Below are 253,877 nucleotides of genomic sequence, written 5' to 3'. Positions count from 1 at the left end.
CTGAAAGCATTATTGTTAGCATAGTTGTAATTGTTCCTGCTGTTCATACAGATCCCTTTCTAAAGTTATTTCAATGTAAGTGCATTCTTAAGTTTAGCAGTCTTAGTCAAATCAAATGGGCATCTTCTCAAAGTCATGGTCTTTTAATTATCTAATTTCTTACAGCATTTCCTTGTTTAGCAGTGGAAGAGGAAAATTAACAAAAAAGGGGGATTTCTTTACTACAAAAACTGTAACTTTGAAATATTTTTTGCACTGAAGTAAGACTGTGTGTTTTACATTCAAATAGCTTTAAGTGGAGACGTCTTTGTGGACAGTATGAACAGGAGGAACAATTTAAGTGAGCAACAGTGCTTTCAGTGTGCATATGAGTATTGTTTTAAGACAGACTTGAAAAACTGTCAACCTATTCTTCAATGTTTACTTTGGTGATATGCACTGAGCTGTAAGCTATATCTATATAATAATGTGAGGCAAGTTCCACAATCACAAAAAATTGAGAATTCTTTGTTATTAGCCTGGGGGAGTGAACTGTAGGAGCAGAACAATCTTTTCAATGTGTAGTCTGTACTGTAGATTTGTATACATGGGCAAATAATGGATTTCATTGGACTGTGAATCTTTTTAAAACGCCTTCTTTTTCTCTGCAATTTGAACAATAAGAAATAACATGATTAAAATTCATCTCTGATCAATTAATTGAAAACAGGCTTTACATCTTCGTGTGTTATTGGTTTTTGAAGCCTCTATTACCTGGAGAGCAGCTCTGGACACTCATTTCTTCCACATCAGGCTATTAGCAGGTTAAGCATAATTACTGAGACTAAAGACTTTGTCATGTAAACTAGAAAGGTCCTAAGTTATTCAGCAACCAAGTGTTGTTTTCTGTTTTTCCCGCAATACCCCAATAACTCCTCTTGGAATTTTGTAACAGGTTCAGTAAAGTGTAAATTGAAGAGTGCATAGTAGAGTACTACAGAGCTCAGAGCTCATTCTCTTAATGAGAGTCACTAAAGTCAACCACAGCAAGTGCAGCGCTAAGCAAAGCAATGATTGATGTTAAGTGGACTCGAAGAAATAATCTGTTATTTCCCTACTGGCAAAAGCTCAGAGAGCGGTAGACATGTTAACAAGGCTGTCTGGGAAAGCAGACAGGAGGATGTGGATGTGGGAGGAGGAGGAGGAGGAGGAACAGGGGATGGAGTTGGGGTGGACTTCGAGGGGTACAAATTTTATAAACTTCTTACATTTTGAAGCATGTAAAAATTTTGGATTCTCTGGCTCATTTTGAAAGAGAGAAGTGCAGAGAAGCAGTCTTGCTCACAACTCATAATTTGAGAAAGGTTTGTTCCAGATGCACTAGCTGTAGACTGTGCTGAAGCAGTAGCTGGATTATGGTCAAAAATACAGATGTGGGGGCAAGAATGCAGCTGATGATGAAAAACTGTGATAAAAGCTACTGTGGAACAGTGGTTGGGCCATTGGGCTGATACAAGTTGGTTTCAGAGAATGAATTAGTTAGAGTTAGAAAAAGCTATAGAAAAGAGACAGGAGTTGGGTATATTATGTATATTAGTTTCAAAACTGTAAGATTCAAAAGCTCAGTGAAAAAATGCACAGTACATCTGATGTAATCTCTAAGACATTCTGCAGTGATAGAAGTAGTAAAAATCCATTTACATCTACCTTCGTGAAGCACTGAAACACTTACTGAATAAAATATTTTTGAATAGAGCAACGTTAAAATAGTGGCACAGGAAGCAGTTGGGTCCAAAGTGTGACATGTGCATGACAACAGAAATAAGTTGAGGTACACAGGAAGGATCCAAAGAAGAGCTGCAGGGTACACGTATGCACCTAAACAAGATTAGATTGATATGACATGATATGTGATTAACTATTATTCTACTATATGAGTGATCAAGTAATAATCTACCACCATGGGAGACAGGTAAAGTACTCCATGGAAAAGACTAACAAGTGAAATAGTAAGTGTACAGTACAGTGTCCTGTTGTTTGGTTTGTGTATGTGTATGTGTCCTGTTAAAAGAGGTGAACGTGGCCAAATAAAGCGACTCGAGACACTGAAGACAACAGGGCCTTCCCCACAGTCTGAGAGCAGGGCTGCAAGAGGAGGTAATGGTAATGAAAGAGGAAGGGTTTGAGGAAGTGCTCCCAGGTCCAGCTGCAGCCCAGATGTCTGAAGAGAGATGGCAAAACACATGGGCAAGTCTAATAAATACAGTAGGCAAATATAATATAGGCTGCTTTAGCATAACTGTTACCATTTGAACTTATCAGCAGACCTGGCTAACAATCTGTTTAACTCTGTTTTCAAACATGTGACACAGTTTGTTTATTCTGTCATATGCTTAAAATGATTATTCATTTATATTAAAGTAGCAGTAATCAAAATGTTATGCTATGAATCTTAGACCACTTGTATGTGAAAGGGATCACTCATATGGAACCTTCAGGGAATCACGCAACTATGCAGTTCCCTTCAGCTCTATGGAGCATTTTAGTATCTTTCAGCTCATTGCTTTGATTTTCTGGCCCATAACGTTGTTGTTTTGGTTCACTCTCACCGCTCTCATATTGTTGTTTTTGGCTACAGCAGGCAGCTGTATTCAGGGAAAATGCTCTGAAAATTGAATTGTACAACTGCCCAGTACCAAAACGCAGGCAGACAAAGTTAGCAAGTAGGGAACTGCCCGTGTATGCACCTGCAAACAAGCCTATACAAAGAAACAAATCAAACCCATCAATTCTCAGGCATCCAACATGGCACAGTGGTTGCCCAATAGTCCTCCCTATAGTGGAGGGCAGCTTTTGTAGGCCTATAAAAATGTACCTGAGCCTCTATTTCACTGATTTGGTGGAACAGTGAGTTGAAGAGAGGGTATTAGAGGAGGACAACATAGAGGAAATGGAGGAAAGGCCCTTGTGACTTCTCTCATGCAAAGGCGATGCCACCTTCCCCACAAGCCAGCCACAGCAGCACAGTAGTCTGAAGTTTGCCCTGATCAGTCTGCAGTCCCACAGTCAATTGTCACAAGGAGACAAAAGAAAGCGAGAAGCAACTTCTGTACAGCAAAAAGGATTGTAAAAGTAATGTTTTTTGACTAATACACTCAATGCAGAGTCGGTTGTGTACAGTTGATAGAAAAGTAGGGTATGTGGTTTTCAGGGATTGTTGATTGATGGTTTTGATGGTCATAATGAAACCTACCATTCAAATATGTTGTTGCATCCTTCACTTTCAATAAAATTCATAGAAATAATCCTGGCTGTCAAGTTTTCATGTTTTAGATAACATGACATCATAATATAGTGTGATTGTTAAAGTATTTTCTTTATAAACAAATAGTGTCAAACCTAAAGAAAACACTCTCTCTGCTCTCTGAAACATCAATGAAGGATAAATCACCCATTTATTAATGAGTGATAAGATATTTATGGTTATTACATTTATGGTTCAAAATTTGGTATACGGACTGGTTATAAAGGAATACTTGAACCAGGTCAAAAATGACCCATTTCATACCATGAAGGGTCAGGATATGAACATTATGTAGTTAAGTGCTCTTCATATTTTGATAGTATCCAAGATATATTCAACTACAATTGTGTCTAAGTGTTTTAATATACTTAGAGTTTGTATACAACAATTGACCATCTCAGGCAACACATCACATCATTATAAACAAAAAGTTAAGTTGTATTAGCAACACGTTAGCTTCAGACAGCTAGCTTAGTGTGATGATGATTAGCATGGTTAGCTGTAAACTGATTGCAGAAAATGTAATTCTACAAAAATTACAAATTAACAATCATAAAACAGCTATTAAAAAAAAGAGATAATGCTTCATCAAATGTATTTGCAGAGTAGATAAAAGGTGCTTGTTAATTTGTTTCAGGTGTGACAAAATAGTGGATATGACAATTTCAGTTAAACTGCAACTTAACCAGTTGTCACAAACTGGCTCAGAGTCAACGACAAAAAAGGGAATCACACATGAATAAAGCTTCTAAAATGACATTTATTGTCAACTTAAGATAAAATATAATAATGCTGGGCAGCTAAGTCAGTAATGAATGCAATGTGTGGCTGGGTGAAGTATGTGATGCGTGCAAACCAAACAAAACTCTAACCCATCTGGCTGGTGGAGGCCTGGGAGGAAGAGAAGAGAGGGAGGTTAACATAGAAGCCACCTAAATATGCTCAGGCCTAAACTACCCAGGTGCAGGTAGTTTCCTGACATCCTCTCCAACCCCACCCACTGGCCCCTGAGCCAGGAAGCCAAAGCAACCTCACAAGTAGAAGGCAGAGAGAGGGACATCAGACAATCCTGACTGAACTGAAGTCAACTGTTAGTGGCAGAAAACAAGCTGTTATCATGACTGTTTACTTGGCCATCTCCACTGTTTAATGTAAGAGCAAATGCTTTAACAGACCAGTACCCACTTCTGATTTTATCTTTCACTGCCTTTGGCCCTTTAACGTATCAAAGGATCTGGCTTCAAGACAACTGCAAGTAAATTTGGCCCATGGCTATGACATCCTGCACAGCATGTAATTACTCATTCAAATGGTTAAACATATAGAGGAGCTGAAAGAGACGGCATTCTTCCTTGGCACGTCGGAACATGGTACAAAGACAGAAAGGAAAACAAGACACTGAGGATAACTCACAGCCATGATGAAACAAGAGTTAAATATAATTGACAGGTAGCAACAACATACATAGACATCAAATCTTATCACTTTTAGTGCTTCAAGACAGAGTGGAATGTATGTGATGAGAGAGGATACAGGCATACAAGATGAAATATTTGCATGATTGATGGTTATCTCTTCAGAATCACTTTATCTGCCAAGAATACAAATTGGAAGGAAATCAATAGAAACAAGCCTTTCTCAAGCCATCACTCTTTTTCTGCACGCTGGTTTTATTTCTGCTTCACTGCCATCCCCCAGAGCACAGCTCTTAGGAGTTAAATGGTTTAGTCTGGTACCTACTTTATTGAAGCACAGTAGTATTTTGTAGTGAACTAATTTGATTCTCCTGTTTAAATAATGAAGAATTTATTGTCTTATTAATCTTAGCTACTACATCGTATTGTTTGTACTATGTAAAGCACTTTAACTGGTACTTTTTTTGCACATTTCAACATCTGCCATTGTCAGAACTTTTGCAAGTTTTCACCCCATTTACTCTGAAAAAAAAGCCCTACAACTGCTTTGTGCTGTGAAGCCACTGACCAGGTTTCCCAAAATAACCAACCTTGTGTATGGTGAATCAAGTAAAATGCAGTGTCACAGCTGGCAGAGACCACCAGTCTTCTTGGCAGTGGTGTGATTGTTTACAGTAATTACTATAATGTGTCTGTGGTAATTTCATAATGATTTATTGATGTTATCGCAAGGCCATATTTGATAACAGTAACCTGAAACATTAACATTCAAGTTGAGTTAATTCCGTTGTTTGTTGCTGTATATACTGTGAAGAAACAAACAACAGTAGTTAAGCACCAGCATCAGCAAGAGAGGTGGAAGAAGTACTCAGATCCTTTATTTAAGTAGAAATAGGCAATATGGTTTAAAATGTAATCCATTACAAGTGGAAGTTGATCATCCAAAAATTCACTTAAATAAAAATACAGAAGTATTATGAGCAGAAAGTACTTAAAATATCAAAAGTAAAAGTACTAATTATGCAGAATCCCCTTTTCCATGCTGTTATATTACTTGTTTATTATATTATTGTTTTATTATTACTGATGTCTGAATATCTCGGCAGTTGTCCGGTCGAAATAAAACTAATTCTAACAACTTTCTATATGGTTGGGCAGTTAAATCCATAACAGTTCATCATATTTTATAAACTGACCATTAAACTGTCCAAACTGTTTTGTATGTCAAATCTGAATCTGGAGAGTAGACTAGACTAGACTAGTAGACTAGCATACTTACTTTAAACTGATATCTATTTCATGATGATATAGATATCTATACAAGATCTATATAATTATGATTTGGTATGTTATGTCTTTGTAAAGCACAAAGTGCTTTATAAATGAAGTTATTATTATTATTATTGCTACTACTAGAACTGTCAAATAAATGTAGTGGAGTAGATAAGTAAAAGTAAAATAATATAAGTGGCATAAAGTGTAGTGCAAGTACCTCAGAACTCAAGCACAGTATGTGACTGATGTACCTTGTTACTTTCCACCACTGATCAGCAATTCCTTTTTTAAATAATTTAATGCCATTTATTAAGTGCTGCCAAGTTTAGTGTTTATGCTTGGAGTATCAGAGATAAACCAGTCCTGTGACTTGGTGAAAGACGCCAAGTCACAGGTTGTTGTTGGATTATAATCTGCATGAAATTTTAAATCTGTACTAGTTTCCTGTATGTTGTAACTGTTCGTCAAGTATTTCTAAACTGAGTCAGTAGTTTTCTCTCCTCAGACTTTCATGCCTAACTCACAGCGAATGGGGTGAGAGTGATCCAAAATGAAAAACAGGGATAGGAGAGATAACCTGAGAGAGCAAAGACGCTGTAGCTCGATAGGGGATGAAAAAAAGAGAGCGCCTAAATGACCCAAATGACCTGAGGCTGGTTTCCTCAAACTCAGGGGGAGTGCCTGACAACACAGAACTGACCTCCTACTTTGTCTGATAATTACATGGTGAAATAAGGTAGGGACACAATAAGTTTTGACGAGAAGCATGGCAAACAGCTATGTGCAAGCAAATACACACACAGAAATACACACTGGACACTACAGGGTGTGCCAGTGCAGCTCCAATAAAAGCGTGGCAGAGTGACATTCACAGACTTGTAAATCCAATAACCTGGCAAGACTTCACAGCTGAGAGAGAGACGGACAGAACCAGGCACACAGACAGAAAGACATCAGACACAGAGGTGGAAATGCAGGTCAGGGGATATATCTGAAAGGAGGGGGAGGTGGTGGTGCCTTTTGAAGAATGGAATTAGACAGTAATCCTCTAACCTGGCTGAGGGTTCAGCAACCAACTGTTTGTTTCAGACTCTGTCTGGGAAAGTGAGATGTAAAGTCTGGTCAAAACTCAGAGAAAAATAAAGTTATTAGAGACGACAGTCAAAAATATGTTCATTTATACAGAAAAACTTTAATAAAATTGAAAGTTGATTGTGGAATTATGAAAGAAGCTGTGAAATGTGTGGAGTTGCTCAATAGGTCCCACTACACATATGGCCAAGCTATCAACTCAGCAAGATTTTCCAAAATACAGCAAAGCTGTCATCTGATAGCTACATTTGTGGATCCCGTGGTCCATCTGTATGATGAAGCATTTAAAATATGCATTATCATTAAAAAAAATCATAACAAACACTAAACTTGCCCCCTATTAGACCCAAACAATTTTCAGAGTGTAATTTTCACATTAACACCTGACCTATTAAAAGAAATCAAAGACAGCGAATAGGCTGTTTATTAATCTCCATTCTACTCTGGGTGAAATATTTCTCAAGGGGTTTTTTTTCCATTTCCCCTCTTGAGTTTTTTTTCTCCGTACCCTGCTTCTCTCTGGCGTCTCTGAGAGCCTGTCAGGGCTCATTTAGCCGGGGTGTGTCCCTGCACTGCACATTTCACTTTTTAAAGGCGAATTGGAGCTGTATTAATAGGCCAGTTTCTCCCACTCAACAATTCCCCTTCTCTCATTTTCCGCTTTGTCTCAGTTTAGTGACCAAGATAATAATCTGCTTGCCCAAACACAAACTTATAGAATAACTACAGCTCAGATTTAGAGGAAAAATCAACAACGGGTGCTTAAAAAAGACTAAAAAATTTTCATAAACAGTTCTTTTGTAACTGCTGCTCAAAGTGCAAAGTGCTCCACCACACTGTTATTGGTTGAGTTTCTTTGAGGCTTTCTTTTAGTACAATAACAAGGTGGCCAACAATTGTCAAACCCTCAGTGAAAAGAATGCAAATTGCTCACAGACGTCCTGGCCCCACATCGGAAACAGGTCAGCTGCCTGCCAGCCGCTCAGCTGGTAGTGCAGATTAAATAACAGGTGGTTTCATTTGCACATTTTACTTTTTTTTTTACTTTTACCACTGCAATGATCAGCACTCTGACTCAGTTTGAGTAAAGAAAGACTTTCTGGCACTTGGAGCATATGTGCCTGGGCTAATTTATGATGTGTTTGTGTTTGTGTGTGTGTGTGTGTGTGTGTGTGTGTGTGTGTGTGTGTGAGTGTGTACTTGTATGGCTATCATTGTGAGATCCAATACAAGTTTTAGACCTGGGAAGTGAGGACATTTTAGGAAAGTGAGGACATTTTGGCCGGTCCTCACTTTCTGACACACTTTCAAAGAGCTATTTGAGGATTCAGACTTGGCTTTAGGGTCAAGTTTAGAATTGGATTTATTTCAGTTTAGGGTTGTGGTTAGGCATTTAGTTGTGATGGTTAAGTTTAGGGTTAGGGGCTAAGGAATGCATTACGTCAATGAATGTCCTCACTAAGATAGCTTTACAAACGTGTGTGTGTGTGTGTGTGTGTGTGTGTGTGTGTGTGTGTGTGTGTGTGTGTGTGTGTGATACAGAGGATGACAGAGTTGCATAATGCTTGTGGGTTGTGGTGTCTCTGGCAAAGTATTGGCAGGAGTATTATCATCCATAAAATATTATCATCACAGACTCAACTGACCACAAAGTCGACCCTCGGGTACACATGAGTATCTCCAACATTTTTTTTTTTAATTAATGAAGCATCTCATGAGCTGACATTTGATTTTTACACCATGTAAAAATATGCCTGAAAGACTTTGTGCCTCTTTACAAATGATCAAGGACTCACTCAACATCAGCCGATGTCTGATATTTGGTATGAAAGAAGAGTATCAAAGTGGGAGGAGCTGACAAGATTTTTTTTTAAAGAGAGAGTGAGAGATGATTGGTCCAGAAGAGGAAAAGTGGAATGAAGAGTGAGAGGGTGGGAAGAGGAGAGAAAACTAGGTGAGAGGGAGGAGGCAGCAGTGAAAAGGAGGAGGTGAAGAGAGTGGGCAAGAAATTCCTTCACTGATGTGAGGTTTCCTTCCTGACGAAATGCTCTAAACATGGAATGTAGCAAGTGACTGAGGGAGTACTTACAATGTATTGTGGATGTGTGTGCCTTCTTATATCTTTAGCAACACCTGACATCTGTTCATTTAGAAAAAAGCAAAAACGTTCCATTCTGCCCCCATCTCTCTTCTCATCTTCCCTCTTGTCTGCCAGAATGTCTCGTCATGAGAAGAGAGTTCAGGTATGCCAAAAGGAAATAGCTCTAGCAGTCATGCGTCCAAACCCACCAAGAGCTGCTGCATTGCAGTGAGGCGCTCTTCTCTAAAAAAAAAAAAAAAGCTGAAATTGACTGTGCAGAAGATGGTGCTATGCTAAATGGCAGTAAAATGGTCCATTAAAGGATGGCAGTGTCAGTGCTTCTGTGTTCTTGTTCTTGACTTTTTTTGTCTAATTTAACTTTATATGTTGGATTTTTCCTAGACTTTTTGTCTGCTTTCCTTTTTTTTTGTTTGACCACCATGATGTCTGTTGCTTTTGGGGGTGTTTTTCCATTTTTCTGTCATGAAGTATTACACTAGTTACCAACCTTTTTGACTTGTGACTCCTTAAAAGAAATGTCTGGTAATTGAATATAGTTTTCTTATTGCCGAATTCCATGAAAACACCAAAATTCTACTAATCCTACTAATACAATTGTCTGCGTATCCAAAGACTGATATACAGTAGTTTATTCCTCTGTGCTATGGTTAGTATTCCTATGTGCCACTGTTGTCCAAAAACTATTTAAAAACACATCAGTGAGCTACAGCGTTGCACTGCATTTAACATGTTCCTTCATTACAGTGAGCATGGGTGCTGTAGTTTACACTGTAAAAACCACAGGGCCAAGCTGCTTTAGGAACCCTCTGAGCCTTCTTTAAAATGAAGCTATATATTCTATATACATTTTTAAAGATGTATGTCTTCTGTAGGAAGCAATGAGCTTGGGGCTGAGAGCTACAGATAGGGTAGGGAAGTCAGAGAGTATATTAAAAAGGAGCATATTGTTGGTTTTGATCTGTCCATAGGTTTTGTATGAAAACTATATAAAAAAAAAAAAAAACTGCTTTTTCCTTTAAAACAAAGTAATGCCTTCTGGGATCCCTTGTCACCAGATGCACATTTCTATGAATGTGACTAAAGAGACTTTTTTTCTTCTTTTATTGGAACATTATTTTGAGGTAAGCCTATTCATTAATTTACAAGACAAAATATATTAATGAAACTCCAGGTAGGGAGCCACTATATTATAACACCAGTTACTTATAAGGACAATGACTGGACAGCGTATATCCGCAACACAACTTGTCTTTACCTCCTCAGTCTCTCGCTCATGACTGTTAGCACCTGTAGGTGGCGCACTCTTCCTGGCAGTAGCTATGGCTGAGCAATGAGGCTCAGTATGGAGACCTGTGGCTCTGGCCCACTGTCTTCTGTCTATGAGGCCATTGTATCAACGAGGTAAAGATAGCATCTCTCAGTGGACATCACCTCCATAGACACAGAGTGCCCAGTGTTCACGTCCAACCGCCCATGAATGAGAGCTCAGCGGCTGCCTGAAAACTGCTCTGCTCCCCTTGACAAGTCTCTCTCTTCCGATTCTGTTTTTTCATCTCCCGCTGGACACCCCCACCCCCCTCCTCTCTCTCTTTCTCTCTCTCTCTCTCTCTCTTTCTCTCTCTCTCTCTCTGTTTTACTGTCTCTGGCCTAATTACACCAAACCACTGACCTCAACACACTTATGGCCTCATCATCAAACTCCTCTTGTGATTTACTGCCACTCACCTGCCTGTAATGTGCTCACATAACCTATTGTTGAAAATGCCTACAAATTGTGATACTGTAAAAATGTATTTTAAAAAAAATTAAAATTGTAAAGCTATCTGGGAAATCTCATAAATGGAATGATGAGTGAAGGCTCCTATACTCTCAAATAATAATACTAAGTATTTCGTCTAGTGCCAATATATTATGAACTACTGACATGATAATCCATCTGTTTCCATGGTAACTCACTCCCCTGAAAGTCAACAAGCCAGCGAGTGAGCTGAAGGTCAGGCCAGGAGTGCATTACTCTGTCATCACACAAGGATAGCAGCTGATGAGGCTGCTGCAGGAGGGAGGTGACGATTGACAAGGTAATTGTGTCTACTTATCTGCCTTCTCAGGCCTCTGTGGTAACGCCCTGTGAAGCACATTAAGAGGGCAGTTATCCAAATGCCGTGCAATGTGTAATTAGCTGAAAAAGATGCAAGATCATTATGTTTTTCCCAGTGCTTAGTGTCACTTTTTCAGTCATTTGCTACCTAGAATGGACTCTTCCTCAGCATCTGACTGTTTTTTTGCTTCTTTCAAGTAAAGTTCTGATGCTCAGGTAAGCTATAAATGTTGGTGCTTATTGTGAAAAAACAGCACTGGTCACATTTGACAAGTCTTGATTAAAGAAAATGAGCTCTCATATATGTTCTATTTTTAGAAGTTATGTTTACTAATTTGCAACAGCAAATATGCTGTGAGAGAAACACGATTCCTCCAGAATTTTAAAGTCAGTATGAGAGAGCTTTTTTCATCAATGTATCTGCAAACTCACAAATTGCTTATTATGAACTTATCTTCAAAACTTTGATGAATTTAATTTGTTTTTCTGTAATGTCCACTTGAAGCAGCTACAGCATAATTCATGTTCTTATGGTTGTTTAGGTTTTCAAAGTACTTGGTTGAGGTTAGAGAAAGATTGTGGTCTTGGGGTCTTTAGTTTTTCAATATTTATCCAAAAATTCTGATCAACCCGGCATTCCTGCCTATGGTTCTACCTGAGTCCCACCTGTCCCAGTTGGTCAAACTGCAGTCACTCTCCTCTTCTGACAGAGCCCTGGAGGCAAAGTGGCTCCAGCCCATGCTGTGCCCTGTGAGGGCCTTGACAGGGTTCATCTGGTGCACACAGGCCATCAGGAAGACTGATCAGCTCTCGTTTGTTTCAACTCCAGTCATTTGGGCAGACCCTTGTTGAAGCCTAGGCTGTCCCACTGGGTTGTGGACGCAATTCAGCGGGCATATGCGTTCTCAGATGTACCTGTTCTGGTTCACTCGACTCATGCTGTGACTATCTCATGGGCCTTGCGGCAGGGAGCTTCTCTCACTATGTGCAGCAGCCACATGATTTTCTCAGTCCACATTTTCAAGATTCTACCATCTAAAGGTAGCAGCCAGCCCTTCCTTCAGGGAGCAGGTGCTGGGTCTCACTCACCAGTAGACAGCTAGGCCATGCCTATTTTTTACCGTTTGTTGTCTCCTTTGGTCAGCTCAGCATCTTTGGTCAGCTCAGCATCTGATCTGAGTGGCCACTCTGTTCATGAGTTTGGCCTTTGTGTCTTGCAGGGCCTTTTTCTGTTTTTCTTTGGGTCAGTCTTGCGACTTGTGGACTAACCTAAGCAGCCCTTCTGCCTCTCTGGCTTGGCCTTTGTCTCTTGCAGGGCCTTGACTAGTTGGTATATAAATAGTGTACATTTGGAAATAGTTTGTCACATATTGGTGTTTCCTCACGGGGTGTCTTAAAGAGTTTCCCTGTATATGGAATATGTGGAGAGATAGTCTTGATACGATAGAGAATGTACGGTTACATTGTAACCTTGGTTCTCTGAGTGGAGAGACTATCTCTCCTGCATTCAGGCCGCTCTAAGACACATTATTATCAAACTATCAGTGATTACACACCAGCACCGGTGCTTCATAGGTAAACGGTAGGATCATTCCCTGTACATATGGAATATGTAACAGAGTGGAGAGATAGTCTCTTCACTCAGACAACCAAGGTTACAATGTAACCATACGCTATCATATGCAGGACTCAAGATGCAAACCCAGTTCTCCAGTGTCAAAGTTCTGTTTTGTTCACCAGTGACATTCATACAATTTCTGTTTGGTAAAGGAATGTATCACTTCCCTGACTGAGAGAAACCATGCCAGTGAAAATATTTGCAGGTAGCAATAATGTTTCCTTCAAAACCTATTAGGCAAAACATATTAGTAGTGTATAAATACAATTTCCGGGAGACAGGGATGCATTTTCTGACTATATATCTTGCTTTTGTACAGTACAGTATGTTGAGTTAACCTGTACTGTTCTTCCCCCATCCTAGAAATTCACTCTGTAGAATAACCTCAGTCAGCGCAGGAGCATACAACTATGTTCTGTCATTCCTCAGGTAATTCCTGAGACCCAGCCCAGCTGCACTTCCCCCCTTACACCCTCAACACTACCAACTCAAATTACTACATTCCTTTCTCCCTAACCTGCTCTTTAGAGACTAAAAGTGAAGGAAAGGGATGCCTGAGGAGACATCTTACAGAGAAGTGCACAGAAGCACAAAATTTTAGAGTGTTTAAGAGGAGGTCCAAAACGGTTGAAAGCTGCAACAGACTATAAAGCACTGGTGCTAAACTGGTTCAGGAGGTCACATCTCTGCGCTATTGACAGAACTCAAAAGTGCAGTCAGATTGTCCTCATGTCAGGAAAATCACTATCTTTATTGATAATAATGACATTGTACTCACCCGCAATATTAATATATTATCATCTTATAAGGTTGCTATAGCGAACTGGTTAGCAAACCTATTTACCTATTATTAACCTGTCTACACATCTGTATCTGTTGTATTTATTTGTTCCTGAGCAGATAGCTTACAGTGGGTTTTTCAGAGCTTTTTGGACCAAATATTAAACTTGAGGGCCGTAAAAACCAAAACAATGAATTGAAAAACATTAAAATATTTCAAATTGAGGAGAACTGCAAAGTTGGTTGACTATTCTTCAACCCCTTCAGATAATGTGGTTAAATTGTTGGCTTGTTTATAACCTGTCTGGTTTTCAGACTTGCCCTGTCACACTTCATTATAATAATATTGTGGTGCTTCTACATAGACCTCAGCAATTACTTGGGTGAGCACAAAGTTACCATAACCAGTGATCAAAACGATTAAATGAAAACTGATGTAGTAATAAACTACAACAATCCTTTAATTCAAGCAATTATCCACAATAAAACAGTTGTTTATACTGGAAGACACTGTGTACCACAGAGATATTGGCTGTACAGTAAAAAGAGATTCATCAAAGTGATGAATAACTGTATTTGTATGAAGAAAACATTTCTAGGTTTGTTTTTGAAGTATTTCTCTTTACTTTTAAAATCAATAGTGTACTATCTTGTGTGGGGAAAAAGGTTAAAATGAATCATCTCATCATCTCTACAACCTCACAACTTCACAAACTGACAGCAACTCTGAAATATATTAAACTAATTACGTTTTCCACACTGGACACTTTGATCTCACATCCAAGAACAACACACACAATACTTAATAAAAATATCAACAGTCATGGCCTTCAAGTTTCTCAAGCACTGTAGGCAGCACCCCAGGACAGAGAGGGAAAGAGAGAAACATCTTCCCCTCAGGAAACAGGATGTCCCGACTCAGACTCGTGCCCTCAGAAGACTCACACCCCCAAACAAAATCAAGTTTTTCCAAAACACAATATGGGGCAATCGGAAGCTCAGGGGCCACCCAAAGCTATTTCACCCTTTTGATCATCCCTTCATCTATCCTTATATCATCTCAGAGACAGAGCTGGTTCCAAGTTAAACAGATTTTCTGCAAACGCAATCATAAGACGAAGGGGGTTTGTGCTTTGATAAAAAATAATATGTAAATTCTGAACATCCTGTAATCAGTCTGGTGATCAGGCTTGGTCTGTACTTCAGCCTTGCTGGTGTCCATCCTTTTTTACTTGTACTAATAAGACAGAAATCTTTCTCCTGTGATTGTGGTACAGATTATATTTTTAAGTGTGGTTTATCATGCACTTCCATAGATAATATTTAGCATTAAAGCCGTAAATCTAAAGCAATCTTGGATATATTAAGCCTAGTTAACCAGACATTATCAATTTCTGTTAGTAAGGGACTGTATGAAAATTATTTTGGTTATTAATAATTTCTTTCTACCCTCCCCTTGACTTAGAAAAAGACTGCAAAACCCTCCCCTTAATATATCAAAATAATATATTTATGGCAATCATTAAAACATGATTTGTGAAAATATAGCCACTCTCTGTTTTTGAGAAAAGAGGGGGATTTTTTTACCTCTCGTAGCACTATGGAGCAGTTTTTTATGAGTTTTGTTTGTGTTGTGCATGCGCACGAGGACACACATGCATGTTAGAAATACATTACTTGATAATGAGTTCCTGATTAGTTCCTATCTTGTTCCTTTGTCTCTACTCACAGTTTAGTGCACCTTATTGTTGAGTGTTACCTAAAATAAAGTATTTAAGATTATACATACATCAAATTTAAAGTTAGGTTAGGTAAATCAGCCATTCCAATTAAATCCAGCACCATCATGAAGAGCAGTCTGAGCAAGCCCAGGATCCAGAGCAGGTCCCCCTGGCCTCCAAGGCCATATGATCCCTCTGCCTACAGAGGAATAAGATCAGGGCTTTCATTTCCTCCCTGCTCTGTGCTCTGTGGCACAGATGCCTGGTTCCTTTCGCCCGTGTGGAGATCTGAATGTGGCTCACAGCAAGCAGATCCTAATCCACAGCGGCGGGGACCTCTCCCTGTCTGTTGTCTTTGCAGATTTGCCCCTTGCTCTGTTTTCAGTGCTGGGGGGAAACGTTTTCCATTACTGGAGAAGGAACATGAATGGTAGCTTTGTTGGTTGGTCTTCACGTTGGTTTGGTCAGGTCTTTGAGTCTCCCCCACGACCACCAGGACTGCATATCCCAAAGCTATCCCTCTCTTACTCTTTCACTCATTCTTGTTCTCTATATACAGCAATTATTCATTCTTTTACTTTATATGTAAAGATTTATCTGTATTTATTTCTATATTTCTGCCTATTTCTCTCTTTTTTTGATCACAGGAAGTAAGAAGTACAGGGCAGGACTGGTGGAGCTTTGATCCAGATGGGGCATCTGAGAGCATGAGTAAGACCCAAGAGCCGGGGCCCAACAAAGGATGCTCAGTCCTCCAGGTCTGACCAACCTTATTTGATGAATAAAAGGAAAGAGAGTCTGTTTTCATCCCCCACGTGTCAACTTCAGCACATTCTTCACTCAGAAACTCTCGTTTGATTTCACACAGCTCATGCCTCTGTGTAGTCATAATGTTACAGAGATTAAATATTAAATCGTATATACACAATCCCCCAAATGATCCCAAACATGTCAGCAGCAGAAGCATTTTATTTAGATAATTCTTAAAGCTGCCCTGGCTAAGTTTTTGTTTTCACTTTCCAAGAGCAATTAATACATATTCCATATCATCATAATGCAGGGGTTCCCAACCTTTTTGGCTTTCGACTGATTAAACAAAGTATTGCTTTATTGGGACTCCTCATAATAATTTGCATATGTTTATTGTTTGTGACCAATTTAACCTAAAAGTTTTTCTCATTCAGCTGTTTTCATTTGAGAACTGAGGAAGTAAATGTAACCAGTATTTCATGAGAAAAAAATCACAAATATACAGAAAAGTCCAAGAAGACTGAACAGGATTTTGTGTTGCAGAAACGTTTTTTATTCATTTGTGTCGTATTAATCATCTTCCGACCCTTAAGATTTATCTTGTGATCCCCTGGAAGGTCCAAACTCCCTGGTTAGGAACCACTGCCATATGCAGTACTGTATCTGTGAGGCTTTATTAGGGTTGCAAATAATAAAAACTGTGATACTGAAACTGAGCAGTGAACTGAGCTAATCCATCCCAATCTACAGTACCAGTCAAAAGTGATTCATTCATTCAAGTGAATGGGAAACGGTTGCCTTTACACATCCAGCAGACACGGAGCAACATCAGCATTAATGTGGATTCATGTTTCTTTTCACATGGTGATTTTAAATCCAATATTCATTATCTTTTTTTCTCAGTTTGGTTTCCATCCTGAGGTAAATATCTCAGTTTCAGCTAGTCACTAACTAGTCTGGCGATTGGTGCTGGCCAGGTTGTGTTTGGTGAGTTTTTATAACTTTTTTGCTGAAAACAGCTACCTACTGTGTCTAGAAACAACTCTATTAGATCAGTGACACTGAGCCAAAACAGTAAAGTTTCAGGTCGGCAAACCTAAAGCTCCATAAAGCTGTGGGGGAACTGCAGAGTAGAGTTATAGTTCTCTGTGGGTTCATCACTACGAGGGACCCAGAGTCATGTGAGTCATTGTATAGCCACTCTAAAAATGTCCAAGACTCTGAGAAGCCACTGCCCGGATGTGATTGGACAAAAAACAAAGAAACAGATGTCCAACAAATCATTCAACGGCATATACACCTAAGTAGCTTTGTAACGACATCAGTGGTCAGAGAGGTCACTAAGTCTGACCCCTGTTTGTGGGAGGGCCAGCAGTATCCAGGGATATTGCTTGGAGAAGCACGACGGATGCAGCGAAAGGTTAGGGGGAGACAAACAGAGCAGAGGGTCAGTTTGTTTGGGATTCTTGAGAGGAGATAGCAGTTCACAAAACCTTTCTAATGGGAACCAGCTGACCGCTAATAAAGCTATAGCCAGGCTGGGGCTATTTGCTTTTGTTGTGGACCTTCAGAGGGGGGCTTCTGTTTATTGTGCTTTATTCTCCCAAGCCCCTCAAAAGGAGGCAAGAGAAATTTATACTGGGCTGAGTTGACTTTGAGTCCACCGGATTTTATCGAGCTACTCTACAAGTTTTCCCAGAGTGAGAGATTTACTGATATACCATAAAGTGAAAGCGTCAGAAAATCCTCTTGATTTGCTGACCTTGTTATACACTTTGAGTTTTGATTTTCTTTGGATGATGTTTTTCAAGAAGTACTTCTGCAGTATATTGAATTGGTTAGTGCAGTAACTTTGACGCCTCTCTGAAATTAATAGAGCTTGATGACTAGGAAAAAAGTATGAGGAATGCGTTCAAACTTGATGTATGAATATTACAGTTTACTAATGGCTTTAGACAGTTCTGTGTCAGATGATAAAGAATGTCACTGTAGGATTGTAATTCAAATTCCATCTTCATACTACCATTGGTAACATGGCAATACATTTAAAAAGCAAACACTATATTGTAAAAGTACTTTCAATAGTCCTAAATTCTGCTGTGTGCATCACAAGAAAGAAATATGAACTGGGGATTTGTGGACTGACTGATCATGATTAGATTTGCTCCCTGTAGGCTGTGCCCCCCTTTCTGCATTATGGGATATGTCTGGTTTCCTGGGTAAGAACTTTTCTCCTGTTCATCCAAAATCAACACTGAGATCACCCTCAGTTTATGCAGAGAGGCAACAGACGAAGGAGAATTTGTTTCCTCTCTCAAGCTCCGTGTCTTTTATTTTTGCCCCAAAAAGAAACAAAAGTGTTTTGTTTTGTCTGAGCTTCTGCTGAGCTGCAGAGCATGTCGGTATTCCTCTCAGAAGAGGCTTGATTAATTTTTGGAAATGATCCAAGGTGCTGTAGGTGTTGAACTATGGGTGAAAGTTTTCTCTGGACAAAACATCATCTGGAAGACTTTTCAAAGGCGTCTAATCACTGACCAGACAGACATCACGCTGACAAAGTACTTAATAGCGTGCTTTCTTAAAAGAATAATAATACAGGACAGGTCAAATATGGGTTTGAATCATTTATACTTGATCACCTGCTGTCTGATTTTAAAGTTAAAGTCTGCTAATAATCTACTCAACTCACAATGCATGTTTATAACAAATTAGCATTAAAAACATACAATGCAAATAGTATTTAATATACATCTGGGATTCAAATAACTGTGGGTTTTCTTAGTACTTTTTTAGTACTCTGTCACCATTTAACAATGCTGTACACATCTGATTTTGCTCTTTGCACTTTGTGGTGAGAATAAGATGATACATGTGAGTAAAAGCAGAAGAAAACAATTACATGATGATATAGCAAAACATCTTGTGATATGGACACTCATTGTCCTTTGAGAGAGTGGATAGCATCACCTGCCTTCACAACAGAAACATTTTTGATATACACTTGATAGGAATAAATTTCTCTGCTCACTGGCTTTGCTGTTGACAAATGTCTTGCATGTGAGAAGACGAGTTGTTTTCTTCCTTCCCTTTCAATTATTTGTTTACATATACATTTCCGTCTGCTGATTACAACTAGAGGCAGTAATGTAAAGGTTTGATGACTCCCTGGTCCTGAGTAATGTCCCCATACAATCAGCTTTTTGAGTTTACAGAAGGCCTTTATCATCAAAGGTGGGGGCAGTTGATTCAGTTGATTTTAACACTCCCTGTCGTGCAATGTGTGGAAAACACAGTGCTACAGTATGCAGCAATATTGTCTTTGAAGATGAAGAGCAAGAGCTTGTGAGCTGAGCATCTACAATTAAGGGGAGTAAAGAAAACGAATGTGAAAGATCCTTAAGGTTTACTGTTTTCCTGTCACTGTGGTACTTTTTCACCATATATCAACTCGGTCACACTTTACAATAAGGAGTGAGTGAAGAACGAGTCAGTAATGACCTGATAATTGATGAATCATTAATAAATAGTTCCTGAATAACTCATAATAGAGAACTATATAGACGATAGAGATGAGTTACTAGAAAATAGACTGGGAGATACTATATTAATGAATCATAAGGTAATGATTAGTTCATAATTATCCGTGAAACACTCATACTGACCACTGTCTTCATGAGTTGTTTCCGATAGACTCTGAACCAAATGCTGAAGGCCATGAAATGACTCGTTATTAATAATTACTTAAAAATTAGTTGCTGTTTTTATTCACCCTCAAGTTAAGTGGTGCAACACATGTCATCAATTCATTCACCTGCACTGTTGTTTTAGCCATCGATCTGGCACACGCATGCATTGAAAAACCTCTAAAGAGAAAAGAGATTGTGAGCCCAATCATGGCCTAGAAAAAGAGGGCAACATAAGATGCAGATTTAGCAAAGTGAGCTTAAATATGCTTTTTAGCGGTAGCATTATGCTAGCTCATAAGTGTATTCTATGTCATTGTTATGTCATTGGTTGGTTTGTATCTGTGGGTCCTACCGCATGTCACATTGCGAGAATTAGGTCCTAAATTCAAAGGATTTTGATGCAGCCTTCAGGCTTAATGCCTTAGGACAGTGGACATGTCTCATAGTGAGATTTAAAACCAGTGTTTCTGATTGACAACCAAAGATTTCACAACATTTCATTCATAACTGTCAACTTTTGTCCAGGACAACCCAAACTAGCAGAGTATAAAGGGGCCTTTGATTGAGTTCCTCTGAGGCTCATGTGGAAAAAAAACAGCGTGAGATGGAGAGCAAAGAGACAAGATAAAAGAGTAGACTGCTACGAGGACAGGTGCAAAACTGAAACAGACAAGAAGAGGAGATTAACTTCAGCTGGTCAACAAAGTGGTCCAATCATTGGAAATCAAATTGATGGGAGGCAAAATTGTGTCCTTCACTAAAATGAAATTCCACCAGAGGGCTTGACTATCAGGATTACACTATAGTGAATAACACTTACATGCAGCATGTACTGTACACTGAAAAGCCAAACTGTAACATGACACACATATTGTATGTAGTATGTTGGAGTGAAGGGCTGACTGCGTGCTACTGTGCTGGATGTGGACTGTGAGAGTTCTCGCAGGGGATGAAAACACGCTGGCTGCCAGGAAACTTGATCTTGCCCATGCCACTCTAAAACAATCTACAGATGGGCCACAAAGCATTGGCCTCCAATCAGACAATAGTTTGGAGGGAAACACTGAAGGGTGAACTGATGATTCCTGGCGCTTACTTATAATTGAATTTCTCATAAATCTCTCTGTGCTTCAAAGTACAGCCAATGTGAGGTTATTCTTTGGCAGCCTGTTGACAAACCAAGAACTCCAGGATAAAAAAAGAAAACAAGGCTTGGAATTAAACAAGCAAATTCACTTAATCGTTTCAGTGAACATGTGGAGAGATTTGTGGATGAATGTTGTATTGTTATACTGTGGTGGCAGCACAAAGAGTCACTCACTGCAGTATACTGCACAAGCAGGGATCTCTCCCTCCCCATTTCCTTTGGGAGCCTTTCAAAGCTACTCTCCACAGCACTGGAAAATGAAAACTGAGCGTCACTGCTCTACATACTTTGGGCTGATAAATGATGCAGTTATCATAAAGGGAGCCCCGTGACAAGCATAGGCCCTTACTATTTATTACGCCTAAGTTCTGAGTTGCAACCCTCCCTCCTGTGTCATTCCTGTTTGCATATTATACCTAGGGAAATTTTGTGCAGTCACTGGCTTCTTTTTCATCACACTGTAAGTCATTCTTGGAAAACTTGGTATTTCAGATAGGCTTGGAAACTGGTAATTCAGCTAATTCTAGTGCGTCAGACCCTTTGGATAAATCAGGACCTTGTCTTGCCCAGTATTGACACAGGCCTGTTCTCTACTGCTTGAAAAGGTTTCACTGTCTGTATGAGGTGAGCACTTCACAATCCAGACTTTTACCTATCTGGGCACAGCGTAGTTCCACCTAGACAAGCAAAGGATTCCACAAGTGGGACGTATAGAGGGCTCTCTGTGGACAGTGGCAGAAAAATGTGCACGGGGTTGAAAAGTTGTTTTCATAACGAATGATGTATATTAAACATTGGATAAGCCAAAGTAAGTCTATGAGCTGACTGTTAAGATTAAACATTCAAAAATACAAGTCAGGATTTCACTGTGAATATGGTGTGAATTGATGTACTTTCTGATATGAAAATAAAAACTCTGATGTGATACCATGCCTGACGTTGTAGTAACAATCAACCTGGGCCAGAACTTCTTGATCTGTGCTTCTGTTCTTTCTATTCACACACAGGCTGTGCTCCCTCAGAAACCCCACAATCTAGACAGCAGACAGTAATTGTACAGACATTGGAAAGTTCAGTGTGACCAAGAGAGCCAAAGTCTAATTGGTATAACAAATCCTCTGCCAGTCTGCGACCCAATCAAAGAAATAATGCTTTTTTTCCCTCAGAGTACAAACTAATTGATGCATTTTTTAGATTGCTTGGCAATTATGTTACTGGTATAATTATGACTTTGCTCCTAGAGCCACATATCACACACTTTGTTTAAATGTTGCACAGTGGTTAGGCACAACTATATCTTCTGTGATCTGTGTAAAATTCCTGTGCAGAACATTTCAATACATCTGAAATAATTTGACAAAGAGAAAGTTGCTCTTTGTGAAATTAGGGACATGAACATTATACCCTGACAGTCTCGGAGAGAAATGTAGAGCTGAAACAGAAACACAAGCGCCAAACAAAGAAAAAGTGTTCTTGATATCACAATCATTTCAGCAGCTGTGCACCTTGCTACTCAGCAAATGCAGTCTTTTTCTTTTTTTGCCTTTGCTTTGACAAAATTACCTTCCGTGCACTGCCTTTAATTTTAAATGTCAAGTAAAATAAACAGATTATAATGGTCTTGCTAATGGAGCGAATCTGAAATTTTATGAGAGGTATTTTGAATGAAGCCGAGGATGGCTTATTTCCGTGGCTGGAACTGAGACTCTCGTCAAACATTTGCTGTACTGAACTCATCTGTTTGGTGGAGCAAACAGAGCATCTAGGACAAGCCACATTTCATTCCAACCATCAGAGTTTGAGCAGTGTCAGAAAATACCTCTGCTCCAGAGCTGAGTTTACCTGTGGAAACATCATAAACAGTGAGACTTTTTAAATCCTAAAATTCCTGGCTCGCTCAAAGAAAATAGAGCTGCCAGAGAGGGAATTTGACTTTCTCCCACAATAAACCTGCAGATGGATAAAGTTTCCAAAGTGGGGGGCAGAATCATCACAACTGGCACCCTCACAGACTTCATCAACTCCGTTACTTTCCCACAGTGTTTGGAACCAAAACATGGGGAGGATATGTATGTCATCCCTCCGCTCAAACATTCCCACCTCCACCTCATCCTCCTCCCTCTGAGGACAAATGATCCAACTGAAACCAAATATGGGTTCAGCAGCCTTGACATGCCTTTTTCTAAGAGGACAATTGCACATATCCATTAGAAAGACGTGGAAAATCTCAGAAAAAGCTCAAATGTCTACATCTGAGGTGGACATAAACATACTTGTCTTTGAACACCAGATATCATGATTAATCAGTCAGATAAATTGTCTAATTAGTCTGCTAATCAGGAACTCGTGGCCACCCAACACGTGAGTGAGGCAGCTACTGAATAAGTAAACCAGCTATTTGTTTAACAGTCCCTGACCACTCTGCTGCTGAGTGAGCCTGTTAGTTGATGCTGGAACAAAGAACCAAATTGAAAGATAATCAACCAAGTTAGTCAAACTGTGGCTGAATGAGTCAATTGTTTAACAGTATTAATAAATGTTTAGTCAACTAGGTAATTCTAGGGATTCTGCTGAACAGAACAACAAGCATATCCAATTTCTGTATTTGTTCAGCTGATCTTTGAGTGAAAAGTTTTCTTTCAGTGCAGCCTGTCAAATATATCCAGAGGCGTCGTGCCCATTTAATTTGGAAATAGTTAAATTCTATTTTCATAATAATTTTTTTCTAATTAGCTTTACTAATATAAATATACTTAATATAAACAAAAGTTTCTGTATGTTTTTATTTGTCTTAAACACTACTGGGTACACACTGTGGGTCTCATACTGTTTAGGTTATTTGGTTCCTTCCAACTAGAAAGCACTCGTAGTAGCAGCAGAGCTAGTAAAGCTGCGCAATTCATGTTGAATTGTTGTAAATTGCAGTTGTGTTAACCGCACTGTGAGGTATGAATAACCAATCCCAACTCACATCATGATTTATGTCTTGAATGAATTTGTAAATTTCTTAGAGCTTCAGAATTTCTCTATTTAAGGTGACTTTAGCATTAGTGGTTTTAAATATAACCCACAAGTATTTAATATTAGCGTTCACATGTTGTCCTATGCTATTATTAGTAGCTAAATTATTGTTCTTGTCAAAACACATTTGCAGCACTGCCTGTCAAAACAGGGGATATAAGGCGATTTTTTTTACAAAGTGTCAAGCCCTAAGTAAAAAAAAAAAAACTAGATGTTTGTGAGCTTTCTTTACTTAACGTTAACTAGCTAACATTGAGTTTAAAGCCTTTTCGCTAAAATTTTCTTGTTCAGTATTGCAAATGAATGCTAGTGTTAATAAGTGTCATTCAATTATATTTCCAGATAGTTATTGATAGAGGGCCGGTTTGATCACAAACAGAAAAACCAAAGCAAATAATTACTGATACCAACTTGGTTTGGTGTGAACACAAACATAAAGTATTGTGAAACTGTGCCCCTTCAAAAAAAAAAAACTGCATATATCCATATGTCAGATCTCAGGAGAAATTACCAGCACAATGGGAAGACTGCTGCACATATTTGCTCAATTTTCAACGGTTGAATGAATTAGACATCACCAACAATCTTAACAACAAGACAGATTGTTTAATGGATTGTTCCAGTCCAAGTATTTACATTAATTCACAATCATGAAAATCATTGCAAGCCTGAAAAGTATGAGTTAACACAATGTAAAAGTTAAATGAGTAGTTTTGCCAACAGTCAGCCAACACTGCATTATTGATTTTTTTGTGTGGGCCTAATCTCATTCATATTGCGTAGCAAATCCTACTCCCCACTGCTGGTGAAAAAGCAATTCTGCCCTTCAACATCACCTCATTTTGTTTTATGTCTTGCTTTGTCTTTTATTGTGATTGTCTTAATCAGTGCATGCTCTGTCTGATCTTTCCAGCCCATGTTCATGTGAGCTACTGGAAAAGGCTCCATCTGACTCACCACAGGTGAACAGAGCAGCCATTGAACTCATTTCTGAAGTTATTTACTGGACCTCTGCCACTGGGCGATTAAAGCACGTTGATCTACCAACCCAATCCACTGAGGGGGGTCCATGCTGGAGCTGGGAAACATAAAGTTGAGTATCTGCACAGTGAAGTGCTACACAGATGTGGTTGGATTGCAACATTTTAAGGTGCAATAAATAATTTAAGGTTAGTGACAGTTACTGTAAGTCTTTCACTTACTGTGTAAGAGATACAGTGAATAAATGTGGTGGTATAGTGGTAGATGAATATGAAAATGACATGTACTGTTGTGTGGGGAGATTAGTATACTGTGGCTCATTACTGCATTACTCCCTTTCTGGATGCTTTGAATGGTGTATTTTGACCACAGCTGTACTTTCAGACCATGTCACTGTATATTAAAAATATTACTTCAGTTTATCAAAGGAAAAAGAAGGTCCTAAAAAATAGCAAATCTCTCCATCAAGACTTAAATACACATTTGTGTGTGACTAAGGCCATTATTCTGGAATAAGCCCATTAAAAACAGATGATAATGCCAGCACCACCATTCTGGATACCTCTGAGTTGTTTGGCAAGAATGTTTAATTCCTGATTCATTTTGTTTAATGGTGCACTATAATCAGCTTAGAGGATTGCTGCTCTTTTGCTGACAAGGTTGGTATACATTTCTACCACAAGGGGGCCTCCTGATCTGAGTGCTTGCAGAGTTACTCTGTACTGTATTGAATATTGGCCTTGTTTACAAATGCATGTTCAGAACACACAGTATTCACCACGATGCAAATAGTCTCTCTTTAGGTGAGTATGAATTGCTCTCTCACACACATACACACACAGCACAGCCATTCCCCACAGTATACCAAAATATAACGCTATATTTCACTATTTCCAGCCCTCACACACAACTCTCTGTGTAAAAGATTCATATTCACGGACACACACAGTGAATAACTCCAACCACAAGACAAACATGCCAAGATGTGTTTGGTTTTCTTTTTATCTATTTAGGAGTTATCGCCACCATATGTACAGCATATTAACTCTGGCTCGTCCAGAATACTGCTCTTTTGTCCACCCATGCAGGTAGCCCTGTCTGTTGGCCCAGTGACCTGCTTCCTACCTTCCTAAGCAGCCCTGATCATGGCCTAAAGTATTTCACTTCTCAGCTGGACCTGGACTGGATTACAGATACCTGCAGAGCTCTATTAAGATGGCTCTCAAACCTTTCTGGTGGCACCAGCGCACACACCTTGATAGCAAATATTGAAATAAATCAGTATAGAGAACAATTAAGAAACCTAATTTGTTTTAGGGGTTGGAGCAAGGAAATAAGAGAGAAAAATATAATGTATCCACACAAATAAAGACCAGTAGTGCAATGGATCAATGTTTTCATGTGTGTCCAGGTTGCAACAGGTGGTTTTAAAGCACCAACAATCACAGTAATGCATCAACAAAGGCAAAGAGGAAAAAACTGCCAGGAGATGTAAACATGGATGTTTTAAATTTGTCAAAAAATAATTAATTAATAATTTTCAGTTGTTTTATGAGTAATTAAATGAATCCAAGACGTCTGTGAGGCTTTACAGATACACACAGTCTAATGATCACTTGCTGTGGGTAGGTCCACAAATACCTAGGTTAAGGCATCATATGCTCCAAAATGCTTGTTGGTTTGCCGAACAGTTTCTGACACATCCTCCCCCACTCACCTGTCCAATGTCAGAATAGGGGGCTTGTGTTCCTACAACCGTACATTTTTTGAAACAGAAAGGTCTCTTTTTTCTTTCTAACACAACTACTTCCATCACTTTTCATACAAACAAGTCCTCCAACACTGTGAACGCCTTCAAGGGGAGAGTGTCCAAAATTATCCCTATTTGAACAGTTACCGTATTTTCTGTAATAGTGGTGGGTATTCAATGAAAAGCCAAGTCTCCGATAATGGCTGGGGTCATGGTCAAAACGGACAAATAAAGGCCAGCCCCAAATACAGGCTGGGGAAAAAACAAGGGTGGATAAACTCTTGATGCCTGTTTATAATGTGCATGCAAGTTAAATAGTAGTTACTCAGATGTAACTCCAGTTCTATGAGTTTGTGCAGAGCCCTTTACTGTAGGTTACATTTCCACCGCTTTAATCCAATAAATTCAATATGCTTGCTATTTTCACTCAAAGTCAACCGTCACAGAGAGGGGAGGGGGACAGAGGAGATGCGATATTGTTTAAATATGGAGATAATGGTGCATATTTTAATAAGAGCATACAATCATAAGCATGCTACCCACAAGGTATAGCTAAGTGGTGCACTGCCAAAATGTTCCGGGTGGAAGCAATAGAATTATTGTTCCACATGTTGGAGTAAGTGGATTACTGTAATTACTGGTAATGCAGTAACAAAATTTAACAGAGCAAATCATTGGTGTTTTGATGATTGCAGTGGAGAGCGCTGTCTAAAACGTCAGTCCAGAATCTCCCATAGGTGTTCAATTGGGTTGAGATCTGGTGACTGCAAAGGCCATAGCATATGATTCACATCATTTTCATACTCATCTAACCATTCAGTGACCCCTTTTACCCTATGAATTGGAGTACTGTCATCCTGGAAGAGACCACTCCCATCAGGATAGGATAAAGATGATGAATCAGAACAACTTTGTATTGATTTGTGGTGACCCTTCCCTCTAAGGGGACAAGTGGACCTAAACCATGCCAGCAAAATGCCCCCCACAGCATAACAGAGCCACTGGATCCCCTCACTGTAGGGGTCAAGCATTCAGGCCTGTACCGGTTTTTCCTTTAATTTGTCACCCGTCTGTATATTTCTGTACCCTCCTGATGAAGACATTTTTTAAAATCTCCATTCAAAAACTGCCTACTTCCAGTCCCACAGAAACTTGCTTCTAACTGGAGATCTGAATGAATGAACAGGTACTGAACCTGATGTCATTGACCCACAGGGAAACAACCATGTGTTTGGTCAGTTTCCCCTGTTTACCACACCAACCATCACCCATCGGAACAACCTTGGCTCTGAAATAAATCAAAGTGGCAGGGAGGGAGTGCATCTCTGTCAGGCCTTAGGCCTGTACATAGTTAATGGTAGGTTCTGAGGGGTCTCTTTAGGGAGACTCACATAGTCCTCAGCTCTTGGGTCTAGTTTAGTAGACTACGCAATCACTGACATGGACCCCTCCACTATCAGTGCATTCACTGTCAAACAGCAATCCCCCCTTTCAGACCACAACCAAATAAATGTGTTCTTTAAATTCTAAGGTTAAATGAGTGATACAAAAAAGGAACCCAGTAAGCTGTATAAATTAAATCCTACTTACAGATGGGCCCCAGACAGTGGAGACAAAGTCATCATGGCCTTGAGCTCACCTGATCTGATGAATGACATATGAATATATGACCAAGATCAATATGCCCCAACAAGAGACGGCGTAAACTAGGCCACTGATGATATCAATATGATATTCTTTAAGGCCACTCTTAAAGCTGACCTTATAAAACAAAAACGGGAAGCCTGTCAAAAGGCTCTGACAAATGGTTTGATCAAGTCCATCAGAAAAGAGAAAAATAGCAAATGAAAAATATCACCAACCAAACAACCCAGCCTTACACATTAGGTACAGTGAAATTTTAAGCAAATATGAATATACAATCAGGAACAAAGAAAAGAAATTATACCCACATGAAACTTGAAGATATTGAGAACACCATTAGTCAGAATCAATTCTGGGATATGTGGAACAACTTTAATACAGAGCAACCACAAGCATTACCCTTCCAAAATGGTGACATCTGGAGAGCACATTTTGAAAATCTGGACAAAGAAATTCCAATAAATCTAATTAATTCAGATCAATGTGTTATAAGGAAAAATTCCAAACATTAGGAGAAACAATTAAAGACAAACAAAACCCCCTTGATTTCCTAATTTCCAAGGAAGAATGGACCACACAAACAAAATCTCTCAGGCAAAGGAAAGCTTGTGGTCCACATAGCATTAAAAATGAAATGCACGCCAAAGATGCAGCATGCAGTGTTGAAGTTATTCAATATCATATTACAGTCAGGATGTTTACCTGACATTTGGTGCAAAAGGCTCCTTTCCTCGATTCATAAGAGTGGGGAAAAATCAAACCCTAGTAACTACTGAGTTACTAGCGTCTGGGGTTCTGTGTCAGCAGTTGTCTAGGTAAATTATTCTGTATGATCTAAATAAAAGAATACTAGATTTCCTTGACGAAGATTCCATCCTGAGTAAAAATTAAATTGGCTTCCTCCCAAAACACTGCACCACCAGCCATGTATGTACCCTTCACACTTTAATTAACAAACATGTACACCATACAAAAAATGATAAGATATTCACTTGTTTTATTGACTTCAAGAAAGCTTTCAACTCTATTTGGTATGAAGGGCCCTATTACAGACTTCTACATTTTGGTATAGGGGGCAAAATGTATGATATGGTTAAATCAATGTATTTGGAAAATAGATGTGCTGTTAAAATTGGAGACAAACAAACTGAACTCTTTCACTCTGAATGCTTGTTCTGAATGCTCGCACTGCAGTGTACAACACAGGACTCATCAGCAGAGATATTGAGGAGGCTAAGGAAGGCTAATGAAGGATATAAAGGATGCAAAGCTACGCTACAATGACAAAGTGGAATCACAGTTCCAGTGACTCCAGGCACATGTGGCAGGGTACCACCCAGTTGCCCTCACCTCAATAGCCATGAAGTGCTTTGACAGGTTAGTAAAGAAAAGACTACTAAAGACTACATCTGCTCTTTTTTAACAAGCACCTTAGACCCCTGCAATTTGCCTACCACCCAAACCAATCAATGGACGACGCCATCTCCCTGGTACTGCACACCACACCCTCCCACCTTGACAACAGGGTTAGGGTTAGTTTTTGTTTTTTACTGTTTTATTTTTGGCTCTTCCATTCATAGATATAGGTATAGATTTTGTAAATATTAGCTTAGCTTTTATAATTTATGGTACTTGTATTGTGCACTTCCTGTTTGACACAACATTTCACTATACATACTTGTACGCATATGTGACAAATAAAATCTCTCTTGAATCTTGAATCTCTTGAATCTAATGGACACAGTGTGAGACAGTTTGTGTTTGGTATTCATTTACTGTAGGTATTAATTTTCACTCGTTTCCATTTATTCTTTCTATTTTTATATTTTATCAGCTCAAATTCAAACAAGACAGACTTGGAAACAAAGCATTGCTGCTGAACAATTGCATTAGAAAAAAATGCCATGAGAATTACTGGTTTGAATTAGTTTAATTAAGAGATTTTGCAAGGGGATTAACATAAGTGGGGTGCAGTGTACCACATGATATCAAATCTGGTGGTTATATTTAATGAAAGCAGGACACTTTAATACATGATTAAAAACATATTATGTGGTATGTTCCTGTTTGTCTGAGTGTTATCTGATATGCAGAGAAGAAAATATACATGACAAAATCCAAATGTGAGAAATATGAGGCTGGAAATCAAACGCAATAGTTTCAGTGTTGAGTTTGCCCTCCCCCAAATTAGAAGTACTTTATTGATCCTCGTGGGGAAATTGATCCTCTGCCTTTGACCCATCCTATACACACACACTGGGAGCAGTAGGTAGCTGCAGTGCAGCACTCGGGGACCAACTCCAGTTCTTTTGCCAGTGCCTTGGTCAGGGTTACTGACAGGAGTATTAACCCTAACATACACATCTTTGAAGGTGGGAGGAAACCAGAGCACCCGGCGGAAATAACCAAATTACTGTACATTTGACTAGTAAATGAAACCATCAGTCCACTTACACATGTATCACATACAAAAAGAAAACAGCTGTGCAACAATGGAGTCTGGTGGACATGTGGTGAAATTTCAGCTAACTTAAGTCTCTAATCTCAACTGTTGTTAAATGTCAGCTGGACTATAATCAGTCCCATAGTAAAGTGTATTGGTTGTTATTAACTAGGCTGTGATATATTTTAATGTGAGATAGATATCATCTTATTTGATTACATCAGCAAAAATAGGAGCATATCCTTTATTCTCTCAGCTCTCTGCCAGTTTGTGAATCAAATGTTAAATATTTTAACTACCTAGGAGTTCATTTTATCTGCATTATCCTCATTCCAAACTTGGTTGAAATATACATAAAAACTGAAAGTACGTGTACTTTAACTTTACATATCGGACACAAGTCTTATTGTATTGAAATAACATGGATGTAAATATATATGTTCAGCTATATTTTTCCACCCTGCCCCTGATCTCTGCTCTGGTAAGTCAGCCGACCTTTGTTTTAGCTGGGGGTAATTTTTCACTAAAGACCTAAACTTACCAGGCTGTTCAGTCAAAAAGTTCAGCCAACTGCAGAGTCCCAGTCTCCTTTTAGACCCCTAGAGCCTGCTCAGTGTGGGGGAGTCAGTAAACAAATCTGCCATCACCTCTCTCTCCTCTCTGTCTTTCTCTCTCTGCCATCACTGAACTTACCTTCTTTCTTCTTCTTTCTCATGCGTCTTTCATCCATTACATGCCTCAATCCGTGTCCCCTTGTTTATCACCGTCATTCACTCCTGTAGTAATTCATCTTCTTCTTTCTTAATGTTATCCCAGGCATTAGCCTACACACCACAGTTACCTCCTACATCTTATTTCTCTTGCTCATCTATCTCTCATCGACCCTCTTCCTCCATTTCCCTCCGTATCCAGCTCTTACATGTTTGTCCCCCTGTCCCAGCTAGATATCTCTTCTTGCATGTCTTGCAGTTGAAGTCCTCCTGTCCTTGCAGTAATGAAACAGGTATTCATGTATTCTCTTAAGTAAAAGCAGTAATTTTACTATATAAAAATACTCAAAGTAAAATGAACTGCATGGTAAATGGACTGCACTTATATAGCGCCTTTGTAGTCTTCCAACCACTCAAAGCGCTTTACACTGCATGCCAACATTCATCCATTCACACACACATTCATACACTGATGGCACAGCCATCAGGAGCAATTTGGGGTTCAGTATCTTGCCCAAGGACACTTCAACGTGCTGACTGGAGGAGCCAGGGATTGAACTGCCGATCTCCCAGTTAGTGGACGACCCGCTCTACCTCCTGAGCCACAACTGCCCAAAAGTCCATGTCCTTTATCAGAAATGTTACTTGACTAAAGTGTGTTAGTATTACCAGAAAAATGTATTTTAAGTATCAAAATGGCCCTTGTCAGTGTTATTTTATTTTATTATTATCATGTACGTATATTGTGCTATTGTGCTATTATTACTGATGAGTTACTATGTAAGCAGTTTTTTAATACAGCTAGTTTAGGTGGAGCTAATACTCAATCCTTTTAATACTGTTAGGTAGTGTAATCTGCAATGCACATTATTTTAGCTGATCATATATTCATATGTAAAATATGTTAAGTTGTTATGTTGTGGAGCATAGAACATTTCCCTGTTAGATGTTTTGTAGAATAAGTATGACACCACATGAAATGGAAATACTCAAACTTAAGTTAAGTACAGTAAGTAAATGTACTTAGTTAAGTTCCCGTCTGTCTGTCTTCTGCCACCATACCCCCATTTCAAAAACTAACCTTTTTCTCACCACCCCCTGCTTGACTGACCCCATCTCTAACTTTCTCTGTCTTCACTTCTTTCCTCCAGTCCTCCACTTATTGTCGTCTACCTCTTTCATGCCCTCTCTATCCTATTTCTCTTGACTTAAAACCTCAGGTTTCATGTCTGCCTGACTATGCTTCCTGCCCTATAACCTAAACCAACCTCTATCCATGCCTTATATTTATTGTGATTCAAGTCATAACAACAACTCTATTTTTCATGCAGTTCAAAGAACATAACTTCTGGTACAAGTTACCCTAAAACGTTAGGGAAATAATCCAATAACATGGGGCAGAACAGGTTATCTAATTGCATATTTGTGCTAGTGAAGGACACAATATGGACCGCTATCAACAATCAAATAAAAATCTGAATCAGCTTAATTGGTCTGGTCTATATGTTTAGACATAAAAGGAACATGACTGCAGTTTCCAGTGACTCTTAATGTACTTACATAAAAATGTACAAGAAAACAGCAGACATGAAGCTTAAACAAGGACATCAAGCTAAACAGAGATTATCAGACATACAGCTATGAACAGGCAAGAAGGTGAATAAATATGTGTATTGTATATACTGCGTATTCAAAGGACAACATACAACATCTACTGTATATACTGTACAGGTCAAACTGTTAACTGTGTATACAGGGTTATAATAATGCATTGGTGCCTGTGGGAGTGCAAAGAGTGCTGGAATAAATATATTGTAGGTGTAATGTAATAAGTTACTTTACGTGCATACGGTAGTATATGCATGAAGTTGTATACACGCTTTTGTGCTTTTCAGCTACAAAAAACTCCAGTATATCATTTAATATGTTAATGATACACTGTTCTTAAATGACAAAAGCAAAGTGTCTAACTAACAAGATAACATATTCAAAGTCAAAAACCTAACAATTCCAACTGTATATTTGCATTATTTGAAGAGGGTATTTTATTCCTCTGATTAACAGAAAGGATTTATTTCTTTGCACATTAAAAATTGTATTTTTTTTAAGGGTTTGATTTGTACACAAAGACATGCACATATAAAAACAGCTACATATACTCAGCTATAGATGAATGCAAAGTGAACAAGCGCTTGTGCAGGTAAGCTTATACAAATACCTCTCCTAAACCCTCAAGACAAGATTAACAGAATTCCAATAAATGGACCAAACTGAAAGGAAGTAAACTTGTATCTCATGCTCATCTTCCTCCCTCCATCTCTCTCTTCTTCTTCATTGTCATCTCTCTCTGTTCTCTATCCACTACCCATACCCAACCCTTCCCTCCTCCCTTCCTCTCTCTCCTAAACCCCCTCTTCTCTTCTCTTCTCTTCTCTTCTCCAAAGCCCTGCCATCTCTCAGCATTCCTCAGGTCCGCCACACAGAGCCCCATTGTGTCAGTGGGTTAGGGAGGGAGCACTCAGTCCAACCTCTCACCATGTGCTGCCGCTGGACTCACCTTAGGAGACCACAAACGACTGTACAGCCTTTTCACACACACACCTAGCGTCTCCATTTCCTCCCTCATTCCATCTCTCTCCTCCATCTCCCGTGCTTTCATTCCACCCTTTTTTCCCTTTTCTTCCGCTTTCACTTCGACTGCTTTTGGAAATTGGCCACCATCAACAGCCTTCCGCCCTCTTTTTTTTTTTTTAAAACCAATGTTTATAACCAAACAGCCCTACTCAAAAAGGCCATTGATGAGAGTTAGAGGTTTCAAAGCAAGAGAGCAAGCAGAGCAGAAGGAGGAGGAGGGATGGAAGGAAGGGGAGGTATAATTTGAGGGGCCATGCTCTCCTGTATAAAATACCTGAGGTACAAGAGTGGAGACCTCCACCCTGTCCTGCCACTCAGACTGGGTCTTTAAACAGCTCAGGGGTGAAAATAGCAAAGTAAGGGAGGTTGATCCAGTTAAAGGCTGTATTGTAGAGAACCACAGTGGCCTGCTGCTAATCAACAAGGTTCACATTTGGTAACTTTGATGTGAATGTTGTGGAAAAAGCTGAAGTCCTATTGTTGACTGTATTCGTTCTAAATAATACACATAATCCTACCCTCTGACACAGTTCAACTTGGACAAAAATACATTTGTGCACTTCTTAATGTTCTTTCTTTACAAAGACCATGAAGTCCATTCAGGCCTGTTATTTGACAGTAAAGAGCTGCTTTACAATTTCTTGATTACTGCTGAAAGATTCCTTGGAGAATCCAAGCAGCAACCACCAGGACTCAAGACTGAAGCCAATGCAGACGAACCTTAAAGTGCAATGCCACTGATGGCCACTAGATGCTGGCTCCAACAGACTCCCATTCAAAAAGCATCAACTTCTCTCTAGAAATATTAAGTAAATCATTTTTTTCAACGAATCATTATGGTCTCAATTGCTAAATGCAGACCCCTAATAAGTGTGCTGGTGTTCATTTTGGAAATTGTTGCTTCATTAATAAGATTTGAAGACTTATAGTAGCTTTGATGTCTGCCATGTGGATGTTGATTGACAGCTGTGATTGACAGTTCGCTCACCTGCTGCTCTCCCCGGCTCTAGGACTCGCACTGAGTTGGACTATTGTTGCGATATTTCAGTGAATTTAATTTTACTGGATTATGATACCTGCTGTGTTAGCACAATTTAGCTAAAGTAGCTAATGTTAGCCCAGATATGCACCACTTGGTGTTTCCAGTAAGCTAATGTTCACATCGGTCCAAGGTAGCAGGGCACTCATTGTTTTGAAGGTCCTGTCTCCAAACGGAAAAAATGGCGCCGACCATAAGCTGCAACTCTGGGCTTCAAATTGGCTCCAATGCCAACCATCTTTATGTACAGTCTATAGTAGAACCTATAAACCTGCATCAACTCATTTTTGGGCCACTTGGAGGCACTGGAAACAAACTACAATGACAGCATTGACAAATTATAATATATGGTGAACTTGTTAATAAACAGTTGCTTATTTGCATATCGAGCAGACACAGCATTCATTTGGAGTTGGTTTTCTGGCCATCAATATTCCAATATTCACTCTTCTTTTACCTCTGTTTTAGTCTCCACTAATTCCTGAGGGAAATATGTGACTCTTTAGCAGTTAAATTCTCCACTATGATCACCAGGTATTCGTTAACTTTATCTGTCTTCCGTATGGTGCTGGGCAAGTAGCATACAGTAGCATATCAGAGTTTTTTGCTGAAAACAGCTGATTGCTGCAACTAGAAACAACAATAACAAAAGCAGGCCACAAAACCAAAAATATGAGCTGAAAGACACTGAAACAAAAGGGAACTAAAGAGACGGGTGATAATTCTCCGTAGATGTATTACTGCAAGCAATCATTTTCACATACAAATAATTATTTGATCCATTGTTAATTAAAAAATAATTGACAATGGATCATAAAGATGGCATGACTTAAATTATGTCATTATGACTTGCAAGATTTTTTTTTTAATAAAAAGGAGACATGATGGAGATGAAGAAAAATAGAGACTAACATACAAAAGTAAAAGGTGAACTGAAATCAAATGTGCAAGATAAGGAGGCATTTTTGTTATTCAATCGTGAAATTCTTCTCCTATCATTTTATTTATAGAATATAAGGCATATTCAGTCCCTTTGGAGTGCCATTTCACTACAAGGGAAAGTCTGTGCAAACTTTTGTGGTGCAAGAATTGACCCATTTCATCAGCCTCAAGGTTAATGAGTTCAATTGGACCCATTTGAGAGATTATCACGTGTGACTGGGAAACATAATTCTGTAAGACCCTGAGGGCCGGCAGTCTGAACAACAACGTTGTTTTCTTGCTAAGAAAAAGCTTTGTACGTTACGTACCTGTAGCCACTTTTTTCTGTGTAGATTTAAAGAGTGTAGAGTCTATGTTTCTGTGCTATTTCAGTCCCCAATTTAATGAAAGAGGGTTATCATCTACAGTAAACTGTATGTAATCATAATCAATGGCTCATGAACATCATATACACAGAGAAAAATGCAACTGACACACAAGCTGAAACACAATGCCTAACTCCACACACATGCACACTTTGCAAACTCAGTCCGTGTCTGAGAGTTCAGCATTCCTGAGAGGCTTAGATGTCGGGTGAAAAGAATGAGCAGCCACACAGAGGGATCTCCTCACGAGATAGAGGGCCATGTGGCCTGCTTTCAGCCAGATTACACAGTCGGCCAGAGCACTCACCGTGACCGGAGGAATGGAAGGAAAGAGCAGCAAGAAATACAGTAGTATCACTTTTCAAAACAGACAGATTAGTGTGCGCTGTTATGTTGTTCTGATCATTCACTTCTGCAGTATTACACTCACTGTGTTTTGTTCCAGGGGTCTGTGATTGAGGGAGAGGTGTATGAAGGAGGTAAAGGATGTGATGAAGGAGGTAAACACATAGTCCTATTTTATATATTTCCACAGTATAGCATGAAAAATCCAAATATTCTAGTTAAACAAATGAACAGGCATTAGAAGAAATATATAAACATTACAAAGCCATTCAGTTATGAGTTGTAGTTCTCCAAAAACATACAAATACTGTATTAACACTTCTTGTTACAAAGAGGGTGCTTAAGATTTCTGTAACCCTGTCTTTTGCCCTGAAATTAAAACCTGCTTCCTCAAGATTCATCATGAATCATGAATGAATTGCAGGTTGTTTTCTGAGCATATATGTGTGTGGAAAGAAATTAATGCCAGCAGAGATATTGAATTTTTCATGCTCAAATTGTACCTCTAATTCGAAAGCAGCTTTGTTGCATGAATGATTTCACGAGTAATTTTGTAAGGCACAATGTAACTACCCAAAAGAAAACCACAAAAATATTTGATGTGTTTATAGCTGACTAACTGAATAGAAGGGCAGAGCAGTAGACTATGGAAAAACATGTACATGTTTGATTTACAGCTCAGCACCATCTTTGCCATTTAGAGAAGCCAAAACATGATTTAGTTAAAGAAGGGAGAAAGCCAGGGTGGATTTGAGGTGAGATGAACAAGTGGTGACCACCATGACTCAGTCTGGTAGATGAAGAAACTCATCAGTCAAGCAAACACAACCTAAAACATATATCTTTTAAAGCCTTTAAGTGTTCTAAATGGAACAAAATGGTTAGCGAGACAAAAATAGCAACCAAAACACATTAGAAATAAAATTAGCTTTTGAGATGCTATGTTTGAAGAGAGAAGTTGGAACATTTGTCCAGTGACTTCATCACAGTCTTTTATTAGAGTTACCATTAGGGTGACCATCAGAGGAACTGCAGATTAACATCCTTCTGCACTGGCTTCACCACTCAGCCATAGTGGTTGCTTTTTGGACTGCACGTGGCAGCTTTAACAAAGATCTTTTGTATGTACTATAAAGTGCATTTCAGGGAGATGACTCAGCATTAATTAAAATGGGTTTGAATTCGGGAAGGATAAAATTATAGTAAAAATATGAATTATGCTCTAATTACAATCATTTCATTTATTGCTTCCAATATTATTTGTCACACTTAGTTTTTAAACACAATATTTCAGTTAGGAGTATCCCAGATAGCAAAATTGCTGAGGCCCAGATACGGCCAACACCCAACACTTTCAGCACTTTCATCCAGCCCACATACTGTGTGGAATGATGGCACTTGGGCAGTCCGCTCCTGTTTCCCAGATCTGGGCCACAAGCAAGCCGTATGTCAACCAAGAACAAACCATATAAACCAGAACTGACCCACATCCAGTGAGAGCACTGAATCTTTACCAAAAAAGGCCCACATTTGATCTGGGATATTTGGGCCATATTTGCTATTTTAGATGTGGGTCATTTCAGCCTCACATCCATTTTGTGCAGGCCAGAAGAAGGCAGCAGTGCCGAATCATTGCCTGAAGCGGCCCACTTCCGTATGCTATCTGGGATGACATTACAAAGTTATGCAATTGATCATCATCCAATAGCTGGTACCCGTCTCAACATGTATCACCTATGAATGTGAGTAAGCAGGCAACAGGTCTGAAAATGTTCCATTTGCATAAGATATATGATATATATTCATGGCGTGCACCATTTTTTAAAGGCTAATTTTGGGCATTTTGCCTTCATTTGACAGTCAACAGTGCAGAGGGAGAAAGGAAACATGGAGGGGGGGGGGTTCCTACATGCAACAAATGTCAGCCAGAATCTAATGTGGTCATGTGGTAACCATTAGGTCACCGATGCAACCGTTAAATCCTTATTTGTTATTGCAGTTTTACAAGAGAAGAGGAAATGAACAAAAATCATTTCTATACACACATTCACTGTTTAGGCCAACTGCAAAACTTTTGAAGGATGAGGTGTACTTTTGAAGTTTATGCCTGTATGTTGGACCCTGACAGTGTGTTTCTTTGAATTTCTTTGTTTGCGTGTCGTTGCATTTTTATTTACATCCTTGTCAGTTTAACATTTCACTCTGTGGTGACTCTAATTTTACAGCCTCTCCCTTTTTTAGGGTCTGATTGATGGCTATTGGTCATCTGCCACGGCAAGCAATTAGTAACCATGGGTGATGTACAACTAGTGATACTGGAACCTAAATCAACTGATGCACTAGTGGGGGCTCTATTGGTTTAGTCTGAGTATCAAACAAAGATTGTAAATATCAATTTGAACGGAGGTTTTATAAATACAGAATAACATCAGTTTTATTACTGTAAAAACATTTATGAAAAACCTCTTTAGTGCTCTAAACATCGAACTTTTTATGCTTACATTACGCTGATAAATTTGGTACGTACCATTGAAAGTTAGAAATCAGGTTTTTGTGTCTTTTACCTTCAAGCTACACCCAAACATCTATCAATAGGGTTGACAACATGATGTCAGAACTTTGATGTCTAGAGAAACATGAAGTGTATAAAAGAAGTGCACGGCTGGACTCACATAACAAGACCCCTTGTCCAAAAGGGCACGAAGCCGAGGAAAGAGCTGAGGATCTCATTCGGGTGTGAGGAATGTACGTATTTGGGAAGGTCCGGTGTCTTGTATGTGTGAGTGTGTGTCTGTGTACCAATGCCTGTCTGTATGACTAAGCGTATGTATGTGTGTGTCTGTGTGTGCGTGTGTGTGTGTGTGTCTGTGTGTGTGTGTGTGTATGAACGTGCACATGAATGTGTGTGAGTGGGTGGGGGTCAGGAGTGCACAATTGTGACAGTGCTGGCTTTTATTGATTCAGCTGGGGTGAATGTCAGAACTGCAACCGGCCAGTGTCCAAAAGACTTCCACCACAAGATTTACTGCAGGACCCTCTGTGGCAGAGCTGGCCATTGGCGTTAAGGTCTCCCAAATTTCAACAATATCATGTTAATGTGTGAGCAACAGCTAGATGAGGACAAATAGCTAAGAAAAGCATACTTCCATTTCCTAGAGGGTGTATTTCCATGCATCCATGAATATTTTTTCTGTCATTGTTAAATAATAGATTCACAGCTTTTCAGGTCTGTCTTAAAACAAAAGTCAGGTGCCTAAATGAAGATTGAAACAGTTTTTGCTGTAATCATGCCCCCAATTCATACCAGCTATTAAAGTTCTATGATGTACTTTCAATGTAAGTGATGGGGGACACAATCTACAGTCCTTGTTTTGTGCAAAAATGTATTCAAACATTTATTAAATGCCGATATGCTGCTCCATCCATCCAAATTAGTCAAATCAATTAGTTTTTTTTAGGACAAATTCCCTTCGCTTTGTTACTATCCTTTCACTGCAGCTCAACAAGGAAACACTGTCGAGGGAAAAACAAAGAGGGAATTTTGTACTAAATAGACAAAAATTTCAAAAACAAATTTTGAAACCTCTGTCAATGTACACATGGGCACATGACTATTGTGACTTGAAACATTGTGAACTTATTCTTTAAACACTTGACCTAACTTAAACCTAAACTGATCTGCAAACTGGTATAGCTTTGAGGAACTTTTTACCATTTTGTCTGCTCATTGATCCCTTTTTCCTTTGTCTTTTTTCTTTAGACCTGAGGGGCACAGCAGCTGTGCTGACAACAGCCGACTGTGGAGTGTTTGAGTTTAACTTTTTTTTAAGAGAGTGATTCCAGATGGAAGTCAAGATGAGCTGAAGTGGGGAGAACCTTCACAGCTTTTCAGAGGGGCATGACAGTTCAGACTTGGAGAGCTGTGAAGCTCTGTTGCCCAGTCGGTGTGAGTATACAAAGTGTGTATGAGGGACAGAAAGAAAGCGAGAAACAAACACAAAGACAGGCAGAGACAAAGATACAATGAGAAAGTGCCTGGGGAATAAACTAGTTTGTTTACTGATCACAAAACCCTTTCAGCCAATCCAGTGCAGCGACACAGAGGATGTCCCACTAAAGGACAGCGAAAACCCACAACTCTTCTGTTTTTCATTAACACTCAAGGTTACCTTTTTTCTCTCTCTAACACAGTCCAGCTTGAGGCACCGGGAATCAGTTCATCTTTCCAGCACACAGGCACAGCGCTCAATGTGTCTTTGTTTTCCAGAGAGAGAACTGTCCTCCTTTTTTTTCTCAAAATGGGGGTCTGTTTCTCTTGGACAAACTTCCTATCAAATCCATCTCAAATTCAGAGCTGTCGTGGATGTAACTGGGCCGGGAGTCTGATTTTCCACAACACCTGAGAAGGGAGAAGAAATAAACTACTATTTATCCCTCCCTCTCTCTCTCTTCCACATGCCTCTTCCCACTTCTTCCCCTTTTTCTCTCTCTCTCCTTCCTCCTGGATGTATGTCTGTCTCATGATTCATGGTTTTTGGCCAGAAGCTGCAACCATGCAGTTATATGTGGAACATTCCATTTACAGCAGCAGACACTATTTCCCCTGTGATTATGCAACCCATTCGTATCCCACAACACATCTGAGGGTTAAGATGATCAATATATTGCTGATATGCAAACATTTATTGTGCATGTGTGATGAATTTCTAGTGTTGCAGGAGAATGTGATAATTCATATTTTCATCTTTGTCATAGAAATAGATCATATTGCTGATATCCATCAAATGATAAAACTATCAAAATACTATGGGTAAAGATGTATTTAAAAAATATAAAACATTTCTATAAGTGCATGATCATTAATAAGTGCAGAACCATTTTTATGAGTGCATGATCCAGTAGCAATGTTGTCTCCATGTAACAGGGCACCAAATGACTGGCATCGACTGAATGCGCACCCCCAAAACGTAATTTCAAGGACAAAAAACGTAGTTTCAAGGACTAACCCAGGCACTCTTTGACTTAATGGCATGTTTTCAGTCTGTCATATGAAAGGCTGGCGTGCTTTAACCCCACTATTACCCCACTAAAAAGGAGACTCTTTGATTGGTGCGTTGCCCGACCTACTGTAGGCTCTGCGGCATGACCCTATTATCAAAATATACAAGAATACTTGCCTCATTCAGAAGCTGGTGTACCAGTGACTGTGGCTTTTTATAGGTCCCCCTGTTCAAATAAAGTTTGGTTCACTTGGTTGGACAACAGTGAAAAGAAAGCAGTCATTTATATGTACAGTGCATGCGTGTTTGCATGTGTCTGGGTGGGTGTGTGCGAGACAGAGAAGGAGAGAAGATGTGTGTGTGTGTGTGTGTGTGTGTGTGTGGGTGTGTTGGAGCAGGGGTAATCTGTGTGTATGCTTATATACAGTATGTTCCCTGCAACTTGACACGAATTAATCTGACTGACGGCCTTATAATTATTTCCAAATGTAGGTGTGGTGAGTTAAAGCTTGGGCTGCAGTGACTTCCTGTCATTTGATGAGCAATTTTGTTGCTAAAGAGGTGGCAGTCTGACTTTGATATTTTTCTTTTTCATCACCATAATTGATAGCTTCAGAAAGATGCACCACACCGAGATTTATCTGAAGTCTGGGGCTCAAAAATGTCATTAAAGAAGGATCCAAATATGGGAGATTATGCAGAAAGAGAAAGAAAGGATGGGACATGGATATCCTTCACTTCAGCCTTCATACTCATGAGCTTCTTTGAGTGATCCTGTGCAAAGTTTATCACTGCAACCTGTCAAAGGTGTGGAGGTCCATCTTCGGTCAGGGCAGCCCAGCTTGTCCAGGTCTGCTTATGCAGCTGTTGCTCTAAAAAGTAGGGGAGGGACCAGGCCAGGTTTCTCCACAGGTTCCTGAGGGCAAGAATGTGAATGGGAGAAAGGGAGCATGGCGATATTGCTGAGTTCAGCACAAGATTGCAGCTGCTGTCTTTACTGTTTCTACCTGAACATTGAACTTCAGACATCAGCACTAAGTAATGGTTACTCAGTTTTATTTTATTTTTTCCTCATCTTTGATTGTGTTGTAAAAGATATTTGGCACAGCACAGTATCCTAAGAATTACTGTATATTCATATTTTACAGTTCTCCCATTACAGACCTGCAGTTAACGTTTGCCTTTTTATTAACTATAACAACAGTCTTTTCTGAACCTTATCCAAGATTTTTTGTTTCCCAAATCATACCTTCGCCATATTTCATTTGCCATGACCATGGAAAGCCAAAAGAAAGCCAACAACTCACGAAACTCAGATCAAACTGTCAAACTAGGCAGTGCTGATCAAATATGGATCAAGATTCTGTTGGTGCATTGCCTATTTATCACCTCAAATGTTTTTAGAAACATATTTTAGTGTATTGTTTAGCTGTAATTTGAGAAAGTTTGTGACATGGCCGCCATCTTGGAAACGAACAAGGAGGACACAGAGGGACTCACATGCACTAACATGCACGCGACCGGCTACTGAAACAAAGAACACTTAAGCTCAGATAACATTACCCACATAGGGTGTGTAACTTCATTCACTGCTCAGGTTGCCTTTACTCCACTATATCTTTACATAGCAAATAGTTGTTTGCTAACATCCAGTGAGGCTCAGTGTCATTTACTGGACCTTTAAATCTGCAATAACTGCTGTAAAAGCAAGCTGTAAACACATTAGCCTTCATCAGGAGTCTTGTTTCTGACCACCTGGCAAATATAAGTCCAATATTCACTTTCCCTTTCCCTAATGTCTGGATATTTAGTTGCTAAATGCTCCACAGTGTTCACCAGTTAGTCACTAACTGCTGTTTGGTGGTGGACAACAGAGTCCTGCACCGAGTAACCCACAAAAAAGTTGTGTAATGGGTAAAAAAATAAAATTATATAAATTCACAGGTATAGGCATGGGTAAAAATGAACTAAATGCAGGCAGGTAGTAGGTGAGAACAAAAAAAGATAAGTCCGAAATAAAGATGATTGCCAGTATTTTTAACATCTAAATCAGCGGATATTATTAAGTCTTATCAGCCACCACATTTTTTTTATTGTGAAGTGAGGTGGAGTCAGTGGATTACTATGAAACTTCAGAGTATGTTGGAGACTGTTATAAGGCATACAAGTGAGCAGTCATTATAACATTAGTATATGAAATCATTGTTAAGTGTGTGTGTATGTGTGTGTGTGAGAGAGAGAGGGAGAGAGAGAGAGAGAAAGTGCTGCAGTATCTGCGACTGCGTGTCTGTGTGTGCGCACTGGCATGTGCAGTAGGCCTACTGCCCTTCTTGCAGAGACACAGATTATGATTGCGCAACAAGTAAAAATAAAACACTTTAAAGTGAGTGACTTTGTAGCCTATGTGTTTAATCACGGGTCGGGCCATGAGTCTTATGTTTACGGGTCCGAGCAGGTCCAGATTTGGCATGGAGATAATTGCAGGTAACGGGTCCCAACTGGACCCCTGCAGGACTCTAGTGGACAAGTAGTGCTGGTTTACACAAGCTTTTTTGCTGAAAACATCTGCCTGCTGTGACTGAAAACAATGCTGATGAGAGCAGTGAGAGTGAACTAACAGTAAGTTCTAGACTGTAAAACCAGAACAACGAACTGAAAGTCACTATGAAGCTTAGAGTTGAGGGGAACTGCAGAGTTGAGGGCGATAATTGTCTGTAGCCTCTCACAATGACACACCCCTTTCACATACAATTAATGTGATCCATTTTTAATATAAAGATATTGATTATAGCCACTTTAAATATAATGTAGGTGTCATGCCTTGAGAATTTGTAAAACGTTAGCACTGGACATAATCCAGGTTTGTGCAGAAACATCCAATATCCAAGTTCTTGTCTGGCACAAAAACACAACACCAACTGCTTCTACTCAAGTCAAAATCTCTTTTCACCACCTTCAAGATTTCACCACCTGGTTTCATCCAAAGGACCTCTCAGCTTCCATAAATAGGCCTATTCATGTGCTTAACCTTGACTGATCTACTACAGGAAATGAGCTCCATACGTACAGGACACAGAGACTCCACAATACAGTACCCCCTCACAAATATGGCCCCCAGTGTTTTGACTGTGTCATAACCATCAATTATGAGATGCATATCAAGCAGGACATGTTTTTGACACACTAACTTATGTTTTTTGTTGGACTGCCGTGGTGAAATATCATGTGAACAATGCATAATAGGGGTAGAAGGCTGGAATCACTTGTGACATGCTCTTTTTTATTTGTTTTGCTTTAACATAATTGTATAATCTTATTTAAGCTGGAAGTAAGGCAACACTGTGGAATTCATTCAATCGTTTGCTCCCAAAGAGAACAACATTCATGAATATGTTTGACTCTTTGTACTGTGTGGTATCAAAATTAACTGAACACACGTATTGTGTCACAGCAAGACAACAGGTCTTACGGTGACACAATAACAGTATTTAATGGCAGTGACTGGGGCTTTCTGAGTGAGGGGTGAAAAGTATTTGTTCCCCTAAATAAAAAACATCCATGAAGACAATAAATACGCTGCCAGCATCTCTTTAAATCTGAGCAAGTGAATGACTCCCAGATGGATCTACATAGCTCACAAAAGGCAGTTTGTCAAAGCACTCCTCCTCGCTGTCTCTGTTAAGAGTGTTTGTTTGGCCTATTATGATGGGAATTACACATTTTAACACAGCTGTCACTGATTAGCCTCTAAACATATATATCCATGGCGCTGTCAGTGAGCATTGGTAAAATGGACCCAAGATCTCCAGTGAGAGCTGATGTTTCCAGGAACACTAAGAAAAGTTTTCTGCATGAAGGTAATTTGCTTTGTTTATATCGTTAAAATCCACAATTTCTTAAATTTTTTGAAATGCTGAATGTTCCAGGTTTGGGGGGTGAATCAAATAATCACTACAAGAAAAAAACCACCTTTGTAAAACGCAGGTGGATCTTATTACTCTGGGTTGCATGCCTCAGTGTTGCAAGACTGTTCCCTTGATGTATTGATCACTCTTTAAAGTCTTGACTCCACTGGTGGTTTGTTCGATTGTATTTAAATGTGCATTAACTGATTTTCTGGCCACTGGATGAAAGTGCAACAAGCTGTAAACACATACACATATATATTACATATTATTTATAAAGTTGTTATGAAGAAGCTGGCAAACATCTGACTATTTTTAAACCCAGCAGCCACAGAAAAACATTGGCATTGATTTTAAGTTATGTCTCTGAACAAATTTTTGTCCAATATTCATTCTCCTTCAAGCCCTATTTTGGCCTCTATCCACTCTTGAGGAAAATATCTGACTCTTTATTTGCTAAATGCTCCGCTACATTCTCCAGCTAGTCACTAACTTTGTCTGTCTGCCATTTGGTGATAGGCAGATAGTTTGGAGTGGATTTTTCACAGCTGCCTGCTGTGACTGGAAATTAGGTTGATGAGAGCGGTGAGACTGAACCAAAACAGTTTAGTTGCGGGTCATAAAACCAAAACAATGAGCTTAAAGAGGCTAACACACTTTGTAGAGATGAGGGGAACTGCTGACTCCGGTGATAATTATTTGTGCGTCAATCGGTAGGAGCGATGTCTTTCATATTACACATAGTGATTTAACCCCATAGTGATCTAACCCTAACCCTTAAAGTAAAAAGTAAACTTCCAGGATTAAGGACAAGCTATGAGACAGAAGGACAATCAGAAAGAGAAATGTAGGGCAGCGGAGCAGTTTACAGTTCAGCTAAGTGCCAGCTCTTCAGATGGATGCTGTTGGAAACATCAAGAGGCCATGGAGAGCAGATGTGAAGGGCTGGCTCAGGTGTGAAACCATGGCTCTTCACAGACACTTTCACTGTCAAGTATTCTCTCACCAAGTAGTAATTTAATGGCTCCTAAACACAACATACCACAAAAGCTTTAGTAAACTTTTGTTTAAAAATCCAGTGAGTTAGTAGACCACTGAAAACACATACGTTTGCCGGGTCTTTCATTATTTCCAATGCAATAGCTAAAATTAACCACTGAAGTTAGTTTATTGGAAGGACAAATTCTGTAAAAAAATTTTATAAAACTATTATTCTCTGAAGCATGTCAGTTATTGTTGGCCCGTGATATTGGTGCTGTGACAGGATACAATGTTCAGAATACTTGCTGATGAAAAACAGTGGACTTTTTGGATGTGTTTGATGTATTAAAAACAGCTAGCAGGAAACCTGACAGCGCTGCCGAAAGACAAACCTTCCCAAATCGCAAAGCCGGGCCTGTTAGAGAGGTGGGAACATTGATCACACTGATAGACAAACCAGACACATTCAGAGAAAGGGAGAAAGAAAACGAGCAGGAGGAAAATTGAGTGAAGTTGAAGAGAAATACACTCATACAAAAAAAGATTAATCAAAGTTTCTTGTTTCTCTTGTTGGAAAATGTATTTTTCTCCTACCTGAGCTATTTCCGATGTCTGTCAGCCTTTTCTACCGACTAGATAGATAATGCAAGCATAAGTAAAACTGTCAGAGCTTTTGTTTATATGAGGTCTCTTATCTATACTTATGAGGTCATTATTTGCCAGGATATCCCACTCTTAAATACTTCAAAAATACTTTCTTTTAAAAATATGTGAAGTACTTCAATAATGTGTACGTCAGCATTCACAAATGCTCATGAAGTTTCCACTTCTTCCCTCCACCCTTTTCCCTCATCATTGCTCCTGTCTCTCTCTCTCTCTCTCTCTCTCTCTCTCTCTTTTGCACTCTCCCTCTCTCTCTTTCTCTCTCTCTCTCTCTCTCTCTCTCAGTCTCAGAAGCACATGCCCGGATCACTGAAACCAAGCTCTTCCAGAGATTTGGACTATTTCAGACGCTCCCCACCCCCGACTCCTTGAAGAGATTTCCACAGATGCTGCCACATTCTACTGCTTTCCTCTATTTTCCTCTCATTTTCTGACCCTGTCTTTCTAACTCATGTGCACTGATAATGTGGTCAATATCTGAAACATTTTTATTCTTCTAAAAACAAAGAAATTCCTCACTGTTTATATCTTGTCAAAGCTTATAACTGGATTGAAAGATTTTCTCTTTATATGTTTCTCTTTGTGAGTGTAACTCTTGAATGTTCATTTTTTTAACCTGGGCTCACACTTTGGTGTCAACTGCCGCTAATTCAAATAGTGAGGGCTTTGTGCGAGACGGTCATTGACTTATGCAAACATAATTGGGCTGTGTTGTTGACTGATGTGCTCCAAGCCAGACAGAGGGGTGTCTCTGAGTCTGAATCATCAGGTACACCGACACATCCTCATAATTAAACAACCAAATAGGTCAATCGTACCATGCACTCCAGAACGACCAATAGCTTTCCAAAACCGTTACAAGTCACTATTAAAAAGTAATTATGTTTTATGATGTGACAACACTGTGGTTAAGGTTTGTGGTTAAGGCACAAAAACCACTTGGTTAGGGTTAGGGAAAGATCATGGTTTGGGTTCAAATGATCACTAGAAACATGGCATGGGATCAAGTTACTACTTCCCTAAAGTTAGGCAACCCTCGTCGTCATGGCAACAGCATGACCATCATAGTTTTGGTTTTTAAAAAACTGTCCCTACTTGCAGTTGGAAACATGACACTTGTGGTTGGAAGCAGGAGGTGAACAGCAGTCTCCTGCAGTGAAGTCCACTTTTTGCCATCTATCTATATAGTCATCCACCCAACCAGCCAAATGCGAATATGGAAATTTGTCACCTAATATAGATGTCAGCTGAACTGCGTCACTGCTCCGGGTCATGATTACTAGAGCTGCTAGATGGCATCTGTCACTCAAACGTAACTATAGTTCGTTTTGGGCTACTGACTTTATGATCTATATTGTTGTATATCTTAGGAGGATGGGCATCGCCAAAGAGAGGTGGACACTCAAAAACACACAAATGCACTGTCTGTATTCATACTTTAACACACATGTATACACAGAAAATATGATGAAACAGCAGTGAAAATGTAACTTCTTGCTCCTCCTCTCTATTGGGCAACACTGAAATTTCTCACTCACAAAGTGCAACTCAGAGGGCGTAATGTGATGAAAAACACCACATCTCAAACAGTTTCTTTGTAATACCAGTTTTTTGCATTATGACAAGTGAAAAACAGACAAAATAAGAAAATTTCAACAGTTGTTTCTATTTTCATTGTATCATTTGTGATTTATTGATTGAAAATTTGTGCAAGACTCCTTTGAATCATGCTTGTACGTCTATTCATATTAATGTTTTTACTTCCCATGCAATAAGGATATCATCATTTTGCTACACAGTATATATTTCTCATTTCCTACATTTGCCTGAGGAACACCTGTTGATGGTCAAAACACCAGAAAAAAATCAAAGGGAGCTTTGATTTAGTGTACTACTTGTATTGCAATTTGGGAGTTGTTGTCGGGGTCACTAATGCACTTTTGTAGTAGTACTGTAGTGCAATGTTGAAGTTGAGATGAGAACTCTCTGATGGTTGCTGCCATCCGTGGGAGACATAATACTGTAATCCTGCATTTTCAGCTACACACTGATATCCATATCAAAGTGGAAGTAGGATTTTAACATCCTGTGTAAACCAAAAAAACACTAAACACACATAGCAAAAACATCACTGCTTACAAATACAGTTAATTTTTATGTCCACAACTCTCATGGCAATGTTCGAAATCAATAAACCACAGTTTGTTTGGTGGATACAGTTTATTTAGACGAGCTGGAAACACATAAGACTGCTGTTTCCCAGCCCTTTTTTTCATGCTCCATCAATAAACATTTCAGTTCATAAGACAAGACTGCAGAGTTATTGCCACTAGTTAAGGGTTGCAGGCTGGTGTGGTCATGATGTAACTTGTGGTGCAAAAACCAAATGGTCATCAACAGTCATTTTAGTTCTGAAATTAGTTAAAGGATGAGTCTGTCTAATTCTATTCTATTTTTATTCCCTTTTATGGGATTTGCTGACAAGTCCCATAAAAAGTTCAAAACCACCAATGAATTTAATTTACTATCAAGTATTGTCTGCGTAGCCAAAGCCTCATATAATATCCCTCTCTGCCATATACCATAGTGAGCCTCACCACAACAGCATTGTGTGATATGTTCCTACATTACAATGCACTGCAGTTAATTATGAGTCAATCCCACATACTGTATACTGTCCTGCTGCTGTAAATACTAGCTAACTGCTGAAAATAGTCCCCAACAAATGCAATATTTACTCCTGTTTAAGTTAAATTTGCAAAATACTCAGTAATCAGTACCTGTTGTAGGAAATTACTAAGCCTTTTTTAGAAATGAGCTGTTTTTAAAGATTTATGTCTTTACTAAGGCTGAGTACAATAGACATGGTGGTGACAATAAGAAAAATATAGAATGACACCAGCCTTAACCTTTGAAATAATACTATAATAAAAAGTTAATATTAGAATAATAATTGTAATTTATTGGACAACTGAATAAAATTTGAGTGAAATTTATGGGACAATGTGGGTAGTGAGTAAATTCTGGCTATCCCCATTTGGCCCCATAGTTGAAACCAGGCTATTGGAAGTAATGTTATTATGGCTATAGGTAGTCTGGCATGGATCTGACAGTGCACTCTTTCACATCCAACCCAGCTGGTGATGTCATGGCTTTTGTTATTTCAGTGGCAATCTCACATGGCCGCAGTTAAAGCTCTCCCTGCTATGTGCACCTCTCTCTCTCTCTCTCTCTCTCTCTCTCTCTCTCTCTCTCTGTCTCTCTCTCTCTCTCTCTCTCTCCTCTCTCTCTTCATCATCAGTCTCCTTCCCACTCGTAGCGTCCCACCCTCTCCTCCACTTTCAGTTCTCCCCTCCCTCCCTAATGCATTCCATCTTTCCCACCCACCCACCTTACCTCTCACTCTCTCGCTCATTTTATATTTTTCTGCAGCTCCCTCCTCTGTCTGCACCCCCCACCCCCCACCCCCTTTCTGTCTTCTTTTTTTCCCATACTCTCTGATTATCTTTCCAGACAGACTTCATTCCTAAACAACTACAGACCTATATTCACCGACTCTTCCCATAATTTTCTACCTTTACAAAGTGCAGGTCTTTTGAATTGTAAGAGACAATCCCACTAAAAAACCCCACTAACAACCAATTGGGAATTGTCGGAAAACAATCAAAGCTTTAAAAAAGGAATAACACAATTTATGCAGTATCATGATAAACTTTAAAACCAAATAGAAGTTGTTAAGAATTTAAAACAATGATTATTTCTATCCTCATGCTGGTAGGAATTATTCCTTGTGTGTTTGCATGACACACATTTGATACCTCAAGTGTCAGTGTTTATTTTCTCATCCTCTCTGAAGCATCGAGGACTCGGTCACCCTTAACCCCTCACCCTGTTGGAGAGGAACACGCCTGTCAGTCCAGCACAGAAAAGCTTTGAAGAAGTAATCAAAATCCTGCCACAGGACGCTGCAGTCCATCCAGGCATAATTGAGGTTTGCAGGCTCTCTGAAACAAAGCGATGTCTTGTCTCAAATCACTGACAGCAAACCTTAATAGTTAAACCATGCATGCACACTCAAAGAAACAGGACATATCAAAACTTCTCATAGACACAGGGTGTAATTTCCGAGGGAGTCATCTTCAAAGCTCTCTTCAAAGACGTCTGCAGGCTACAGGAACACAACAACACCTCTGCTCAACACATCAGCTCACAATATCTCAGTATCTTAGTAGCACATGAACTCCTGTCAAGCAACACTATGCTATTGATTTCACAACAAATTTTCAATCCACAAATGCAATGGCTGACATAGCCAGACTGTCAGTTACAACCAGTAATAACTAAATAAGACGCTACAGCTGATTTTAGGTCTCCAGCCTATGAATAGATAATTGGTAGTTTTAGTGTTCCAGTGTTTGATCCCTGGGTTGCTCAGGGTTTATAGGCCAGCCACAAGATCAGAAAAGGAAAACAAGTATAATTTGCTGGGAACTTTGCTATACATAGTCAGACATACACTTTTTGTGTAATACAAACCGCAGAAAATCTCCATGAAACTATGTAAAATTGCAAGTTGCTCAATTTTCATGTAAGCTTGTGGAGTAGGGATTATATGAAAAACAAAACTTTGACGGCCAAATCAAACACATTACATAATTTATAAGTGAACGAAAAGTAAAAGAGCAAAATCAAACAGATGACTCAGCTTCACATTTGATGATATTTGACCCATCAAGTAAAACTATTCAAATCAGATTGTTTTTGGCATGAAAGTCTATTTCACTACCTCTGTTGTAATAAGTGAAACTTACAGGTTTTTATAACAGGATATTCAAATAATCAGCTGTACTGTACTAATGTACTCCACTTGAACCTGGACTCAATAAATGACCCTCACAGACTAACTTGCGGTATACACTTTTTGACCCACCAGCCCACCACGATTCTCCTTAGACGGCCAAGCGGTAGAGAATAGAAGCAATGCTGCACACTCAGGATGCACCAGCTGCTCCTGTTTCCAATAAAGTGTGAGAGGGTCAAAGGTCGAAGCTCACAGGTCACAACCTGCAGAGGGGTGAGGACCCAGCATAAATGATGCAACCAAACTGTCCCCTACCATTTATATATAGTTAGAGTTGTAGCTACAGGAGTGGCATGGCATCTCCATGAGCACTCACTTAGCTGCTGTGATTTATCACCTTAGCAACATGTGACAGGGTTAGACCGGGGACAAGAGTGACATTCAAGCACAAACTCTGTCCAAAGGCCTGATGGGATGATCAAAGTTGTTTGGCTTGCCCATGTGTGCCCATGTTCCCTCAGTGAATAGAAGTGGTCCTGGAGATTATCATATTACAGAAAATGTAGAAAAGGGTGTTGCTGCTGCAGCCATTGCATCTTAATTTTAGAGGAAGCATCTCTCTGTCATAATCCCAGTCAATTTTTCAATCAAATGCTGGCTTTTAAATGTATTATTTTAAAATTTGGCTTTATTTCATCTAAATTGTCCTGTGTTTGCTCAAGTCAATATCAGCTAAGTTTGAGGTAAGCTTGACAAGGGGTAGCACTACTGTGGTTATAGTAGGAGTATTAACATTGGACAGTCTGTGAAGTACCTAAAATTATAACCCCAAATTATAATGTTGAAGGTTTTTGGTCAAAGCTGCGTGGGAAGATTCTGGGTCTATATCTGAGTTTATGAGGACATCAATCCACTGAAACTGTAAGAATTCCCACCAGTGTGCATCAATCATTCTCTAAACATCATGTTTTGTAGTGAATATACAAACCCACATTTAACTGTGAGCTACTATGTGATCGGCCATTACACACACCAAAAACACCCACACTTTGTTAGCTGGTATTGTATGTTTGCATCTCCAATTTCTGTTTATGGCGCCAAAATACATTCATTTAAAAATGTAAATGTCAAGGCCACATGTTTTGTCACAGCTTTGAATTTTATCCAACTGTTTTACTGGCCACAGTCCTTTGATTAAAATGTAACCATTAGTATTTAAACAAACGTGAAACTTGTAATTTAACATAACAGTGTGTTTCTAATTAATCCCTCCCTCTAATGTTGCTCGTGCGGCGCACGCTGCAGGATTCATGAACACATCCAACAATGACATGTTACTGTTGGAATAATTTGTTTGATTTAATCAGTGAGTGAGCAAGTGAGCAAACTGAAGAAAGTTTGAGAAACTTTTCATTTTAAAAGACATACCTGATTCTGACACAAGAACCGTAACAAGGTCTGATTGCCATGGTGAACAAGTGGAATAAAAATAATAAGCCCTGCAGGCAGCATCTCTTCAAAATACTTGTGCTCTGAACTCAAGATGATACTGAGAGAGAACTGACAATTCAATTGTCCCCTCAAAATTTCTCCAGCTGTCATACATGTGGAAAATATGACTATCTGCACAGTGTGGGCCCTGAACCACCAGAGCCATCCTTTCTTTTCACACAGTCCTCTCGGGAATTTCACTGAACCCACCATCATCAAATTACCCCCCTCCACTACAGCTTGAGCTTTATACACACGAACTGCTGCAGCTTATTACAGCCAGGAGATTGACAACCCAGCGGACAAACCAGGTGAGACACCTGGCCATGCCCACTTTGGCATAAATCTCTCTATGCTTCTTCAGTTTTCAAGCCATCGAAAAAAAGAAAATATTTAAGAATTTAATCATTTTTTCCTCTTATCTTGAATGACACAGGTGTTATGCAACTGACAGGTGGAAAAACAATAATCTATAAATTAGTGTTGCAAATATATAATGAACATAGAAACACAAGTCAAGCTTAATTAATACATATACCGAGCAGCTTCATAAGGGCTGCAACTAAAAATTATTTTCATTATCAGTCAATATGCTGATTATTTTCTCGACTAATTGATCAAACATTTCATTTCTATAAAATGTCAAGGAACAGTGAAAAATAACCATCATAATTTCCCAAAGTGACATCTTCACATTGCTTGTTTTGTCCAACCAACAGCCCAAAATCCAAACATATTTTGTTGACTCATACAAGACAAAAAAGCAGCAAATCCTCACATTTGAGAAGTAGGAGCCAGCAAGTGTTTGGCTTTATCAAAACAGCTGTTGATTAACTTTCTTTCAGTTGACTAATGATTGACCGTTGCTGCTCTAAACTCCATATACAACATGACTGAAGAATAATAAATGCTGAATAAATGCAGGACGACATGAACTATTGTGGCTCAGAAGTGAATAAATTAAGAATGAAGCTTGCCAACAAATTAACTTTGATTGATTGCTGATTGATTTAAAATGGTTACAATTAATGAGGATTAAATTACAAAAAAGCCTAAAAGGCTTATTTCCATTGTGACTGACCTTTCATGAACTGATGGACCATTATGTGTGTGTAGTATTGACATTGACGAATAATGCCTTAATATCAGGTTAAAACACATTTTGCATCAATGTTGTGCAACAAAGAATTGTGGGTCAATCGTTACTTATGTATTACGGTATTTAAAAATGATATTTTTCCTATCCTTATCATGAAGTGTTGTCATGGTGTTATCCCATCTCTCTTTCCTTGTTTGAATCACATGAATATTTTAATATTACAGGGACTTCAAGTGTCTGTGATATCGGGTGGATTTGTAGAGACTTTATTTCAGTTTTAGTCTCGAATCTGTTTCACTGTAGCAACAGTTATGGTAACTCTGGATGTCTCTGTGGTGTATTTTATGGTATTTTCATATCCTAAGAACAGTGTTCTTAACCGCTTGTGAAATATCCGTGTAAAATATTACAGTGTCTGGTGTTTTTTCGGTCCACGACAGAAAACCTATTACTTACCTTTGTAAATGGCTAATTATCACACAGATGACACGGACCCACATGAACAAAATGAAGAAGAAATGGCTTCAATTAGTGTAACGGAATGATTCTGACATCGCTGCTTTCGATGAACTTAAGGCGGGGGAGGAAAAGGGGAGGGCACCAAAGTTAGGGGGAAAAGTTTCAGTTTTTTTGGGTTCAGTAGCAGCACGTGGAGAAAGGAGTGGTCTGGGATTGCAATAATGGAACCAGGGAGACAGAATGGGAGGGAAACGGGGCTCAGATTTCAACCTCACGGGGGGTAAGGGGCTGGACTGATATTTAGGGATATACGAAGATTCATTGAAGGCAACGGGGACATAAAACTACAGCGTCTGGCCTGAAGCGGTCGGTGCTGAGTTTCTGCTGCAGGTCTGGGTCCTGCCGCTGGATTCCCCCATCGGTTTTTTGGGAAGGGTGAATGTCGAATGGTTCGGCTTTTGTAACTGGGGACACACACTAAATACTGAGAGAAGCCTCCGCTCCCATCGCACCCTTCTTTCTCCCTCAAGGGTCCTGTATGTCTAATATTTAGACATGTTCAGCTTTATGGATTCAAGGACTCTACTGCTACTTGTAGCAACCCAAGTCTGTCTATTAGCCGTTGTGAGATGTCAGGAGGATGACGACCGTAAGTGACAGTTTTGTTTCTCTCAAAGATCAAGTGGTTGATGAAGAAGTGTGTCATGTGATGAATATTAGAGGGCAAAAGTTCTTCTCCAAGTCATATTACTCTGAAATAGGTTTATATTTGGCGTCCTGTGAGCACAGCACCTGCACTTTGAAAAGTTTTATTCTTGTTTTTGGAGCTTGAAGTGAGTTGGTTATTCCCTCGCACCTTTTACGCACAGAAAGTTCGTCGTTCTTTGATACTCTGTTGCAGGAGAAGGTGTCTGACTGATGTTAGTTTTGCACCTTCTGTGTGATAAGAGTCCTGATATTGAGGTATCTGCAACTATGTTGATGTGATAAAACTCGATATCATCAGATCAGGTTTTTGGACGCGCGTAAAAGTGATGGAATTGATGGAGGGACCTGCCAGGTTTACACGAAATAACGCGTACAAAGCTGGAGCTGTTTGTTTCCTTGCTTATGTGAATTTGTTTTTTTATTAAGATTAATTCCCGTCAGCAGTATTTATTCATTCTTAATACATTCTCAGCTACTTATAATTCAGATTTTGATCCCCAACAGTGGACTTAGCTCAAAGCTCTTACCCTACCTCCTTCTTTCTCAAGCTGAGCTGCTGGACAGCTGTGGGTGCTTTAGGAGCATTGACAGGCTCTCCTTTTAACTGCATATTCACTTAGTATAGAGGGTGAAAGGGGGAGGGGATGGGTAAAAAGTGAAAGGTGGTCAGGCTCAAGGGCCTTTGGTGAAAAGTTCTCACATTCCATTGCTGTCAGAGGGCATCCAGGCGAATCCTGGCTTGTTGAGGCAGAAAGGCGGACTAATAACCAAAATTTCATTTTAAAAAGCTTTTAATGTGTTTATTTTTATATTAACTCCATTAAGAATCGGAAGGGCCCTCGTACTATTTTTGTACCTGCAGACTTTCTACCGTCTCTGCACTTTTTGGGGGGAATAAAATTGAACTGGGATTATTCATCATCATTATTGATTTTAGTATCCACAAGAGACATTTGAGAGTGAAGATATGCCAGCAGATTGGGGCCAGAAATAATGTTCCATATGATTTCAGGGTTTCCATCTGCTTAAAAGATTACCCATAAGCTGTGACAGTCAGCCCAGAGAGACACAGAGCCAGGGTGCAAGGGAGAGGTGATTGGAAAAATATGAGACAGGGGCTTTATTATTGTAATTCTGAGAAGTGCAGACTTCTCAGTATACAATGAGATGAGATTACCAAGCTTTTAAAGAAAATAAAAGGTGTATTTTCAAGAAGAAAGAGAAAAAAAAGGGAGGAAATACTAACGCCAAAGCAAAGGCACTCATGCAATCGCAAGTTTCAGGTTACCCTTTCAGAGATGAAGGCCCCTGGATATAATGCAAGCCCTTCTTTCCTCAGTGTTAACTGGAGGCAGAAATCTTTCTGAGAGATGCTGAAGTGGTAAAGAGGTCTGATTGTGACCTCAGCGCAGCAGGTTCAGTGGCCCTTAATCATTAAGAGGGGACAGGGGTCATATCTGTACCTCTCAATTTTGAGACCATTCATGTAGACAAGGGGGGCAGAAAGCCAATCAGATAGTGGTAGAAGCGGCACCGAGGCCTAAAAGTTACTATCATAGTGGCAGCCTAAGATGGAAAACAGACTTGACTCGACTGTCCTCAAGGTACACCTGGGTTCATTTTACAATTTTCATTGTTCATTTTACTCCCCTGGAAAACAGTATAGCTGCCAACACATGGGAGAGGAGACTTACAAATTATCTGAAAAGCCAGCTCTCTATCAGTTCTGCAGTTTATAGAGGAGCCCTTGTCCCAGAATACCACATATCAGGAGAATCTTTCATATTTGAGCCACTGAAAGGACAGGTGCAGGCATCTGACAGTGCATCCAGGCCTGTAAAATGAAATGTCAAAACCGCAAAGGTATGTGCATGAAAGCTGACCATTTTCTTTTCTCTGACGTGTTTGAACTGGCATCTGACACAGCTATCGCTTCCAGATGGAGTTTAAAATGTGCCCTATGTTTATACAAGGCAATAGTTTGTGAATTGCCCACTCTGTCCCCTTCCAGAAAGACCTCATTCATTGCCTCTGAGGTCCGTCAGGTTACCTAGATTTAAGCAGCGCTCAAAGGTAAATATAGCTACTGTACTTGCTCCTTCTCCTCTCACCCTCTCGGTAGTCCGTACCCTGAGGCCTTTCTTTTGGTGTGTCAACCACTTTCCCCCCTTTGGTGCAGGTTCAGTGGGTCCGATCACAGCATGTCTTTGAGCAAGTGTCTGGCCTGGTTGACTGTTAAGTGAGCTGCCCATATGGAAAATTAACTGGCTCATTACCAAGAAGTCCATTGTTAAACTTTCTTGAGTGGTTTAATTCAGATCATGTACAGTACCTGCATTGAAACATGCCCCACCTCCATCACGTTCCGCTATGCACTGTTTGCCAACCTGTGGTCTTAAAAAAAAAACCTAAATATTTTTCATTTACTGAATGCAGAGTCTGTCTCCTTTGCAGTAAATTAGGGTGTCTCCCGTAATGTAAACTAGCCCTATATTTAACTTGTTGAGGAATTTAGGCACATGGTCTCCAGCTACTGTGAAGTTATTGGAGGTTTCCTGCAGGTCTTTCTCAGCTTCTGTAATGTTACACTGCCACCCTGTGGCTCATTAAGAGGTTGCATGCTGTTGTATCAGTTCAATAACTGGACTCAGTGTTAGTTATTGATAAATGGAATGATGGCACTACATTTTAGCCTTAATTTGACAGTGTATAGTTGAGAGGCAGACAGGAAATGTGGAGAAAGAGATGGAAAAGACACACAACAAAGGTTCTCAATTGTATTTGAACTGGGTTTACTTGGATGTGGCTTGACACACGATTTTATGTTTGTAGAAGATGTACTGATAAGGAGAAATCTACATTCAGTCATCAATTGGTGGGTCATCAACTGTAAAGATAGCAGATAACCAGAATTCAACAATATGTGTTTGTGGATTATTCTTTTGTTAGTCCTACATATTTAACACTTTGGAGTACCTGTTAATGCACTGCATGTGTGTTTCCCACCAAAATAAAACATTGTTTGGTTTGCTTCATGTAAAGACATGTTATGACTTTGAGTAAATGCTATTGATGTTTATGAGTTATACATTGCATTGACTGCTATTCATACCTGATGCATAATCTCCTTTTTCCTCCCCACCTGGACTCTTTGTGTACTTTGTTATGACCTCACACACACAGAGGAGGATGCTTTTACCTGTATACAAGATGGACAGCGCTATAGCGACAAGGACGTATGGAAACCAGAGCCTTGTCGCATCTGTGTGTGTGACACTGGAACCGTCCTGTGCGATGAAATTGTCTGCGAGGAGCTAAAAGACTGCCCCAAACCTGAAATCCCATTCGGAGAGTGTTGCCCCATCTGCGCAGTTGATACATCTCCTCCAATTGGTTGTAATTTATTTATCTCACACCTTTCATAAATAAATTACTGTGCAAGATCATGTTGTTTACTTTGGGGAGAAAATGACACATGGACTCTTTGGTATTAATCAAAGGTTGGCTCATAACTTTTTAACCTCTGCCACTTTTTTTGTTTTATGTCTCAATCGTGCCTTTGTTTTGAATACTGTTTTCTATCCCCAAAGCAAACAAATGATAATATACAACAACAATGACACATCTGACCAGATTTCAGTGAAATGCTACCTCGTCATTTTTCCATAGCTGGCTCACCTTGGCCCCATCTTGTTTGAATACTCTCTCCTACCCTGAGTATCATGAAAACATGTGGGAGCCATTAAGGAAATACCTCAGTCAAGCAGACATGGCTTCACATTTCTACTCTATATCCTCTCTGTGGATTGCTGCAGATCTGATGTTAAGAAAAAACTGTGACAGCCTATTGAGGGTTGAGACTTTTTGAACATTTCAAACTGTCATTGCTTCCTGATAAACAAGGACCCTAATATCGAAACACTCTGTCGGTCAGCTGTGGAAATATGAGCAAAGTCAGTCGAGGAGCATGAGTGAAATCAGAAGTGTCACTGTTTGCAATGCATGCATGTGAATTAAAATGCTTAATAGAATACTTATCTTCAATTCAAGGCAAAATAAAGTGCTTATTAAAAAGTATGTAACATGAACAGCAGCATATTAAGTTATAAACCACTTAAAAATAAGGCTGGCTATCAAACCTCAATACTAATGTACAGACAGTAATGAGTCAGTACCACTGAGAATTGAAAACTGACCAGTATCACAAAGTGGCATTGAATGTTTGGTCACATTAGTAATCTTGTTTACTTATTCTCTGATAAGATAGTTCCTGATTTAAATTAAGATTTTGCCTATTTTTCTTGTATGACTTTTAAGAAGTTTGGCTTCTTTTGTTAAAAGAAAATAGGGTTTTTTAGAATAACATATTGGTATTTCTCAAAGAAAAGCATAAAAGCAAATAAATATTTAAGTACTGAAAAGTATCATATAATATCAGTTTTTATAGTATCAGCATTTTTAAAATGATATCCAGCCCTACCCATAAAATTTAAACTTCTAATTCAGCAATATTGCTATATTGCTAACAATAGATTTAATCATTTTGGTTTAACTAATTTCTTTGGCTTACAAGAGAACAACAATACGTCCATCCAGCCATGGGCCCACAGTACATCAGACTTAATGCTCTGAAATGTACTTTATGCTTTACTCAAATTCCTTTGCTGTCCACCATTCACTGCTACCTGCAGCCGCTTTGCTTCTGCTTTAAGCTCTTACAGTAAGATGGTGATTCAACAACACTTTATCAATCCTGATGGGCTCTTTGGGTACCACAAATATAATTTGGTGGTGGTCTTTAGTGTAGTTTAATTTAGGAAATTAAAGTTTTGCTATCAGCACATACAGTGTAGACTTTCTGGGCTTTTGGGAAATACTGTGTTTCCCTCATGGACTGTTATTGCGTAATGCATTTGCTAACTGTGGCCTGTTTTTCCCCTCTATGCTGCTCAACCACATAACAGGAGTACCTGGAGCTAAGGTGAGAGACACTGCCAGATTTTAAGATGCTCTGTGTGTGGATTAGTCTGTGTATGTGATCGTGATAAAGTGTGTTTGTCTGTGTGTGTGTCTGTGAAATAAAGCGACCCAGCAGCTGCAATTAAAACTGTATCTGTTCCAGACTCATATTAGTGCTGCAGGAGGGCCCTGTAGTTTATGGATTTAGATGAGACTTTGATGTGAAACAGCTTTGCCAGATGGATAACAGTTATTTCCTGCCCCACACTGTGTGACATTTTATGTGTCTAATGATATTGTTGTGGATACTTATTTTCAACATCTCACAAATGACTATTTTCTTCAAAATTGCAAGCATTCTGTGTTTTTCACTTGGTCTTTTAGGGGCAGTGTGCATAATGCATGAGAAAAGGTGAAGAAATGTTTGAAAATTGTTTGCAAGTCCTAATCCTAATTACTGTTTTTATGCTTTTTCTTTCCAAAATCAGGGTCAGAAAGGTGAACCTGGAGACATTACCGATGTAAGTTAATATCACACAGTATCTTGTTCTGAAAAAGAAACTCACTGTTCTCTAAATTTGAGAATATTGTCTAGAGAGTTTAACATTAGCACACTATCCTTGGCTGTGAAAGTGTGTGAGAATAGTTTTTTGTAATTAGAGAAATAACCGAGGAATTTAGAAATCGTATACTGCCTTTCTATGAAAGAAAGAGGAGGTGAGTGAAAGAGGAGTGAAGCAGGCCTTTTAGCCCACTCATCAGGAAGACAGCCAAGCACAATACAGCCTCCATACAATCCTCTATAAAGATCCTCCTAGTCCAGTTGTCTCCCTGCTGCTGCAGCGCTGCACCTGGAAATGCTTTACCCCTCTGAGGGAATACAAGTTCATGGCAGGAAATAAGAAGGCATTGTTTATTGTATGTTTCTCATAATCCTTTGCCCGAAGAGATTAGCAATTAACAAGTCTGTTCTGATGGGGGAAAGATAACATTTCTCCCTCCCCCCTTGTTCATAGAGATCTAAACCTCACTTGTCCAAATACATCTGGTAAATATAAGCTTGAGAAGTTCTGCAAAAGCACATTGTGGGCCTGGATTTGTAGAGTTTTGAGTTTGTGCCTTCTAACACACCTTCATACTGTATGCTACATTAAAATAACTACACAGATAATGTTAATTGACATAATAATACTAATGGCTTTATTGTTTCTCTATTTTTTTCCCTTTACTTACCCAGGTTGTAGGACCAAGAGGACCAGCTGGCCCAATGGTATGCACAGATTTATACATTTTCATAAATTGCTGTTTTTCGAAAGCATTCTCAAAAGGTGGAGAGAGATTGCCTTGTGGAGTGACAGGAAATAGAGACAGATCTGACGTAACAGTAGCAGAGTTCACAAGCTACAGCAGTTTCTTCAGCTCACATGTACCGAGATATCACCTGAAGTTACTGTACTGACCACTCCCTTGTCTCCTGTTCACCTAGGGCCCACCAGGAGAGCAAGGACTCCGCGGATCAAGAGGAGATAAGGGAGAGAAGGTCAGTTTGACATGTTCAGAAAAGAAAAAAACTCTCCCCCTTCTTGTCATTTTCACACCCTGACCCTTAAAAAACTAGACCCCCACTGGGCTCCCATAAGAGGTACATTATGTCCTGTTTAATCTGATAGCTTTAGGTCTTTAGGGGGTTAGTAAGGGGGTGGGTAGGGTATCTGCTATAGCTTGCAGGTTTGTAAAATGGTAGCCTTTCATTGCGCAGCTCACTCTAACTAGTCATGTGTCGTTTCCATTAGGCTGTGTGGTCTGCACCGGTCTGGGTTGTTTAACAGATGTGGGACTGTCTGAGGTTTATAATGTAAACCTCTGGTTCTCTCGGAGGCCTCCGTCGCTCAGTGTGGGAAATTAGCGTTGCTGCATTTGCCAGGCTTTGATCATTGTCTTAATGAACAAGCAAAGAGTTTATGTCCTTTAGTCATCTTGTTTATGCATATTTAAGGAGGTGAATTTAGTTGTTGTTGTTAGCTCAAGTTAAGCAGCCTTTTAGGTGTTCAGCACATTCTTTTTTCAGGATCCTCCCACAGGGTAATTTGTCACTACATGCACAGAGGTATGCCAGGTAGTCTGATACGACCTAATAAATCATCAGCATGCTCTACAACCTCTTAAAAAAACATCTGTATTTTAGCTGTTTTTGAACTGTTTGTAACTATGTATTTGACTATGGTGTGTGCTAGTGTTAAACCTTTTTTAAAATCTTTTTTACCTTTAAATGTTCTTATTGGTTCTGCTGAAAAAGAAGACCTCATTCCTGATGGATCACTGTTTTCCACCAGCAGGTCAGGTGTAGTCGAGTTTCCTCATCCATATTGTCAGTGCAGTTTGGAGACGGTTCAAATGAGTATTAGCTTTCGGTCAACAGCGTCTGACAAATGTAGTCCAGTGGCGTAGTGTCCAGTGGTGAAGTACTACTGAGTTCAAATATTGGCACACGGGCCTAAAATGAAATAGTGCTGACTTGTGCTGAGTCCTTTGCTGTCCTTTGCTCATAAATGCTCTGTAAATCTATGATATTTGTATTGTTGTGTTTATTACAATTAGATCACAACAGAATTGGAGGGTTTTTACTCAAGGATATGTAATTTTTTTTCACATTAGTGTTTGTAGTTGTCAATAACATGTATTCAGCACACTGCAGATACAGAAATCTAAATATAAACTGCATTTTTGAGTAGAGCATAAATGAGTAGATGATTAATCAGTTAGTTGATCAATAGAAAATTAATCTGCAACTATTTTGATAGTTAATTCATCTTTATCATTAGTTGCTTTTTAAGTAAAAAATGATCTGTTTCCAGCTTCTTAAATGTGAGTATCTTGCTGGTTTTCTTAATTGTCAATGATATTAAACTGAATATCTTTTGGTTTTGGACTGTTGGTCCAACAAAACAAGATATTTGAATGTGTCAACTACGGCTTTGGGAAATTGTGATGGGTGTTTTTTGTTTGTTTGTTTGTTTGTTTTTTACTATTTTCTCACATTTCATGGACTAAACGATCAATAAATTAATCAAGAAAAATAATCCAAAGATAAATCAATAATGTTTCAGCCCTATATCTGAGTTATTCTTAAGAGATTGCATCATTTGGTTAATTCAGCTTATAAATAGGAATGTAATTTATCTTTTGTTTCCAGTAATTACAAATGACAAGTAGGCATTATTACCTAACCTTGGGTCATATTCTTGGTTGTTAGTTAGATTTTTTATTTATTTTAATTTCATTTATCTATTTCAGGGATCCCCTGGTCCCCGTGGCAGAGATGGTGAGCCTGGCACCCCCGGAAACCCCGGCCCCCCTGGACCTCCAGGACCTAATGGACCCCCTGGCCTTGGTGGAGTAAGTATCCCATGACAAGCAGGGGTGGTGGGCTGGCATTTATTGCAGACATGGGAACTGACAGGTCGAATACTGATGCAAGGCCAAGAATGGGTTTTACTTTGACTGGGTGGAATAAGCAGAGAGAAGGGTAAAATTGAGTAAAACAAGATTGTTTGAAAGAATACAAGAGCACAAAGGATGTGGGAAATAGCTGGCGTTGGGAGGAGGCAGAGAGACAACAGCGAGTGGATGCAGAGAGAGAGAATAGACAAAATGCCTCTCATTCTTTGCAGGAGAAAAGGAGGGAGGAGGTGGATTGAAGAGGGGGGAGGTGGAGGGGCAGGAGGTAGTATGATAGACTTAGGGAGGGGAAAGGAAGGAGCTTTTTGGTGGGGGGAAACAAGGAGACTCTTTGTGAAGGAGAACGAGATGAAAATTGTTCTCATGCCCTCTGTCCCTCTTCTGTCTGCATCAGGATTCACATAATAATCTCTGTTGTTGACAATCTATTAAATGCTGATTCCTCTTCTGCCAGAATGACAAAGCATCCTCCAAACTCTGCAAATCACTAACAACACATTTGGCCTCTAACATAAATACATTCCTTAAGCAAAAACCTAGCAATCATTTTCCTTATTAGTTTTGTCTCATGAACACAGAAACTCAGCCAAAACTCAGTTGGTGCAATATGAAGAAATTCTTCTTACTCATTATTTTAGTCAAGTCAAGTCTATTCCAACCAGATGCTTTACCCTGCAGTCAGTGTGAGATTTTTTTTTTCAATTCAGAAGATGACCTTAAACGCTTAATTTCACTAATAGGCCATAATTGGCACCTCAACAACCTGTATGTCTTGATAAAAATCTTAATGATGTCTTTTCTTTTGCCTCCTTCAGAACTTTGCTGCTCAGATGGCTGGTGGTTTTGACGAGAAGGCTGGCGGCGCACAGATGGGTGTGATGCAAGGACCAATGGTGAGCGAGCGATGATGAGACCTGCTGCCACTCCCATGTTATTTTTTTTTTTACGGTCAGATGCTTATGAATCTATTAGGATGCTACAATTTTGGAGGGGTCAGGAGCTTAGACAGACTGTCTTTCCACCTGAAGATCTGGGTTAAAGATCTGCATCAGCAAGCATCTGCCCTTTTAAAGTGTCTCTGAGCAAAATGCAGAATCTTTACCAAATCCAGTGGTGTTTTTTGGCGTTTCTGGAGGGGCACAGATGACTTCCTTACGTGGACCAGACATGCATCATATGGTTGTTGTATACGGAAACTGGCAGATGGACACATCATCATCGTCATCATTCTTCACCAGGAGAGGAGATACCCAAGTAGGATTTAAACTGATCAAGGATGAGAAGAAACAACTCAGACTACAGATTTAAGACAAGTCGCAGCAAGTTTTAGCATCACCTTTGTTTTACCTCTTCCTATGTTAATGGTTTTGGGAGAAACCTCAAAGATAAAAGTGAGCGCTCTCTCCCAGTGTCGGAGGAAAGACTCTACAAAGTTCTGGGTCCTGATGGAAAATAAACACCTCACTTGGAGTACAGCAGGGTAATTTTATAAACTAAGGAAACAGCCATTGACCCTCATTATATTTCAAACCACCGCTGCTGTCGGTTAGCTGGCATGGCAGCTTGCCTACGATGGAGTAAAGAGTACACTGGGAGCTGTTTTGGTTTAGAGAGCCGCAGAGCAGCTTGGCAGTGTCTCAGCCCAGCAGAGGTTTGAGACACCAGGAGGGGGACTGGAGTTGATCAGATCCCAACAGTTTTACAGCAGTCTGTGTGGCTTCACTCCTACTGACTGTCCCTCCACATGTCTGTCTGAGAGCTCACCACAATATTGGGCCCTTTTTTGAAGCCAGCCCACATGCTGGCAATCGCCACATTACTGTGGCGATTGCGAGCCTGCTGGGGGAAAGAGCAGTGAAAGCACAGACTGGACTGATGTTAAATCACAAGTCAAACTCATAGCCCTAATACACACACACACACACACACACACAGGAACCCAACTCATATCCGTACACCTACATACCAGACACTCAAACAACGCTTTTATTGAAATGTATGCACACATATGCATGTCCTCAAACACAGATATAGAGCTCCATTGATAGGTTCCTACCCGCTGTGGTGAGGGCTTCCCACATCCACTGAAAGGTGACTTTCATTCGCCTCTGAGGACCACTGTGCCGTGCTGTGACGTTTTCTTTGGCTTCAGTCCCTGATTTTTTTAAGCATAACCATGATGCTGAAATGAGGGTTTATAAAAGCAAGTCTACTGAAAGAAATATGTTTGTATGCGAGAGGAAAGTTGTCACAAGTAATCAAGGCATTTTTTCATTGAAGACCTTGAAACCTAATAGACACCACCTCTCACGATCCCATTTGTGCTTATACAGCTGTTTTTTTTTAAGTGTGTGTTTTGTGTATGTGTATAAGAAAGAAAAAGCACACACAGAGAGAAAGAAAGCAACAGAGGGATTTGGCTCATCACCTCTGCAGAATGTGATTTTCTCTTGTTGAGCAGTGATGCATGAAGTTGAAGTCGAAATTACTTTGGCGTGTGATTCCAGCCAGAAACTCCCACAAAGCAGATTAAGATTCAGTCGGAGACAATTTAATTGAAGAAATCTCACCTGCTGTTTTGATGCCTGAGATCTCACATTTTTAGAATGAAGAATTTATCTGTAGAAACCAAGCAGTTCAACATTACGTTGTTTTTCATTCCATGTCATAAGTGGAAGTAGTCATGTAGAGTTCAAGCACTCCTCTTAAGAGTACAGCACTACTGCTGGTGACCTTTGAACCATAGAAACACACAGCAGGTTGGAAAAAGAGCAGAGAGAAGTGGGAGGAGGGGGGGTTGACAGTGAAAAGAGAGGGATAGAGAGAAAGGGAAAGTCTGAATGCCACTGTGGAATTTCAAACGATTTAGAGATTTGACAAGTAGAGCTGTTAGGATTTTCTGTAGCTTCAGGGCAAAGCAGGTGATATGCTTTTATAGCTTCTGACAGAATTTAAGTGGACAAAAACTAGACAACAGACATAAACAGAATTTCCAAATGTACTAGTGTGTTTTATGTATTTGTGTAGTTTGTGTAGTTTGAAAAGTATATATTGATGAAGAATGTAATTATCTGTCATTATCCTGATGTTGTGTCTCTTGTCTCTCTTCTTCTCCTCAGGGCCCTATGGGTCCCAGAGGACCACCTGGCCCCACCGGATCACCTGTAAGTACCTCCTTTACCCCCTTAAAACAACACATAAGCCGGATGCACCTGTAGACAAGATCCTGTGTCCAGTCACAGACAGGATTCTCTCAGCTAAACCTAAGCTAATTGTAACTTGCTTGATACTATGTATGTTTGCTGCATTGTCTACTTCCCCTGAGTGTATTTAATAACAATATTGATCCCAAAATGACCAGTGACTTAGAGGCACTTTGCACATTGACAGATAAATGTTTACACACAGCCCTGTTTTAACTGCAAGTGCTGTTTTCCGAGGGAGGGTTTCAGATGGAGAATACTTTGGTCTCCCAGCTGCAGGCTCCGGGGCTTTTTCCAATGCCACAACCCAGACATACTGTAGAACACCTGACAATTTACCATTCACAGAGCCTACAGGGTTCACCTCCTCCCATACCCCCACTCCCCCGCCTCTCTGTGCTTTTGCCCACAACCAAGCTTTACCTGCAGCCCTTTGAGCCCTCACAGCCTTCAGAGTAAAGCTGTTAAGTTGTAGGCAATGCCAACTGACTTGCCTCAACTTGATGGTTTAATCACCTTGAGCCCACATTTAGAGAGACCATTTTTTTCCTCCTGGGACACCTTTGACTGCTTTTAGAATTAATACAGGGAAAACTTCCTTGGAAAAGATAATGTCTTGTGTGCTGAAGTGGTGTGATTTAGTAGCTGAAGTATTTACAAAGACAAACAGACACAGATATAAAGGGGAAAGAGTACTTGGTCCTTTTTACAACATGTGTATGTTTATATTGCAACTCAACTGATTTTTTCATTTAAAACTACTATAAACCAAGATGCAACTAGATTATTCGTGATATATCTACCACAACCTACACAGATTTACTGCATAAACTGTCTGTATTAGAGCCAGTTCACAATCAGTAGTCGAATAAGGTCAACTTTGAAGTCATCAGTCAAATTTAGCCTCCTCTTACTCAAATCTTCCATTGTATATAACAACAGTTATGCTGTCACTTAACCATCTCTCTCTTCTTTCTACATCCCAGGGCCCACAAGGTTTCCAAGGCAACCCAGGAGAGGCTGGAGAGCCCGGACAATCTGTAAGTATCCTTCCCTGGCCCACACTACATGGTTTATTATAAATACCTCCTCTATAGCCTTTCTCAAATCCTCCCCTCCAGCCTCCCATAAGCCTCTCTCTTCTTCTTCTTCTTACCCCTCTCTTTCTCTGATCAAACTTATCCTATTTATTTTCACGTCTTCATATGGAGACTCTACCTCACTGTAGATACACTACATTCCCATTAACACTTTCTAACCTTTCATTGCTCACCACTAACTTTTATATCCTTCTCTATTTGACCTGCCAGCTCCTTAAATTTCAACATTTACAGCCCTCTTCAGTCAATCCTTTGAGTGCTCATGTCTCCAGCCCACATCTGTGTGAAGCCTGACAACAAATGGTAAAAACCTGGCCATCTGCTGTTGGCTGGTACCAGATTGTATCAATATCTTTTAGGCGAGGAGAGTTTATCCTGCATTTTCTCATCTTCTGTCTCACTGACAACTTCCCATGTTTGTTTTACATCCACTGTTCCTTTATATGGCTCTTCAGATAATTCCATACTGCCTAAATAACTCTTCTTAAATAGTAGATATTACCCCTTCCCATTAAATTTTCTGTTCTTACAGTTCCTTTTAGTTTGCTCCCTTTCCTTGTTGCCCCAGCTCTCACACCCTCCCAACCCTAAAACTTACATCTCCTGAGGCACCAGAAACCAGACTACCATCCCCTGTCCTTTCCGTTCCCTCAGCAGGTAGACTATGAAGGGTCTCCCCACTGCTGTGCTAATCTGCTCCTGTGGAGTTCAGATAAGCACAGAAAGTCTCTGAGGTGCCTTTTCTTTTAAAAGAGTGCCAGTGCATCGTTACGTGTGATTAAAATCAAGCTTTCTACTAGAAAATAACTTGACAGTTGTGGAAGGTCAAAGACTCGTGCTGGTCTTTTCCGGAAAAAAATACCAACAACATGCCCTTGCTGTAATCAGCTAATTATTAGGAAATATAGTGGTGTTGTTAAAAATCCCAAAATATTGTTGCTGGTCTGTGTTTTTCTTTTTCCTGCTGAGCCCAGACAGTGAAAAATGTCGACATATCAACACACACTACAGACGGACAGACGGAAACGTCTTAACTTCAAGGATTTTGGATAAGGATATTGAAGTATTTGTTCCATCTTTTTGAAGTAACCTAGCCTCTAAATCCTGCTGCTAAATGGCAGCAAGTGTAGCAGTCAAATAATAATTGAACTCACATGTAGTAGTGTCTTTTTTATAGCATTTGGCATCTCCTTTAACAGTGTTTTCTGTGTGCTGATTGTAAAAAAGTTGTCATCATGTTATGAATTATGACCCAAAGTTTAAACTGTTTAACAGTGTTGCCCTCTGTTGGTTATTGGTTTCTCACCTTTGCTTGTTTTCAATTTACTAACAGGGCTCCATGGGTCCCCGTGGTCCCCCTGGACCTCCTGGAAAACCTGGAGATGATGTAAGTGTGTCTGTCACAACTTTATTAAACTGAAAAATTACTCCAACAAACAGAAACTCTAATAATTCTGGCACTTGGTAAAGACTGTCCTCTTACATGTGTATTCTGTGAATAAAGAAAAAACTACATATCAGAATGACCCATTTGGACCCAAATATTATCAGAAACAGCAGTGAAAGAAATAAGTTTCTCATGTGGCTGTTTCTGACAGAAATACTGTTATTATCATGATTATCATAGGTTAATTGTGTTGTGTTTCATTTCCCACCATTAAACACTTGTCTTTTGATACATACTTACATAATAACACAGATTTACTGCATTAATTATTTACATCAAATATTATGTACAGTATGTTGATTTAAATTTTTATTGATTTGGTATTTGCTTTAAGTTTAATGTTGTTAGTATCACAATATCTCTCCAGTATTAAATATTTTAATTTGATTGGTCTGTGATGGATTCTAGTTTTCTGCTTTTCCATTTTGTATCCTTCAGCTTTGAATGTTGTTATTGTAAATATTCTGGTCGGTCAAAGACATACTGTGACTGCTCATTTCACGTTTTTTTATTGTTAAGGCAATACAACCATAGAAAATGCTTTATTTGGAATACAGGAAAGGTTTTGCAGATGTATTTTACATCGTACAGTCAATACTGTTTCAATCAAAAATGAACAATCCACAAACTTTGCTAATCTGAGTTAAGCTGTAATGCAGCAACTATGACAGTATCTGCACCCAAGCCATAACATATATGCCATTACTGTCAAACATCTAGGACTTCAGCGTACTCATTGAATTATATACTGTTTACCAGTCTGTAGTTACTCCACAACAGGTTGCATTTTGCACTGTATCAGTCAGACACAGAAACTATGTGCCAAAGTGGTGCTGCAGTGTCTTTTGTTGTTGTGACCAAATGCACTCATGATGTGCTAATAAATGGATCTTCACATGTCATCTTTAACTTCTTTTATTGGAGCTCACATTGATTTTTATTAATTTTTTTTTACATAATATTTTTTTATTATTCTACTTTTTACTATTTTCACTATTACTAATTAGGGCTCTTCGTTACTCAACCAGCCTTTTGAATTATATGGAATTGCACATGTTCAAATTTTACATGTTGCTTTTCATCTTCCGGAATCAAACAAATTGACATTATTATTGCTTATTCATGCAGGTGTCACAGACATCAAAATGCTACTCCTACTTTTAGCCACTTGATGGCAGCAGACATGATATGTCACAGCATGTCCACTAGGAGTGCTCACTCTCTCAGCAACTACATCAAAGACCATATACCGTGTTTATACATGTTAAAAGGAACACTCACACAAAATTCACACATTTTCAGGATTTTTTGTTACATTGTTGTCTCCCTTTGTTTCTGTTTTAGGGTGAAGCTGGCAAATCTGGAAAATCAGGGGAGCGTGGACCTACTGGACCTCAGGTGAGTTTTCTCAGGCTGATTCTGATTAATTCTGACTGTATAAATATTGAGCAGTTTTGTAAAAGAACCTCCTTTGATATACTGTTAAGTTTAGCTGTATGATGCATTCTGGTGACCAAGAACCAGTAAAAGTTTCAAGAAATGAGTTTCAAACGCCAACACACAAATTGGCAAAAAAAAAAGACTAACTTTTGGGAAAATTTATGCTTATCTTAACTTTTATAGCAATCTAGCATTCCCATCAGTGAAAATTTTACTCCCTCAGATCACTTTATACAGATTTACAATATAGCAGCTGACCGCTTAATTCTATAATTGACAGTAACGAAGGATCACATTTTCTAGACTTTGAATTGAGAGTTCAAATATGTTTTCTAATTTATTATTTTATGAGTTTTAGATTTGTAGAGTCATTTACTGCATCATCTAAAGACAAGAACCGGAGAGCCTTTAGTGGTCTTATGATTAGTGGCCAGTATGTAGGAGTAGGAGCCAAAACTGGGCTGAATTTAGCAAATTACATTTCAATAGATAAATATATAAATATATATATAATCATTTTGTTTAAATTTGTTTCCCTCCTTTTCTCAAAGAGGAACCTTTGTTTGTGTAATGAAAATCTGCTGTGATATAATTTGTTCCACTGGCTCCATCCCAGTGGAGGAAATCCACATCTTGATAGCAACGTTGCTCCATAGTGTTAACTTTATCTATTTATCCCTTGTATAAACCTCCTTCATCTATTCTCATCTTGCTTCACAGGGAGCTCGTGGATTCCCAGGAACTCCTGGCCTGCCTGGCATCAAGGGACACAGAGTAAGTGCTTTTTTTTGTCTATTAATTATTTCCAGTACAATGAGCTGCTTTGTTTTTGTTCTTAGTATTGGTTGCCTAACAGTGCATACTATCGCTTTTCTTTCTTTCAGGGTTACCCAGGTCTTGATGGTGCAAAGGGAGAGACTGGAGCTCTTGGTGCTAAGGTAGGATTTACTCTGTGTGTAGCCACTGTTTTCTGAATCATTAATGCACCACTTCTTTCACTGTGTCAGTATCTTTCTGTGTTGAATGTGACTTAAGTGAAAAAGGAACTCAGTGCAGGAAAATGAAAAAAAAATATCAGTAATAATTGGTATGAGATCATTTTCAGATCATTTGTAATCTGCCTAGAGATAACACTTCTTGGATAATCCACTAAGTACAGAGTGTGTATAGATACCAGAAAGTGTAGCTGCCAAGTTTACAACTGAAGTGAATAAAAATGAATTCCTCTCTTTAGGGTGAGGCTGGTGCTCCCGGAGAGAATGGCGCTCCTGGACCAATGGTGTGTATATTTCTGGACATCACAGCAGAAAAGTTGTACAAAACTAATCTTAATGGTATATTGACCGTAAAGGTTTCTTTTCCTCTTCCTTGCCTACATTAGGGACCTCGTGGTTTGCCTGGTGAGAGAGGTCGTCCTGGACCAAGTGGAGCTGCTGTGAGTGTCACTTTTCTATCTAAAAACTGTTATTGGACACAAAACTTAACTTCTGATTAACAACAGATGGGTTATATGCTTCACTTTGTTTTCTTAGTATCAGAATTGAGGAGCATATGCTTAAAATATAATCCAGAGATTTTCTCTTTAAAGCACCAAACATAGGCACTTGTGCTAATAACTGCTGTGTAATTTGCAGAAGTTAACTTCATTGTGTCAGGAGTTATCTCTTAGTTTTCTGTACCAGTTTGCTGATTTAATAGTTTGTGTAAAACTACTTACACTGCTTGCTTTTGTGCTATGTGCTAATAATTGTTTACAATTTTCAGGGAGCACGTGGAAATGATGGCTTGCCTGGTCCTGCTGGTCCCCCAGTAAGTATCATTTTGAGTCTCATTTAATTCAGTTTCTTAATTTCCTTTCAGATTTAGTAAGAAATATAGGAACATTCATCCCAATATCTTCACTTCTCCACACACACTTCTCCACACACGCCTCTGCAGTATGATAGTCTCTACACCTTTACAGCTGGATGTCTCTGTGATAAATAGTTGAGCTGACAGCCTATCTTTTCCTCTCTGTAGGGCCCTGTTGGACCTGTTGGAGCTCCAGGCTTCCCTGGCTCTCCTGGTTCAAAGGTAAGTCATGAGTCACCTAAATACTGTAGTACCCCCACTTTCTTCTTCATCATCACCTTTGTTGTGTTTCTTCTGTGAATGAGAGAGTAACTCTGTGTCTGTGTCTGTCCCTTTCTTTATATGAGAAAGCTTGTCAGCCTAACTAAACTTCCAACTACTTTGCAAGAAACAAAGATGTATGTATAACAGGTGCAAAAACTTGAGTTTTGTGAAGTATATGTACTTAGAGTAAGACTTTCTTGAATCAAATCAAAAAGTTACTATCTCAGAAAATGGCGATGCACAGCTCAGGGAGGATTTTGTGGGGACAAGTTGAAATGCTTTAGTGAAATCAGAGAAGGCTGCACTGTATTAAAAAAAGTGCTTTAAATCTCCATCTGTATGGAAAATTAGGAAGGAGGTTTTTTTAAGTGTTATTCTCCCTCCCTCACACTGTCTTTTTCTTCTTTTCTCCCTTTCTGCTTTGCATATGATTTATTCCTCCTGCAGGGCAGAAAGACTCAGCTCTTTGCTCAAGGGCCCAGTATTTGTGATTTGCTTTCTTCTTCGAGCCCCTTGATAGTTAGGTTTTACAAATGGAGTTTGAAAAATCCAGGAGTTTCCCCTGAAGTAATCAAGGCAAACTGGGCTCAAGATGTGAAAACATGTGCCTGTGTGTGTGTTTATATATTGTATCAACTTACCTCCATAAACATTCTGTTCTTATATGTAGTTTTATGTTTGTCTGCAGCAGAGTGCACAGCTCCTCTGAGTGAATGCATGCTTTTGTGTGACTTTGTAATATTCTAGGAAGTGTCCCATGGTGAGGAACGTTAAAAATCTCATATTACCTTATTGAGCTGTACCTTCAGGAGCCCATTCACTGTCTATTCAAATCAGGCCTGCCTGTTAACTCCCCCGGAGCTCATGAAATGTAGCCTTTTTTTAATTTTTTTTCCTGCCTGCGCCTTATGAGCAAGGCTTTGCAGTTAAAAGAGCCCAAGACTAACACAGTAAAAATCCAGCAACACAGAAACAAAACAATTATTTGAACCCCAACTGAATAAACCTTGCTCCAGGACTGAAATGATCCAACTCATGGTTTTTACCAAGCTCCAATCGAGTCTTTGAATTGTGTTATTTAGGAACAGCCAAGCTACTGCCTCTAAAATGCTGAGAATTTTTTTCCATACTTTAAAAAAACTGGCAGACGTTCTTGCTTTTGTCCCAATATTCGCTGTTGTTTCTGAGCCAGTAAAATACTGGCCTTGATAGTGAGCTTCGGGAGCAGAAAAATTAGGGCCACTACATCACCATTTTTGCAAATACTTTTAAACTCTATTATGTCATACTATTGAGTCTTACAATGCTGCAGCAATAGTAAAGGAATTCCATTCACCAGCATGCTGAAAAGCTGCAAACCACCAGTGCAGTAAAATCTCTGGCTGGTGTCCATATGGGGGGGGCGGGGCTCAAAATACTGACCCAAGTTCCTTTAAATAGGGGCCCAAGTCTTATTTTTATACTAAGCCAGGAAGTCTACAAAACATTAAGCACTTGGCTTTTGATAGCACACTTATGAGAAACACTGGAAAGACAGCAAATTGATTATTTTGTTCATTCAAATACTGCTAACTTTATAAGCATTTTGGTGTTGTACCACAAAGATGTGTTTCTGAGCAGTGGTTTGTTTCTTTTCTCAAATTAAGCCAAACAGTGTGCGATAATATTGCTAACTCACTTTATGGAGTTGATATGTGGCAGCAGATAATTATTGATTTACTTAACACATTAAAATTCACAAGAATTATTGAGGCAGGCAGTCTCATTATGAAATGTGTAGTGTTGATGAGCAGAAGATGACTATACATCGTATAAGCTTATGGTTGGCCATAAGTGCAACAGCGTAAACCACAGCAACAGTTCACATGTAATTATGCTGTGAAGAAGATGTTTTTATTAAACTTTTGTTTAACCAGGTGAGCTCCATTAAAATTACAAGATCTCTTTTTCGAGGGATCCTTGGCCAAGATAGAAGCAATACAGTGTTTCAAACAACATACAAGCAAACATTAAAAACACATAAAACAAAACATACAGTAGCAACTCACAGAACCACATGCCTAAAAAGACAGACAAGAGGAAATGGATCTAGCTAAGGAAGTAATTACAAATTCCAGTTTAATTTGCCTCCAAACCCTTCACTACATTTTTAAATGCCCTAATCACAATCAGCTCATCTAGCTGCAGATCTGTCTGCAAGTGGTTCCAGGCTGCAGGGGCAGAGAACATAAAGGTCTGTTTGTCAAATTCAGTGCGAACCTTAGGGACAGACAGTAAGAGGGTGTCATATGTGCGCAAACAATAATTACTAGTTTTGAGTGAGATATACCCATAAAGGTAAGAGAGGAGCAGACCGAGGATGGACTAATAAATAAATACGTACCAGTGAGTGAGTCTGAGCAAGGCCAATGAAAGCCACTGAACTCTGACATATAGGGTGCAATGGTGACTGAGGATTTGCAGCCTGTGACAAACCACCACATTGAGCAGAGGCGTGCACGTACAACAGATCACCATCATCAAAGTGTAAAACAAGCTGTCATGTTAATAGGAGTCTAAATACTTCACTAATAATTAGCTGAATATGACGTGTGTGGAGGAAAATGTGAATGTGACTACCTATCTTATGCGTGACAGAAGTCTTGTTGAATTGCCCATGAAGCCAATATTACAGAGAAACATTTATGTGAATGAACAGGCTGCAAGATTAATATTGAATATTACCCACTTACAGAGATGTTGTTTACAGAGAGACAGCAAGAAACCAGTGGGAAAATATTCAAATGAGTACTGACATTTCACCACAGTAAACTAACAGCACACAAGCATCATAATTAGCATCATCAATTAGTTGATCAACAGAAAATTAATCGCCAACTATTTTGCTAATTGATTAATCATTTTGAGTCATTTTTTAAGAAAGACTGCTAAAATTATCTGGTTCCAGCCTCTTAAATGTGAATATTTTCTGGTTTCTTTTGTCCTCTATGATAAAACCCAAACAGTCTTTGGGTTGTGGACAAAACAAGACATTTTAGGTTGCAGCTTGGGCTTTGGGAAACAATGTTCAACATTTTTCAGCATTTTCTGACATTTTATAGACCCAACGATCAATCAATTAATCAAGAAAATAATTCACAGTTTAATAAAAATAATTGTTAGTTGCAGCTCTAATCATAAAGCACATGCCATAACAACAACCAAAGAAAAATGAGTTCAGCATCTAGAAGAAAGTAAATCAAGATTACAGTAATGCCACAACAAATACTGCACATAAACAGTGGTGGAAGAAGAATTAAGATCCTTTACCTAAGTAAAAGTACCAATACAGCAATGTAAAAATACTCCATTACAAGTAAAAGTACATTAGTATTATCAGCAAAATGTACTTAAAGTATTAAGGTAAAAGTACTCATTTTGTCCCTCTGACTTATATATTATATATGACATCATCAGATTATTAATACTGAAGCATCAGTGTGTATGCAGCATGTTACTGTTGTAGCTGCTGGAGGTGGAGCTAGTTTGAACTACTTCATATATATTTAGCTAGTTTAGTCCAGTGGCTCCCAACCTAGGGGTTAGGCCCCTCCAAAGGGTCACCAGATAAATCTGAGGGGTCATGAGATGATTAATGGGAGAGGAAAGAAGAAGAAACAAAATTCTGGTACATATATCTGTTTTCAATTTTTGGATGTTTTCTCTAGTCTTTGATTTTTGGTGAAATATTGGATCATTTGAACATTTACTAAAATGAAACCATGTGAGAAGTTGGTGGAGCTGTTAAGAGTTCATAGACAACTGAATGTGACCCTGACTACACACTGCTTTTTATAAGAAGTCAAAAGCCAGAAAGGTTGGAAACCACTGGTTACATCTTTAACGATGTGTTGTATTTTAAAAGCTTGTTATATTATCCATTATGTCAAATCTTCATCTGTAAAGTAGCTAAACCTGTCAAATAAATGTAGTGGAATAGAAAATACAATATTTCCCTTTGAAATGTAGTGGAGTGAAAGTATAAAGTAGCATAAAATGGAAATACTCAAGTAAAATACAAGTAGCTCTCCACCACTGTAAATAGATTATCAGCCTAAATTATAACCAGCAGGCAGCAGCAACAGCCATATTGCCAAACAGACAAAGCTGAATCAACAGAGCCAAGAAGACATCCACTCATGACTTGCATGTTAGCATAAAACAGCAAATAACTACTTAGCTGGTCACAGTTGCTGCAGCCTCATGCTGCCAACACAGACATGAAAACTCAGGTAACGCCTACCTGAAGTGGAACCAACATAGACAGCTGATGTGAGATTAAAGGCTGAACTGACTTTGAGGCTTGACTCACTGTTTTCAAATTAGATAATGTGCATGATTCATCTCTAATTACTGAAAAGATTTCTCATGATGGCCTGGCAATATTGATCTCACTTACTAGTTTATGACACAGAAACCCATTTATGCTATTATGTTAACACTGGTCAAGTTTGTTATTCTAAAATTGCTGTTTGTATGCAATGTACTGAGTTAGAGTATGGATCTAATGCTGTAATATTTAACTCAGATGGAGTTTGTAGACCAAACCAAGTAGGCCTATACATCTATCTGTTGGAAGTTCAGGTTTTTCTAACCTGCTATTTTTATACCTAGTGACAGTTTAAACATTTTCACCTCAAATACTTAGTCTCACTTTGTTGTGTATATGAAAATCACTCTCATATTTTATGCTATTTAAGTATTTTTGACTGAGCCCTCACTCTGCTCTCATGTTACAGTCGCTGCCCTTTCATATTTCTTCTGTCATGTGTCTGGTTGATACTTTAATATAACTGTTTTTCAACTTTCAGTTTAATTGTATGGGGATTTTATGATCATATTGTTATCCTTAGCAAAAATATTGTTGTCAAAATTCATGTTATCAAACAAGTTATAGTATTGTAATGTAAGTTTGTATATTTGTCGTACTATGATTATATATAGATATTGGAAAAATATTCTCTTCTTCCACACATTTTTACCATTGTGGTTCTTTTTCAAAACATTATAAGGTTGTTTTATTTTGATTTTTTGGTAAACTTGTGTATACTGTAGAAAATGTATTGCTAGAAATACAGAGACATTAGTAATGACATGCTGTATTGTGTGTCTACTGTTAGGCTTTATAGACACATTTATACAGCCCTACCATGTATCTGAGACAATATTTGATAAGAATCATGTAAAGTCAGTTCAGGTTCAGTTGAATCTCAGCTCCCCTTCTTTCCTATTTTATTAACATGTCTTTTTTTTTAATATCACCCTTTATCTTGGCAGTCGATTAGCAAAGCATAACAGACATTATGAGTCTTTCTGTTGCTTGTTTTCTGTAAGATTTGTCTGTTTTATTTTAACTCATTGACAATTACTGTATGCACATTCTCTTTTCAAAATTTTTGCTGAAATATTAATTTAATTTAATTGCTCCTCTTTCTTTTGTGTTGCTGTTCAGGGAGAAGCCGGTCCTACTGGTGCTCGTGGACCTGAGGGTGCTCAGGGACCCCGTGGAGAGTCTGGCACTCCTGGATCATCCGGACCCTCTGGCGCTTCTGTAAGTGATGCTGTGAACACGTATTAGAAAGAAAACGTTAACTTTGAAGTTTAAGCAAAAGGCTTTACTTAATAGGAAATACTTTTAGAAGGAAAGGAAATACTTTTAAAATTACATTTTAGAGTGCACAGTACTTTGAGGCTGTTCAAATGGGCTGTGTCAACAAATATACTTTATTTTTAACAACAGTCTTTTTTAAATATATCCCACTCTGTTATACTGGGTGATATTTTTCATTTTATAGATACTATTTCAAGCACTGACGGAACCGAGTTGTAGAGAGGCTGTTAATTATATATATACATATTTTAACATTTTTATCAGTCCCAGAATGATAACATAATCAGGAGCTGTAATGATTATTGCAGTGCGTTCACTTGCTTTATTTCTTTTTTCCCTCTACAGGGAAACCCCGGTACTGATGGTATCCCTGGATCTAAAGGATCAGCTGTAAGTATAAAATCCTTATTTGTCTGTGTTTCAAACTGCCACCACCTTTATGTGTATTTTTGTATTAAGCTATTTTACAGTAGAAGTGTACAATATGTGTTCCTCACACGTCAACAGAGCACTAATTTACAGACTCTACACTCTAACTGAACAGAATAAAAGCTTGAAAGTCAGTTTTAGGTAAACATTACAGTTATAGTAACTGTTGTCCCTTCTCGCTGATGCACTGTTAAAGTCACACTGATGTTACACAAGCTGTTAACTTGTAGTAAAATGTGTGATAACTTATTCTGGACTACATCCATTTCCATGTGCGGATGGTTGAGTGACCAGTCAGCTGACTAACATTGTGTTTCTCTGTTCTCTCTCTCAAGGGTGCTCCTGGTATTGCTGGTGCGCCTGGTTTCCCCGGACCTCGTGGGCCTCCTGGGCCTCAGGGAGCAACTGGACCTCTCGGGCCAAAAGGAACATCTGTATGTACTCACTGAATAATTCATGACTCAGAGATAACTCCTTTCATTGCAGTTGTGTTGGGTCTAAGTTTATTCCCAGTTCACAATTGATATCAGCTGCTCATTTCTAGTTCCAAATAATAACACGGCACTGAAAAAATAATCACAACCTGCTGCTTTCTCTCTCTCTCTCTTTGTCTGTCTGTCTATCTGTCTGTTTGTCTGTCTATTTGTTACTGTTTAGGGAGATCCAGGTATTCCAGGGTTCAAAGGAGAGGCTGGACCCAAAGGAGAAATTGTGAGTTTTGTTTTGTTTTCTTTTACTTTTCCTTGTATTCCTTCATTTTTCACCATATTCCACTAAACCCAGACATGCTATTTAGCCATATAATAAACATAAATAACAATCATGTTAAGATCAAGCGCATTTGAAATCAGCAGATTTTAGATATTTTAAATTACATGATCTGAAATGACCTTGTGCTTTCTCATGTAGTCTGATAGATACAGAACATATCAACTCAAAGTGATTAGCATCTCTTACTGGTGCTGAAATAGGTTTCCTCACATTCACTTTTGCATGTCCAATCATCACAATAGACAATATTTATTTCATTTCTCAAAAGTCTTTGAAGCCTTTTTTCGTCCTGTACTAACACAGTCTGTTATGGATGTGTTTTCCAGGGACCAGCTGGTCTTCAGGGACCACATGGCCCACAAGGAGAAGAAGGCAAGAGAGGACCCAGAGGTGAGCCTGGTGCTGCTGGACCACTTGGACCTCCTGGAGAGAGAGTGAGTGCTTTCAAATTTGTCAAAATCAGGTTATTTTAGAGCTTAATGAAATATATTCTGGTTGGCAACACTCTGCTACAGCACTGCCACCCAATACTGTATTGGTGAAAGTAAAACCTATGGTTTTAATCAGTAATGCAAATAATTTCAAGTAAATTCAGTTTTAATGAAACAAAATGATTCCTTGTCTTGCTTGGTACCTCTCCAAGCACCATTATGAGATTCAGTGACTAAAATATCATTGTTGTAACCATGACCCTGTCTCCGATGTGGTGTTTTCTGTGTAGGGAGCCCCCGGTAACCGTGGTTTCCCTGGACAAGATGGTCTTGCTGGTCCCAAGGTGAGTGTTGTCACAGTTACACTCATTCCTGAGAAGAGGTTTTATCATCGCTGTAGAAAAAGAAAATCTGCTCTGAAAGAGAAAATGAACAGTGCTGCATCAATAACATACAGATATGGTAGAGGCATGAAGAGATTAGGAAATGTATGCAGCAGATGTGTCAATAATCACGGGTATAAACCTGTGACTGTTGCTGCATATTGCATTTGGAAATTGCTGTTGACAATGATGTAGTCCAGTATTCTCGTTGGATTACTATTTGTCTTTGACTGTTGCATTGACAAAATTACATTTCTGAATCACCTTATCATGATGTTGTCACATACTGAAGGACTCATATTGCTTAAAAATCACATCTCCATGAAGTGCAATTCAATTTCCTTCAATTTGACTCCATAACCTTCAAATCCAACCATGAAAAAAACAACACTTTCATATTTCTGGTGCTTTAGTGTAGCGTCATCAGAACTTACAAATCTGTCTTTGATTGTAGGTTTTTGCAGACTTTCAGAATTGACATTATTCTGCTGAAGCACTTTTTTTGAGGGTTTTGAAAGTCAGCCCTCCAGGCATTTCACACAGGCCTTTATAGGTTCTCTGTTCTTCCAGAAAGTTAATCAGCCTTCACACAGCTTTAAGGCTCAAGGGATAGCATGCCACCACCAACCGACCAGCTTAACACAGAATGAGAGAAACTGCCCCAAAACGGAATATTTCCATCTTTAATCTTACTCCTCCAAGCTCATGTTCAAACTTTGATTCATTTAGTTTCATTATTGTTTGACCAGCTCTGAGCATAGTTTTTTTTTTTATTTTAAATATTTAGGATTTAACAACTTGCCCAAAGTCTCTTCTGGATTATTACAAACTGGAGTAGAGCGCACTTTCTTTCAGCTGGCTTTTTAATTTTAATGCAAATGCTGTTTTGTCTAGTAAAGATGGTGCCTTGATTATACTGGTTATAAGATGATGTATTATAATTTTGTTCAGGTCTTCTCAGTCTTGCTTTGGACAAAAATGGTATTGAACTGTCCCCCTAGAAGCTTTCAGTTTAACTGTAATCAAGCAGTGAGATAGTTTTCAGCACTCAAGGAGAACAATTTGACCGTAAACTCCTTCACTGCATTATCACAAACAACTGAAAAATATGCTTCAGTTTACATCCTTTATCAACATTTAAGTAGTGACTATAACATACTTTGTAGAAGAGAAGAAGACGTGTGTTTGGATTATGCATGTGTGAATATAGGGATGGAGTACCTGATGTGATAGCAATTTGAGAAAACCTCACAAAACATTTCTCAAAAAAACAAGAAATATAGAACTTTTGATTTGTGCCATATATAGTAACATAATTTAATGTATTCTTTGATTTTAAAAAAGAGCTCTACATAATTGTAATTTTTCATGAACAATTAAAAGAAAATAACATCCTCATAACATTGCATTCCCCAACATAATGTGTCACTGATGTATTTTTAAGTTTTTTACACAAGAAGTTACGACAAAAAAGACGTTTTATAGGCTTTTACAGCTAGAATTTTTTCTCTTAATGTAATAGTTTTAAAAGCACAGAAGTCATTTGGAGATCTATTTAACACTTGGGAATAAATTATTTAGAAATGAGGATTTTGGGATGACTTATAAGCATTAGTCATTCGTCTTATTTGACCTTGCTGTGGTAGAGGTAAATGCAAAATACATAGACTGAACATTTTACATAATTTTGGGAAAAGATTTCACTGAACATATTATTGACTCTGTTGTCCAAGATGACATCTCTTGAAGATAACTTCTCGCCTAATTAACTCAATCAAGTTAAATTGCACAAAATGACATGCACTTTTAAAATCATGTGCTTGATGAGGCACGTTATAAGTGAAGGGCCTGTTCAGGGTTCACAATGAAACCATATTAGCACCCTTACTGATGAATGATGAAGTATATAATAAATCACTTTTTTCGGTGTAAAGCAAAGACTGAAATTGCTGAAATTGACTGAAATTTTTGCTCCAGTTTCTCCATAACTGAATCTAAAGCTCACTGTGCAAGCAGCAGTGATACATGTAACTCCACCATGTGGCCATAAGGTGGCAGCATAGCTCTGAAGCCCATGATGCACCAGTGACCTACATGTCCCATATCGCCAAAGCCAGCATCTCATTTAACATTATCTTCCCCCGCACAATTTCATTTATACCAAAATGAATCTGCCAGAATTTAATCTTCTCATCTCCAGCGGCTCAATGAAACTCCTTCAGACTATTAAAAGGGAAACTCATTTCCTCTGTGGTTTGAGAATTGAAGTGTCGCCCCTTTACTAATTTGACTGAGTGACCAACCCCCTGTTTTTAATCTCTCTCTCCTAACACAGGGAGCCCCTGGTGAGCGTGGACCCTCTGGTGCCAGTGGTCCCAAGGGTGCTAACGGTGACCCTGGCCGTCCTGGAGAACCTGGTCTGCCTGGTGCCAGAGTAAGATCTTTACTAATCACATGTTTCACCTGTTTTACCACAGAAATGGGCAGCAAAACATGTATAAATAAGGAAAAATAAATTGATTATCAGATTGATGCCTGTGTATTATCACATTTAAAATAATTTGGCTTTGTTACCAGTTAGCCTAACTTGCTATGCAGGTGAGAGATGATGTCAGATGTCATCAATAATTCACACTGTGCTTTAAAATAGAAACTGTATGGTGAAGTTCAACTAATTATTATCTAGCTGAGATTTGGACCAGCGCTAATTTGCTGTTGTGGTACATTTCTCAACTGATAATATACTGCTTTCCTACAATAACAGTGTTAGGATTTTTTTTGTTTGTTTGTGTTTTTTGTTGTTGTTGTTTTGCTCATAAGAGTTTTGCTCGCTCCTGGAGAGATTTAATTTCCCAAGAGCAACACAAGTGGCTCTTGATATTACTGAATAATCACTCTGGGGCGAAGAAAAACAAAAGCAGTAAACCGAGTAGTAAACCGAGCCCAGTAACATCTGTCACCTTAAATGTTCTCTCTAATTCATATTTCAATTCTTAGTCATTTCCATCAGTAGGTTTCGGAAGTTTTGCTAGCTCCACACAGGCCCAATCAGAGGCATAAATTCAGTTTCCCACAGTGCCATATGTTTGTACCTTTATTCAGCATGTGTCTGTATGCAGATGTCCGATGACTTATCTCGATTTCGGTTTCTGTTCTCTGACAGGGCCTTACTGGACGTCCTGGTGATGCTGGTCCTCAAGGCAAAGTTGGACCTTCTGTGAGTGCATTTTTTGTAACAGCTATAATGTGATTGTTGTGTGATGGTAAACCATTAGGAATAATCACACATCATTTATCCTCAGGCAGCATTATGGGTTTTTAATATTACACAACCAGCAAGAGATTGTAATTTTAGCAATTGTGCTATTGACACGTAATGAATCATAAGTGGCTCATCAAATTGAATTGCAAATTACATTGATTTATCCACCAATCTACTGTACCAGCCTGATTCCCAGTAGTGTTTGTGTTTCAAATGAGCTAAACTGCAGAGCGATAATGTCTCATGTTGCTTGCTTCAACATTCACGTTGAACTTAGAATGAAAAAATTGACTGGCCTGAAAAAAATATATATATTGTTCATACCAAACACCAAAACTCTCCACTGGAAAATCCAAGTGATTTCCTGGCACCTCTTTTGCATGTTGCAAATCGGCCATTTAACTCATCTGTAGTAAACCATCAAAAACAGTGACAACAGATGCGTTGCAAACACTTTGATATGAAAATGAGAATTTTAAAACAGCGTTATGTTTTGCATTTTCTAACATACAACAAGTTTGCTGCTCAGGGACTGTATTTCATTAAATCACTGTAGCTTACTAACAGTGATTAAACAGTTGTTTCTTTTTTTTGATTGGCTGACTGAAGGTCTGGCATATGGTCAGACTGATTAAGATTGAGTGATTATTCGATCTATAAATTCTTTGCTTCTTGGCTTTCCTGTTTTACCCCTCTGGGGTTTGTTAGGTTTATTCTTTCATTCATTTCGGAGTAAGGGAGGAAGTGAAATTTTCAACTAATTGAGTAGCAGTCGTATACCTTCAGGCTATATTCGACATTTCTCTGCTACTCCTCTCTATTCCACATCTCCAGTCAAACACAAAGTGTGATTAAGCATTTTCCAGTGTCGCCTCCAGTCTTTGGAAACAGTTTACACGTCTCCATCAGTCCCATCTTTTGACAGCTACTTTTGACTCCTCAAAAATGTTATCATGATTGCATATATTCTGTTATTTATTCACTTAGATTATGTATTTTGATTCTTAATTTCTATGAAAAGCATTTTGGTCAACATTTGAGGTTTTTAAATGTGCTCCTTAACAAAATTGATTTAACTCTCCTCCACTAGGGAGCTGCTGGTGAGGATGGTCGCCCAGGACCCCCCGGCCCACAGGGTGCCCGTGGACAGCCTGGTGTCATGGGATTCCCCGGACCCAAGGGAGCAACTGTAAGCAACTATGCAAAAAAAAATTGAAAACGTGAATGAGTAACACAGTTGTGGGAATTATCTATATAGGAAAAATGTTCACCTGTTTCAGATTTTAGGCCAACAGGACTTACTACTTACTACTCTTATTGTCTTATTTGTCCTTTCTAAAATAACATCCCTGGATTACCTGTTCAGCAATACCCAGAGTACTGCTAAACCGTTTTATGCCATTTGATTTGCACCATCACATGTACCCTCTCTGCTCTCAAAATAGGTCCCAAGCGAATCAGCAGTGACCCTGTGATTAACTGCTGCTTTTTGTTTCTGTTGTGATTAGGGTGAGCCTGGCAAGTCTGGTGAGAAAGGACTGTCTGGAGCTCCCGGTCTGAGAGTAAGTTATTCACCTTTTCTATTTCCAGTAACCCACTGATAACATCGAAATGTATTTTACATGTATTTTTTCCTGTAATTTCAAAATACAAACATGCCTCTAAAGCATGAATTAATCAGGTGTGTAACATAGAAAAAACAGCCGCTCTGGAATATACAATAATAAGAAAATACTGTTTAGAAACCAGTTAATAAGTCATACTGTAGTAGAGTAGACTGCTTTCAGTCTCTGGATGTTCATGATTATTAATCAGGTATTAAACAGATTAAATTAAAACCTTTTTTTCAGATATGCAGGGTGTTTTGTAGTCTGTCTACTATGACTCACCATTGATCTACTGTTCAGCTTCCACATGAGAAGCATGTTGAAAAGCTCAATTATAGCTACAGTGTCAGATGTCTATCTAGTTAATAGCATCACCTTTGGCTTAAGTCTTGATATTTATCTATTTGTCCCCCCCTACCTCCTTCTCTTTCTTCCTCTCCTCAGGGTCTGCCTGGCAAAGATGGAGAAACTGGCTCTGCTGGACCCCCCGGCCCTGCTGTACGCATCTCTGTCTTCCCCCATCCCACTCCATATAGCTTTAACACTGATATTATCTTTCCCCTTTCTCAGTCTGTACTTAGAAGCCTTCAGTATCTCCATTTCCCAGACTGCCATGACGATAGCTCTGTCGGAAAAAAATAATCCTTGACACAAATGTCCTGACATTGTGAGATGGCATCACTGACTCAAAGACTTTCAGCCTGTTTTGAAGCTTGTGTTTCAATGTGGTTATTTAACCCGTATAAACACTGTAAAATGTAAAAACTCAATTACATGAAATGTTTACTGATATCAGAGATTCATAATTGGCATATTATAGTAATATTTCCCCCATTATCATCAACATCAAAATCTGAAATTCTTGACACTTAGTTAATGACAGAAGTTGATTGTGATTATGGATTATTTGTTTAGGGCCCTGCTGGAGAGAGAGGTGAGCAAGGACAGCCTGGTCCCTCAGGTTTCCAGGTGAGTCTGTCTGCTTCTACCTTTATTTACATGTTAAAGCTTATTTATAAATACAAAACTGTAACTCTAATGCTTTCTGTGCCGCAGTAATTGTATGACTGTTTTTCCAGTGTCTAATTTCCAAAAAAACATGGCACTGACAACCACTCAGTTTCTCTCTGGTATTACACTCAGCTTTGCAAATAAATCAGAACAGACTGACCTGAATGAAAATTCCCACATTATGACTGATACAGCTACATGTTTTTTAAGGATTGACCTGCTTTTTTTATTACTACATAAATATGGTTTAAAATAGCATGTGTTGATTTATTGCTGTACATGAATTTGTGTCATTTTCATTCATTTCTGTTTCAATGTTTTTTAAGATTTTTCTGTGTTTCCTGCACACAGGGTCTGCCTGGACCTCCTGGCCCACCTGGTGAGGGAGGCAAGCCCGGAGACCAGGTGGGTGCACTTCTTTGGTGAAATTAAGCTTATAAAGTCAAACTCACTTAGAGGAAATTCTAGCCTTGTGCTGTTATATGGTTGAAGAGGAGATGTTTAGTCCAAAAGGTTGTTGTGCCTATGTCATTAGAAGGACATTATTATTCGAATTCGCTTACAGCAACTGACCCTCCAGCTACCTTACTCCCAACCCTGACAGTGTTCATGTTCTGCACCACCATTTCACTGATACAAGACATTTAAATTCAGACCTGTGTCCTAAAATGAATGAAATAAGGAACTCTGCCTCTATCTAGGTTGTTCCTTTATGAAAGCATCTTAGTATTAAATTCCTGCTATTTATTTTCTTGTTTGTCTCACTGTGGATGGAAAAATGTAGCATCCATGTTCTCTAAATATATTAGAACAATCATCCTATAAATATCTGGCTCTCACTAATTATGTATTAGTCAGCTGGGTCACTACTGTACCCCCAATCAAGCATAACTAATCTATTTGTAGTGGTCGCACGATTACAGATAGGAGTTCCTCTTTTACAAACATACAGACTTGATTTATCAAATACAGATTGTGCATATCTTTTCTCCTAACTCCTCTTATTTTTCTCCTTCAAGGGTGTTCCTGGAGAGGCTGGAGCTGCTGGTGCCACTGGACCCAGAGTAAGTTGATAGCCTTAATTTAAATTCACTACCGTTTAGATGACTGATTGTCAGACATGCAGCTGATTGTCGCTGTGTCACTGTGCAGGGAGAGCGTGGTTTCCCAGGAGAGAGAGGAGCTGCAGGGCCTCAGGGTCTGCAGGGACCCCGAGGTCTGCCTGGAACTCCTGGAACTGACGGACCCAAGGTGAGTCCAACGTTTGCTCTTAAAACCAGAAAGAGGCACATTTTTAAACATTATCCCCGGAGGTGTATTTATGCCACTGGCAATAAAGCTCTGGCTATACCGCCAGTTTCTTAATATATTCTTATTGCATACAGCAGCACAGCAACAGCAGCATTTGTTTTGGCAGTAATTATCCCAAGTATTTGTGAGTTTCCAAGGTGGTAAGCCACCAAGATCTTGACACATCACGTCTTATTTACAATTAAATTAGTATATGACAGCCTAAATAATACCTACATTGCATAAATATATGGATTATACAGTAATTTGTCAGAACTGTATTGTGATTTGAGGAAGAGCTCAAAGCGGCTGCAATTCCTACTCTTGGTTTGTTATCTGGTCAGATTTTAATCCCAGTTCATAGGTTTTCCTCCCCTAAGGTCAGACAGGAGCGGATAGAGAGGATGAGGATTATAGAGCTGACTGAGTGTGAATATGATGGTGATAGATGGATGATGAGACAGTTGTGGAGGGTGAAGCAGGATTCTAAGAAAGATGCAGAATGTTTTGCTGCAAGAAACAAATTGTACGTTTACCCCCTTAAGTAAAAAAAAAAACAGTTTTAATATATTCACAAGCAGCTACAAGGCTGTGTGAGCCCTGTGGTTACAGCTTAACGATTGGAGAGTTGGTGTTTGTGTGTCTGATCTCCAGTCTGACGCTGCAGCAAAAAGCACTGCCAATAAGCCTGCCATCTTTTGACCAGGAGTGGGCCTGGTGGAGCCACTTTGAGAAAATCTAAGCTTGTATTTGCTTCCATTTTCTCTGCTTTGATATTCAGAACTGAGACTGTGTTATGACAAAACCTTAAAGAATCTAAAAGTAAAGGAACATGTGGAATTTGAGATATTTTTCATGTCTAACATTGACTGACTGATTAATCAGTTGGTTGTTTTTTCATTTTATATTTTACACTTTTGTATATAAGATTTGGTCAGGAAAGTTGGTAAAACTTTATTTTAATCCAGAGAGTGAACAACCTATTTCAGGTGGGCCACAATGTTTTCACACTGCTCTTTCAAGTTTTCCCAATTATGTGATAACCTTGAACAGAGCATGCAGAGACAAGATGTGTTTGGGTCTCTGTTGTTGAATAAGTAGATGCATTCTCACTCTGCGACAGCACCCTTTTGTGTTTCTGACTCATATCTAAATAAAACCAAAGTCTTAGCAAAAGCAATCTAAAATATGACAAACAAACAAAAGAACTACTTTGTTCCCTCAATTGCATTGGTAAACATATAGCACCTTCTCACATCTGCAGCAGGTGCTTACATACGTACGTTATTCAATATGCAGTGACCTGAAGAAGCTTTTCTGTCTGTGTCTCGATCCACTGCTGTCATTGCACTAACCTCTCTCCATTTATTTCTACTCCACAATAGGGAGCTATTGGACCTGCTGGTGCCCCAGGAGCTCAGGGACCCCCCGGCCTGCAGGGTATGCCTGGAGAGAGAGGAGGTGCTGGTATTCCTGGACCCAAAGGAGACAGAGTAAGCCACAGTATAAAAGACTGAATACTTAGACATTTAATATGTCGAATTGTATGTACTTTGTATCAAGTTTTATGCCTAAACCCCTGTCAACCCCCATAGGGTGACATTGGAGAGAAAGGACCTGAAGGTGCTTCCGGCAAAGACGGTGCCAGAGTGAGTGATTGTCTTCCATTTTATTTTTCATGACAGCTAATTGTCAGTGATGTCAGTGTTATACTAATTCATTGCGTCACAATTGTTCAAGTCTTAAAACTCATTTTGTGTTACAGGGTCTCACTGGTCCCATTGGCCCTCCTGGTCCTTCTGGTCCCAACGGTGAGAAGGTGAGCACTATATCATTTTTAAAATCTTTTAACTATTGGCACAGTGGCACAGAAATGTTTTTTGTTGGTATTTTTGTTTAACATATCTTAAATAGAAGCTATCATGATCCTATGTTTAAATACCTGCTTTGGCCTTGCATTCATCTTTGGAATCCGTTCATAATGTCATTAACTGTATATATCTGAACTTACTGTTTATATCTCAATGTGTGTTGCTGATGCAGCTGCTGTCTTTTCTTATAGGGTGAATCTGGACCTGCTGGTCCTTCTGGTGCTCCTGGTACCCGTGGTGCTCCTGTAAGTGTCACTGTTAAATCGAGGTTGTTTCACCCTGAAAATGTGATGCTATTATCGGTGTAAAAAAAGTTCAGATTATTAATTTAGTGCAAGTACAGCAGCTTGTGGTACAAAAACTGATTTCTTCAGTTTGAGGGAGGATTCCTCAAGATATCCTCTAATTCAATTCTCTATTCAATAGCAGGTTTTGCTTAAGAGACAGTCGTTTTGTAAGATTTAGAGATATTTTTAAAATAGGTTTTCTGTATTGATGTTGGAGTTCAGGAGCTTTTTCAGCAGATCACCCACTGCTTTCACTTTCAATCAATAAATAAACCTTAAACTATTTTCTGAGTTCATTCTTGCCTCTCTTCCTTCCTCTTTCAGGGTGACAGAGGTGAGACTGGACCTCCTGGACCTGCTGGATTTGCTGGACCCCCTGTAAGTAACAAAAACAACACTGACCAGTTCTTATTTCTGCAGAAGTCTGAATAACATGACCCCAGGGCCATAGACTAAATGTCATGACATTTATACATTGATATAAATGAGATATATATATATATATACATATATATATAAATCTTTATTTAAATATCAAGTCATACTTTAGTTGTCTTTGTGGCTTTTCTATTCAGTCATTAATATTTATGATTACACTGAGCTACTGTAAGTGAATTTTTCATAGATGATTTAAAGGAGATTCATTGTCAAACATGTCTCCAACGATCTGAAGCGACCTTATCTGAAGGACAGAAAATAAGTTGCAGCATAAAGCCAACAGCTTGGCTTTTTAAATATGCACACAGTATGTTTAGTGCAACTCCAACTAAAATGTAATATAATGTACATAAATTGAAACACAAAATTTAGCAAACTGTGTAAAATTAGTAATACAAAGCTGATTAGTAAAATAACAAGCACAGCAATTAGTAACTCCTCTAAAACTGACAATGAAAGAAATATATGATTATTGGATTATAGCACAGATAGGTACACAATATACAACTATAACCTCAACACCTTGATAATAAAATTACCAGTTAAAGAGCTTTGTGACTCCTTTATTCACATGATAAAAAAGGATATAAACCCTCTCCGCATGTTAAGTTACCTGGAAAATGAGATTCTAGTTTAACGGACATGTTCCTCTTTATCAAAAGAAGACATGAGCTGTGTGATGACAGACATCACCTGATGCAACTTTTCCTTTGTCAGACCTCTTTTCTTTAACTACTGTCTAGAAAGACTTGGATATCTAATTGCTTTTACCTCTATTTTAGGCCTCAGTGAATCTTTTTTTATCTTGACTCATGTATTGTTTCTTGTGTGTTATTCTGTGGGGAGAGATTAGTGTGCAGACAGGAGGAAGTCTTCTTATTACTAATTCATTTATTTCCTCCCAGAGACTCCGGGCAGACATCAAATAAATAAATGTTTTTAATAAGCGGCATCCTTCCAAATGGATTTTCATCAATGTTGTTGTGTCAATACAGTTTAATGAGTTTTTTTTAAGGGTTGCACTATGATTAATTATTGAATTTATTTCAGAATGAATAACGCTACAAGGTGTCAAAATACTTTTTGCTTCACAGCTCACAGACTGTAACATCACAGCTTATCACTACACAGACTGAGAATAGACGTCACAAAAAACATTAGCAGCTCTTCAAAAAACATAAGGGAGTGGAGCACACTGATTAATTTGCAGCCTTTAATTGTGCAAACAGACTAATGTTTCGATACTACTGGGTTTGACAGTAGTGTCAAACTGAGAAGCACCTGATTCAACTGCTTTTTGTTGGAAGATGCGTGAAATACCCTGTTTCTATTAGCATCCCTTATTTGATACATTGAAATCCAACTTCACACCTCTAGACTTGTAATTGTTACTGAAGCAATAACAATCCCAATCAAGTTTTCTGTGAAAACAATAATGAAAAGAAGAGGAAAGGTGAAAAAAAGCTCTTTTCTTTCATTTTTATGTAAATTTTTATGTAAATTCCTTCTGAAGTAAATTGCACACTTGCTGCTACTTTAAATCAAATCTTCAGTCAAACTTTTGGTGAACACCTGCCACTCTGGCAACAAGTGACATGATAATGCTAAATGCTAAAATATAGCATGACAATAGCACTAATAGAGAAGAGTCATAAAGTTAGTCAACTGACTCAGCGATATCATTTATTTTCATTTAAGTTTGCTAACATTAGCCACCATAAGCTAATGGTCAAACCAGACCAAGTAAAGGCTGTATCTGCAAAACTTTGAGTGTATTAAAATGAGCAAGGGTTTGTTTTATGCCTTGTTAATTCAACATTTCATTATTTACAGAAACAAGATGTAATTTTTTCTTTCAAAAGTTACATGGTCTTTCTTTAAACATTCCATGTCTGTTTATATACAGAGATAGATAAAATATCTTCCTCATTTAACTTTTACTTAAGCTTCATTGGTTGTTGTTTATGTCTAACATATTTAATAACTGTTTCTGTTTTTTCCACCAGGGTGCTGATGGTCAACCTGGAGCCAAGGGAGAGCAGGGAGAATCTGGACAGAAGGGTGATGCTGGTGCCCCTGGACCCCAAGGACCATCTGGTGCCCCTGGACCTGCCGTGAGTATCTCTCTAGGCTCTTTTACTCTGCTGCTGAATAAAACAGTCATTTTCTCTAGCTTTGCCTTAACCTTAAAACATGAGGGTTTATACCAAAACCTATTATACCAGCCTATTGAAGTTTTGAACATTGCATAACAGTTCAACAGACACTCAGCATTTCTTATGAGACAAAACATGTATGAGTGCACATGTTAAATGTTTGTGGTAGGGTTAACATCAAGCCAGAGTGAAAGCTCTCCTTGTCACTGATTGTGCCACACCAGGCAAAGCAACTGAAAGTGTTTTAAATAAGCTTATATTTTCTTCCATAAAACGTATCACAACTATCAGACACTGAGGTACATAATGTTTTCTGTTGCAGGGTCCTACAGGTGTTTCTGGACCTAAAGGTGCTCGTGGTGCTCAGGGACCTCCTGTAAGTGACCTTTTGAAAATGCATTTTTCTTTTGCAAAGTTTCTCACTTTCAATTCATTTGAAATATTTTGTCATTTTACTTTTGCTGTACAGTAGCACATGCAGAAACCATCATTTTGATTGACTATTTTATGGCATTACCTAACTTCATCTATCCACTCTCTTTCAGGGCGCCACTGGTTTCCCTGGTGCTGCTGGCCGTGTCGGACCCCCTGGTCCCAATGTAAGTTCAATCTCCTGGTATCTCAACCTTCATTCATCCCGCTGAGTTCTCATGTAAAATGAACATTACCAATTACATTTACCAAAAAGCAGTGTATAATATTGATACATCGTTTACATAGACTTCTGCAATAAATTAACTGTTAAGTAATTACAGGTAATATGAGAAAGATGAAAAATGAAGCCCCAGTTAGATTCATTGTTCATGTCACTGTGAAATTGGGTACAGGGGAGGAGGAGGAAACTGGGCTTGATTTATTTTTCAAAAGCACGTACCAGATGCAGCAGAACAGATACAGGAATGTTTTTCTAAATGTCACCTGACTTATTGTCACATCAGAAGCCTTTTTAATTTGCACCTGTTAAACACCCGCTGTTGCTGTTGCAGTGCCTACGCACTACCAAAGCAGCTTGTCAGACACAGTAGGAATTGTAGCTTGTTTGGAATATTTTTACAGACTCGCTAAGAGGAAGTGCATATTGTCAGAAAAAGTCTGATACTGTAAGAGTGCAAATAGGAGATATGTGTTGTTAGCGATTATTTAAAGAGGCACATACTCAAAATACTCAAAATAATAAAAAACTTAACCTCTGTGTGACATGTTGTTGTTTCAATAAACCCAGTCACCCAATCATGATGTTTGAATTTATATGGGTGCTTGTATGTGGCAGAAATTAAATGTGTTTGTAATGTTATTCCATGTATGTGATTTCATTTAATGTATGCATTGCAATCCTCCATGCATATCCTAGGGTAATCCTGGACCTGCTGGTCCTGCCGGCCCTCCTGGTAAAGATGGACCTAAGGGTGTGAGGGGAGACGGTGGACCCCCAGGCAGACAGGGTGACGCTGGTCTTCGCGGTCCAGCTGGGACTTCGGGAGAGAAGGGAGATGCTGGAGAGGACGGTCCCCCTGTGAGTTTGTCATGCTTTTATCGTATCCCTTCATATACTCAAGACACTGTTGGGTTTCTACATAATCTGTGACTTCTTGACCTTGTGGTGCTGAAATACCACTCCAGTCCTGAACATCCACACACACGCACATATTTAGCCACTCTCTCTTTCTCTCTTCTCTATTTCTATTTATATGTTAAGGTTGATACTCTTGTCAGTGCCCCTGACCAAGGCACTGGCAAAAGACCTGGAGTTGGTCCCCAGGTGCTGCATGGTGGCTGCCCACTGCTCCTAGTGTGTGTGTATAGGATAGGTCAAATGCAGAATATCAATTTCCCCATGGGGATCAATAAAGTACTTCTTCTTCTTTCTTCTTCTTCTAAGAAGAATTTCTCTCCAAACTGCACACATCACCTTGAAAACTGTCAAGGTGAACACAGGCGTTTGTTATAGAGAGAAGAAAATGATTAAATGTGTTGGTTTTCTATGTTTTTGTCAACTTTTACGAAGCTCTGTCAGCCCAAAGAGCCAATTTCATCAGTAATGGACAGCAGCCGAGCACACACTCCATTAATACACAGAGCTGTCAGTGTCCATCAGTGACTGTAATAGCAGACCAAGACATATGACAGCACAGGGCAGCGCAAGCCCAGTGACAGACTAATGACAGGACCCCGGTCTTTTACCTTGCCTACACTCAGCACTACACACACACCCATCATAAACAAATAATAATAATACCTTTATATAGCGCTTTTCAAAACAAGTTACAAAGTGCTATACATACAATTTAAAAAGACAATAAGCAAACAGGTAATAACATATTATGATAAAATACAACAAAAGATAATAAAACAAACAGTAAAATCAATAAAAAAGCAAGTCCAAATCAGTGAGTTTTTAAAAGTGACTTAAAAGAAGACAATGTGTTAGCTTCCCTGATTTCCTCCAGCAGGTCATTCCACAACTGAAGAGCAGAAAAGGCCCGGTCACCTTTAGTTTTAAGGTTTGACCAAGGAATGGCCAGGAACCTGACCCACCAGAGGATCTCAGGTTGCATTCAGGCTCATAGGAGGTCAGGAGATATGCCATATATTCTGGAGCTAACCCTCTATGAGCCTTAAAAGTGATCACTAAAATTTTAAAATCCACCCCAAGATGGACTGGGTTGAAGGGATTATAAAAGCGATGTGATGTGTTCTCTCCTGTTGGACCTGGTTATGAGTCTGGCTGCAGCAATTTGAATCAGCTGAAGTTTAATGAGGTTTTGTTGTGTGGTGCATGAGAATAGTGCATTGCAGTAATCTAACTGGGATGAAATTAATGCATGAATTACTGTTTCTAAGTTCTAAGTTTAACTGCAGACAATTTGATGCCATCTAGTTATTGATATCTGCAATGTATGTGTGGAGGTTGTTTAAATGATTGGTGTCATCAGTGTCAAAGGAGAGATATAATTGTGTATCATCAGCTTAGAAATGATAACTGATTTTGTGTTTTTTAATAATATGACCAAGTGGTAGCATGTAAATGGAAAATAGTAAGGGCCCAAGAACGGATCCCTGCGGAACTCCATGTGCTGATTGATAGTTCTCACTTTGCACACAGAATGACCTTCCTGAAAGATAAGAACAGAACCAATCTAAAACCTGAAATGCCCACCTAATTTTCAAGACTTTCAATTAAAATATTATGATCAACAGTGTCAAAACCTACAGACACATCCAACAGGAGTAATACAGTGTGTTGACCAGAGTTAGCTGCTAAGGAGTGCATTTTCTGTGCTGTAATCTGCCCTTAAACCCGACTGAAATACCTCAAAGAGACCATTACCATTCGTGAAAGAATTTATCTGACCTTTGTAAAGAATGGCAGTTTTGAGATTAGCCGGAAATGATTAAGAGTATCTGGGTTTAGTGTGGGTTTTTTAAGGAGAGGTTGTACTACTGCTGTTTTAAAACAATCAGGAACAAGACCAGAGGAGAGTAAAGATTTGAATGAATCCAGAAATTGACAGGTTATGACAAGGGCTTCTTTAAGGAAATGGGTAGGAATGAATCAAAGGTAGAGTTCTTCATTTTGCCAGTGGTCTCAGTTTCATTTTCAATTGTTAGTTTATCAAAGGAAGTTAAAGTACAGTTGAAGCTAGGAGGAGAGGGTTCAGTGACAACAAATTAAATGTTGTTTCTTATGTTTTTGATTTTGTCAGAGAAAAAAAGATCAAAACGATTCACATTTGTCAGTTGATGGTTCAATAACAGCAGGGGGTGGACTTGATGTGTGACTCACAACGTTGAAGAGGAGTCTGGGGTTAGATCTATGTTTATTAATGAAGTAATTATCATACTCTTCTCTGGCCATTTTCACTGCTTGATTAAAGGTCTTCATTAGATCCCTCAGAGTCTGCAAGTCTACAGGCTGTCTAGAACTCCTCCATTTTCATTCAGAATAAGAGATCTGATGTCATTAGTTAGCCAGGGCTGAGGTGTGATATTGGGTTTTCTAGCTCTTAAGGGAGCCACAGTGTCCAGAATAATAGTACATTAGAGCAGTTCATTAATTTCATTTATAAAACCAGATGATTTTGGTGGTCTGTATACTATTATACACAAAGTTTCCAAGGAACCTTTTAAAAGAAAGATGCTGAAAGGATGAAAATATACCAAAGTCAATCATCGAGCATTTAAAGCAGTTTTTATAAAACACTGCCACTGCACCTCCCCTCCCTGAGGCTCTAGACTTGTTTAAATAAGATTAGATGATGGATCAACCAGTGGCACAGTGTCATCTATTGCCAATCAGGACTCAGTAACCATAAAAGTCAAAATTATAGGAAGTAATAAAATCATTGCAAATAAATGTTTTGTTCCCTAATGATTGTACATTAAGGAGGCTGAAGTTAATGGGCAAAGGAGGAGAGCAAGGTGCTAAATTGGGCTGGCATTGAATATGATTTAGAACTTTATGATTGGCAGATCTGTAGGAGGGAGGGTTGTAGGGCCTGTGATTTATAATTACTGGTATATTGGCTGTTAGTCAATTATCAGATAATGACAAGCCCCGTCGAGATAATGACATATTACAGATGATTGCATACTGAAACAGAAAAATAGCTGCAATGTCAAGTCAAGACCTTTCCCACCTATAGATTACATGTATGAAATCTTGAACTGTGCAACACATCAAAGTCTGTGTCAGCTCAGTTGTGCGTCTCAGGTGTCACTTCAAGCCAGGCGTTTATTGTGAGCAAGGGTTAAGAGAGCTTTCACCGTGTGGCAGATTGGACTGGGGTGGTGTCGATGAAAGTGGACCAGAGGGAGGTGATGGAGAGATCGATTTTCATCTGTGATGCTGCAGTTGGGAGCTGTAAAATCCTAGGTGGAACAAAATGACAAAAGATATAAATCAGAAATCTTTGCAAAAGTAAAGAAAGAGAATGACTGAAACAGAATAGCATAGAATCAAACTTACTGAAACATGACCATAAAGATGGCTAGCTTTATATTGTGTTGTATTAAGTACGTGTCAACAAAGAATAACACTTGCTGACCTAAGAAATGGTTGTTCCTTTTGTATTAAATACTGTACTGATGATAAGCACTATTTAAAGAAATAGTTAAACATTTAGGGAAATACTCATATTTGCTTTCGTGCTGAGAGTTAGATGAGAAAACCGATAACACTACAGTGAAAGTTGGAGCCAGCAGCTGATTAGCTTAGCTTAGCATAAAGACTGGAAATCTGGGGAAACAGCTAGCCTTGCTCTGTCCAAAGGTAAAAAAATCTGCCTGTAATTACTCACGTTTTTATTTATTTAACTCTAACTCACTTTTTAATTTCATTACTTTTGGTTCTGATTATGGGGGCTATGTGAGTTATTTCTGTTCTATATTGAGTCTAAAAGTAATAGATTATTTCATTAATTAAAAAATGAAAAAACAACAATTATTAAACACTACTGAATGATACAATCTTGACCATTGATATATTTAGCACACATTATTTTTGTTTTCAGCCTCTTTTTTTTCTCCTCTCAGGGTCCCCCAGGTCCTTCAGGTCCTCAGGGTTTGGCTGGCACACGCGGTATTGTGGGTCTACCTGGACAGCGTGGTGAGAGAGGTTTCCCTGGTCTGCCTGGACCTTCTGTAAGTATCTCAATCATCACCTAATCAAATGATATAATTCACACATTAGGGCTGCAACTAATTATTATTTTCACCATCGATTAATCTGTTGGTTTATCTATTTTTAATTAATTATTTAGTCCATGAAATGTCAGAAAATAAAGAAAAATGCCCATCCTAGTTTCACAGAGTCAAAGGTGTCTTTAAATTGCAGTCCAAAACCAAAATATGTTGAATTTCTAATTTCATTACACTAAGGAGAACAGCCAATGCTCACTTTTGAAAAGCTTGAGCAAGAAAATCATTGGCATTTTTGCTTCATAGGTAATTAGTCGAAATTGTTGTCTATTAATCTTCTTTCAATCAATGCATCATATCAGCACTTGTATAAATGCACTGAAATAAATCTCAGATTGGTAGTATGACTCTTAGTGCAACGTTATATGGTATATCTCTTTGCGAAAGGGAGGATTAGTAAAGCATGGAGTTCAGTTTCCTGCTACACCTTTCCAACATGAGATGTTTCTCTTTCACAGCTGCCAGTAAAATAGTGTTTGTAAACCTTAAATAACAAAACAGGCTGTTAATAAAATAAGTATTCATGAATCTGCCTTCATTGCATAATACCTAATGTTTTGTCACTCAGTGCACACAAAAGTACAAGAGAACATTGGCAGCTTCTGGACTGTCATTCTGCCGTGTCCTAATCGGATCACAATCAAATCAGGATGTCACATGAGCCAAGGCTTTTCTCCATTTGATTCCATGTGATGTACAGTACGACATGTGACAGGAAGGCTCCCCTGCTTTCATCTCACACTTTTTGATCTGTGACATGAGCCAGATCCCCTACATACAACATCTCATTGGGCATGTCCTTACCATTTAATTATTCATCAATATGCATGAAAGGGATGCCAAGAAAGCAGCGGCGATGCCAAACTCAGCAAGGAATGTTTCAAGCAGAGAATATGCGTCACGGAAGTCTCAACAGCAGATACAGTTTTCTGTGACATCCTGTAGTTTTCCTCAAGTGTGGTCTCTATGAGGGCAGCACATGAGTTTTAACAGCTTTACTGAAACCAGTATTTCTGGATTGAAGCTGCTCTTTGTCAATATTTTGTCGTAAGTTATACTGTATAGTCTAAATTTGACCTATTTTCATTCAAATACATATAACATTTAATTATATTTTCAGCCTGGCCATCTGATAGTTTTCAGGTCACACATTGTATGTTTCAAGTCGGTAACGTCCTTTACTAGGACATCAACATGAACCCCTCTTACTATACACCTGGCTGGATGAACACACCATTCACAGTGCTGCAATTGTTTCTTTGCTTCTAATGTTCAAACTTCTTATTTGCATTTCATATTATATGCATTGTATTAGAGCAGAAACGATTAATCAATTAGTTGATCGTCAGAAAATGAATAGCCATCTATTTTGATAATCAAGGAATTGTTTTGAGTCATTTTTTGAGAGAAAATTTCAAAAAATGTTCTCTAAACTAAATATCTTTAGGTTGCAGACTGTTTGTCGGGACAAAAAGAGATAATTGAGGACATCAGACATTTTGTTGACCGAACAACTAATTGGTTAATTGAGAAAATAATCTACAGATTGATCGATAATGAAAAGAATCCTTATTTGCAGCCTATGTGTTGATCCGACTGGGATCAAAATGTTGTCCATTTAAATAAATGCTGTGGTTTGGAGTCAGTGCGCAGGTGATGCTTTTTCACTGATGTAAAAAACTTCTGTAGAAACTTCTTTAAAATTATTGACCAAAACCAGCTTCTAAATAAATTTAAGGACATTAATAGGCCAAGCATTCAGAAAAACATGCTGCATTTTATAGCCACAATGCCTAGTTTAATAGCTGTTAACAAGGTCAAAGCATCTTTGCTGATTGATCCAGTACCTAGAGTATGTGACTGGTTTAATTCAGCTCCAGAGCGTTTGTTTTCAGACTTGAATTTTGCAGCTGAGTTTTCAAAATTTATGTTTTTAAAATTAATTTTATGGTTGTCATCATGGGAAAAACCTCTGAAATAGATGTCGACCATCAGATTTCCATGCTGTCACTACAGTTATGTTAGCAGGTCTTAAAGGCAGGATTAAGCAGGTTTCACTGCTGATTTAACAGAATGCCACCAAAGAAGCTTGTTGAATAAATGATAATCAGATAATGTCCTCATTTCCATCTGAAGACTTACCTGCATACAAATTTAGAGGCTATTATCAGGCAATAGTGTGGATTGATAGTGATCTAAGCCCATCTGTGTTCACTGGAATGTCTCCAAAAACAACGATTCACCGGGACATTAGAGTGAATATATCATTACATAAGTGTCACATGATGAGTTGTATGTCTAGGTAATTCATGATGTCACTTGTGTAGTAATGAGTCCTCTCCTCTCAGGGTGAGCCAGGAAAACAAGGAGCTTCTGGTGGCCCCGGAGACCGTGGACCCCCTGGACCTGTTGGACCACCTGGACTTACTGGACCAGCAGGAGAGCCTGGCAGAGAGGTCAGAAAATGGCCAACACACAGCATGTTTTTGTATACATCTGCCAGCTTATATTTAGTCCAGTGGCTCTTAACTCTTTATATTCAATTACTGAAATTGCAGAATTTTGGTCTGGAGGCCAAGTCCGTTAAATTTCACTGCTATTTTCGTCATGTATCTATTTGCTTTGTGTTTACACATAATTATTAATGAGTTTTGTTGGGTTCATTATAAAGCTGGTCAGTATTCAATTGGACATCTTGCTTGGTGGAGGTGTATGCTATTGACATCTAATCTATATAAACATCTAACATTAAATCTTTCTGTCTGACAGGGCAACCCCGGATCTGATGGACCTCCTGGTAGAGATGGTTCTCCTGGAGTCAAGGTGAGAAATACAGAATCCTTTAAAATAGAATAAAAGAGACACACACTAGTAGGTGAATGTGTCTGTTGTGTTGTGTCTGTTGCGCTCAGGTGACCTATTTCAGTCCTCAGTGCTGAAGGATGTGGCTGTAATTACAAATTGCTTTACCTGTTTATTCAAGGCTCCTTTATCAAGTATGCTATTGCTCAGGTTAAGGATTATGTTTTATGATTATTCTTCATGATGTTTTACAAGCGACTTTGTTAGACATGATGTGAAACTGCCTGTAGAATGAGGGTTTGATGATCCATTGTTTACTATAACTGTTAGACAATAGTACTTTCTGCTTGACTCACCTTTTTGCTTTCTGCTCAGTGTTTAATTGCATTTTAATTAAATATCTGCTGCCATATACGTTTTCTCATAGCAGATATTTAGATTTTACACAATATGGGTCCATTTTATTTTAACATTGCAGTCAATGATCCTGTGTTTGTAGCTTCTCTGTCGTGACCGTTTGTGCTCTTTGTGCTGCAGGGTGACCGTGGTAACACTGGTCCAGCTGGTGCTCCTGGTGCTCCAGGTGCTCCTGGTGCTTCTGGCCCAGTTGGTCCCACAGGCAAGCAGGGAGACCGAGGAGAGTCTGTGAGTAGCAACTCTAACACAAGTGAAACTTTTTTAAAAAAACAGGATATTGTTTTCTAAATTCAACTGGGTGTTTCAAGAAATAATGCAGCTAAGTAAGTAGTGATATTTGTTAGGTACTGTTAAGTAAAGAGATTTATAAAAGGCGGATGTTTCACCTGCTGGAAATTAGCATCCTGTCTGATAGCTGAGAGGATGTCTCAAGTGTTTCATCAACCCTGAGTGACAGACCTGTGGTTAAAGTTAAAAAGATAAACTCTGTGCCTACTTTTCTCATTTACATGCTATGTATTCAGTGCATTTCAGTAGTTTCATCAAAGTACTATATAACTCTTAGATTATCTGCTCCTAAAATACACCTTTGTGTGTAACTGTATGAAATCTTACTCCAGAAGACATATTTGATCTTATGGGTTGCCAGAGTGCTTTTGGAAAAATGCACTCACGTCCTAAGTAGAACTAATGATCTAGATACAGGTGAATGTGGCTACAGGTGTGTTGTTGGCACAGGTGATGGGGATGATGTCAATAGTATCTGTCAGTTCAACATTAACTTCTTTTGTTTTCCAGGGTGCACAAGGGCCTGCTGGACCTCCAGGACCTGCTGGAGCCAGAGGAATGCCTGTATGTACAGAATCTTTCTGACCATGAACACATACAATTTAAAATTATTGATGCATGGCCATTTATTTATGCTGACTTGACCGTCATTCTGTCTTTTATAAGACAAAAGTGTGAAGTTCTGAATTACATTGTGGCTACTGTTGCAACATAAAAACAAAGATAAGTTAAATTATTGTAAGTTTTATCTAATTAGAATGTTGTCTACTTGTTCTCAGGGACCCCAAGGACCCAGAGGTGACAAGGGTGAGGCTGGAGAGGGTGGTGAGAGAGGACAAAAGGGACACAGAGGCTTCACTGGTCTGCAGGGTCTGCCCGGACCTCCGGTAAGCATCCAAGCTGAATGTGAATCTATCTGCATCCAGACCTTTGTACACTGGTCTGGTTATGGTTTAAAATAATCCTTGTTCTGGTTACAGCATATTCCTTTATTTATTCTTTTCATAACTGATAGTATTTTATTTATTGCTTCAACTAGTTTAAGGTATGTTTAAATGTAGTCATCTGTTTCAGGGTCAAGCTGGAGACCAGGGTGCTACTGGACCTGCTGGACCTTCTGGACAAAGAGTGAGTTCAAACATTACCAAAATACTCATTTGTTATTAAAAAAAAAAAAAAACTGGAATATCATCAATTCAAAAATGAATAAAATTAGTTTCTTCCCATGCAGTGTCTTTAGAGCTTAACATCAAAAACCTCCCTCCATCTGTGTATTTAGGGACCACCTGGACCTGTTGGCCCTGCTGGAAAGGACGGTGCAAATGGTCTGCCAGGACCTATCGGACCCCCTGGACCTCGTGGTCGCGGTGGAGACACCGGACCTGCTGTGAGTACCTACTAGAACCTTCTCTGCCTGTGACATTGATCTTCTTCTGAAAAATATAACAAGATAAAAATACCTTTTAGCTTGCAAATGTGTGCCTTCACGTAATTCAAATCATTTTTTTGAGTTACATTTAATTACAAACCTACACTGTGCACAAAAAGACATATGTTACATGAATGTGGCCATTTATTTTATGTAATTCAAAATGCCTTTAAAATTTGAAAAGGTCCATGTTGAGAGTCTGACTGTGCAAAATTCACAGCACGTAATAATATCATGAGTTCCAGATCTACGTCATGCTGTTGCTGATATGGATTGAATGCAGTAATATCTGCTCAAATCTTGTAATCCCATATGATGTGACCTGCTGTAATACACCACAAAGTCACTGTATATTCAGTGTAATGTTTCCTTTTTGTCTCTGAACTGATAAGAAACTGTGTATTCTGCATTCCCCTTAATCTACTGCAAAATCATAGTCATAGTTAAAAATTAATTGAGAAATAATTCTTTGTTAAATAATCAAAATATACAAATGGAGATATAAAAAAATCATAAATAAGGACTGATAACATGTGTGAAAAGAAAAATGGGGATAATTCATGTAAAATTGAATTGAATATTTCAAGATGAATTTAACCTAACAGGAGTCTTTTCTGGCTTTTATACCTACACTGTCATCTTAATAAACAAATGAATAGAATCAAATAATGAAAAAAATGCCTATTTTAAACATCTGGTTAATATTTGGATAATAGTTATAGATTTAAGAGCCATTTAAAATGTACATACAAAAATTCTATATAACAACTAATGTCAAACATATTAGAAACTCTCTCACAGTTCAGCCATCAAAGACATTTCTGCATTTTTCTTGTCAGATGGTGCCATATTCGTACAGGCTCACAAGACAAGCTGTAATCTTTAGTCAGTTTACATTCAACATCTCAGATCTCAAGAATTGCAACAATATCATGGTTGCTTTATACTTACATGTATACACTATAATGTAAAACTTTGACAACAGTGCTGAGGTGATCATTTAGAGTTCATGAAATTGGTTAAGTGATATTTAAATGGACACAAAAAAAACATGAAGGAAAGAAAAGGTTAGATTAAAAAGCAACCAGAAAAGATGCAGCAAGAGCTCTTGTTGGCATCACCTGAGCTTGTTTGCGAAGTGTGCATTGTTGAAATAAGAGTGAAGTCTTAGACAAGAAAGATGAAATGAGACGAGAGAACAGATTGCAGAACAGATGGCCGCATTTTCTGCCCCATTATGGGAGATGAGGAGAGTATTGTCTAGTCTGACTGGAGAGGGGAGAATAATCCAACATTTGTGAGCAAGAGATGACACTATATGAGGAGTGATGACAAGACAAATGGTGTGCAGTGCTAAATATAACCCTTCTTTCTCCCCATTCTTCTTTGCCTCTCAGGGTCCTCCTGGAAACCCCGGACCCCCCGGTCCTCCTGGTCCCCCCGGCCCTGGCATCGACATGTCTGCCTTTGCTGGCCTGGGTCAGACTGAGAAGTCCCCTGATCCTCTCAGGTACATGAGGGCCGACCAGGCCTCTGGAAACCTCCGCCAGCACGATGTTGAGGTAGACGCCACACTGAAATCCCTCAACAACCAGATTGAGAACATCCGCAGCCCCGAGGGATCCAGGAAGAACCCCGCTCGCACCTGCAGAGACCTGAAGCTCTGCCATCCTGACTGGAAGAGCGGTGAGTGACACCAATGGGAATTGGTCAAATAGGGGTGAGATGATGAAGAAGACGGAAGCTATATGACATTTCATCTTGGCAGCTCAAGTTTGGTAAAGTTAAGATTTGGATTAGGTGTGTCTGACTCTGACTTGCACAGTGTGTCATAAGATTACCAGTCCATGCAGCTTTTTTTTTGCAAAAAGGGTGTATAATGTGAGGAAAAGTCTCGTCCTGGAAGCTGATTTTTTTTGTCCTTTCCCTCCCTTTCTCTGCCTGTAGGAGAGTACTGGATTGATCCCAATCAGGGCTGCACAGTTGATGCAATCAAGGTCTTCTGTAACATGGAGACAGGGGAGTCCTGCGTCCACTCCAAGCCCTCCAACATCCCTCGCAAGAACTGGTGGTCCAGCAAGAGCAAGGAGCACAAACACATCTGGTTCGGAGAGACAATGAATGGAGGATTCCACGTAAGTCCTACTTTCATTCTTCTGTGCAGTCACACGAGCTGATATATTCCCTCTAGTGTAATCATAGTTTGACTCTTGTTTGTTTTGTCTTCCCAAAAAATTCCCCAAATAATGTTAATTTTGATTATTTGGGTCTCACCCACGTGCAACCCTGCACATGATAGGTGGGTGAAGATAATGGTTGGTTGGATGGATGGATTTTAACTACTGGTATTTTTTAAAAAATAGGAAACTCAGTTCCAAAAACATCTATAAAACAAAAATGTGGGTGGAAAATCTCATTTTAAAAAATACCTTTTCAAAACTTTCAACACAGTGTAGCTATTTTTTTATGTTATGTGTGGGGACTATACTGTACAATCAGCAGGCTGGTTTTCACCCCCAATCCCCCCCTCACAATTTTCTTTTTACTTTCTAATACAAGAAGCCAAAAATGTGGACATTATTTTCAGTTATACGACAACTTTTGGATGCACATGAGCATAAAATCTGGGTAAAAATCAGTTTAAAGAATTCTGGTCCTTTTAAAGCCCTTGTTTGGGGGACTTTGGTGACTCCCAGTATCGACACTGTGTATGTCACTAATCCTGCCCACCAGGATTGTTCATTGATATCTGCAAAATTATTTTAACAATTAAATAATCACATACAAATTCTACATGTAGGAAAATCTCAGCATTTTTTCTACAAATTGGTTAAAACCAAAAGCAATTAGCCTTACTCATGAGGCATTTATAACAGTTCACAACATTGGTTCCATAATAGAGTAATAATAATAACTGTTTTTCTCACTTACTCCTTTCCTGTGGCCTCATGCAGTTCAGCTACGGTGATGAAAGCCTGGCGCCCAACACTGCTGCCATCCAGATGACTTTCCTGAGACTGCTGTCCACTGAGGCGTCTCAAAACCTCACCTACCACTGTAAGAATAGCGTGGCCTACATGGACGCCTCAACAGGCAACCTGAAGAAGGCCGTGCTGCTGCAGGGCTCCAACGACGTGGAGATCAGAGCCGAGGGCAACAGCCGCTTCACGTACAGCGTGATGGAGGACGGCTGCACGGTAAGATTGGACAGATTGAACACACACACACACAGAGTACACGCTTTTTCATGTAAATATACATTATATAATAAAACAAACAAAGGGAGGATTTTATTCACAGAACACTAAAGCTCACACAAATTCTCCTCACAAATGTTTAGCGCTCTCTCTCTCTTTCTCTTTGGAGTTCACTCAGACTTACCAAACCAATCTCATACTTTGGAATTTTGTAGAAGTCATACTGTGGGTCATTTAACAGCCACTGTGTGTTTTTTTTCCCCCTGCACAGAAACACACGGGACAGTGGGGCAAGACAGTGATTGAATACAGATCACAGAAGACCTCTCGTCTGCCCATCGTGGACATTGCCCCCATGGATATTGGTGGAGCAGACCAGGAGTTCGGAGTTGATGTCGGGCCAGTCTGCTTCTTGTAAAGAACGAGGGATCGAAAGAGAAAGAAGAAGTGGGAAATTTAAAAAAATAAAAACGAAAGAGGAGCACACTTCAGATAAAAGAGGAGAGAAAGAGAGAAAAAGAAAAATCAAGACACTTTTTTAAAATGGGACTTTTTTTCTAAGTAAAAAGTGCTTTTCCAAGTCGAACTCCGTAGGATATCTGCACTGAATGGCACCAGCAACTGTCATCTGTGATTCATCCAGCATCGCCTCCAGTCAACTCGCCCCCCCCTCCCCCTATGGACACCCGGTGATCCCCAAAGCCCCCACTTCACCCTGGGTGAACAGCAGCCCCCTCCAGACCCACCCCATGAACAAGAAGGAGGAAGTACGAGGAGAGTACGGGAACATACCAGGGAACTAGAGAGAGAATAATGTGTTGGTGTTATTTATTTATTGTTTAGGTTTGGGTCCCAGGTGTGGTAGAACTGAGTTTGTTGCTAAGTAATGAAAAGCCCACTTACACATAAAAAAAACCTTATCCACCAACTTTCTCTCTTACTTCCACCTCTTTTCAAACCCCCTCACTCCTGTACCTTATCCACTAAAGCATACGTATCTCTTTGAAACCAAAAATCTTGCTACATAGAAAGTGCAGGTGTTCCTATTTCTACCACCACAGTGTGTATCAAAAAGTTACTGTGTATTATAATAAACTCGATGGTGCTATTGTTGTAAAACAGTCTGTATTTTTTAACAACCAGATACTCATATGTAGTGCCTTGTATATATGTATATATATGTATATGTGTGTATACATATATATACAGTTTCTCAGAGAGTGCATTTCACCCCGGGATTTTGGATTTCAGGGTGATAAATGTCCCTGCCTTTTCCCCACCCTCCTGCTTCAACCCCCACACAGAAACAAACATGCCCGTGATGATTTTTTTACACTTAAGGCATGCCCAATTTGGAACGAATAATGAGTTTAATTTTCTTTTTAATTGTCTCAATATTTGTTTTGACATTTTAAAGCTACCTCACGCTAAAAAAACAATTTTACAAATCAAACTAAGGCCTTCGACCCCTGAATCTTTGTTTACAAACCCCATAATATTTTAGAAAAATACAATCAATATGATCCTAAGTTTGGTCCTGAAAGCCCAGTCTCTGCTGCCCGCCCCCCCCATTTGCACCTTTTACCCCTCCCCTCCCCATCCCTCTCTACTTCCTCTCATCAGTCCCCTCACACAGGGCGTGCCCTCTGCCTTGGCGTACACACACTCACACAAACTGTTGAAGAGATTTAAGGTGTGTTTGACTTTGTTGCTCCAGTTTCTGCAGCCAGCGCAGAGGGTTCATTTGTGTGAGGTTGTGTATATTTTTTATTATTAATAATAGTATTATTATTAATAATAATAGCATTATTATATTATTATTATGATCATGACTTGTTTTTGTTACGTTTTAATTAATGTAAATTGGAAATAAAAGACAAAACCAAGTAACAGGCTGATGTTGCTTTTTATTTATATTCTGTTTTGTTACGTAGTTCGAAATATCTGCGGCAAAAGTTTTTACTCTTCCCCGAGGAAATTCCTTAAAAAAAGTAAAGTCACACCCAAATATTTTGCTGTGCTCTGTTTCCACTGTGTGTTTTTGGGGGGAGAAACAGCTCAGATTTTAAGAAAAGGCAGTGGAGGGGGCCAATTTGATTTTTTTGACGATGATGAAAGAACAAACAGAAACAAGTTGAAGAAGGAGGTGGTGAAAGTCCATATCATGTACTTTTTTTAAATATATGTAAAATAGTTTTTTCAATCGCATGGTAGAGTAGAAATAGGAAACACTGCCAACCATGACCAGCTCATTCTGTGAACTGATAATGTCTTCCTGTACTTCTATTCACCTTCTTGCCTTTTTCAACCTACAGTAGCAATAAAAGGTAGAAGCATTTCTATGAACAAAGTAGAGCAATGTTTCTTTTATTTTTTATATATTTGTCATTGTTGATTTTTTTTTTTTGTTTTTCCTGAAATCACTTTTTGATAGTTCATTTATTATTATTTAATGTAATGGTTTCCAATCTATGACTTTATCCTTGTTTGAGTAATTATTGGCATACAAACAGGAGAGAAAACAAATCACCGGGACAGAAATACATCACTAATAAAAAAAATACCTACAGAAAAAAACTAACACAGAGGACATGTTTGGTTCTTGTGTTTTGGGTTGTCAGCACCATTGTACCTTCCCGAGCCAATGAGTGTAGAGAATGATGCATTTGGGAAATTAAACTCTGGCACATCAACATTTGTGACAACATTTAGGAAATATTCTGAGCATGTAAAGTTACACTAACAGTGCGTCACAAGTTCATCCACAGACAGTTTTGTTTTCAAAGTCACAGGACAATATCCAACTTTTTTATTCCAATCTTTTAACCTGTGGTCTACCAACCAGGACCAAGTTTTACATGGAGCAGTTATCGTAACAATATGAACATCGCTCTACTCATAGTTTCACTGACTCTAGCTCTTCTTCACAGATTGTCTTCATCCTGAAAAACACAGGTTGAACCAGTCTTTCTCTGTATACCATATCAAAGCATGCACGTCACATATAGCACAGGTACAGTACACAGATAGTTGACTTATTCTAAGTTTCGCTTCAGATCTTACGTTACCAACCCAATTGTTAGAACAAATGGGGTACAATACATCCATGAACACTTAGAGGGTCATAACTGTACACTTTAATTTATCACTGAGGGGATTCAGGACACAGTGGTTCCCAATCTTTCTGACTTGTGAGGCTACTTGTGGCCCCCCCAAAATCAGCCTATTTTTGCTCATAAAAAGAGTGTTTTTTTTTCTTCTTTGTTTTAATAATCTTTAAAAGGCTACAAACGGCTAAAATTATCCTGTAATTTACAAGAAAAAACATATATTGTTTGAAAAAATGATTATAATTTTTGTGTAGCAGAAATCCGTTTCCAGAGTTCGTATCCTGTTAATAATCTTGTGACCTGTGACCCCTCAAACTGAATTTGCAACCCCTTGTGTGGGGGTCTCAACCCCCAGGTTGGTAACCACTGCCCTAGTGTGTTTAGGGCAGTGGTGAATGTAGTTGACTACTAACTGAGTGAGGCCTTTCACAGTTTCTATTTGTAACAGTGAAAAATGACAAACGCTCATACATTAACCACACACTACAGCCTCCCCTCAGAGAATAATGCTCCACAGTAAATACGATTACAATGAACTTGTGAAACTAAAAATAGGTGACGGTTCATCCGGTCAGGTTTCATCACATTTATGCACAAGGCTGAGCTGGATATTCAGCACACCTACAGTGCATGCTGCTTGTCAGGAATGATTTTAATCTGAACATGACAGCAATTCAAAATGTACTAAATGAGAAAATGAGAAAAGTGTTATTTTCACAGTGACTTGAAAAAAAAAAATCAATTATGATCCAGCCTGTGTGGAAAATGGGAGATGGAACGATTTGTACACAACAATCAGTGCAGAGACGACTGAAAAAAGCAGAACTCAAGAGATTAATTAACGCTAAACTAACAGAGCTTCTCTCAGGATAAATAGCTACACTAATCTAATTCACAATGTTTATAACGAGCATCTTAATAATCAATCCATTTCTAAATCTGGTTTGAATTTTCTCTGTACCGGTGACAGCTGTACACTAAGCTGTCCAGATATTTTAGAGCTGATTGCTGCAGCTTGGAGACAAAATTGTTCACCTCCAGCTCTAATGGCTTCCTGAGAGTAAATTTAGATCAGCAGTTCTCCACTGGCACCAAAACAACTGGCTTAATGGTCGTGTACTGGGAAAGGCTTAAACAGCATCCATGCAAAAGCAATGTTATCATAGTAAAAATGTGCTGTAACAATGCACAAAACGCACCACACACTTCAAACACATTCACACATAAGCAACTATATGAGGACACACATTTGAGATTACACACTCTCCTTTTTGACCTGATAAAGACACTACACTTGATTAGTGCCTTTCAAGTGTTCATTAAGGGTCAGTTGGTCAAAGACTCTTAATTAGAGCTTAATGAAAGATAAAAGAGCATAGTAAGGGGCATGGTAGGAGGAGAAAATAAAAGCATAGAGGTCTACAAAGGGAGATAGAGGGTTATAAAGTTCAAAGAATGTCTTTCTTTCTCCACAATTCTTACTTCATCCTTTCATATTATTATATATTATATATTTTTTTTGTTTCAGTTTCCTTTCTTTTCTCTTGGCACAGATGGGTAAGAATGGATAAAAAAAAAATCACCCCTCGCTTTTCAATAAAATGCAATAGGTAAAGAAATATTAAGAAAAAGACGGGGGACTCAGTCGTAACAAATATAAAGAAATATTGCAATCACGAAACACAGCTGTAAAAGGTTAATTTCCTACGTATCACTGCCATCCACAGTCGGCTTACAGTAACTCCTCACAGCATTTTGAAGTTTATCAGTTGCTCTCCATAAAAATGGCATTTGATTATTCCATTTTAATTACAGCCAAAGCAGCCGTTCAGAAACCAGTGCTTAGAGTGTCTGTCTCTGTGGGGGTCTTGCGTGGGCTGGGCAAACTCTTCAGGTACTCCAAATGTCTGCGTGCCTCGGCTTGGTTCTGCCTCACATAGTACACTACATACACAATAACCATGAAGAACCACACAAACATTGTCACCAGCATGGCCACATCAGTTGTTTTCCTCTGCAGGCTGCAGAAATTCACCCCAGAATCCAACAGTTTGACCAGCGATTGACCTGCATGCTCGCCCTGTGACCCCGGGTCCTCCCACCTGCTCCCCTCACCCACCCCTCTCACAGAGCTCTCACAAACGATTCCGTTCACCGTCTCGGGCTCTAGGTTCAGAGTCTCCATCAGCTCCTGCAGGGTGCAGTCACAGTGCCAGGGGTTGTGGTAGAGTCGTGTCTTTGCACGAGTGGAGCCGAATTCTTCTCTGCTGGCCTGCCTCAGCTGGTTATGTGAGAGGTCCAGCAGGCGCAGCTCAGGGCCCAGATGCCGCAGAGCCCCTGAGGACAGTGAGTCAATGCGGTTGTGGGACAGGTACAGGTCCCGCAGGTGGACCAGATCACTGAAGGCACTCTCTGGGATGTTCCGGATGTAGTTGCGCTCCAGGTGGAGGGAGACAGTTTCCGGGGGGATCCCCTCTGGGATCTCCCGCAACCCTGCATCCGAGCACAGCACCGTGGCCGTGTCCCAGGCACAGTGACAGCTGTCCGGGCACTGCGGGGACGCTTGGCCCCACAGAGCCAAGAACAAGAGCGAGATGCACAGCCATGAATGAAGATCCACTCCTTTACCACTCCGTCTTCCTCCACTGACGCTGGTACATCTCTCCTCACACCAGCCTGTGCACATCGCCTCACCATAGCCCCCTGACACACACCAGGTCCCAATCAGACACACGGTCGCACCGGGAGAATCTGACAGATTGAGAAAAAAAGGGTCAGTCTGGAACAGATGACTCTCTCTTTCTCTCTCTCTTTAGAAAGCCTTCAAACAAATGCAATCAAAATGAACGCTGACAGGGGAGATTATTATGTTTAGGAGGAGGAGGAGGAGGAGGAGGAGAAAAAAGGTCAGTGGGTAAAGAGGTAGACAATGAAATGAGCTTAAGCTGATTTATCTGATAAATACGCTCCTGCACAGAGAGACTGTGATACTAAAGCACCAAAACATGTTTCAATGCAAGAAAAACATCACTTGTAATTCACATTGCACACTAATTTAAATCTGGTGGCGCTGCTTTTTAATAACTTGACTTAGGATAGGCAACAGTACATTTTATTGCAGTGATCCCTCATGAATCACAGTCTAACTAGCAGTAATGATCATTTAATAAGGTTGAAAACCCCTTTTGTATTTCTGCATTAAAAGGACATAAATCATTTAACATGATCATCTGAACTCCCCCGCCTGTCTCTTCTCCTGCTGTGTCCTGCCTGCGGCTAAAATTCAAGACCACAAGAAAAGCATTGCATTACGCTCATCAATACATGTTCATCTCATTTATCCCTCTATTTATTTTCCCATGATACCATAGCTCCTTAATCATATTCAATGGGTAGAAAGGAGGGGGGCGTGCATTGTAGGGATGGAGGTTAGAAAGAGGAGGGATCGATAGCCCAAGTATTGCCTGCTGCACTATTAACAGCAAGAACATCAATCCTGCGTATGTCCTACAGTCAATAAGTGACAGAGCTGGAAAAAATAACCCAGCAGTAGTCTGGGGTAAGCATGTGCTCACTACTCATGCAGTTAGGAGGCAAAAGTAAAAAAAAAAAAAAATCTGGCTAGACTTTGCATCACATGGGCAAAACCTCTGGAGAATACACTACATGTGTTATGTGTGTTAAGCTATTTTAGAGCCGCTGCAAGTCTCAGCTCCCTGCCTGCCCGGCTGTCTGTCTGACTTTTTTTTTTTTTTTTATCTATGTGGGTCTGTAAATGGTGTCATTTTAGGCTGTTCAGACAATACAATCAGTTGTCAGAACATTTTTGTTTTGCTGAGACAAGTCTGGCCATATGACGTTCTTGTTCCAAGGAAAAAATCACAATATACCCCTTTAATTTGATTACAAGACAGTTATCTTAAATGTCAAGCACTTTATGCTTTCTTCCCCGTCTTCATAACAGAATCAAAACTGTCATATGTCTCCATTCTCCTGCATAGACATCACACACTGAAGGCTCCAACCTCAGACTAACAGTGACCTGGATTTGGATTTTGATAGCCTAAAGGTGACTGACTGACTGACAGCTCTGTAATGTCAATCAAGTGGCCCAGTATGTCTTGTGAGGAAAGGTGAGGATTTTGTGCACCATTCATTAACCATCTGTTATTAACATACTGAACGTAGATGCATGCAAATCCCCAATTTACAAAAATAATCATCTGCTGCATGAATAACAATGGGAATGAGAAAAGGTTGAGAGTGAGACAGACGGGGATGAAGACAGCAGACACAGCTGGCGCTGGAGCCACAGCTGATGATTTCAATTTACAATTTCTTATTCATATTCCTCATTATTTTCTTAAAGTAAAAGGACACATAACCTTGATAGAAAAGAACACAGTGATCCCTGCCCTGATTCTGAGTCTGAGCTCATGTTCTTATAGGATTAACCTGCACTGAAGTCATAATTCATTTAGGCTATAAATCACATTAATCTGGGTGAAACAGGTCAATTTGACTATCTGAAGGTAAGGAAACTCAGAAAACAGATTTTATGGCTTATTGCAAGCCAAAAAAGTGGCTGTTCTATGTATCATATTTGCAACTTTTGAATCATAAAGGTGAAGTTTAGTGTTTGCTATTTTGTATTCGCCCCGTGAAGCTACCATCAAAAAGTTAATACAAATTAAAAAGGAAATCCTAGACTATAACTATGTAGTCACTAATTATTACACCAAATGCATTATAATTAGAATATTATAATGATTTTACATACAGACATAAATGGATGAAAAGTATTTGATTAAATAACTTACGTGTAAATGGTTTTTTGAGAAGTTTTGGATACAGAAGATGGAAAAAGATGTTTTTTTAGACTCCGTTTGCAGTTTCTCTTTCAAATTTTTTCCAACAGCAGACTGGACATCATCTTCCTCAATGTTTTTTTCTTTGAAAAAAAAAAAACCTGTGTGAGCAGCATCAGTTGAGGCTCTGTGATTTGTCTCCTGCAGTTTGCTTCATCACTGACTGTCGTACCTCTCTCTCCGTCTCTCTCACACACACAGAAAGAGAGAGAGAGAGAGGGAGAGGGAGAGAGAGAGAGAGGGAGGGAGGGAGACAGAGAAGACAAACATAGGTGGTGTGCCATCAATCTCTCTTTCTGAGAAGCTTACCTCCATATGAGATATTAACTTAATTACCTGTAGGTATAATTAGATTCTAACAATTATTTCTTCCTGCTTTCCAAACTTTGATTGAATCCCAGGAAGGTGCACAGGTGAAAGGACAGACATTTTTAAAAGGTAGAAAGACAAACATAGGTGTTTAAGAAGAGCTACGACACCTGAAAAATCAACCTGTCACCTGCTAACTTGCAATAGATGTCAGACCGTTATTTTTCATTCGTCACAGAAAGATAAATGGGAGTGCTGACTAATAGACACAACATTAAGATCTTTTTTTCCGGCTTATTATTGGAGGTCAATTATAGAGAGACTTAATCTATCTCTGTATAAAAACTTCAAACTACAGAAAACCACTGTATATCAAGTAAAAATAAGATTGATTTACTTTGAACTTGTGTTTGTTACCCATACAGACATTCTGATGATAATTCTCCTACATAAATACATATTACAATCACAAGGGAGGGAGGATATGGCAACCTTGAGGCTCACATACTTACCAGGGTCACAAATTTCCATATAAATAACAAGATGAATGCACAGTGTGAGAAAATACACCAGGCACAAACTCTATGTACAAAAATGTTATTCATGGAGGTTTACAGTTAGGATAAGTACCCTGCTCTCTCTTTGCCACCATGAGCAGCAAAAATACCTGCTGAACTACAGAAGAGCCCTCGGGGGGGAAAGGATGGGTCTGACAGCCATGATGGTACCCCCTCATATCCTTCCTCTCTGCCTCTCCACCCTGTCCTGCTCCTGTCAACCTGCTAAAAACGATGACATATCCAGTCCAGACAAATATAATACAGAATGCTCCAAGTATGATTCAGCCCCCCCTCCTTCCTCTGTTTGGAGCTAAATTTTTGTGAATGTTTTGCCCTTGACCGGTGATTGTCCCCTTGGTTGACAAGAGATGGAGGCTGCGGACAAGCTGAGTTTTGTGTTTTTTTTAGATACAAAACAAGGGACAAAGGATGCATAATGAGAAAGCGCATGATGGCAGAGAGCAAAATTCCCCCTCCCAAATAAGAAAATGTATTACACATTGTCTATTTTTCTGGCCCCTGAACTGAGAGTGAACAGTATGATGATGGGTGAGAAGTTCAATGTGCAGCAAGAAAAGCAGAATGGGGGAACCAGGAAAAGGAGGGCGTTGGTGGTTATGTTGTGTCTGTTTGGGATGTTCTCTGAGGAAGCACTTCTAATGGATGTACATGCCTGGAGCAGTTTGTTGATGACAATGTTGACAATGTGAATTCAACTGGAAAAACCTGACTTCAGTGAAGTGAAGCGGTTTGGCATCATCTGTTTGGCTGTAGTCCTTGGAGGGGAAAACTGAATGAACCTTACACATATTTGTAAACAGAAAGAGGCAGAAGTGGAAATGATCCGACAGCCAGTAGCAGAAATCCACTCTTTCAACACACATGGAGGATTAAATGCATGCTTATGACTTTTGTCTGTTATTTTGTGTTGAGAAAAGAAGAAAGGACCGGAAAATACATGCCCAGCAGTGTGGCTGTGTGTCGACTATACCCGATGGAGTGGGAGAGATAGAGATAAAAAAAGCAGTGGAGCATTTCTTGTAACTAGCCTGTCTTTCTCTTGGGACTGAATCCACTAACAACAGGTCAGGCTGGGGGCAGGTGTTCTGCTGAGGCTCTCAGTAGCCATTTTTCCACAGTGCGGCCAACTGGGACTTGCCAGGGCTGGAGTCGTCTAAAAATGCTTACGGCAAACGATCAGCACAAAGGTTTGGTCTGTTGCTTTGTTGTTAGAAATTACTATGTGGCAAATCGGAAAGACGCAAAATCATCCTGGCTCTTTAGGGGGAAATAAAATAACAAAATGAAAACCAAACTAAAAAATCAAACAAAAAAGCAAGGGGAGGCTTTTGAGGATGCTTGGAATTTTAAAACACAGTCAGAGCATCTTACGATTTCCACTGCACAGCAATCAGGTGAGTGCACTTGATCGTGAATAAGCCTGAAATTGTGCATGCAAGGGTAAAGTGGTGGCTGGAAACTCAAATCAATACATATTAGGCTACAAGTCAGCTTTTGTTCCTTTCAGTGTGATGTTTCTCTCAAAGTGTCTGCTGTTACACCGCTGTGGTGAATACAACACCTCCTCTCACAGAGGTAAACTAAAGATATGGGCCATCGTCTCTGTCTCTCAAAATAACACAGTATTGGTTGGCAGAGATTAAAATATGAAACATGTGACTGCAAAGGGCTGTCAAAAATGTGTATAGATTGGATTGAGACCTTGGCTCAGGTCCAGCACAATAGAGAGCAGAGTAATAACACTAAAATGTGTGTGTGCTTGTGAGACAAGAGGTAGTGTGGAAAACACGATGCAAAAGGAAGAGTACCTTTCCAAAGCTATGAATAAAGATAAAAAGTAAATGTCAACACTCGCAGCTGAAAGGGAAACAATTACTCAAACTTCAGACTAAATATAGATTGGATGAGGGATTAAGAGCGTTATTGTTATGACCGTTTTACTGTCTGTGTAAATTCCTTGACTTAAAGACATAAAATGTACCCAAGACAGCAGGGCGTCTCCATTTAGATAACGAGAAAAACAAGGAAAGCAAAAGTGACGGAAAAAAAAAAGACTAAAAGAGTCTTGTCACTCAAGAATTAACAGTCCGCACCACTGAGCAAAATGAATGACAAATGTGGAATAAAGAGAAGCTGCAGAGCAACATTAACAGCTGTAAGCAACAAATAAGTTGTTTTTTTTCACTGCTGTGGCATTTTCCTGATGGAAATAAATACACATAGGGCAAGAGCAGCAGAAGGGCAGCCTTGTGGCAAATGCAATAAGGGAGGAGTAGTAGGAGAGATATGGAGGGAAGAAAACCTGGAGTATTAATGACAAAATTCAAGGCACATCCCCCGACTTTATTACAAGGAAATTGACTCTACAGCTCATCCCACTGCCGGTAACCTTGTCACAACTCGGGCTGCCATAAGGAGTACCTCTTTGTGGCGTTTGAAAATTTAATTTCTCAGAATTGATCAGGGCTCATTATTGACGCTTTGATCTTAGAGCCAGCGGAAGTAGCCTTTTTGTCTCTTTGTAGTGCTACAGTTAATGTAAGCATGCTGGAAATGAAAGGATGAACCTCTCTCCAGGTGTCTCTATAAATCGACCCTTGAAAGGTAAGGCCGGGGTATTCACAGGCTTTGAAGATGCTTTAGTTGGTGTGCCAGACGACATCACATTGTCTCAGCTGAAGGTGAAAACCAAGCGATATGAGCAGAATTTGAAAAAAGAATCTCTTTATTGCTTGATCTTACCTAATACTGAAATGTTTACAAAAGACAAGAATATAATCCAAACAGTATTTTATTGCAAATGAATACCAAAACAATTACACATTTATAAGTACAGTCAGAGAGAAGAAGAGTAATGTGTCAACATTAAGATTCAAAGTGAGCCTGTGTTTTGGAATATAGGTATTTAAGGATCTGGTCCAAGGTTATTTGGCTGCCATTTCCATACCATTCCCATCCTGGCAAGGCAGAAAAAAACAACATTAGCCCTGGCTGAAATGAAGCTAGCAAACTAACATTTTAATCTTTGCCATTCTCTCTGAAGACTGACCCCGAAAACAAAATGTGCTGTTGGCGGTCATTTCTGACCGGTCAGCTGCTTCCATTTGCAGGCGACTGGGCAGCGGCCTGCAGGGTCCTCCGGGCCATCTCCAGGGCTCCTTCCTGGGTCTTGTTCCCGCCAATAAAGCCTCCAGCATGGACGAAGATGCAGCCCTTGATCCCGCTGAGCTCCGACAGCGCTTCATCACGAACGCCGCGCCACTGTTCTGGCAGGGACAGCCTGGGACAGGAAAACAGAAGGGCAAGTTGGCTTACAGATGGACAATGTGTGGTCAGCTGCTCACTTCCTGTTGACACATCACTTTGCAAAACGGACTGTGCTATAGGCACAACCAGAAAAACAAGCAATTATAAAATGTTAAAAGAACACAATAAAAGTAAATTTCAAACACATTTCAACATGGTCACTTAATGATGGCTAAGATTTTCTTGAGCATGGCTTTGCACAGAAATTTCACCAGCAGAGGGGCCCGAGGTAAAGTGCTTCCATCAGCAGTAACCCTCGTCCATGGCACCACTACAATCAGCCCCAGCAAATAGACCAATAAAAATCAGCTTGATTCTTCTCCAGTAATGTGGAAAATCACACATCGGCACAGTGGTTGGAGAGCCATACGGTGGCACTGGAGTCAACAGGCAATCTTACATAGTGGGGGGAAGATTGGCTCTGCAAGGGTTTACGAGCTGACCTCGACAAAGTGTCTCTGGATGAAGTGTACGGAGGCTGAAAATTCATAAAAATAGAGCAGCTCATTTACCACCCACCTCATGTAGCATACATATCTGTACACAGCCTCGCAGATCGTTTAAAACACATTACCAGTTCTTTTTGTGTGTGTGTGTGTGTGTGTGTCATTCTTGCCTTGATGGGGTTATTATCTCGATTATCTCAGACCACTGTTCTTCTCAAAGTATTAATATATTTTGCCATTTTTTTCATTTGGATTCTTATTTAATTCATCATTCCATCGCTCACCTCTCGCCCTACCAAAACTGTTAAACGCTTCGCATTTTATAAAAATGTAATGCCAACCTCAAGCTCCTCATCCTCCCTGTCACTTGCTTGATGAATTATGGAACTGTACGGCATGGTTGAACTTGTCAGAGAGGAAGTGACACAGTTGTCAAACACGACTGTGAGCAAAGCGAGGTAAGTGTTGTCTCCTGCACTGGATTTTGAAGGGTTTTTGTTCCAAAACATCCTGTAATTCTTTAATATTCAGGGAGTGACAAGTAATTCAATTCAGTTTTTGTTTTCAAAGAAGTCTTGGGTACATATATTAAAAAATAATATGACAATTATACAGTAGATCAGCATCAGTCATGTGCACGAGTAAACCGCAATTTCAAATGGCTGACGTGTACATGTGACTCTTTTTTTTTTTTCTCATATTCTACTCTCCATGCCATCATCTCACATCTACACAGTCTCATCCCTATTAAGACAACCCGTAGAGGAAAGCATGACAAACCCCTAATCCCTGTTAAATGAATCAACCAATCGATAGCTCCACAGTATGGCTGGAAAACAAGCTCTGAGGAAAGGTCAACAGGGCTGGTAATGAGGGAAGGAGTAGGAGGGGGATGACTGCTGTTGTTATGACAGGTCAGGAAGCTCTGATTCTCAAGATGACCGGTCTAAAAATAAGCCCACAATTAGGAAATTAACTTCGCATGGGAGAAGTAACCCCACCCCCGCCCTCCTCCAAAGACTATACCATAATCGAACAGATATTGGGAATTAGTGCTTCATTAGAAAAAAAAAAAATCTACTCAAGAATAGATATACTGGAGATACCAGGTCATTAAAAAATAAAATATCAACTGTGTGTGTGTGTTTAGTGATAATGTAAAGAGCCCGGATCATCTGTCCAGTCGCCCTCTCTAAGACGATAACGAGAGACACTGGTGCATATGCAGAAGTGTTGAAACCTCCTGCAGCTTGCTGACTCATAATTCATGCACACAGTCTCTTGTGTTAAGAGATTTTACTCATTTCACACATTGTCTCCCTGCATTGGCCACACCATTAACTGAGCCAAGTAACGTCAGATAGATAAGAATCAGACAGAAAGAAAAGAGAACATGCATAGTTTTGCTTTTTTTGTGGGGAAATTACATGGAATTATTTCAGTATCAATACCTTGTAACTACAATTTATAATTTCCAATTCTTTTTTTTTTTTTAAAATTCTCCTTTAATGTATGATGTCATACCAGATAACTGAGACACCCACCAGTGTGTTTTTTCAGAGGTATATTTTCTGGTTCATATTGCGGTCAACCTGCAGTATTATTTTACACAGTACATCTCCAAGGAAGGACCGCTTCCACTCCCCTCTTCCTTCTCCCTGCTCACATTTCCTTAGCAATGTGATGCTGATAAAAATAGACCTTTTGTCCCCCCAGGTGCAGTAGCAGGGACACAGGTGATAACAACACCCCTTTTGCAGAGTCGGCACATGCCTACTGGGAGGAAGCAGGCCACCCGTAGGAAGAGCCATCTGGAGCAATGTGTTTTTATCCATCTCACAAGCTATTGTTCTCATGTAGCTCCACACCGACCGCCATGTTTGCATTAAATTAAATCTTTGAAGTGCTTTGCGATCCATAAACAGGTGCCTGTCTTTTTAGTTGAAAGCGCTGCCACCTGATGAGATTCTGCAGCAGAGTGGAAAAAAAGTGGAGCGAGAGGGATGGGGTGAGGGAGGGGCGGAAAAGTGTGAAAGGTGAGATAGGCGGAGGGTGGATGAGGGAAGGGAGGGGGAGGGGAAGAGGAATAATGGGAAGACAGCAAGACAGATAGGACAGAGGGTGATGAAATGGAAGAGGGTGATTATAGGACAGAGACAGAAATACTGTACATGAGAGAGAGGGAGAAAAGAAACACTAATGGGAGAGCCAGGTGCAAGGGGAGCTCACGGAAAGAGGTGAAAATAGAGGCAGAGCAAACGTTGGTCAGATCAGGATCAGGATCACGATGTGTTCAGGAAGCCCCCTCCTGCTTTCAAGCAACCTATGCTGTATCAATAATGAGACATATCAAAACCAGGATAAAGGCATAAGGGCACATACTGTCAGAGGTAACAAGACATTTAGAGAACATGGTGGTCAGGTGGACTAGTGGCTTAGAGACTATCTTCTGTGATAGTGATCTCTCGAGCCAAGTACAGGGTATCACTGTGCTTGTGCTTGTCAAGTCAATTCGATTTTTATTGCCCAAAATCGTAAATCTATCTCAAAAGGGCTTTACAATTTGTACAGTACATGACACCTTCTATTCTTAGACCTTCCAATTCGAAAAAGAACAAGAGTCTAAAGCTGTGTAAGCAGCTCTGTGAGGCTGTACTTCAACACAGCCATGTCAGCACGCTAACATGCTCACAATGTTTAGCAGGTATAATATTCACCACATTCATCATCTTTAGGTTTGGGTATATGTTTTAAAATACAACATCAGACATTGTCAGGGACCAGATGCATAAAACTGTGTGTACGCACAAAGCCAGAAATATGCATACGCATTCTTTTCCTCAGATTTATAAAACCGTGCATACAGTACACATGGTTCTGTTTTATAAATCCCAATCATCATGGAACTAGGTGCACATGCAAGAGTCTAATTTTCACTCCTACAATTAGCCATAAATGGATGAAGACACACCCTGAACCAGCTGTTTTCATATCAATATGCTGCCTGCTCCACCAGTCTTTACACCTGTCAATGAAACAAGAGGAAGTGCAGTTTCACTGATGGTGTTGGCCAGCGAGGTTCTCCAACAGCGGAATGGTTGTCATTACGCACAGCTGTGTGGGTCTTTATACTGCACATGTCATTAATTCAACAATTGGACCTGAAACCATCATTGGCAGTGATATCTCAGAAATGTAATCAATGATTAGTTTGTAGTGCTCATATCTAAACCGACTTTACAAGATGCGTCACAACTAAAGATAAAATAAAAAGAACATAAACAGTTAAATAAAATGATGCATTCTATGTAGATTAAAAAATGTTTAAAACTTAATCAGACAAAAGCAATTAATCAATATTACATTGATAAATTTGCCTTTGATTGGCATTTTAGAGATTGCTGTGTAAACACATAAAAATCACACAATCAGTGCAGCTGCTTATTAACCTAAACAAACAATGTTTTACTAAAAGATTCCATCTCTCACCTGATATTTCACCTCCACCTCATCACATCACCCTCAGCTCACGTCAGAGTGAGCTGCACACAGTCTCACCGCACATTATATGTTTATAAATACCACTTTATGTGTGGGAAATGGCGTATGCGTGGTTTTTGTGTGTACGCATAGTTTATGCTTTTGGCCCCTGGACTTGCTTACATCATTGTCCTGATGTTTTCACAGACCATTAACCAATCAACGAGATGGGGACAGGAGTTCATTGTCTGACACGACAAAAATTCACAACACAAGCACCAAAACGTAGACAACCGAATCCCAAGAACAGGTAGTGGACACAACGGCTTTTAGGATGTACTCAAGACAAAAGGCAACATGGACTCACATAACATCACATCATAAGAGCCAACAGTTGTGAAAAAAAGTTAATAAAAGGTAAGACATGAAAAATATATCAAGATACCATCGATCTATTCAGGGACTCTGACTAGTAGTCTAGTAGCCATTGTGTTGCTTTTAACTTAAAGCTAGAAGGATTTGAGTTTATTGTGTTAGCATGCTACCATTAGCTAATAAGCACAAAACACAAAGCACAGCTGGTAGGATTTGTTATTAGTTTGACAAATATTTGGCCATAAATTGAAATTTTGACCTAATGAAGGCGTCAGTTAAAAAATAATAACAAAGTTGCTATAATTCATCCTGAGGGGAACATAAATGTCTATGCTAAAATTTCATGGCAATCCATCCGATAGTTGTCAAGACATTTCAGCCCCACCCTCAGTCGAGCAGACACACAGACCTGCAGCTCTTTATACATCCATGACACAGAGACAGAGAGCAGAGCTGAGCAGAGGAGAGAGACGGAGACAGCGATGCAACCTGGTCGCTATGCTACAAGTCCCGACCTCACACCTACGCGCTGTTATTGGTTGGGGGCTACACACTCACTGAACAAAGGTTGACGCCCAGAAATGTCCTGAACACAGCAAAATAATAAGAAAATACAGGCAGAGTGCAGGGTCTCTGCAGATAAATGCACTGATACACACTTCTAGTGGGTACATAGTGAGTATACTGTAACAGTGCAAATTTATAACTGTCAATTTGTTTTGTTAGAGATTGGATGAGAGTTCACTTTCAAGGATAAATAACAAGTACATTGAATGAATTAACATTTCATAGAGATTATAGAATATGTTTTCTCAGGGGAATGTCTACAAACGAAAAAACACCTTTAATACAGGGAGTGGAAATTATATGGAAGATGTCACAGCTTGTCAAAGGTGTAAAAAAAATTGTCTTCTTTTTGACAATTGCTAAAGAATCTGTCTTTTAGATAAAGCATTACATTTTCTATTAAGTTTTCCCTTGGGTGGAATCTGCATTCGATGTGAATGCAAATTGCTCCCTAAAATCAGATAGAGGGCTGGGGGGGTGGGGGGGGGTTGGATAAACAGAAAAATAGAGGTCACAATAATAATGATTCACCCACAAAAAAATGTGACTGAAAGCTGCATGATTTGTGCTCCGGGGGAAATAACTGAGGATGAATACAGTATGTCAGACAATGAGGTAGAATTTAGTTTAGTTTTATGTAAAGGCCTAATTTATCTTTCGCTACAGAATTTAATAACTGAAACTGCTGAACATATTACATACAAAAAAAAATACGGATTTTTGGTGTTTGCCAGGCAAATCGATGTATATTTCAAATTTCTTTGATACACACTGTTCAGACATCAATAGATGAATACACACACACACACTTGAGTAATTACAGTAGTTGATCAGCAAAACTAATTACTTTTTTCCTTTCTCATTCCCTACAGTAATATCTGCATTCATTTGAACAGAGCTGAAAGATGCACTCACTGATGTGGGCAATACTGTTCATCCTTACTTCGAAAAGCACAAGCTGTTCAGAGCAGCCAAATTTGAAGCCAAGAAGAAGAAGAAGCTATAATCGTTTTAATATAACAGAGACTTTCAAAGCCTGCTTATTTTCTGACCCCTGCACACCTGGCCAATCGCTGCGTGAAGTGAGTGTGAATATTGGATTCTCTGTTTCTACAAGTTACAGAAACTGTTTTGACGTCAGCAAAGTGTAGGTGTAGGGGTTTTCAGATGACGTTCGCCCATCCGACAAGCACTTCTCTCAGAGTATACCGACCCCCTGAGTGTCCACGGTGACTAATCAGTCCTGCTGATTGAAAGGCTGGGACCAGTATGAAACAGCACAAGTCATCAAAACCCGGAGCACAGCAATCAAATTCAAAACAAGGGAGCAACATGGATGCTGGAAAGATTTTCTGTACCATGTGTAAAATAAGCCATCCTAAGCAATAATTATGTTCTGTCACTAATATCCTTTGAAAAAAATCAAACTGAAAATGTGTTGTGTGGATTGTAGAGATGTTACACGTGATTTTTTTTGCAGCTATAAAAATAAGTATCTCTACAGAAGATGCAGGGTAAGCCTGGAGCACGTTTCCTTGGCCATACGTCTGTAATGTGTGCGGCATGCTGGGATTTAGGGCAGTAGTCAACAACACACCAACTATAGAACTCCACTGGGGATGCTGATGACGTTATTGGAGCAGCATTGTGGGTCGATATGCGAGAGGCTCATCGGATAAACAGTTCCCCTCCAGAGGTGACAAACATTGACTTGATAGGTGTTCATATCATCTGACAATTTATTTATTTCTAGCAATAATATTCTACTTTAGGGGGGGTAGGGTGATGTTGTAACTTGCCTGTCAAAATTTAGGTCCAAGTCTATTACTGGACTGATTGGTTTTCAGCTTTTAAAGAATAGGATTTGCAATCAGAACTCATGTTCTGCCCTTTATACTTTAACTACTAAAACAATTATTTCAGTCTTATCTTGTTCAGCTAAAGCAAATTTGTCACTGAGACAATTCAGTGCACTTATTTTATGATTTAATAGGACTGTAGACTCTCAGTGACACAGCTACACTATGTAAATTTTGATTGACCTTATTCAAATTCATGTTATGAGTGGATTATGGGTAGACTATGTCATTGAGATTTTTGTTCAACAGATCATGGTGCTGCCCAGATTACACTTATGAATCACACATTCATTAAATTCATCATCATAGAAAAAAGAGATTCCTGGAGTAGGTTTAGGTAATTGGCTGTATGAAAGCGTCTGTCAAATTGTAGAATCCACATCCACTGCATATTCAATATGCCAGCTTTCTGCATTAGGCAGATGGGTGCAATTAACATTAGGAAAACAAGAAGAATCTCCTGAGTGAGAGGAGTTTATGTGGTGAAAAGGCTCAGGTGGCTCTCCTGAGGTGTGTGGGGTGTGTTTACATCCTTTCAGCTCCTTAGAGAGCAGTGTGAGAAAGAAACTCCGTATTAACTAAAGGATCATCCTCATCCCTATTTCTATCCAAGTAGGAGTGAAGTCTCTCACCAGATGACATGCCAACCCTCCGTGAGTAGTTGTCAAATGGTCCAATAAGCATGAAAAGTTAAATCATACACCATGATTCGTTTCAGTCATCAGAGATCAACTCAATCCAAAATGTCTAGGAGACTCTGGAGCTACACCTGTCACTGTGTTATCCATCAGTGTTTTAAAAATCCTGTCTGGGAGAATTTCTTGTGTGCAAGTCAGGGTCACAACATCCCCCAGTTGTAGAGCTTGTATTTGGGGGGGGGATAAAAAAAAAAAATCACCTGTTCTGGAAGGTGTTGAGCCCCGCGGGGACACACTGGACCCTCCACTGTCCATTCTGGTCAGGGTAAAGGACAAACTTGATGGGAGTCTCTATGTGGAGGTCCTTCTCCAGGGCAAACAGATGCTCCTTCCAGGGACACCCGCCCTGGGAGAACAATACCACCTCCCCACTGGGGTCTGCCTGAAAACGAGAGAACAAGGAAATTATGTGTTAATAATGTGTAAGATAAAGGACAGACACATAAGGGGAGAGTCCTTCAGCTTTATTAGTGAGGAGACAACTACAGTGTTCTGTGTATTCCAGGATTTCTTACAGCTGTCTAATCATGTTTCTCAACAACTGCTTATACCAGTAAAAACATGAAGGTAGGGAGAAAGCCAACGGTGCTGATGAACAATGTACTATAATAAACTGTTTTATTGCTTGCAGTATTTAATTAGATATGAGGTAACATGAACCATAACATGAACAGACACCTAGAGACCTTTTGTACCCACAAGTGTATTGATTATTCAATTCATCTTCAAAAATAAAGGAAAAAAAAATAGACAGAATTGAAAGAGAGAAAAAAAACCCCAAAAATGTACACTTTAGATTGGACAATCCTGTACCTTATGCCTCCCTTTAACAGCTTCCTCCACGACTGTGCGGGCTGGCAACCAGGAAGACTTGTAGAAATCCAGACGGTCCAGGAACTCCTCCCCCACCATCACCAAAGCCTTCTTGAAACCCTCCTGGTGACATTTGGTGTGAATACATACATGCTAAAGTCAAATACAGAATCATTTTACTATAAATTCAAAAATATAATGTACAAGCTTCAGTTTTATGACAACTGAAAAGAATAGATGACATGTGTCATGGTTCAAAATTAAGTCTTGTCTAACCATCATCCTAATGAGCCATGCACCTTTGTTTTATCAGCTTCCTGTCATGCACAAACCCCAGCCTGATCTCACTCTCGCATGGTCTCTTGAGCAGGAACCCAAGAGAGCATGAGAAAAGAGACAGATTCAGGAACAAACCCATGTTATCAAACAGTTTGTCATGCAGAAGTCCAATCAGCGTGCATCTGATTGAGGGGGCTGCAGTGGCCCAGAGTTTTAACAGTTGTGTATGGAGGCGATGAAAATCTATTAGATTTTTCAAATATTACAAACAGCAACTGTTGAGAGTTCACCAGGTCAATCAAGTCTTGACTTGTCTGCCAAAAAATATTCACTTTGTGATCTTTTGGAGCTGACTTGCCCCACAAATGTGAGTTAATGGAAGTTTTGGGGAAATTGGAGGAAAGTGCCAAGAGCACAAGAATTATAATCATGTGAACTGAAATGTGAAAAAACAAATAGGCCAACTACTCCACTGAGACAGCGCAAACAATGGAAAAAAAAAACAAAAAAAACCTTGGCATAGTCAACACATATGCGAAGCCCGGGTATCTCAAGAGAGTCTGCAAAAAACAGGTGTAGTTTCCCTGCAGGCATTGCCCTCCTGCACTAATGAGAGACAAAAAAGCCACACTAGACCATTTCTGGGCCTGTGCTGTTCCTGCAAAACGACCTCTGAATGCTGATTGCACTGCATAATTTACCGCAACGTTCTTAACATATTTTGTATTTTTATTTCACTACAGGTTGCTCGTTGATCGTGATGATCATCAAAGCCAGAGGTTCCTCTCTATACTGGGGCCTTTTAGTAAATATTGAGTTGTTAAAAACATGAGGGACTTCTGGGAGTTTGGATCAGGAGCTCATCCATAGTGTCAAGGTGACAGGTTATTCATGAAAATTTACCTGCATCGTTACCTAAAAATGTTCCTTGGGTCAAGAATTAGATGTTTTTTATTGTATTTTAGCATTTGATATACTGTATATATTTTAGTTTGTCCTAATGTAATTCTGGTTTTAAAGGGGGACTCCACTTTACCATTTTTATACATGAAGCAGTATTTCCCATACATAGGCTGTACTTGGGCCCAGGTAGATTAAATCCCACCCAGGTAGATCAAATCTGTCTGTGTTGCGTGCTGCAGTAACTGAGTGGGGACTAGAGGCTTCTCTGTGCCCAGCTGCCTAGCTAGTGTCTACCAATAGCCTGCATGTGAGGCGTTTAGGGAACATCTGTACATTGTAATGGCTACTGATAGTCTGCATGTGAGGTGTTTAGAGGACATCTCTAAATTGTAGCTACAAAAAATAACCTGGGTTGCACTTTCCCCCCTCTAAACTGCATGAATCTCTGCATGCACATCGGTCAAACACCGCACCACCTACCACCACAAGTGACTTCCTGTGGGAAAAACTGTGAAGGTCAGTTTATTAGTCATGAGGAGTACTAACTCAGCTTGTGAAGACACTTGAATAATGTCTTCTATGTCTCTGGAGGGAGCTTTCCATATTTTGAAACAATGACCCTAATGATGTCGTCAGGGTCGAGCTTGAGACTTTTGACTGAGAATTTTTAACTGAAAGCCTGCATTACATACTGCAGGTGTGGGATTTGAAAGAGGTCAATATTTAGGAGGCAGGAAGGGCTTGATGAAAAATGTGATTGAATTCCATTATGCCAAATGTAGGATCCATCATTTTTGGAGCCTGACTCATAATAGGGACTAAAAGTGCTGCTTTAATCATGACCATTCACAAACTTTTTGTTATTGTCTGTCTGAGACCATGTTGCAAAGTGTGTTAGATGTGTCTTGTAGCTTCAAATAAATTGCATTAAAAATACTCTCCTTGGATATTATATGTATATTCTGTTCTGTGTAGAGCAAAGAGAGAAGATATAACACATGTTTATATCCTGGAAGTAGTTTGGTTGCCATGAAACAATATTAGCTTCAGTTAAGTTGTGTTTCACATGTTTTTTTATCTGTCATATATATATATATATATAAATATAGTAATTTACACAGTAATATCCAGAGTGTCCATGAGTCATAGAGATCCAGGCAGTGATAAAAACACATTTATCCACAGAGCACCGAGAGACATTAACATGCCACCAAGAGTTTATACAGACAGGCGTCATGGTAATAAAACCTGCTGCTGTTAGGCGCCTACACATTGCAAATTGGAGTCAGGATAGATTCACTTTTTCACAGCACAATGCAGGATATCCTGATAAACATATACCACAAGAATCCAGAATAGCCTGAGTTAACCTCTCATATGTGTTTGTTTGGCCACAAACACACTTCCTCACACCTCCTTCAAATGCAACATGTTAATAACACCTTGCAATGCTGTTAAATTTCTTATAACCATTTCTGTTTTATGTATGTGACAACATCATTGACCGTATATAAATATGGATGTCATGACAGCTCCCAAAAGGTGAAGCCAAAATATCTCAATAGTCCCCGTTTGATTTCAAGTGCTCATTTTTCTGATAAGTTTGTTTTTAATTAGTTATTTTCACGATATAAAAAGGGAGTTTGACGTCATGATCGACAGCTGTAAAAGCCGCTCTCAAACCTCCATCAGACGGCGGGACGTATGAGGGGGCGTGTCCCGCGAGCCGTCATCCTGCCGCCTGACTCTACTGCACAGACTCTGGCTCCAAATGACGTCACACGTGCAAAATGGCAACTCCCACAAAGGAAATATTTTTGCATAGTGGAAGGAAGTGGAGACGTGTAATCCATATTTATATACAGTCAATGGCCGACATTCACAGAGATGATTCTCTGCTACAACTTAATCTAATCCAAAGTCTGACACTAAAGCTAACCCCACCTACTAACCATGAACTAACCTTATCGTTAGCCAATCCCACCAGATAAATCTCCCCAATTTGAAGGGTTTAACATTTTTTTCTTCCTTGTGTAGTCATCTGGACATTATATTAAAAATACTAAACTCAAAGATAATGTTTCATTTTAATATTCTTATATGACAGATAGAGACCCACAGACATTAAATGTAATCTGTGGTTTTTAGTTTGAAAGATTAGCATTTCAATCCCATCAACCCGATATAATAAGTGCTACATCAGTGTTACAATAATGCTACATGAGACAGGCCAGGTAGATTCAATACTAAGTGAAGGTACACACACACACAACCATGCAATCCCTCACACAGTCACCTCAGTGTCCTGACTCTTGCTGTTCCAGCGTGGGTTCAGGTGACCGACACGTGCGCTCAGCGTGGTGGAGATGCTGTAGCGGGCCTCCCCGTCACACTGTGAAATGCCATTGTCTACAGCATCCACCTCCTCCACAAAGTTCTCGTACAGCTACAGGGAATTGAAAGAGAGATGTGACAAGGGAAGTTATGCACATATAATGACATGGAAATCAGTTGTTTCATGTTTGTTTTTGAAAAAGAAGCGTTGGCTGCAAATCCTCCCTTTTTCAAGACAGCCAGAACTCTCTCTCTCGAGAGAAATGTACTAGGTTTACATTATCCTGATTATGCTTATGCTTATGCTCATTTCCAGCTCTATATTTTTATTCTCACTGTGGCTGAACTGAATGGAAGCATAAAGGGCCAGTACAAGATAAATAAGACGTTTTTTGAAATGTGAATCATGCAAAGCAACTCTAGTGGAGTCCCAGAATAAAAATATAGAGCTGGAAATTGGGATGTCAACAGTTAACCGCCGAGATTACGCATATCAGTCTAAAGGTTAATTTGCATGCTAGGGTTTGGTACTGAACTTGTTAGTTCACGTTATTCACGTTAGTTCAACCGGTGCCAAATTACGGTACCTTGCGGGACTGTGAGTGCATTTACCGACCAAAGCGTCTCACACACAGGCTCCGAAACTGACAGGAATACCAACCCACAGATACAAAGAGCGGTGACGGATACATTTTAGCAACCTGCACGTAGGCTAGCAGCTAGTTAGCATGGCTAGCATTGTTAGCATAGCTGTACTGTGCTGTGTGTAGCCCCCTTAAAATAAGGTGTGGCTGCAGTGTCTCTGGTTTAACAGCACCATGCTGGGCACATGACAGGTTTGTTTATGGTGTTTGTGTGCTCTGAAAGACTTCACAGCACGGATATAAAGTCACAGAGCTGACAGGCTGTTAACCTGATAATTCTACAGTCTATCTGTAATAACAACGTAGGTGTTACTTTGTTATTAGGCCATCACCCAGTTGGTGTGCCAAATGACTGAGCCCGATATGCTGCCAATCAGTGTGGCAGAGGGCGAGGGATTGAAAGAGCTAGTTTGGTACCACGTTATGCCATCGAGAGCTACTGTGACTAAATGCATTCATTACCAGTTAATGGGTGTCGGTCTATCAAAAGCAAAATTAACTGAAACTGACAATCCTAGCAGGAAATGAGTATAATAGGTCCCCTTTAACCTCAAGTTTGACTATGACCATGTTTAACATAGATATCCAATATCATAACAGTACATAAATAACAGAAAACCACAAAAAGTATAATAGGTCCCCTTTAAACCAAAAGGAACCTGCAAATTGCTGCTGTTTTACAGTTCATTGGCAAAATTCCAAAAATAAGCAGAAGAGGAGCACAGAAGTAGATGTATTCAGTATTGAAAAGTCATCTCCTTAGTATATTGGAATGTCAATCAGTAAACAGTTGACATTTTACAAGTGGCTTACAAGTGGAACTAAGCTTTGGGGCGAAAAAATACAGATCTAGTTTTTTAAACTAGCTGAGGACTAGACATGCAAAATCCTAGAATAAATAAAGCCAAAGCCACAAGTAAAAAGATTACTGGGGCTTTAAACAAACTGACACATCAAAAGGCCAATGATAATATGAGTTAATAGTGACCTAAGATTTGGCTGGCTTAATGTGCCTAGCCATCAAAATGTTCTGTGTGCCGGCCCTCCTGCTGGCCTGGCTGTCTAAAATGCATTATATAAAAAATAAAAAATAAAATGCAACATAACTGCAGTTTCCTCAGTTTCAATCTGGCAGAGGAACTTTGTCACATTCCTGTCTCTCTCCTCTTTTTCCTGGTCGCTCTCCACTGCCAACTGTCTGATGAAGGCAAAATGCCATCAACTAAACTTTTAATTAACATTCAGCATTTCCTGCATAAATTGACTGCATGGCTTCCGTACAGCACCAACCGTAGATAAGCGCACATAAATAAGTGCTCTTTAATTCCACTATAATATGTATTATTTCCTCACTTCATGTGATATTTATGGGCATCTGTGCAGGTGCTATAGATTTAATATTTGTCATATTACCCATGAGACTTTTCCAGCTCCATGTGGAAATTTGCCGTGTTTAGACGAGCAGGCTAGTGGAAAACATGTTTCCAATGAAGTGTTTGTGCTGTGGACAGAACACAATAAATGCTAATCCTGTGCCAGCTATAAATCCGTCATCTTTCTCCTCTCACCTTGTCATAGAGCACCTCCAGCTGCCTGTCATCTTCCTTCAGCTGCGTCAGCTGGGCCAGCACCTGACGGCCAAAGTGTAGGTAGACCAGGCCGGCTGAGCTGAGCTTGGTCACCCATGGCTTTTGTGGACACAGGCTGTTGAAGCTCTCTGCAAAAGTCCTGAGCAGAAAGAAGGAAGGTTTACAGACAGACAGCAGAAGCCAGAAAAAACACTACGACAATATACTATACACAATGGTTGAATTTATAAAAACCATCTACAGCTTATATGTGTGATGCTTTGAAACAGATACCTTACGCTTCATGAACCTGCATTTAGGTCTTGAATGGCCAAACATATCAGTCTATTTGTAACTGGTCAGTAAATAAGTGGTTTATCAGAATTCAACTAGATCATCAGTCATGAAAAATCTAAACCATCATGAAATATTGATCACTTCTCATAACCAGTATGAATTAGTCCTGGCACTGTAAGCTCATTAACTGATTAGATGACAAAAAATAAATAAATGGCAATTTTTGATAATCATGATAATTTGGGTATCATCATTTGTTTCTTATAGCTTAATGTGAGGATTTGTTTCCTTTTTTTGTTTCATATCCTTATAAAATTAAGACTTTGGGGTTATTTTAATTTCATTTTGGAGACAAACTAATAAATTAAAAAAATCAATCAATACATTATAAAATAATACAATTCTAATAACTGTTACTAGTTATTGCTGAAGAATAAGAAGAGTGTTGCTCAAAGGGTGATGTTACATTCATTTGTATTGATTTAAGTTTAGAAAACCTAATTCTGCTGCTAGTTCCTACCTTCAAAAAATATTTACATATATTGATATAGCTTCTGTACTAATAAAATTAAAAGAAAATGATGAGCTGAAGTGAACTTATTTGGGTACATATGACATGTGTCATAGCAGTATTTCTGCAATGCAGAGAGACTTGTGTATCTAACATACCTTGAAAATGAAAAACAGCTTATATCAATGCTAAAACACTGCATGGTCTATAAGCTGATGATATCCAATACCCAAAAGTAAAGCCTCAGACTGGGCGACTAAACATTAGTGTTCTGCTCATGAATAGACTACTCACATTTTTTCCCGGTAATCTTCAATAAAATGCCTGCTGCGTCCAGATGTAGCTATGCTGTACATTACTGGATGTGTATCAGATATCAATAAAGAAACTTAATAAAAAAGACTTGCATCCGTTACTATTTTATTCAGCTTCACAGAGCGAGTTTGCATTGACTGGAGAGAGAAAGCGAGCTCAGGCGTGTTTGTAAGCGTGAGCACACATAAATAAAAGACACTGGAGGTCTCTCCTCAGCCACGTGCTGAGATGGGTAGGCTCCAGCACCGAGTCACTGCTGGACATTTAATTCAGGCTTAATTAGGATGCTTGGGCTGCAGCACAGCGGAAAACAGACCGTCAAATGAATGAGTGACATGCTAGGGAAGTGGGGGGTAATCAACAGCCATTAAAGGACTAATTGGCCAAGCTGAGGCATTTCTATGCCGATTATCAGGAGATGGGAGTGAATGAGCGAGAGGAAAATGACAGAGAAACATGGAGAATTGCTGAAAAAGATATGCATACCAAAAGAGAAGTCATTTAACTGTTTGTGTGAAATCAAAGACGGTTCCATCTTGTAGCAGACTATCACTTGCCACGCAGAAATAAACCAAGGTCAGTCAATAAAGTAAAATATAAAAACCAAGAGAAATATTTTGGCAAGAATATGATTATGATGAGCAGGAATTCATCCCCTTATTGACGTGTGACAAGAAACTCAATGGCTTTTGAACTGTCTTTGAAAATTAATGGCTCTAAAGAGTTCAGTAGTTCCTCAGAATGATGGGAAATTTGGGCTCAAGGAGAGACAGACTGTATTACAGCACAGCGTGGGCTTTCATAAGCTTCAGAAAGTCTCACTTGATTTAAGTTATTACTCATGACTTGTATCACAGTGGCCTTGATACATATTCAGTTCACCCTGTGTTTTAGCCATCGTCAATGCTTCTCTGACTACTTCAGTTTTTTCTTCGAAAATATTTTATCACTGAAAATTCAAAACGAGATTGAGAAATTCAGATCTGGTTTCTCATGTCCTCCATTGAGAGGCAGATGGCGGGGAATGTTCCGCTTTAATTCATTTAGATCTCACTGTGACCTCCAGTGCAGTAAACTAAATTCATTTATAGGAGCGCTCAAGAAACTGGGATTGTCTTTGGGTCTTTGCTGGTTTAACTCCAGGAGAATTATTTCAGTAAGAATACTTTAATATTTGTAACTGAGGGATGCAGTAGTAGTCATGGCATTTAACATTTTGTACCAGATGTTTGTTTGTTTTTTAAGAATATCAATGTCTGTAATCATTTATACATGTTGTGTGTACACATGTTGAGTGAGAGCTACATGCAAAAATAACTTTTTGCTAAAAATGATAAGTATACAGATTATGTGTTGATCATTGACAGAAAACTATAATGCCAAATGTTTAAGTTATGCATTGAAATGTAGTTTTGTACTTGTGCATTATGAATATGTGTTTAATAGACAATCTGTCTGTCCACTGATTGTCCTCCATGTTGGTCCAGGCTGAAATATCTCAACAACTATTGGATGGATGCCATGAATTTGGCAGAGACATTCATGATCTCAAGGTGAAATGTCCCAACAAATATGGGATGGATTGACATAAAATATGATACAGACATTTATGCCCCCCTCTGGATGAATTTTAACAACTTTGGTGACCCCTCGACTTTTTATCTAGCATCATCATCAGCTTAAAATGTCAGTTTGTTCCATACCAGGGCTGTACTGAAGGTCTACCTCATGGTCATGGGGGACCATGAGGAACCAACAAGGATTCTCGTCCATGACCTGTCTTGATAGGAATAGTTTGACATTTTGGGGAAATATACATATTTGCTTTCTTGCTGTGAGGTAGATGAGAGGATTGTTTCCACATTTGTATGTTCCTGTTCAATATGCATCTGGTGCCAGCAGCCAGTTAGTTTAGCTTAGCAATAACACTAGAAACAGCTAGCTTGACACTGTCCAAACATGACAAAAATCACAATTTTATGGGGGAGGTTTATGTCTTGGCCAGGGAACCAGAGATTTTCAAGAGTCTCTGCTGGTTGCCTGGCAACCTCACAGTGACAAAAAGACTCCAGGAAATCACTGCGTCCGGGCAAGAAATAGTCCCGACTGAACAGACAGATATGCGAGTCTTATCAATCCTCTAATTTAACTCTTGTCAAGAGAGTGAATTTCCCAAAATGCCAAACACCTTTTTTGCTCTTACTATTTTTTTTTTTACATTTAGAACTGATGTATTGGTTTAGCCATCAGTTTCATCTGTACACTGTCAATGTTTTTAAAGAAATGCTATTGAAATGAGGACAGCAATCATTCTTTTCACCTCCTTCTCCAACTTCCTCCAGCACCCCAGCCCACTTAAATCCATCCTTGCCATCACAACCATCTTGCCCTCATCTGTGCATGTGAGTGACAGCTACATTCTCCTGTGGCCCCTGACAGTGTCGTGGCAGCCTCTGCGCCTCGTGAACCAACAGCAGGGGGGCGTTCAATTGAAGGAGCACTAATTATCACTAACCGCCTGCCAGGAAGACAGCCCTGGCTTATCTTTATCACCGTGGTCATAAAAACTATCTCTGATTATCATCAGGACTTTAAGCTGACAAGACACCTGGAATGGGTGATTACTCAATGTGATGAGACCTTGAGTGAACACAATCGTTCGGAAGGAACTTTGGCAGGAAATTTAGCAGAAAACATGGAGCCTCTTCCTTCCTGATTCATGCAATTAGGGAACTTGAGCGTTCTAAGAGCAGGAGCCACAGAGAAATCAACTTTCTCATCCTTGGATTTCAGCTAATGAAAATATAATTTTCTTTAGACTTCTGGGCAGAAAAAAGAGCACCGGGTCTGAAAATCCATTTGATTTCACAATCTAGAGTTTAAGAAGGGGAAAGTAGAGGGTGTTTAATTAAATTCAGGTCTAAAAAGGTTCATGTATGTATAAATACCTCTGTGATGAGATTTAAAACTCTTATGGATTAACACATTTGAGTTTTCAAATAACAATATATTGACCAATATACGTTTATCTTCCTAAACATATTGTATTTTTAGCAAGAATCCCATCAATTTGTTTTTAAAAGAATTGTGATCCAGATGTATGTAAAATAGTGACATTGTAAATTTCCACAGACACATCTTTGGCCTTTCTGTACCACAATTTTTGTTACATATTGGCCAACATTATACACTGATAGGATATATCAGTGGCAAATTTATCTTATACAAAACAAGACAATAGCTCCTTTTCACAGCAGACATTATGACTTGCTATAATGTGAAAAGCCCAGGTGTAATAAATAAGACTAATTATTGTGACTGGCTCAATGACATGGCTTACTGGCACATCTTAATAGAACAAGCCATCGCTAATGATATTAGTTACACTTGTGCTTTGCAGCACAGACATATAAGAGGCATGTCTCTTATCTATAATTAATAAAACACAATAAGTAGATGATTGATACAAAGTTATCACTACACAGTGAAATGTGCCAAAAGTTGGGTGAACATTCCTACGGACCACCAGTACTTACAATACATGATGTCTTCGCATATAATTAGGCCCTGCAGTGGGTATCAGGCTGTGCCTTCACAAATCTGCTGAGTCCTGTGATGAAAACATCATTATCTAACCCTGACCCAATGTACCTTTAAAGGATAAGTCTAGCAATTTTCTATATTTTTCTTATTGTCAAAAAATCTCATGTGCAGAGCCACACTGACAATGAACTCATCCTACTTACAAGTATTGTGTGTGTATCCGAAGCCTGATATATCTTATTCCTCTGTGCTGTAGATCTGCATGGTTGTCCAAAAAATATTAAAAACACGTCAATGAGCCACACTTGATAGTTATAGTAGTTTATAGTAGCTGCCTTTAAATCTAACTCGAAAAAGCAGATACTCAGAGGCTTGTCCCAGCCTTATATCTACACCTACACCACTCAGTTGTCCAGCCATCATCCCTGCTTACCTAGTTCTATTAGTCTTACCAACAGACCAATAACCACTAGTTAGCAACCCCTTTGGTATTCTAAACTTTTCATGACCTTTATCAAGTTCTCTGGCTGACATCCACACACTGGACTACATGCTAATAGAAAGTCAAACTGTCATTTTCAGCAGGCATTCTCTAATATTTTACAGAATTGCTCTGTGAGAAATCTAGTTTAGTAATTGCTTTGTGCCATTAATTTAGAACTGATTTGGGAAAATCATTGTACTAATAAAAACCCACAATATGATTATAATGACAGGTGGTGAACAATAAATATCCATCTACGGCCCACTCCTAATGTTTGTAGAAACCAATAACTTTATAAACATAATTATCTCTAGCAACAAGAAGGTTGTCATCCTTGTCTGCAGCTGCCATGAGCCATCTGTAAATCAAATCCCGCTCTTTGGATTATGCAGCATCTTGCTGCCAATGCTGTACCTCTGATGATGGTCGTAGCGATGCCTCTTTGGGTCAAACTCTCCTCCCACATCTACAACAATGTCACATTCTGCCAGCTTTGCCGGGTCCCTGGTCCGAACGATCTCAGCATCCTGTGCAATGAATAGAAATATTTGAAGATCTGTAATCATTTATCATCAAGAATTTCACATCAAGTAGAGAGAACATTATCAGGAAAGAAATAACATCTGGATTTAGTCTATAGGTCTCACTTTGGTTTTCTTAACCTTCTCAGTCCAAGACTATTAATTATAACAAAAGTGTTGCCCTAATTGCATCCATTGGAGGCAGGCTTGTAGCCCATTTTGGGCTCTGACCCTTAGTTATAGGTCAAATCACGATTTAAGTTATTCATCAAGGAAAATTATCCAAATGCTTCCTCTCAAATTAAGGACTTTTTGATTGTCTTTATCTTTGTGTTTTTGACTGCTGGTCCAACAAAACAAGCAATGTGAAGTAGGGCAGCAACAAATGATTATTTTCATTATCGAATAATCTGTAGATTATTTCCTCGATTAATCAATTAGTTTTTTTGGTCTGTAAAATGTCAGAATATGGTGAAAAATGTCAAACACTGTTTCCCAAAGGCCAATGAGAGATCCTCCACAAATGTTGTCCAAAAATCGAAATATATGTTCAGTTTACTGTCATAAAGCACTAAAGAAACCAGAAAATCTTCACATTTGAGAAGCTGAAATCGGAGAATGTGGACATTTTTCCTTAAAAATGACTCAAAACGACTAATCGATTATCAAAAGAGTTAATTTAATAGTTGGCAACTAATCGCTGCAACTCTAATTTGAAGCTGTGACATTCAACACTGGTATTGGACATTTTATATACAGTCATCAATTAATTTGAAAAATAACTGACATCTTTTTTGATAATCATCAGTTGCAGGCCTAATCAAAAGCATACTAAGTTTGTTTTGAATTCTGAATCTATCACGAGAAATGAGTGCCTCTCTATGGTCAAACTGTTCAGACAAGACATCACTATGATCCTACAGGGGCATGTACAGTAGGAGCAAGTTTATAGTGGCTGTATGGTATTTTACGGATATCTGATCTGTTGTTTTGGCATTTCTTCCTAAAGTTTAAAGTATATGATTATACAAGGATTATTGTAGATACAGTATTTCATGGTTCTGGAGGCTCCATCTATCTGTACAGCAGCACCCCCACTTGGTGTGTTACAATACAACAAGGGACCCTTGATATAATCAAAATAATATTTCTCAAATAAAAAAAAATTAAAAAATTAAAAAATCAGCCAATGCAGACTGAAGAAACATCTTAACCGTGTGATTTTAGTAACAGGCTTTCAAATGAAGCACTAACAACACACTGTATGTCAAAGCAACACAACAGCATCAGCAGCAGAGAAGGACCAAAATAAATCCCATCATCTCTCCATTCACACCACTTCTCACCATACTGCACCCACCTTGTACTCAGGTAGCTGGCGGAGGAAGAAGCACGCCAGGACTTCGTCACAGTGGAAGGTGCCGTTGTGAGTCCCGATCTTTTGGACGGTCATGTTGTCTGTGCGGACTCTCTTCGGTTGACTTGACATGTATCGCGGTTCAAGGCGAGTAACGTCTACAGAGAGCAAACAGCAGTTAGACTGTGAATTTAACAGACGTAAAACACGTACTGGCTTGCTTATGTTGATAAAATGCGTGTTTTTTGTTAAGTTCAGTGCAGTCAAACATACACGCCACATTAAAACTGTACTTCACACGAGACGCACCGGTAGCGGACAGATTTGGCAGCTGCACCGGATATGGTGCGCCTGTGTTTGCGAACCGGGGAAACCCAGAGAACAGACTGGGATTTTTTATTTTTTGTTTTTAATATTTTTAATATTATATTATAATAATGATAGAATTGATATTTGGTATGAACTGAGGCACATATATTTATATATGAAAGAGTTTTTATTGAAAGTGGGAAAAAACTTGCAACGCGTTTATCTGACAGCCAGAGGTCGCTGCAGGCAGTGAAACAAACCTCACAAACCCTCAAAATATAGCCTCGCCGTGGCTGTTACATACTTTTTCAGTAGAGTAACATTTCTACTGTACTAAACAATGAAGATAAATGAAAAACCTGTATAAATATCACACAAATAAACAATACAAATCCTCATATGATTTTTACACGGATAAAAGAGTTAGGCCTACATAGATAGAAAAAAAAACATGAAAATCATTCATAACAAATTATTTGATATTGGCTGGATTACTAACCGGGGCAAATCTGTCAAATGCCCAGGCCCCAGACCCTCAGGGGCCCCAAAGACTCCAAGTGTGTGTGTTCTCTTTAATACATTCATGGTGTGTTTCAATCATGACGGTGTTTCGTTTGTTGAAATTTGATTAACTAGAAATTATCTTGGTCATTTGCATTAGGCTACTAAAACTGCTCTATATGTACTTTATAAACTGTGATTATTAGGGGATTTTTTTTTAGCTAATCTTGGTAGTGTGTGTCATAATCTACTTTTAAAACCTGTGTTATTTTAGGTTATATTGTGCGCATTCTTATAGGCTTAACCAAAGAACCGCAAGCTTACTTACGTACAGCAAATCTGGGGCAGGAGTATTCCAGAAAAGGAGTACAGATTGGTTACGGTGGCTCTGAGCAAAACACAGTGAAGATGCAATGTACAGTCTGCTGTGTGCAATGTACACGATGGCCATTTGAAAGTGACTGGGTACATGCTCAGTGTATGGAAGGGATGGAGGTTCGGGGGGCCCTCGCAGCTCATTTTTGCCCAGTTTACCCAAGCAGATTAATCTGGCCAATGAAATGTCAGTACACTTTTATATTTCTTCTTTTATGCATCCTCAAATGGTCTTAAACAATTAAAGAAAGACATTTAAAAAACAAAAACAAAAAAACAATGAGAACAGCCAACATTATCAGACTGAGCTACTTTGGTGTGATTTTTAGAATGATTACCTGGGTTATTTAGTCCCTGTCGGACAGCAATATCTGAAATTTGTGAGTTTATGTTATGAAGTTTAGCTTGGCTTGGCTTGAGTGAGCGTTATGGGCTTGATGTGGTTATGTTGTGTCTGCCCATAAATCCCATTATCGTTTTTTTATTCTTAAAGTTAACACAATTAAAATGACGAGTGAATGAGGCATAATTTGGTGTAGCTATTGTGATAACTTCATTACGGCCTGGATGTGAGCCATAAGGGGGGCGCAGCTTCTCAATTCCCGTTCTCGCGGTACCACCTTATTGACAAGGTAATTAGCCAGATGGGACCCCTGTAGTAGCTGAACAGAGGCACCGCGGCTTGCATGGCTTTCTCGTGTGGATAATTTGTTCCTTCTTTATTTGCACACCGAACCACCAGTGGACACCAAACAGTCCGACGTGTCACGACATTCAGCAGCACCGAGCCTGCAAAAGGTTTGTTTTTCTATTTGAATTATGATCGCAGAGTCTGTTTCCTGCAGGACATGATTCATCCCACTGATTTAGTATGAATGTTTGATATTTTTTCATTGCACTATGATGCACTTGATCAGAGATAGACTGCTGCTGTTAGGATTTGGAGCTAACATTTTTATTTTCATTTTGGGACAAAGGAGGGTCATTCCAAGGCTGCAAGATTTTTTATCGGTCAGTCTAGTCTGGGAGTATTTCAGGTTACATTTACAACAGCCAGGTGTCGCTGTAGGCACTGTAGCTCTACTGCTAATCAGTCCCGATCGCAGATCAACAGACACGTTGACACTTTTCGGCATAATGAAATCGATAAACATTGATTTAAGTGGGGGCTTCCAGTTTCCTGTGAGAGGGGTAGGGTCCAGGGTTTCTCTTGGAAAATGCTTTCAAGTCGACACCCATGGTCCATCCACTTCCTGGCTGTTGTAACGTGACATCTCGCCGTTGATTTGCTCAAACATCACCTATAGCCTATACATGGGGTAAAAAAAACAAAGTTTTTGAAGGGTTGGTGTTGCGAAAATGTGTCTGAGAACCACAGTGGACTGCAGACTTTGTCCAACCCATTAGTCTTGTATTGAGCTTTATAAGATAAAATTGCCAATAAGGAGAGAAGATTTGTTTTGGTTAGTTTCACTTGCTGAAAAAAGCAAGAAATGTTGTGGGGTCACTGCTTAAACTCTTCATAATTCTATTGAGATAATGCCACTTAATTGCAGATTCTGTCTTAATATGGTTTATTTAGTGAAAAAATCTGATTTTGTTTTCATTTGTCTTGGGAACATTAGATTTAATTTTTTAAACTAAATTAAACTATTTATTTCAGCATTTCCCCCATTTTCAACATCTGATTATTTGTCACAGGTTAAATGAGTAAATTGGTACCTTTTGCACTTGCCATTAGGCCATATAGCCCATAATCAGCACCATGGACAGCGCACTGCACTGAAAGCACACAAGCTAAACGAGCCTCCTGATGATGTATTAAATGATTCATTTATGTTGGCTACTTGTTTTTGAGACAACAAAACAAGGAGCCAACTTGTCATTTATATCCTCACATTCTAAATGTGCCATCACTTTTGTCACAAATAACAATTGGCCACTTTACTACAGTTGAATTAATTATGGACTCTTAATGCAGCTAATATGAGATCCAGTCAAGTGGGTAATTAGCATAACTCTGTGTAATTGGCGGCTTTTCGTCCAGAATATAAATTTGGGAAACAACTCCACCACCTCTTGTTATGCTGAATATATTAGGCAAATTAGGAGAGGATTATCTCATCTTTAACAAGTTATGTGTGTTGACAGGACACAACTGCCTAACAGAACAGAGACATGCAAAACAGAAAGAAAGTCAGAGATAGACTTAGAGATGTAGCTTGGTGGTACCCAGCATATCCTCATGTCCCCTAAAGCTATAACATGTGATGAGGAATCATCTACAGATAATAGTATAGCTCATATTGAGGGTCACAAGCCAAAAAGGCTGGGAACCACTGGCTTAAATGGACAATTACAGAGAAAACCAGAGACAAAAAGGGCCAAGAGATCTAGTTTTCTTTGCCTTTGCCTCAGAGGGTACAATAGCTGCTACATTTTCCCAAAAATGGAATGACTCATGGTCACAGGCAAACTGAAATAAACAACCCTGAAGCAAACGTTCATCAGCCAGCCTCCTACAACACTAACCAGCCAGCTCTGCATCAGTCAGTGAGATAGCTCTCCATTGGCTCGCCCCGAACCATGAGATGTGGGTGGTGACCGAGAAAACGTCACGGTGCCTGTGATTTTCCCTGCTGCTTCCAGTTTTACACGGAGCAATGATGGGAAATGAACCTGCCCCAGCTTGCCTTAAAAGGAAGAGCAATAGCAATGTTCAATCAAAAAGTCAATTATTTGCTACAGGGCAAGTGTACGTCACATTCCCCTGTGCGATAACACTGCAGTGGCCGTTTTGAACGGCAGAAAGTATGTTCTTGAGTGGTTAAACTGAACAAAAATAGAACAATTTCTGTTTTGTGGGAACATTTATATGGTATATACAGTATATAAACAAAACAAAATAATTCCATATATTCAAATTATGCCCAAAGCTTCTCATTACTTGTACTTAAGCAGTGCATTCATTTCTCATCACAGGATATTGATTATGTTAAATTGTGTTGATACACAATTGAGAAAAGTCTGATTTATTTTCCTAACCTAGAAGAGTGCAGTAGAGAGGAGATCTCTGCCAGGTTTGTACAGTCAAAATGGTGGCGAAGATAACAAAAACAGGGATTTATTCATCTCATATTGTACCTAACTTTATTGGATCATAACAGGTATGGAATTAATCTGCTGATGCTCCAGTTCAAGATGAGACCAAACTTTTCTATGGATGTCAGTTTTTGAGCCATGACAAAGGTCAAAATATGGCCTGCAACAGACTAGGTAAACCTTGTTTTTAGCCTAGCTGATTGCCGGAAGTGCTTTTTGCTATGTCATAACGCATATTGTAAAATGGTGAGGACTGCTGAAAAGACAAAAGTCTAAGCTTTACAATAGGCTCAGAAGGAATGGCGTTATAAAATAGGTTTTTCAAAAATGATTAATCACCACAACCACGAGAGGTCCTTGAGCATACAGTCATAAATGTACACAAAAATATTAGGGTCCAGTAGTATGCAAGATTAGCTTCAGACAGATACACACATGACCAAACACATAAATAAACTGATCTTTATCTCCACTGGAGATCAGTTTAAAGACATAACTAAGTCTCCCGTAATGTAAAAAAATGTAAAACAGACATAGAATGATTTGACATACATGCTTCCTAATGATATGTGTCACTTTGAAGCATATAATATGTCAATTTATATTAAAATATTAATAGTTCATGACCATAAAATTAACTCTTTTTTGTGGCAAAATTGTCTCAGTCTCTGTGAACTTGGCATTCAAATTCACTCTGATATTATAATATCACAATATTAGAGACAATATTAGATGCACTCATTGCATGAATTAAGATAATCTATACTCGTTAATAGTGAAAATCCATAACAATAATTAAATATATATATATTTTTCATTTATTTATTTATTATTAATTAAAACATTTGGTTGGCTGTGAGACTGAGTTGCCTTTGTCAACCTTGAGGCATTATGCATTTCATATATTTTTAATTATTAGGATTCCGAATTGTGCATTTGAGAAAATATCTGTTTAGTAGGTTGTTGCTGCTTAAATGCTTTCTTGTCCTCCCCCCCTGAAAGAAAAAGTTCATTAACATGAACTATGTACCCATAACAGATCTAATGAGATACACCCTGACTTCCCTGCAGCCAAAAGTAAAAGACCCTCAAAACAACAGCCTAAAAATCGTCAACATAATTATCAACACTTCCCCTGTAACAGCTGGTGTGCTGCTACACTCAAGGGCATTTGGGAAGTGTAGTTAATCCAATGGTAATCTTGAGCATGGTTTACACATATTATCGCTTTAATTGCTACGTGCGCTATGCAATTATACCGTCACCAATTACATGGCTATAGTTTACTAGCCTGTCTGAGTATTTGGTTCCCTCTAATAGATGCCCTTTCTCGACACATGCAAGTGAAGCCACTGAGACGTACACTAATGGATTTGCCATTGACATAATGAATTAATTATATGCTCTGAAGTAGTAGAGTCTTGCAGGATAATGCTGAGCCATGCTATGCTATGAGAAAAGGCACCGAGGATTCAAGGTTTAGGTGATGTAGTCGAGGATGTATATGTATGTGTGTGTACACATGTGTGTCCATCCATTAGAATGCAGAGTGCGTCCTCCAGTGTGAGTCACCCCTCCTCCCCTCCCCACCTCTCTCCTCCCCTCCCCACCCATCCACCCACCCACCTCACACCACCAGCAGCATCTAACTGCAGTCACCACCTAATATTACGCCTCTGACTTCACACTGGCCAACTGAGGATTTTGTTTCTACGGCAACATGCTCCAGACTCCACCCCCTCTCATCACCCCCTCCCTTCACTCCTCTACCCCCCTGCTTCCCGGCACAGACCACGTGACTTTCAGGAAGGCTTCTCCAACCTCCCCTTTATTGTTATTAACCCTCTCCTGACCGGCCGGCTGCCAGAGGCTCTCCGCAGAAGGCTGCCTGGCTGCCTCCTCGCCTCTCAGAGCTTTCAAAGGGAAATCAGACGCATCTCTAATCTCCCTGGAAGATCAAAGCAGTGCTTGATCTAAATGTTGGATTAGCATATTTTAGAGCATGCTGGAATGAGTCATTATGGTACCTCTGTTGTCTGGGATACTTCTTGTAACTGTCAAGTTGTGAGTCGTGGTTTCGAAATTTTCAAGTCTGTGTAAAGCAATAATAAATATTTGAATGATTAAAAAAATCGCCAAGGATATAAAATTAGGTTTCAAAATCGTGGAAAAACAAGCAGTATTCTGAGCTCTGAAATGCTGGGGGCGTGTCCTCTGAAGGAGCTCAAACCACGCCCCAACTGAACAGCCTCTGAGCCTCTGAACTCAACAACGCTCTTGCTGAACTTCCTTAAAAAAATATACAATTTAAAAAAGGCTTTGTTTGTAGGTGTAAGACAAGCAACATGTATGATATTTCAAAAATAGAGTAACGCTAGGAGCCACTGTTTAATTCGGCACATATTTTGTAGGTAAATGCAGATTTATTTCAGTAAAAAATTAAATTAAATGAGTAGGTAACAAGCGATCCATCACCAATCATCGTTATGTTAAATTGTCGTTTTTTTCAATGAAGTTCGGTGTCAACATTACTCATTTCTTTGCTGTAAAGCGCCAGCGAGGGGCTGGATGTAGCAGCTGCGAGAATACGTCTGCAGTGACGGCAAAGGAACCGGAGTAGCGTCCACAATGCAGCCCGAGGCAGCAAGGGTGAGACTGGATAGAGTGTGGGCAGCCACACAAGCGCGGCTCCCGCAGCAGTTCTGCACCAGCAGTGGGACATGGATAATATCCTCTGGAGCTTTAACACCGACTCTACCCATCAACAGAAGCTTCAGCTGGGTTTGAAATAACTCCTTGAGCAACGTTGACCGAAAATGGTCCCATTCACCAGTAACAGCTAAAACCATGACACCAGTGGCTGTCAACCAAGCTCAGCCAGCTTGGAGAGAGCGTGAATAATTGAGGGAAGACAGGATGGCTAAGGGCTAAGCTAAGGCTAATTCCTCATTTGCTATCTCTACCCAGCATTTTCCTCGCCAATGTACGGTCTCTGGTGAACAACATAGATGAACTGTGACTGCGGATCACCACTCATAAAAGGGTTATGGACTGCAATGTCATGATTTTTATGGAAACATGGCTTAACAGCAGCATCCCCAATAGCGCCATTGAGCTACCGTGTTGCTACATCCTTAGCGCGGATACAAAAGCTAATGATTCCAGTAAGACCAGAGGTGGGGCGTTGGGGATTGTGCATTTATGTTAACAAAGCTTGGCGCACGGACAATGCCATTATCAAGAGGAACTGCTCTGCTAATCTAGAATATCTCATAGTTGACTGCAGACCTTTCTGTCTGCTCAGAGAGTTTACATCTACTGTTGTGACTGCAGCATACAGTCCCACATTAGCATACCCCGGATTCTAATGCTATGCTTGCAATAAAAGAATTGCATGTTGTCACTAGCAAACAACAGACAACACACCCAGCTGACGCTAAGGCGCTCTAGTTCTTATATAGAGTTGGGGAGGGGTCATGCTAGTCACCACTCAATGTCATGGATCCACCATTTCAGGCCCGCCCAAAAAATCCTGAATGCAAAAATGGATAAAAGCAGTTTAACAGTTTAACTCCACAATTCATTACTATACAGTTCAGTCTTTTCACGTTTTCAGCAATTCTTTTCTAACATGTATAATGTGTTTCAAAAGAAATCTATAATTTTCCTTTACACTGACTTTTAAAGAAATGTGGAGAGATTGTACATATGCACATACAGTGTAAGACTTAAGATGCACAAATTTGTGTACCGCTTATCTATTAAGTTTTCGGTCAGTTCTCCATAATGACGTCTTCTTCTCCTGCTGAGTATGTGGCGCTATTATGTAGCCAAGGTCAAAACAAAGCAAGGCGCCAAACACTCATCCTTTACAGAGTTTTGAAGTGGAAAGAGGAATTTTAGAGTCCGGCAGTGATCTCACCTGAGTATTGCCTCATTGGCTCAACTGTCTCCTCAGCATCCTGTTGGGAGACATGTTGGTCATGTATGTGCGTGTGCACGTGCCTGAACCCGTGCATGTGTGAATGGCACACTTTATGAATGAAAAGTCTTCATCCTGAGCTGCAGACAGGAGGTGAGATCATCTTGTTGAAATGGAGAATCCCCCCACCCTTCCACCCTCTACACGCCCACCAATACTGGTTGGCGCCAATCTTAATGAATCCCATCAGTGGGCGTTATGGATGAAACACAAACAGTTGCAGCCTGATTGATGACAGTACTGTTGTTCAATGTCAGCATCCTCTGGCAGTCGAAAAGAGATAACTCTAACACATATTGTATGTCGACAATGACATATACAGTACAAGCTCACACAAACACACACTTACCTTTCTTCTTTCATCAGAAAGAATGTCTCTGCTATTCTGCTGTTGGTTTTTAGTCAATATGATGTTAAAGCAGAGTGCCAATTATCTCTGCTTCTTTTGTTCACGTTCCCTTTAGGAACAGAGTTGAGTGGTTTTGACGATTGGCCGCCTATTCAGCTGCGTGTGAGTGAAAGTGACAATGAGTAACACAAGGGGCTCTCGATGAGGATCCAGAAATAGGCTCTCCAATGAGCCAGAAGCTGCCCTCCCCCTCATTCCCTCTTCTGCACCCAGCCAAACACACCTCTACCCCTTCCCCCTAAACCGGACTGGGACAATCTGTGTCCACTTGGCACTGGGCCGTACACAACATGCTGTACACTCATAGTCAGAGACATGTATACACATATGCACAGACATTTACACACATGGCATTCCTCACAACATCCTTCACTGCAGGACTCTGGTAATTCCCTCCTACAGATTACAAGGCATGTTGCCAAACAATGCAGCATTTTACATCAGCCATTTGGGTGCATACCACAGAGTGTTTGTCGTACAGTCATTCCTTTAGTCATAATAAAGCCATGCAGTTCTAATTTTGCACATTTTGATTTATTTTCCCCATAAATTGGAAGAGTATTTTGCAAGTAGGCAACAGACAAGTTACAAGACACTAACACTCTCTTGAAAAAAATCAGCTCCAGACCCTCTGAATATATTTTTGAAAAGCTGTCACTTTGTAGATTTGAGGTTTTTATCTGATAAGGCGTGATACCCTGCAGTGTTCAGTCTGTGCCTGTTTCTGGTGGAGTAAACACAAAAGAAGCTGAAGCTGTGTTGGTGGACATCAGAGGCAACAGCACCGTTCCTTAGAGGCTTGAAGATCCCTAACGAGGAGCCATCCTGCAACTATACGTGCCAATAAATAAATCATGAAGAAAGTTTTAAGAAAAAGATAGAAATAGAACAGAGGATGTGCTACTCCATTCAGACTGCCTAAAGACAGAATAGGGAGAGGAAGATATGAATGGAATAAAGTAGCAAGAATGATTAAAGTGCCCATTTCTTCCCACTATTTCAACATGAAACATTAATAAACCACATTTTGGGCAAGGTTCTTTTAATATTAATTTGGGAACTTGAAGATAAGATAAAAGATAATATAAAATTGTAAATGTAGTCATAAAAACTTCTGTATCACTGCATAGGGAAACCACAAAACAAACTGCTCTCAGAAGGCAGAATCAGAAGGCAGAAGATGACTAAAAAGAGGAATAAATGAAAACAAGCAATCAATTTTTGATTTCACAAAGCACAGCAAAAAAGGGGGAGGGGGGGCTTTGTGTGGTTGTGTATGTGCAGGTTTCTCGGTCTCACATGGTTGGCGCAGTAGTTTGGGTTTCCCCCACTGTCTACAGTTGAAGCAGCACGATGAGGTCATCCTTATAGGGTTTAAGCTCAACACGGTTTTAATCTGGGAGATAAGGGCTGGATTTGGATTTAGCACTCAGAAAGGGTCACGTCGCTACGACCATTTAGACTCAGTAAATACACAGCTCAGACATGGGATCCCCAGCTGTTACACAAACATGTCTTTCTCCATGTCAGCCAAATAGTTTGACTCTTGGAAGATTCTCAGCCGTTTACAGTGATTTCATGATCTCCCACTTGGCCTGGTTTCCTTTCGTCACGCAGGATTTCCCTGACTTGAATGTGGGAGCTGTGTGTTTTGGAAGAAGGGGGCTCTCTATGATGATAGTGTCCATTTTTCATGACATGGCTCAACAAAACCCTGAAATATTCTGGTGTGCTGATGATCAAAAACTGGAATGGTTGTTGTGTTTTGATGTGTTTAAGTTTCCTAACTGTCTCAAAAGCCTGGAAAAGAGGGCAGAATTGATTATTCAATTGATATTCATTCTGATTTCTCCAGTATTATGTTGTGTGTTGTCAGCAATGTATGAATTTTGTTGTAGACATAAAAGTCTGAAATTAATCTTCTTTATTTTGGACTTTTTTTTAGACTTGTATCATTCTTGATATGGCTCATATGATTTAGGTTTTTTTTAGGTTTATATGACACAATAATATAAACTTAATTAATTTATTAACTACATGATGGCAAGAATAATAACTCTTCAACTGAGACTTTGAAGGAGAGGCTGTGTTGTGTGTATTAGGATCTGCTTCAAACACAAAGTGTTGAAAGATGATAAGTTGTTTCAATTGGTGTGATATTTTATTTCATTCAGGTTAATTAAAATCGCTGAGGGAAACAAAATCGCGCCTGGGGAAAGTCCCATTTAGGTCCTCCTGAGCTGTCCCACTCCTCTTATCTCAGAGAAATGGGTCAGTAGAGATTGGAGATTGGAGATGATAATTTAAAAAAAAAAAAAAAACGACCTGCCGTCCTTCCTTCATGTTCCCTCTGTGGCAGACGGGCTGCTCGCAGATTATGCACCAATTACGCTTGATACAGAGGGCGTTAATAGGGCTTGAAGGGATTTACATGGTGCTGTCCAGTCAAATGCTGCATGCTTTGGGGATGACATCATTTTGATCACCTCACATACCGGCTGACTCCCCTCCCTGCCTAAGAGTAGCCTCATAAACCCGTCTACCTGCGGTTGTCCCGTGTCTCACCGGACTGGGCTCGTCACAGCGCATTTCTTCTCTGATAGGACATCAACACCGCCTCCCCTCCCCATCCCTCTCTGCCTCTCGTCCCCTCCTCTCTCCTCTCTCCCGTCCTGTTTACTATAGGTGAGATACAGCGGCCGTATAAATTCCTGAGTGTGCGCAGATTGCATCCTCAGAGGAGAATGGAAAAGGAGGAGGAGGTGCAGGAGCAGAAAAACAAGCGAACCAAGGGAGCGTAGCTATAGCTGTGTTTACTGTTCACTGGGATAAACGCAGGAGAGACGCAGACTTCCAGTCTATCCACGGCTGAGAAACCTCGGATGCAGATAGGAGGAGAAGGAGGAATCTGTAATTGTGCAGACAAAACCAGAAAAGAAGAAGTATTAGGTTGCTATTATCAGATTTTATCTCTAAACTTAAGTGGGGAAAGCGTAACCAGCGATGGACTTCAGCTGTCAGCATTGAGGTAGGAAACAGATTTTTGCATTACAGTCGGTGTGATAAGCAGGTGGACACAGAGAAAGCAGCTGCTCTCAGCAAAGAATAACCCATCCATGTCTTATATCAAACTAATATAAGCAGCAATAGTGTGTTTGGATGTAACTTCAGTTGTCAGTGTGATGCTCCGCTGGTGCACCGGGGATCTTAACCGCAGGAGGTGCGAGGAGATGCGGTGATGCGCACAAGAAAACCCCTTACGATACATCCACAATGCACTGGCCTGGAACAGACCGTATCCTGCTCCTGCAGTTCCCGCAGCTGATACCTCGAAAATAAATAAAGTGGGAGCCGGAGAGCAGGACTATTAGCAGACAGGATCAGTCGGATGTGAATGATGTGCGATTATTCCAGATTTCGGACACCAGATGTGTCTCAGTGGTTGGGTTTCTTTCTGCGCAGAAAATTATAATGAGGATGATTTTTCCAGACTTTATGGTTTATGGTTGTGGCTTGGTTAATGAATCCTCCAGGCTGTGTTTGAATCATTTCTCTCTTCACATTTATGAATTATAGATATTTTTTTTTATATACATACAGTAGGTAGTGATATGGCACACTGGGCTGATAGCTCATACATCAGATGCCAGGCACATTACTTTTAGTCAGAGTAATTGTCGCAGTAGACTGGTCGATATAATGATCTGTAATAGCATGTAGATACATTTAGGGTTAGTAATTTGATTCAAATTGACCTTTAAACAGACTGGACAGTAGCTGAAGTACACCTCACAATGACTAAATGATGATTCGGAAGCAGACAAGCTCCATGTTTTGGTTTTTGTAAAAGGAAAACACATGTTTATTTTGTTACAACAACACAATGATGCTGGTGCTGTTATGGCTTTTGATTTGTATCATTACTCCACTAAGCAGGCAAAAACCTGTCACCCCTTTAGTCTGGCTTGTCACAAACAGAGGAGGAGGAGTGGATCACTTCAAAAGACTCTGACAAGAAATAATGCATTTTCATCCTCAGCCGAGCGTATATATGCTGTTGTCCTTGGAGAAATGTCAAGCTTTGAAGAGGCGTGCAGAATTCCCTCATTATTCTACAGTACAGCCATCATTTGATCTCATCCATTTTAACATGCCAGTGATCTTGCTCAAATTAAGGATTTAAATAAATGGAGGTGGCACTATTCTTCCTATTGAACCTTAATTTTGTAAACTGTTAACATGCTAAACCAACAGAAATACTATATATATAATATTCTGTAAGATATGCAGAGAAATTGTTTAAATCAGGCTCTGTCATGCTGCACCGACAGTATAAAAGTTTGTCTAACTGGCTTAAAAGGGGGTCTCATACTCTCCATGCTGAGGTTTTCGCAGATTCATGGTCCAGACAGGCTGATAAATTTATCCACACATACTGAATCATGTTTCACATTCTAGTGTCGATATCTTCAGACACTCATTAGTAAGTGTCAGTGGCCCGATTGCGAGGCTACATGTAGCGTGATAACCATTGTACTCTTACCTTCACCTGTATCTGTCTGCAGTGCAGCAAGCAATAGATCGTGATTTCTGAAAGATACTAAGAGTCATCTGTGTTTTAAATGACCAACAATAAAAAAATAAATCTCCCTCATACTGACAGATATCTATTTACTAAACCTGAATCTTATTTACTCAGGTTGTACTGTAGTTGTGTCCTCTCTGAAGTGTTATCCTTTATTGAAAACCACACAGTCCAATAGAAAACACACAGCAGTGTTTGAGTGATACAACAAAAAATTACTTGAATCAGAAGAGAACAGAAAACATGAATGTGCATTTCTGTGATATTGATCATTGCTGAAGGGGGATGTTCTTCCTTGCTTTTGCAGATACTGTAGTTCAGTGCTGCTTGGATAAGACTTGAGCCATTTGGGCTGCTTCATTGAGTTTCTCTGCCAGTAATGATAATTCAGTAACCATAGCTACAGTTTCTACTTATAATAGACCTAAATTATCATCCAGAGGTGACACTCTCCTTTCAATATTCAGCTAAATCAGCCATGGCATTGGCAGCTCCCAGAGGGTAATGGCAATGATTTAACTTTGATATGATTTGTAACAATTTCCATTCTCTTTCTCTCCCTCTCTCTCTATGTTTGGTCTTGTGAAGGCTCCCAGTTCTCGAGTTGTTCGGATGACCGCAGTCCCTCATGGCACTAATTCATGAACCTCGCGCCCCTTCACCCTCTCTCTCCGGCTTCAGCACACCCCTCTCCGATCCTCCATCCTTTCGGCGGCTCGATGCCGAAACACCCTGCACCCCAGAAATGGACTTGACCCCGACCCAGTGCGTCCTTCGCAACGTCCTCTCCATAGATACCGGGGGCGCCGTTGAGCCTGGGGGTGGAGGAGGAGAAGGGCAGACTTCTGGGCAAAACCAGACACCGAGCGAGGAACAACAAGAACACTTTGCCAACAGTGTCCTGAAGCTCCACGAGCATGATGGGAGTCCTGGAAGGACGGAGGGAGAGGGGCAGGAGACGGACAGCAGCGCGGTCAGGAGCCAGGCGGACGATGCCAGGCTACAGTGCCAGCCTAATGGAGGGGGAGGAGGGTTTCTGGAGGGGTTGTTTGGGTGTCTGCGGCCTGTCTGGACTATGATTGGCAAAGCCTATTCCACAGAGCACAAACACAACCTGGACGGTAAGTCTAGCTGTCAAAACCATTACATGGGACACTCCAGCATACAGTCGAATCATTGGTTGCTTTTAGTATTCCAATAAAAGCACCCACTAGCTCCCATTTAATTCCAGTCTGACGCTTTGATATGCTAATTAAACGATCTTATCCCCCAGTTTAATTACATTAAACAGTTGGTAGAAAAATGACTCCCACAAAAGCCATGTTGTAAACAAACACTTTCCTTGATGTGAAAGACTGAAAGAGACTCAATCAAAGCTGCAAAGGGCTTATTTTCCCCTGATATTTTCCCCCCATCAGTTCACCTGCTTGTGCCCACCCCACCTCCTTCCCACTGCTACTCCCCCCATGAAACTAGCTCCCTGTGACGCTGTGTTGTTTATGTCTGCAGCCACTACAATAGCGTGGAGCTCCCCTGGGACTCCTCTGCCAAATCTGCTTCATGAATTATGCATGGCCACGCTCTGACCCTGCGCCTCTCATCTCTATTAACGCAAACCTGAGACACACACACACACACACACATATGTGAGCATGCGCCCAAGGATGAATGCACACATAAACACGTCCACAAATAGAAACACTTCATATTTCGCACTGACATGAACAAATAAAGTCAGATGAGATGCCAAACGCAAACTTGATCAAAATAAATACAGCGTCATACATCAGTCACGAAGGTGGCTGATTTATATCTCTCCTTGTCTTTGTAACCTTCTGATATTTTATAACCCTTTTATATTTGACTTCCACATCTCCCCTCTGCCCCCCCACACCCCTCCCACACCCTCCGCCCTTTCCATTTCTCATTTCGTCTCCTTTCCTCTCCTTTTCATCCTGTGCTGTTATCACTCCCATCCCATCTGCACCTCACTGCTCCCCTCCTCTGTGCAGCATCACAGGGAGTCACCCACACTGACGAGAGCAAAACGGATATTATAAGAGTGCAATAAATACGGGTATTGTAACTGAATGCCTGCCTTCCGAATGACAATGCCCTATTCTAAAGCTTTGATCAAAAGGAACAATGTAGCACAATAGAAAGCAAGAAAATTGTCTGTCCTTTATTGATTCTGAAGGATTGTGGGGTGCCTGATGATGTGCTGAATTTCCTCAAATTTTCAGATCAAACAAAGAAAACCGAGGGAAAGTCTGGTGTAACAGATATGTCTTTATGTCTTTTTTGTGGAAAATTTGAGGGGCTCATTAAAGACTGAACCCTCAATCAATCACTGAAGAGCATTAATCATTTATATCATCCTTATTAATATGATAAATGTTCATTGCTCGGGTTGAGAACAGCAGCAAAGCAGGCTGTATATTTTCTCTGTATTAACAGTCTGTCTTTGGCCACATGGACCCCTGCCGACCCTTTGGGAATTCCCCCCTCTCTTCTTTTTACTCTCTCACACACGCACACACACACACACTCACACACACACAGCTACCACCACCAGTACCGTCACTACCCCTCAACCTCTTTATTCACCATACATCCACATTAGGCTCTCAAATCCCCTCCCTCCTCTAACCCCCCTCCTGAGCGTTGGACCCCTGTTTCGCGTCAGCCCCACAATGGCACTAAGCAGGATTTAGGAGGCTGAGGGAGAATTACCCACAGGAGATTAGAGCTTCCTGTCTGTCTGCGTGTGCACCCCGAGTCTTAGGTTAAAGTGAGGTTCAACTACAGAACAAGATATCAACATGGGTTCTGTGTTGACTGTAAGAGGCAGGGCTTACAACAGGTTTTACTGTTACAGATTTATATACAAGCGCCTGTGGTGCTTCTTCACCTACAGCTTTGGTTTAAGACGTTTTGGGTTACTTTTCTTTCTTTGTGTAGTTACTTTACCTTTTGATACAGTTTTTGAATATATGTGGCAGCTGAACATGAACTGAGCATGTTTGATTTAAATTTGATTTGCATTTGAACAAAGAACACAGTGCTACACAGCACACTGTACAGCTAGACATGCTAACATATTAAAAACCTGAACCTAAAACCTAAAATAACAAGTAACCGAAGAGAGGAGCTATATGAAAATGTAATAAAGGAATATCAATCATCACAACAACAACACAAAAACATTGAAACAAGACTTCTAGTCTACAGCTACACAAGCAGCTCTGTCAGGCTGTAATTGATAACATTTGCATGCTAACTCACAGTGATAATGCTAACGTGCTGATGTTTAGCAGATAATATTTACCAGGTTTTCCATATAGTTTGGCATGTTAGCATGTGAACATTTGCTAATTAGAACTAAAGTAAAGCTGAGGCTGATTGAAGGGTTTATTGGTATCTGGTCATAAATTAAAACTGAGTAAATAGAAAATTTGACATGATGGTGGCACTAGAGGGAAAGTCAGGGGATCACCAAAGTTATTACAATTCATCGCGAGGAGGTTATGGATGTGTGTACCAAATATAATTGCAGTTCTTGTTGAGAACCACAATTGAGAACCTGCTGTTCATGCTGAAACTTCAGGCGATTACCAAGCCGTAAGATTTATTGTTTGGGAACCATGAATGTCTGAACAAAATTTTGTGCTAATCCATTCAATAGATGTCAAACTATTTCACTGAATAAGTCAATAAAATGTCATGGCAATGTAATAGTTGTCAAGATATTTCACTCTGAACCACAAATGTTAGCCTCGTGGTAGTGCTAGATGAGGACCATTAAAGTCATTAGGATTTATTCTCTGGGGACCACAAATGTCTGTACATAAATTCACAGTAATCCATCCAATAGCTGTTGAAATGTTTGTTTTCATTGTTTGGACCAAAGTGGTGGCCCCAATGAAGCCACACCTCTAGCTTGGCTAAGGGATATTTCTATTGCATACATGGTCAATATAAAGCATCAGTTGCAATTAAGAATATGATTTTGCAGCTTAGCTTCATCATTCAAGTTGTTGAAATTCACTTTTAATCAGTACAGTTGCTTACAATCATCGCCCTGTTCTACATCCATATTTGAGATCTTACTACACATATAAGCTCACCAACCACTTTGCCCCAATCTTCTTCCCCAATCTCAGAGGCATGGGAAGTCCCATTTGAGGAGATATCGGACCTGCAGTGGGTGGGCAGTGGAGCCCAGGGTGCCGTCTTTCTCGGCAAACTGCACGGACAGGAAGTGGCTGTAAAGAAAGTGCGGAACATCAAAGAGACAGATATCAAGCACCTACGCAAGCTCAAACACCCCAACATCATCACTTTCAAGTTAGTAAAAATCAGTTGGCTTACTATATCATGAGGAGTTGCCACTAATATGTTGAGTAATATTTGAGAACGTGTTGGTTGATGACTAGTTTGTGTTTTTATTTAACTTTCATGCTGCTTTGAAAGTTAGTTGTGAATCTTTGTTATTCCTTGTTTACTATCTCTATTATACTAGCACATATTCTGCTGCTAATGGCTTTTCTAATTATTGTATAACTATGAAATTTACCCTTAAATCGAACAATTAAAATGTTTCATGAACATAAAATGCATAAAATCTGTCAGTTTCCATTCGTTACAGGAATTGTAACAACTCTAACATGCTCTATCCTAACATACTGTTCATAACTCTGCACACTCTCAGAGGCATCTGTACCCAGGCTCCATGTTACTGCATCATCATGGAGTACTGTGCCCAGGGACAGCTGTACGAGGTGCTCAGAGCAGGCAGGAAGATAACTCCATCACTGCTGATGGACTGGGCCATGGGTATTGCAGGCGGCATGAACTATCTTCACCTCCACAAGATCATTCACAGAGACCTCAAGTCACCAAAGTGAGTTTATTAAGTGTAACTGGTCATTTAGTTTTATAGCTACAACTAGAGAGAAAGCATAAAAAGAGATGAAGAAAAATGATTGTTTTCCAGCATTTAGAAAGATATTCTGATCGGCCTGTTTGAGATGCTATTGCTAAATTGCTAACTCTGCAAGGAGCTAACATACATGAAGTAATGATGTGTCTTTGTACTACTGGCCCAATGGATGTTTGGGGTTTCTTTTAGTGTAAATGTGGTAAACATTTGCGTAACTTAGTTGTTCTCTCAAACAGTTAAACAAAAACCTGATAAATGGCGTCCAATATTTCTTTTCAGCATGCTGATCACCTACGATGATGCAGTGAAGATCTCTGATTTTGGCACGTCCAAGGAGCTCAGTGACAAGAGCACCAAGATGTCCTTTGCTGGTACAGTGGCCTGGATGGCTCCTGAGGTCATACGTAACGAGCCTGTCTCAGAGAAGGTTGATATTTGGTAAGTTTCAGAACCTTTTAAACTGTCCTTTTTGCATTTGCGAGCCTTTGCAGTGTTCCCTTATGATTTGTCTTATCTGTCATTGAATCAACATAGAATCTCATTAGTTACAGCCTACTACAGTATGGAGCGCAGGGTCCTATTTCCAGAAAATCTATTCAGTATTATGTACAATATCTCATTACATGAAATTCTATAGGGTCCCTGCCATATCTGATGGGTTGCCCTGTGTTAAGTCCTGATCTCCCCCCACAACATTCTCCCTCTCTGTCTCTCTCTCTTTCTCTACATCCCTCCATCAGTCTTCCTCTCCGTCCTGAAAGGAACGTTGGCTAATTTAATAATTGATTTGCCAGATGCTGCAGTGCTCAGGAGAGGCTGGAATAACCTTCCAAGCCTGTGGATGGTTTGGCCCAGGGCCAGCAGTGCATTAGCAGAGAAGTGAAAATAGGATTAAAAAGCTTTTGATGTAGAAAGAAAGCAAAGCACGGGTGTATACCATACACTTTTGTTTAAAATTTATGTAAATCACTTGATAGTAGCCCAGTCCACAAAACCAGAGAGTCCAAGAGGGAAAGGCTGTGGTTAAGTACTATGTTATGTTGGATGTATTCAGTTTTGTTTTGTGTTGACATACTGTGACAGCTGGTATAACTCATGTTCTTTTCTGACTTTTATATAAGGACTATATTGAAATAGACAGATGTAGAATTGAACATAAACACATTGTAAGGTGATTCAATTCAAATTAACTACAACAAAACATAATCTCTCCTAGTTTAAGTGAATTCTATTCAATACTTTATTTATCCTGCAGAGAAAATTGTATGCAGCACCTCACCACACAGGCCAACAAATACACACACAATAAAAAGGTCATAAAAAGCAACAACAAAAAAAGAGTAGATGTCATTTCAAGGATTTGAAATCCTTGAAAACCATATTAGACACTAATTATTAATTCAAAGCAGAATATTTTTATATATCTAGACATATCTTTAAACATGTCTGAGGGGGATCTTTAAGGATTCAGCAAAGTGAATACAATTAATTCTGAGGGGGACATTCACTCAAAACCACAAATGTGGGAGTGCCCTGGAAGCTGAATGGTTACTACTCATGCCACCTTAAGCAACGTCACGCTGGTTCGATTCCAGCCAGGGACCTTTGTTGTATGTCATACCCATCTCTCTCTCCCTGTGTCCTGTCTGCCACTTCACTATCCTCTATCCAATAAAGGCAAAAAAAACAAAAACAAAAAAACACAAATGTGAACTTTATGGCGGCATTCTGGGAACTATGAATGTCTGTACAAAATTCCTTGGCAATCCATCAACTAATGGACCTAGGTGGGGGACCAACTGACAGATCAGCCGACATTGCTATCCCTAAACACAAAAAACACTAAAAAACACACAAAACGAATGTTGCAAACCAACATAAGATAATGTGACTTACACCAGTATCATGCTACATGTATTATAATTGTAATGCAGCAAGATTTTGCTTCAGTATAATTATATAGCTAGTTGAATTGTGTGAATAATGTAGTGATGGACTTTTTTTTAATGTTTGTATTGCTATTCAACAAATTACTGAATGATTATCATACTGTGCAGAAATACACCAATACAATAGTTGTAATCCATCATCTAATTAACAGCTATTTCATAACCTGGCGGTAAAATACACCTTCAGAAGAAGAAACAGATCGTCTTCTCTTCTTCTGTATTCACATCATAAACGATAAACAAGGAGATGGAGAGACACTAAAAATACATATGTAAACCCAACATCACAAACCCCCCTCAATGCTGTGTGTGATGCTCTTGGCACCTTGGATACATGGTCACTGTGGCAACCCAAGGAGTCACCAACAACAGACTATCCTTAGTTACCTAACCTTCCCATGGGCCCGCTCTCTTGGTCCCCTACAAAACAGAGGCAGAGCCCAAACTCATCAATGAAATGCTGAATTGTTGAACATTTTTTCGCAAAAGTTGGAAAATCTAAATAATTTATCAATAACTGTTTCCTGGAGCTGTGATGTATTTATCAGGGAGTATAAAAATTGACCAAATCACTGAGAATCAGCCGTATACTGTACATTATTTTGACTATTAACAGTGGAACTTTTCAGCATTGATGATCATGATTCCAATAATAGACAATTGACCAAACTTTCCATCATACCAACTTGATCAAACTTTGATAACATCCCATTTTATCTACCAAGACTACCTAACTATTTTTTCATTTTTTTTATACTTTATCAAAGATAACAGTTGCAAGAATCTCAACAGTGAAAGCAAAATTTATTACTGAACAGTTAAGAGTGACATTTTCAGTCATGCTGCCTTTCATCTGTTCACTACACATCTTTATCAGTGTGTCTGAAAGTAAATATGCTCCATGTCACTGCAGGTCATTTGGCGTCGTGCTGTGGGAGATGCTGACAGGAGAGGTGCCCTATAAGGATGTGGACTCCTCTGCTATCATCTGGGGAGTGGGCAACAACAGCCTGCAGCTGCCTGTACCTGATAGCTGCCCCGACAGCTTCAAACTGCTCCTGAGGCAATGCTGGTGAGCACACAGTAGGAGAGAGAGAAGAAGAGTGATATGGATAAGGAAAATTGAGGTGTTAGCAGTAAGATGATATAATAAAGTTAAAAATCTTAAGAAGGTAGAGAGAGTTAAAGTGGTTGAGGAAAGGAAAGAGAAGAAAGAATATGTAAACAAAAACAAAAGGAGAGAAGCATTAAAACGACACGAAATGTCATTTTATTAAGTGTCTCTTGCATTACTGACAAGACATTTGTTTAAACTGTTCACAGGAACTGCAAGCCAAGAAACCGGCCTTCATTCCGACAGATTCTCCTCCATCTGGACATCGCCTCAGCGGACATCTTATCGACCGCACAAGAAACTTACTTCCAATCCCAGGTGAGCCTCCTTAATCCCTCAACAGCCTTAACTCAAAAACTTATTTTATATCTAAAGGACGGGTTTATTTTTATTTCATTTCCTAATCTTTAATAGCAGACAGTGAAGACATGACAAGAAATGAGGAAGTGAGAGCCAAATTTGAACCACGGACATTGCAGTTCATGGTCGGCATCTTAAACCCCAAGTCACCAGGACACCCTTTATATAATTAAGTGTAATTAGATTTCTTATTTTTGACTATTCATCAGTACCATTTTAAACTTTACAGAGAATGGCATTTTATTGACAGTCTTGATTATACACCATGTTTGTAGAATTATGGGAAAATGTCATGGAGAACAATTATTTCTCAAGTCACGTTCTCCCTAGACAAATAAATAATCCGATGGCTGTTACTAAAATGGACATCAGGTGAGGTTCATAAATGAGCTCTGTACGTCTGTCCACTCCACTAAAACACCTCCTGTCAACAGCATCCAGTATCTCTAAAATCATTTTGCTGTCAAGTCACTGCCATTTGTTTCCAGTCTGCTGCAGTAACTATAGACAGTGCAGAGCGTGCAGCTGCTCTGGGGCCCAAGGTCTCTTGGGAGCCCGCTAATAATACGTGTCCTTTCAATCACAACATATTATTGTTGGTTCCATTGGTTCCTTTCTTGCTTGTCACGTGATAGTGATGATTTCTGGTCAAGGCGAGAATCTTTTCAACCTCCATCATATCAAAGCGTGATGGAGAAGGTCTGTGTGATGGAGAAGGAGGGGGTGTGTCGGCCTTTGGTTGGGTGGGGGATGGGGGCCCTTGACAAATATGTTAGACCGCTGCAAACACAAGCAGATGAAGGACAGGAAACATTGAAAAGTATGAATATATGGAGGATTTGTCTTTACTCAGCCTGATCTGTTTATAACCGGATAATCTTGAGATACACTTGTGCTCACGAACAATAGAAATAAAATTTCCTCTTAGCAGCAAACTGCCTCTGCCTCTGGTTATATCTCATGATGCAAAACACAAACCTCGATCACTCTCTCCACTTATCCTTGATCCTTTATTTCTTTATCCCTGCACCACTCCCCTCCCTCTGCAGCCCTCCCCAGTTTCTCTCCTCTCTGCCCCATAATGGATTTTTCTTGTGACGTTAGAAAGAAGTATTTGCTACTGGAGTGTATTGATTTCTTTAATGGTAGGGAGCAGAGAGCAAAGAGAGAGAGAGAGAGAGGGGGAAAGAGGGGACTGGAGATATTGAAGAGTCCGCACAGAGTCCATTAGCTTAATAAGAAGAGCATCACTCGTGCACAGACAGAAATACACACACACGCACGCACACAAATGCACACACACACACACACACACACACACACACACATGTCTGACTTCCTTTGTCCTTTGATATGACAGGTATCAGATAACAGCTGTCACGCTCCACTGTGTGCAAGAAAATGCCCACGCTGCTTTTTTCGAGTGTGTTCGTGTCATGTCAGTTCATGTTCAGATTTTCTCCCTGAATATTGATTATCATCCAACAGCTTAATGGGTTTTGTTTCAATAATACACATAAACCACAATCTCTCTGCAAATTAAAGCTTTTTTTTTTTTTTACCAGACCCACGTGCAATGAAGCTTACTCATTTATTTATTAGCAAATTAAGTCAAGCTTTGTTATCCTAATGGCAAGTTTAGGGATGGCAAGTGTACAAATCTAAAAACTTGATCTACAACAAAAATTAAAAATTGTGCATATGTAGGAAACATGCCACATTTATAGTACTTAAAATATTACACTACATTTGCTTGTCAACATAAATAATTATTTTTTAAATCTTGACTGTATTATGTTTTCGCGATCGATCGGGTCATTAATACCTGCTCTGATGGATGTGTTTTATGTGTCCCGCCAGGCGGAGTGGAGGGACGAGGTTAGGCACCACTTTGAGAAGATTAAGTCAGAGGGGACGTGTCTTCACAGGCTGGACGAGGAGCTGATCAAACGACGCAGAGAAGAACTGAGGTTAGATACATAGAATATAGACTCCACTTCTAAAATAGACAAATTATGTCAGACTAACTTTAATGCAGTAAGGTAGTTGTGTAATTATCCTGTCCTGTCCAGTTCCTAAGACTTTGTTGAACTGAAATAAGGCAACGTTTCAAACCTACTGGCAAATGGCCAACATGACAAAGACAAAATAAAAAACTACTTACTTCAGCTTTTCATCCCTACAAAATGTTCAGTAACAGAAAACAGAAGTATTGCCTGCAAAGATATATACAGTACATTTCATATGTAGTTAAATCAGTATCATAATTAGTAATCAATGTCATGATAGAAATTATAGAAGATAGATATGTGTGTTTCCTCTCCACACAGACATGCGCTGGACATCCGGGAGCACTACGAGAGGAAACTGGAGAGAGCCAACAATCTGTACATGGAGCTCAACGCTATCATGCTGCAGCTGGAGATCAAAGAGAAAGAGTTGCTCAAGTATGGAAACTGACACTGATTTGTACTTATATTCTCTTCAGAGTAAATAATGATTCACTAATGGTTAGAAATCAAGGAGACAAAGAGCAGTATAGTATATCCAAGTCCTACTTAGTGCAAACATAACCTCACTGTAACATTAGTAAAACTAGAGCTTTAATTATTCAAATACCTTGCACTAATAGGTTGTTTTCCATCAACATGTGTTTTTGTAATTAAAGAGAAATATGGATGAATAAAGGTTCATCCATAATGTGAAGAAAACAGCCATTATGTCCAGTCTACACAGGGTCGTTGCATGTAACAGAGTGCTCTCTTATGCCTTGCTGGGTATCCATTGACATCCATTAAATGAATATTGGCTTTGTGTTAAACCTCAGGAGGGAGCATTCACTGGACAAGAAGTACCCGGGCTGCTTCAAGCACCACAGTTCCAGACAATCAGCCTCCTCCAACTCGATGGAGAAGCTCATGAAGAAACGCAACGTACCTCAGAAACTGCCCTCACACAGCAAAAGGTGAGGCGGATAAGTGTTATTCATGTTTGCAGCTTTTATATGTGGATTGACTTGCACTTAAATTATATTATTTTAATTTAAATGAGGAAGAATGTAGAATATACATGTGCAAGGGATATATCAACAATTGCGTTTTAATGTATTGAAAAGTTTAAAAAATTATTCTGTCCCTGTATTTTTCAGGCCAGACTTACTTAAGTCAGAGGTCATTCTTCCCAAACTGGACTCATCTATGACCCAGGTCACGATACCCAATAAGGGCTCTACCTCCCCTGGCCGCTCACGCAGAGGAAAACCCCGCTACAGGAAAGCTGGCAAAGGCAGCACTGGGGACTTGGCTCAGTTGAAAGCCACCCTTTCCTCTTCTTTAGCAATGGTCAACGCCACCTCATCTGTTCCCAGCAGCAAGCAGCATCTAGATCCCAGTGCAGCCCTCAGGGGTCTGCAGCATGACCTCCTGCTGAAAAAGATGTCCTCCTCCAGCCCTGATCTCATTTCAACCACCCTGGAGGCTGAAGGCCGGAGGAAGGGCCAGGTGAGGCCGGGGCTGGACAGAGCAGGCAGTCAGAGTGCCTCAGCTGGGCTGGGGGAGAGCAGAAGGACTGGAGGGCCGGAAGAGGTCCCAGACGTGGGTGTAGGGGCCGATGACCTTGCAGAAACACCTCCACGCAGTGACACGCCCAGCGAAGATGCAGCCTCTATTCCGTTCTCCAGCAGCCCCGACTCACCGTGTGGCAGGGGAGCAGCTGCAGGGAGGGCGTCTGTTCTCGGGAACCCCCGTGTTCCTCACGATGGTGAGGAGAAGGAGGATGGGACAGTGATCACACGCTCACCCAGAAGTCAACGCCTCACACCTGCAGCACTGCTCTACAGAGCAGCAGTCACACGCAGTCAGGTAATGGAAAATTTTATGTACTAACTGTGGCTCAGTTTCACAAAATTAGTTTGACTTTAAAAGGGACCAGAGATTAATCAGCACTGGGACTATTTTATTTCATTTGTTGCCAGTTGAGCAACATAGTGTTCATATATAGTATTTTCTTACTGGAGTTGTTAATAAAAGTTCCCAATTTAATAGAGAGATGTTGATTTTATGCTACAGATCAATAACAACAAAACCTTTTCCGGGTAACCGTTTTTCCTGCCTTCATGAGTGTCAGTAAACAGTGTCATCTTAGCCTTTAATAGCACGTTATACAGGCTTATTAACTTAACCCTTACATACTGTTCGGGTCAAATTTGACCCATTTTCAGAATATGAATAGTGTATAAGGTTTAAGGTATAAAATATCTGCTTAATAACATATCTGCAAATGGAGAAAATGCAGACATAGTATTTTTCTGCAATCATTGTCCTCTGATCTGTAAAATAAAATGTGAGCATGCTTGTCTTTTTTAATGATACCAATAAGACTCCAAAGATAAGTGTTTTATTACAGGCCACTTAATTAGGAATTAATTATTGACACCTGTGCATAGTTGATTTGCCAGTACTGGTAATTTATCCCACTGCCTGAATGTGGTTTTATGTCTCGTTCATTACAAAAATGTAATAAAAAAGAATCATGCTACTGATGACTTTTTCAAGGTCAGGGAACCCAAAACCCGAAATCGACTATTCTTTCTGAAAGTGTTAGAGTATCAGCATGAGTGTCATCAGGGTCATATCTCACCAGATGGCACAGGAGTTTTTGGCAGGATGGTGGTTAGTGTGTAGTGTGCAACACCGATGTTTCATGTTTTCTGCTAATCTTCTCCACAGAGACGCGGAGTGTCATCAGAAGAGGAGGAAGGAGAAGTGGACAGTGAAGTGGAGTTGCCAAGAAGACGGTAAGGGTTGTTATACGCAGTACCATATTTCACACATATTTACATTTTCACCTGTACATCCGTTTGAATATACTCATCTTCCTAGTGTAACACAAATGAAAAATTACACGCATGATCACAGTTTTAATTAAACTTATGTGCCTAAGAAGAAGACATACTACAGCCTCTTGGGTTTGAATATGACATGGGGACATGTGTCATCTTTTAACTCCGTTATTTCACCCATCATTTCTCTCCACTGTGAAGTACTGTACTCATAAATACAGTAATGCCATGAAATGACATAGAAACATCTCATGGATATATGTACTCTTTCCCATTTCATTAACTCTCAGGCGTCCTGTGAGCATGAGCAAATGCCAGTCCCTGTCAACCTTCAGCTCGGAGAACCTGTCAGTCTCAGACGGCGAAGAGGGAAACACCACCGACCACTCCCACAGCGGCACACCCGACGTGGTCAGCACCAACACCGACGAACGTCTGGACGACAAGAGCGACGACCTGCTGTCTCAGGGCTCGGAGATTCCCGCGGACCCATCTGACCCGACCCAGCTGGGCTCCGATGGGTTGTCTGAGAAGGAGGCTGTTCTTCGCCAAGTCAAGACCCAGCTCTCTAGTAATGACCATAATTATGAGGTACGCTACATGGAGTGAATACAGAGGGAGAAGTATAAGCAGGTGTATAGAGACATACAGATATAGTTAACAGTTGAAACTAAATAGATCAATGTTCTAGTATATGCTGCTGTTCTAACTCAGATAATTCATGCTTTTCCTCTTTACCAGGGCCTGTATGATGACTCGGACTGTGACAGCACTGAGCTGGACCATTCAGGCAGTGCGGAGCCCAGCCACCCTCCAACCAACTGGTGAAAACATTACACCTCAGCCCACTCAAACACCCGCAGATCTGGCCTCTGAATGCCTCTTTCACTCTTACAATACACTGAGTAATGATCAGGGACATCACATCAAAGCAGGAAATGAAGATTCACCTCCCTCCTCACAAGCAGGAACACAAATCAAATCCTCGGAAGATTGGTGAGTGTTGCTCTCAAAAACCTGACATCCTGGAAAGAACTGACAAATCCCGCTCCTTTTGGGAGAAATCTATCACGGAGGATGTGAAACTGAAACGGGGCACTAGCCGAGCTGACAGAGCGGCAGCCCACTCTGTTCCCTCCATAGCAACAGACCCAAGATCAGCTTTGCAAAAACCCTTCAAATTACACCTCAGCGACAGAGGCCTCAGTTAAAAGAGGCCATCTACGACTGTCTATTAATGTCTCTCGTCACTTCCATGTCGGTTTGTATTTTTATCTCCGTCATGAGAATTTGTGTCATGTTTTTTCAAAACCGTGTCATATTTCTGCAAAATGTCATGATATTAGAACATTATGAAATCCTATCAGGGCTTCTATAACGTTTTTAGTAGTCAACATTATCAGAACAGCCGTTAATGTTGCTGCTTGCACTTAATTTATGAAATGTACTGATTTCCTCATGATCATCGTGTTATATCTTCTCAAAACATTATGCACTAATTTATTGTTATTTTACAGCGAATTCATTGATATTTAAAAAAAAAACAACAATGTTTACATTTTTCATTTGTATAGTTCACATTTTTTATTTATATTTGGATCATGGATTATGTTGCCATTTTTTACTTCTGTGTTTTAATATCCGTGTATATATGTGACGTTGTAAAATGAACAAATTTTTAAAATGTGAGATTGTATAATTTAAAGGTGCTGATGTTTCTACTTAGGTGGCACTATTCTATTTGAACCTCAAAAAGCTTATGGTAGTAGAATGTACTGTAGCTGTTGTTCATGTCTGAGCATCAAAACACAGAGAAAAGAGGAACAACATGTGAACAAAGAAAAAAGCAATATGTCTGCTCTGGTACAGTATGTCATGTCCTATTACAGGTCAAAAGAACCGCAACTGGGTTCATTCAGGGCAGACGTGCTTTTTTTTATTAGTATTGCAGTGTTTACTGTATTAAATGCAATACCAGTTCGAAAATCCCTTTTTTTGGGCATCTGGGGGTGTATATATCATCAAAAAAGCATGCTTGTGAAAAAGTGTGGATAGCCTATTGGATATTTATGAATGTGTCACTATTTGTGACCCAGATCCAAGTGAAACATTAGCTCCATCCATAGAGGGAAAAATGCAGCAAAAGAAAGTCTGATTACTGGCAGATGTTTAATGACTGAAAGAATACAGTATGGAGAACAGGGACACAAAACACCAAAATAGAATAACCACGAATGACATTTATGGTTGTCGACCTTCACTCAGTTCCACCATTGGAAGACATGTGACCACACTATGTTTGCAATGTGCCACACAGAACAGAAAAGATATTAAAGCTTAGATCATTTTGGGAAACTAAAGCATGTGGCTCATTTATGCAAACTTGTGATTCTAGTATTGTTTCAGTAAATAAATCTCAGAGCCATCACAGGCTTAATCTGTGGCACAAACACTTCAGACTATGACAGAAATTACCTTTGGCTTACTCAATATTGGTGGGGGGGAATTTTTTCCGCCTTGTCCTAAAATGTATGTACACTTAAAAACTGGACCTGTGACATCATGATTTACCCAGGTCCACTTTTACCTATTTACTATCCCCAAAGTAAGAGATTAACCTAGATGTTAAAGCTTTACAAATCCACATTACAGTTAATCAGTTTTCAGAGAGGTCACTCTGAGATTGTCCTCACCAGCTGAAGTTTAGGCCAACAGGGGTGTTTTGGAGATGGCCAACTTTCACTTATGTGTAAGGGCTCCTTCATAGACAGTATGATAACTCTGGTCTTGATGTACGTGTCCCTTGACAAGCCTTCTGTACAACAGCACATCACTTCCTGTTCCGTTAATCTACGACGGACCAGGTCCCACTCAATAAGCTAGAAATGGCAGCTTACATTTTTTTATCTCTTCTATGGTGTTCATTTTGAGAATTTTCAACTTCCAAGAGCATTTTAAGCTGAATGTCCCCCCAATAATACATGCTAGAAATCCTCATGCAGGATAAAATGTTGCCAAAAAGCAAACCTACTGCCCTCTAGTGTCTCGATCGAGGAGGTACTTGTTACCTGTGATGCTGATTGGAACAACCCTGTATGAACCGATATGTTTGCTTTTTTTATACTGCATTATTGTAACTGTACAATAAATATATTTAAGAAACCATTTAAAATAAAAATCAAACCTGTAAAACATTCATTTGCGTGTTCGTTACTTCAAGCGGTGACAGAACTCTCAAGACAATTTGTGGTTTGAGCAATTCACATCTTTATTTCTGTATTTTTTTTAACAATGTTGTGGCACCCGGGTCTACAGTCTCAAAAAACGTGCACAAAAGTTTTCTTTCCTGCAAATAAAAAATAAAATTCTGACTCGAGCAAAGCAAAGAGCAGGAAACTAGTGTTAACTCACAACCCTTTCTTTGTCTAGTTCCAGAGCTTAAATGATTCAGTTCTCAGCCTCATCACATTTAATAGACAGATCAGTGTCCAGGAGTTAATCCCCCCTTTGGTAGTTAAAAAAAATATTTCCTCCATTTAAAACAAATATTCCAACTTTTTTTTTTTTTTAGTATATATCAGTCTTTACAAAAAAAGCGAGGAGAACCCTCTGCTTCTGATCCCTAAAGCCGAGCCCAAATCCCCCAAAAACCTCCCATCCCAGCAAAATATCAACACATGATCTCAGGAACAGGAGTGGGGAACACAGGAATGACATGTAGAGGGTGGGGGGGTAGGAAAAAGTGACATGTGTAGTAATACACATTTTAAATTATGTGGATAAATTCAATTGTGTTAGAACATTTGTCATCATAACCAATATAATCAGTGACAGTGCATGTAACAGCTACGTATTCTCAGTGACACGAGTGTATTTCATATGACAAGCACTTCAATTGAAAAGGTGATGAAGGAGAGAGTGTACAGCACCAGTCAAAAGTTTTAACACACTTTCTCATTGAAGGGAATGGGAAGGTGTGTCCAAACTTTTGACTGGTGCTGTATACCTAAAGCATGTGGACATACAAGTTGGCAGAACGACTTTCGGAACTGAGTGAGAAAAAAAAGGAGGTGGGGGAGGGTGGGGGGGTTATATAAACACAATAAAACAGTCACTCTATTCTTATTTTTGATACTTTTTTTTATTTTACCTTTTTAAAGAAAAAAAAAACTGACTGTACAGAACTAAATCTATATGCCTATTCAGAGTTTTTCAACTCTACTCCTCTGTGATGACAAAGAAAGAAAAAGGGAAGAGAGCGAGGGATCCATCAAAAAAAATAAAATAAAATAAAATAAAATAAAAAAAAAAATCTAATAACTCATTAAAATCTCCAACTTGACTCAAAAAAGGGAATTAAAAACCTAATTGTTTGCTTCTTTAGAGTAAAACCAAAAACAAAATAAATAATGAACGCAGCGCATCAAATCAGTGGCGGTTGACATGATTTCAAATGAGGAAGAGGCGGTATAATATATAAACTCTTAAGTTGAATAGTTGCATTGACTGCTTTATGGTAGCCGATGATATAAAAGTGAGATTTAGTGCAGATGCAGTGTCTTATCAGTTGGCTGCCAGTCCTGTGGCCTCAGAGGAAAGCCTGGAGAAACAGACAGAGAGACACCAGGAGACCAGGGTGGGAGAGAGAATAAGCATGCATGCAGTCAGACAGACAAGATAAATATTAACCTCATTTACTATACATTATATTATTATAATTAAATGCTATATGATGACATAATCTGTATTTATTAAACAAAAAAAATGTATCATTAGAAGAAAAAGATCATTAGATGTCCAGTTTAGCCACTCCTCTTTTCCTAACCATCAGCTGTTCAGATCTCAAACTGATACTGAAGGGTTTGACAGTGGAGCTGCATTGAAGAAATGGTTCGGCATTTTGGGAAATATACTTAATTTCTTATCAAGAGTTAGATGGAAAGAAATATACCACTCTTATGTCTGTAGGTAATTATGAAGCTACTGCCAAGAGCTGGTTTGCTTAGCTTAAAGACTGAAAAACAGGGGAAAACAACTTTCCTGATTCTGTCCAAAGCAAACAAAACGTGTGTGCCAGCATCAATAAACATCAATAAACACAATATCATTTGATTAATCCGTACAAAAAATAAATCAAAATGACATGTTGGGGTTTTATATTTGGAGAGAACCAGGCTAACGATCCCCTCCTAAGCTAAGCTAACTGGCTGCTGGCTCAAGCTACATGTTTACTGTACAAACATGAGTTAAAAAAAAAAAAAAACAAAACACTTGGTAAAATGATCTTTTCATCCAACTCGTGGCAGGAAAGCAAATGTGCGTATTCCCCAAAATATCAAACTATTATACTATGATATGTTTGTATTTTTATATCAACAACATGATCTAAAAAGGTGATTTGATGCCTTTGATACCTGAGGGCAGATTACTTGAACTTACAATTGTTTCCTACATGAGCAAAATCATCGTGATACATATACTCTTCATTATGACATCTAATAATAATCACTTAAAATACACTACAAGAAAACTATTCCCATACTATATGACATCTTAAAGAGAGAGCCGCTACCTGAGCAGAGCTTACACAAAGAGAAATGCTTCAGTCAAAATCAGTGACATAATTCACTGTCCATGCTAAGTTCAAAGTCATTTAAAAATATAATGCACTCAACATGTCATTCCTTTAGGAGACAAGCCAAATCAAGCTACAGATATCGATTTAATAAATATGGCAGCAACCATCTTTCTGGCTGTGTAACACTGTTAATGTGCATTTGTTTTCTGTAGTAAGCGTGGCATGGCACAGCCAGATACAAAAGCAAGTGCAGGTACAGACAACAAAGAGTATTGTCAGTACTTTAGTAGTAGATGACTTATGTTTCCTTCGTTAGTAAGGGGAGAGCCTTCGCCTTTTAGATTTGGAGCCCAGCTCGGGGGCAATTTTGGGCTCGGGAGGGATTGGGTGTGCGGGGTTACTCGCCCCGCTGACAACATGGAGGGCCAGGAGAGGGAGGGGCTTGAGACTGAGGAGACTCGACACACAGGCAGGAGAGCTGGGGAGCAGGGAATCAGTGGAGGAAGAAGAGGAGGAGGAAGAGGAAGGAGGAGGCGGCCCTGGAGCCAACAAGGACAGAGGGATGGAGGCTGAGGGGGGCACCACACAGGAGGAAGAGGAGGAGGAGGAAGAGAAGGAGGAGGTAGCAGCAGAGGAGGTGGTGGTAGTAGTAGTAGTAGTGGTAGTAGTAGTAGTAGTAGTAGAGGTGGAGGAAGGGCACAGGCTGGTCTGTTCAGGGTTCAAGGAGGAGGAGGAGGGAGGAGGTTTAGAGGACTCTACACTGTAGAAAGAGAGACAAGGAGAGAGGGACAACACAGTCGGGATGGGTCACAGGGCAGGCTGGTGAGCAATGGGGAGGGACAGGTGGGAGGGAGAATGGGTTGAGGGGGGTGGGGGCGGTCACTCAGGGATGTGATCAAAACACAGGACAAAAAGCGTCATTAGAAATGAACGTGGCACCCAAAACTGAAAGGAAAAAAAAAAATCTCTAGCGATGGATCAATGTAGAGCTAAGTGAGGGGTAGAATAAGGGAAGAAGCACAAGTGCAGACTGACAGAGCTAACAAAACACCAAAGCCATAAATATTAGTTGAAACAGAAATGCCAAGGACTGAATTATTCTAACGGCACATGAAATCGCACTAGAAAACTAGGTCAATTATTATGTATTTGCATACATTATTATTAGGAACATAATGTACCCTACTGTTGTATGGATGACTGTAGGAGCTCAATTTGACAGCCAAGGACAAAACAGAAGGGTGTTTGGCCAAATTTAGAAAAGAAATTGGGAAAAAAAAAAAATCTGATAAATTGACCCGAGTAGTTTTTAGCATTTTATCAAAATGCACTGATGCAGCAGACGATAAAACTGAAACTGAATGAATCACCTGTTGGGAGTTAACATAGTTTAACAGATGATCTTACCTGGCGTTGATGAGGTACTCTGCCAGACTGATGCTGGCAGGCGAGCCTGTGATGGTGACCTGACGGTCGGTTGATCCATCCACTGGATTCGCTATCTTGATCTGGGCACCCGACATTTGCCTGATCTCGTTGATCTTGGCCCCCTGGCGGCCAATGATGCACCCAATAAGCTACGGTGGAGAAGAGTGGCAAAATTAAGCAACAAAGATGTTTACAATAGACAATGATGAACATAAAGAACATATGCCTTTCGTAAATGTATCAACTTGAATGTAAAGTGAGAATTTAAATGTTAAAAATTGACTTTTGGAAGCACTTACATCGTTTGGAATGGTCATCTCATGGGAACTGGTTTGAGCAGAAGCATCTATCCCTGACAAAGAAATAAACAGGGAAAAAAAATAATCAACCACAATCAAATAACCTTAACAATATGCTGAAATATGCAAATCAATCAACTTGCAATATGCATAGAAACTACACAACAGAGAGCATCACCACCTGTAATTAGAAGCTACTTGAAGTGAACAAGCCCCTATTCACCTATCACTGGGCAATCATTCAATATCTTATTGATCATCAGTGGTGGCATATACATATGAACATATTATGTAACCATTATATAAACTTCCAAATTAATAAGTCAAAGAACATTGTAATTACAAACTAAATTACAAAATGAGTTTCTCAAGGTTTCGTTCTGCTCATTTGAATAGTTTTGAATGATGTCATTGAAAATCGATGTGATTATTTTACATATTGTATACGTTTGTTAAATCATGATGTGTACTGTATTGATATGGGAGAAAGGTTCTTATTAATGTTGTGATATTGATTTCAACCATATCACCCTTCTTTATACCTTGAACAACATACAAATTAATGACAGGAAACAGATAATTTTTGAATACAGTATCTGAAATTGGCTTATGTTTGGTGGTAGAGGAGAGAGACACTGTAGCAGGCCCACTCGCTGTGAGGAGTGAAGGGTGGAAGTTGTTTTGATGATAATAAATCATTATGATTTGATTTGGGGTTAATTTATGACTGTACTCTCTGAGTTGCATTTTAGTCAACATATTGTTTTGTGTTCTTAGCAGAGGCCTTTCACAACACAAACAGTGTTGTAGACACTTTAGTAAGAGCCTTGCAGCATAAAATTTCATTTTTCCATTAATATTGTTCTCACTGGGGTGTTGATAAGCTATTTTATCTTTTTCCAAAACCTTTTGAGAAACTCAATTTCCAAATTTCATGACTTTTCCAGGTTTTTCATGACTGTAAAAACACTGCCATGGTGGTATTTATTAAAACAGTTCAATTGGATTATATTACAATATAACATTTTCAAACTGTTTGGTCCATCATCGTTGCTAGTTTTAAAGGCTGCATTAGTAATTAAGTTCCCTAAATGTTGGCCATTATAGCCATATTAAAAAAAATTCACACACAGCCAAAACCATATCAACCACACTTATTTCAAGAATAAATAAATACTGCACAAAAGCAGGAGGTGGGTGCACCTTGCATGCATCTTGAAATTATTAATTTGAAATGAATAATTTCACAAAGCTTCGAGGTTCAGTCTCTCACAAAGGTTGAGGGACTGAAACGATGGATATCATTTTATGAACTCTCATCAAAGAGACTGGAATTTTGAGCCTGACCAGATGACAAAATGTTGCATTGAAAGCCTGTGGGCCGTGTCGTGCTGCATACCAGTGAATCCCTGGTTGCTTGGTGCGATGGGGAAGGGGCTCTGCTGCATAGCCAGCTGGTGAAGCTTGGTGAGCTGTGGAGAGATAGCAGCAGAGGAAGACTGTGAGAGTGAGAGAGGAGGCAGGGAGAGAAACGGAGAAAATGGAAAACACAGGAAGAGGGAAAAACAGAGCAAAAATCAGTTAGTAAAGACAACTACACAAAGAACACCAAACAAAAAAAAAAGAAAAAAAAAAAAGATTTCACACACTTCATCACTCAATGCCATGGTGTATAGATTTCATATCCTTTCACAAAGCTCTACATGGATCACTGGTGTCTGACTGTGTGTTTTATGACTTGTCTATGTAGGGTACCCCATAGGTATTCCTCCAAAGTGCAGGCTGCATCTCTTGGTAAAGCTTTCTTGCAGTCTTCAGGGTCAGGGCAAAGTCACAATACACAAGGGAGGAAGCTCTCAGTGTGCAGGAGATTTCCTAACCGACACCAATACAAGACCCACACATGAACTGAGAGACAGTCTCAACTTAGCATAACACTGTACCAGTATCACCACTACAGCTGGAAGGGAAGGAAGAGATGATGTTTCTGTGCCACCTTTATAAACAGATCTAGTTTTAATAAATGAAAACTGCACTAAGGGATGACAAACTAATTACATAGAAGTGATAACACTGCTTAAAGGCCTTAGAGGAAAAAAACCAACATATTTTACCTTAATAAATTTTATATCATATCTAACTAGTATTCCCTTGCTCTGATGCCAATATTCAGAGGCAGCTCAGGCTAATAATATACAATCTATTATATCCAATGCTCCTGACAGAACATCTAAAGCTCATTAAAAAAAAAAAAAAAAAAAGAGAGAGAGACAGAAAGATTGAGTCCAAAGACATGTGGGCAGAGCACAAGAAACAAAGTAATAAGCATTAATGAAGGTGGGAACAAAGAACATGTTTATCTGGGACACACTAATGAACGAGACATGTAAAACAAGACGGAACAGAAAGGGTGAGCAGCAGGAACAGATTATTATTCATGGAACAGTGGAGAGTCTGGACAAACACAAACAGCAGTTTAATTAACAACTGGCTGCCAGTCAACAAAGGAACTATACAAACATGAAGTGCCAACAGCGCTGCTCTCTAAATGGTTACGAAATCTGATGATAGTAGGTCGAAGGGAGGCAGAAAAAACAATTAGGGCTACAGTTTGGCAACTGTAAAACGAGGTGTGGGTGGGTGGTCGCACATTTGTAATAATAGATGGTATTGGTGGGGGTCATGTAAAGATGACTACTGCACTTACATCTGGCTGTGGAATCGCGTGCTGTCCTTGTACGGCATATGCCTGAAACAAACGAAAACAAAGCTTTCATAGGCCTCACATCTGATTGTAGGTTAAGTTACTGTTTCAGCTATATCCCTCTTAATGAATAAATATCACACTCCAACACAACAAAGCCTTCTCTGAACTAATATTTAAGAATATCAATACGTATGTCTTGTCCAAAGTCTCCACATTTCTGGGAAAAGAGAAATATTTAGAGACATTATAGTGGAATTAAGGAAAACCAGAAGGAGAGATTTTTTTTTAAAGAATAAAATAAAAAAGGTATTTAGTAAGATAAAAGAACTTGCGATGTTAGGCCAACAAGCTCCAGAAAGCAGTTTGGTTCACATCAACAATACTGGCAAAGAAGGCCACCTCACTACTGAAACTTAATGCTCGAAACATAAAACCAAAATCAGAGGAATCACAAATAGGGAGCTGTTACAAACTGTATCTAGAGTAAATGTTTTATGGTCATCTCTTCAAACAATCAGCCAAAACAATTTGGATACAGCGATTCTTTTGAAAGTAACTTTTATGGTGTTGACCAATCTGAAAACTGAAATTCTTCATTCAAGATGTTACTTTGAGTTGTATTCAGGACCTTTCATCACACATCAGTATTTCAAAGAACACATTTTCCTGCAAAATATGCATCCCGGACTCACTGGAGCCCAAATGAAAGACAACTGCAGCAATTAATACCCCCCAAAACATCATATACAAACAGGTGGGATCCCATGTCCCTCTGAAGTACCTGTCCGCCTGCAAAGATGACGGGAGATCCTGAAGGCTTGGGTCGGTAAGGGATAGTGACCCCCTTAGGGGGAGACTGTGCAGGAGACAAAACAAGTGGATGTGTCATTACATTACAACCCATGTTACAATATAAGTGTTGCAAAATCTAAATCATAGTGGAATTATTTCACACATTTTTAAACTACAAAGTATAGTAACATGAAGGTATCATAGCTCCATACTACGGATGTCTTCATTTAGTTTTACCCTCACATCTCCAAATCCTAAACAGTCCTTTCTGTGTCTCAATCTGATGTTTATATTTTCTTAAGCCATACAGCTGCATTTTGCACACTTGACCTAACAGGCAAAATGAGAAAGAAAATCTGTAAAGCACTTTAAATATATATCTAACCAAAACATAAAGCCTTCCTTTAAGAAGGTTTAACATTTTGTACAGTGCCCTATACGGTTTTCACTATACCTGTAAAACACTACAATATTAGCCATAATCCTGCAGGCAGGCTTGACACATCCATGGTCCAAACCAAGCTCACAACAGAGACCTCACTATTTCACATGATTAATTTAAAGATACCCAATTACTACTCCATTTGCTTCATTGCTTTCACAAATCCACTTACCTCAAGCATGACCACACAGATCTGCTTCACACACTCAATTATAGACTGAGGAGTGCCAGCGATGGTGATGGCGCGCTCCGTGGAGTTAGGGAGCATGTCTCCTGCCACTTGTACCTGAGCACCGGTTGACTGGGAAACACAAACGGAGGGAAATGAGATAAGCACTGAGGACCTACTGTGTGTCATAGTGTTCAACGTACTGAATTCCACAGGTAGAGAGGTGACGGTCAATGCTGAAGGAATTCTAACTCAAGTGGTTTTATTTTTTAGGTTTTGTATTACATGTTTTTCTGTGTGCATACCTCTCGGATTTCCTTGATCTTGCAGCCACCTTTCCCAATGAGGGAGCCACACTGGCTGGCAGGCACCACAATGCGTAGGGTCACAGGGGGCTTGCTGGTAGCTGTGCTGTTTGTCATTGAGCTGCTTATGTCCTGGAACAAAAAGATATGAAGGTTAATCCAGTTTGTGTTTGGACTGGGTACTGCTGATCTGCAAAAAAAAAAGTCAATGTACTTGGGACCTACCTCTTCCAGCTTTTCTATGATCATGGAGAATGCTTTAAAGATGGCGGTGGTTGGCCCTGCCAAAGTAATGATCCTCTCAGGACAGTTGCCCTCAGAGATGTTGATGCGAGCCCCGCTCTACAGATAAAGAGCAAGTAATTGAAAGAATCAATTTGGAAGACTTCTGTGACAATCTGCAACTGAGGCCTGGAAGTAATTATAATATCACAGCCACTTTTACTGTATCATATCTATGTAGAGTACAGAAAGGTAGAAGGGACCTCACCTCTTCTCTCATCTTCTTCACAGATTCACCTTTCTGTTAGCAGAGGATCAAACCAAAGTCAGATTCATTATCACTTTATGAAACAGATCTTAATTCAATGATAAAGACAAACAATCATATTAAACAGCAGCTTACCTTTCCGATAATACTTCCGACTTCCTGAAATACAAGAAAAGATATTGTTCCATTATGCTCATTAAATCATCTTTTTAAACTTACCATTTGTTATTACCACAGGATTAGACCTGTCTAACCTCTCTAGCTACACCTTGTATAGTTTTTTCAGGAAATGAGGAACCTTAAGTAAATAAGGCTGGTTTCCAACACTTGGATAAGAAGACAAGTTGACACTGTCAGAGCACCTCCTTCAGAAATTCCTTAATGGTTATGGTCACTAGATGTAACCCCTTATAATAAATGGGAATGCTACAGTTGATGGGATTCTGATATTTTAAAAAAGCCAAAGTGCTTTACAAAAGGTTTAATTGGTAGTCTTTAAATTCACAGACTGTAAAATGCATTAGTCAACTATTCAAAGAGTCTGAGCCCAATCCATCATGAATGCCCCAGCTCTCTACCACAGATCATTTTTTACGTCTAATCCTACAGAGACTCAAGATGGTGCTGTTGACCACAGTGAGACTCAGGATGAAGTCAAGCACACAGTATCTATAAGGTAGCGCCTAGCCAGTGCTGGGGCCTCTTTTGAGATGCTACAAGTTAGCAGATCTTATGGAGGATCATTTTTCGGTTGTATCAACAGTTTGGTATGTCTGCAGTGTAAGCTGATGTCTAAGAGTCCGATTTTGAGCAGCCGCTTCTCGCCACATGGCATGTTATAATTTGAAACCACAGTAATAACAACAGGCCAATGTAGGGCACGAGATGCAACAAGTGTGTGGCTGCTGTCAAAGTCAGATGGATGAGACGTGCCTCCTGGTTGTAGATTTTACAAAATGTCTGATGGAGATGTGGGAATAGTTGTGTGTAATATCATTTGATCTTTCAAGTTGCTATGGGATCATTCAGCAAGAGGAGGCAGAGAGACCTCTCCAACATTTCGAAGGGATAGAGGATGTAATTGCTGATTTCAGTGGGTGAAGAATACAAGTCTGCTCTCAGTAAAAATAGCCATTTACTTCTGACATAACTGAATATTAGCAACAAGGAACATATTAATATTTTTAGCACAGTTGATCCATCTTGGAAAACAACACAGGCTCTGTTCACACCTGGCACTAACATGCGTTTTGGATGTTCCGATCACAAGTGGACGGCTCTAAGTACGTCAGTTTACACCTGGCATTAGAATGCGTGTCCACATGCATCTCGAGTGACTACTTGTGATAAACACGTACATCATTTCCGTTTGCAAAGACCAAATGCATTGTTGTATTTAACCAGGCGGCCCAAGTGCTGAGCCAAAACTACTGAGCAACACTCTTGAGAGACTCAGCAGCCACCATTTCTCCATTATCTGTTTGGAAGCGACTGAGATTGTCACTAAATGAGAATAGCTGGTCTACCTTAAAGGTCAGTCCACCTTCACACACACACAGAGAGCAAGCGGGTGTGTTAAGGTGGGCTTACCTTTAAGGTGGACCAGATATTCTCATTATGTCACAATCTCAGCTGCTCCTACACAAAGAAGAAGAAACGTTGGCTGCTGAGTCTATCCAAAGTTTGGCCCTGGACATATTTGCATATACAGTGCTTAAAGGGGACCTATTATGCTCATTTCCAGCTCTATATTTTATTGTGAGACTCCACTAAAGCAGCTTTGCATGACTGACAGTTCATAAAATTCATTTATCTTACACTGGTTTTTTATGCACCCCCTCAGTTCAGCCTCTGTCTCTTAACAGGCAGTCTTAGCTCCTGTCTTTTTAAGGCCCCCCCTCCAAATGAGCCCACTGTTCTGATTGGCCAGCTTTCTGGAAGCCTACTGAGGGCAGCCGTATCAGAGTATGTTAAGTTACCACCGATACAAACCCAATATTTCCTGCTTTACTGCTTCATGTTAAAAGCTTTTGAATGACTAAATAATGGGAGACTTATATTGTGAAGAATTTACAGGAAATGAAACGTGTCCCTCACCGACTTAACAGAGCTTCGTTAACGGCACTAAAAAAAAAAGAAGCAACAGCAACAACATATGGACACATTTGGAGCCATTTGTTCAGCAGATCAATCAGAAATAATGCAGGGAGGAATAGTGCAAGCAGAAACAGCCACAGTGATGATGATGTCTGATGAAGAGCTGCAGACAACCAGCATGGCTCCAACAGTTAAACTGCTTATTTTACTTTGCCCTGCTGTGCAATGGAAAAACACTCACAGTGTGCTAGCTCGACTTGAGTCATGGCTCGGCGTGACTACCCCCAAAACAATGGAAAAATGCCATAATGGCAGTGGAGCAGATGACCATAAAAGAATCTGTCATGAGTCGATGTCGGCTTGGGCTGAGAGTAGAAAAAAACTTTGGAAACCGAGCGTTCAAAGCATTCTGAAGACGGTGCTTTTGCTCACAGGGATTACTTCTACATATGTTTACCTCATTATTTGACACTTTAGCCACGTTCAGTATGAACATCCGACATTGTAACATTGTATATATGACTGAAATAAAGGAAAAGCATGTTAAGTCCCCTTTAAAGAATGTGGCCATATACGTCCCAGACCAGCTCCAAAAGTGGTCTGAGCAATCGGATCTCAATGCATCCTGGATGCATTCACACACATGCACTTACAGCTGTCCACTTGTGATCAGATCACCCAAGACGCATTTTAATGCCAGGTGTAAACAGGGCCACATTTAGAGATGTGGAAAAACACAACCTATTATATAGCAGACACACATGGACAAACACTTTTCCACTTTGCGTTGAGAAACAGGATCCCATCACCATGTCAATACCCTTACTCATCACATCAAAGTCCCTGCCCTTTATGCATCCCTCAGGGACGTCATAACAATAAATAACACCATACACTATAAAGAGTGCCGATGGGTGACCTCACCTTGCCATGCATGAGCAGCCTAATGGTAAGGGTGACATTGAGCCCTCCTTCAATCACACCGGAGTCCATAACTGCAACTGAAACGTAGTCGTCCGTATAGAACTGGGGTCTTTGGTCACCGAGATGGATCTAACAGGTACAGACAAACAAACGAAATGATATACCAATGAAGATAATGTAAATTGTAACTTACTAAATGTAAAAATAAAAACACACACAGATAACACAAACACTCACATCACGTTTGGGGTTTTCATCATTTGCCTAAATCAAATTCTTCCACAAGAGCAAATACTCTCAAAATATTCTTCCTACAAACATATGGTCAGATTTAAATGCTACCATTACACAAAGTGCCCGGTTTGCTAAGCAATGAACTAACTTACCAATTACATAAAATATAGAACACCTCACCATGTCATGTGTTTTGGCTAAATGTGTAACGTTGGATGATATATTGGCAAACATACGTCAATTATGATTTATTTTATGTTTGACAAACGTGCCCTCGAGAATAAAGATGAACATTTTCTAAATAAATAGGATACATCTATGTTACAGCTTATGCCGGTATGACAGTAAAACCCTGACGGTTATTAAAATGAATCAGAAAAAGGGTTTAGTTCTTACTTTCTCTGTGGAAACTACAAGCTGCTAGTTTGTAGGATCTATCTTACAACATCAGACAGCAAGTTATCCCACTCCAAACAAGTAAATTAACGTTAAATCCATTTCATTGCGATCTGGAAATCATATGGCCAACCTTGTTTAGCTTGACGGCTAACGATGCTTTCATCAGTATCTGACTCAAGTTTATCAACAAATGTGCGTACAATTAACCTCTTGTTATCGCAGTCAGACAAATTTATCACAAAATGAATATATAGGTCTACTCCACATGAAAGGCAGATATGAACTTGCTTATTTCGCTTGCGTTGTTTAGTTTAAAGTAAGTCTAAATGAACTATTAACGCTAGTTGTAAGTGTGTTAGCATTTAGCATGTTGGTTGCCCACCGTGCTGGGAAATGAATGGAGCATGCGTGCGCTACTTAGCACAGCTAGCTACTGGCTTAGTTATTCAACGTTGTGATTTTTTGGCTAAATGTCGGCAGCTTATGTGGCACCGATAGTTAGGTCTCCTTTTTATATGTATGCGCACCAAACAACAGGCAGTAGTGTTTTAACTCCACGTTCAAAATTAAAGTTCCCCTTGGTTAGCTAAGCTAGCAGACTGCGTGCTCATCATCATGCGGCCTGTTAGCACGCTGGGCGCGATTTCTTTCCGCTACTTCTGATCATAACAACAAATATAAAAAAACGCCAAACACCAACATAAAACTCACCTGATTCGTGCGCTGGAAGGTGATCGGGGGAAGGGTTGGGGTTGTAAGGGTAGAAGGGGAGAGGTTCGGGAGGGTAGAGACCCGGGGGAGAGTTTAGAAAGGACTCGGGGAAGAGGGAAGAGTGATGTGAAATCGAGCTCCACTCCTTTACACAAAGACAACACAATTATAACCTCTGAACTTTCCCCTTTCACCCAACGCGATCCCCCCCGCCATATTTTTTTTTCCTGCACCCGCATTCCACGAAGACCCGCCCTACTCTGCTTCTGATTGGCTAGTACTCGTTACCTTCATTGGTTAGGCTAAGGAAGGAGGAGTGAGATGATTGGTTTAGTGTAAGAATATCACAGACAGAGCCAATCAGAGGTAGATTAGGGGCGGGTCTTCACAGAATGCGGGTTGGAAAAAACCACACATACTCCACATACATCCTGAGTTTGTCTCACAAGTTTGACCCAAAGATGCCCCAAAATCACGTCTACAATAAGTTAAAGTGGCACATTTGAGGGACATTATTACTTATTAAATTAAAGCTATCATTTACAAAATAACAGTTATTTTATTTTTATATATTGTATAGAAACACTGTTGCATTGAATAAAACGTCACATTAGAAAAAGTCTGTTGTTGGAAATAACTGATGGCATGTATTACCCGTGTTTAAACACTGATTATAAAATTGAAATTATTATTTTATAGAAAGAATTATATTCTATATTATAGAAAGAAGTGTATGATGTTTCCTAATATGTTGACTCTAAGCTATTGATATTTATAAACTTCAATGAATCTTGGCTTTATATACTGTACATAACCACCTACTATATGTATATAAAGCTCTTTGTTTTTTAACCATTTAACATTTATCTCAGCACTCTGTGCACTCTTCACTTCTTTGCACTATTTGTATCCTGTTTACAGTTCAGAGGAAGAGTTTCACCTGTGTATGTCATTGCTTGTGTGTATTTCTGTAGATTGCTGTGTTGTTATTCTGTGTAAGTACATTGAAAGTCACTAAACAGGAGTCAAATTCCTTGTATGCTTAAATATACTTGGCCAATAAAGATGCTTCTCATTCTGAAATACTTATCATATATGGCCATTAGTGGATGCAAAATATATTGCACCATTTTAGGTATAACACACATTTTTACGTTTTTCATTCAGATCTATTTATTGAGGAGGCTTGATTGTATGCCTGGCATATATGATTAAAATTAGTGCAGTTACAAAGTAATACAGATATAGCTTTCCTGCAGTCATCTCATACAGTAGTGAACACAATATTTGAATAAATAAAAATCAATAGACCCAAATAGAGAAACACAATATATGTTTTATTCTCTATAGTTAATCTTTCAAGGAAAATAAAAAATAAAAATAAAAAAAACTTTCAGGACAGAATGAAAAATTATAGATTTTTACATATTTTCTCTTATAGATTTTCTCAAACATCCAGAGTCAAGCATTAAGAAAAGTCTTCACTGTACCTCCTAAAACTAATATTTCACATTTGACATAGACACTACAAACCAAAAAGGGCGTAGTTTGGTTTTAACTTTGGTAGGGATATTTTTTTCATTAATCGTGTATGTGCACTTGCTCTCTATCACTCTTTTCTCTTTCACAGGCACATGTACACACACACATACACACCACAAGAGCCTGACTGCATAACGTTTACTTTACTAAATATTCATTTGCTGACTTGCCTTGTGATCATGATTTTTTCTGATTTTTACATTTTATTTTATTGATAGACTACTTAACTATAAATCAGAGACCAAGATTAATATTTAAAAATAACAGATCATAGACTGTCATGAGAAATATTACATAAAATAAATGTAGAGAAACGTGTAGGTGATGTGCTGCTCTGTAACTTGCTGCTGTAAGGTTTTCAAACCTCAACTGAGATTCTGTCCCTCTTTCAGTTTGTGGATTCACATTATCTTAGTTTTGCCCAGTGAAGTCGTTTTCAAGTCTGTGACCATGTGATGTTTAAACTATAAATACTAACCGCTTCAGATTCTCCACCTCACCGACTCCACTACTGCTACTGTTGCCGGGCTGCTGCCAGTCAACAATGCGTACAGCTTGAAGTAGAGGGTTGCCAGATCACCAGGTCGAGTATCCCCCATATCCTGCTCTTTCAACCTTTATCATAATAGCGCAGTTTTTTGTAGAAAACACACAAACCTGGCAACTCTGCAGAGATCTTAACATAAACATTACATGGATTAAAGCAGCTAGATTGTTTGAGATCTGTAAAAATATCAGTAGGGACAATCTAGCAACACTTTGATATTGGTAGGTACGTGTCCCTACTGTCCATACCCAAATCTACGCCCACATGGTGGAATAACAGTAGAGCCTAGTAACAGTAGTGTGTGAATATGTTTACAGCAATAGCCTGTGTATGCATTTCTAGTATTATACAAAGCCCAATTAGGATATAATGCAGTACTGTATTATTACAGAAATCCTATATAAGTGTTAGCAATTAATTTTATATGTTTGTAGTTAATAGTCAGGTTGCCCTTTGGTAAAGCAGCCTTTCTGTAACAGCTGAGTTGTGGACTGGTGGCCTCAGTCACTGTCACTGCTGCTGCTGCTGCTGCTGCTGCTGGAAGACTGTGGAGAAGAACAGAAAGATTATATATGTTTTACTATTTTAATACACTTTAAATGAGTCATAACACAGTCAAGTGGAAGGAATATCATCAGTTATTTTCAAGGCCAAGTTACTGCAAATCCATTGCTATGGATCGTCATTGATCATGGATTTTCAGTTTCATCTGGTCAACAAAAGAGATGTTGAAGTAATGATGTATTATGACAGTATATTGTACTGTTTAATCTCAGTTTGGTGTGTAGTTGTTTCCTGTTTTAAACTGAATGTGCTGTATGTTTTCCTGTGCCATAAAAACAACTCTTCCTCTGCACTGGATCAACTCCATTACATTACATTCATCTGACAGACAATTTAGTCCATTGTTGACTTATAAGAAGCGTATCTAAAAGTCTTAGGAACAACAGCTAGATGTCATCAAAAACTCGAAATGCATCCCTCCCTAAAATAAACAAGTCACAGCCTGTTCGCAGTGTGAAAGAGTGCAAGTGCTTAGTGGTTGTTTATTTATTCAATTTTAAAGAATTGAGATGTAAGGAAGTGCTAGCATGGGGTAGTTTGAAAAGGTAGGTTTTCAACCATTCCCACTCAGGTAATTAACACCATTCAGACTCAGCCACATTCAGTTGTTTGAAGCTAGTCTAGCCCTGAAACAGATCCAATACCTCACTTCCATTAATCAGAACCAGATCACATGGAGCTCATCTGAATCTGTGGAATGCAAAGCCTATTGATTTTTAACGGGGTGTCTTAAGATGAGTTAAACATTCGTTCACACTGTCTCTTAACCTCCTCATAACCATTAATACACAGCATGTTTTGGAATAAATTTAAAGTCAACACAATAACTGATTATCTGACAAAACTGAGCAGTCACTGAACTATTCAAAGCAACCATGTAAGTTGGAAAATTAACCCCCCCTGTGTGTTAAACTCCCGAAAGCACCAGTCTTAACTGAACCTATTCACACCCACATGGAAGATTTATGTAAGATAGTCAAATGATAACTGACAAAGCAAAAGCCACATCATGTTTCCAAGGAATTAATTTACAGGGCGGATATTTGTAGCAGCAGAGCTACATATTGTTGCTAATGTTGTGCTAACGCTGTCTATCTGGTGAACTAATCAACCAAGGTTTGACATGACCAATTTCCTATGAAATTGACTAAGTTGACTATGACTAATTATTAATAAATAACTAAAATTTGAAGTCATTTCATGTTGCTTTTTTTCCTGTTTCCTTCTGTAAATCAACGCAGAGATATTCAAGTAGAGTTGAAGCATTTATATTAGGTAATTGACAGAAAAAATACAATTTCAACAAATCAATTACTTGTTTAAGTAATTTTTTAAAGAAAAATTGCAAAAAATCTGTTGGTTTCAACCTCTTAAAATTGTGAAGGCTTCCCGCTTTTCTCTTCTCTGTCTTATATGATAGTAAAGTGAAAATTTTGGGGTTTAGAAAATAACAAGCATTTTGAAGATGTCACCTTGGAACTTGTGATGGGCATTTACACAATTAAAATATCTAATATTTTATTGACCAAATGGTTAATTGACAAATTATTTGTCAGATTAATCAATAATTAAATAATCTTTAGTTGCAGCACTATATCTAACATACAGGGTGTAGAAAGAGATGTGACTTTATTCTCCGTACAGTATGTTTGATTTATAATCTAGTGTTTTGTCTGTGCTAATGCAAGCCATCATCATGCCTCATAATGCAATCTAGTAACTAGTTATCATTTGGTTTTATGGCAATAAAATTAATCGTAATGATAATAAGCTGTATCCCTCTTCCAGTAGCATGTAAACAACGATGATTACTGTGTTCACAGAGCTGACTGAAATAAAGTTAGAGGCCTGTGTGCAGGTTCAAGTTTAATCTTTTGATCTAGTTTGGCATTAATATTTCACCTGCAGGGGATGCCATTTTAAACTCTTTAACCTTTAAGCCCAATCTCACCTTGTGGCCGTGTTTGTGGTGCTTATGTGTCTTCTTCATCTTCTTCTTCATCTTTTTGTGGGCTTTATGTCCGACCAGCCCCATTCCCATTCCTGCTACTCCCCCGCCTAACGCTGCAGCCATGGGATTCATCCCTCCATGATGATGACCTTTGTGGTGGCCTTTATGGTGACCCCCTTTTGGGGAGTGTGGGTATGGACCTGGGTGAACACCTGAAGGGGGGACTACTGGATATCCACCAGGAGCCATAGGATAAGGATGAAGCCCTGGAGCTCCATAGGGCATCGCCCCTGGAGGTGCATGTGGTGGCATGGCTGGATTCATAGCAGGTGGGAATTGGCCAGGTGGGAACGCTGGAGGTGGAGGATTGGGGAAGACTCCTGGTGGAGGGACAGCAGGACATGCGGGGTTGTATCCAGGAGGGTAGGCTGGGTTTGGTGGTCCCATTGGAGGGGGAGGACCTAATACATACACACATGCACAGATATCCGCCATATTCTTCAAAAATACACATTATAAAGCAGGCCTAAGCCAAGTCATAAAATATTGTAAGTATATATTTGTTATGTATGCTATCGTACCTTGATTTGGCCACATGGTTATGTGTTTTGACTTCAGGTGTCACACAAAATCCTGGAGAAACAGTGAGAAAGGCCATGTAAATGGACTTTGAATATTTCATGAAGTGAATTCACATGACATTATTATATAATTATATAATATAATATAGTTTTTATTAAGGGTGTAACTACACTGCATCTTATCATATCATTCTACATGCAGCTCTTTATTCAAACTGAATCAAACAAGTCACCACAGGTTTTGTCCAAACCCTGAAAAATGGAGTTCTGATCTGAGATCTTTGGTTTTTGTGCCAATATTTGGTTATATCTGCTCGTTAAACCAAACTGGTTAGACCAGTTTCCAACATTATAATTGTATACAGATGAAAAAAAGTTTAAAAAGAATAAAAGTAAAAAATGTGAAAAAAAAGAACAAAAAAATGCATATCACGATTTCAGGAGGCCTAAAGACTTCCCCAAACTGCTTGTTTTGCTCAAACAAGCCATTCAAAACATAGAAGCAGAAAATGCTCACATTTGAGAAAATAAAACAACTGTGGACAACTAATTTCATGTAGATTGGCTGGTCTATTAATTGACTAATTGCTTCAGCATAGTTCAGTTTCTTAAAAATTGAGATATAAGACCTATTCTCAGACACTCTGTATTTTTACTGCCTGAAAATGTTACAACCGATTTTGTAATTTCAGCAGTTGGCAAGAGTGGATGTTGTCAGACAGACATCAAACCCGGAGGCTGCAATGCACCTGATCCTTTGTTTCCTGGGTCACATGATTCAGAATTCAGAGTTTTAAAGTGGCAGTAAATTGGGATTTTATTGTTGTCAGATAGATTTACACTCAGTAGCCAGTTGATTCAGTCTAAAACAACAACCCTGCACTAAATCCTACTTACATGAAGGTTATAATAGTTCCTGTTGAGACCGATTTGTATGTGTTTCTGATATTTTGTCATCCTCAGTTACATAAATAATGGTAGACTAAATGTCACGAGCACCTCTCAGTATGCAGTACAACACAATGCAATTTAACTGTATCACAAACTACAGCCTCTAACATGACATTGAAACAGTTTTAACAACAAATGAATATTAAAGCCTTCATGAGGATTGATTAATTGTAAGGCTGTTTTACAGGCCTGCACGGGTTTATCTATATATGCCTAAACTGGCAACTGAATATAGATCTATTGTAGGCCACGAGGTTACTTTATAACTTTATAACAACTAAATATAACACAACAAAATACTTGAATAACTAAATATACCTCTTGTCAGTATTTTAAATCATTTTAAGACACAATACACACTTATCACATGATATAACATGTCACATGTCATAATGTCCAAATTATGTCCTGATGTTCAAGTTCATTTTTGCAGCACTTCCATGATTTAACTACATTACATGATATGACGTTAAGCAAACCGGTATAAACAGTGTTTTTGTCGTATTTGAGGTTATTTATGCGCCATGAACTCTGTTTACAATCACTGTTTGTCAATGACCAGATTTCCCAAGCTTACCTTTGGAACTTGTCCCCGCTCTGGGTGAGTTTCTCAGGAATTTAGAGCTCCCAGTGTTTGTCTTCCGCATTGAGCTGCACGGAAGCAGCAAAAAAATGCATCAGGAAGCCACGCCCGTTGTTAAAGCATACGTTCGTTATTTGCGTAATGGCAAAAGTCCAGTGGGGTGTGGATGAAAAGCTGACATACTTGTTCAAGTGGGACAAAAGATAGTGAAGTGATAATGGAATTGATGATGTGTACCCGCAGCTATCGCTAGTGATATTTTCAGAGGGAGGAGCCCATGACACACACACACACACACACACACACACACACACACACACACACACACACACACTTGAAATTATTATTGTTAAAACCGGATCCATACTCACTCCATAGTCACACATGTATCCATTACATCATGGACCAATATTATGTGAACAAAGTCAAGCATACAACACAGGGCTTTCTAGAGATTTATTCAACTTCATTTTGACAAAAAAAACAACAAAGATGTTGACAAAAATAACTCACTTACTCAACCAAACCAATCACTGTGCTTTTTTTTTAGCCAGTAAGCCTTTTTCACAACAGACATTTTGAGTTATAGTAGGAAAAGCACAGGTGTTACTCATGAAACTAACAATGGCCATGCTCTATTAAAATGTCCCAGTAAACAATGACAGCATGACAGCAAGAAACCGAAGCACCTAAATTGAATTTGGCCATTAATTTTATTATTTACACCTGTGCTGTTCTTATTGTGACAGGTTGAAATGTCTTCTGTAAAAAAAAATGGCTTGGCTTACTGGAACATATAAATCTAACAGAGCGGTCATTAACAGTGTGAGCACCAGCTGTGATTTTGCTGCTACAAGTCAAAATGTGTGCTGTCAAAAAGCCACATCACTTTAAGAGTAACTAGTCATTGTAAATATCTTTTTAAAAAATGATTATTATTTCAATACAAAACCTAGATCATATATGACAGTTATATAAAATGAGACAAACAAGCAAACAATACAAACAAACCCCACCCTGTTGTTGAGAATGAAGAAATAACATTTCTTTTCATTCTCATTGAAAAATAATCATTTGCATTATGTCATTATGGACGCACTTTTCAATTTTTCTATAATATAACCTGTTGTAAGTATCTAAAAGAAAGACAGCATGTAATGGAAACCTGTTTAAGTCAAGAGGCTTCCCTATAAAATTCAAACTGATGAAAATATTATGAAAAGCTAAAAGTAGTGACTAGGGCTGCAACTAACGATTGTATTCATTATCGAATGATCTGTCAATTATTTTCTCAATTAATCGATTTGTTATTTGGTCAATAAATCCTAAAGATATTCTTACTGTCATAGAGGACTAAGAATGCCAGAAAATATTCACATTTGAGAAGCTGGAACCAGAGTAATTTGGACATTTTTTCTTAAAAAATGACTCAAAATGATTAATTGGTTATCAAAATAGCTGGCAACTAATCGATTAATCGACTAATTGTTGCAGCTCTAGTAGTAACTCAAAGAAAACATTGCAAGTGCTTGATATGTTGGCTACGGGACAAGTTGAAACAAAAAAAGTCATAATGAGTGACAAGACTGAAGGGAGACTAATCTGTCCGCAACACACCAAGCTGTCAGCCGGGCATCCGGGTCACTGTCCCAACAATCTGTCAGTAGCTCCTGCAGCACAGATCCCTGAGAGTTTTAAACAGTCCGTCAGTACATCCACCACAATAGATTCATATTTTCATGAGCAATCCAAAATATTTATTTTATTACTACACGGTCAACACAAACTGTATGTCCAAGTGAGAGGCATCATGTGCAAGAATACCTGTGGTAGCAGTTCCCAGTGTTCTGGTATGGAAGGTCTCTTTTCCATGTGAAACACGTACCAGGTGAGGCTCCCCAGGGTCATACTGGCCCCCAGCTCAGATTCATAAGGCATGAGATGCTGTGGAACAATATGGCCTGCAGATGGAGACATCTGTATGAATTTTAACATCCATTTAGCACTATCTCATAGATAAAGTGTATCCAAGCAGTGCACAGACATACAGCAGACTACGCACATCAACATCAAAGGAAAGTAAAAACAGAAATTGTGAAAATCTGACAGTATTGGCAGATGTGATGACCGTTATTAAGCCAAAGTGAATGAAGGCTTTAACATAACTCTTCTCCTTGCTCTGCCTAAGAGTGACTGAGCTTTTCTTTTGTGACAAGTTTTTTTCAACTTCAAGAGCACCTTAAGGTTCCCTGGTTTTAAAACTCATTGAGCACTTGGTCTCTGCAGTTATTCTAATATGATTTTGCAAAATTTGCTTTTGTTAATCGTTATTATGCACCTATTGATGATATTGAAAAAGAAATAATAATGGCAGAGTGGAAACAGTTGTATATAGTTTTAATTATCAATATCAGGTTCAAACTTTTACAATATAAGTGGTTAATGAGAACCTATATTGCTCCCTGTAAGCTACACAAGTTCAATCCAAATATCCCAGATCAGTGCATTAAAAGTGACGAAGATAGCGGGAAACTATAATTGTTCATGGGAATGTCCTGTTATCAAAGATTTTTTGGAGAAAGTGATATATATTTCCCACATTGAGAAGAAAAAGATGATATCTTTTTGGTATCTTCATGCCAAATACACAAAAAAGGCACTGACGCCATCTCTCAACCAATGGCTGAAATTACTTTCAAGGTCTTTATTTATGGAAAAACTAACATTTGCATGAAAGGGAAAATCCAAGGACTTTTTTATTGTCATGTTTTTATTATTGACATAAAAGACTAAATATAATGGTAAAAGATAGATAGATTGTTATGATGCACCTGATTAAAGGCCCACATGTGGTTGGACTAGCTCATGGTCAAAGGCTACCCCATTATGTTATGTATAGGCCTAAGAGGAAGTTTACCTTCAAATAAATCAGAGCAGCGCATCCATATCTCCCACAGCAGCAGTCCCAAAGCATAGACGTCTCCTTGCAGACACCAGCCGCTGTGTAGGTTTACAGAGCCTTCCAGGATCTCAGGGGACATGTAGCACAATGTGCCTACCTGAGCGTGACCCTGCAGACGGACAGAAATCTGAACTGTCATTCCGTATGTTTTCATTTAGAGATTTTAATCTTGCATTACTAAGTTGTATCTCCACACAGGTCTCACCACTGTGTTTCTTGTGCAGCTCTGCCGCCGCCGAGGTCCGGAACATGAACGTAGGATGGTGGAACAACCAAAATCACTCAGGGCACAGGTACCATCTGCTCTCATAAGCACATTGAAGCTGCTGAGGTCTCTGTGGGCCACAGGAGGTTTATGCACATCTGCGAGGAAAGACACATACAGAATAATTGTGAAAATATTCTGATTTGTGAATTTATTTGTGGTTTGAATTCATAAATGCAGGGGTTGTTACGGATTAAGAAAGACTCATATATTCATTCATTCACTTACATTTAGAGTATTGGCCTCCTAGTGGCTGTTAGGAGCTGCAGCCGCAACACTACAGTTCAAACACTGAACCAGAATAATTCAAATGTCTTCCGTCTGCAATACTGCTGAACTGTGAATGTTCCTTCTTGTGGGTGATTTTGACTCCCTGTAATATATCAGCTGTTTGTATGCAGCCTTATGCTTTTTTTGTTACAACTCACCTGAAAGAATACTCACCTTAATGTGTTCAATTCTGGTAATAGTTCAAATTGGGCACATGTATACAGAGATAGCAGTGCTTTCTATTTAGGTAGGGTATAACATGGACAAGCACACACACACACACACATGCACACACACACACACACACTGTGATATTCTGGCTGATACCATTGCTGTGAAGGTCAGAGTGGAGATAGGAAAGTCCCTGTGATAAAGACTGGCACAGCTTCAGTGACAACATCCAGCTGGTGGTGTGCTTGCACAAAAAGGAGTGGAGAGAACCCTGAAATCAAAGGGACACTAATTATTTATGTCCAATAACATTAAAGAGTTAGCTTTGGGTATACAATGATAGTGTGAGTGTGAGAGGATGTGGTAGACTAGAAAATGTATGGCATGCAACTCATTTCACTGGGCTATAAGAAATGCTAATTATCCTAAACAGAACGTTTGAATGGGAACTTTCTGCTCTATAGAGCTTACAGGACTACAAAGCACATACCTCAGACTCCTTTTCCTGGTCCTTCACCTACTCCCTTGAATAACTTTAGATATCTCAGAAAATGGAAAAATGCCCTATTATATTTGCTTCAACGAATGATTGCCACTCACATATTCAGCAAATTCCAGGACTGTGAGCCAACTGTCTCCATATGGTTTCCTCCCAGTGCCCAGGAAGTGGACAATCCCAGCATGCTTCATCAATGGGAGTTCATAAACCTCCTTCTCTGTGGTAAATTGATGTTTCCATCTTACAGGGATAACCTTCACGGCCACCATGGATCCCTTGTATTTCCCCTGCCAAACGGTGGCAAAATGCCCATTAGCCACAATCTGAAAGAGATAATAACATACAGGTACAAGTACAAGTTAACCGGATGGTAAAACAGATCACCTAACTGTATAATTTTCTGATACTTTGCTCACTGTTGACCATAAAATATAAATTGATTTGACAGCTGTGCTTACCCGCTGTAGTTCAATGTTAGCAATGTCAATCTCTGAGGCTTTTGTTGTTTGGCAGGAACACAGTGGTGAGACATGGGAGTCATGAAGGGAGGCTTGTTGGCTCTCCTCTAAAATGACAGTAGTCAAGTAATGTAATGAAGATACACTAGTTCAAGGAAATCTGACACTACCACTCCTTTTAATTTTGTGTTATTTTTAACTGTCTGGTTTTATTTGCTGCATTGCACTCCTGAAAAGTTTTAATCTGGGCATAAATTATTTGGTCACCCACTATTCATTTTAAACTATCCTAACTGAATATCCACAGAAAAGACACAGAAATATGATTGAAGAGTACTAAAGAGAGGGCAGGAGGTAAAAGGGAGCACTAGAGATAAACACCAAGGCCAGTCCAGCAGAGAGAATGTTATTGTTTCAAGGTTAAACAATGATATCATGAGAACTGAATCTGAATTTAGGAAATGCGTTGTTGAAATGTTTTTTTCCCAAATCTTTGGGGAAGCAGAGAAGGGATGTGCTATAAATCAACAATATCTTTTTTCCTTCGTAAGGACAACAATTTTATAGCATGTCTGGTCTGAATCTAGCTCTAAGACACTGCAGGGGCTGCGATATTAACTCTATCTTCCCAGGATGAGCAGTAACGTGGAAGCTGAGTTATCTAAATGTGAGGGATCTAGCAAACTCTTCTTCTGTGTGTTGATGATATCATAAAAATGTGATAATACAGTCCACCATTAAGGCTTTTAATTTATTCCAGTTAACGCCTACTTGTACTGTATTCAGTAAGTAAATGGGACATATAGTATTTTCATCTATGAAAACAAAATGATTCCCTTTTATATCATGCTATTGCTCACTGAAACAGTTTTAAGACATACTGCTACAATTACTGCAATCAGGACAAAGTGTCGATGTTGTCCACTGGAGTGGGCAGTCACATAACACAAATAGAAAAATAGCCACAAATTGAAAATGAAACTTTTACCCAAGTGAAGGTAATTATCTTGAAAGAGGTTTCTCCATTTCACAGCAACGACCAGGAGTACGACAAAGATCAGGACCACCAAATGTCCAAACAGAATCACTGCAGTTGCTGTCTCTATGAAAAAAGAAACACATTTAATTTCTGTAGAATCTAATATGATTCATTAAGTGAATATCATGTTAAAAATAATATAAAAACACACATGACAAGTTTAATCTTTTTAAGTTTAGGGTCAGATTTTCAAATGAAAAGAGAATAGAAAGAGAAAGAGAGGTGGTTTGTGTGGATTTGGCTTGGGAGGAAACGAAACATGTCTTTTGAAAGAATGATAACATTTTCTGCGATGAAAAGAAAATAAATCACTTATCATCATACCTACAGAAGCGAGTGGAGGCTCTTCCAGCTCTGGGGTCCAGGTGATGTTGCTATTGCAGAGGTCTGTGTGGCACACACACTTAATAACATGATTGCTGAAGCGTGTTTGTGGCCTGCAGGTTGCATCTGGGCAAGACTTTTCAACGATATCACAAGCTGGAGCAGAAAAATTAATAACACAATAGACAATTAAAAAAACATGAGAATCCTACTCAACCTAGTGGGATGTGTATATTACATAACATAGACATTACAGCAATTAACTTATTTAGCCAATAGCAGTCAGATATGCCCTGATGTTGGCTGGTTTTGAGGCTTAAATTATTAAACGATCTGATAACATTTTAAGAGCAAAAATGACTCCTGATAATGACACAAGAACAGAATCCACAACATCTGGTCTACTCCAGACGTTCTGATCCGGATGTCTAATAAATTTTTAGGTCTCTTACCAAGAAGATCAACCTCTGGCTGGCTATTGTTGATAAGAAAATAGCCCACACAGCAGTAGGTGTTCTCGCAGAACTGCACCGAGCCGCTCACGTTGCCAGCAGTTGTATATATGTTGTTTTGTGGGTTCTGTGGATTCACTTGGAATGCACACTGTCTCTTCTGAATCAAAGACTGGTTGGAGATACATAGAAGGATGCATTCTGGGAAGAGGAAGACAAACAGACAGCTGCTGTAGATGTTGTACATGTGGATTCATTGAGCAAAAATGACCTTTTTCTCTCTGGTTTTAACAGGAGGCTTTGTTATCCAGGTTTTATGGTGACTCTTATACTCTGTAGTGCTGGTTGTTTATAATCTGGCTGACAATACTGTCTAAATACCAGTTTAAAGTAAATATTTAAAGTACATTTTTTACCAATTATGCAAAGATTTAATGTTCTTTGTTCAAGATAATATCATGAGAAGCAGATTTATTGGAGTCAATATCACTTTCATGATAATTATACTACATTTATTTATGCAGTCAATGCACTAAAGTGAAACAATTAGACTTGCTGAGTCTTTCAAAGTGTGACCACTTTAGCTCAGTCCAAAGTTTGACTGTAGATATATTATGATAAAAATCAAGATGCCCAAATGTGCATCTTATCTTATCAGCCTCAATATTTCTTGAAACACCTCTTAGTGCTCTAGTTTCCTGCTGTCACAGTGTTCCTGACTCTGAAATTACTTCAAAATTTATTTCAGTAAATTGCTGTTTCCCTCAAGTGTTCCGATGCTTGATGATGCAGATCCAATACAATCCACAAAACGTTTTTTTCCCTGAGAACAATTTATCAGCGCTATAGTTACAGGACATACGCTGGTAGCATACCCATCTCTTTCCTTACACATTTAGATCCTAGCCAATAACTGGCCTATGTATCATTAACTCTAGAAAGGTTGGTCGACATATTTAAGATGTCCCTGCATGATTGAAATCTGGTTTGGAAGGAGTTACTAAAATCTTAAATATTTCCCTTTTTAAATTCAAATCTCATAAATTCATGGAGTTTTGCGAGTTAGTGTTAGGGAGATCAATTACAGTAGCATACTCCTTCTGAACTGTCACTACACTATTACAGTGCTTCAGCGACACATAATCTAATTATCATCAAATTGGAAATTGTGCCCCTAGAAGTCAAATTCACATGGAAAATAAACCAAAAAAAAGAAAGACACACATGCAGCTTACAAGCTTCAAATGAGAGACAGGCTTTTTAATAGCAAGTGCACTCACCTAAAGCCAAAATCAGCTGCCACTGCTGCAGGATCATGGTGACTCTGAGCCCAGACAGGCCAAGCAGGGAGTGAATATTTATCAGTCCTGGGAATGTGAGAGGAGTTTCCCACGTTTCCCAGCATCACTCCCACTGCCACACACCTGCATGTACCACACATACCTTCTACCAAACAATGGGCTGTGGGAATACATAACATTTATCAACATAATCATCTCCCACTGTTAAGGGATATCATCTGCAGTCAGGTGGGATGTTATCTGCAGCTGACTCAGATGATCTAAGGGCTACAAGTAAACTGAAGGGCTTTCAGACAAATTCACTGGAGCCACAAAAGGAGGCGCTCCATCTCCTGTTTTTTCTTTTTTTAATGTCCCACAAACACCCATTTATGCCAGGAAAAGGAGAGCATAAATGAAATATGAGGAATTACAAAAATACAAATACTAATGACAACAAGCCAAAATTATAAGATTATACATCAAAATTTGACTTACTAAATAAAAGTTGAGTTTCACATTTTCACATTTAATCACATTTCGAAATATTAAATCTTAAATGTAAGATACATTTTAAGAAAGTGAACATTTGAGATACATTTGAGAAGTCAAATCATGACTTTTGAAGTCAAAATTGTAAGATAGTAAGTCAAAAAAATGTCCTTTAAGTCAAAATTATGAGATTTACTACATCAAAATGTCTCAACACCTATTGGATGGATTGCCATAAAATTTTGAAGACTTTCATGGTTTCCAGATGATGTATCCATAAGACTAAGTTACTCTAGCGCCATCAGCAGGTTGACATTTGTGGTTGTGGATGAAATATCTCAACAACTACTGGATGGATTGCCATGAAATAAGACATTCATGTTCCCAACAGCATGAAACTTTGATGATCCTCTGACTTCTTTTCATCCAGCACCACCATCATGTCAAACTTTTTGTATGTCCAGTTGTTTGTTTTATGACTAACAGTGGTGGAAAGTAACTGAGTATATTCACTCAAGTACTGTACTTAAGCACAATTTTGAGGTACTTGTACTTTACTTGAGCATTTCCATTTGATGCTACTTTATACTTCCACCCCACTACATTTCAGAGGGCATTGTTGCACTTTGTACTCCACTATATTTATTTAACAGCTTTAGTTAGTGGTTACTTTTCAATAACATAATTATGAACTTATAAATTACATTGCATTGTTAAAGATTAAAGCAGTGGTTCCCAAACTTTTTGCTTTGTGGCCTCTTACAAAAAATCAGTGTGTATTTGTTTCTCTTTGTCATGTTTCAGATGTCAGAGTTGCCAGCAGTACCCCCAAAGGAACATTTTCCCTAATGTGGTTTCAAATGAAACTGTTTGAGTCCCAAAGAAGTTAAATTCTTTTAATATTTCACAAGAACGAACTAAAGACTAAAGAAAAGAAAAAAAAGAAGAAGAAAGAATCCAAATTCATGTAGCATCCCACGACCCTTCAGATTTATTTTATGACCCTTACAAAGCAGTTCAAACTAGCTCCACCTCTAGCAGCTACAACAATAACATGCTGCTTATGAATTGACTGATAAATGTGTTTATCAGTCAAAGCAAAATTTTCTGCAAAACGAATACTTTTACTTTTATTCTTGAGGTACATTTTGCTGCTTATACTTCTGTACTTTTACTTATGTAAGATTTTCCATGCAGGACTCTTACTTGTAATGGAGTATTTTTACTTTACTAAAGTAAAGGATCTGAGTACTTCTTCCACAACTTATGACTATAAACTTGCAAAACTCATGACATTTCCCATCAGCCTCGGCTGTAGTTTGTATTTAGTGCTAACAGCAAATGTTAGCTTGCCTATACGCTAAACTAAGATGGTGAACAAGGCAAAATATTACCTGTTTAACATCAGCATGTCAGCATGTCAACGTTTGCATTAAGCTCAAAGCAACACTCACGTATTATCTGTACTATGTCATATGTACTATCTCATATATTTGTCTCACAATGTCAAAATTTTAACGTCCGATACGGCTTTAACTCAGAGAGTCAACATTCAAGTGTTTCTAATGTCTACACTTTGACGGTTAGCTAGCTTATATAATTTTGACCGAGGATTTACCCTAACTTTTCAGGGTTTTTTTTTTTTACTTTTTGTGGCAGAAAATGGACTTCCGTAAACACTGATATTCTGTTTTCTTACACAATGGAACAAACATAAACTCATTTTTTCACTGTGACTCAAATAATGTGTTTTGGAATATGTTATTTTTAAAATTTGACAGTCTTCTTTATAGCGCATGTGTCTCGAAGATGGTCAACAATAAGGTAGTACACTTTTGTTTATTTTGTCTGTCTTTCGCGCGTTTAGGTGTTCAGTTCCCCCCACGAGGGCGGAGTTTAAAAAGCGACATTGACCTTGGCTAATACTGTGCATTCTCGCTGCCCTAAGCTACAAAACACGCACACCTAATTTTCTATCAGTTTAACGTATTTGAGCGCGGGCGGGCGGGCCGAACTGAACTGGGGAAGCTAGTCCTTGCCGTCGACGGTCATCAAGAAAACAATGGTAAACCAACTTAAATGACTTATTGGTCAGCCCGAACATGTATTACACATGAATTCAAAAGTTTTACGGTAATTTTGTGCATATTTATTTTACCAGACGGGGATTTTAGGAATGCGCTTCCCCACAAAAGAGCTGGCTGATGTTTTCGCGGAGGACTCTGAAAACGATCGAACATTTTACGGTTTTTCTGACGGTGAAATCAGCGATCACAAGGTGCTTTTTTTTGGCTTCAATACGAAGGAAATGTACATCATATTAAATTGTAATAGACATTTTCTGTTGTTGTTGTTGTTGTTGGTTTATCGCCTCACAGAGATATGAATACAGTCACTGAGCAGTTTATTAGGAACACCTGTGCAATCTAATGCAATCCAATAAAACAGTTCTGCCATGAATTCTACTTTTATATTATTATATTATACAAAGTGTTCCTAATATTTTGCCCCTCTCATGTATGTTAATAGAGTGGACAAAATATTAGGAACACTCTTCAATATAATGCAATCCAGTACACCACCACCATGACCTACATAATAAACATAAAGTAGAGTTCTCACCTTTCTGACAGTGTCAACAGAAACTGAAAATGTTCAAGCTTTGTAAAAGTAGAATTTATGGCATTACCCTGTAGTGATTTCATCGGTCATTCTTTTTCACTTCAATGCAGCTGGCAGTTTATGTTCTTAGAGAGCTCAACAGATTACTTAGACTGTGAAAACTTTGTGAAAGTTGTGTCACCAGCCAAACGAGAAATAATCCAATTTCTTAATCTCCTCATGTCCATCAGAATTCAAATTTGGAAGATGAAGATGGAGCCCAGCTTTCTCTTTCTCCCAAGAAACAGAAAGCCACATCTAAACCATCTGCTGCTGCCCATCCCTTCAGACTCAGGGTGGCTCTCCGCTCCACTTTCTCTGCCCAGCCGTCCACTGATGATGAGGATGCAGAGGGTGAAGAAAAGAGTACCGAGAAGAGAGAGGTGAAGAGGGCAGGAAAGACCAGTCAGGCAAAGAAGAGGAGACGTGTTAAGTTTGAAGATGAAGAGTCAGCGGTGGCTCGGCCATCTCCTTCTGAGGAGCGTGGATCAGATTCAGCAGAAGATGTGTCGGACTCTTTTCTGGCCAAGAGAGAACAGAACATCAAAGCCAATAAAGCAATGGTAACCAAGAAACACAGAACTACATACAGTATATGGTATAGTATTTGGAGGCCGGCAGATTGATGTCACCAACATGGTGTATATAGCTGTGGTTCATAATGTCCAGTTATCCCAAAGGTTTATTGGGAAACCACAGGGTCCCTTGTGAAATAAGAATGTTTAATTTCACTGTTCATTTGATAAATTTTCCAAACAGAGAGATCTATTATTCTACTAACTTCTCCCTTTTGTTTACAGTAGGAATGGACAGGTCTTCTCAAATGGGACAAAACAAATCAGAATGAGGGTTTTTGGCCTAAAGCAGTGGCTCTCAGACTTGGGGTGTTGGATCCTTTAAGGAGTCACAAGATCATTTGGGGGGGGGCTTCAAATAGCTTGTTCGGTCTGATCAACAGTCCAAAACCTAAAGAGATATTCCATTGATTCTAATCCTTTTTATTTTATTTTATAACAGTTGGCTCAGCTGATGGCAGACCTGCAGAAGATGCCAGGAGCTGCAGGTTTTCTGAAGAAACAAGGTGGTAAACAGCCAAAAGAGAGAAGTACTGTGAGTAGAGGATGATGAAAAATCTTTCACAAATCACCAGCAGTTTTGTCCCAAAGTCAGTTGTTAATATTTAACTGGATGGAAATTAAAATTCCCCATTTGCTTAAGTCAAAAGTAAACAAGAGGTGAATCATAATATTTATGTTAATCTTTCTTCTCTGTCAGATCACCCCAATTATGACTACTTCAAATTTGAGTTCCAGCTCTGATTAATAGACAAATGTACTGAGATGATTTTATCCAACCTCATCTGCAGCATCCACCACGCTCTGGTGCAGCTGGAGGGGAGTCCAGGAAGAACCCAGAGCGAGCGTCCCGCAGACAGACCCGCTCTATGGGGGGAAGTGACAATCCTTCAGCCCTGCAGGAGGAGAAACTGGAGCTCAGTTTAGAGGAGGAGCTGCTGGAGGTTCAGTTCTTCCATTTATCAATAACTGTCTTTAAAACTTTGGACTACTTCCTATTCTAAAAAAAAAAATGTTGAACAGAATTGGGAGCCCCTACTCTCCTAAAAGGTGTTAACTTAAGTGCAATATAATTATTTTAATTTTTTGTCAGATCTTGACAGTTTGTTTTGCATGTAAATTAATGTTTTTTATTTTTAAAGTAGATCTCAGGCCAGAAAATCAAATAATTTCATAATGGCATTATTGTGTAGTGCAACACATTGTGCAAAAATGTTTTTCAAAGAACTACATAACAAGCTGTATGATTGAAGAACTAAAACCGGGTCTTTGTTAATCATATGAATGTTTTATCTTCTGTTTTACTCAACCATTTGTAATATGTTCCGTATACTGTCAAGATGAATGTATCAGGCTTTGTATATGTGTAAGTTAACTGAACATATTTTATTAAATCTTATCAGTGTCTTAAGTCAGACTGTTAAAGTGAAAAAGATCATTGTTGTTTTGTGTTCTAGGTACGCCGGGCCCCGCAGCGCCGTGGAGCCCCACGACCTCATCAGTCCAAACCTCATATTGTCCGACCTGTCGAAGACATCACAGAGGATGAGATTCAGCTGATTGCAGACAACATGACTGATAAAGTCTACGACAGAGTCATAGTTAGTTCTGGGAATGATAGACTTCATTTCAATATCATGTTATTTTGGAACCAAATCAGTTTGCACAGAGACCACTAACAAAATCACTGTGACAAGATCTAGTTCAGAATACTGAGAAACCGTTGTGGTCATCAAGTCACCACCAGGTGGCAGTCTCTCCTATACTGAAGTCTAACAAATGTACTCAACCTCTGTATAACATCTGTTGATGTTTCTTTTTTTGTTTTCAGGGCTCTACATGTCACCAGTGCCGACAGAAAACTGTCGACACTAAGACGTGCTGCCGCAGTGAGGACTGTCGTGGGATTCAGGGTCAGTTCTGTGGGCCATGCCTGAGGAACAGATACGGAGAGGATGTCAGGAAGGCGCTGCTTGATCCGGTCAGACACCAGCACACAGGCTATAGCTGCACAGATGCACATAAGATGAATTTTGCACACATCATTTCAGTATTTTCTGTCATGGAGTGTTTAGGTTTGCAGGGGGGTCAATTTAAATGTGGCAGAGTTGATATGATAGCAGCTCTGTGAGGCTGTATTTAAAGGATAATTACGGTTTATTTCAACCTTACGTATTTCCCATAAATGTGGCCATTTGGGCTCTATGCACCATGCTAACTTTGCACTCACCAGCTCCATTATAGAGATTTGGGGAAACAAGGGACTTGTGCAGAAAAAAAAATTTAAAAAGTCATTTCACTTCTTACTCTCCATCTTAAATTTCAGTCTTGTGTAACAACTGGGCTTTTTCACCTTTGTAATGAATAGTTTTGCCAGTGGAGACACATATGTGAAACAGAGAGTTCGGCTAGCTTAACAGTCATGGTCCGAGCAACTCATCATAAAGTGTCAAGACAAAAGGTGACTAATAATGATAACATCAGTACTTTTCTAAAGACAGAACAGGATTTGTTTCTCTGTGTTGTTAATCATTTGCACCTTAAAGTAAGCAACACTGCAGGCAAAAATATAAAAGTAGTTGCACTTGTAAAGTTAAATCCTGTTTGCCTTTTAAATCCTTTTCCTTATGTACTTACACTTCTGTCTTTCTCCAGTCAGTTTAGTGTTTAATCATGTATCTCCTCAGGAGTGGCGGTGCCCTCCCTGTCGAGGCATTTGCAACTGCAGCTTCTGCCGCCAGCGTGATGGCCGCTGCCCAACTGGTATCCTGTTCCCCCTGGCTCAGTACCACGGTTTCTCGGACGTCCACTCTTACCTCAGCAGGTGGGGTACTACATCAGAAGATTTTATTTGAAAAATTCAGGTGTTTCCAAGTTGCTACTGTAATAGCAACATACTTTTTAAATTTTTTTTTTTTTTTTTTTTTTTTTACAATAATTAAGTTTTTCTTTCAAGAGTCTAATTTATTAAATACTACATATGAACCTCAATATAATGAGAGGATACTTACCAACTTAACAAGTACCAGATTGCACCACCATCTCAGTAAAGTGTCCTAAAAAGTAACTGTTAAATACCTGCAAATTATCAGGAAATTAGTGTAAAATAAAATTAAGGGACCTGTAAAGTAAAGCTCTGGAACTGACACATTTCTCTCCTTACAGCCTCCAAAAAAAACTGAAGAGTGAGGATGACGATGGAGAGATGTGATTCCAAGACACCAGAGGGAGCAATTGTTCCAATTGTATTGTAGTTTTGTGTTGAAAGTTTTGAGTCTTGCTGTTTTAGTCTGAGTGACACTTACACATGCTGTGATTTTAAACAAATAAAGCAGTTTCCGACCAACTTATTGTCATTTGTTAGATTGGGACATAAATTTGCAAAGAAATGAGACAAAAGTATATTCATAATTTTAATCCAGCTGTTGGCATTTGCAGTAGTAGTATACACACAATATAAAATCCCTTATTTAAAACGGGGCAGAAGAAATAAGAGCACTTGTTGTCCAATGAACTTAGTCTGTAGAGATTCAAAGGAGAGTTTTAAACAAATTTTTGACATAAAATTTACAATTGTTTCTCAAACTAAGCAGATCTGAAGCAAAGAAAACAATTTTAACAATGAGAAGTATATCATCTCAGAGAAACCTTGACCCTTAATATATTTTGCAACTTATTTATTTGGACAACAAAGGGATGTGCACCGAGGTTTGCCTTTAAGCTGGATATTTTCCAGTTAGAACTTACACATATGCATTACAAGTGTAAAAAGTATTAGAAAGTTCATGGACCAAAGACAGTTTCCTAGTTTTGCTTATAAACTTGAGTATGAACCTTTGGTTTGAGCTTACATATTTATGCTGTCTGGACATTATTACAAGATACTTCACTCTGACCAGATATGACTAAACAATAATTTTCCACAAAATAAACTGATGTGACTGCAAGGCAAAGTCTCAGATAATAAGTATACCACAGAAAGAAAAGTACTGGGAAGATCAGGACTGTATAGAATACATTATTCTATGACAGAAAGGCTTGCACATTTGATCTACATATATATAAAAGTTAACATAAGATTAAGATTGATTGTGCATGAGAGGTTCATACAACTGAAAGGCAATCTCTTGCAATCATGTAAGATGATCCCGCCTATGCTAAGAATTTCTGTAGCCTTTACATTACCAAATATATATATATACATAAAAAAATCTAAATATTTTTTGCTATGATAAACATATCAAAGCATGATGGCTTGGATGTGTGTACCTACACAAGAGGTTAAACAGTTATTCTCAGGATTTCAGTGCTCTTATACACCTACATCCTCACACTGATTAGTGCTTCTGGCTCCAACCAGGTCGTGACCTAATATAGTCCAGCCCTCTTCTAAACTCCTGAAACGCTTTACATATTATTCCTATGATAGTGGGATTGTTAGTTGGTGAAAACACTCGAGTTCTCCCAAAACTGCAAACAGAACTTTGAGAGCCAAATGTTTGCTGCCAGATATTATGATGATAGTTTTCCATTTTAGTTTTAGGGGGGAGTTTAGCATTATGGGAGGATGAGGGCCAGTTAACCTGAGGGGGCACGCATGATATAACAGCCCAGGTTGAGAGGGCAAGAACCACCTGAGGTGAAGAGGGGCAGAAGTAGCGAAGCTCACAGCCTTGAAAACAAGGGTGAGAGTGTGACTTAGTAGTGTCATCTCTTTACTAAAGAAGGTTGTAGAGAGAATATTACTAACTAACAATTCGATATCAGGTGAGGGGGGTCTGGGTGTTTTATTGCAATCCCACTATCAAGTAAGATTGGGTCTTTGTGTGGGACAAATGTTAGTGTATTGCCATTTCCACTTGAGAGAAATAAGATTTCATGATGATTTCTATAGTCTAACATTTTAATCCAACTCAACCACCTCTGATCTTTAAATGCCACAGGAATCTAAAGACACCTGGAAAGATGGAAATCAGCACTCCTGCCTCAGTTCTCAATAGTGTCTGTTGTGTTGCATTGTGACCACTTCTCCTGCCTGAAGCCTTCAAGAGGTTCTGTGTCTGCAGTCAGACGTGCCCTTTTTAACCCCAAACGTCCGAATACAACGTCCACCAAGGCCATCTTCCTGCTCCTGCTCTGTTCTTAGTAGCTGTTGCCATTCATCTGTTGAAGTCCCACCTGCATCATGTTGATCCCACTGCTGGCTAATCGAGCTATGCTCTCTGCAGATAAGGTTTCCATGGTGACAATGGTGTGCTGGTCACTGGCCGACACTGCTCCGGTGCCGGCTTCTGTTCCTGCTGCAGGGGAAGCAGCATCAGTCGAAACTGTGGTGCTGCCAGTGGCGACGGCCGTTGTTTTCTTGTTCAGGTGGGTTTTGATGTGCTTGGAGAGGTGGTCGCTGCGCATGAAGCGTTTTGGACACTCTGTGCAAACAAACCTCTTCTCACCTAAAAAAAGGGATAGAAATTAAAGTCAGTTAATGCTGTAGAAAAAAAACGAGTTTACTAGACTCTTGGTAAGACAAGCAGATGTTGATGTGTGTACAGTCTTGTCCTTTACTCTCCAAATCAGAGACCACTTCAGAAATATGTCTCAGGAGTTGATTGTGTCATAATGTTTTGTAGTTGCTTTTGACTAAATGTCATGAGTCAAATCCTAAACGTCACCTGTGTGTGTCCTCTTATGGCGCTGAAGCTCATCTGAACGGGTGAATCGTTTGCCACAAAAAGACCAACCGCAGACGAAGGGCCGTTCTCCTGTGTGCCAGCGGAGATGGGCCCTCAGGTGGGATGTCTTGCCGTAGATCTTCCCACATCCGGAGATATGACAAATGTGCTGTTTCTTTTTAGTTGGGTCACTGTTTGATGTACAAAACATAACTCAGGGTTAAAGAATTATTGACTTTTTTCCCATGTGATGGAAGGTTCTCTAGGAGAAGACTATGTACCATTATCTTATCTTACTCTAATCAAATAACAGTAAAATTACAGTAATATCAGTAAATAATACAGATATGTTACACAGAAAAAATTGTAAGAAGCTGTGATAAAAATCACCCTCTAAATAAGCACAATATAGGCATACAGCTGGTTCAGTGACATACCGTCCTTCTCCATCCTTGCAGAAGGGGCAGGTACAGGCTTCTCTCCGGTTACGTCGTCCTTGGGTGGGAGGGCTTATATCCTCATCGTAAATGGCTGTGCTATCATCCAAACTTTCCCCGCCTGTCTGCAATGCCTGCTCTCCTGTAGTGATGGAAGAGAAAATACTGAAGTCTGAGATAATGTCTTTACTCAACATTGCTTGTCAAATAAACATACTAAACCCTGGGGGTTCACAAAAGTTTCACTAGCGGTGTAAGTACCGTGAGATGTACTATTTGAAATGAATAATAATCATCAAGGTACAAGCACATATACTGTACATTTAAAGGCTGGATAGCCTGAGCCCTACAGGCTTAAACCTCTATACTAAAGTAAATTTTGGTTAAATGTCATCACCAACAAAGCTTACTACATAGCCGATTTCATAAGAATAAAAGAGCAAATTACACCCAATGATGATGCAATGATTCCTCAAAAACTTAGTATTTGATAAAATGTAAACTGGCAAGGATATACAAATTACTGGGAGGGATTGCCAGTGACACAGCTGAAGAGGGGTTTAGACATGATAAAGGTTCCTATGTGATGGGAGGGGTCAAGTTACACCCCTTCTCTGACACAGACATCGTGGCCAGCCCGTACTACTGTTATGCGACCATCGTCTGAAGAAGGAAGTATCACCAAGAAATGAAAAAATTTCAAACACATATGCAAACACATGCAGTGAAGTAAAGAGCTCAAGGAAACTCTGGGCCAGTTGAACTGGTTAAACCAGTATAGTGCACTTCACACACAAAAGAACAAGAGATCAAATCCAGAGATACGAGATGCTTTGTGTTTCAGAGAAAACCAAATTGAAAAAAAAGAACTCCAACACACCAAGTAAACCTAATTTTGTCAACAAATTTACTTAACACAACTGTCAGTTGGTCTTCTTCTGTACGAATACTGTGTACTACACTATTTGAACTGTAGTTTTTTATCTCTCGTCTAACTAAACACAATCAAAAGTTAGAGTTTAAGCCCCTCTCGTTTTGATCAAGCACAAAATAAATAAATGTACAGAACATTTTTAAAAAGGTAATGGTAAGAAAGTCAAATAACTTTGATAATAATAACAAGTTCAATTTTATAAATTCTCATACTGTCTTGGATGAGAATTGCATCATTTAGTAAAAATAAGCTCCTCCAGAGTCACTGGCAGCTCAAAATATTTCCAACATACAATTTGTTGATTTAATGTTTTGTATGTTAATATAGTTCACCTTCAAAACATATGCAAACTGATCAAACCATTATGTATACTTTTTAAACTGCACATCAATAATTCCTGGAAAGCAGGCTACTGACTGACCTCCTGTGCTGGCGATGGTGATGGGAAGACTCTGCATCTGCAGCCCTGAGCCACCGAGTGAGTTGAGATTTATGGTTTGGAAGCCTGGGATCTGCACGGTGTTGACAGCTGCAGCAGGTCCCTGAGTCTGGCCCAGTTGAGGGAGAGACTGCACTGGGGCCAGTGTGATCTGTGTTCCTGGACTCTGGATCTGAATGGTCTGCCAGCTTACCTGGCCATTGGGCCCAACAGTGCGCAGCAGGAGGGGGCCTGTGTTTGGCATAATTTGAAGATTTTGAAGCCCTTCCTGGCTGAGAGTTGGAGCAGCAAATACCTGACCGCCTGCGGTCGTGACAGCACCGGCCTGTATGGTCTGGAGGGGTGTTCCACCTTGAATGATTTGCTGAGGCTGGATAAGGATCTGCTGCGGCTGCTGTCCGTCTCTATTGTCTGGCTGTATTGGGACGCCCAGAGAAGATGCTGTGTTCTGCTGTAATGTCCCCGTCACCGCTACATTACTGTTCTGCGTTTGGGTCATTCCATAAGAAGATGTCGTCTGCGTGGTGACAGTGGACGCACTTGTCATGTACGTTGCCCCACTGTTGGAAGACACTGGCTGCTGCGATTGCTGTATGAGCTGGTTTCCCCCTGTATCCCCTCCACCATTGGCATCTCCCCCTGTACCACCTGCTCCAGTACTGACAGGCAACAAAGTGATGTTTCCATTTAGCGACACAGGCATATTTGCCAAGAACTGGGGCTGGTTTTGTAACACGCTATTGCCTAAGCTAATATTTTGTATGGGGATTGCTCCCTGAATGAGGCTGGGCATCGTTATGATGTTTCCTGCTGCACCAGCTCTGTTGGCTGCGGTTAAGATCTGCTGGCCATTGGGAGAAGACACTATCTGAAACTGCTGTCCTGGTCCTGCTGCAGGAACACCAGAATCTTGCTGAGCCTGCGCAAACTGCAGTGGCTGGCCATCTACTGTCTGAAACTGAGGAATAACCTGGTACTGAATGTTGGGCATTACACCTGATAGGGTGGTGAGCAACTGTTGACTCTGCAGTGATGGAGCCTGAGCTACTACATATTGCTGCGCCTGCTGCTGCTGCTGTCCCTGAGTGCTTACAGCAGCTGCTGATGGTGACTGCACCTGTCTGCTCTTGCCTGTGTCTCCTACTGCCATCACCCCTGAGGAGTCGGTGGTGATGGTGCTGGTGCCTGAGGACGCTTGAACACTGAGAGGGATAACCTGCCAGCCGTTGGCACTGGAGGTGAAAACACCTTGATTCATGTCCAGCTGTTGCTGCTGGTTTTGTTGTTGTTGGTCAGCAGGTGAATCATTTTCTCCTGGGGTGTCAATTCGACTGCATGTGGCCGCCAACAAGGCGAGAGGAGATGGCTGCTGTGAGTCCTGGAAAGAGAATAAATAAAAAAAAGAGAAGGAATTTAGAACATAAAAATACATCTCACTATCCAACATACATGTTGATGCTGCAGCTGTGATAAAATATATCAATGGCTGTCAAAATGTCTACTGATAATTTAACCCATTTTACATGTACTGAGGCAGTTGAAATAACAAAGGAAATAATAACATCAATATAGTGATTATAATAATAAATGAAATAAGAAACCTTTAAAAAGTGCTTCACAATAAAACAGTTGAGTAAAACAGAATTAGGATAAATAAAGCAGGATAATGGCACAAGTAATTTAAAAAAAAAAGAAGATAAAAATCAAGCTACACAGTAACAGTAATATAGCCAGAAGTAAAAGTGGATCTTACGAAACAAGGAGGAACTGAGAGGGCCAAAAAAAATAAAAAATAAAATCAACATTTCAACTTTAATAAAAAAAATGTCCAATTCATGTAATAACACATAATTGCACTCATTTAAACACTTATATAGTCTGGCTGGCTTTGCAAATGCCAATTCATAACATTAAAGCCATTTTTGTCACGCAAGTCTCTTTCCAGCAGTTCACAGGGGCTGGAGTGAGAAGTCCAGGGGGGGAAGCTGGGTGGGAGAATATGGGAGGGACCACTTTTTTTTTTCCAGAGCAGCGGCGGGCTCGGCCTCCCCTCCCCCCAAACCCACCCATCTCCCTCCCACACTTTTATTTTGCCCTATAAACTGACACACTCCTCTAGCCACCCCCTCCAAGGCCAGCCAAATGGGCCGAGCGAAATGCACATGAGAGTGCAGGGGTTTGACGGGAACACCCCGTGTGGGCGAATTTTACCTGCCCATTTCCCACCCCGGTGACATGTGCTCCAGAGAGAAAATCAACAACACGCACACGTCTCGACACAGATGGGTTACAGAATCAAATCAAAACAAAACAAGAAATACATATCGGGTTCAGTGAGGGAGGGAGTGGATTTATGTTTCCCAGCGGACAATCGCCAGATGTGGCATTAGTCAGACTGTGTTCTGGTTAACCTACTTGTGAATTCGTGTTTCGCTTTTGACTGAAGCCTCCACCGCTCTCCACAGCGGCCATTTCACCCTGCTGCTGATCTGCGGAAGAAGAGTTTTACAAAGATCACTTCTCTTTAACTTTCAAGCAGCAGACACATCAAACTGAGTTATGGTCTCATTAAACCAAAAGGGGGGGAATGGCGAAACAAAACAAACAAAGTATTCACATGATCGACGACACAAATGACAAAAACTGTACGAAATGTGTCGTTAACGTGAAGCAATTAAAGACAAGAAATGTAAGGAAATCCAACCACAAGTGCCTGAAGGGCCAGCTAGCTTATTAGCTAAGCTAACATGAACTCACACAAGTTGTCACGTAGAAGTGCTACTGAGAGCGAAATATGTTTATCTGCACTACTAAGTGTTACTAGTTAGCTAGCTTATGTGTGTCTAATAAAGTTAAATTGTTTTATAGGCAGGTAGTGCCGGTTAAAAACAGAAGTTTCGTTGCTGTTAACCAGTTAGTTGGCTAAATGTTGTTAGCTAACTTAAATACCGACAATTAGCAGTTAAGTAGTTGGCCACTTTTAAACTGCTTGAGACGCCACAAAACACAAAAAATACAACAGTGAATACGCTTAAAGTAACGTACTTCAGTTCAACTTATACCTGATAACTGAATGCTTCGTTCACAACACGCTAGTTAACACAAAAAAAGTTCACTTACTGCTCATAATTTGAAGACGGGAGGAGTTTCTCTTCTTTTTTTCGGGTTGACAACTTTTCACAACTTCACACAAACTTGACGGACTCCCCCTCTATGAAGGAGACGGACGGGTGCGTTTGATTTACGGCCCCGCTGAGCCTGCAGTCTTAACAGTGACCAGCAGGTATAGCTTTTGTATTATTTAATTTCAAAATATAGACTTAGAATTTAACATCGTAATCGTTAACTGAGTCACAATTTAATTGTGTTGTCAATTGTAAGATAGATAGATAGATACTTTATTAATCCCAAAGGAAAATTAAAATGTTACAACAGCCAACAATGAGGTAAAAAAAACCCCAATGAGACAAATGCAATTCAAGGCTAAATTATATACAGTAACTAAATAAACTAACTCATATGTAACATAAATAAATGAATAGAACATAATACAAATACGAATGAGATGACAGTAAATAAAGTCTGTCTCAAGCTGCTTCCTAAAATGTTTATTTCATTAAGACTTTAAGCCAAACCAGATTAAAAACGTCCTAATCATATTACTATTACTACATTATCCAATGTGCTGTCTAAATTATATAGAAAATGAGTTTCATTTTGTTTTCTACTGTCCTTTTTATTGAGAATTGCGCAGTGTGTTGTGTAGTAAGTTAAAAATAGATGTTGATTTTGTAAATATGGATGATGCACAAAGACTAAGTTGGCTGTTCATATAAGAACCATATAAATTAGCCAGTTACTTGGAGAAAGGGGAAAAAGGCCCTTTATCGAGATAATTTGTAGATATGATCAATTTATTTTCTGTGATCAATTCATTTGGGATTTTTGTTTTGTATTGTTTCATTTTGTGTGTGTGTGTGTGTTTCTTTTCTTTTCCTTTTCCACATGCTTCTGTATATATATTACCAGAAGATGCATGTTTTGTAAAATAGTAGTGTGTGTAACCCCGTGTGGGATGGACCAAATGTTTGGCATGACACAGAATAAATATTTTTTTTAAAAAACAAACAAAACAAAAATATTACTAATAGTAGATTGGTCTATTAAACTAGAGTAACTGCAAAATCTGCAAGTCCAAATGCCAAACCACGCGGTCAAATCTTATTAAGTCCAGTAATAGTATCTAAACAGGATGTTTTGTGTTTTTAAAGTAATCTTAATTTAAAAGTCTTTGTTTTCTTCGTTTGGTGATTGCACTGTGGCGCTACCCCAATACATAAAAGAAGCGCACCTCTCTGAGAGCTTCTTGTAAAGGATTGCTGATTTGCTCCAATGGGAAAGCTCGTTTCTGCCAACAAGTATCAACTCGCTCATGTGATTGGCTCAAAGGCTGAGAAATGGGCGGTACCAAGCAAGTTAGGTAGTACCGCTGAGTATGATTGACGTTGGGTTATCTGTTTACCGCTTAAAAGGCGCTATAAGTAAATAGGTTCTCGTAAACATTGATATTTCGCCTTTTTCTAGCTGAGATATTGTCTTATTTTTCACAGTGAAAAGATGCTCCTCCCTCTCTTTGAACACGGAGGTGGGGACGGGTGTTTAAGTCGTGGCCACTAGCCACTCCCTGGTGGCGCCTTGTGGGCTGGGAAACAGCAAGGAGGCGGGAGGAGTCAGGCAGGGTGGAGGAGAAGAGACCCCCCCACCCGCACACACACACGCACACATACACACATAGACACACACACAGGCTGTAATAGCACTGGGAGGAGAGGTTGGTCCTAGTGTGGGAGGGCTTTTATTACTGGGATGTGTGAGGGGGCTGTCAGAGAAGCAGCACATGTGCCCATGTAAACAGGACAGAGGGTGGAGTCCATCCTTAGACCAGGCCTGCACCCACCCAACTCTGTCTGAAGTCAAACATGTTTCTGCAGTTACACACAGATGTGATTCATTTCACTTATTTATTTCTAACAGTGCCTCCACACAAACACACATCACGTCTAATAATGTATCAGACTTTATTCACCAACATGCGTGCAAGGAATTTGGTGCAGGAGCCAGAACAGACAAACAAGATAGCAGTAAAATGGAAAAAAGCATGCTAAAACAATTATAAATATGTATAAACATTTTAAGATAATATTCAAATACATAAAACATTATACACAACTAGCCTAAGTTTACAAGGAAGCAATTGGTTCTGCGTGATGGGTCACACAGTATATTTAAAGTGTGCACAGATACCGGTAATGTTGCCAGATAAGTCCAGTGCAATCAGCAGTTTAGATTAACTCACAGTGCAAATTTGGCTATGTGCAACAGCATTTGAGTGCAATATGCATAACGTTCATGTGAAAAGTAGGGAATGGGAATGTTTTGTTATCAGCTGTCCAGTGTTCCATGCAAAAACTCCCTTTGCTTCTTTTCCTTCACTCCACACTCTTTGGGTGAGCGAAAAACACAATTTGGTAGCCAAAAATTTACATCTGTAAAATGATGAAAAAGTTGGCCTATTTGCATAATAGCTTTCATAAAAAATAATGCATTAACATAAGCATCAGTCTTGTGAATATGCCTGAACAGCAGCTCACTAGAAATATCTTTAACTGGAATATTTAACATGGAAATGCCAGGATTAGTGAGGTTAAATCTTGATTTCTTTATAGGTTATAGTGTAATATAATAAATTGCTCCTCGTGTATGAGGAAAGATGGTCTGTTGATGTTTGGTACAAACCTTAATTACTAACATATTGTCTGTGTAGAGCATTATGTGAAGCAGAGGACCTATATCTGTGTGTGCACAGTTATGTTCAGGTAAATTACTATTAGATACTGTTTAGAAACAAGCTGCTTTAATGGTTTTCCTAAAGAGAAAAGGCTTTATTTGTTATGCGATTTAGGTGAGATTAAAGACCATTTCAGGTTTTATATGATGACTTAAGGGCTTCACTTTTTTAGTAAAATGTCCTTCATTTCTGATGAGTTCTTCTGGTTGGATGATTATGAAAAATGTGAGTTTTGTTTTAGGTAGAACCTTTTTGTGGTCAATTTTATCTGTAGAGCCCAGAACAGGAGAAAAAGTTCTTTGATTGCAGATTCGTGTGAGAAGTTATTTACTTGTCTGACAAATGTTTCACTGCTGCAACTGGATTTTTGGTGTTTGTAATGTAATAATGTAAATGTGAATGTTTTATGTCCATGTGGATTGGGCTCTTATAGGCCTGTGTGCATGAGAATAAAATAAATAAATAACATGACATCTGGTGAGTAAGAAAAGTTGATACCACTTTCTTATGAGTCACGTTTTATAAAGGGTTCATAGGTCACAAATAATGGCTTTATTAATATTAATAAATTTTTTATAGATACAGTTAAAGCCATTAATAAGAAGAGTCTGATTTTAATTGATAAAGGATGAAGAGTTTCACTGTCTAACTGAGCCAAAAGCAAAAGTTATTAAGTCAGTTAATACGTTTTTTATAAATAAAGATTCTTACATTAAGCCAAGTATGCAGTTATAAATGTTGAAAAGTTAACAGTATGAATTCTGGCTCAGATACTCTGCTATGAATAAACCTTTAAAAATGCATGTCATGGGGGAGTTGCTCTGCATAGTTTGCTTATCTTATAACGTTATTATTATGTTTCCATCACATCTTTTGTATAGTTAACCTTTACCTGCCTTTGACATTTCCAGCAACCTGTTGAGTGTGTCTGGTTTTGTTTCTGCAGGATGTGTCGCAGCTGCGTCCCACGCTGATAACTGTTGTGTTTCAGATGAGATGCAAAGTCACTTCCTACAGTCTACTCTAACCCATCCCCTGCGATGATTCAGCCCGCTGACATGTCTAACAGCAACTTACCAGAAACTTGTAATCGTCAATTAATCATTGGAAACCAGAACAGGCTGGATGCAGCTTGAGAATCTGCTAAAGATTGCAGATAAGTTTCAGATATCTCAGCCTGCGACAACAGGAAACGAGAGAAAGAGCGCCAGTGCAACAGAACTGAAACCTGCGTCGATGGAGGTAAAGCTGCTTTTCTTCTCTCTCTCAAGTTTGTTCGCTATTTTGCTGTAAATTGGATTTTTGGAAAACTCTGAATAGACCTTCATATTCCAGCTAAAACACTCAATACAGCCTGCGGGTACATTTTCATTGCAGGGTAGGCTTCTAAAAATAGTGTTTCATATTTACACGGATGACACACACTGAAAGACTTTTATAATCACCAAACAATATGAAAAAGTCATTCAAATTTTCAAAAAGTTATATTATCTTCATAAGAATGAGCAGTATACATCATTTACTGTATGTCCTACATGGTGGTTTTGTTTCAGTTTATCAAAATATCAATATTATCTAAGCAAACCAAATGTCTTATTGGGCTCATACATTATAATCCATATACTTATATGTAGTATATAAATGGACATGCAATTACCATTGTGCACTAATTCAGTATTTATCCATTAAGTTTTAATTTCAATGTATATGGATGCATTAACCTGTCACTCTGTATTTCTATGCGTTTATATGTTGGCCTTCCTTTACTGTATGTCACATCATATCAATTTTTTATAGCTAATAAGTGAGCATGTATCTTGTTTTATCTTTTCTTTTTTTTTACTCTGCTATATACAGTTTATTTGAATATACTCAGATATTTTATTGCACTCAGGTGTCCATGCATCATGTCATGTTTTGTCAGTTTGTCAGTTTGGTCTTGAAGAACCATAATTTCATTTTTACTGTATTTTTTATATTTGAAATTACAGATATGGTAACTTGAATTTGAACTTGACCTCAGACTTGAACTTGATGTGTAGTGTAGTTGAGCTCTTATAGCTTAATTATATAACGGTTAGACTGGCTGATATTAGCTTTTAATAAGTTTTACTGGGTCAGTTAATGTCATCCAGAGGAATATGTAATCTGTAATGACAAGGTAGACAGGTTTTATTCATTGTTCATTAAAGTTTATTTAGACAGGGAAAACCTAATGGAGATATACCTATACTGTAGTGGCAGTGGCTGCTAATCTATGCAAAATAATGTCATTAGTCTGTCAGCGGAGAGTATCTCAGGTAAACTAAAGTGACAAAGATTATTGGCACAAAATACCAACCCAAAACTCTAACTATCTTGGAATTCTTCATAAAAATATTACTGCCTCAGGCTTTCAAACAGTGAAATCCTTAAAAATATATTGTTTATGTTTCACCTCTCTTGTGCTGCTGCAGCTTCAACTCCTCTGTGTCCCTCGGTTGTCTGTGAACTGAGGCGATGGAGAGTCCGTCCTCCACAGTGAGGCGGCGAGCCTGGATCAACAGCAGCCGACAGTGGCCCACAGTGGAGGAACTGGACCCTGATGGACCATTAGGCAACCTCCCCTCAGCCTCTACGGCAGATGACGATGTCTTTTCAGATGGTCAGTCCGAACCCAGGAGAGTGTGACATATCCAGTCACATATCTGTTCAGTATCTATGATTTATGTTTGATTATGTCAGCACTTTAATTTCTGACAGTATAAATGCTTTAAAAGAAATGTCCCGACAAAAAAGTGACTCAGATAAAAACTCAGACCACTTCCTCTTTTAGCAGAAGAAGACTACAGTATTACTTCCACTGTTAAATGCAATCAGAAGTTAACACTTTTTTCAAGATAAATGTATGTTCAAGATTAGTATATATTGTATGTATGTTTGTTTAAAAAAAAAGTGAAATCCACTAAAAGAACAAGAAGAGCAGTTTATTTTATGAAGATTACTCATAAAGCAGTGTCTGATTTCCACAGGATGCTTTGTAGGAAAGATTGAGAACTGGCTACAGGGTTGTGGGTAAGTTAACTTGCTTTACTAGGTGTTTTTTTGTGGTTGTTTTTTTGTTTGTTGTTTTGTAAGATGATCACTTTCAGCTCTGACTAACAAGCTCTAAAGGACAAGGTGTCAGTCACTGGAAACTGGTTTAACAAACAGCCGTACGTAGAAAGTGGAAACTGTCTGAGGTCAGGTGTTCCAGGAAGACGATGCAATAAGGTAGCTACAGTATTGTTTTCCCCACAATGGCCTTAGGCGATGCATTTTTACAGCTCCCTATGAATAAAAAACATTTTAGTTCTTTAAAATCATAATACTCCAAACTGAATATGCAGAAAAGGCTAATTTTGTTCTCAGGAGATCTGCCAGTCTTGAATGACACAACCGAGAGCTGCCTAGGCCATGGCATGCATGCAAACAACTTTTTATGGCAGTGTTAATCATGAGAAAAAAATATTACTTGTCAAGATATAGATGCTAACACTTCAACAAGCTTGTGCCCTGTCTTTGATTCAGTTTTTTAAAAAATCCCTTGTGATTCATACTAACACAACTATTTAACAAGAAAGAAATAACAGTTCCTTTTTACTGTTATGAAACTGATTGTAGGAAGGCGATCAGCATGCAAAGACATTGTTTAATGTCTCATATAGCAGCCAATTACAAGGAAGCTGCATTAGTGGTCAATGAGATACAGTTTAAGGAGTAGGAGGATGGTTGTGAGTTCTCAGAATTATACATGAAAATGACCAGATTGGTTTGAAGGTGTTGACCCTATTGCTGCTCAGTGTGTGAACGTATCAGCAAGAGGAAGTTTGCAGCCTTCATCAGCCTGTTGAGAGCTGATCAGGGAGTAGATCTGAGTGACTATCACAAGTCTGTACTGCTGCTATCGTACTCAAGATGAAGTTATCTATATATAAACCACTTCTGTGATAGAGGAAATGGCATGCATATGAAACTGACTGGGTATGTGTGTGTATTTATGCAATAGCTATATGGATATGTCTTACAGGTTGGAGGGATGCTCAGAGAACACCAGGCAGCTGAGTTTTGGTGAGTATAAACTGAGATGAAGCTTTAACACAAATAATATTCAACATAAGTCATTTTTAAAATTGGCAGCTAACATACCTACTGCTGCATGTAGTAAATGCTGATCACAAATTCACATTTCAGTTGTCTTTAATCATGTCCATACACACATAAGTAAAAGTAACAATGCTGCACTATAAAAATACTCCATTACAAGTAAAAGTCCAGCATTTAAAATGTCACTTTAAGTAAAATATATTTAAAGTATCAAAAGTAAAAGTATTCATATCCAAAATGGCCGCTCTGAGTGTTAATACTATCATATTTTCAGCATTTTACTGTTGTAGTTGGTTGAGGTGGAGATAACAATTTTTGTGTACTGCTGAGTTGTTTGACCTACAACAGTGTATCATATTCGATAAGCTCATCATATGTTCTGTATTGAAACTCTTAATGTGTGAAGTGACAAGTAACTAAAGCTGTCAAATAAATGTGGTGGAGTAAAAAAATACAATATTTTCCTCCGAATTGTGGTGTGGTACAAATATAAAGTAGCATGAAATGGAAATTGTCAAGTGAAGTAAAAGTAAGTAAATGTACACTTAAGTGCAGTAATTGAGTAAATGTACTTAGTTACATTCCACTACTACACAGTAGCAAGATTTCAAGGTATAAAAATATTTAAATCATTGTTTGTATCTGTCCTTCAGAGTCTGTGCTGAAAGCCAACAACTTTGATGATGACCTGAGCCTTGGTGCTGATGGTAAGTACACACACACACACACACACACACACACACACACACACACACACACACACACACACACACACACACACACACACACACACACACACACACACACACACACACACACACACAAAAGAAGGAAATGGCCTTAAAGGGAAATAAGGTGAACATAACAGGTCTGCTGTTTTATGTGTAATACTGGTGACAAACATGCACAGAGACAAATATTTTTGAAGTGTTATACAGTATTACTCCACCTCTGCTGAGGAGGATATGTTTTGAGAGGAGAAACTGTGGAGCAGTTCTTCTTTGTTCTTTTTTGTTATTAACTCAAAAGTTAAAGGCATACTATGCAGGATGCTCCTAAAAAACAACAATGTATAGACTCATACAAAAATAATCCCCCTCAATCACCTCTTATGACCTACTAGAAACGTGTGGCAGTGTATGAATCTGCAGAGGCCCTGCCCTCTGCCTGTATTTTCTTATTGTTTAGCTGTGTTTGGGACGCTTCAGGACGTTAACTTTTGGGAAGTGGGTCTGTAGTCTCTCCTCTGCTCCGCTCTGCTCTCTGTCTCAGTGTCATGGATGAGCTGTAGGTCTCTGTGACCCTGCTTGACCGAGGGCGGGGCTGAGCTACACACATGCAGAGCAGAGAGGCCACAGAGGACAGGATGACGCTCTGCATTCACACAAAATCCAGCAATGCAGCAACTTCCTGCAGGGTTGTGTGGAGGTGTGCGGAGGTGTGGGCATGTTTATTTGTGCCTTAGAATGTAACCACTGTGGTACAATCAGAAGATAACGTTTTATTTATCAGATTCACGGCTTTGTTCTCGCTAGCGCTGCTCCCTCTCTCCATTCACTCTCTAGCTCGCTCAACCACTGCTGCTCTTTGTTTAAAAAAAAAAAGGTTGTATGTTTAAAAAAAGGCAACCAACAAATACTGCATAGTTTACCTTTAATAACACAGATTTCTAGGAGTTTTTATATTAATTGTACCTACACTTAGACATACAGGATACAGTCTTATCAGGGCCATAAGTATTTACACCACCAAAGTTGTGAAATTTTTGTGAGGTTACAATTCAAGTAGTAGGACTAATATCTTGGGTGTAACTTTGGGTTATCTTATCTTTAAGTGCCTTAAAGTTTAAGATACGGTCTTTTGTAGCACACTTCTGTTCAAGAAAATATCCATAACAATACACCCTTCGTATCAGGCCAGTTCTGCAAGAGGTTTCTTCCTGTTAAAGGGGAGTTATTCCTTGCTGCTGTTGCCAAGTGCTTGCTCATAGGGGGATGTTGGATCTCTGTAAATTACAGAGTACGGTCTAGACCTGCTCCATGTGAAAAGTGTCCTGAGATAACTCTTGTTATGATTTGGCGCTATATAAATAAATAAATTGAATTTAATTGAAATTGAATAAAGTATGGATTCATCCCTGAGTGACATTCTGGTACAAGTGTTTCATCACACTTGCATCTGTATGACAGCTTCTGTCAACATGTTTGGGCATAAAGCAAAAGTAAGAGTGCACCTGGAGTTGCTGTGTGGTTAAATCGACTAGGGTAACCCACTCACCACACACGCACGCACGCATGCGCACACACACACAAGCACACACACACACACACACACTATTTCCATGGACACAGGTTTGCAAATAAACTGTGAAAACCACCATCAGATGCATATCAACAGATTCCTCTTCTATTCTGAAATGAGTTCTCTGTTTCAGCTTGTGCGTTAAATGGTGGAAAAATTACACCTGGAGTTGGGTGAGTAGCAACTGTAAAGCGGAAGATATTAACAATGAAACAACACAAAAAGCAAGAAGAATGTTTTATCACTGATTTAGTAAATATTAGTTTATATATACTGTATATGAATCCATGTTGCTTTAATCATCATACTGACAGGGCTGTAATAGCATTGAGGACACAGATGTCTTCTGTAGTTTTACATCCATTCATATTTTTCCACAAGGACACAATTAATATAAGTGAGCAATAAACAGTATTTGACGTTACTCAAATTTTAGTCAGATGTAAATGCATATAAACTGCACCTCCCATCATGCAATTCCCATCATAAAATTCATGCCAAGTCTCTGGATTGATATCTTAAGGTCCTGCATAGTGACGCTGTTTCTATGAAAATGATTCAGTAGAGTGTTTATTTATCACTTTATTGCAGATATGTGTGTGTGAAACTTAAATATGCAAACTCATTGTATGTTTTGAAAGCATATTTGAAATCATCTGACTTTCTGCATTTCTATAATCAATAGTAAAGAAATCTCAAAGAAATGATGATTAAGGAGACTGTTATTTGTCTTCTTTTTCTCTCTCTGTGCTGACCTTGAAGCCTCGCAAGGCAACCTTCCACCAAACGACAACACAGCAGACTCACCAGGTCAGTTACCAACCTCTTTCCAAGCTCGCAATGAAAGTATAATAGAAAGGGTTGTTCTGGTGTCAGATTATTGTCGCAGGAATGTTTTCCTCAGAAAAGAATCTTAAATTACCTGGTTTCACTTCTTAAGTTTTGTAAATGGAAAGCAAAAACAAAGTGAGCTTATTCAGCTGACTAATCTTCACTTACACGCTGGAGCAATCGCATTATTAACATGAATATGATTCTAATTTGTAGGTCGTATGCATTTTAACACTTAAAATATATTAATACCTTTGCCCTTGTTTGATAGTACCCCTCGTCAGGGACTATGTCTGCCGACACTGAACTTGGGCCACAGCATGGCCTCCAGCTGTCTCTCCTCCTCCACCTGTAAAACCACGTCAAGGTGAGGCACTTTATTGTTCTGGAGGTTTCTTTTGGCTCTCGAATGACCTGCTCGACAAGATGCAACTTTCCAAATCCAAGTTTCCCTTTTTCTTGGCTCGTTTGAATGTGTTCTATTTTTATTCTATATAGTAGTATTTCATCCTGATATCCTTCTTATCATTGGTCACATTTTAATGTATTGGCTCCATGTTTAATTATTTGGTAAAAGACATTTTAACTCTGTTTTATTTAGTGCTCTACATGCCAGAATAAAACATTTTCCCTTCCCTTTCTCTCACATGCATGTTAGTGTATCTGAGGTGCTGCAGATGTGTTCGGAGGATGCAGAGGAGACTCTGTATGAGTTGGGTTTTGGCTGTGATGAGCCACAGGTCACTGTGCGCATTCCTCCTCGATTCTTCACCTTCCCCTCTCAGGCTCAGGGCATAAACTTCCGCCTTTTCCTGGACTCACAGCTACGGCGGATACGAGAGGAGGATCCTAGCCTGTCTCTTGCTAGTAAGAACATTGATTTATTAAATTACTCTGCTGTAGTTTGTTTGATATGTGATAGGGTGAAATAATTCTGGGACCACCATTTGTATTGTACTTGTATTATTTTACATTTTATTCTTTCTACAGGTCGTTTCAGACAAGTTCAAGTACTCACAGCAATGGCCAACGCTTTCTACTCCCTGTACTCCCATGTGTCTCGCACTCCTCTCCAGAAACTGGCCACACCAGAATTTACCTTCTCCATGTCTCCCGTTGAGAAGATCGAACGCTTCAGGAGCTGCATTCGCAGTGAGCCACGCTCTCCTGTGGAGAGGCTGAAGGACACCGTCTCCAAGATGTGCCTCTACACAGGGTCTCCTCGAGGATCAGACTCCACCTCGCCACAGCCCTCACCCAGGAAAAGGTCAAGCCTTCCTGATGTTGTGGGTATAGTCCTGGATAAGGCCAAGACTAGGCCCACCAAGAAACTGGATTTGGGAGAATATAATCGGAGTCATTCAGCTGTGGATGTGAGGCTGGTTATGGATGTTGATAAATTCTGTAACGTTGAGCAAGACGAGCAAATACAGCAGACCGTGGCGGACACAGACAATCTTCAAAATGGAAATAAAATCTTTCATGAGAAGATGCAGGACAGTAAACAAACAGATAATGTTGATGCTGATAAAAAAATTGTCAAACCAACAGACTTTGACAGCATGACTCAAAGTGTAAGAACATCTCTAGCGTCGACCATATCAGGAGAAACCGTGATAGAAGCAGATCATCAGTTTCTTTCATGTCAGACTGAGCTGGACTCATGTTTGACTCAAAGTGACACAAGGACAGATGATCTAAAACCAGTTACCAAGGTTACATTTGATCTAATCTGTCCGCCGATAGTGGAGAGTGTACACCAGGCACCTTTCTCTCAACACACGCAAAGTGTGAAAAGAAACACTTTATCTCATCTCTCCAATCGGACAGAACGCATAGATAGATCATGTCTTGTATCACAGAGACACCACATACAAAACAAGACTCAAACATCTGTGTCTGAGCCTGACAAGGACTCACACAGAGCTGATGTTGCCTCTTCAGGGGAAGCCACACAGGCGGATGTATCCAGATCACTTCATGTCCTCGACCCTGATGGTAGCTACACCCATTACAGCATCACTGTGACTGGGTGGGAAGGTGATGAAGTCTCTTCCTGTTCCTTGAACACACCCGATTCCAGTCACACTTCGACTGAGCCACCTGTTGAGACTTGTGAAGAGCCACTTAGCGAGGACAAAAGCCGGTACCTCAATCCACTGACTCATCAGGCCCTGGGGCACAACTCCAATAACCTACAACAGGTTAACTCCTTTGAGCTGGAGGAGGTGTGGTATTCTAAAAATAGTACTGCACATGTACAATATGTACAGACTTTGGGGCTGAATGATGTTTGAAAAAAATATTTTAGTTTTTAGCAATGATACATTTCGATATTAAAGAGGAAAGTTGCACAGTTTTATCAGATACTGTAAATATGCAGCATTTAAAGCATGTTGCTCCATTTGGAAAGGTTTAATCAGACTGATTTAACATGACAGTTGTATTCAATACTAACCCATCATTCCAGGTTAAAGTCTGTATCTAAAGTCTTAATCACCATGATATTAATTATGAAATTGGCGAAAAGATCCAGAAAGAAAAAGGAAACTTCATATTAATATTCTTCAGTTTAAATTAGGGCTGAACGATTTTGAAAACATATCTAATTGCGATTATTTTGACTGATGCAATGATTATAGCATGATTTTTGCGGGGATATGTACCAAATAAAGATGATTTCTTAAGTTTGTAGAATATGATGTGTAGGCCAGGACATCTCTGCAGCAGGACAATATTTAATTTAAAATGGTATTTTGACAGACATTTTGCCTTTTACAAACATTGCGCCTCCTGTGATTTGAAAATTGCAGTAGGCCATATTGTGATTTAGATAAAAATTTCAATTAATTGTTGAGCCCTGGTAGACTTTTGCCTCACTGAATGGCAGTCAGTTTTGGCTATGCACTCTCACGTCATATGACTCCCCATTTTTGTTTATTTTATGCTAGTCAGTTCTCAGAATGATTTTGATTGGTCATTTGTCTCACAGGCAACATACGCTTGCAAAACAACAAACTGTTACTAGATAAGGCTAAACAACAGTATGTGTCAAATGGATCTGACTGTTTGTCTTTAAGATAAGAAATGAAAAATGAGTTACTGATAACACAGAGCCACTGATATCCTATCAGTAAGTGGGTTTACATAGTGGACCATGATGGGCCTAGTTTAGATTATTACATAGCATCCAAGTGTACATTGTAATTTTGATGATGAAATAGTATCTCATTCAGCCCTGATGTCACATAACATTTTTGTGTTTTCTAATTATAGATGAGTCAAAACAGACCTACAGTGTATTCTGCAATATACATTTACTACTATTTATCTCAATAGGTGCATAGTGCAGGAGAGGAAGATTTTGGACAATCAGAAACTACGAGAATAACAACCTCACTGCTGGCCACAAAACATCAATACAAAGGTACAGTATATATATAATTTTATTTGTGTGTGATTGACATTTTTTGCATGAAAACATTAGTTCACAGGCAGTAGATACAACTGTTGCTGGAAACCTGCAGTCATGTTTTACAGGAACATGACCTCTCAAATTCAAAATAGCTGTTTGTATTATACTGTAATATAAAGCAGGGCTGTAACTAATTATTTTTTAAATTTTCATTATCGATGCAGACCATTTCCTTATTAACTGTTTACTCAGACCCCTGTTCATATTGTCGAATGGTCACCAAATAGCTGATCCAGTACACAACAAATAAGCATTCACCCTGTTCGAATGGTCATGGATGAGTGAAGAAACGGGTGTTGTCAGTCAGTCACTACTATAACAGCTACTGTAACCAGTGCTGCACTTCTCAGCATTAAGGATGCTAGCAGAAAGGCACAAATATGTGTGAGCACAAAATTTCTTGCTGAACCTTTTTAAATTTAGGCTCAGTGTCTTGTATTGAGGTCAGAGAAAGTGTGTCAGGAACTTTACAGCTAAGACTCTGACTCTGACAGACTGGTGTATACAGATCATTGTGCAATTGTGCAGGTGTTATTTGTCACAAGGAACATGTATACGACACACGTTCTGTATGTATATTCTGTACATATATTCAGGTCAGACTGAAGCTGCATCTGTGCAGCGGTACACAGTACACGGAGTTGTTGACTGACTGTATTTGTGACCTTATCCAGGTGAAGTGGCCCGGGGTGACAGCATTCAGTCAGACAGCAGCGGCTACGCGGACGAAGAAGTCAGCCCCGCGACCGACAGACATAACAGATGACAGGAAACCTGGAACTCCATGTAAACACACATCGAAGGAATGTTTGTCACCTGTGGACTTGAGGACATGAATTTCCCAAGCTTAGGATTTGGAAAGTGTTTCAGACAAACGGACTACATTTAAAGGTGGTGTCATTTCAGAGGCCCTGCACTGAAGAAGCATTTTTTTCTATGAGAAAAGTTCAGGATATGCAAAGCATATATTTTTTCACAGTGCTCATACTGAATACAGTATATTGTAAATAAGTAAAGCTGTGTAGAAGTCTTGATGATATGCTGTGTTAACATAATTCAACTAGAATGGCAGCTTTGATCAGAACTTTTCTTTGCATTTTTGATTCATTATGACAGTTCACAGTAAAATTTACAAAAAAAAGTTTTATTGGAAACAGTCAATTTGACATGGAGCTTCGGTTTTAGTTCATTGCTTTTAAAAACTGGGCCACATTTTTCTTGTAACACCACAAAGAAGTCAAGTATCTTGAATTTAATGTCAGCATTGATGTCAATAGTATCAGCACATTAAATTCAGTTTAAAAAAAAACAACATAACCTCCTTGTTTCAATAATCAGAAAACAATACGCTGTTCTGCCTTTTCAGAGAATGAAGTCAACGTTACATCAAGCACACTGTAGAGTGATGTACAGAAACTCAGTCAGCCTACATTGTGCAAAGGACATTATCTTTTCAAGTAGTGCAAACTCTACCATTTTCAATACTGTGACTTTTTTAAACTGTGCAAGGCAGTAAGTGACTACGGTACTGAAGATAAACCTTACACAAAGACACGATTGTAGGTGGAGAATACAATCTGGAAAATCACCATCATCAATTTTTTTGATATCATAACAGGAATTATAGTCACATCGACAGAAAAAAAAAACTTAAAGAAGAAATCACAAAGTTCACATAACAAGTGACCCAGACACAACACTCGACATAATGAACACAAAGTAAGTCTTGAGGTAAAAACATTCAAACTCCACATGAAAATATGTGGTGGTTTTATTTGCCTGGTCTATAATGTTGAAAGTCAAAAGTACGGCTCCATCAGTTATACCAAGAACAAAGCTTTATCGTAGACTCACATTATTATTTCCTCTTTCAGCCTCATCATAAATCTCTGACACTGAAATAAATTTACAAATTTCATGCAAAGGATGTCAGCTAAAAGAAGGGTAATAGAAAAAAAATGGCAAATTTTGAAGGTGTGATAATTACACTGACAAGTGTGAAGTAAACTAATAAGGTTTAAATTTAATTGTAATATGTGTACAGTTGTCAATTATCTTCAATTAAAAAGACAGTATTAGCATTTTCTCTTTTAGTATTCGTAAATGTGAAAACTTCTGATGATCTTGTTGAGAGTTCCTAAAGTCCTCTGAAAGACATGAACATACTGTGTATCCGGCCAACTGTTGCAAGGAACTCTCAAAAAAGGGGTTAATTTCCAAAATTTTGAATTTTAAATCACCTGTCAACTGACTGCTATCCTGAACAGAGTTTTATAATCAGAGCAAAAAATGTCAAATGAACATCAGTTTTGGATTTTACAGTTGAAATAATCACAACAAAAGTCACATTTTCAGTACTCATACAAGCTGTATGAAGGGGCAGTCTTTAAAACAATTATCCTCTGACATTTATGCAGAAGAGTCCTTTTCTCTCCATGATTCAGCAGCACGGCTGGGAAATTTCTTCTTGGCATTGATCCATGTGAACGGAGATTAAACAAAGCACCAATCATTGAGGATTCCACAATCCCGAATTTCTACAAACCCTGTTGAATTTTTGTTGCACCAGAGTATGTCAGTAGTTATTTGGGAACTCACTGCAAGAGCACCATTTGTATTTTCAGATCAAGATTTTTTTTTAACTTAAGATTTTAGGAAAATACAATGCTGGGTACGAACAAAAACTTTTAAAAACTACAAATAATTTGTATGCAAAATGTCAAGGAGATGGGTAAATGAGTTTTTGGGCAACTAAATCTTCATTGGCAACAATTAGATATCAATGTGACGAAAATGGGCTCCATGGGTTAATTTGGGGACAGAAAAAAAGTCTTCATTTCCAAATATGAGGTAATTCAGGTAAGTGAACTCATCACATGCGCTACGACCATTTCGCTGACGAGATAAGTGTCGTCTGGAGTGGAAATTTATCCTGGCGCCGCGTTGTGATGAGTTAGAGTCTGTGAGGAGGAAGATAATGAGGCCTGTCACTTCCCTCCAGCCATGATTTTGAGGTACTGCAGTGCGTTGTGGGCTGCGTTGGCGCGAGCGGCGTCTATGCTCGGAGCGAAGCCGTGGCACACTGTGATTGGCTGCGTCGACAGCTCCACCAGACACTGGCACAGACCACTCAGACTGCGCTCCTCTGAAACAAGAACAAACAAAAACGTTAAAATAGATATTTACACCATTATTGTTGCTCTGGAAATTAAAAGTATTAGCATTATCGTAGACACAGCAGATGATGATGTGTCTTATCCTCCACATCCATTGGCCTGAAAAGAGCACTACAGTATATTTCAGTGGCATTTCACTGACATACTGTATTTTATCTCCATTATAAATCACATTAGGGGTTTGACAGTTATGATCCTTTTTCAGTCTCTTTCTTACCATAAATGTGCCAATGACTACATTCATATGCATGACGTCACTCATATCCAGGCTATGTTCCAGTTTAAGTCTAATTCTTGTAAATTGCAAATTTATTACCCTGTGAAGAAGGAAATGGTGGCAACTAAAAATAGTTTACAAAAATCACTTTTTTATCATTTGATTATTCATATTTCCCGTAGAATGTAAAATAATGACAGTTTCCCAGCACAAGTTTAATCATGTGAACTCAAGTGTGTTCATCTCAATTTACATAAAATTAAATCTTCAGACTCATTGGGTGCCGGTTCCTCAACAAAATCCAGAGGAAATAAAAAACCGGCGAGTCATGCCAAACATAAACCCAACTTAAAATTATTGTCTGTCTGTAAAGATAAAATGGCTCAACAGCACAAAACCGTAACAACGTGCAGCTGCCACGAACTTCCTCCATATCTGATGACAGTCACCACACAGCATGCAATTTATTTTGTGGTATTATGCCATCAAGATGTACCCATAATGCTCTACAAGTCTTAAGTTGATGGTGTGAATCAGATGTGGAAGCAGTAAGAAAACTAAAACTAAAACAGAGTTCTCCATGCATGCAGATATTCATGACTTCAAACTTCTTTTTACCCTTTCAAAGTTATACTCCTCTTAAACTTCAAGTGTAGACAGAATGCAGCACTGAGCAGCAGTGTGTGTAATTTTTTATCTATTTGAGTGCTACTGTACTGTATGTGGACTCACCCAGGTCCAGGTAGCTGACATCAAAGCACTGCTCAGTGGACAGGTCACTCAACAAAGAGCAGAAGTTAGAGTCGGAGGGCATGCCCAGAGGGTGGCTGCGGAGCTGGAGGATCTTCTCTCCAGCAGAGTTTCGCAGAGAGTCCCACGTGCAGCTGAAGCCTTTACTTTTGCCCGACTCAGCTCTGCTCCCCATGTGCTGTGTGTGCAGAGGAGATTAGTTTTATAGTAATTAATGGACACTGTCATTATCTACCAGCAAGATTCATGAGACAGTGAAGTGTTAATGGTGCACAAGTGCAAGGTGCAGAGCTTATAGTACTCTACATATTTTTTTAAGGGCAAACAACTAGAACAAATAAAATGCAAGACATTAAGAACTTTATGATGCAAACACAATATTTACATGAAATCAAGGAAATAAAACAGAATGTTTTAAATACCTGGGATTCAATTAAATGCTACACAGTTGTCTGTCCTTTCCTCTAATGATGTCAAATAGTTCAACATGCACAATAAGCATTGTCAACTGGTGAAATGGTTTCACAGACCAAGTTTGTTTCTCACCATGGTGAATGTGTCTTCCTCTGCGTCAGCATCATTGCTGGTCCTCAGGTCCACTGGGACATCATGTATACGTGACAACATCTTAGCTGCTGCATTTCTCTTGGCTAGCTTCTTGGACGTACCACTTCCTGAAGACGTACAGGAAACTATGAGTCACATTGCAGCTGTTTAATTTACTGATCTTCATTCGGTTAGACTTCGTTATGTATAAGCAACCTAACAGTATGCTTGATATGGGTTCTAATTTAGCAATTACCAATTTCCACAAATCTCTCGACTCTGCAGGTCATGGTGAACTCTTTGCGATGTGCTGGACCAGACTCCTGGGTGACTGTGTACTCTGGCAAACGCCATCCTTTCTGCACCACCAATTCCTGGCAGACCAGTGCATGAACAAATAATTATACAAACAAAAACTAATGCCACTATAAACACTGCAGATGTTGTTAACAACAGAAAACCAGGATGGACGGGTTAAACATTGACAGTATCCACTAGTCTAACAGAAACATAAAACCTTAAACCACAGCAGCTCTATCTTTGTCTCATCACCTGCAGAGCTCCTACAGGGTTACATTCAGACTGCTGAGAATTGCCCGAAGTCTTCATCTCTGACTGGGAGCTGCACAGAGGATAAGATCAAAACAAACACAGAAGAGGAAGTTATGAAACCACAGGGACCTCCATCTCACATGTGTTCGATGCTGAATTATTCTACATAGTGAGGCATACAAAGGTTTACTTCTAATGTAGCTGTCACTTCATCATTTTAACTGTAAAGCCAATGGAAAGAAATTCAAAAAGTAAAGAGGAAACTGACCCGTCTTCATCAGTAGGCACGTCAACCCCAATAAACCCGTCTACTCCAACACCAAGTCCGGCGGGACCTCCGAGACCTCCCTTGAGCATCTTCAGAGCAGCCTCGGCTGCTTTGTGCTTGGCTGCCTTCTTACTGGGCCCTTGGCCGGTGCAGCTGATCTCTCCGACGGAGACGCGGAACGTGAAGTTGGGCTGGTGGGCCTGTCCCTCGGCCTTCAGCAGGTCATACACTGGGGTCTTACCTATCCGCGTTCCATACTCCTGCAGCAGACTGATGGGCGTCTTTCCGGGATTCACAGCCAGCATTTGCTCAATACTGAATGAAAAAAAAAGAATAATTGCATGAGATGGATTGTTGATAAATCATATTGATCTCTATGATATAAGCATATCAGAGAAATTAATTGTGTCAACATATCCACCCTATGAATGATTGTTTGATTATATTTCATACAAACAAGCTCAAGGGTCCTTTCCAGAAAGCAGGTTCAACAAACTCTTGAGTCTAACCCTGAACTCTGTGTTGATGAACCCTGAGATGGGAAACAGCTAATCAGAGTCACTTCAATCAACTCTGAGCATGTTCACTCTCAGTTAAGTGGGTGCATCATGAATGAAAAAAGCCATCATTAATGGAGCTCTGATACTATGAGTCACCATGGCAACAGGTAAATAAAAGGCAGGGCCTCCATTTCAATCAAGAGGATGTAGAGACATTAATGCATTTGTGTGTGGACAGTGCACATTTATCTTTACCAGAATCTGAGTGGGAAAAGTGTCAATAGGTTAACACAAAGTTTTATTCAGTGTTTTCCATTAATTTGTCATTTACAAGACTTACATTTCCTTAATGATGATAAAGTGGAATCTGACTGTGTATCAGGCTATAGCCTACGTTACAATTTAAATATAATTGTTCAGCTTTATTCTGAAGGAGCTGAGGGTGAATTGATGCTGTGTAATATTTGAATGTGAGAGCAAAAACCGCTGTTCAAAGAAATGATTGATGCGCATAAAAGCAGTAACTTTAGATAGCCTAGTCCTTGAGAAACTAAACTAATATCCAACCAGGATTTTGAGTCTGACAGACAGTAAACCTCTGCTAATGAATGAGCTTCGATATGCACTCGTGATTGGGACTGAATGAATGAGGACATGAAACAGCATCTCTGGCTCAGAGAAACTGAGGGTTTGTTGAAGAAAACCTGCCAGCAAGCAGGTTAGGTTCACAGAGTAAGTTACCATGGCAACTGACCATGAGTTTAAGTTACCCTTCTTCCTGGAACTGAAAACCCAGACTTTTCCTTATCTCAGGGTTAACAAACTCAGTTTTCACTAAACCTGCTTTCTGGAATACCACCCTAGTTTATCAGAAAGTACACTGCCTGGCCAAAAAAAAAGTCGCCACCTGGATTTAACTAAGCAAATAGGTAAGAGCCTCCTATTGGATAATTACTGCATGGACGATTATCTTTCAGCTGTCAACAAGTTATTTAACCCCAACAGATGCAATGAGTAGCACACATTCAGTGGTTGTGGAAAAGATGTTAGTCTGTTTGAGGAGGGTCAAATCATTGGCATGCATCAAGCAGAGAAAACATCTAAGGAGATTGCAGAAACGACTAAAATTGGGTTAAGAACTGTCCAACACATTATTAAAAACTGGAAGGATAGTGGGGAACCATCATCTTCGAGGAAAAAATGTGGTCGGAAAAAAATCCTAACTGATTGTGATCAGCGATCACTTAAACATTTGGTGAAATCAAATCGCAGAAAAACAACACTAGAACTCAGAGCTATGTTTAATAGCGAAAGTAAGAGCATTTCCACAGGCACAATGCAAAGGGAACTCAAGGGATGGCCAGGCAGTGTATATGGAAACACAGTTCCATTTGGAAAATGGACAAACCCCTAAAGATCAGAGGATGAAGTGCTTTACAAGAATCCAGACCTGTAAAATAGCATGTGCAATGCAATTTATAATCAAATTCGTACTTCTCTATAAATGACTGTGTATATTGTCCATAGACTGTAAAGTGTCATATCAATAAATTATTTCTTATCGTTGCAGCACCTGCAGACTTCCTAGACCACACCACCAAATTAGTAGATGCACCGTATGGGTTATACTGATGAGATGGTTGCATTGATTGCTGCTCTTACTTTCATTCTTTAAAACGTTTTAAAAATTTAAACTTTTTAATTATTAGGGTATTCATTATTATTATTATTATTAGTAGTAGTAGTATTTTCAGTATTTATTTCCATTTGCGATTGGTTTTTGTTTTGATATCTTAACGCACTGGGACTCAACTAATGTTAATTTCAATCCTATACATGTACAATGTGTTGGCATGACAATAAAAACCTTGAAATGAAAGTTGAATCGATGACAGTAAACTAACGTTAGGCAACATCTCTCTATATCACATTCACAGACACATGTCTAGTACCTCATTTTGTAGCTAGCTGAGAAAAATTTGTACTCGCTACATTTTAGGTACGTTAGACAGAATTAAAACCAGTAGCTCTGCTTCAGAAAATGTGCAAATGAAATGAACTTATTCCCAGATTTGGTACCGAGGCTAGCCACCGTGCTAAGCTAGTTTAGCTTCACCTGGAGCACCCGGAGTTTCTCTTCCAGCTGTCCGATGCTGTCTCGTCGTTCATTCCCTATTTCACACAGACAGAGCCGGTCGGTTTCGGATGCTAAATCCCCCCAACCAAAACAGACACTTGCTTTCATTAGACGATATTTTCCCAGACAGATGATGAGGCAACAATATGTATATATCCCTCCGCTCCAACAACACAACGTAGCGGAGTGTTTCAAGAGCACAGATGTGACGTATGACGCATCTCCGTGAACGTCGAGCTCTCATTGGTCGGACTCAAATTCTTCTTCTTCGTTGATTATTAGAAGCGGTTTGCATCCAAAGTGTTGCATTACCGTTAACTACTGGGTTGAAACTAACACTCATTTCACCTATCTAATCTAAATTATTATATTTCATATATACATATATATACAGACGGGTGACAAATTAAAAGAAAAAACAACATAAAGTGTCTAAGTAAGGTGAAAATCAAAATTAACCACCGCACACTGTAATGACTTTACTGTGACTTTATTAAGAACGAACAACGCGTTTCGCCTGTGGCTTCTTCAAGTTCGCTCAGTACAACTGATGAGTACTCACAGGTGTGATAAATACATCTGAGTCACATGACTAATTATCACAGTCTTCATTTTCTCAAAGTGAACATTTTACAAAGGGCACGAAAATGAAAATATACATATTACAAAAAACATGACGTGATTAATGTTGCACAAAGTTACAAGAATTACACCAATTAATATAATTAAACTTCATTACATCCCGTAAACAACTGACTGAATAGGATGAGTAAAATTCCCTTAGCATAATGGACTACAGGTCCCACAGCTGTCCCTCTACATCACTAAATGGGAAGGGTGAGTGCCAGGGGGCCTAGTGGCTCATTTCTCCCTAAGAGTCCAAATAGCCTGTAGAGAGAAATACAAGTTAATATTTACATATCTCAGACAAAAACTCAAATCCTGTGTTTCATAAAGTTAACATACTCATATCACAGAGAAGAGCTAAAATACTATATATCATATGGTTAACATTTTCATATCACAGAAAAGAACTCAAATCCTGTGTTTCATTAAGTCCATAAGGTTCAATAGTATTCAATTCATAAATCCAAAATGCCCCCCTTCTTAAGAGCTGGTTAATCAAGTTACCACCTCTTGGATTGGGTCGCACTCTTTCAATGCCGATATATTTGAGGGACGTAGCTGACCCATGGTTTTTCTCCTTGCAGTGTCTAGCAATGGCATAATCCATATTACCATTTCTAATGGCAGCCTTATGTTCAGCAACTCTTAGTTTGAGATGGCGCTTTGTTTGACCTACATACATTAAGGCACATGGGCATTTCAAGATGTATATGACATGTCTAGAGAGACAGTTAATGAATTCTTTTATGCCATATTTCTTTCCTGTATGAGGGTGATTAAATGTCTTGGTATCAAGTATGTTTGAACAGTGTGCACATTTTCCACATCTATAATTTCCATACACTTGTTGAGAAAACCAATTAGTTTGTGCAGGTTCCTTATACATAGAACTGACAACAGTATCTCTGACATTTCTTCCTCTTTTGAAGCAGAAACGAGGTCTAGAGGATGACTGATTAAAGCTAGGGTCACATTCTGGGATTTTCCAATGTTTGTTTATAATCTGTTTGACTTGCATGTTCACTTTGAGAAAATGAAGACTGTGATAATTAGTCATGTGACTCAGATGTATTTATCACACCTGTGAGTACTCAGCGGTTGTACTGAGCGAACCTGATGAAGCTACAGGCGAAATGCGTTGTTCGCTCTTAATAAAGTCACAGTAAAGTCATTACAGTGTGCGGTGGTTAATTTTGATTTTCACCTTATATGTTCCTGCAACCGACCAGCACCTGACTGAAAATACTGGCTGTGCATGGGGAGTTCTGTCCTGTCTTAGTACGGTGTTGGACCACCATGAGCCACCAGAACAGCTTCAATGCACCTTGGCATTGATTCTACAAGTCTCTGGAACTCTACTGGAGGGATGAACACCATTCTTCCAAAAGATATTCTCTCATTTGGTATGTTGATGATGGTGGGAGAGAGCACTGTCCAGCACATTTTTCCAAAATCTCCCATAGGTGTTCAACTGGGTTGAGATCTGGTGACTGCAAAGGCCATTGCAAATGACTCACATCATTCTCTAATATAACTTCTCGATCTGGGCTCTGAGAGGGCCTGAACACCTCTCTCAACAGCACTTCCTCTCCAGTATTTTCCATGATATCAAAAACTTTTATCGCTGCATTAGCAAATATCTCTATTCTCTAGAATTTCCTTTCTGCCTTAGCAGCACATTTAATCACCATGGCCAGAAATGCTAAGAACGTAATCTTGTCCTTACAAAAACAATAGGCCTATTCATCATGCTTCCTACCTGATTTGCTCTCCCCTGCTTCATCAATCTTTTCATTCCTGTCTGCTTCATCGTGGCTTATCCTTCTTTTGGACCTGAGCCTTGTGACTTCCATCTCTTCCTTCCCTTTAGACGGTACTTACCATGCCTCATGAGATACCTCATGAGAGTGATGATTGTGAGGAATGCCTTTATAGGTCAGCATCACGTACACATCAAAACTCACGGTCATATGAGCTTGCTGGTGCATTTAGGAGGTGTGACAAAACCCACAAGCACCATCACCAAGCCCAATTGGTGGACAAGAGTAGTTCTACAGGGGCCCAATGCCAACAATTCTTGACATGAGCCACCTGAACCTCAAAGAGTTCAACCATCTGAGAATCACTCTAGACAACCTTCTTCCTAATAGAGGTTTAAGTATCAAATACCTGTTGACCACCTCAAAATAGAAAAAGTGCTAATGATCGCTGACTCCTACAGTAACTGGCTATCCATTTACTGACACCATGGCAGCTCTCAACCTGCAATATGTACAACATCATCATGCCATCAGTTTGCCTTACAGCGGATTGCTGAACTAATGGATGGTCCCAACATTGTAAGTGGTGACACCAGAGCCTTCAGGATGTTTTCCCTCTGTGTATACCCCTTGGTCAGCATGTTGGAGCAACTGGGAAGAAAAGGCAAAGTGAACTAGAGTGTGGCTTGCATGTTTCTAACTTGTCAGGAAAACCTGTACTGACCCTCCTTGATCTGGTAGACTGGCTAGAGTATGAGCTCCAAGTGCAGGAAGACAACACCCGGTTCAGCAGCAGTTTATGAAGAGAGAAGGACATAACAACCAAAGGGCAAAGGAACCCTTTCGCTTTCAGGTCTACAATGGGAACCTGAACAGTTCTAGTGAGCACAGCAGCCATGTCTAAGAAGGAGGCAGTGCATCTACCAACCTCAGTTGAGACAAATAAGAAATACTACCCCTATCACGACAACAGTAAACATTCACTGATCAACTGTGCTAATTTTAAGATGTTTAGCCCCACCCAAAAGTAGACATGAATCAAGGATAACAACCGCTGCTAGTACTGTGGGTGAGGCCATCAGGCTGCTGAATGTAAACTGAAGATGTGCTGCTAGACCTGTAGCAAAAGACACCTCCTTGTACTGCATGATATCAACAAGTGGGCTACAAAGGGTACAGAGAGCGAGCAGGAGTAAAGCCAGAGCACATTAAAGCCCCCCTTAACAGCTCCACAGAGGAGGTTTATACATTGACAGGCCAGTAGAGGGGTGAAAGGTTCTGCTCAAGGTCAGTAAGGTGGTGTTGAGAAACGGAGACAGAACCATGGATGCCTGTGTGGATGACGAGTCAGAACGTACAATCCTCCACCCAGCAGCCCAGCAGCTAGGCCTAACAGGGGAAGCTGAGGATCTCCCTTTAAGAACAGTCAGGCAAGAGCTGCAGATCCTACATGGTGCCATGGTCTCCTTTACCATCTCCTCAGCAGATAAACCACACCAGGTTTTTTCTGTCAACTGAGCCTTTACAGCAAAACTCCTGTGGCTAGCTGAGCACATACATCCAGTGGAGACCCTCCAGAAGAAGCCCAGGCACCTGAGACATCTACCCCTGCAGCCATTGCACAGTGTGATCTGTGTGTCTGCACAGTGTGATCTGTGTGTGTGTGTGGCTGTAATCTTTCTGAGCCCATGTGTATGAGAGAAACCACTGTCAGCCATTCTCTTTCTTTTATAAATCATCTGGCAATGTTGTCCACAATGTTTCTAAAGCGATGAGATGTCTTTAAAGAGACTACAGACAGAATCACAGACTGTCTGAAGTTAAACATAAAACAAGTTTTTGTTCGGAAGAAACTAAAGAAATCTGGCTTTGTGAATATGTTTGCCTAAAAGATACAGCAATTTTATCGAGTTATCGAAATTGCTGTTGTACTCAACATTAAAAAATAAGACCATATTTTCTGTAAAGGGGACCAAGACCTTATGAGTCTCCCAGATTAATAAGGAAATTTGAGTCCAAAAGTTACTTGAATGATTACAGACATAAAATAAATGAGAAAAGGACTCAATCTCCTGTTTGCAGAAGGAACATAAAGGAGAATGTATGAACTGCTTATGAATAGAAATGAAAAGAATATGTGTACCTTAATCAACAGCTATATTGATGGAAATTTAATACTGGAAACATGTACTGTTTTGAATGCTAGAGGGTAACTCTAAATTTAATTGACAGGTAAACAGAATATTGATTCAATCGATTTTCCTCTAATCCAAAGGCTGTAAAAACTAAGAATATTTGTTTTTTTGCTTAAAATCTATGAACTGTAACTTCCCCTAGCTCAGAGTTTGTTTGTTTGTTGTTGTTGTTTTGGGGGTTTTTTTGTTTTGTTTTTTTTACCTTTCTTCTGCAAACCGTAAGATTAATATTTTGATATTTTGTAAATGATCATATTGTGTAAAAGGAAACTGAACCCGTTTCTTATGTCAATAAAGATGGCAAAATATTATATACATATGCAAAATTCATGAAACCTCCATTCATTTTCAATGCTTATTCTAATGAGTTTCGACTGTATTGTAAATCCCTGAAGTGTATGATTTTATAACTAATTTAACTACTAACATTTAATTTAAATTGAAGAACGATTTGTGTTAATTTATCATTTTAACTTTATTTATTGTATTATTTATATTGTTTTATTTAAAATTTATATAATTTAATCTATTTTCTTACGTTTAATAGTTTTATTGTTATGTTTTTTTTCTTTCTTGTTTTCTCTTACCAAGACACATGTCCAGTTTTTCAATACCATGGTTGACTTGCCTTGTTATTTGTAAATGTTTTGTTCAATAAAGCATTAAAAAAAAGTTGTCATTCGTCCGAAGATGCTTTGGGTTCGCCTGGTTTGGACACCGGAATACACCGCCTCGCATATGCCGAGTTTTCACAACATTGCTCCACGGTTGTACAGGATAGGAAGTGCAAAAGTCACAAATATAAAGTTTTTTTTAACGGCGACGTGGACGACTGCCTCATCTTAACAACTAAATCAGGTGAATAGTCACATACATTAAACAGACTGAAGAGTGGCGGAAAAATTACCACTAGTACAATGTAGACTTATACCATTAAAAGTCAAAGTCGTGCATTCAAAATTGTACACAAGTAATATCTATTGCTAGAACTACGAAATAGCGAGCACAGTGATAATGTACTTACCTAACGTTAAATTCCAAAAGGAAAATTACACCTACTCTACTAGTGTAAAAATTGCATAAAAAAACAAAAGCAACATATGTTTTGTAAGTAAAAAGTATGGGAAAACTTGGGTACTCAGGTAAAGTACCAGTATCTGTACTTTGTGGTGGTGTTTTTTTTTTTTAAGTCAGGCTAATCTTCCTCCATAGTGTGAGAAGGCCATTGCCCCACTATTCATAGGCCTGTTTTCTGCGTGAACATAAGGTTTTTTTTTTTTTTTTTTTAAGTTTTCACTTAATTGTAGGCTACATTAGTTATAAAGCGTTTGTTTTGCATGGGAAGTCTAATTCAAGTCTAATTGCATTTTGGCTTCTTGTGCACCAATTTGTTATGACACAGTGGATCCAGAAGAGGGCGACAGTCAGTCATTGATTTGCCCAGCTGACGGGCCTCTGCCGGTGTCTTTGGCAGTGCTTTGGAGCCTCCGGGTGTTTGGCACCTGTCATCTTCACTTCAGGCCGAGATGGAAACACAGTAAATTTCTCATATTTAGTTGACTATCCTTAAGCTAAATATGGGGGTTTAGACCTGGATAACCTTTAGTGTGTCTTATTAAAAAAAAAAGATAAAATGTTGAAAAGACAGCAGGTTTGTCTAACCTGTCATAACCAAACTGTATTGTATGTGGATGTGCAGGAATATAACATTTATTTATAAGGTTATAGTAATGAGATTGATTATAGACACAATTGCAGATTGACAGCTCTACTAATTTGGGCCCATTTTGTACTTTGGATCTGTTTGCCTTGGTTAATGCCCAGGGGAATTGCACCACCCCTTAAAATCCTTTGGGCCCACGAGCTCAGAGCCTCCTGCCCAACTATTTAGCAGCACTTCCATAAAATATTTCTGTACATTTTCCACCTCTCCATCATTTCCTTTATTTCTGTGGTTCGACAATTAATCCTGTGATGGTTTGCTCGTAAACCCATGCTGGACACCATTGAAGTAGAGCTTGGATTCTGATGGCTTCATTCACTGGCATATGTGTGTTAGTGTGGATAAGCACATTTTGCCAAATGCAACACAAAGTGAACCGGCCATGACAATGAGTAAAGTTGTCTCCCATTTGAACTCCCAAACCTACAATCAAAGCACCATGATTTATTTGTGACCATAGTACACCCCACTACTACTCATTATTCATACTTTCAGCGTTAATTTGCCTTGTTCTCCGGGGCTTCATTTGTCGGTTGAAGGTCCTAATTTATTGACCTTTAACGTGATAATGTAAGTGTTTTTATGGAGCTAGTGGTTAAATCATTGACTGAATGAGATCAGAAATGAATACCATCTTAGCAGTTACAATATATTTCATCCAAAATGCATGCGTGCATACACACACACACATCCACAAACACACTTTCCTTTCCCCTGTCTTGGCCCGGTGCATTAGTATGTGTGGTTCTTTCATTGCCAAAATCATCAGTAGATATCTTCAAGCGTGGAGCTGTATGAATGCTCTTTTTCCCTCCTTCCACAATATGATGTGTTTCCTTTTTTGTGTGTGTTTTGATCCCTCTCTTGCGGCCAAGCTGTGCTGTGGTGAGGCGCGGGTTCGAGTGGCGCTCCTGTGTTATTTTTGGCAGCAGCAGTGGTTGGTGGCTGTTGAGGAGAGAGGAGACAGAAGGGGGATAGCATGAAGCCCAAAACCAAGGCTGTTTAAGGGATTTCTGTCTGAAGGAATTGCTTTGTAATGATCAGAGGCTCATTACGGATGTGTGTGTAGCCATGCATGCATACACACACACATACACACGCTCAGAATAAGGCTGGCATCCACATTTGTTCATTTAACACTTCACAAACACCTCATATACATGTTCTCAATTATAGACCACACACTCAGAGATTCTAAATTGCTTAACATGTGAAATGCTTCGTAGAATCAGTGCCGTCCATATATGATTGAACTGGCATTTAACTCTGCCAGCAAATATACATATCTGTCCTTATTTATTTTTCAAAGTCACTCCGCTCCTGTCACATGGGAACTATTTCTTGTTTGTCAACCACTTTGTTAATGCTCTCTCTCCTCTGTGGGAGTCAGACTGAGACATGCCGCCTGCTCAGGCAACATGCAGTGTCAGACATTCACGCTCCTCCCTCTACGCCTCTGAAAACATCATTTGAAAAAGATTTTCTCCAACTCTATTCTTGGCCACAGATCAAGAGAACGTTATTACTCTACTTTATTTATTTATATATTGTGGTGGTAATGTGTGTGAATGTATGTGTGTACATATGTGTGTGTGTGTGTGTATGTGTGTGTGTGCGTATGTGTGCGGGTGAGTGATATGTAATGGTGTATGTATGTGTGTTAACCCACAAAGATATTTCAATTTCTTCAGAATATTAAATAAACATGCAGCAGCAGCAGCAGCTTCAGTGAAGCGCTGCCTGCCAGTGGGTTTTGGGTTGGATGGGTGGTGGTGCTGGTGGTGAAGGGGGAGAGGGGGTTTGTGGCCGTGGCTCAGGGGGGGTGAGGCAGCTCATGGTCAGGGCCCCCGCCGGACACACTGGCGCCTCGCGCTGGAGGACTTCTGAACCACCACACTCCTCCACCAAAACCCTGCCAACCCTGGCTCCCTGCTCCCGCTTCCAACCCAAATCACTCAGTTCTTTCTGCATTTTGACTCTCTCTCTTTCTCTCTCTGTCTGTCTCACTGTCTCTCTCTCTCTCTTCTCCTTCTTTCCTCTTTTTCCTTCTTCAGTTTCCTCACTCAGTTGATTCAGATCCAGATTCATTTGCTATTTGGCTTCCTCCTATTTTTCTCACTTACTGCTGTACTTTCAGCGGCAGGTCAATCTGATCTGTGTTTTCTCTACCTTTTCTCTCTGAGGCTTTTTTTTTGTTTGTTTGTTTTACATATCCACCGCCCCTTCTCCGCACTGTCTCTCTTAAATCCCTTCGCTTTAAATGTTCCAAGGAAGTATTTTGTGGCTTGCGCTAAAAAAAAAAAAGAAAGAAAGAAAGAAAGACAGAAAGCTGTATAAGGGCAGAATACCATCAAGATAGTAAGCATTTTTAAAAGGGAAGAATAGTTTATGGGTGCTCTAGATATTTGTAAGGGTATTAGGTTATAATGGGCCATCAATTTTCTAAATGTTTTTCCAACCATCTTTAAGGGATACGGGCCTATTCCTCTTGTCAATGAAAAAACGTTCCATTTTGGTCAAACTTAAGTAAACTATGCCAGCTTTACTGTCTTCAAATCTGCATGTGAGAGGGACTGAGTGTGCACACATCCAGGCAAATTACTCAGGTACAAGACAAACAAAAAAGAAAAAAAGAAAAATCATTGCAGGATACGAAGGAGTGAGGTCTGCACACTGTGAAGCTCCAAATAAATAATTGTATTCTCTTTTCAAATCTGCATGTAAAATGAATATTTTTTCATTATTAGGACACGAACATTGTTGTTACATGATGATTTTAAGGGCAACATAGGAAATAATCGGCATCAGTGATGAAGGGCCAGAGTATGTACTTCATCCGTGCCTTATGGGCAAATGCGGTTATTCAAAAAATCCTAACTGCACCTACTGTTGCGTATAATTGAATTATGGATGTCAAACATCTTAAGTAGAGTGGATATGTCTTTACATGTCACACATGCAATTTTCTTAACTTCATTTTCCCCTGGAAGCAATTTGTCATCCGGAGGCCATTAAATGGGAAGCATATTATCTTTTTAAAGGGGCACAGAGTCACCCACAACCCTCCCACAGTTCCTATAAACAAAATGGCCTCATTTAGTGCCGCATTTGGTGCATTGGGCAGTAAGCGGAGTACTTTAAACTTTAAAGACAGCTTTAGCCTAGAAAAAGCTGCGACATGTGTACAATTAGTGTTGGAAATATGAATAGCACTCAGAGTTTGTGTCGCTGCAAGTCAAACTTTTTGGTCAAAAGTGAAAGGGTGGTCTAACTTCCATCACCAACGTAATAATCAACAATCAGGAGAGATAGGAAGCAGTGCAGCAAGATACAATGTTGTTGCATCAGCTAGACTTAAAGGCATGTTGCCACAACGTGAACTGAATTTAGTGCATAAATGAAGAAAAGGACATGAGGATAATTAATGAGGATATACATCTATTGTACTTTTTTGTAACATGGTGTTGTTTCCTTTCCTGACAATGTAAATGATGACTTGAAATGATAAGCAAAGTAGACATAAAGTATATCTGTGAGATAGCTTGACCTTTTTACCTCTTGCCCTTTCTTATCTGTTCTGTTTTCCCCTTTAACCCCTGTTTTATTTAAGCTGACCTCCTCTGCTCCTCAGGTCATGTTATGGTTCACTCAGGTCATTTTACCTTTCCCCTTTGCCAGAAAACCTTATCTTGTTTTTACTTATGGCCTGACTGCTGTGCCTCTGGGCGTGCTGACATTCTTTTCCCTTTCTTCCCCCGCTTTGCCACAGAGACCCAGTCACACCTGCAGACACCTGTGCTTTTGTCCTGCTTCGTGCCTCCTAAAAAACCCCTGCCCCTCCCTCAGTAGTGGGCACCCCTGCCTGTGGCTATGTCAGCACACTCCATTGTTTCACTCGACTATGCATTTAGGACCAGATAATAGCAAGAAAAAGAGATTCATTAGCATTTTGTTCACCACATCATGATGTATCCCCTTATTTTAAAGAGCTGGATTCTCTCAGGAAGTTGAAACTCCCTGGAGTAATTCATGAAGCGCAAGTTTGTGTAACTCATCAAGTCTTATGGCTAAAATAAACACTGCTGGAGTAAATGTATTAAAATTGCTTCTTTGTGTTAGTCGGGTTGGAAATGGGCTGTGTGATGGCTTTAACAGGTGTGTCTGGGATCTGCTGTAATAACTTTTTTTAGCCTCTAACAAGTCTGTGTGTTGCCATGATTTGATTTTGTAAATGGAGTACAGGGGCACAAGTGGGCAAGCCATATGGAACAGATTGTCCGGCTTCTGGTTTTGCCCCTATGTGTCACTCCATGTATATTTTTCTTTTTATGACCTTATTTGAAGCAACACTTAATGTTTCCTGACTCTCTAAATAAAAGAAGTAAAAATAAAGTTAAGGCTACAGGGAGTGTATTTTAAAAAGGCAGAAAAATACCAGTAGCAGCAGAGGTTTTAAAAGCCACTGACCATCTTCTTAATCCCCCCACCCTCACTCACTGGCCTGACACACCCCATTCCCCCTGTTTGCCTTTTATTTTGTGGACTCGACCGTGCGCCCACTTCAGACCACCATAAACATGTCGGTCCCTGATGACAGAGTCGGCCCCGGGACGTTTTATATAAATTGACCTCAAGTACAGCTCATTAGAAGCCCTAAATTGAAACCATGCAGCCCGGGAAGTGTAAATATTACAACAGGAGAATCGGTAGCTTCAGGGGGGTTCCAGCTGTACAGGTCTCCTCTTCATGTCTGCCATGAAAATCCTTTATTTTCTATAGTTTTTTTTTTTTTTCCCATTGCACTTTTCTGTCTTCTAACTGGTTAGATAATGCAATTTGAACATTTCTCTGAAATTGTTTTAAACGCTTATCATCCATTTAAAACATCACATCTTAGCCACTGTGGTTATTAACATATCGTTTAGATAGAATAATTATTTGTCTGGCTCTATGTTAGACAGCACATCTGTTGCAGGCCTCATTTAGTCTTTCCTGAGGCTATCTCTCTTTTAATGCAGTGCGGGCAGTCCACCCACCTCAAGTATTTTTATTAGTCTGCAAAAGCCTGAATGACCTGAAAGGAAACTGGACAGAAAGACACATAAGTGCCACTTGTCGTTACTTAACTTTACCTAACGCAATGTCAAATTTGACAGAAAAAATGTTTGATGGTCAGCCCAGCTTCTCCTCTGCATTCGTATCTCCACATCATGTCTTTCGTCCTGCATCCTGCCTTAATTGGGGTCCTTTGTTTGACCGCCTCCCTCAATAAACAATACAACCACAGCTCCCCTGTCCTAATCCCCTCTTCTCCTCTATACGGACTCTGCTGGAGCATCGCTCTCAGTAATTACCCCTCTCAAGCTGGAGAGTGGAGTAATTGTCTTGAGTGTAACTACAGTGGCTCTCTGAAAGGGGGTCATTGTGTGGAGTTAAGACTTCACCTCAGTGGACGGCTTTGTTTGTGCTGCAAAAGATAATGAAAGTATTTGCTTGGCCATGTGAGGTGGAAATATAGTAAGATATGAAAAGCACGGCAGTGAGTGAGGAGAGGTGAGCAGGGTGTGGAGGAGTGAGCTTCATGCTCAAAGAAAAAGCAGCTTTTCATTTAAGTCAAACTGACATCTCTCAATGTCTTTGTATACGAATAATACCAGCGAAGAAAAATGCTTTTTGGAATTTCTTTACTTTTAAAAGCACCAAAATTGTCACGATTCCACACCTTAACTCTTACAACATGTATACCTTTACGAGGTTTCATGCTTTATCACTATTTACAGTATCTTATACACTCATTTCACAACAAATCAGCAAACTTTGGTAGTTCACCATCACGAGCAAAATTGTGAGCAACAAATTAAGCTCTTATGTTTATGTTTCTTTTAACTGAAGCAACACAGACATCTTTTCATTGTGGAAAGTTACACAAAGTAGAGAAAATATGTGAAAAAAAGTAGAAAAATAACACACCTAACAATATCTATATATTGTTGTAAATATATACAGTTATATGCAAAAGTTTGGGCACCCCTTGACAAATAACATATTATAGTGATTTTTTTTAATTGAAAAGATGTAAATACAGTTTCTCTAGGATACGGAAAAAACACAATATTTTTAGCAAACATTAATGCATAGTTACTTTTCATGTCATAAATAGATTTTTTTTAAAAATAAATAAATAAACAAAAACATCATTGTGGCGTGTGAAAAAGTTTGGGCACCCTAAGAGTTCCAAAGTCTGTCAACAATTGTCAATAGAAAATGTCAGCTAGTGCCAATTTCAAAGCTTTACAAATACTCTGACTCTTCAAAACTTGTGCAAACACTCAGCAACCATGGGTTCCTCTAAGCAGCTGTGTAAGACTCTGAAAATGAGAGTTATTGATGCCCACAGTTCAAGAAGATAGTAAAGCATTGTCAGCTTGCAGTTTCGACAGTGTGAAATCTAATTAAGAGATGGCAGTTTAGGAGAGCTGTGAAGGTCAAGATGGGATCTGGAAGACTCTCGGAGAGAACTGCTCATATGCTGGTCAGAAAGGCAAATCAAAACCCCCTTTTGACTGCAAAAAACTGGCAGGAAGATTTAGCAGACTCAGGAGTGGTGGTGCACCATTCCACTGTGCGACGATGCTACAAACAAGACCTTCATTGAAGAGTCAGTGGAAGAAAACCTCAACTGCGTCCTCATCATAAAATCTAATGTCAGAATTATGCAATGTAACATCTACAGAAGCCTGATGAGTTTTTGAAACAAATGCTGTGGACTGATGAAGTTAAAATAGAACTCTTTGGCCATAATCGGCAAAGGTTTGTTTGGAGAAAAATAGGAGCAGCATTTCATGAAAAGAACACCATGCCAACTGTAAAACATGGGGGTGGATCTATCTTGCTTTGGGGTTGTATTGCAGCCAGTGGCACAGGAAACATTGCACGGGTGGAGTGAAGAATAGATTCCACTAAATACCAGCAAACATCACATCGTCTGTAAAAAAGTTGAAAAGAGGATGGCTTCTACAACAGGATAATGATCCTAAACATCTCAAAAACCACCATGGACTACCTCAAGAAATGCAAGCTGAAGGTTTTGGAATGGCCCTCACAGTCCCCTGACTTAAACATGATTGAAAATCTGTGGGTCGAACTTAAAAGAGCTGTGCATGCAAGACGGCCCAAGAATATTGCAGAGCTAGAGGCCTTTTAAGGAAGAATGGGAGAAAATACAAAATACAAAGAATTGAAAGACTCTTAGCTGGCTACAAAAAGCGTTGATATCTGCCAGAGGGGAATTACCAAGTACTGACTATGTAGGGTTCCATGCCACAATGATGTTTTTATTTTTGTTCAATTTATGACATAAAAAATAACTTTAAATAAATGTTTGCTGAAAATATTGTGTTTTATGTTCCATATCCTAGAGAGGCTGTGTTTACTTCTTCTTACATCCATATTCGCCAAAATATGTTATTTGTCAAGGGGTGCCCAAACTTTTTATAACTGTAATATGTACAAACATATAAAGGAGAAGCCCTTATTAATCATTACTTTGCTAGGTGTGGAAGACTTCACAATTCAAAGATTATATAGAAATAGTACACACATCTAACCTCAAGATCTATAAATAAATCTTTAAAACATAGTCCCAAACTCCATGTTATAACTAATAAATAGGAAAAATAAGTCTTAATTTAATGCATTTTATTTTCTTTTTGGCCAGCTTCAACTATCTCGCTTTTTTTTTTCAGGCATTATATTTCCTGCAAGGTGCAAGATAATCTTCCATGTGTATAATTTAAGACATAAATTAGATTATTTATGTAAATATGAAATTAAATTAGACATAGTAAGAAGCAAACAGCAAACAAAAGTGAAATGCAAAACCTTTTACATCAAAATGTCTTTGGCAACAAGAAACAGTAAGTAAGACTGTCCATTGATTGTTTCAAGAATAATGAATAAGTATCAAAGTACAGCTGTAAATCAGATTTTTCTCCTGGCATGCAATGCTCCATCAACTCCATCATCCTAACCATAAGTCTCGTTCTAAAACTACTTTCCTTTTGCGGCTTCAGAGCTCTTTTCCTTCTGCTTTTGCAGATTAAATTTCCCCAGTGGTTTGTCTCATTTGAAAGGCAGAAAATGTGTGTAGGTTACAAAATGTGTGCATGAGCGTGTTTACTTATACGTGTGTGTGCAGACATACTTTTGTGTTTGTGCTTGCATGCATGTTTGCATTATATAGGCTTGCACATTTCTTCATACTTCTTTCTGTGCATGTACGCATGTTATATTTGTGTGCATATACACGCTGGCATGGTGGCTTAATATTGTGCGTGTGTTGAGTTTGTGTGCCCGCAAACATTTGTGCATTGATGTATGTTTGCAGGCTCTCTTATATTTGTGTGTGTGTGTGTGTGTGTGTGTGTGTGTGTGTGTGTGGTCCAGAGGAAATGAAGTGATTGCTACCTGCAACATGCTTAGTCATTTATTATATCAAGTCTTTTCAAACATGATCTGATCTCCTTTGTATGTCTTGAAACAAAATACTGCCCTTTTTTTTATTTAAAAGGTCAATTTTTCACCATAAAAAACTAACCCACCATGTTTCAAAATATCACTGGATACAACACTGAGTGAAGTCAGATCTCCAACAGTCCGCTGCTGTTCTCCACTCCATTAGGTGTGCCAGTCTTCTCATCTCCGTTGGTTATTGGGTCAGCGACAGCGTTGGTGGGCACAGCGCTGGTGTTGAGCTCTGCAGTCTCTTCACTCCGGGGATCTGTGTCTCCCTCCACAGCTACAGCTTTTCCCTGCAATGCAGAATCTGCGTGGGTCTTCTGGTGCTTTGAGAGGTGGTCGCTGCGCGTGAAACGCTTGTTGCACAGTAGACAGGTGAACTTCTTCTCCCTTGTGTGGGTGCGCACGTGCCTCTCCAGTTCGTCCGAGCGGGTGAAACGCTTCCCGCAGAACAGCCAGTTGCACACAAAGGGCCTCTCGCCAGTGTGCCAGCGCAGGTGGGCTTTGAGGTGGGAGGCCTTGCCGTAGACCTTCCCACAGCCTGGGATGTGGCAGCTGTGGACTGGCTTCTTCCTCAGGGATGCGGCTGAGGCCCCCAGCCTCTCCAGCTCCTGGCAGTTGGGGCAGTCACATGAAGACCTGGTGGGTGCTCCCCCTCCGCTGTAGCCCCCTGATCCCCTTGCAGGCTTTAGGCCCATGGGACTCTCAATCAGCCCTGCACTTGGCACAGGCTTGGGCTTGTACATGTCCTGGGGCAGCATGTGCTGAGAGGGCTGGAGGAGGTGAGAGGAGGAGCCCAGTCCCACAGAGGGGTAAGGAGCTGGGTTTAGAGGCGTAAAATCGGTGCTGTAACTGGGCAGCTGTGGGCTAAGGGAAGCCTGTGGCGCCACAGGCTGCAGGGAGGCCTGGAGACCTCCATCTGCCTGGGGCTGGGTTGCTGACAGCCAGTTGGAGTTGGGGTGGACATCCCACCAGGAGGATGTGGCATTAGCTGGGGCAGCAGTAATGCCAGGATGGATACCGGCTTTATACCAGGAGCCGTAAGGGTGCGTCATATCCAGCGAGGTATAGACACTGGTGAGGCAGTCTGCCGTAGCGTGGGCCTTGGACACTAAAAGAGACGGGTCCTGGGAGACAGAGGTCTGGAAGGAGTGGGAGAAAGGGTTATATTCTGTAGTGTAGCCTCCGGCTGAAGGAGGGGGGCTTCCAGTGGGGGTGAGCAGCCCGCCACCTCCTCCTCCTCCAGCTGTGGTGAAGGAGCCAGTGTAGGAGTCCGCCAGGCCACTGCCGTCTGCGGTCCGTCCGTTTTTAGCTGTCTGAAGGTCAGAGGTCATGTTGTAGGGCTTCTTTACTGGAGTGGTGCTGCCGGTCTTACCGGGTGTAGCTGAATCCCTGACTGGGCTGGTGCTTCCAAACTTGTTACAGGTAGCAGTTAACATAGCCAGAGGACTGGAGCCATAGCGTGCGTCTTCCTGAGGAGGAGGAGACAAGGAGGAAAATGAGACTGTCTGTCTGCAGGAAATGGCTGCTTGCTGCTGCTGCTGCTTCTGTCAGTGTCAACTCTAATAAAAAACGTATGTCTGACTGCCACCGCTGGCTTTTCCTGCTCTCTCCGTTTTCAAAGTGGTCAGGGCAATTTCAAGCAGTGAATGTTTACGCTTGGGAAGGTTCTGCTCTGCTCAGCAAAGGAGGAATTCCCTCGTTCTTTTGTTTCACTTAAACCACTGTCTGCGAGTTATTCTTAATTTTGCATTGATGTTTACTTTTAGGTTTTTTTTCCACCTGTCTCCGCAATCCCCAACATCCATAAATATAAGTGACGCACTACTAACTGTAATGTCCCAGTTATAGCAGACACAGACATCTTGTTAAACGTGTTTATTTCAACATGGCTAATGGTACATTGTTACACAGCGTCTTGCCATTTATCTTCTCATTTTCTGATAGATTTAAGTGTATGCGTGTTTTTTTCCTGTAAACATTAAGAAAATTTAGCTGCCAGTTTAGAAGATTTTCTATTTTTCAAGTCAACATATTCTTGGATATCTGAAACAGAATCTATTTAATTTGACATAAAAATGTCTTTACATTAGTACCTCTTTTTTTCTAGTATTTTACTTTTCCTTGTGGCAAGTCACCAAACACCAAAGCCCTGCATATCATAGGCGTTAAATCTTTCTATCATAGGCGTTATGTCTTTCTATCTGTCACCACACACTGTACACGTGGATGTAACTATTGAGAAATCACTGTTATATTCCTATAATATTTCTATAGAAATTTGCAGTGCGTCTGCAGAACTGATGTTACTCTTATTTAAATGGTTCATTATCTGTTGTGGTACCACTGTAAGACCCTTATGATTATGGTTAAGCTGTAAAGTCTGTAAAGTGGAATTTTTTTCTTCTTTTCTTCAGTGTAGCTCTATTTAATCCTAGCCTCTAACTTTGAATATTTGTATTTTAAAAAAAACCCAAAAAAAACATCTGCTTAAATATTCTCATAACTGTAAGACTCAGACTATGGTCTTTCCATGCAGTGACTCCCTATTTAAGGGTGATTAGTGGTTATTTCCTTCTCATGCAAGAAGCCCTCATCCATTTTCACATTATTAACGCTTCATCACAGACTTAAAGATCTCAATAGTTTGTGTCTGTTTATTTCTTGCATCCCACCACAGTCTCAGCTTGTGGTAACAGGAGTCAACTTTTTGATTCAAATGGTATTATCCTTTTTTTTTTGGCCTGGTTTTTGAATAAGGAGTAACCCTGGAGAAAATGCAAGTATGGGCTTTTGCAAAAATGAAGAGATGTTAACAAACAAAGTTTCATGTTACTGAGCCAAACAAACTCTGTCAGCAGCTTAGCGTTAAGTTTATTTAAATCCCGTATATCACTAAGGCCAAACCATACTCGTCATCATCCACATTATAATTTTCAATGCCCTGTTTATATTCAGTCTTATACTTCCAAATAAACTCTAGCGGGAATTTCAACATCATTCACATCAAAATATGTTGGGTTTGTATGAAGAAGAAGAATTTAAAAAGAAAATCAAATATACTTACAATTACATTCCCTACCTCCAGAATAGATGCGGCCATCCCTGAGAAACAAAATCCTAAGGAAGCTGAGGGGAGCGGGAGAAGCGCAGCTCTGAGTCCCGGGACAGTTTGGAAGAAGTTGGGCACTAACGCGGGGAAGTGTTTTGAGGCACGGGGAGCCCGCCCCCTAATTACAGGCTACGGGCTCTTTGAAGACTCGCTGAGAAGCAATAAAAACCGTGCAATGGAGGAAAATGGAAGGAGATTGGTGGATAAAAGAGGACATCCCACCTCCCCAAACTGAGAGTGTCGAATCATTTCTCAAGATAAATGCATGAATGGGTTACTCATCAATCACCATGTGGACATTATTTCAATTTCACTGGCATTATTTTTTCCACTGGGATTAGTCCAGTGGAGTCTGACGCATCATCTCGCAGAGAGTTATCTAGCCGCATTTCTCCAAAAAGATTCATGGTAGAGGCATGCTATCAATTGTATGCATGAGATTAGACACATTACTATAGGGGGGGACTGTAAATAAAGAAGTGAGAAGTAACTAAAACACCCTCCCGGTTTTCTGTGAGAGAGGAAAAATAACAAAAGAACATCTAGCCTCGGCCTACGCCACATAAATCACAAAAATTAAGCTGACCGAGTCTGTGGTTTCCGTTCGAGATTTTATTATTCTGGTTTCAACCCTCTCTCTGTTTCCAATATTCTTAAATGCAGTTAACTGCTTTTTTAGACATTAACTGTGATGGTTAAAGAGGCTGAGCTACAGAGACAGGCGAAGAAGAAAAGGATCAAGTCATTAAATAAAATAAAGAGCAGATTATGGCATCAAATAAAGTGAATTCAAACGGCGCATTCACGAGGGGGAAAAGACTGTTTCCTCAAGTTTTTTTTTAAAAAAAAAGAGAGAAAGAAATGAAGGATGAACAGAAAGTTTGAAAATGTCAAAAAATATTTAGTCTTACCCAGTTGTAGAGTGGTGGTTAAAAATAGTCAAATATCTGTCTGTCATAGTTTATTTTCTATCGTGAGTCTGGAATAAAAATCTTTTAGAGGAAAATGTGAAAATATGTATTGGCCTAATTTTGCTGATTTACCAATTTAGAATGTGTTTTATCTCCAAACTGCTTGCATGCAGTTAATATGGCTTTTTGCTTTCTTAAACTTGCTATACACTATTTTATAATTATTTTATATTTTATTTATAAAGTTCATCCCAGTCAAAGCAAACACATGAAAATTATTTAACTTTTAATTTGTTTTAAAAAAAAGATACAACACAGTTAAAGTCAGGAATGCATACAAGACAAACCATCCACATCTTCACTTTTCATTTTTATTGCAGTATTTTACATATATCAAATATTCATACACATCATAGTAAAAACAAGAAAGTTTATGTCAGTTATATTAAAAATGTGGTCACAGAAAACATTCATTTTCAACTAATTTGTTCCTATAGAGTGTAAGAGCAGTGTTACAATACAGGAAGAAGAAAAGGAATAATCCTTATGTTTGTTTGTTTTTTTCAGACAAACAAGACTAACCAATACTAATTAGGATATTTGGGGGGCTAAATCTGTATTTAATGAGAATAATAAGCTGTTAATTCAAAAGTTTAAACTCATGCATCTTAATATGTTCTTATTGAGCTGTGTGATATGTTTGAAGTGAAGATAAATGTCATAAGATGGCAAAATAATTTGTTTTTCAATCAACAGCGTTCATCGGATTTCTTAGCTGAAAGGTCATGTTCATTTTGACGGACTTCATTTATTGGTTGAAAGCTGAGTCAAAAACTCAACTTTCAGTCAGCACAAGACCGATTCTCAGCGCCTTTTTGTGGGCGTCTCGTTTTCTGAAGGAGAGCACAGAAGATTAAAATTGTTGTCAAAAATAAACATATAATTTCTGTCCTTATTTTCTCCTCAATTACAGGGCATGGTCAGAGCTGGGCTTGTCGTTCTGGAGAGTCTGGCCCTCACATGAACACAGCGGCTATATTTGGCAGTCTGCTCTCCAACTGACCTTCATTGCTTTATTTTCTTATTCCAGGAGGGGTGTGAGTAGAAGAACAAAGGATGCTACATGCAGTAGTTTACACTGTCACACACTCCTACGGGATTGTGCTCACTGCAGTCATATGAACCTCACATCAAACTGAAGATAACACCTGTTATCTATCTATCTATCTATCTATCTATCTATCTATCTATCTATCTATCTATCTGTCTATCTATCTATCTCAATAACATCCCCTCTTATACGCACTATATCGTGCCAAAATCTTTACAGATACATGTGTTATACGTGGCAATCTTTTGACAC

General features: G+C 39.4%; 12 protein-coding genes and 1 long non-coding RNA gene across 23 annotated transcripts; 4 read left to right on the top strand and 9 right to left on the bottom strand.

The window, feature by feature from the left end:
• Positions 1-55,486: 55,486 nt before the first annotated feature.
• Positions 55,487-108,976, top strand: col2a1b (collagen, type II, alpha 1b). Of its 2 annotated transcripts, XM_067586893.1 has the most exons (54): positions 55,487-55,888; positions 59,131-59,340; positions 60,912-60,928; positions 61,395-61,427; positions 62,144-62,176; positions 62,393-62,446; positions 64,201-64,302; positions 65,181-65,258; positions 67,485-67,529; positions 68,555-68,608; positions 70,002-70,055; positions 71,460-71,513; positions 72,276-72,329; positions 72,440-72,493; positions 72,790-72,834; positions 72,937-72,990; positions 73,320-73,364; positions 73,575-73,628; positions 79,162-79,260; positions 79,666-79,710; positions 80,085-80,183; positions 80,407-80,460; positions 80,847-80,954; positions 81,242-81,295; positions 83,670-83,768; positions 84,498-84,551; positions 85,687-85,785; positions 86,105-86,158; positions 86,648-86,701; positions 87,119-87,172; positions 87,566-87,619; positions 88,234-88,278; positions 88,367-88,465; positions 89,890-89,997; positions 90,100-90,153; positions 90,270-90,323; positions 90,567-90,620; positions 90,987-91,040; positions 93,107-93,214; positions 93,579-93,632; positions 93,802-93,855; positions 94,608-94,769; positions 98,789-98,896; positions 101,302-101,409; positions 101,723-101,776; positions 102,293-102,400; positions 102,971-103,024; positions 103,240-103,347; positions 103,535-103,588; positions 103,740-103,847; positions 105,287-105,575; positions 105,837-106,024; positions 106,844-107,086; positions 107,358-108,976. In XM_067586893.1, the coding sequence occupies exons 1-54, from the start codon at positions 55,795-55,797 to the stop codon at positions 107,502-107,504; spliced, it is 4,476 nt and encodes a 1,491-aa protein (XP_067442994.1). In that variant the 5' UTR covers positions 55,487-55,794; the 3' UTR covers positions 107,505-108,976. The 2 variants fall into 2 exon arrangements, with proteins under 2 accessions (XP_067442994.1, XP_067442996.1); XM_067586895.1 differs by lacking the exon at positions 59,131-59,340 and having other exon boundaries at positions 55,489-55,888.
• Positions 108,977-109,483: 507 nt separating this feature from the next.
• On the bottom strand, positions 109,484-112,944 carry LOC137181298 (leucine-rich repeat-containing protein 3-like). The gene has a single exon (XM_067586896.1). It carries the CDS (start codon positions 112,880-112,882, stop codon positions 112,025-112,027), a length of 858 nt encoding a protein of 285 aa, XP_067442997.1. The 5' UTR covers positions 112,883-112,944; the 3' UTR covers positions 109,484-112,024.
• A 5,783-nt stretch (positions 112,945-118,727) lies between these two features.
• On the bottom strand, positions 118,728-141,597 carry myg1 (myg1 exonuclease). 4 transcript variants are annotated; one of them, XM_067586887.1, is made up of 9 exons: positions 141,397-141,597; positions 140,258-140,412; positions 138,791-138,903; positions 133,227-133,386; positions 130,977-131,126; positions 127,499-127,621; positions 126,886-127,067; positions 119,004-119,234; positions 118,728-118,911 (listed from the first exon to the last, which is right to left on the bottom strand). In XM_067586887.1, the coding sequence occupies exons 1-8, from the start codon at positions 141,581-141,583 to the stop codon at positions 119,045-119,047; spliced, it is 1,260 nt and encodes a 419-aa protein (XP_067442988.1). In that variant the 5' UTR covers positions 141,584-141,597; the 3' UTR covers positions 118,728-118,911; positions 119,004-119,044. The 4 variants fall into 4 exon arrangements, with proteins under 4 accessions (XP_067442988.1, XP_067442987.1, XP_067442989.1 ...); XM_067586886.1 differs by having other exon boundaries at positions 118,728-119,234; XM_067586888.1 differs by lacking the exon at positions 141,397-141,597 and adding an exon at positions 140,528-140,610 and having other exon boundaries at positions 118,728-119,234.
• Positions 133,791-138,283, bottom strand: LOC137181295 (uncharacterized). The gene is made up of 2 exons (XR_010928140.1): positions 138,096-138,283; positions 133,791-137,959 (listed from the first exon to the last, which is right to left on the bottom strand). It is a non-coding gene; the product is annotated as an uncharacterized lncRNA (long non-coding RNA).
• Positions 141,598-142,090: 493 nt separating the features above from the next.
• On the top strand, positions 142,091-169,920 carry LOC137181292 (mitogen-activated protein kinase kinase kinase 12-like). 2 transcript variants are annotated; one of them, XM_067586883.1, is made up of 14 exons: positions 142,091-142,237; positions 154,106-154,638; positions 157,681-157,864; positions 158,229-158,420; positions 158,739-158,897; positions 161,322-161,480; positions 161,732-161,840; positions 163,743-163,852; positions 164,213-164,329; positions 164,710-164,847; positions 165,031-165,742; positions 166,610-166,677; positions 167,013-167,313; positions 167,464-169,920. In XM_067586883.1, the coding sequence occupies exons 2-14, from the start codon at positions 154,146-154,148 to the stop codon at positions 167,548-167,550; spliced, it is 2,829 nt and encodes a 942-aa protein (XP_067442984.1). In that variant the 5' UTR covers positions 142,091-142,237; positions 154,106-154,145; the 3' UTR covers positions 167,551-169,920. The 2 variants fall into 2 exon arrangements, with proteins under 2 accessions (XP_067442984.1, XP_067442985.1); XM_067586884.1 differs by lacking the exon at positions 142,091-142,237 and adding an exon at positions 151,577-151,960.
• A 45-nt stretch (positions 169,921-169,965) lies between these two features.
• LOC137181294 (poly(rC)-binding protein 2) lies at positions 169,966-183,523 on the bottom strand. Of its 3 annotated transcripts, XM_067586890.1 has the most exons (14): positions 183,298-183,523; positions 181,954-182,082; positions 179,068-179,091; positions 178,933-178,965; positions 178,668-178,784; positions 178,443-178,574; positions 178,141-178,269; positions 177,516-177,590; positions 176,735-176,776; positions 175,783-175,902; positions 175,427-175,526; positions 174,028-174,080; positions 173,708-173,877; positions 169,966-171,322 (listed from the first exon to the last, which is right to left on the bottom strand). In XM_067586890.1, exons 2-14 carry the CDS (start codon positions 182,020-182,022, stop codon positions 171,286-171,288), a joined length of 1,101 nt encoding a protein of 366 aa, XP_067442991.1. In that variant the 5' UTR covers positions 182,023-182,082; positions 183,298-183,523; the 3' UTR covers positions 169,966-171,285. The 3 variants fall into 3 exon arrangements, with proteins under 3 accessions (XP_067442991.1, XP_067442992.1, XP_067442993.1); XM_067586891.1 differs by lacking the exon at positions 175,783-175,902 and having other exon boundaries at positions 183,298-183,521; XM_067586892.1 differs by lacking the exon at positions 175,783-175,902 and having other exon boundaries at positions 175,427-175,499; positions 183,298-183,521.
• A 1,090-nt stretch (positions 183,524-184,613) lies between these two features.
• prr13 (proline rich 13) lies at positions 184,614-190,251 on the bottom strand. The gene is made up of 4 exons (XM_067586882.1): positions 190,011-190,251; positions 188,483-188,534; positions 187,902-188,362; positions 184,614-185,931 (listed from the first exon to the last, which is right to left on the bottom strand). The coding sequence occupies exons 2-4, from the start codon at positions 188,496-188,498 to the stop codon at positions 185,887-185,889; spliced, it is 522 nt and encodes a 173-aa protein (XP_067442983.1). The 5' UTR covers positions 188,499-188,534; positions 190,011-190,251; the 3' UTR covers positions 184,614-185,886.
• A 1,190-nt stretch (positions 190,252-191,441) lies between these two features.
• Positions 191,442-200,037, bottom strand: LOC137181286 (anti-Muellerian hormone type-2 receptor-like). Of its 2 annotated transcripts, XM_067586877.1 has the most exons (12): positions 199,623-200,037; positions 197,737-197,917; positions 196,457-196,657; positions 196,005-196,160; positions 195,630-195,743; positions 194,642-194,748; positions 194,285-194,506; positions 193,841-193,955; positions 193,184-193,341; positions 192,934-193,105; positions 191,841-191,977; positions 191,442-191,701 (listed from the first exon to the last, which is right to left on the bottom strand). In XM_067586877.1, the coding sequence occupies exons 2-12, from the start codon at positions 197,771-197,773 to the stop codon at positions 191,585-191,587; spliced, it is 1,536 nt and encodes a 511-aa protein (XP_067442978.1). In that variant the 5' UTR covers positions 197,774-197,917; positions 199,623-200,037; the 3' UTR covers positions 191,442-191,584. The 2 variants fall into 2 exon arrangements, with proteins under 2 accessions (XP_067442978.1, XP_067442979.1); XM_067586878.1 differs by lacking the exon at positions 199,623-200,037 and having other exon boundaries at positions 192,934-193,087; positions 197,737-198,141.
• Positions 200,038-200,197: 160 nt separating this feature from the next.
• LOC137181288 (cell division cycle-associated protein 7-like) lies at positions 200,198-204,810 on the top strand. Its single transcript, XM_067586880.1, has 9 exons — positions 200,198-200,293; positions 200,390-200,506; positions 201,081-201,452; positions 201,907-201,999; positions 202,256-202,408; positions 202,922-203,065; positions 203,296-203,445; positions 204,152-204,288; positions 204,630-204,810. Exons 1-9 carry the CDS (start codon positions 200,291-200,293, stop codon positions 204,673-204,675), a joined length of 1,215 nt encoding a protein of 404 aa, XP_067442981.1. The 5' UTR covers positions 200,198-200,290; the 3' UTR covers positions 204,676-204,810.
• A 54-nt stretch (positions 204,811-204,864) lies between these two features.
• sp1 (sp1 transcription factor) lies at positions 204,865-212,171 on the bottom strand. 3 transcript variants are annotated; one of them, XM_067586872.1, is made up of 6 exons: positions 212,064-212,171; positions 211,359-211,432; positions 208,926-210,321; positions 207,571-207,712; positions 207,134-207,324; positions 204,865-206,914 (listed from the first exon to the last, which is right to left on the bottom strand). In XM_067586872.1, exons 1-6 carry the CDS (start codon positions 212,068-212,070, stop codon positions 206,607-206,609), a joined length of 2,118 nt encoding a protein of 705 aa, XP_067442973.1. In that variant the 5' UTR covers positions 212,071-212,171; the 3' UTR covers positions 204,865-206,606. The 3 variants fall into 3 exon arrangements, with proteins under 3 accessions (XP_067442973.1, XP_067442975.1, XP_067442976.1); XM_067586874.1 differs by lacking the exon at positions 212,064-212,171 and adding an exon at positions 212,006-212,056; XM_067586875.1 differs by lacking the exon at positions 212,064-212,171 and adding an exon at positions 211,989-212,007.
• Positions 212,172-215,458: 3,287 nt separating this feature from the next.
• On the top strand, positions 215,459-227,604 carry tespa1 (thymocyte expressed, positive selection associated 1). Its single transcript, XM_067586876.1, has 12 exons — positions 215,459-216,033; positions 217,248-217,435; positions 217,803-217,845; positions 218,840-218,880; positions 219,570-219,623; positions 221,351-221,390; positions 221,980-222,027; positions 222,320-222,415; positions 222,707-222,915; positions 223,039-224,276; positions 225,388-225,475; positions 226,198-227,604. The coding sequence occupies exons 2-12, from the start codon at positions 217,291-217,293 to the stop codon at positions 226,287-226,289; spliced, it is 2,094 nt and encodes a 697-aa protein (XP_067442977.1). The 5' UTR covers positions 215,459-216,033; positions 217,248-217,290; the 3' UTR covers positions 226,290-227,604.
• Positions 226,761-233,876, bottom strand: tarbp2 (TAR (HIV) RNA binding protein 2). The gene is made up of 7 exons (XM_067586881.1): positions 233,649-233,876; positions 231,033-231,347; positions 230,765-230,834; positions 230,469-230,586; positions 230,213-230,340; positions 229,649-229,844; positions 226,761-228,668 (listed from the first exon to the last, which is right to left on the bottom strand). Exons 1-7 carry the CDS (start codon positions 233,699-233,701, stop codon positions 228,511-228,513), a joined length of 1,038 nt encoding a protein of 345 aa, XP_067442982.1. The 5' UTR covers positions 233,702-233,876; the 3' UTR covers positions 226,761-228,510.
• Positions 233,877-245,637: 11,761 nt separating this feature from the next.
• Positions 245,638-252,569, bottom strand: sp7 (Sp7 transcription factor). Its single transcript, XM_067586879.1, has 2 exons — positions 251,559-252,569; positions 245,638-249,963 (listed from the first exon to the last, which is right to left on the bottom strand). The coding sequence occupies exons 1-2, from the start codon at positions 251,592-251,594 to the stop codon at positions 248,614-248,616; spliced, it is 1,386 nt and encodes a 461-aa protein (XP_067442980.1). The 5' UTR covers positions 251,595-252,569; the 3' UTR covers positions 245,638-248,613.
• Between the last annotated feature and the right edge of the window lie 1,308 nt (positions 252,570-253,877).

This window comes from Thunnus thynnus, chromosome 4 (assembly GCF_963924715.1).
Source record: "Thunnus thynnus chromosome 4, fThuThy2.1, whole genome shotgun sequence".
NCBI classification, from domain to species: Eukaryota; Metazoa; Chordata; class Actinopteri; order Scombriformes; family Scombridae; genus Thunnus; species Thunnus thynnus.
Note: the sequence above shows the minus strand (reverse complement) of the source record. Positions and strands in the feature narration are given on the sequence as shown.

What these genes read in the sequence shown, in the direction of transcription:
- col2a1b (XM_067586893.1), top strand. Translation starts at nt 55,795, where the DNA reads ATGTTCAGCTTTATGGATTCAAGGACTCTACTGCTACTTGTAGCAACC. An exon ending in CTGGACCCAAAGGAGAAATT is followed by an intron (nt 80,461 to 80,846) that starts GTGAGTTTTGTT and finishes TGTGTTTTCCAG; the next exon opens with GGACCAGCTGGTCTTCAGGG. An exon ending in CTGGACCCAAAGGAGACAGA is followed by an intron (nt 89,998 to 90,099) that starts GTAAGCCACAGT and finishes CAACCCCCATAG; the next exon opens with GGTGACATTGGAGAGAAAGG.
- LOC137181292 (XM_067586883.1), top strand. Translation starts at nt 154,146, where the DNA reads ATGGCACTAATTCATGAACCTCGCGCCCCTTCACCCTCTCTCTCCGGC. An exon ending in GCACAAACACAACCTGGACG is followed by an intron (nt 154,639 to 157,680) that starts GTAAGTCTAGCT and finishes CCCCAATCTCAG; the next exon opens with AGGCATGGGAAGTCCCATTT. An exon ending in TCAGAGAAGGTTGATATTTG is followed by an intron (nt 158,898 to 161,321) that starts GTAAGTTTCAGA and finishes ATGTCACTGCAG; the next exon opens with GTCATTTGGCGTCGTGCTGT.
- LOC137181294 (XM_067586890.1), bottom strand. Translation starts at nt 182,022, where the DNA reads ATGGACTCCGGTGTGATTGAAGGAGGGCTCAATGTCACCCTTACCATT. An exon ending in AAGCAACCAGGGATTCACTG is followed by an intron (nt 174,081 to 175,426) that starts GTATGCAGCACG and finishes TTTCTTTGTCAG; the next exon opens with GGATAGATGCTTCTGCTCAA. An exon ending in GAGTACCTCATCAACGCCAG is followed by an intron (nt 171,323 to 173,707) that starts GTAAGATCATCT and finishes CTGTTTCTCCAG; the next exon opens with GCTTTCCTCTGAGGCCACAG.
- LOC137181298 (XM_067586896.1), bottom strand. Translation starts at nt 112,882, where the DNA reads ATGTGCACAGGCTGGTGTGAGGAGAGATGTACCAGCGTCAGTGGAGGA.
- tarbp2 (XM_067586881.1), bottom strand. Translation starts at nt 233,701, where the DNA reads ATGAACGACGAGACAGCATCGGACAGCTGGAAGAGAAACTCCGGGTGC. An exon ending in CGAGAGATTTGTGGAAATTG is followed by an intron (nt 230,341 to 230,468) that starts GTAATTGCTAAA and finishes GTACGTCTTCAG; the next exon opens with GAAGTGGTACGTCCAAGAAG. An exon ending in AGGAAGACACATTCACCATG is followed by an intron (nt 229,845 to 230,212) that starts GTGAGAAACAAA and finishes CTGCACACACAG; the next exon opens with CACATGGGGAGCAGAGCTGA.
- myg1 (XM_067586886.1), bottom strand. Translation starts at nt 141,583, where the DNA reads ATGAGCTGCGAGGGCCCCCCGAACCTCCATCCCTTCCATACACTGAGC. An exon ending in ACTCCTGCCCCAGATTTGCT is followed by an intron (nt 140,413 to 141,396) that starts GTACGTAAGTAA and finishes TGCTCTCTGTAG; the next exon opens with ACGTTACTCGCCTTGAACCG. An exon ending in GCAAGAGTCAGGACACTGAG is followed by an intron (nt 127,622 to 130,976) that starts GTGACTGTGTGA and finishes AAATGTCACCAG; the next exon opens with GAGGGTTTCAAGAAGGCTTT.
- LOC137181286 (XM_067586877.1), bottom strand. Translation starts at nt 197,773, where the DNA reads ATGATCCTGCAGCAGTGGCAGCTGATTTTGGCTTTAG. An exon ending in GCCAGAGGTTGATCTTCTTG is followed by an intron (nt 196,161 to 196,456) that starts GTAAGAGACCTA and finishes TTTCTGCTCCAG; the next exon opens with CTTGTGATATCGTTGAAAAG. An exon ending in CTCTGACCTTCACAGCAATG is followed by an intron (nt 193,342 to 193,840) that starts GTATCAGCCAGA and finishes CTTTCCTCGCAG; the next exon opens with ATGTGCATAAACCTCCTGTG.
- LOC137181288 (XM_067586880.1), top strand. An exon ending in GTGAAATCAGCGATCACAAG is followed by an intron (nt 200,507 to 201,080) that starts GTGCTTTTTTTT and finishes CATGTCCATCAG; the next exon opens with AATTCAAATTTGGAAGATGA. An exon ending in AAGTCTACGACAGAGTCATA is followed by an intron (nt 203,066 to 203,295) that starts GTTAGTTCTGGG and finishes TTTTGTTTTCAG; the next exon opens with GGCTCTACATGTCACCAGTG.
- sp7 (XM_067586879.1), bottom strand. Translation starts at nt 251,594, where the DNA reads ATGGCCGCATCTATTCTGGAGGTAGGGAATGTAATT. An exon ending in TGGAGGTAGGGAATGTAATT is followed by an intron (nt 249,964 to 251,558) that starts GTAAGTATATTT and finishes CCTCCTCCTCAG; the next exon opens with GAAGACGCACGCTATGGCTC.
- prr13 (XM_067586882.1), bottom strand. An exon ending in ACCACAAACACGGCCACAAG is followed by an intron (nt 185,932 to 187,901) that starts GTGAGATTGGGC and finishes TCTTCTCCACAG; the next exon opens with TCTTCCAGCAGCAGCAGCAG.
- tespa1 (XM_067586876.1), top strand. Translation starts at nt 217,291, where the DNA reads ATGGAGAGTCCGTCCTCCACAGTGAGGCGGCGAGCCTGGATCAACAGC. An exon ending in CACCAGGCAGCTGAGTTTTG is followed by an intron (nt 218,881 to 219,569) that starts GTGAGTATAAAC and finishes TCTGTCCTTCAG; the next exon opens with AGTCTGTGCTGAAAGCCAAC. An exon ending in AAAATTACACCTGGAGTTGG is followed by an intron (nt 221,391 to 221,979) that starts GTGAGTAGCAAC and finishes CTGACCTTGAAG; the next exon opens with CCTCGCAAGGCAACCTTCCA.
- sp1 (XM_067586872.1), bottom strand. An exon ending in AGCGAAACACGAATTCACAA is followed by an intron (nt 210,322 to 211,358) that starts GTAGGTTAACCA and finishes TTCTCTTTCCAG; the next exon opens with GACTCACAGCAGCCATCTCC. An exon ending in CACCATCGCCAGCACAGGAG is followed by an intron (nt 207,713 to 208,925) that starts GTCAGTCAGTAG and finishes CCATCACTACAG; the next exon opens with GAGAGCAGGCATTGCAGACA.